The sequence below is a fragment of the Mustela lutreola genome, chromosome 1, assembly GCF_030435805.1.
Source record: "Mustela lutreola isolate mMusLut2 chromosome 1, mMusLut2.pri, whole genome shotgun sequence".
Taxonomy (NCBI): domain Eukaryota; kingdom Metazoa; phylum Chordata; class Mammalia; order Carnivora; family Mustelidae; genus Mustela; species Mustela lutreola.
The window spans coordinates 117,746,106-118,031,407 of record NC_081290.1 but is presented as its reverse complement, the minus strand read 5'-3'; the positions used below and the strand labels follow the sequence as shown (position 1 = coordinate 118,031,407).

The 285,302-nt window shown below is 36.0% G+C and overlaps 2 protein-coding genes across 8 annotated transcripts; one reads left to right on the top strand and one right to left on the bottom strand.

Annotated features, from left to right (window-relative positions):
• The first annotated feature begins 78,745 nt into the window (after positions 1–78,745).
• LOC131824569 (securin-like) lies at positions 78,746–91,163 on the top strand. The gene is made up of 2 exons (XM_059162725.1): positions 78,746–78,882; positions 90,573–91,163. The coding sequence occupies exons 1-2, from the start codon at positions 78,746–78,748 to the stop codon at positions 91,096–91,098; spliced, it is 663 nt and encodes a 220-aa protein (XP_059018708.1). The 3' UTR covers positions 91,099–91,163.
• Positions 91,164–108,232: 17,069 nt separating this feature from the next.
• On the bottom strand, positions 108,233–284,534 carry SNCA (synuclein alpha). 7 transcript variants are annotated; one of them, XM_059172835.1, is made up of 6 exons: positions 284,291–284,534; positions 282,365–282,510; positions 271,008–271,049; positions 262,808–262,950; positions 114,025–114,108; positions 108,233–111,542 (listed from the first exon to the last, which is right to left on the bottom strand). In XM_059172835.1, the coding sequence occupies exons 2-6, from the start codon at positions 282,483–282,485 to the stop codon at positions 111,510–111,512; spliced, it is 423 nt and encodes a 140-aa protein (XP_059028818.1). In that variant the 5' UTR covers positions 282,486–282,510; positions 284,291–284,534; the 3' UTR covers positions 108,233–111,509. The 7 variants fall into 7 exon arrangements, with proteins under 7 accessions (XP_059028818.1, XP_059028792.1, XP_059028787.1 ...); XM_059172809.1 differs by lacking the exon at positions 284,291–284,534 and adding an exon at positions 284,056–284,246; XM_059172804.1 differs by lacking the exon at positions 284,291–284,534 and adding an exon at positions 284,024–284,238.
• Between the last annotated feature and the right edge of the window lie 768 nt (positions 284,535–285,302).

Here is a 285,302-nt window from a genome sequence, read left to right as displayed (position 1 = left end):
TCATTCTATTAACATCAGACCTCATTTAAAAAGAGGTAACATTCAGAGCAACATCTACTGTTGCTGCCATCTACTGTTACTGCCCTAGATTTTACCAGACAATATTGGCTACTTGATTCTGATGAAGGATAGTTGGAAGAAGGGCAAGCAAGGACAAGGGACCCCCCACTCCCACCCTAAGAGGAAAACACTCTTAAAAGGATCTTACAGCCACTCTAGAAGGAGCCCTCCATCCCTTCCCATGAGATAGGTAGATGACAAAAACCTGATTGGGTGACAGGTGCATGGAGGGTTAATCAGATTAAAACAGCCTGCCAACAAGCCCATAAAAACCCTTAGACTTAGAAACTCCAGTGGCAGCCCTCTTGTGTCCCCTCCCTCTTCAGGAACTTCATACCATCGCTGAATAAACTTTGCTTTGCTGCACACCACCCTTAGTCTGATCTACCTCTTCATTGTTCGAAGTAGTGTATGACCAAGAACCTTGGGTATCAAAGGAGAAGAAATCCTTTAACCATTCCAGTATTAACGTCAGGAAAGTGACTTCCCAAGGATTGAGAGAGAGAGCTCTGTCACATGTTTCTTCTCAATTCTTGAAAAGATAATCTTTGAAGCAAGTAAAACTGTTTTTAAAAAATTCATATTATTGAAAATCATTTTAGAGGGACTAATTCTGCTAATAGTATTTTTGCACTGACTATCAAGGTAGTAGGGGGCACTTAAACATTGTGGTTGTCTTCTAAAATGTGGTTGGGATTTTGTCAATGACCTAAAATGTCTTATTGGAGCTTTCAGCATCTCTCTTTCTCAATCTCTGTCTATCTCTGCCTCCCTGTCTATGTCTCTCTGTCTCAATACAATTCCTATTCTCGCTCCTGCTCTCATTCTCTTTCTCCCATTCGATAAATGTCTCTTCACCTCAAATGAAATACCAAACAACATTTTTGGGGATAATTTTATTTGATAAAGAAATCATCTAAATAAAGCTCTGGAAGAATATAATTTGAATCATTGAGAGAGAAAAGGGGTTGAATATTTAGACATTGTTCACACTTGAACATTGACTTTACTAGCTCATAAAAATCCAAAAAACAAATGGAAAGGAAGGAGGAAGGAAGGGCGTGAGGAGAGAAGTGGTTGGAGGTAGAGAAGAAAGAAGGGAGGAAGAATGTAGGGAGAGGGAGGGAAGGAAGACTAACTCTTCAAATCACAGGAGATGTGTTTGTGAAAGCCTAAAAGAATGAACTGGTTCTGATGAATGCTAGGCTATGGCATTTGAGTTCTATAATACATATTTAAGTCTTTAAAAAGACATTTTAAAGTTGGTAAAACAATGATTTAAAGAGAAATATAACATTGTCTCATTACATTTAGAAATTCATTTGGTAAAATTCTTTTTTTTTTTTTTTTTAAATTTTTATTTATTTATTTATTTATTTTTTTATTTTTTATAAACATATATTTTTATCCCCAGGGGTACAGGTCTGTGAATCACCAGGTTTACACACTTCACAGCACTCACCAAATCACATGCCCTCCCCAATGTCCATAATCCCAACCCCTTCTCCCAAACCCCCTCCCCCCGGCAACCCTCAGTTTGTTTTGTGAGATTAAGAGTCACTTATGGTTTGTCTCCCTCCCAATTCCATTTTGTTTCATTGATTGATTCTTCTTCTGCCCACTTAAGCCCCCATGTTGCATCACCACTTCCTCATATCAGGGAGATCATATGATAGTTGTCTTTCTCTGCTTGACTTATTTCGCTAAGCATGATACGCTCTAGTTCCATCCATGTTGTTGCAAATGGCAAAATTTCATTTCTTTTGATGGCTGCATAGTATTCCATTGTGTATATATACCACATCTTCTTGATCCATTCATCTGTTGATGGACATCTAGGTTCTTTCCATAGTTTGGCTATTGTGGACATTGCTGCTATAAACATTCGGGTGCATGTGCCCCTTTGGATCACTACATTTGTATCTTTAGGGTAAATACCCAATAGTGCAATTGCTGGGTCATAGGGCAGTTCTATTTTCAACATTTTGAGGAACCTCCATGCTGTTTTCCAGAGTGGCTGCACCAGCTTGCATTCCCACCAACAGTGTAGGAGGGTTCCCCTTTCTCCGCATCCTCGCCAGCATCTGTCATTTCCTGACTTGTTGATTTTAGCCATTCTGACTGGTGTGAGGTGATATCTCATTGTGGTTTTGATTTGTATTTCCCTGATGCCGAGTGATATGGAGCACTTTTTCATGTGTCTGTTCGCCATCTGGATGTCTTCTTTGCAGAAATGTCTGTTCATGTCCTCTGCCCATTTCTTGATTGGATTATTTGTTCTTTGGGTGTTGAGTTTGCTAAGTTCTTTATAGATTCTGGACACTAGTCCTTTATCTGATATGTCGTTTGCAAATATCTTCTCCCATTCTGTCAGTTGTCTTTTGATTTTGTTAACTGTTTCCTTTGCTGTGCAAAAGCTTTTGATCTTGATGAAATCCCAGTAGTTCATTTTTTCCCTTGCTTCCCTTGCCTTTTGCGTTGTTCCTAGGAAGATGTTGCTGCGGCAGAGGTCGAAGAGGTTGCTGCCCGTGTTCTCCTCAAGGATTTTGATGGATTCCTTTCGTACATTGAGGTCCTTCATCCATTTTGAGTCTATTTTTGTGTGTGGTGTAAGGAAATGGTCCAATTTCATTTTTCTGCATGTGGCTGTCCAATTTTCCCAGCACCATTTATTGAAAAGGCTGTCTTTTTTCCATTGGACATTTTTTCCTGCTTTGTCGAAGATTAGTTGACCATAGATTTGAGGGTCTATTTCTGGGCTCTCTATTCTGTTCCATTGATCTATGTGTCTGTTTTTGTGCCAGTACCATGCTGTCTTGATGATGACAGCTTTGTAATAGAGCCTGAAGTCCGGAATTGTGATGCCACCAACGTTGGCTTTCTTTTTCAATATCCCTTTGGCTATTCGAGGTCTTTTCTGGTTCCATATAAATTTTAGCATTATTTGTTCCATTTCTTTGAAAAAGATGGATGGTACTTTGATAGGAATTGCATTAAATGTGTAGATTGCTTTAGGTAGCATAGACATTTTCACAATATTTATTCTTCCAATCCAGGAGCATGGAACATTTTTCCATTTCTTTGTGTCTTCCTCAATTTCTTTCATGAGTACTTTATAGTTTTCTGAGTATAGATTCTGTGTCTCTTTGGTTAGGTTTATTCCTAGGTATCTTATGGTTTTGGATGCAATTGTAAATGGGATTGACTCCTTAATATCTCTTTCTTCTGTCTTGCTGTTGGTGTAGAGAAATGCAACTGATTTCTGTGCATTGATTTTATATCCTGACACTTTACTGAATTCCTGTATAAGTTCTAGCAGTTTTGGAGTGGAGTCTTTTGGGTTTTCCACATATAGTATCATATCATCTGCAAAGAGTGATAATTTGACTTCTTCTTTGCCGATTTGGATGCCTTTAATTTCCTTTTGTTGTCTGATTGCTGAGGCTAGGACCTCTAGTACGATGTTGAATAGCAGTGGTGATAATGGACATCCCTGCCGTGTTCCTGACCTTAGCGGAAAAGCTTTCAGTTTTTCTCCATTGAGAATGATATTTGCGGTGGGTTTTTCATAGATGGCTTTGATGATATTGAGGTATGTGCCCTCTATCCCTACACTTTGAAGAGTTTTGATCAGGAAGGTATGTTGTACTTTGTCAAATGCTTTTTCAGCATCTATTGAGAGTATCATATGGTTCTTGTTATTTCTTTTATTGATGTGTTGTATCACATTGACTGATTTGCGGATGTTGAACCAACCTTGCAGCCCTGGAATAAATCCCACTTGGTCGTGGTGAATAATCTTTTTAATGTACTGTTGAATCCTATTGGCTAGTATTTTGTTGAGTATTTTCGCATCTGTGTTCATCAAGGATATCGGTCTATAGCTCTCTTTTTTGGTGGGATCCTTGTCTGGTTTTGGGATCAAGGTGATGCTGGCCTCATAAAATGAGTTTGGAAGTTTTCCTTCCATTTCTATTTTTTGGAACAGTTTCAGGAGAATAGGAATTAGTTCTTCTTTAAATGTTTGGTAGAATTCCCCGGGAAGCCGTCTGGCCCTGGGCTTTTGTTTGTTTGGAGATTTTTAATGACTGTTTCAATCTCCTTACTGGTTATGGGTCTGTTCAGGCTTTCTATTTCTTCCTGGTTCAGTTGTGGTAGTTTATATGTTTCTAGGAATGCATCCATTTCTTCTAGATTGTCAAATTTATTGCCATAGAGTTGCTCATAGTATGTTCTTATAATAGTTTGTATTTCTTTGGTGTTAGTTGTGATCTCTCCTCTTTCATTCATGATTTTATTTATTTGGGTCCTTTCTCTTTTCTTTTTGATAAGTCGGGCCAGGGGTTTATCAATTTTATTAATTCTTTCAAAGAACCAGCTCCTAGTTTCGTTGATTTGTTCTATTGTTTTTTTGGTTTCTATTTCATTGATTTCTGCTCTGATCTTTATGATTTCTCTTCTCCTGCTGGGCTTAGGGTTACTTTCTTGTTCTTTCTCCAGCTCCTTTAGGTGTAGGGTTAGGTTGTGTACCTGAGACCTTTCTTGTTTCTTGAGAAAGGCTTGTACCGCTATATATTTTCCTCTCAGGACTGCCTTTGTTGTGTCCCACAGATTTTGAACCGTTGTATTTTCATTATCATTTGTTTCCATGATTTTTTTCAATTCTTCTTTAATTTCCCGGTTGACCCATTCATTCTTTAGAAGGATACTGTTTAGTCTCCATGTATTTGGGTTCTTTCCAAACTTCCTTTTGTGGTTGAGTTCTAGCTTTAGAGCATTGTGGTCTGAAAATATGCAGGGAATGATCCCAATCTTTTGATACCGGTTGAGTCCTGATTTAGGACCGAGGATGTGATCTATTCTGGAGAATGTTCCATGTGCACTAGAGAAGAATGTGTATTCTGTTGCTTTGGGATGAAATGTTCTGAATATATCTGTGATGTCCATCTGGTCCAGTGTGTCGTTTAAGGCCTTTATTTCCTTGCTGATCTTTTGCTTGGATGACCTGTCTATTTCAGTGAGGGGAGTGTTAAAGTCCCCTACTATTATTGTATTATTGTTGATGTGTTTCTTTGATTTTGTTATTAATTGGTTTATATAGTTGGCTGCTCCCACATTGGGGGCATAGATATTTAAAATTGTTAAATCTTCTTGTTGGACAGACCCTTTGAGTATGATGTAGTGTCCTTCCTCATCTCTTATTATAGTCTTTGGCTTAAAATCTAATTGATCTGATATAAGGATTGCCACTCCTGCTTTCTTCTGATGTCCATTAGCATGGTAAATTCTTTTCCACCCCCTCACTTTAAATCTGGAGGTGTCTTCGGGCTTAAAATGTGTTTCTTGGAGGCAACATATAGATGGGTTTTGTTTTTTAATCCATTCTGATACCCTGTGTCTTTTGACAGGGGCATTTAGCCCATTCACATTCAGGGTAAGTATTGAGAGATATGAATTTAGTGCCATTGTATTGCCTGTAAGGTGACTGTTACTGTATATGGTCTCTGTTCCTTTCTGATCTACCACTTGTAGGCTCTCTCTTTGCTTAGAGGACCCCTTTCAATATTTCCTGTAGAGCTGTTTTGGTATTTGCAAATTCTTTCAGTTGTTGTTTGTCCTGGAAGCTTTTAATCTCTCCTTCTATTTTCAATGATAGCCTAGCTGGGTATAGTATTCTTGGCTGCATGTTTTTCTTGTTTAGTGCTCTGAAAATATCATGCCAGCTCTTTCTGGCCTGCCAGGTCTCTGTGGATAAGTCAGCTGCCAATCTAATATTTTTACCATTGTATATTACAGACTTCTTTTCCCGGGCTGCTTTCAGGATTTTCTCTTTGTCACTGAGACTTGTAAATTTTACTATTAGGTGACGGGGTGTGGGCCTATTCTTATTGATTTTGAGGGGCGTTCTCTGAACCTCCTGAATTTTGATGCTCGTTCCCTTTGCCATATTGGGGAAATTCTCCCCAATAATTCTCTCCAGTATACCTTCTGCTCCCCTCTCTCTTTCTTCTTCTTCTGGAATCCCAATTATTCTAATGTTGTTTCGTCTTATGGTGTCCCTTATCTCTCGAATTCTCCCCTCGTGGTCCAGTAGCTGTTTGTCCCTCTTTTGCTCAGCTTCTTTATTCTCTGTCATTTGGTCTTCTATATCACTAATTCTTTCTTCTGCCTCATTTATCCTAGCAGTTAGAGCCTCCATTTTTGATTGCACCTCATTAATAGCTTTTTTGATTTCACCTTGGTTAGATTTTAGTTCTTTTATTTCTCCAGAAAGGGCTTTTATATCTCTCGAGAGGGTTTCTCTAATATCTTCCATGCCTTTTTCGAGCCCGGCTAGAACCTTGAGAATTGTCATTCTGAACTCTAGATCTGACATATTACCGATGTCTGTATTGATTAGGTCCCTAGTCTTCGGTACTGCCTCTTGTTCTTTTTTTTGTGTTGAATTTTTACGTCTTGTCATTTTGTCCAGATAAGAGTAAATGAAGGGGCAAGTAAAATGCTAAAAGGGTGGCAACAACCCCAGGAAAATATGCTTTAACCAAATTAGAAGAGATCCAAAATCGTGAGTGGGGAGAAAGGGGATAAAAAGAGGTTCAAAAAGGAAGAAAGAAAAAAAAAAAAAAACAAAAAGAAAAGAAAAAAAAAAGAAAAGAAAAGAAAAGAATTTTTAAAAAAAGAAAACACCTAGGAAAAATGTAAAAAAGAATAAATATATATATTAGATAAACTAGTAAAAAATCGTTAAAAAAGAAAAAGGTAACAGTTAAAAAAAAATTTTACCCGAAGGCGAGAAAAAAAAAAAAAAATGAAAAAGAAAAAATTAAATTAACTGCAAGACTAAAAAAAATCACAGGAAAAAAGCCATGAGTTCCGTGTTTGGCTTTCTCCTCCTCTGGAATTCTGCTGCTCTCCTTGGTATTGAAACCGCACTCCTTGGTAGGTGAACTTGGTCTCGGCTGGATTTCTTGTTGATCTTCTGGGGGAGGGGCCTGGTGTAGTGATTCTCAAGTGTCTTTGCCCGAGGCGGAATTACACCGCCCTTACCCAGGGCCGGGGTGAGTAATCGGCTCGGGTTTGCTTTCAGGAGCTTTTGTTCCCTGAGCGCTTTCCGTAGAGTTCCAGAGGACGGGAATACAAATGGCGGCCTCCTGGTCTCCGGCCCGGAGGAGCCGAGAGCCCAGGGCCGCACTCCTCAGTGCACCCTCAGAGAACAGCGCCCAGTTACTCCCGTCTGCCTGACCTCCGGCCGCGCTCCGAGCTCACCGAGCCTGCGACCGGTTCAAGGTAACACGGAGCTGCGAGCTTACTGTCGGCTCTGCCTCTGTAGCCGGCTTTCCCGTTCCAATACCCGCAAGCTCTGCGACACTCAGACACCCCGGATCCTTCTGTGACCCTGCGGGACCTGAGGCCACGCTGACCCCGCGTGGGCTTCGCCCCGGTTTAGCCTCTGGAGCGATGTCCCTCAGCGGAACAGACTTTTAAAAGTCCTGATTTTGTGCACGGTTGCTCCGCCGCTTGCCGGGAGCCGGCCCCTCCCCCCGGGGTCTATCTTCCCGTCGCTTTGGATTCACTTCTCCGCCGGTCCTACCTTTCAGAAAGTGGTTGTTTTTCTGTTTCCAGAATTGCTGTTCTTCTTCTCTTCGATCTGCCGATGGATTTTCAGGTGTTTGCAATCTTTAGATAAGCTATCTAGCTGATCTCCGGCTAGCTGAAGCAGTCTCAGCTTGCTACTTCTCCGCCATCTTGACTCAGTACCCGGTAATAGACTTTTATTAACAATGGTTACTTCTATTGAAGATTTTCCAAATTTTTTGGGGACCGAAGGCTCAGCCGGACGCCCGCTTCGGACTCGGCAGGTGTCTGGCACCGCGGGCCCAGGCTGAAGGCGCTGGCGCAGCTCCGAGCTGAGCTCCACTTGAGCGAGGACGGAAACTCCCCTTCAAGGTACACCTTTTTTATGAAAAGTTTCAGTATAAGATTGCATGGCCTGTGAGCGGTAATTGAATTTGAAGCTTACCGTATGGGATTCAGCACTAAGGAAATAATTACATCATGCCTCTTCTTCCCTGATTTGAGATGTGCATCTCATTTGGTAAAATTCTGAGGAATTTTACTCAGTTGGCAGAGACTCAACACATTAAAACAATCCATCAAGTCTGAAGAGAAAAAACGAGAATAAAATTCCAACTATATATATATATACATGTATATATACATATATACATATATACATGTATATATATATATATATATATATTTTTTTTTTTTTTTTTACTGCTTTTGGTGCCAAAATAGGAAAATGTATTTCATTGCTTTGATTCATACATTGTTCTTCAGTTGGCTTTATAGAATTGAATTTAAATTAGGCTTGACTATAAAGGAGTTTGCTACAGGTGTTCTGGAAAAAAAAATAATCTTTTTGGTTTAAATCTTAACTTCGAAATAAAAAAGCCCCAGGTTTGCTTTCATATGTCATGGTAAAAATCAGCTAGAAACAATCGTATCATCCTTAAAAAATATGTTTTAAAATTGGCTCTAAACATTCATCTTCCAGATGGGCAGCCTCAAGCAGACCCTGCTGGGGTGGCATATTAAAGGCCTAAATATGCCTCTAGTCTACACATGGATTCCCCAGGTTGACAATAAATATTTAAAGAGTTGCTGGTGTGTCACAAAAACAAAACTGCACCTTGTGTCTATGTGGAATGGTTCATAAATATATCTGTTCTCCACTTTTTTCTTGTCATTTTTATTTAAAGGGGCTGAATCAACTGCCTCTTCAAGGGCTCACCACTAAGCTCAGCCACATGGCTGAGTTACTTAGTTATCAGAAGCTACAAATATGTGCCATTTGAAACCATCCCTATGTTCTGTGAATGTTGCCAATCTACACATTCATGTTTCCAGTAGAAAATACTGCTCTATCGGAGACCCAGATGACACCACTTGAGCCTTAGTAAGACTATATACGTTCATTCATTTGCAAACACTGTTCAGGCACTTCTAAGTACTATGACTGTAAATCAGGATAATAATACTGATAACAACCAATGTCATTCACTGAACAATCGTTTTGTGGCAGGCATAGCATTTTGCATCATTTAATTCTCTCCAAAGTTCTTTGAGATGGATATAATCCCGTTTTTAGAGACATGCGATGTTAAGCCTGAAGGCAATGATTTTATTGTCATGCAAGGATAAACCATAGAACTAACACATCTTCAAACTGGGACTTACTGTGTTTGTTTATTCACTTTAAATAAGTTGCTAAGATTAGTGATACACAAGGCCACCTATATCTAAGATGAATTGACATCATATTGGATGGTGGCAAACTGACCCCAAAAGGCCCTATCTAATAGGGGAAGGTTGGCTGCTAGGTGCAAACAATAGAACGCAAAGGAAAAAGGGCAAGGGGCTGCATCAGCTCTAAGTGCGTAATGAAAGTTTCACAGTAATATGGTCCCAGTTTTTCATTAAATTTTTTGGGAAAGTTTTGAGTTCCAGAATTACAAACATTTTTTTTTAACCAAAGAAATTTAGGAAAACAATGAGAGGAGTTGCTGTTTTTTATTTAGTGCCAACTCTGAATTAGACACTGTACTAAGTGCTTACACTGTTTATTAAATTCAGTCCTTTTTTTGCAAATAGATTATTGCTCCCATTGTTTTTTATTTGTCTGTTTGTTGTCTTAAATCTTTTATTACAGTATAAAACCAGATACAGAAAACCACACTAAAAATGTATAGATTGAGTTATGTGGTAAACATCTTGAATCCTAGTAACTAACATCAAGTCAAGAAATAGAACTTTTCTGGTCATTCCCAAACCCCTTCCATGTGTTTTGAGCCTGGGTTGCTCAGCGGTCAAATGTCTGCCTTCTGCTCAGGTCATGATCTCAGGATCCTGGGGTTGAGTTGGGCTCCCTCCTCAGTGTGACAGGGAGCCCGCTTTTCCCTCTACCCTCTACCCCCTCCCCTGCCTGGCTCATGCACTCTGTCCCTCCCTCATGCGTTTCTCTCATTGTTTACTGAGGTTTGGTGAGATGGGAATGTCTTCCTTAAGTTCATACAGTTCACAAATGCAAGACAAGGATTTGAATCTAGTCAATGTTCCTCACTACTAGCCCTGCTATCTCGTACATTGCTGCATAACTAATACAGGAGAAAATTCAGTTGGTACAGAAATATATTTTACTTTTTCTTTTTATTGAGATATAATTGATATGTAACATTTTATTAGTTTCAAGTATACAAGATAATGATTAGATATTTGTTTATATGTAATGCAAAATGATCAGCACAGTAAATCTAGTTAACATATGTCACCATACATCGTTACAATTTTTTTGTGATAAGACTTTTTAGTATTTGCTCTCTTACCAACTTTCAAATATGTAATACAGTATTGTTCATTATAGTGACAATACATAGTGACTATATGTATGTCGCTAAACTACAGTGACAAACACACTGACTTACACTTGCTCCCTCCTCCTGGAGTGATCCAGTCATCCTCCCTGCATGAAAACAAATGGTGGCCAGAGAGCAAGTTGAGCCTATGGACACAGTTCATGCAGGGTAGCCTTCCAGGACAAATGGTTATATATGATACCTCCATGACTTATTTATTTTATAACTGAAAATTTGTACCTTTTGACACTATTCACCCATTTTTCCTCACCCCACCCGGTATGCACCAATCTGTACTCTGTATCTAGAAGCTTAATATTTTAGATTCCACATTTAGTGAAATCAAACAGTATTGGTCTTTCTCTGTGTGACTTATTTCACTTAACATAATTCCTTCAAGATCCATCCATGTTGACACAAATAGCAAGATTCCTGTGTGTGTGTGTGTGTGTGTGTGCGCGTGCGCGCGAGTGTTTATTACATTTCCTTTTATTTATTCATCTATTGATGGACACAGATCGTTTCTGTGTCTTGGCTATTGTAAATAATGCTGCAATGAACATGGGTGTGCATATATCTTTTCAAGTCAAGTGTCTTTGTTTTCTGGGTATACCCAGAAGTAGAATTGCTGGATCATATGGTAATTCTATTTTTAACTTTTTGAGAAACTTCCATACTGTTTTCCATAGTGGCTGCACTAATTACATTCCCACCAACAGTGCATGTTTTCTCCACATTTTTACCAACACTTGGTATTTCTTGTCTTTTTGATAATAGCTAATCTGGCAGGTTAGAGGTGATAGCTCATTGTGATTTTTATTTGCATTTTCCCTAATGATTAGTAATGGTGAATATGTTTTAATGTGCCTATCATCCATCTGTAAGTCTTCTTTGGAAAAATGTCTGTTCAAGTCCTCTATCCATCCATTTTTTAATTGGGTTGTTTGGATTTTTTTTTATATTAAGCTGTGTAAATTCTTTATATATCTTGGATATTAACCTCTTATGGAATGTATGATTTGCAAATATTTTCTCATTTAATCGGTTGCCTTTTCATTTTGTTGATGGTTTCCTTCACTGTGCAGAAGTGTTTTAGTTTGATGCAGTCCCACTTGTGTTGATGTTTGCTTTTGTTGACTTTGCTTTTAATGTCAGATCCAAAAAAATTAACACCAAGACTGATGTCAAGGAGCTTATGGCCTGTGTTTTCTTCTATGAGCTTTATGGCTTAAAGCTTTACTTTCAACTTTTTAATCCATTTAGAGTTAATTTTTGAATGTGGTGTAAGGTAGTGGTCCAGTTTCACCTTTTTGTGTGTGATTGTCCAGTTTTCCTAATAGCATTTATTGAAGAGACTGTCCCTTCCTCATTGTATATTCTTGGCTCCTATGTCATAAGTTAATTGACCATGTATACCTGGGCTTATTTCTAGAACTCTATTTTTTACAATTTTTTAATTTTTTTATTAACATATAATGTATTATTAGCCCCATGGGTACAGGTCTGTGAATCACCAGTTTTATACATTTCACAGCACTCACCATAGCACATACTCTACCCAATGTCCATAACCCCACCACCCTCTCCCCACCCCCCTCCCCTTGGCAACCCTCAGTTTGTTTTGTGAGATTAAGAGTCTCTTATGGTTTGTCTCCCTCCTGATCCCATCTTGTTTCATTTATTCTTTTCCTATGTCCCAAACCCCCCACTTTGCATCTCCACTTCCTCATATCAGGGTGGTCATATGATAGTTGTCTTTCTCCGATTGACTTATTTTGCTAAGCATAATACCCTCTAGTTCCATCCACATAGTTGCAAATGACAAGATTTCATTTCTTTTGATGGCTGCATAGTATTCCATTGTATAAATATACCTCATCTTCTCTATCCATTCATTCATTGATGGATATTTAGGTTCTTTCCATAGTTTGGCTATTGTAGATATTGCTGCCATAAACATTCGGGTGCATGTGCTCCTTCGGATTACTATGTTTGTATCTTTAGGCTAAATACCCAGTAGTGCAATTGCTGGGTTGTAGGGTAGCTCTATTTTCAACTTTTTGAGGAATCTCCATGCTGTTTTCCAGAGTGGTTGCACTAGCTTGCATTCCCACCAACAGTGTAGGAGACTTAAACTATTTCAGCATGGAACTAACAATAAGAGACTATTTGAAGATGATGCCACTACAAACCTTCTAAAAAATTTTTTTTCTTTCTGTTTAATTAATGCAAAGGAAGGTCATACATAACTCTCAATGCTTTTGCCATCACTTTTGCTATAGTGAAATATCACCAAAGTTGTCAAATGTTGATCTTTTCTGGAGTTTAAAAATCCTTTAAGGGAATATTCAAGTATATAAAGAATATAAAGAATATAACTTAAAGAATATAATAGAATAGAAAAAAGAATATAATATTAAAGAATATTATAAAGAATATAGCTGTACAGTCTGAAGGAACATGGCTTCTATGGTTTGCTTAAAAAATATTCTATGTTCATAAATATTCTTTGTTCAAAAATATTCTATGTTCATAAAAATAGCAAATAAAAATAGCAAATAAAAAATTCTGCTATTGATTGATCACTAAAACATTTTACTATAACTCTCTATCCTTTTTTCTATGCATATATATATATACATAAATGCATGCAATAATATTTAATTACTTGCAGTCATCCTTGAATTTTTTCTTTTTCATACATCTCATATTCAACCCTCAGAATATATCCAGAGTCCAACTTCCCTCCATATCCACTGCTACTGTTCTAGCTCAGTGCACCATCAGTTCTTACTGGTGTCTTTTCTTCCACCCTTTCCCTTATAGTCCACTGTCTACACAGCAGTCAGGACCATCCTTTTAAATGTAGGTCAGTTTATGTAACATCTTTGCTCAGAAACTTCCACTGCTTTGCCATCTTAAAGTATTCAAAACCCTTACATTTTGTCCCAGAAGACCTTATGATGTATAACACTTCTTGCATTTTCCCTATCTTTCCCTACCACTTGTCCTCTTGCTTATTCTTTGGTACATGGGTTTCCTTGCCATTCTTGAACACACCAACACATCCCGTTTTGATAGACTTTGTACTTGCTTGTTTATCTGCTGAGCCACGATATCCTTCTTGAAATATCCTCATGACTAGTTTCTCATTTCTTTTAGATCACTGCTCAAAGTTCACCTTATCAGAGAGACCTTTCTTGACCACTTCCCACTTTGTTACTTTTTTTTTTTTAAAGATTTTTTATTTATTTACTTGACAGAGAGAGAGAGGTCACAGTAGTCAGAGAGGCAGGCAGAGAGAGAGGGGGAGACAAGTAGAGAGAGAGGGAGAAGCAGACTCGCTGCTGAGCAGAGAGCCCGACATGGGCCTTGATCCCAAGACCCTGATATAATGACCTGAGCCGAAGGCAGAGGCTTAACCCACTGAGCCACCCAGGCGCCCACATTTTATACTTCTTATTCCATTTTATCTCAGTGAACCTCTTATCTATTTACTTAATTATTGCTTGTCATCCCCGCTAGAATGTAAGCTCCATGAATGAGAGCAGGGACTAGGATTTTTTAGTTTTCACTGCTTTATCTCTACTATGAAAGACAACTCCTGGCATTTACCATGTTCTTATTAAATTTTGTTGAATAGGTGAATAAACAATTGAATTAAAAATAGTAGCACTGGGGTGCCTGGGTGGCTCAGTTGGTTAAGCGACTGCCTTTGGCTCAGGTTGTGATCCCGGAATCCTGGGATCGAGTCCTACATCAGCCTCCCAGCTCTATGGGGAGTCTGCTTCTCCCTCTGACCTCCCCTCTCATGCTGTCTCACTCTGCTGTCTGTCTGTCTGTCTCTCAAATAAAAAATAAATAAAATCTTTTAAAAAATAGTAGCACTGATAATAATATTATAATAATAAACATGTTTTAACTTAATATTTCATAATATTTAATATCAATAAATATAAAGCTATACCATCAGGTTTTTTTTCAATGTGTCTAACATTTATTTTTAAGTAGGCTCCATGCCCAGTGTGGGGTTTCAACTCACAACCCTAATATCAAGAGTTGCATGCACTACTGTATGAGCCAACCAGACAGTCTTCTATGTGCCTAAGTATTCTAATGAATCATGGAATGCTTAATCTACCCATATTTTTGGGTCTTTATTTTCTTTTCCCAAACTCTCCAGATAACAGATAATATTATAGCAAAAATATTATACATAAATGTCACATATACACACATATTTAACATAACTTTTTAGAAGTGAAATTCTTTTTTTTTTAGAAGTGAAATTCTTAATTCAGAGAGAATACTAATTCAGACAGAATAATACATATGAAAATGTCTACCAGAAAGATGGTGCATTACTCTCAGTAGAAAATGAAAGTATTAGTTTTCTCATATTTTAACTAAGACCTAATATTACCAGGCTTTTAAATTTTCCCAAACTGAGAAAATAGAGTGCATTATGCTTTAAAATTTTCATTTCTCCAATTACTAATGAAGTTGAACATACTAGACATTTTATGAACTAGTGTTTTATATATTAGCTCAGTGGGTTTTTTTTGTCCAATTATGTGCATATTATAAACATACTTTAGTTTGTAATTTACATCTATTTTATGGTAATTTTATTTCTATAAAAAATTTAAATTTGCTTGATCAAGTTTATACTTCTAATCAATAAAAGTCCACCTTAAACTGCTTAAACTTGTAAATGAGATCATGTATGATCAACGGTGCTTGGGGACTCAAGTTCAGGACTTCTTGAAACATTTTCTGTTAATAGATTTTTCTACCTTGAGCCTTAAGAGAGCTTTGTTAGCATTTCTCAATATTTTCCATGCATAGTCATTAAGACTACAAAAAAATAAAGTCGAGTTGAAACTTCAGGGGTAAATGAAATAAAATTGATCTAAATATAAGTACACCATCTTGTTATATTATCTTGGTGCACTTACTTCACTAGAGGCCTGGTTAATCAGCCCACTCCGTTATACTTGTAATTTTTAGATTCCCCCTTTGCTAGTTGGAATTATATTGTTATATAATATTATGATGCTTAAATACTCTGGGGATCATTTACTTCCTTTATTTCTCACATAACATTAAGAGCTTATATAAGTTGAGTGTATGAATTAAGATCACTCTGCAGCAAGACTAAAAACTAGGTCTTTTGATTTTCATACTATATTATGATTCTCCTCCATGGATCACCATATAGATATTTACTGATTTAATTTCACCCAACACTTTGATTTCTGAAAAACCAAATGTAAAATTCTTTGGGATTATTTGGACATTATGGGTAATTCTGAAAGGAACTCATTTCATTGTTGATCAGAGCCCAGAAGAGGGCTTCTCAGTCGCTTTATCTCCACTCCTAGTCTAGGAATCCCCATTTTCTTTCACAGTGCCTAGGAGAAGAGAATATCTACATGGAAAACAGCATGAACTGAATTCTCATTTATAGGTAATTCTTCATAAAAAAAAAATAGGGGGATTATAAGATCATCCAAATTTCCAAAACCCTGGGAACAGCACTAGGACTCAGTATTATAATCCAGGTAACAAGATATTCCAGAGGAAGGGTGTGGATGCAGAATGTAGCTGATGAGGGCAAAAGAAAGAATGAATCAGGTAAAAAATCAGGGGCAGAGAGCAGATCAAACTGGATAGAAATTGGCAATGGAGTATAATATAGACCAGAAAGCCAAACTAAACAAGAAATTCTGTAAGAAATTACTCTGATTGTTTGGACTGGCTATCTGGCCCTCTCTGTCTTTTTCCTAACACGGTCAGGGGCTAGATGCCTTGGGGAGATGCTTGATTCTTAGCAGTCCCAGGCTTTTCATTTATCATCAACATTGTTCTCAGCCCGGTTCCTGAGATCTAGTGAGTTAATTCTGCTCTCATTTCATGGCTATTACATGGGCTTCTCATGGCTATTGCATGGGCTTTGGGGTAAGAAAAAGTCAAAATCAAACCTCAGATTCACTATTACTATGTGACTTTGGACAATTTGGTTAAACTCTTTGAATATGTGTATGTACAATTTTATTTATATTATATATTATATATAGGAAGCTTTAGGAAGCTAAGCCATACACACACACACACACACACACACACACATACATACAACCAAATTGTCCATTTAGCTTCCTAAATGACACATAGTCACATAGTAAGTGTCCAATAAATGATAAGTACTGAGACTATGACTCTATCATAACTCTAATTTATTAGATTTTTTAAAGATTTTATTTATTTATTTGACAGATCATAAATAGGCAGGGAGGCAGGCAGAGAGAGGCGGGGAAGCAGGCTCCCCTGCTGAGCAGATAGCCCAATGTGGGGTTCAATCCCAGGACCCTGAGATCATGACCTGAGCCAAAGGCAGAGGCTTTACCCACTGAGCCACCGAGGTGCCCTAATTTATTAAACTTTTAAATTGTTTTTAAATCTTTGCATTTATACTCAGTGGTCCAGTTAGGTTTCTCTTTTACTTAGGGGATGTAAGTTAAAAATAAAATGACATAGGGGCGCCTGGGTGGCTTAGCGGGTTAAAGCCTCTCTTCCTCTTGGGTCATGGTCTCAGGGTCTTGGGATAGAGCCCCACATCGGGCTCTCTGTTCAGCAGGGAGCCTGCTTCTCCCCGCCGCCCCCCCCCCCGCCTAACTTTCCCCCTACTTGTGATCTCTATCAAATAAATAAATAAAATCTTTTAAAAAAAATCTTAAAATCTTTAAAAAAAATAAAATAAAATGACATAAAGGCGACAAAAAGATTAAATAAATTCTGTTTTATCTTAAAATTTCTTGCTTAGTTTTTATTTTGATGCATTGAATGAAAACGAATTAGGAATGAATTCTAATTTAAAAAATGATGTGGAAGCTAAAGAAAATGAAAGAAAACCTCACAATTTCCTAACAAATTAGAAGTCTCAAGAGAAATGAATCAATGACAACACAGTCATACATCATTCACAGAACTCTTATTATTTCTGGCTATAATTTCTCTAATTCATACAAATGACCTGCATTTCCCTGGGGTTTGAGTCTTCCAGAAGACTGATAACAAAAGATTTGCAATCCTGTATTTCAAGATAAGTACCCATTGCAAATATAGGAGAATGACTTCATTTCTTGGAATTTAGAGATCACAGTTACAAACTTTCAAAAAATACTTAAATTTATTAAAAGCAGACACAGTAGGGCACCTGGGTAGCTCAGTGGGTTAAGGCCTCTGCCTTCAGCTAGGGTCATGGTCCCAGGGTCCTGGGATTGGGGTCCGCATCGGGCTCTCTGCTCAGCGGGGAGCCTGTTTCCTCTCTCTCTCTCTGTCTGCTTCTCTTCTTACTTGTGATCTCTCTCTCTGTCAAATAAATAAATAAAATCTTAAAAAAATAAAAAAGCAGACACAGTATAGAATTCAACATAATAAGAATACATTCACTTAAGGTACAAAATTTTGTATTAGTAATTGCTTAGTATAAAATTTCTTTCTTTTTTTTTTTTTAATTTTTTTATTTTTTATAAACATATATTTTTATCCCCAGGGGTACAGGTCTGTGAATCACCAGGTTTACACACTTCACAGCACTCACCAAATCACATGCCCTCCCCAATGTCCATAATCCCAACCCCTTCTCCCAAACCCCCTCCCCCCGGCAACCTTAGTATAAAATTTCTAAACTCTCTTGAAATTCAGATATCAAGTTTAACATTTGTTTCCTAACTTATTTTATTCAGGTATTATTATGAAAATTCTTCCGCTATTCAAAAACTTATCTTTTCAGTTTTTGCCATTTCAACAACTTGTGGAATTTCTTTGAAAAATAAAGTTAAGTATAATTAAATTGTTAACATTATTATTATATTTTACATGTTTATCTTTTTACTTTTAAAATAATAGTATTTTGATAAATGTTATATTTTATATATACATATACTATCTCTGTATTTCTCACTTTCTGAGTCACACCTACCCAGTAAGCCAGTAAAAATTCCTAATTTGGGAATATCAATATTTTTCTTGGCTCAAAAGGGTTTACTCAAGGTTTTATGAGAAATCTGTTTTTAGTGTTAATATAATTGTGTAAATAAAGGCTATTACTACATGGCCATACATTTCTTTTTCAGTATCAGTCAAAAGCATATTGTTTTCAAAGATAGAGTCAGGAAACAAAAGTTCAACTTTACAATTTCAATTAAATCCAGTGAAATAGGCCTTACATACTGCCTGGGAAAGTAAATGCAGAATAGGACCACCTTTCTGAAGGGCAATTTAAAACTTTTTATTTATCTTAATTTCCATGTATTTTGTTAAATTAATTTCACCTCTATAAATATAGATATTGGGGAAAATCAGACATGTGCAGATATTTATGAAAAAGACACTAAATATAACAATATTTTACCATAATAAATTAAAACACCTAAAATATCTAGTAGTATGGAATTCACTAAATAATTCTAAGATCTGTCTATATAATACAATATAGCGTTTAACTTTTTTTTAGCATTTAACTATTTTTTAAATTAATGTGGAATGACATGGAAATATGCTTCTTACATAAAGTTAAGTAAAAAAAAAATAAACATTATAACCCTAATTTTGGAAGGATATATGTCAAAATTATCTCTGTAATTATTAACAGATAAGATTAAACTTTTATTTCCTATTTTATATATTTTATGTTTTTCATAATAAACATATACGACTTGTATAATCATAATAAAGTGACAATTGATACAAATGGTATATACAATTTGTGTCTATAGCTACTGTCTCTTATGAGCACAAGAAGTTGATTGACAAGTGGCTGCTTTATATTGCACAACACGGTATTTTCTTGATTAGCTCAAACTCCACATATCCCTCAAATTTGTTACTCTTCCAAAATTTAATAATTTTATTTATTTTACTATATCTGCTCAGTCATCCAAGATAGAACTTTAAATTTATACTGATCTGAGTTTCTTTCATTGTCCCAAAATAATTAGTTCCAAAGTTCAGGTCATTATTTCTCCTAAATGGTTCTTGAGTGTATATTTTTCCTAAATCAAGGACATTTATGGAAAAAGGGCTTCAAAGTTCTAAACATGTTATATAAAGTTCACAAAAATATATTAAGCTTAATATTTTGGAGAGTCCAATTCAACCATATGTTCTAACCACCCCAAACTCTTTACCGTTTCCGAAGTAAGAAGTGTTATTCCCTTTAAAACTTCAACTTGCTATATAAAACAACAAAAATGCCTCCTCTTCTCTGAATTCTCCTCTGAGTATTCTGAGGGCAATTAACTGAGCCATTTTAATGCTTCTCAGCCTACTTTTAAAGAACCCAGCGTACAGAGTTGTAATTATTTGCTTTCTGCATGTTCTCTTTACTAGATTGTGGTCTCCTTTTCAGAAAGGACCATACTTTGAATCTTAAATTTGAATCTTTTTTTTTCCTGTCCCCAATATTAATAGAGGGTAAAATGTATGGTAGGCATTTATTTATTTATTTATTTATTTTTATTGTATAACATTATTTTGATTGTTACCCTGTGTTATGCTTCTAAATTCAAAATATTTTTATTGCTCAATTGATAAATACATCTATTTCACTTAAGTCTCTGTTTATACAATACATAGAATTTATACTGATGTCATTTAATAGAAAAGCAGCCCATCTTTAAGAATACTTTATATTATCAAGATAATTATAGTGACTTTGTAAGGAAATCTATCTTTGCCAAAAATCTACTAAGTACTAGGATTTTGCCAGATACTTTAGTTATTTAATTTTGTGTCATTCCTTACTTGAAAATGAAGAAAATAAAGCCCAAGATATTTAAACAACCTTGGTAAGATCTCATAGTCAATAACCATTGGTTTAGATATCTTCTGAGCTCAGGCACAAAACTGTTATAGAAGCAAGAAATAATATACTATAGAATTTAAATTATCTTAATATTTATAGGAAATATCACTAAATTAAGTAGTAAGTGATCCTGAATTCTCTTGATCCTGAATTCTCTTGTTTCCCTTATGTATCTGCAATTGATGAGATTTTTGACAAGGTATCTCAAGACACCCTTAAAGATAATATAAGAAATACAGGCTAGATATTAATATAATTAAGGAGAAAATTGAGTGCTTATATTGTGACACTTATAAGCTGTTAATGGATTGATCCCAATCTGTTGTTACTTTATTAATGGTTGAATAAAGAATTAATGTAATTATTACATTTGCAGATAAAATTGTAGATGTGACAAATATATACTGGAGGAAAGAAGCAGGGTGAAATAATATATAGAGGGATTAGAAGATTGGACTAAATCTTTAGAAATAACATTAAAAGGAATTAATAGAAATTCTCAGTTTTGTTTCTAAAAATCCAAATAACATATTAGGAAAAGATAAATGAATAGCAAAAAGAGGTGGAGAAAATAGAATAAAAGGAAAGATTTGTTGTTTTCCTTTAATTATAAGCTCAAGGCAAATCAATAGGGCATGTGTCTCATTCAGACAAGAAAACAAAACCAAAGGGGGGGAAAAAAACAATTCCTGCCTGAACTAAGTGTTTGTAAAAAAAAAAAAAAAAAAAAAAAAAAAAAATCATTTCCACTAATGAATGCAGAATCTAACATATTTTAGCAGCTAGTAGCAAATGAGGGTCTCTACGTGGGGTAGGGCATCTGATAAAACTGACCTTATAACATTGTCAATATATTTTGCCTTTTTGTCAGACACTTAATATAGTGTTCATCCTAAAGTTGGGTGCTAGTAGGCATTGCTCTCCACAGTAAGGCAAGGAAGGACCAAAATATTTATTTTGCATGTACACTAAAAAATTGAGCCTGGTTGGAATTTTCACAGATTTTACTGATCACTAATGGAAAATAAAAGAGAAATTATCAGAGAAATCAAGAAATATAGAAACAGTTTCCCTTACAAGATTTGAGTCCAAGACTCAAACTCTGCCTCAGTCTATAGGTTATCCCAAAGGAAAGATGAGTTCTTTACCCCCAATGAGCTCATATAGCTTTGTGGGCACAGAGCCCAAGTTATCTCTAGCTCTTAACTTGGCTGCATTTGGAGAATGCCACCTTTTGATTCATTTTCCAGGAACCAATTGCCCAAATATCTTGTTCTCTTGACAAATCCTAGTCTTCTACAATATAGCTCAGCATTAAGGACAAAAACCATGAATCTTACTTAATTAGTCAGATTTATGTTGCATGAATAAATTCAATTTCATCTTTCAGATGACTCTACCTCCAATACTTTTTCATGCTGCAAAGAGTAACAATATTCTAACCCAAAATCGGTCTTGAAAGATGCTCTATTAAAGGAATTCTGGGGTCAGAAAAGCTTGGGAAACACTGTACTATGTCCGTCCCTCTGGGAGTCATCTGGCACAGTTAGCACAAAAATTTCTGATGTGTTCTAAAATTTAAAAGCCTGTTAAATTTAAATTTGCTGGAACTTGAGTTAATTGAAAGTTTTCCAAGCTAACTTGATCAAAGAACAAATTATTTGTATGTCTTATGTATGTATACAACACCTATTAATTTCCCATGGAAGATAGGTTTTTCCAATATTGCCCTAACTAAAGAAGTATACAGTCAGATTTTACATTGTCAGGGCCTATTGAGCCAGAGTGATTCCATCCAGTTAAACAGTGATTTTGTTGTTTATGCAGTAAAACTTAAACTGACCCTGCCCCTTCCCGCCCCCTGGGGGAACTTACTTAAAAGTAAGTCTAGGAAACCAGTAGAACATGGTCAACCAGTCCCTGAAAACAGAGCTCAAATACAAGGTCAGGTCAGGTCAGGTGGAGGTAACAGAGCCCACCCAGGTGGAGGTAACAGAGCCCAAATGCAGGGATGAGTCGGGCCAGGTGCAGACATTCAATCAGTGGAGCGTGCATACTGTCTCCCTAGCTACCAAGGAGTGTGGGCCCTGCCTTTTGGGTGCCTTTTGGGTACCAATTCTGACCAATGTGATAGGCTAGTTCAAAGAGTTACTATGGGGTGAATTGTAATTCAATTGGCCACCTGTGTGTGACCTAGTATGACTGTGCAGCTTTCTCTGTGTGTTGCAATCTCATTGGCCACCTGTGTGTGGCCAGGCTCAACCACATGGCCTTTGATCTATGAAAGTTAGTCTGTGAGGCTGGGAGGGGTTGCCCTCTCTGTAAGAGGCGGCCCCAAATGGTTAGTTTGATTCTCGATGCTTCGCGAAATAAGGCTTTGCTTAACTTTGGCTTTGTATCAGTCTCGTTCCTTTGACCATGGACCCAACAACATGTAAACATGTAACAAGCAGGTCATTCCTTTCAGAAAATCAAGTTTCTAGAACTAGATGGGCCTTGCTTTATGTGTTCAAACACATAGTATTTCATTTCTGAGATCCATTTCTCCAAATAATTTGGACATATATAATTTTTTTGGAAAGAAACCAAGAGGTTTTATAAATGTATTAAAAACATGCCCAATGATTTCAGTTTGGAATAACTGGGGTTGAGATACTTAGCATGCACAAGAAGGATATAGGGTTGGAAATGTTATTGATTGCCTCAATACCTGCCTATGAAATATATCCATGTCAAACAAGTTTAGGGTTTTTGTGTATTGTCTCAAGACAAAAACAAGGGTCTCTATAAGTAGATCCTACAGTGAGAGAGATTTCAGCTCATTGTAACAAAATTTAATAACTACTAGAGCTATCAAATATTTATTAGGGTGATTCCCAAAGATATAGAATTCTCATTATTGGGAGAGGTTCTTTGGTTCATCTGCAGTCTAGCTACTTAAAAAACTCCTACTAAAAATACAAAGATGTCTTCTAGAAATGCATACCTAACCCACAGGCACACATATACACATAATGGTTTAAAAAAAAAGCTTTCTCTATAGCCTGAATAGAGAGATCTTTTCAAAGGTCTGTAAATAAGCAAAGGGAGGATTAGTTCCTTTTTTTTTTAATAGTTACAAGTTTTTATTGAAACTCCAGTTAGATAACATACAGTAGAAGTTAATGAATCATCACTTATATATATCACCCAGGGCTCATCACAACAAATGCCCTCCCCAGTGATTAGTTTTAAATAGACACATTGAAACTGTTTTACAGATGGGGTTTTTGCACACTCCAAAAAGTATCTTAGGCAAAATGGTGAAGAGAGAAGTCTAGCTTCTATGGATTCTATGATTTTGAGATCTTGACAATATCTATCTATCATCAAATTCCATTGATTATGTTTAAATTCTATTTATTATTTTTAAACTACATGAAGTTTAATAAATTGATTTTGCTAATCATTTGTACTCTTGAATTCTTTCTTCTGTCATTGAATTCAATCAGATAAGAATAAGTAAACAGAAAATATTTAATTTGAATGATCTATAAAAAATCCAAAGAAAATACATGGCTAATTATTTTATTGTTCAGTACTTAAGATTTTAACATAAAACATTTTCTTCTGCTGTTGTTTCCAAATGTAATTTTAATGACTATTATTTCTAAAGCACACATATAAAGGAAGAGGCTAGACAATTAGATTTTCAGAACTGGAAGAATAAAAATAATCTTAAATAATCCTAGAAATAGTTATGCTAATTAAAGTTTTGACAAATTGATACACAAAGTTGTACAAATCTCTGAAAAGCTCTCTGTCTGAAAAACCTCAAATCCCACAGGCAGGTAATAATCTACAGAGAAAAAGCAAATTTGATTCAAAGTAATGGAGTTCTGTTGAAACTAAGATATCTCAAAACCCATTGATTTCTGGGTGTTTGGGTAGAAATTAAGCGGAACATGTCACCTTAAAAAATCTACAGAGCTGCTCCAGGGCCCGTGTTGCAATTGTACGTGGCCTGTTATCACTAGATACTGATGCAGAGAACATAATTATAATTACAGTTTGCTAAAAAGAAGTTTTAGGAAATAGATATAGAACTGTGATAACTGTAATGAAAGTAAACATTAAATTTAATTCTACAAGGACAAAGCAAGATGGCTTTCATGTGAACCTCTTACTATCTATCCTTATGTTAGTTAATAGACCTTAACTCCAGAAGAAATAATGGTAGAAATTACACTTGAAGGAAGAGAAAGGAACATGTTTCTTAATATCAAATATTTAAGAAAAAAATTAGTATTGATTCATGATCAATTTTATGGCAGCAAAGGTTGATTGGAATGTATAATTCAAGTCCAAATATAAACTAAGTTGTTCCTGTGTATAAATATATGTTTCTTTATTTATGCAAATGTGATATATTTCATGTTAATCATATAGATCAATAGAAAATATCCACCGGATCAAATATCTATCCAGCTTTTCCAGGTCAGCTTGCTTAATTTATAGAAAATCATTTCCACTTGTTTTCACAGATTCACTTATTGTAAGACATTTTATCTTTTTGGCTTATGCGTGTGGGAAGTATTATGTTATCATGCCTGTTGAAAATTTGTCATTCTGTCCCTTTAGGGGCAGCAGGGTGAAGAGATATTCATATAAAAATATGAACATTTTCCAGACAATTTAATAAGCAAATTCAGAGATGTACTTTTTTTTTTTAACTAAGTGTCAAAAATCAGTTTTTTGGTCAAAGCAGACTGTCATCTTCTATAATGAACATCTAAAATGAAAGAATAATTCTGAAATTTTAATATGTAGATGAATTATTTTCATAATTAATTTCTTTGCTTCATGATGCAGAAACGGTAATGTCTTAGCACCTCATGGTGCTAAGATTGTTTTCCTGTAGTCACCACACTGAGCACTGGGGTATACATATTGATGTAAAGAATCTTTTGGTTGATTTTGCTTAGGCTCCTGCTCATGATCCAACCTGCGTAGGCGGTCTGTCACATGTGATAAAGGAGACCAAGTTGGTAGCTATCTGTTAAATCATTTTCTAAGATTGCAGATCTACCTTATAGGACTTTCCATTGAAACAGTTATGGCCAAAATAGTAATTAAATAATTAAACATTAAATTCAGTTCTTAGAGGTTGTTTTATTTAGTGTTATATATACTAGTTCTGAAATAATTCTATAAAGATAGAAATATAATATGATCTAGTCTTTATTTTTGGTTTACTGGTAATCAAATTATTTACAGCAATATTTTAGCTCCAAAAGAACATAGTGTTCTTCCTAAATTTATAGATCTAATATATTTACTGTTAACATTTATAAAGGTCAGTCTATTTCCCTATTTATTTTACTATGTAAAACTGATTAAAAGGGTTTATGTAAATATAATTCACAGCTTGCTAACTGTCACTAATTATTGCTCCATTTTATTACCATAATAATATATTCATCCTTCAAATTAACTGATAAAATTTTATTATATAAAAATATTTTCATTCCAAGTTACCTATATTTGTGTTTTTGTTTGTTTGTTTTTTAAAGATTTTATTTATTTATTTGACAGACATCACAAGTAGGCAGAGAGAGAGGAGGAAGCAGGTTCCCTGCTGAGTGGAGAGCCTGATTCTGGGCTCGATCCTAGGACCCTGGGATCATGACCTGAGCCAAAGGCAGAGGCTTTAACCCACTGAGCCACTCAGGCACTCCCCAGGTTACCTATATTTGAAAGTAAATAATGAGACATTAAGAATACATCTAAAGTGTATGTTCTTGTTCTTTGTTCATATTACTGATATTATTTCCTTAGATGTAGGATAGATGGTAATCTATTTGATCATACACCTGTTGGCCATACCAGAAATAACATTGCAGCAAACATTTGGTTATTTGGACTTTTAAAAGATAATACCAAAGATGAATCCAAATGTTAGATTTTGGCCAAATCCAGAGGCCAAAACCAAACATAGATACATCCCCTAAATTATGTCCACCTTCTGGCAGTTGTCCTAATCTCCATGAGAAGCGAGTGATACTGCTCCAAGGCAGAATTAGCAGAAAATCACTTGGATTAGTAGCATATCTAGATAGCGGCAATATTTAGTGGTCATTGCCTAATAGGCTTAATCATCTGCCTTCAGAAGGCTAAATTCAGTGAATGGAACCACCTGCTTCTGCTATACATGGCTTTAGGGACATCTGGTACAAATCCATTATTAACCCAGAATTTGTGCTCCAGATCTTGCCCTCTGACCTACCAGAGTCATGTGACAATGTGACTTCTGCTCTAATAAGATAATAACATTTTTAATAAATCTATAAACATTTAAACATCAAAATAGTTGAAGAGGGGGCGCCTGGGTGGCTCAGTGGGTTAAAGCCTCTGCCTTCAGCTCAGGTCATGATCCCAGGGTCCTGGGATGAAGCCCCACATCGGGCTCTCTGCTCGGCAGGGAGCCTGCTTCCACCTCTCTCTCTGCCTGCCTCTCTGCCTACTTGTGATCTCTGCCTGTCAAATAAATAAATAAAATTTTAAAAAGTAGTTGAACAGTTCAAATACCATCTAGGCTTAATTTATATCTTGTGTTATATTTATTTGACCAAGGCCAGTTTCTACATTGTCCATAGACCTCTTTATATATTGCTTAGGTACTGAAATGAAGTACAAGGACTTAGTATGTCTTTAATTAGTTTGCTACTAGGAAATGCAATTGATGTCTTCCAGGTCCTTGCCTATTCCAGCACAACCGTAAAATCATTCAGAAGGAAAGGAATAATAAGACAACGGGGAAGATCCAAAAGTAAATTAAAAAAAAAACAAAACTAATGAAATACCTGGAAAGCAATTGTTATATTATATTGGAAAGACTTTCACTATCATCAAAATCTATTCTAGAATAAATCCTCTCCCCCCACCACAAAAAGAAAAAAAAAACAACACACAAAAAAACAGCTTGTATATTCCAAGTATTGTTTTTAGCCTTGAACATATGATCATTATTTCAACACAAACATCTAAATGCGTAACTATTTTACACAAAGTTATATTTATAAAACTCGTGAATTTTTCTCCACAAAAATCTCAAACTACCACAACCAGGCATTGTAGAACATTTTCTCTTTACGTTAATTATTATTTATTTACCTGAGTATTTTTAGAATAAAAGAAATGGTTGATCTTTGTTCTAATCTATCAATATAAACTGAAAAATTTTAGTGTCAGGATTATTGGCTTATTTTAACCTTCTATGGTGATAGAATTTAAAAAATACTTCTATTTTTAGAACAAAATCAATTTTGAGAAATCTTTATAATTAAGTACATCAGAGGTCCAAAAATAAATGTTATTTTAAAAATTCCATCATTTGAAATAAAATATTGACTATTTTAAAGACCTATTACTATATACGTAAGAAAATACTCAATAGACAACTTTTTCTTTTTTTCAAATAGCAGTTTTGACACAAGAATACTTACATATTCACAGGTAAATTGATGTACAGTTAAGAAATTAAATATTCTGGGGTGTCTTGGTGGCTCAGTTGGTTAAGTGTCTGCCTTAGGTTCAGGTCATGCTTCCAGAGTCCTAGGATCCAGCCCCACATTGGGCTCTGTGAAGAGACTGCTTCTCCCTCTCTCTCTTCCTACTTGTGTTCTCTCTCTCTCTGTCAAATGAAGAAATAAATTATAAAATCTTTAAAAACTAAACTAATTAATTAAATATTCTTTCAGAAATACAACTGGTTTATATTTGGACTTCCAACTTATTTTGTTTAAAAATATACAGAATAGTTGGAGTGTTTCTCATAAGATTTTAGTTATGTAGGATAAGAAAGCTAATAGGGCCTGGTAAGAATCAGACATCTACATTTGGATCCATTAATGCTGCCTTCCAACTAAATGGGCTAACATGATAAGCTCAGGTAAAGCACACAAATTTGAAATTCTCCATGCAAATTGTGCTCCTGAGGCATGATGGTGTAGTAAACAGCCATGGGTTCTGGGGAAAAGTCATAATTATGTAGATTTCTAGCTCCCCCACATACTAAGCTTATAATCTTGGATAATTCCTCTTCTCATATTTAAGAAAGACATAACAATTCTGAATTTGAGAACAATGTATCAAGTATCAAACACCTAGAGCAGTGTATAGAGAATGGGTTACAAAAAATGAGTTCCTTTATTGTTATGTGTCTAAAAACCGGGGGTGGGGGCAACAGAATTAATATGACAATCATTATGGTTTGTAGCACTATATAATACTAATAATGACAACAATAACTGTGAAGAAAAAGACGAGGAGGGGGAAGAGAAGAACAAGTAGGAGTGGACAGATTGTTAGTCACCATTTTGAATAACTTTGAGTTTCTTCAGATGGTTTTCATTACCACTTTATCTCTTGTATTACTTATGCATAATTACATTAACATGGGATTTGGGAGTTACATGAATCTGATTAAACTGCCACCACAAAACACCACAGACTAGCTGGTTTAAACAACATTTTAACATTTATTTTCTCATAGTTCTGGAGGTTGAAAGTTCAAGAACAAGGTGCCCATGGGATTTGGTTTCTAGTGAGGCCTCTCTTCTTAGTTCCCTCCCCACTACATCCTCACAGGACCATTACTCTGTGCTCATATAGAGAAAGAGAACTCTGATGTCTCTTTTTCTTTTAGTAAGGACACCAGTCCCATGGGATTAAGGTGCCACCCTTATGAGCTTTTTTAACTTTAATTACCTTTTAAAGACCCCTTGTGCAAATATAGTCACATTAGGAGGTTAGGGTTTCAATATATAAATTTGGGGAGAACGCATTTCGGTCCATAACAGGGGTGGGAGGCAGAAAGAGGGTGCCATAGTGAGAATTTAATTGCTGTAAAATCAAGGAAACTGGTTAAAAATCAAAAGAATATAATTTTTAAAATTCATAATCTTATTTACCAACCTCCTCTTCCCACAAAAGAATTTTAAAGGATTGTCTCATATTCTTTTCTTTCATTTGCATTATTTTTGCAAATAACTGATGCTTTAAAAATCTTTATTTTTAATTTCACTTGATAAAGAACAATTGGAAAGCCATCATTTAAGGGATTTCTCATTGGCTTTCAATAGCTGACACATTTACACGTATTACTTGAGAAAAGGTTTAACTCTCTTACTGTTTCAAATTATAATTTCCATTAGTGTTTATGATTATGACATTCATCTCCAGAAGTTCCTGCACTACCATCCTGTCAGCCAAAATCATCATATGGAAAAAGTTTGATTTGGATGAAAAACCTGGATAGTCTTGCTGATGGCTTAGCTTGACTAGTGACAGCAACACTTTCATACCACTTGAGTTAATGCTTTCCTAGACAGACTTTTAATTTCATGTTGTCTGGCTTAGGTAGCAAGTATCAGGGCAGAAACCATGGGTCTGTGAGGCTCAGCCAGATGCGCCCGGATCATGTTCTGTGGTGTTGACTGCCTAGCCTGTCTCCGACACTTCAGGAAATATTCTCTCTCTGGTGAGAAACTCAAGTCTGATTGTCTGACCCTCATTTTCTATCCCTTCAAGCAAGTAATAAGTCTTGTTTTTGTTTTTAACATTTGATGGAGATGTAGTTGTTACATTAGTTGTTTAATTCTGCTCTTATGTACTAAAGTTTGCCTCAGATTTTACTGAACTTTAACAATACATCAAAGTGGAATTTTTCATTAACAAAACTTAATTAACAAACTCAAAATTATGAAATCGTTTTCTTCTTCAAATATCAATCTGTGTCTTTAATGAAGATTAAGTGATCAATATTATTAAGGTTCAACCATGTAAGCAGCTGGTATTGTTAATATTTTTAGCATACAGTTTTATGACACTTAACCCTGATGATCTTGGACCAAGAAAAAACATTTTAATTCTTTCTTTAAAATTAGTACACAATTTTGCTGCCTTAAATAATTTTGAAAATAAAATTAGGATTTGCCTTATTAGAAATCTGAGATTTAAAACACCTTAAAAAAATTTTGGGTCTTCAAAATTCTCTAATTAGATTTATTTCACTATTTCATTTGATTGCTAATCAATCTTATGGTTACAACTCTAGATAACTGATAATATCTGGAGATTTTAATAAGGGATCTATTGCCTAGAAATTGTACTATTGGTGAACTAAATATTAAGATCTCCTATAATCTAAGGGTTTGGCAAACGGTGAAAAGTGTCTTTAGAGGCTGCAGACCCCGGGAAGATAATTACCAAGCAGTGGGATTGGAGTCTCCTGGCTTAAATAAAATGCAAATGAGACATAATAACGTTTTGCAAATGACTATTTATGACATAATTTTTATAGGAAAATTATCATGTATTTTAAAGTTCTAACACATTGACTTATAAAACCAAACTTTTATCTGGGCTTGCCATAGCTATCTAACTTAGTTGTTTTCTTTGTATTAGTATTTATCAGTTCCTGGTCTGAGTCATGCCACCTGCTGTCTCCATCTCACTCAAAGGGAGCCTCAAGTTAACAGAGATACCAAGCAGCCCCACCCCCAGCCTTCTAGCCGGGTACCCTAAACATGTCAATCACTCTGTCCTGCCACCTTATTCCAGAAGCTAAAGTGTTTCTTACATTACGATAATACCAAAGACTACTTGGTACCTCTAATTTATTATATCTCAATATAGAATTTTTTCATTGAGGAAAATAATTTTTAAAGAATTAGGGAAAGCTAATGTGCTATGAAAATAACTTGTTTACTTATTTAAATATGGCTCATTCCAAGTTCCCAAGTTCTCAGTCACTTATACAGATGGTACTATTGTCTAATTGAAACAACTAAGTGTTTTAGATCAGGATTCCACTTTTAGCTCTTCACTTAGCCTTTAGAGAAGGGTGAAAGCAGGAGATCAAATTAAAGGCAATGTGAGTTCCTACCAACTCCCATTTTACTTGACTGTGTTTATATGACAAAAATTCAACCAGTAGATGGCACATTTTATTTCAGTGAGAAAGATACACTTTCATTGTCATAAAAATAAGCATGAATTGCTGAATGTGAAAATGAGTAGATTTCTTCACATTTTGTTGTGAGTCTTCCCCAATTGATTTGTATTCAAATACCACAAAAAGATATAAAGTCAACAGAGTTCCTCATTTAAGAATGGACAAACATACTTGTTTCTGAGACTTTGTATATATTTCATATAATGTAAGTACATGAAAAATTTAAAAACATTAATCTGAAGATTTTGTTATATGCCTTGAAAATATAAAATACATGTATATATATTTATAGACAGATTTTTTTTACATATTTTAAATAATTCAGCCATTATACAGCTTGAAAATTGTTTCCCTAATGCTTCAGCCAAAATAAACATGGTAAGTATATATTTTGAGGATCTTTTCCTCTCTTGACATGTAAATAGTGATAGATTTAACATGAAAAAGTGAAAATTGTCATGACTTAGCTAATTTCAGAAGCAAGACAAGTATCTTTGTAGACTGAAATGGAACTGAAAAACAAAGTGATAAAAAGGGTAGAACTTGGAGGCTCACCAGGTTTGGGGGCCCAGAAGCAAGCTGATGTGTTAGGAAATTCGATACTTTGGGATAATGAAAACTATATGGATATCTTGTAGATAGAGGACAGAACTCCGTTCTCTGCCTGAAACCAGAGATTTCAATTCAAGTGGAAGAAATTTCAAAACAGCTGTGGATTGCTCCTGCAACTGTGCCCTGAGGAGAAGGAAGGAGGAAGTCTCTTAGGTATGACCTGATCCAAGCTGTCTGCTGTTTCAATGGCTGGTCTGAGGTATGTTCAACATCACAGGGCACATAAGCTCAGATTCACCAGTATTGTACTGGTTGCCAGATAGGAAAAAGCTATAAAATCTCTAGGCAGGAAAGGTAGGGTTGAAATAGAGATTTATGGTCAATATTAGCCGGAAGATCAATATTCCTAATGATGTAAGGAAAGATTAATAAAGATAGCCAACATATTAAATTTCAATAATAAACATTTATTTTGATTCAGAAGAAAAGAAAAGTAGTATTCAAAATTATAATATTCCCACACTTTAATAAAAATATGAGCCTTAATCTTAGCAGTTAACTTTGAAGGCCAAGTAGGAAAAACTAAAAATATATCTACAACTAGACACATCCTATTGAAACTTTAGGATATCAAAAATAAAGAAAAAAAGCTTGAAACCTACCAAAGAAGAAAGACATATTGCTACACAAGACCCATAATTAGACTAAAGGTAGACTTCTTAAGAGCAACAAAGCATGCCAGAAGACCAAAATATTTTACCATTAAAGTGCTGAGGGGAGCTAATTGTTCACCTAGAATATATTCAAGAGAGAAGTGCAAATCATTTCAGACACACAGAAAATGAAAAAAAAAAATACTATTCACATTTTCCCAAAAGGAAGTACTTAAAAATGTACTGTAGAAAGAAGATTAAATCCAGAAAAAAAGAGAATAGGAAGCATGAAAGAAAGAGTAAGCACAAAAATTGGTAAAATGTGTTGACAAATTTAATTAACTATTGATTATAAAATAGAAGAATAACCAATATAGGGGCTAAAATTGATGAAGCTAAAATACTGTCATTAAGATTGGTTGGGTAGGAGAGGGATGGTAAAGCCAAGATCTTTCATTTAGGAGGAAGATAAGGAATGATTTTGCATACCATGGGGAAATAATAGGCAAAAGATAAAGAATAAACAGAAAATACAGAAAACTTGAGAAATACATAGTAAGAAAAGAAAAGAAAAGCGGGGGAAATAGAAGGAAATGACTCAGAACTGTGACTATCTCTAGATAGGAAGGGAAATTATGCAGGAAGTAAATTAGGTTCTTCACATTGTATCTTAAACTCTTACACATTAAAAGATAAAAAGATATGAAGTAAATATGCAGAACGTTAACATTTGTTGAATGTGGGTAGTAGGCACATAGGTATTCCCTATATTATTCTCTGTAGTTTTTCAATGACTAGAATATCACAAAGTGTAAAATGATACCAAAGAAAAAAATAATAAAAAGAGGTATCATCTCACTACAAATTTATCAACTCCTTTCATTCTCAGGCTCTCCTACTGAAGTTTATGAGATATGGAGCATTTTCCTAGAGCTCCTATACAGGAGATCTCTGAAAAAGGGTTTTCCTTTAAAAAAAAAATCAAACAAAATGGAAAAACAATGGAAAAAAAAAAACTTGCTTAGATTCTCTTGTACATTGTTTGCTCCTTTTTACTTTTGAAATCCTAGTCTCATGTTCTTTTCACATTTGTTTCAGTTTACTCCTGCTAATTAAGCAGAGTATCGTTGAAATGCTTTGTGCCACACATACTTAAGATTATCTGCCAGCATAAATGCAAATTCATAATCTTTCTCTAGCACTAAATTTGCCTTGGGAAATAATACTGGAAGTATTTTAATTGTACATTTTCTGGTGTGTTTCTAGGCACCAGAAAAATCTAACTGGATGACTTGTGACATTTGGAAAAACATCTGAATTGGTGGTTTTACTAAAGAAGACAGATTAGCCGTCTCTTAAATTTAAGAGCTTGCACTGATACACATGACTAGTTTGGAACATACAAATAATTTAAATTTCACCATACTAAAGAATATTAAGGGATTATTCTTAGGGAGGAATATGATCCTAATACCATATAACCTCTATTTCTGATATACATGAAATTTATAAAATTTCAGCTTGCATGAAATCCATCAATAATTATCCTATGGAGGGAGGAAATACCTTTTTTGTATTCAGAAGCAGCCAGAAATTATGCTTGTATCCTGGACAAATTAAAAAAAAAAATATATATATATATATATGATCTTCTAATACCAATATGGATTGAAATTCCTGATGAATGTGAAAAACATATTCTCTGTGAAAAACATATTCTCTGTGAAAAACACAAACTCAAGTAAATAAATAGATTTAAAACCATCAGTACCCTGATTCAAAATGATAGACTAGCACACACATCCACTCCCTATACTGTCAGCAATTCTACTGATGTAACAAAAAGAGAATATTTTTATGAAGCACAACCTGTAAACCAAGAATGGATTTTGACAATAGGTCAGATAATACCTATGCTGTACCTCTTATTTCCGTGACTTATTCATTTCATAATAGGAAGCCAGTATCTCCCACTCTTCTTCACCCCCCGTTACTCACCCCCCACTGCCATCTCTGGGGAAACCATCAGTTACTTATCTGAATTTATAGGTCTGATTCTGCTTTATGGATCATTTATTTTTATGGTGTTGAATTGTATAAGTTCTTTATATATTTTGGATAAAAACCCCTTATCAGATGTATTATTTGCAAACATATTCCCCCATTAAGTAGGCTGACTTTGTATTTTATTGATGGTTTCCTTTATTGTGCAAAAGGTTTTTATTTTGATGAAGTCCCAATAGTTTATTTTTCTTTTTGTTTCCCTTGCCTTGGGAGACATATCCAGAAAAAGGTTGTTACAGATGATGTCAAAGAAATTATTGCCTCTGTTCTTTTCTAGGATTTTTATGGTTTAGGTCTTACATTTAGGTCTTCAATGCATTTTGAGTTTACCTTTGTGTATGGTATAAGAAAGTAGCCTAGTTTCATTCTTTTCCATGGACCAGCACCATTTGTTGAAGAGACTATCTTTTTCCCATTGCACATTCTTGCCTCCTTTGTTGGAAATTAATTAACCACAAAATTTTGGGTTTATTTCTGGGCTTTCTATTTTGTTCTATTGATCTATGTATCTATTTTTGTGCCAGTACCACACTGTTTTGATTACTACAACTTTGTAGTATAGCTTGAAATATGGGATTGTGATGCCCCCAGCTTTGGTCTTATTTTTCAAAATTGCTTTGGCTGTTTGGGGTCTGTTGGGGTTCCATAGCAGTTTTAGTGTTATTTGTCTTAGTTTTATGAAAAAAAGTTTTTTCAATTCATGAACATAGAATATCTTTCCATTTGTGTCACCTTCAATTTCTTTCATCAGTGTTTTATAATTTTTGGAGTACAGGAGTTTCACCTCTTGGTTAAGTTTTATTTCTAGGTATTTTATTCATTTTGTTACAATGATAAATGGAATTATTTTCTTTCTGCTATTTTGTTATTAGTATATAGAAGTCCTACCAATATCTGGGTGTTAATTTTATCCTTTGAACTTTACTGAATTTATCTATTATTTCTAATAATTTTTTTGGTGGAGACTTTAGGGTTTTCTATGTATATTATGTCATCTGCAAGCAGTGACAGTTTAATTTCTTCCTCACTGATATGGATGTCTCCTAATTCTTTTTCGTATCTGATGGCTGTGGTTAGAGCTTCCAATACTCTGTTGAATAAAAGTGGTGAGCGTGGACATCCTTATCTTGTTCCTGATTTTAGAAGAAACGCGTTCAGTTCTTCTCCATTGAATAAAATGTTAGCTGTAGGGATATATATATATATATATATATATATATATATATATATATAGCCTTTATTATGCTGCAGTTTTTTCCTGAAGGCTAGAAGTCTTAAATCAAGGTGTTAGCTAAGCCAAGTTCTCTTTAAAGGCTGTTTGAGGAAACCTGTAATTGGATTAGGGCTCACCTTTAATCCTGTATGACCTCATCTTAACTTTCCTGCATCTGCAAAAACCCTATTTCCAAATAAGGTCTCATTCACAGGTACTAGGGGTTAGGATTTGGGCATATCTTTTGGTGGGATATAATTTAAACTATGTCTAATAATAATAATAATGATAAGAAGAATCAAAACCCTCCACGATGATCATTACTACCAATAAAAAGACGGGTTATTTATGAGGAGACAAATAAAATTGGCAATGGTCTACACATCAACACTGTATGGGCAAATAAAACAGAGTAATTTCTTCAAAGTGTTGAAAAGATACAAATTGAAGCTAAAATACTATGATTCGCCCTGTCAAAGGAAAATTTTCAAGTTATGGACCAAAAAAAAGAAAGACTTTTTTCAATCATGTAAGTCTTCTAAAATTTAGCCACTTGGATAAAATGTTTTTTGGTGAACCTAGCCCTCATTTTGCATCCTAACTATAGCTAAGGTTGTTCACAGTATACAATTCTGGTTAATTAGGAGTGGAATTTTGTCATGGGGTTCATGAGAAAGGGTTTTAGTTTAGTTTAGTTTTGTTTTAATTTCTTAATGAAGATTCCATTTTTTTCCTTTCCTGTCTGTCCTACTGGAAGGCTTGCCTTGAGACCTGATGCAGTAACCATTCTGTAACCATGAGTAAAAGAAAGTTGTAGAAATGCTGGTCTAGTATTATATAGCTCTGAACCAAGTTTAGCAGCCACCCACATTCAATCTTCTGGTTATAAGACACAAATAAGTCCCTATTTGTCTAAGCTATTTTTACATATGTTTCTTACTTGCAGCCAAAGAATTTTCAAATTAATATATTACCATTAGGTCCTTTTTGAAATTATTATTTGAGGATTTATTACAGCAAAAGGAAGAGATTCTAAGAAAAGAGAAGATAGAAGATAAGAAATAGTGATAGTCAATGAAATCAGTAAATTTATAGGTGACAATATACAAGTGTTGATTGAATTATGAACAAATTTTAGTGACATTTTCAAATTTAAATTCAAGATGCTTTCAGGTGGTGATTTGGGAGCATAGTAAAGGACAGTACAAATGGAATAAGGCTTCTGAAATATTTGGAATCAATATTAATTATATATATACTGATGGTAGAATAGAACACAAGTTAATTTTTTTTCTTTTTATTAAGAATTAAAATGGGTTGGGGTACCTGGCTGGTTCAGTCAGTAGAACATGAAACTCTCAATCTCAGGGTTGTGGGCTCAAGCCCCACATTGGGTATGGAGATTGTTTAAAAATAAAATCTTTCACTACATAAACAAGTCATGGAGCGCCCGGGTGGCTGGGTGGTGCCTGGTGGCAGAAGGTTAAGCCTCTGCCTTCAGCTCAGGTCATGATCTCAGGGTCCTGGGATTGAGCCCCACATCAGTCTGTCTGCTTGGCATGGAGCCTGCTTCCCCCCTCTCTCTGCCTGCCTTTCTGCCTGTTTGTGATCTCTCTCTCTGTCAAATAAATAAATAAAATCTTTAAAAATAAATAAATAAATAAATAAATAAGTCACAAAAAGAATAAAAATAGGTTAACTTCTAAACCAATAGATAGAAAAGCACAATCAAGGAAATACAATTATTCCAATAAGCTCTAGAAATAGTAAAACAGAAAGAAATAATTAAAAAACATAGTGAATAAAAAATATTATAAAACATGTTTATAAAATATGAAATAAAAAATAAGGTGCAGAAATAATTCTAAATATATCCCTCTCCATAATAATTGTCCTATAAATTACTGTATTAAAACAGAAGGGTTAATCACATTTAGTGGGAAATGAAATATACAGCCACAAGTTGTTTGCAGGAAACATACCTAATATAAAATGAATTAAAAGGCTGAAAATAAAGAGGGAAAATAGAAATCTCAGACAATTGGCGAAGACAACAAGAACAGCAGAAGTGGTGATATAAATAACACACATAAGAAAGTATGACATCTTTGACACCAAATATAAAAGTCTTTAAAACCAAATATATAACATCAAGACAAATTAAGGAAAACATGGCAGAAATATAAAGATAATTTAATAAATTCTCAGTTTTAATGAAGGACATAAAAACATTTTTCTCAGAAATCAACAAACTATATAAATACAAATTAATAAATGAAAGATTGAATAAAGAAATCACTAAATTTATTTATAGTCATATATTAAACTTTATATCTAACCAAGAGAACACTTCCTGTTAAAGTATCCAAGGGATATTTATAAAAATTGACCATACATTGTCATTAAGAAATTCTCCAAAGCAGAAATTATGTATTTCCTGTTAATACGGTATATTAAACTAATAATTTAAAAAGAAAGAGAATAATTATAAAATAAAATTATAAAGAAACTTATCTACAGTAGCATCAAAATTTAACAAAATATGTGCAATACTTATAAACAGAAAAAAAACAAAACATTGTTAAATTGAAAACCTGAGTAAGTGGATAGATAGACTATGTTTATGGATTGGAAGGCTCAATGTTATCAAGCTGTGAATTCTAACCAAAAATACATTTTTTAATGAAAGTATTTAACATTGGAATGCCTGGATGGTGCCATTGGTTAAGCGTCTGACTCTTGGTTTTGTCTCAGGTCATGATCTCAAAGTGGTGAGATATAGCCCTTGTTAGGTTCCAGCTCAGTGTGGAATCTGCTTGAGTTTCTCTCTCCCTCCCCACTGTGTGTTCATGCACTCTCTCTCTCTCTCAAATAAATAAATAAATAAATAAATCTTAAAAAACAATGTTTTTGAGGGTTGCTCGGAGTTAGGGGGGTAGGAATAGGGTTATGGACACTGGGGAGGGTATGTGCTATGGTGAGTGCTGTGAAATGTTTAAGCCTGAAGATTCACAGACCTGTACCCCTGGGACAAATAATACATCATATGTTAATTAAAAAAAAAAAACAATGTTTAATATTAAATGAGCCAAGGAGTTAAAAGAGTACATTAAAGCTCACAAAAGGAGCATTTGGGTGGCTCAGTGGTTAAGCCTTTGCCTTCAGCTCAGGTCATGATCCCAGTGTCCTGGCACTGAGCCAGGACTCCCTGCTCAATGGGGATCCTGCTTCTCTTTCTGTCCCTCCCTACTCTGCTTGCGCTCTCTCTCTCTCTCTTACTCTGCAATCTCTCTCTCAAATAAGTAAATAAGATCTTTAATATATATATTAAAAATCTCAAATAATATAAGAAGAAAAAAATAATAGATACACAAGGAAAACAAACTAAACAAAAAATGGTCTGGTCAGTAAAAAATAATGCTAGTTATTTTAAAGATAATGTAGACAACCATTGAATAATGTGATTAAGGAAGAAGGAAAATGAACTACATATTTGCAATAAGAAAGAAGGTATGCGTATTGATACATATTTACTTTTTTTTTTTTTTTTAATTTTAGAGAGAGAGAGAGGGGTGTAGGGGCAGAGGGAGAGGAAGAGTCAATCTCAAGCAGGCTTCTTACTCAGCATGGAGCCCAGTTTGGAACCCAATCTCATGACCCAGAGATCACAACCTGAACCAAAATCAAGAGTCTGACACTTAACTGACTGAGCCACACAGGTGCCCCGTACATTTCTTAATACAAAGGAATTGACACATAATTTTTGTGATTAGTTTGACAATATAAATGAAAGGGATAAAATTTTAGAAAAACATAAACTACCAATATTACTGAAGAGACTGATCCAACAACTGTAGATAATTGTATGACTTAGGTGTTATCATTATTTTTAGTAATATAATATCAATATCATTTCCATCTAGAAATTAATATTCTAAGACTCAGAGAAGTTAAGCAATTTGCTTAGGTAATATAATCATTAAAAGATGGAAGTCTGTCTACAAAATCCATAATATTAAGCACTACATTATGCTATTCAAATAAAATTTTTGTTTCATTCCTATTCCTACCTCAAGAAAGATTTTGTGCTCTAACTTAGGAAATCACTCTGCAAGTCTTACAGATAGAAGAGAAAAAGGTTTTTTTTTTTAATTTATGGAAGTATATTGGCACAATATGATGCACTTACTTTAATTATCTCAGAAAATGTTAAATAATTCATTCATCAGTTTAATAAATACTTATTAAACATCTCTTTATCCATCAGGGAAAATGGGCATTGGAAAGCCAAAGGTGAGTAAATCACAATTCTTGCCCTTCAGAACTTTCAGTTCAAGAAAGAGTTAATTTACATTGTCATATTAATACTTTAATTCTACAGTGTTGTAAGAATGGCAATATAATAATGTGAACAAATTTCAATAAGTGAACAAAGGATTGACTATGTGTGGAAATCAAGAAATGCCCATATTTTTCTTGACATCTACTGAGTTCCAGGCAAAAATAATCTGATAAAGATAAAAACCTATCAAGAAGCCCTACAAATATCTAAAAATTATAGAGTCTTCTTAACATCCCCCACAATGCAAAAGAAACCTACCATTGATGAAAGCCAGAGAGTGGAAATTGTAATTTTTCTTCACTGTAAGCACTAATTTGTCTTGAAGTCTGGCCTGTCAACTATTTACCTGAAGGTACTCTACATATGGTAATGTATTAATCTCCACAACAATGTTATGGGGTAGGCATTTTTACCCATTTTACAGGTGGGGTAACTGAGGTCCAGAGACACTATCTTTCTCTAAAGAATATAAAACTATAGCAAACAGAAGATCAAGAACTAAACTCCAGATTCCTTTTCTTATGCCCGTGATATAATAATGATGGGGGCAGTGCAGGCAGATTATATTGTTCTAAGTTAATGATACTGGAGAAATATGGGGTATTTACAGAAAAGAAGCTGCTTTAGAGTGAAAACCAAACTGGACCAAATGGAATATGATAAACAGCCTACAGTTCTGGATGAAAGTTACAGATTCTGGAGTGGAAAAGAGGAAGAAATGGGATATTTGCTGTTCCAAAGTACACACTGTCTCTGAGAGGGAAGTTGAGACTTTCATAAAAATATTTGATATATGAAAGAGAAAAGCTAGGGAGAGGGCAGGTAAACAGAGAGTGACCAGGAATAGACCTGGGAGACTAGCTTCACCGACATGACTACTTCGCCTAAGGTTTATTTTCCTCATCCTCACTTGGGTGGAGACAGAGCAGTGCTGTATTTAAAGAAACTTTGTCATGTTCAGCTGTGAGTGTAGGCAGCTCTGCTTAGAATAAAACTTTATTATAAAAGCAGCTTTTAGCCAGGAGATGTGGTTGCTTGAGGTTGTTATTTAAGCCGGGGATCTTGAAGATTTTTTGTGGGGAGTCAGGGACTCCTGACTAAAGGGGGACTTCCTGGAGGGCAGAGAATGGGAGATTCTGGAGAGGAAGGAGAAGTAGGATGGGCAAGACTGGCAGTGAGATTGGTGGGGTTTCCCAGTTTCCCTCTTGATTATGTACCTCCATCCATCAGCAGTAGAGCATTTGGTAAGGAATAAAGGTTGATTAGAACAGGTGAAAGACCTATAGGGAAAGGAGGGGTGGTCTTGGAGACCCCTTCTAATAATGCATCTGCTCTTCGATTAGGTTTGAAATATTAATAAGCCCATTCTTCTTGAGGTTTTTGGAGTAGCTTTTACATTATTACATCTCTTGTTACATAACCTCATTTTAAAATTTTCTCTTTTTAAAAAAAGTATTTTATTTATTTATTTATTTAGAGCAGGGGTAGGGGCAGAGGGAGAGAGAGAGAATCTCAAGCAAGACTCCCTGCTGAGCACAGAGTCAGACACAGGGCTCAAGCCCACAACCCTGTGATCCTGACCTGAGCTGAAATTAAGAGTTGGACGCTTAACTAACTGAGCCACCCAGGTGCCCCGTAAGCTTTTTTCTACCTTCAGGACAAGGGCCAGATACAATGTTAAGATGGGGAAAGTTTGATTTGAGTTTTCCTTTTCCAATTCATGCAACTGCCTTTCTCAGACCTACTCTGCCACATGCCTAGAATACTTGTGATGCCATTCCCAAATATACTTAGCTTCCTGTCATCACAATTGATTGTCCCTTGTCCATTCCTTTAGTAATCCCACTGGGGGAGAATCCTTACAGGTGTTGGAGGATGATAACAGGACTTGAATTATGCCTAGTGGGCCTGTTTACATTTTAACTAAAGACACCTGAAGCCTAATGATCCTTGATGTATAAATAATCTTTAAAAGAGGAATTTCAGGTACCCAGGCAGGCTATAGCAAACAGATTTGTAAAGTCAAAACATTTTTTTTGCTCTTGGAAGACCTTTTAAAAAATAAAAAAAATCTACAAAAACTGAGAGAAATGGATCTAAATTTCTTTATGGCTCCCAAGGGAACTAACACTGTTTTGGTCTGCATTACGCAGTATTGGGAAAACACATTCTCTCCAGATGTACCCCTTATTCTGATACAGAGGATTACTACCACAAAGCTGCATACTTCATCTGTGCATAAGTCTAGCTCTAGCTACTGCCATCAGATACATGATGCAAACAATGCCAACAACTCATTTTACTACTCTTTACCTTTAGGTTGAGAGAAGCCATATGATCCTCCATTATAGAGTTTTCAGGAGAGACATGAGAACATAATTCAACAGACTGTATAGCTTTCCTTTTTTACATTGAAATAGCTTTTCATTTTTTCGGAGGAAATCCAGAAAGGTGATAGCTGTGACAACTCAGCCGGTAAATTAAAATGGCCATCTGTTTTAAAAAAAAAGAACAAAAAGCATTTTCAGAGGATCAGGCAGAATTATAACAATAACTACCAGGATTGATATTTTTAGTAATTGTCATTCTTTTTGGAATAATTTCTTTCTGTCACTCTTCAAAGCACAGTACATTCCTTTTTATTCTTCATAAGGATACCCATTCTTTTTTTTTTTTTTTTTTTAAGATTTTATTTATTTATTTGACAGAGAGAGAGAGATCACAAGTAGGCAGAGAGGCAGGGAGAGAGAGGGAGGCAGGCTCCCTGCTGAGCAGAGAGTCCGATGCGGGGCTTGATCCCAGAACCCTGGGATCATGACCTGAGCTGAAGGCAGAGGCTTTAACCCACTGAGTCACCCAGGCACCCCAAGCATACACATTATTTTTGAAACTTTCATAAAACATAACACATTTCTATTCAACTGCCTCCCTTTTCCATTCCCAAATTAACCTTTAATGACCTCACCATTAGTAACAATTTAAAGATAATTCCCTGATTGACATTCTTCCTACCAAAAAGATTATTTCCCAATAACAGGTGGTATCAAGCTTAATATCAATTATTAATTGGGAAAAGTTTGTTTTCTTCTATAAAATAAGGCCAAATCAATTAGTTAGTGAGCTTCTACCATGTGTTTACCTTTGAATGACAAAATGGAAGATGAAAAAAATTCATAGTTTCTGAATCTCTGCTATGTTTTCAGCATTTGAATATAAATAACCTCACCTGAAGTTCAGAGTAGCAAAGCAAGCTTCTCAAAATTATATAGATACAGAGCTTTGAAGTAATAGGGTTCAAACTCAAATCTGTATAATTTCGAGATCGAGAAGACTCAGAAAAATACATTGACTCTAAAATATCTTAAAAAACAGAAAGCTAGATCTACGACCAGATAGCAAATATAATGCTTCAGCAATCCAAAACAGTTCCGATGAATGTGTAAACAAAAAGAATACATCCCAATTGCCAAGAATTCTATGACTGGAAATGTGGTGGAATTTGCTTTTCTGGAAGAAGGGAGCAGAGAAAGGGACCTTCCATGAAACCAGGTCCTGGAGGCGGGAGGAATGGTTTCAGTGTTGGGGGATGAAGTGGTCCTGACATTGAAGACAAGCCAGAGCGAGCAACACTGTCACTGAGTCTCTGGGTTGCTTCCTGCTTCCTCCTCTCCCTATGATAAGAACCCCATGTTTTAGGTCTTGTCTAACTTCTAACATCACGAATCATCAGTAAGATTGATTCTTTGGGCATTAGAAGAGCAGCACTCCCTCCCTGAGACAATAGGAAAGGGATGTTTCTGAGCACAACATGTGGATGGCATAGACCATCCAATCTCCCCATCACCATCCATATGCATAAAGAAAATGGATGTCTGTAGAAGAGAACTGAAAGTGCTGTGCCTGTGGCATGGTCTAATACAGAGAGCTCAGGGCTTGGGTGACATGGAATGACCATATCTTACTCTGGAGAGGGGAGGCACTTTTACCCTTACCCTAAACAGAGAAACTAGCTGCCAAACCAGCAAAAGTAGTTTATTCCTTAGTCACTGCGACTGACTGGTCAGCTACACTTGCCCCAGAGCAACACCACATGTCCTTGAAAACAGAACAGAAACAAGCATGGAATTCTTTCCTCCTGCAGTTGTTAGTGAGGTGATGCTAATAAGGACAGATATCTTGGATAAGGTAAATCTGCATCTTGTTATTTTCAGGGAATTGTAGACAAGATGAATGAGATCAGTATTTTTTTAAATTAACATACAATGTATTATTTGCTTCAGGGGTACAGGTCTATGAATCATCAGTCTTACACAATTCACAGCACTCGCCATAACACGTATCCTCCCCAATGTCCATAACCCAGCCACCCTATCGCCCCGCCCACCCCCCAGCAACCCTCAGTTTGTTTCCTGAGATTAAGAGAGACATCACTGTTGGCTGGAGGATCAGAGACATTTAGTGATATTTAGTTTTTACACATTAAAAACAACCATTTGTATTCCAAGCTAATATGTGGAACAAATCAGTTATAGGAGCTACTTTCCTCTAGCACAAGTCTGTCAAGTTTTCTATAAAAATACTATACAAACTTGCTAAGAAGAGTAGCTTTCAAATATTTCTGAACTTGTACTTAAAATAAGAACTATATCTTACACTGTGAAGCAGGAAACATACATATATTTAAAATGAAAATATAAGCTTCACAAAACAAATTCTTTGAACAGATGAAGTATACTCCAGTATTTTCTCCTGTTTTCATTTATTAAAAAAAATTTTTTTTTAATAGATTGGAACCTACAACCAGAAAATCACTGGTTTGGATTAGTCCATCCAAGAGAAACTCAGATTGGCTGGATATGTTTTGACTGAAGGAATGAACATATACTATTTTCTTGGAATCACTCCATTTTCAAAATGCTTCTAACTACCTTTATAATATACTATCTTAGAATTTGTTTGAGACAATTTAAATTATACTTATAGTAAAGTCAATATTTTCCTCCTTTTAACATCCAGTCTCTAGCCCACCTCTACCTTCCTACACATTTCATTTTCATGTATTTCTTCAGATTTCACGCACTTTGGTTTTATGATAATGTCTTAGTCTTCTGTAATGCCCTGTTTTACCTATGCATGTTATCTATGTATCTAGACTTGATCTCATTCAAAGAAGTTAGTAGTTCAAACTATAATTTTTTTTAATAGACATAATTTTTAAGGCAGTTTCAGGTTCACAGAAAAACTGGGAAGAAGATAGAGAGATTCTCTTTCTGTATGCTCTATATATGCTCTGCCTTTACATATGCATAGCCTTTCCCATTATCAAAATTCCCCACGAGAGTGCTACATTTGTCACAATCAATGAAGCTATATTAATAGTGTAATCACGCAAAGTCCAGTTTTATAGAGTTCACTTTTGGTGTTATACATTCTATGGCTTTGGACAAATCCATAATGACATATAGCCACCATTACAGTATCATGAGTACTTTCACTTAACTAAAAATCCTCTGTATTCTTCCAATTCGTTTCTCCATACCTCTCCATCCCAGGCAACCACTGATATTTTTATTCTCTCCATAGTTTTGGCTTTTCTAGAAATCACATAGATGGAATCATACAGTACCTGGACTTTTCAGATTGCTTTCACTTAGGAATTTGCATATAAGATTTCTCCATGTCTTTTCATGATTTGATAGTTCGTTTCTTTTTAAGCACTAAATAATATTCCATTGCCTGGATGTACCAGGGTTTATTTATCCATTCACCTACTAAAGAGCATCTTGGTTGCTTCCAAGTTTTGGCAACTTAAGGTTGCCAAAAATATCCATATGTTGGTTTTTGTGTGGACACATTTTCAGCTCCTTTGGTAAATACCAAGGAGGGCAGTTGCTGGATCAGATGGTAAATGTATGTTTAGTTTTTCTAACAAACCACCAAACTGTCTTCCAAAATGGCTGTAAAATTTTGCATTCCCACCAACAATGAATGAAAGTTCCTGTTGCTTCACATTCTTGATGGTATTTGGTGTGTCAGGATTCACAATTTTGGTCATTCTAATAGTTGTGTAGTGATATCTATTGTTTTAACTTGAATTTCCCTGATGACATATGATGTAAATTATCTTTTTGGATGCTTATTTGTTACCTGTATATTTTCTCTAGTGAGGTGTCTGTTGCTCTTTTTGACCAATTTTTAAATTAGGTTATTTGTTTTGTTATTGTTGAGGTTTAAGAGCTTTTTATATATTATATTTTATCAGATGCTTTTTCGCAAATATTTTCTCCCAATCTGTGACTTATCTTTTCATTCTCTTAACTGCCTTTCAAAGACAGCTTATTGATTCTTTAATGGATCATGCCTTCAGCGTTGTATGTAAAGTCATTGTCAAACTCAAAGTTATCTACATTTTTTCCTATCTTATCTTCTAGGAGTTTCATAGTTTTGTGTTTTATATTTTGAGCTATGTTTTGAGTTAATTATTTTGTGAAGAGTGTAAATTCTATGTCAAGATGATTCTTTTCATTCTTCTTCTCTTTCTCCTACTCTATCTCTCCCTTTTCCTCATTCTTCTTCTGAATGTGGATGTCCAGTTGTTCCAGTACCATTTGTTGAAAAGATTTTTACTTCATTGTATTACCTTTGCTCCCTTGACAAAGATCAGTTGACTGTATTTATGTAGTCCCACTATATTATGTAGTACCACTTCTAGACTTTCTGTTCTGCTCCATTGATTTATCTGTCTATTCTTTTGCCTATACCTCAGAGTCTTGACTAATGTAACTGTATAGTAATTCTTGAAGTCTCGTGATATCAGTTCTCCAAAGTTGTTCTCCTTCAGTACTTCCTGCCTTTCCATATGAACTTTAGAATTATTTTGCTAATATCTACAAAATAACATGCTAGGAATTGAATTGGGAAAGAGTTGACTCTACATATCAGATTAGGAAGAACTGACATATTGACAATATTGATTCTCCTTATCCTTGAACACAAAACATCTCTACATTTATTTAGTTCTTTGATTCTCATCAGTTTTGTAGTATTTTCCTCATACAGATCATACACATAATTTGTTAGATTTATACCTAAGTATTTCTTTTTTTTTTTGGTGCTAATATACATGGTATTGTTTTTAATTTCAAATTTCACTTGTTTCTTGGTGGTGTATAGAATGGTATGTGTGTGTATCTGTAAATTCTTTCCAGTTTTCCACATAAATGATCATGTCATCTGCAATGACAGTTTTCTTTCTATTTATTTTCCTTCCTAATCTGTATACCTTTTATATCCTTTTCTTGTCTTATTGTACTAGCCAGGACATTCAGAAAGATGTTGAAAAGGAGTTGTAAGAGAGGACATCTCTACATTTTTCCTGATTTTTGTGGGTAAGTTTCAAATTTCTCACCATTAAGTTTTTTTTTTTTTTTTCTGGTAGATATTAGGTTGAGGACATTTTCTTATATTCTTAGTTTACTGAGGTTTCATCATGAATTGGTTTTAGATTTTGTCAAGTCTTTTTTGTGTATCTATTGATATGATCATGTGACTTTTCTTCTTTAGCCAGTTAATAAAATGGATTACATTAATTGATTTTCAAATATTGAACCAGCCTTATATGCATGGAATAAATGGTCCGTGGACATGGTGTCTAAGCTCTATAAATTACTGGATACAATTTGCTAATATTTTGTGGAGTTTTGTGTCTATGTTCATGAAAGATACTGGTCTTTAGTTTCCTTTTGTTATGATGTCTTTGCCTGGATTTGGTATAAGGGTTAAGCCAGCCTTATAGAATAAGCTAGGAAGTATTCCTTTATCTTCTATCTTCTGAAAAAGGTTACGGAGAATTGCAAAATTTCTTCCTTGAATGTTTGTTAGAATACGCCAATGAACCCATCTGGGCCTGGTGCTTTCTGTTTTGGAAGGTTACTAATGATTAAATGAATTTCTTTAATAGATACAGGCCTATTCATATTGTTTATTTCTTATTATGTGGGTACTGGCAGATTGTTTCTTTCAAGGAACTGGCCCATTTCATTTAGGTTATCATATCTGTGGGCATAGAGTTGTTCTTGGTATTCTGTTATTATTCTTTTAATGTCTATGGGATCTGTAGTGATATTCCCTCTTTCCTTTCTGATACTACTAATTTGTGTTCTTTTCTCTCTTTTTTTTCTTAGTTAGCCCAGATAGAAGCCTATCAATTTTATTGATGTTTTCAAAGAACCAGATTATGGTTTTATCAATTTTCTCTATTGATTTCTTATTTTAAATTTCATTGATTTCTGCTGTAATTTTTGTTATTTCTTTCCTTCTATTTATTTTTAATTTAATTTGCTCTTCTTTTTCTCATTTCCTAAGGTGAAAGCTTACATAATTAATTTTATTTGTTTTTCTTTTCTAATATATGCATTCAATGCTACAATTTCCTTTTAAAACACTGCTTAGTTGCATTTCACACATTTTGATAAGTTGTGTTTTTTTTTTTATTTGATTCAAAATAAATTTTAATTTTTCTTGATAGTTCTCTTGGGCACATATTGTATTTAGAAATGTGTTATTTAATCTCTAAGTATCTAGGGATTTTCCAGCTATCTTTCTGTTATTGTTTTCTTGTTTAATTCTATTGTGGTCTGAGAGCAGACATTATTTGATTACAAGAGTTTTAAACTAGTTAAGTTGTGTTTTATCAGCCAGAATCTTGTTTATTTTAATGAATGTTCCATGTGAGTTTAAGAAGAATGTATATTCTGCTTTTGTTGAATGAAACAATCCATAGATGTCTAATATATTAAGTTGACTGGTGGTTTTATTGAGTTCAACTATTCTGTTACTAATTTCCTACCTGCTGGATCTATTTTGGATAAAAAGGCATTGAATTCTTCAACTATAATAGTGGGTTCACATATTTCTTCTTGCAATTTGTGTTTTAGTTTTATATGTTTTGATGCTTTGTTGTTAGGCACAGACTTTTTAAGGATTGTAATGTTTTTGTAGAATTAACCTCTTTATTATTATGCAGTGTCCCCCTTATCCCTGGTAACTTTGCTTGTTCTGGAATCTGCCCTGGCTGAAATGAATATAGTTACTCCCACTTCCTTCAATGAAATGTTAGCATTGTATTTCATCTATTTACCTTTAATTTAAACATGTATTTATATTTAAAGTGTTTCTTATAGACAATATATAGTTGGGTCTAGTTTTCTTACAGTTTTTATTGTTGTTTTGATCTAATCTAACAATCACAGTCTTTTAATTGGTGCATTTAGACAACTGACATTCAACATGATTACTGATATAACTGAATTAATATCTACTATATTTGTTACTTTGTCCTTTGTTGTTCCTGTCCTTTTCTCTATTTTGGTCTTTCATTTTTTTCTGCCTCTTGTGGTTTTAATTTAACATTTTATATGATTCCATTTTCTCTCCTTTCTTAGCACACCAGTTGTACTTCTTTTTCTACCTTTTTCTAGTGGTTAGTCTAGAATTTGCAATATACGTTTATTATTAATCTAAGCCCACCTCAAATTACACTTCATGGGAGATGCAGGTGCCTTATAATAACAAAATAATCCTTATTCTTCCTTTCACTCTCACATTTCATTGATGTCATTAACTTACTTCTATATAAATATAAATAAGAATATGCATGCACACACATGCATCCACACACACACACATATATACATATGCATACATAATAAATACCTTGTTGCTATTATTACTTTGAAGAAACTATTATCTGTTAATCAATTAAGAAAAATAAAAATAAAAGGTTTTATTTTAATTCACTTCAATTCTCCTCCTTTCTTTTTGTACTTCCAAGGTTCTACCTATATCATTTTATTTCTTTCTAAAGAGCTTCTTTGGGGTCCCTGGGTGGCTCAGTTGACTAAGCAAATTCATTAGCTCAGGTCATGATCCCTGGGTCCTGGGATAGAGCCCCACATCAGGCTCCCAGAAAAGCAGGAAGCCTGCTTCTTCCTCTCCCTCTGCCTCTCTTCCCACTTGTGCTCTCTCTCTTGCTCAAATAAATAAAATCTTTAAAAAAAAAAAAAAAGAATTCTACCATTTCTTGCAAACCATGTTTCCCATCAACAAATTCTCTCAATCTGTGTTTGTCTGAGAAAGTCTTTATTTCTCCTTTACTTTTGAAGAATAATTGTTCAGGGTGCAGAATTCTAGATTGTTAGTTTTTTTCCCTTTCAGCACTTTAAATGTTTGCTTTACTCTCCTCCTGCTTGCATAGTTTCTGAGACATCCAATGTTATTCTTAACTTTGTTCCCTTACAGTTAAGATGTTTTTCTTCTGGTATCTTTCAGGATGCTTCCTTTATCTTTAATTTCTGAAGGTTGAAATGATATGACTAACTATAACTTTTTGAACATTTATCTTGCTATATGTTCTCTAAACTTCTTGAATGTGTGGTTTTATATCTGACATTAATTGGGGGCAAATACTTAGTAATCATTGTTTCAAATAATTCTTCTGTTCCTTTTTTTTCTCTTTCTGATATTCCTATTACACATATATTACACCTTTTGTAGTTGTCCTAAGGTTCTTGGATATTCTGGTGGGATTTTTTTCCAGTATTTTTTTCTCTCGGCTTTTCTATTTTGGAGTGTCTATTGAGATATGATTGAGGTCAGAGATTCTTTCCTGGGCTATGTCCAATTCTACCAATAAACCTGTCAAAGGCATTCTTCTTTTTTGATATAGTGTTTTTGATCTCTAGCATTTTTTTTTGGCTCTTAACATTTTCATCTCCCTGATTACATTGCTATCTGTTCTTTCATGCTGTCTACTTCATCTATTAAAGTCCTTAGCATAATAATTGTAGTTGTTTTAATTCCCAGTCTGGTAATTCCAACCAACCTGCTTTGTTTGAGTACTTCTGATGCTTGTTCTCTCTCTTTCACCTGCTTTTTTTCCTTCTATTTTTTTAAATAATTTTTTTTTCTTGATACCAACCATAATATACCAGATCAAACTGCTATAAAAAGGCCTTTAGTAATGCAGTAATTAGATGTTGGGAGACAGGAAGCATCCTATTGTCTTATGATTAGGTCTCAATCTTTTAATTCTTCTGAATCATGAACTTAACACAGGCTTATCAGTCCACTACTCTTTAGGTGAGTCAGGTTGTCTAGAGTGAGTTGGAAATGGGTGTTTCATTATGTTTTTTATTATTTTGTTAAACTCTGATAAAACCCTGGCAGGTTAAGCTCTAGTTAAATAGTGTCTCCTAAGGGGAGACCATCTTAAAAAGAAAAGAATGCTTTGACATATTTCAAATTGGTTCCTTTTTCCTTCTCCCTGGTGGAAGCATGAGGTGATTTTTCTCTGATATTTATTGTGAGAAACTGATGGAGTCTCCAGGAGGTAAAAATTCACAGGCACATGGGGCCATTTTCTCCTCTCTCTTTTCCCCGTCTCATCCCCCCAGTGATTGGGTCTCCTTAGAGATTTTCTCTCTCAGATTTGTCCACACTGAGACTCCAGCAATTTATCAATTATAGTTTAGGTTTCCTTATCTTGGTACTAGTTCCCACAGAGCAGAGGTTGCTGCTCATGGGTCTTTTCCAGTAAGCTGTGATTCTCTGGTCTTTGTCAGCCTTTCCAATTTTGGGGAAATGGTTTACCTGTGTTCTCACTTCTCTTACAGATCTAAGAAAAGTTGTTGATTTTTCAGTTTGTTCAGCTTTTTATACTTACTAGGTAAAAAATTAAGGAGTGTTGTTAGGACAGAGTAGCAACTTCTAAGCTTCCTTCCTGGACTGGAAATTGAAAGTCAACATATTTCTTTTAAAATATGTTTTTCTGTTTTTCACAATGTGAATTTGTCACTATTTTTTTTCAAAAATAAATTATTTGATTTCAATTTGCCTTTGATATATTTTGGATATTTGGATTTTTGCAAGTAGCCTTACTTTTCTTCTCTATAAAATTCTGCTGATGTCTTTTCTAGGTTTCCCTCAGTAGCTAGATCTTGAGAGTCTTCACTGAATCTCTCCTGGTTATAGTTTCAGACATTTCACAAAACCTGAACAATAAACATTAAAGCTTATAAAGAGTTATTGACCATTTAAGCCTCTTATATCAAACTGATATTTTTCTCCCTGTGAACTGTCATTTAATTAATTTGGCAATTGCTGTGTTCTAACTATGCATAAATATTTAATTTTTACCACTTAAAATTATGCGTGTCAATTGTGACAATATTCCAAATAAATTTTAAAATTCTCAGAAAAAGAATTGGTCTAATGCTATTTAGTACAGCAATTTTAGGAACTTTTAAAAATTGATTAAATAAAATTTTGAAATAAATTTACAAATTATAAATTTTTAAATTTATTTATTTATATACTTTATTTTTTATTTTATTCATTTTTTAAAAGATTTTATTTATTGGACAGAGAGAGAAATCAGAAGTAGGCAGAAAGGAGCCAGGCAGAGAGAGAGGGGGACACAGGCTCCCTGCTGAGCAGAGAGCCCAATGCGGGGCTTGATCCTAGTACCCTAAGATCATGACCTGAGCCGAAGGCAGACACTTAGCCCACTGAGCCACCCAGGTGCCCATATTTATTTATATATATTTTAAAAGATTTTTTTTTTATTTATTTGAGAGAAAGAGAGAGAGTGAGCAGAAGGAAGGGTAAAGGGAGAGGGAGAGAGAGAATCTCAAGCCGACTTCCTGCTAAGTGAGGAGCCCTATGTGGGCTTGATCCCAGTACCCTGAGATCATGACCTGAGATGAAACCAAGAATTGAATGGTCAACTTACGGAGCACCCCCCGTGCCCTTATCTATCTATCTATCTATCTATCTATCTATTTTTAAAGATTTTATCATTTGTCAGAGAGAGAGAGAGAGAGAGAGAGAACACAAACACAGGTCATGGAAGGCAGAGGGAGAAGCAAGCTCCCTGTTGGGCAAGGAGCCCAATGTGGGACTCACAGGACCCTGAGATTATGACATGAGCTGTAGGCAGATGTCCAACCAACTGAGTCATCAAGGCATCCCTATTTATTTATATTTTTTAAATTTTGTTTTATTTTTTATAATTGATTAAAATTTATAGCTTACATACAGTAAATGCACAATTTTTAAGTGTTCACTTTTGGCATTTGTGTACACTGGCCAAAGTAAGAAATAGGACATTTCTTTCACACAGAAATTTACCTTGTGTTCCTTTCCAGTTAAATGTTTTTCCTTCCCAAGGCAACCACTTTCTAATTTCTGTGTTAAGAACTGTAAAGTGTATATAACCTAATCTTTCTTGAAGGCTAATAATAATTCTTCCACAGTTCACAGATTCTGACAGAAGACACGAGTTATAATAATTGTGAAACAATTTTAAATTTCAAGCAAAGAAGGCATGAAAAATGATTAGAGCCATTAAAACAAGGACAAGGATGAAAACCATCTAAGAGTTGATGAATAAATGATAGAGGGATTCAAAGAAACATCATGGATTGTGTTATGGACGGAAGGTTTGTGTCTCTCCTCTAATGTCTATGTTAAAATCCTAACCCCCAGGGTGATGGCATTAGGAGATGAGGCCTTTTAGAAGTAATGGGACCAAGAAGTGAAGCCCTTGTTAGTGAGATTAGTGTCCTTATAAGAAGAGACTCAGGAGCTTGCTCAGGCTCTCTGCTTTCTTTATGTGAAATACAATGACAAGTCAGTCGTCTGCAACCAGAAGAGGGCCATCATCAGAACTCAACCCCGCTGGCACCCGATCTCCTACTTTCAGTCTCCTGATTGAATGGTATGATTTCACCAAATGACTTCTAAGATTCTTAGTTTCATTCTTTGTTTTTTCTTTGTTTTAAGATTTTATTTATTTATTTGACAGAGAGAGATCACAAGTAGGCAGAGAGGCAGGCAGAGAGAGAGGGGGAAGCAGGCTCCCCGCTGAGCAGAGAGCCCAATGCGGGGCTCCATCCCAAGACTCTGGGATTATGACCTGAGCCGAAAGCAGAGGCTTTAAGCTACTGAGCCACCCAGATGCCCCTCATTCTTTGGTTTTAATTCTTATTTTAAACTACATTAATTTAAAAGGCAAGGGTCCAATTTAGCATAATTGACATATGTGAGATTATATATTTTTATGAAAAAAATTTTTCACTTTACACATTAATATAAAAGTGGTCTATAAATGAGCAAGACTAACAGCCAATGATGAGACCTAAGCTGAAGCAATTGTCATCAATCATGGGGAAGGGTATAAACATACACGTGCACACACACACGTATGTATGTATTTGTTTATTTTATTTTCCTGTAGTTTAACCATCAAATTTTTTTTATATTACAGAATGAATTTCTATTACTGTATTAGAGAAAGTCTATTGTTTTTTAAGTTATGAATGTCCAGGTGACACAGTCCTGACCAATAACACATAAGTGGCTGTCAGTGGGTGGAGTTTTCTGGAAGCTTTTTAAAGAATCAGATTTAGCTGGTTTGTTCAAATGGAATTATAATCAGAGAAATAGTTTCACTATCAGAATCTAAATTTAAAAGGTTAGAAGGCTCTCCTTAAGGAAAAAAAAAAAAAAATCAGCACTTAACATGAAAATCTAATGATAAAATGGAAAGAAACAGAAAAGGGCCTGGGGGAAGATGTCAAGTGATGGGTCTGTGGGCACTTACTAAGGCAGAGGAAATACACAATGAAAAACTTTTCTTACAAAGAAATTCTTTTAGATGAAGACTGTTAATTCTGTTTTTCATATCTTACCTCATTATTTTTGTATCATTTATACTGGCTCTTCCTGCTGAGGTTTAAATTCACACAGTCCTTTTTTTTTTTTTTTTTTTTTCCCCCAGAGTGTATCAGGAGGGTATCTCCTATCCCAAATTTGTAGCCACAGCAACAATTATATTCTGGTCTGAGGACTGTGTTGAAGTAACTTCTCTCCCTTCTCACTATTGCCAAAACAGCTGAATCCTGGCTTTAGTACTTGATTTATGAATTCTTTCTTCAATTGTGTATGAAGGATTTCAGCCTCCTTTTTCACAGAAAAGGTGATTCAATCAAGCGAAAGTTAGAAATCAAAGCAATACATTCGTGTGACAATGATTAAATTTGGAGTTCTCCTGGCGGCCTGAGCGGCTTTGGCAGTGCTGGTTCTGCTCTGAGAGTGACTCTGCTCTACGTGGATGGACTCCTGGCACTGCCACTTGGTGCCTCTGTGCCAGCCACCTGCATCTAGAATTGCAGTCCCGTGAAGAGATGCTGTGGGGCAATAAACAAGTTAGTTCTTTTATCTAATTTGTGACACCTAAAAGGAAATTTCTGCTTCTTTCAGTTAAAAACCAACCGGTAATTCATGATGAAATCAGGAGCTTTTTTTCCCCCTTTCATTTGCCAGGAAAACAAAGACAATGCCTAACAGTTGCCATGTACCAATCAATCCCCAAACACAGTGGCTTAAAGCAACAACTATTCATTTAGCTCACATACCTACCAATTGGCAGTTTGGGCTGTGATCAGCTGCATGGCTCTTCTCTGCTAATTACGTGGGAACGGTCTGCTGCTGGGTTGGTTGGGGGCTGGTTGTCCATGATTGCCTCAGCAGGGACAGCTTCTATCTTCATGTGGGCATTTCTCGCCTTCAGCCGGGTAGCCTCATCTTGTACACATGGATGTGACAGAATTCTGAAAGATATAGTTATGTACAAGGCCTCAGGAGATGTAAGTAAGCTTGGACAGGGCACACTCTCATTCCTATCACATTCTCTTCACAGGCCAGGCCTGGTATACAGATGAGAAAACAGCCTCCACCTTTTGAGGGGAGGAGCTGAAAATCACATTGAAAAGGGCATGGATACAATAGCGAGGATTGTGGTCACTTTTTTTTTCCTTTAAGATTTTATTTATTTATTTGCTTGAGAGAAAGTGTGTGTGAGCAAAAACAAGGGGAGCAGCAAAGGGAGAGGAATAAGCAGACTCCCCACTGAGCAGAGAGCCAGCCCCCTGGCTCCATTCGAGGACCCTGAGACCATGACCTGAGCGGGAAGGCAGATGTTTAACGGACTGAGGCATCTATACACACTCCAGACTGTGGTCGTTTTTGCAAACTACCATGCTTTGCCATTGGCCAGGAAGATTGACTGCAGATCAACCCTGGAAAAACTGATTTCAGCTGAGGGCAGCAACTTAGCTAATATCGCATTCAGGTAAGAGATTACTTATGTGATATGGGGCAGGTATGAGGCAGAGAAGTGTCTACATGTTAATTTCTGCTTTGTCAGCAGATTGTACTTCGAAATCATGTTGTTTTGTTGTTTCTGTTTTATTGAGGGAAAAGAAGAAATATTTCTTTTTTTTTTTTTAAAGATTATTTCTTTCTTTTTTTTTTTTTATAATTTTTTAATTTTATATAAACATATATTTTTATCCCCAGGGGTACAGGTCTGTGAATCACCAGGTTTACACACTTCACAGCACTCACCAAATCACATGCCCTCCCCAATGTCCATAATCCCAACCCCTTCTCCCAAACCCCCTCCCCTCGGCAACCCTCAGTTTGTTTTGTGAGATTAAGAGTCACTTATGGTTTCTCTCCCTCCCAATCCCATCTTGTTTCATTTATTCTTCTTCTACCCACTTAAGCCTCCATGTTGCATCACCACTTCCTCATATCAGGGAGATCATATGATAGTTGTCTTTCTCTGCTTGACTTATTTCGCTAAGCATGATACGCTCTAGTTCCATCCATGTTGTTGCAAATGGCAAGATTTCATTTCTTTTGATGGCTGCATAGTATTCCATTGTGTATATATACCACATCTTCTTGATCCATTCATCTGTTGATGGGCATCTAGGTTCTTTCCATAGTTTGGCTATTGTGGACATTGCTGCTATAAACATTCGGGTGCATGTGCCCCTTTGGATCACTACGTTTGTATCTTTAGGGTAAATACCCAATAGTGCAATTGCTGGGTCATAAGGCAGTTCTATTTTCAACATTTTGAGGAACCTCCATGCTGTTTTCCAGAGTGGCTGCACCAGCTTGCATTCCCACCAACAGTGTAGGAGGGTTCCCCTTTCTCCGCATCCTCGCCAGCATCTGTCATTTCCTGACTTGTTGATTTTAGCCATTCTGACTGGTGTGAGGTGATATCGCATTGTGGTTTTGATTTGTATTTCCCTGATGCCGAGTGATATGGAGCACTTTTTCATGTGTCTGTTGGCCATCTGGATGTCTGATTTGCAGAAATGTCTGTTCATGTCCTCTGCCCATTTCTTGATTGGATTATTTGTTCTTTGGGTGTTGAGTTTGCTAAGTTCTTTATAGATTCTGGACACTAGTCCTTTATCTGATATGTCGTTTGCAAATATCTTCTCCCATTCTGTCAGTTGTCTTTTGATTTTGTTAACTGTTTCCTTTGCTGTGCAAAAGCTTTTGATCTTGATGAAATCCCAGTAGTTCATTTTTTCCCTTGCTTCCCTTGCCTTTTGCGTTGTTCCTAGGAAGATGTTGCTGCGGCAGAGGTCGAAGAGGTTGCTGCCCGTGTTCTCCTCAAGGATTTTGATGGATTCCTTTCGTACATTGAGGTCCTTCATCCATTTTGAGTCTATTTTTGTGTGTGGTGTAAGGAAATGGTCCAATTTCATTTTTCTGCATGTGGCTGTCCAATTTTCCCAGCACCATTTATTGAAAAGGCTGTCTTTTTTCCATTGGACATTCTTTCCTGCTTTGTCGAAGATTAGTTGACCATAGATTTGAGGGTCTATTTCTGGGCTCTCTATTCTGTTCCATTGATCTATGTGTCTGTTTTTGTGCCAGTACCATGCTGTCTTGATGATGACAGCTTTGTAATAGAGCCTGAAGTCCGGAATTGTGATGCCACCAACGTTGGCTTTCTTTTTCAATATCCCTTTGGCTATTCGAGGTCTTTTCTGGTTCCATATAAATTTTAGCATTATTTGTTCCATTTCTTTGAAAAAGATGGATGGTACTTTGATAGGAATTGCATTAAATGTGTAGATTGCTTTAGGTAGCATAGACATTTTCACAATATTTATTCTTCCAATCCAGGAGCATGGAACATTTTTCCATTTCTTTGTGTCTTCCTCAATTTCTTTCATGAGTACTTTATAGTTTTCTGAGTATAGATTCTGTGTCTCTTTGGTTAGGTTTATTCCTAGGTATCTTATGGTTTTGGATGCAATTGTAAATGGGATTGACTCCTTAATATCTCTTTCTTCTGTCTTGCTGTTGGTGTAGAGAAATGCAACTGATTTCTGTGCATTGATTTTATATCCTGACACTTTACTGAATTCCTGTATAAGTTCTAGCAGTTTTGGAGTGGAGTCTTTTGGGTTTTCCACATATAGTATCATATCATCTGCGAAGAGTGATAATTTGGCTTCTTCTTTGCCGATTTGGATGCCTTTAATTTCCTTTTGTTGTCTGATTGCTGAGGCTAGGACCTCTAGTACGATGTTGAATAGCAGTGGTGATAATGGACATCCCTGCCGTGTTCCTGACCTTAGCGGAAAAGCTTTCAGTTTTTCTCCATTGAGAATGATATTTGCGGTGGGTTTTTCATAGATGGCTTTGATGATATTGAGGTATGTGCCCTCTATCCCTACACTTTGAAGAGTTTTGATCAGGAAGGGATGCTGTACTTTGTCAAATGCTTTTTCAGCATCTATTGAGAGTATCATATGGTTCTTGTTCTTTCTGTTATTGATGTGTTGTATCACAGTGACTGATTTGCGGATGTTGAACCAACCTTGCAGCCCTGGAATAAATCCCACTTGGTCGTGGTGAATAATCCTTTTAATGTACTGTTGAATCCTATTGGCTAGTATTTTGTTGAGTATTTTCGCATCTGTGTTCATCAAGGATATCGGTCTATAGCTCTCTTTTTTGGTGGGATCCTTGTCTGGTTTTGGGATCAAGGTGATGCTGGCCTCATAAAATGAGTTTGGAAGTTTTCCTTCCATTTCTATTTTTTGGAACAGTTTCAGGAGAATAGGAATTAGTTCTTCTTTAAATGTTTGGTAGAATTCCCCCGGGAAGCCGTCTGGCCCTGGGCTTTTGTTTGTTTGGAGATTTTTAATGACTGTTTCAATCTCCTTACTGGTTATGGGTCTGTTCAGGCTTTCTATTTCTTCCTGGCTCAGTTGTGGTAGTTTATATGTTTCTAGGAATGCATCCATTTCTTCCAGATTGTCAAATTTATTGCCGTAGAGTTGCTCATAGTATGTTCTTATAATAGTTTGTATTTCTTTGGTGTTAGTTGTGATCTCTCCTCTTTCATTCATGATTTTATTTATTTGGGTCCTTTCTCTTTTCTTTTTGATAAGTCGGGCCAGGGGTTTATCAATTTTATTAATTCTTTCAAAGAACCAGCTCCTAGTTTCGTTGATTTGTTCTATTGTTTTTTTGGTTTCTATTTCATTGATTTCTGCTCTGATCTTTATGATTTCTCTTCTCCTGCTGGGCTTAGGGTTTCTTTCTTGTTCTTTCTCCAGCTCCTTTAGGTGTAGGGTTAGGTTGTGTACCTGAGACCTTTCTTGTTTCTTGAGAAAGGCTTGTACCGCTATATATTTTCCTCTCAGGACTGCCTTTGTTGTGTCCCACAGATTTTGAACCGTTGTATTTTCATTATCATTTGTTTCCATGATTTTTTTCAATTCTTCTTTAATTTCCCGGTTGACCCATTCATTCTTTAGAAGGATACTGTTTAGTCTCCATGTATTTGGGTTCTTTCCAAACTTCCTTTTGTGGTTGAGTTCTAGCTTTAGAGCATTGTGGTCTGAAAATATGCAGGGAATGATCCCAATCTTTTGATACCGGTTGAGTCCTGATTTAGGACCGAGGATGTGATCTATTCTGGAGAATGTTCCATGTGCACTAGAGAAGAATGTGTATTCTGTTGCTTTGGGATGAAATGTTCTGAATATATCTGTGATGTCCATCTGGTCCAGTGTGTCGTTTAAGGCCTTTATTTCCTTGCTGATCTTTTGCTTGGATGACCTGTCCATTTCAGTGAGGGGAGTGTTAAAGTCCCCTACTATTATTGTATTATTGTTGATGTGTTTCTTTGATTTTGTTATTAATTGGTTTATATAGTTGGCTGCTCCCACATTGGGGGCATAGATATTTAAAATTGTTAAATCTTCTTGTTGGACAGACCCTTTGAGTATGATGTAGTGTCCTTCCTCATCTCTTATTATAGTCTTTGGCTTAAAATCTAATTGATCTGATATAAGGATTGCCACTCCTGCTTTCTTCTGATGTCCATTAGCATGGTAAATTCTTTTCCACCCCCTCACTTTAAATCTGGAGGTGTCTTCGGGCTTAAAATGTGTTTCTTGGAGGCAACATATAGATGGGCTTTGTTTTTTTATCCATTCTGATACCCTGTGTCTTTTGACAGGGGAATTTAGCCCATTCACATTCAGGGTAATTATTGAGAGATATGAATTTAGTGCCATTGTATTGCCTGTAAGGTGACTGTTACTGTATATGGTCTCTGTTCCTTTCTGATCTACCACTTGTAGGCTCTCTCTTTGCTTAGAGGACCCCTTTCAATATTTCCTGTAGAGCTGGTTTGGTATTTGCAAATTCTTTCAGTTGTTGTTTGTCCTGGAAGCTTAATCTCTCCCTCTATTTTCAATGATAGCCTAGCTGGATATAGTATTCTTGGCTGCATGTTTTTCTCGTTTAGTGCTCTGAAAATATCATGCCAGCTCTTTCTGGCCTGCCAGGTCTCTGTGGATAAGTCAGCTGCCAATCTAATATTTTTACCATTGTATGTTACAGACTTCTTTTCCCGGGCTGCTTTCAGGATTTTCTCTTTGTCATTGAGACTTGTAAATTTTACTATTAGGTGACGGGGTGTGGGCCTATTCTTATTGATTTTGAGGGGTGTTCTCTGAACCTCCTGAATTTTGATGCTCGTTCCCTTTGCCATATTGGGGAAATTCTCCCCAATAATTCTCTCCAGTATACCTTCTGCTCCCCTCTCACTTTCTTCTTCTTCTGGAATCCCAATTATTCTAATGTTGTTTCGTCTTATGGTGTCACTTATCTCTCGAATTCTCCCCTCGTGGTCCAGTAGCTGTTTGTCCCTCTTTTGCTCACCTTCTTTATTCTCTGTCATTTGGTCTTCTATATCACTAATTCTTTCTTCTGCCTCATTTATCCTAGCAGTTAGAGCCTCCATTTTTGATTGCACCTCATTAATAGCTTTTTTGATTTCACCTTGGTTAGATTTTAGTTCTTTTATTTCTCCAGAAAGGGCTTTTATATCTCTTGAGAGGGTTTCTCTAATATCTTCCATGCCTTTTTCGAGCCCGGCTAGAACCTTGAGAATTGTCATTCTGAACTCTAGATCTGACATATTACCGATGTCTGTATTGATTAGGTCCCTAGCCTTCGGTACTGCCTCTTGTTCTTTTTTTTGTGTTGAATTTTTATGTCTTGTCATTTTGTCCAGATAAGAGTAAATGAAGGGGCAAGTAAAATACTAAAAGGGTGGCAACAACCCCAGGAAAATATGCTTTAACCAAATTAGAAGAGATCCAAAATCGTGAGTGGGGAGAAAGGGGATAAAAAGAGGTTCAAAAAGGAAGAAAGAAAAAAAAAACAAAAAGAAAAGAAAAAAAAAAAGAAAAGAAAAGAAAAGAATTTTTAGAAAAAGAAAACACCTAAGAAAAATGTAAAAAAGAAAAAATATATATATTAGATAAACTAGTAAAAAATCGTTAAAAAAGAAAAAGGTAGCAGTTAAAAAAAAAAAAAATTTACCTGAAGGCGAGAAAAGAAAAAAAAAAAAAATGAAAAAGAAAAAATCAAATTAACTGCAAGACTAAAAAAAATCCCAGGAAAAAAGCCATGAGTTCCGTGTTTGGCTTTCTCCTCCTCTGGAATTCTGCTGCTCTCCTTGGTATTGAAACCGCACTCCTTGGTAGGTGAACTTGGTCTCGGCTGGATTTCTTGTTGATCTTCTGGGGGAGGGGCCTGGTGTAGTGATTCTCAAGTGTCTTTGCCCCAGGCGGAATTACACTGCCCTTACCTGGGGCCGGGGTGAGTAATCCGCTAGGGTTTGCTTTCAGGAGCTTTTGTTACCTGAGCGCTTTCCGTAGAGTTCCGTAGGACGGGAATACAAATGGCGGCCTCCTGGTCTCCCGCCCTGAGGAGCCGAGAGCCCAGGGCCCCACTCCTCAGTGCGCCCTCAGAGAACAGCGCCCAGTTACTCCCGTCTGCCTGACCTCCGGCCGCGCTCCGAGCTCACCGAGCCTGCGACCGGTTCAAGGTAACACCGAGCTGCGACCTTACTGTCGGCTCTGTCTCTGTAGCCGGCTTTCCCGTTCCAATACCCGCAAGCTCTGCGACACTCAGACACCCCCGATCCTTCTGTGGCCCTGCGGGACCTGAGGCCACGCTGACCCCGCGTGGGTTTCGCCCCGGTTTAGCCTCTGGAGCTATGTCTCTCAGCGGAACAGACTTTTAAAAGTCCTGATTTTGTGCACGGTTGCTCCGCCGCTTGCCGGGAGCCGGCCCCTCCCCCTGGGGTCTATCTTCCCGTCGCTTTGGATTCACTTCTCCGCCGGTCCTACCTTTCAGAAAGTGGTTGTTTTTCTGTTTCCAGAATTGCTGTTCTTCTTCTCTTCGATCTGCCGATGGATTTTCAGGTGTTTGCAATCTTTAGATAAGCTATCTAGCTGATCTCCGGCTAGCTGAAGCAGTCTCAGCTTGCTACTTCTCCGCCATCTTGACTCCTCCCCAGATTATTTATTTCTTAGTTTATTTGACACACACAGAGAAAGAGAGAGAGAGAGAGATCCCAAGTAGGCACAGCAGCAGGCAGGGGGAAGAGGGAACAGGCTCCCTGCTGAGCAGAGAGTGGGATGCGGGGTTTGATCCCTGGATCCTGAGATCATGACCTGAGTCGAAGGCAGAGGCTTAACCTACTGAGCCACTCAGGCACCCCAAAATATTTCTAAAATATAGCAGCATGCAACTCTATGCTTCAGTCAGCATTTAACAAAAATTTCCTTGAAATAAGAGAAAAACCTTCAGACAATCAAGACTGTTCTACTAGATTAGCTTCTTCATGTTGAAAATCTGTCAAGATTATGATTCATTCAGATAGCACTTGTTTTTGGTATAATAATGAAATTATTGCTTTAGTCTACTGCATTCTCTTCTATTACTATTTTGTTCAAGTAAGATACTGTGCTGAATTGAACCATGAAATGAACTGTATTGAACATCAACAACAAAAATCTTCTGAGGTGTCATTTGAATTTTCATGTTTGTTCAATTCTCTTTACAATTACCTTGATAATAATGTAATGTTTTTTTTATTAGATATCAAATCATCGAAGAAGACAACAAAGATGAGTTAACTTAGCATAGTTTAATGTAATAAAGGAATCAAGAGCATCAACATAAATTAACAGTAAAAGCAGTGGGTACTATACAGATCTTCCAGGTCCATTCTTTTACAATGCAGTAGCTGTTAACTGTTCTCAATGCATTGCTGTAATAACCAAGGATCATTCTTCAGCCTGAAAACATGACATTTTGAGGCACGTGAGGCTATCAGGGGAAGAGAATCTGAGCTGTCAGAGAGGCTGAGTTAGGTGGGCTTGGTGCCCTCTAGAAACAGCATGCTCATTGCTGTGGCTGGAGAAATGTGAGTTAGGGGGAAAAGAAGGAGATTAGGTTAAAGAGGCAAAAGGCAGGGCTGAGGGTAGACTATAAAGAAGCTGTAGACTGCTGTAATGAGTTTGACTTTTGCTCTGATATATAAGAACCCAATTACAGAGTTGTGAGCAGAAAATTGAAATGGTTTGTTTTTATTTGTAATAGGATCGCTTTGCCTGCTCTGTGGGAAAAGAAGGTATGTGTTGGAGAGTAGTAGTAGATAGACAGCTGCTGGGGGATGAATTAGGAATTACACTCTTTTCTTCCATATCCGTTCCTTGCCCTTCCTCTGATCAGAAGTATATATTAGAGGTCTAATCCTTGAAGCATATATTTCCCAGGTCTCTTTGCAAATAGGTTTCAAATCGGAATTTGATCAAAGAGAAGCACTGTCATGAAGTTAAAGGCAGAAAGAAAGGAAAACCAGGGTATTGCTCCCTCTTTTTATTATCTCTGGGTTGTTTCTCTACCCATGCACATGCACCATCTCTAGTTCCTGCTGGGCATATCACTCTGGTAGCCGCTTTGTTTGAGTAATCTTGGATCTTGGGTTCTGGTAAAATTAACTTTATGGGTAGGGTAGCTGTTGTCTGTCATAATTGTCTGGATTATATAGACTCTTCTATCTGTTCTTTCTCTTCTGTCTGTTCTTTCAGATATTCTAACATTTTTCTAACTAATTGGCTTCTATTAATACCCCAAAATAGGCTCTGTTATTCCACTGAACCATAACTAATAGAGTGGACGATTAACAATACTCAAGACTAAAGATCATAGTGGCTTAGAACAGTGTGGTAGCAATGGAACCGATAAAGTCATTGGATCCAAGATATATTTTATAGCTAGAGTGAACAAGATTTCTGATAGACTCATACACTACGAGTGTTGTGAGAGAAATGAGGAGCCAAAAATGACTCCTGTTTTGCCTGATAAGTTAAAAATAGTGTAATATTCAATAATGAAATGAGAAAGATGTAAGTAAAGGAAGAGTACAATGGAGCAATTCAATTCAATTTTGGGCATGCTATGTCTGAGCTGTCTATTACACCTCTCATTGGAGATGTCAAAATTTCAAGTTGCTTTTGTGTGTGTGTGTGTGTGTGTGTGTGAATGTATGTGTTTGCACTGGAAATTCAGAAGAGGGGTCCAAATTAGGGGTATAAATTTGGATTACATTTTTTAAATAGTCATTCGAAGTTATGAGACTGGAGAAGATCATCCCCCCAAAACGAGCATATACAAAAAAGAGAAGACTTCAAAAAGTAAATGAAAGCTCTGTTTAGTAAACTTCAATTATTTAAGATTATGTAAATCAGTGCTGTCCAAAACAGCTTCCTGCAATGGTGGAAATGTTTTATGCCTGCGCTTTCATACATAGAAGCTGTGTTAGTTTTGTAATTCTACCATAATAACTTGTCTCAAATTTGGTGGCTTAAACAACACAAATTTAGTATCTTGCAGTTTGGTAGGTTAGAAGTCCAGCATAGTCTCCTTGTCTAAAATCAAGGTGTGGGCAGATTAAATTCCTTCCTGGAGGCTTTCATGGAGAATACACCTGTCCTAGCTTGTAGAGATCACCTGCATTCTTTGGCTCTGCTCCCTTCCTGAAATATCTAAGCCAGTGAGGCTTGTTGATTCCTTCTCACATTCTCATTAATCTGATCTTTTCTTCGGTTGCCTGATTCTGCTTTTAAGGATCCTTCTGATTATATTGAGCCCACCAGGGTAATGCAGGATAATATCCGTAACTCAATATCAACTTGATCACATCTGCAAAATTCCATTTGCCTTGTAGAGTAGCATAGTCACAGGTTTTGAGGATTAGGATGTGGGCATAATTTTGAGGGGGGCATCATTCATTAGCTGTGTGGCTGCTATCACCACATGGTAATTGGGCACTTGAAATATGGCCAATTCAGCTGGGAACAAGGTATTTTTTTCTTTAATTTTAGTTAAATTGAAATTGAGATACCCACATGTGGATAGTGGCTGCTTCATTTGGGTAGCACTGATCTAGAGGAACAGGGGAATGAGTAGAATAGGGAAATCTAGTATGGTAACAGATCAGCATTAAGAGCCCACTTGTGGTTTATAGTCCTGAATTTTAAGGAAGGCTTTAGCACGGTTGTGTTTTTTTAGCCATTATTCAGCTAGTGATGGCAGCCATACACATGTTAGAGGACATGTTATCAGAAATAGATAACTATAATCAAAGAGGAATAAAATTTTAGATTCAAGGAATAAGGATGAGCAAAAAAGCCAGAAAAAAATGTTCACTTAATTAAATAATTACTGAGGCTGACCCTCTAAAATTTAACATAATTCTTAAAAGAGAATTCATAAAGCAGATGATCCAATGTAGTAAGCAATTTTAATAATTTATGGAGATTCAAATAATCCTAGACATTGATGGAAAAATGAATTGAAATATTTTGTTTCAAATTTAAGAATAACTAATAGAATAATAGAAACAAGGTATAGAATTTGCAACTTATTAGGAAGATGTAACAAAGTTAAATACAGAAAAACTTTTTAAAAAATATTCAAAACATGGTAGGGAGAGGGTGGTGGGGTTATGGACATTGGGGAGGGTATGTGCTATGGTGAGTGCTGTGAAGTATGTAAACCTGGCGATTCACAGACCCTGTACTCCTGGGGCTAATAATACATTATATGTTTATTAAAAATTTAAAAATTTTTAAAAATATTCAAAACATGAATGATAAAAAATATAACAAGATGGCAGTAAAAACTTTTAACACATTGATTAGATAAATTCCTTGCTCAAAGACAAAGGACATAATTAAGCTCTTTTAAGTTACACTTAAATGACACACAAAGGTAAAAAGTTGAGTAGAGCAATCAGAAGGCAGCCAATACAGAGATTTCAGCAGAAGTGGAAGCCACACTTTCCAGTAGAGTTTTGAATTTCACAACCTGTGGGGCTCAAAAAAGTTCAAATCAAAATTTAATTTGAAGTGGTCTCCAATCAGTAGTTCCCGAGATGGCAGAAACAAATACAAATCCTTTTTTTTTTTTTTTTTTTTGCAGGGATGAGGGCCAGTGTACTGGCTTGATAACTCCTGAGTGTTCCAAAATAAAGCCCTCAAATTCATAAGTTTTCTTTTGTCTTTTAAGAAAGAAGACCCTTAAAAAACATATATACATAAGGTCAATAAAACTCTGTGCCTACACCAATATTAATCAAATTAGTTCTTCCTTTATAAGGAAGTAAAAGAAATGATCACCAAAAATTCATACAAAAAGTCAATTACGCAAAAGAGAAACACAACTGGATTGTAACTTTGAGTTTTCTGAGTTATAGGGGTCAGAAAACTTGATGTTTTCTGAGTTATAGGGGTCATTGCATTATGCCTATTGAGAAGAAAGAGTGAATTTTAGTACACTACTTGATTCAGGAGTGAATAGTACATAAATAGACATAATAATGAAACTATGGTTTGTTGCTTTTGAACACTTTGATCAAACTTATGACTAAGCACACTAATAACACAAAGTAATGTTTTCTTTTTGACATGATAATGAAAGTATCTACATGGAAGTTGGAGATGAGAAGAAAATTAAATGGTGGGATCAATAATATCCTCCCATTATACAGTGGGTAGCTCAGATCCTTGTCTAAGTCATTTTTTGCCAAAAGAAAGATAAGCTTTATTTAAAATTACTAAGGTAACCACAGAGGAGTTAAAAATATCTAGTGTAAAATATCTAGTATAAAAATGACAAAGGCAAAAAGACAGGATGAGTAATGTGAGCAAATCCTGATCTTTCAAAGGGAGGAAACAATACACAAAATCTGAAATTGTTAATCCACAAAATAGAGATATAATTAGTTTATTCAGAGTTTAAGAGACAACCACCTGAATAGCACAAAATAGAAGTAGAAAAAGGAGTTGCCTCTGGGAAATGTGATTATACATGTTATAATATTTTATGCTGTCAAAATCTGCTTTTAAGAAAGAGGAGCTCTGAAAAGAAAAATTTTTGTGTGAAATTTGTATCCTCAGAAAATGCCAAAAAATTAACGTATCTAAAAAAGAATAGTAGCTATTTGGAAAGATAAAATGTCATAGCTTTTAAAATTTTTGTTTTTAGCTCTGATTTTCTCCTTAGCCTAAAAGTTATTTAGAAGAGTGTTTATTTCAAACTAGGTGGGTTTGTTTTACTACTTTGTCTGTCTTTTCCCCATTAAATTAGAGTCTTATTGTACTCAGAAAATGAAATGCATTGAAATTCTACTTGGGAGAATTTTTGAGATTTTCTTTGTAGCTGAAGAGATTTTTGTAATTGTTCTATAAGACTTTAAAAAGAATGTAAATTACATTTTTGTCAGATATAAAGATTTCTGAAACCTAGCTGTATTATAATATTATACTCTAACACCGTATAATGTTAGTCTGTTCATAATTAATTTTGAGAGTGGTATGGTAAGCTTGGACCATTGTGGCTTTATTTCTCCCTCTTCATCTTTCTATTTCAAAAGCATGTTGTTTATAACACGAATGCCATAATTATTTCATATTTCATCAAAATAAAATATCTATTTTAGCCATTAATCATTTTTTTTGTACTTAAGACTATTTTTTTTTAGCTGTTTTAGATTTAGAACAAAATTGAGAAGTGCAGAAAGTTTCCATGTACCCCTTGCCTTCACTTGCATAGCCTCCCCATCATCAATATCATCAATATGTCCACCAGAGAGGTACACTTGTTACAATTTATGAACCTATGTTGATACATTATTATTCTCCTAAATCCCTGATCTACATCAGGGTTCCCTTTAGGTTGTACCTTCTAGGGGTTTGATCAAATGTGCAATGACATGATGTATACATCATTATAGTATAATACAGAATATTTTCACTTCCCTAAAAATCCTCAGTGGTCGATCCATTCATCCTTCCTCCTTCCCAAAGTCTGGCAATCACTGACAATTTTACTTTCTCATAGTGGTGCCTTTTCCAACATGTCATATAGAATCACACCACAAGTAGCTTTTTCAGATTGACTTCTTTCACTTGTAATATGCGTTCAAATTACCTCCATATCTTTTCATGGCTTAATAGATGCTTTCTCTCTTTCTTTCTTTTTTTTCTTTCCTTTTCATCTTTCCCTACCTGTCCTGCTTTAACACTGAATAGTGTTTTATTGTCTGGATGGGCCACTTTATCCATTGGAGAACACCTGGGTTGTTTCCAAGTTACAAAACTAAACATAAAGCTGCTATAAGCATCTGTGTGTTGGTAAAACTGTGAACTTTATGGTGTTTTAAATGCTTTATACTCATTCCCTTTCACCAGCTCTGGGATAGCCTTAAAAACCAACAGCTTTGCAACTGCAGCCACTGTAGCTGTGAAAACCCCTGGCAGAGAAGTCAATAGAGGGGGAGGTAGGGGATTGGAACTCCCCTCAAATCCCTACCCATATTATTGGGAAGCTACCTGAAAAGCTCAGCGTTTATCTAGCCATATTCCCAGGTACCCATCTAAAACAATCATTGATAGTTATTTCAAATTATGGCTTCCTGAGGTGGAAATACCATATGAAGCTGATAATCCCACTGAGGATGAAGTTAGCAGGAGATTTTTTTGTTTAAGGATTTAGTTGTGTTGAGGTATGTTCCCTTTAAACCTACTTGCATTTTTAAAAAATTTGTTGAGATTTGTTCTATGACCTAATATGTGATTTATCCTGGAAATGTTCCCTATGCCCTTGAAACGAATGTGTATTCTGCTGTTTTAGGGTAGAATATTCTGACTGTATCTGTTAAATCCATTGGTCCAGTATTTCATTCAAGGTCACTGTTTCCTTGCTGATTTTCAGTTTGGATGATCTGTCCATTGATGTATGTGGGGTGTTAAAGTCCCCTACTATTATTATATTACTACTAATTAGTTCCTTATTATTAACTGTTTTATCTGTTTGGGTGCCACATGTTAGATATATAAATAGTTAAAATTATTATATATTATATATCTTATTGTTGGATTATCCCCCTATTATTATATAGTATCTCTATCTCTTGTGACAATTTTTGTTTTAAGGTCTATTTTGTCTGACTCTCTTGTAGGCCGCATATAGTGGGGTCTTGGTTTTTGTTTTTGTTTTTATTGTTTGTGTGTGTATGTGTGTGTGTGTGTGTGTGTGTACATTCCATCATCTTTTGTCTTTTGACTGGAGCATTTAATCCATTTACATTCAAAGTAATTATTGATAGGAATGTACTTACTGCAATTTTGGTATTTGCTTTGTGGTAGCTTTTGTAATTCTCCAATTCTTTCTTCTCTTGCTCTCTTCCACAGTTTGCTGGCTTTCTTTAATGATAAACTTGGATTTCTTTCTCTTCATTTTTTTGCATACCTATCACTGGTTTTTGATTTGTGGTTACCATTAGGTTCATATATAATGTCTTCTTCATATAGCAGTCTGTATTAAGTTGATGGTCACTTAAGTTTGAAATCATTTTTCTCTCCTCTCTCCTAATATTTTAGGTATATGATGTCATATTTTACATCCCTTTATTTTGTGAATCCATTGATTGATTTTTACAGATATACTTATTTTTACTGCTTTCGTGTTTCCTACTTTTCTTACTCTTACTTATAGTTTTTCCTTTCTACTCAGAGTCCCCCTTAACAGTTCTTGCAGGGATGGTTTCATGGTCATGAAGTACTTTAGCTTTTGTTGGAGAAACTCTTTCTTTCTCCTTCTAAACTGAATGATAGTCTTGCTGGATGGAATATTATTAGCTGAAGATTTGTCCTAATTAGAACTTTGAATATATTGTGCCATCCCTTTCTGATATGCTACGTTTATACTGAACATCTGCTGATATTTTCATGGGGCTTCCCTTATATATAACTGTGTTTTTTTCTCTTTATCACTACTCTTCTCCATTTTATTAACTATATGTATTGCTGTAGTTAATAAAACTACTTGTTTTATTGTAAAAAAATAAACTTGGTGGCCTTGGGTTGATTTTTTGGGGGGAATTTCTGTGCCTCCTGGATCTGGATATGTTTTCTTTCCCAGATTAGGAAAGTTTTCAGCTATTATTTCTTCAAATAAATTTTCTGACTCTTTTTTCCTTTTCTTATTCTTCTGAGATTCCTAAAATGCAAATGTTATTATGCTTGATGGAACCTATGAGTTCCTGAAGTCCATTCTCACTTTGCGTACTTTTTTTTCCTGTCACCTGCTCAGCTTGATTTCTTTCCATTATGCTGTCCTCCAGTTTGCTGATTCAGTCTTCTGCTTCTTCTATTTATTACATCTAGTGTAATTTTAATTTCAATTATTGTGTTCTTTGTCTCTGTTTCTTTTTTATCTCTTTGTTAAAGGTCTCGCTGATGTCTTCCACTCTTTTCTCAAATATAATTATTTAAATACTTTGTCAGACATATTAGTTATATCTGTTTTGCTTAGGTAACTTGCTGTGGTTTTGTTCTGTTCTTTCATTTGGAACAGATTCCTCTGTCTGACTCTGTGTGTTTGATTGGGTGTGTTAGAAAAGTTGGGTAATTTAGAAGACCACATATATGTACAGGACTGTGATCATGTCTAAGAAACAGCTAAGATGACCCAATTCTCTCATCTATGATTGACCTAGAGTATGTATTAAGCAATAATTGAAGGCTAAAGCAGAGTTATAAATTATCTGCTAGAGTGTAGAAGATGTGCAAGACAAACACAGAGTACCTCACTGTCTATGAGACTTAGTTGTGCAAGACACTGGAGAAAACCTCTGTCTAATCATTAATTCATGACCAAACTACCCAAAGAAGTACTTAAGTGGCTGCATATAGCAGACACAGATCAACTGAATTAGTTTGGAAAAGTCAAAAATAAAAGGAAAACCATACAAATAGAACCACCAGTAATAAGCTGCAATAGCAACAAACCCAGGAAAGTGAAGGGATCTAATTTTCATTTGATTTTCAGAGTTGCCAAAGTTACTTTAAATGTATGTTTTTTCAATAAGGCATCACAAGGCACACACACACAAAAAGTATCCCCTGTATACAGGGAAGAAACTAGTCAATAGAAGAAACTAGTCAATAGAAACTGAGGAAAGGCCAGAGGTAGAACTTAGTAGATAAAGATTATTAATCAGCTTCATAAATACCTTTAAGAACCAAAGGTTTGCATATATAAAGAATTAGAGGAAAGTATGAGAATTATATTTCAAACAAAGAATAAATAGAAACATGAAAAAAGAATTAAATAGAAATATTTCACTTAAAAAGTAAAATATTAAGAAAAATTTACTGGAGGTACTGAACAAAAGATTTGAAGTAGCAAAAGAAAGGAGTGGAATTTAAGATAGATCTTTTGAGATGATTTAATCTAAAAAACAAGAAATAAAATAAAGAGAAACAAAGAGACATGTGGGACAGCATTAAGCCTACGGACATGCACAAAATGGGATTCCTAGAGGGGAAGAAGTAAGAAAAAAAAGCAAAAAGAGAAAATAAGTTAGGAGTAAAAACTTTTAGTGAAATCACCAAATATTAGTACTTATTGATAAGTGAGAAGATACAAAATAAATACATAAAACTCAACAGTTTTCATATATCATAGTCCTTACCAGTGAGACACTATACTGGGAAAAAATGGATAATTCATGATAGTGCCTAGTATATAAAATATGTGTGAATAAGTAAAAACTTGGAACAAAATATACAGGAACAAATCTATATAGTAGATTAAATGTTATTTGAACATCCAATAGAAATAAGCATACAATAGAAATGTTATTTATAAATCATGATGAAGACAACACAATAGAAAATAGCAAAGTATACAAATTATCAGATAAATAGTTTAGAGTGACAAATCACTTTAAAAGTGCGAAAGATGATCAACTTTGTGAATAAAAAGGAAAATACAAACTAAATCAGATCTCATTTTGTGTATAACTTCACTGTTCAATATGTAGACACTAACATGTGGCATTTTAAATTTAAAATAATTTAAATTAAATGAAATTTGGTCTTTGATTTCCTAATTTGGTAGCCAAATTTCAGGTGCTTAATATCTAAATATAACTAGAGACTACTGTATTAGCATGGATATAAAACATGTTTATAATTGCAGTCTTTTTCTCCCTCTCCCCCTCCCCTTGCTCCTTTTCTCTCTCTTTTTCTCTGTCTCTGTCTCTCTTAAATAAGTAAAATAATCTTAAAAACATCTATCTAACATATAGCCTATTAGCTAAAAAATAAGTCACAAAACAGTATGAGTAGTATGATATAGCGTGTGTTTGTGCATGCATTTGCTTGTGTGTGTGATCTGTGGGTATTTGTAACTGGAAGGAAATAGGCTCTTAAGGATACCCAGTAAATTTTTATAATGATAAAATGGTCAACCTTACATGGAGTTAAAAATTTAAAAAGACTATCATATTTTGCCTTTTTTTTTCTGTAGCATTAGGATTTTATTCTTTTAATGATTAAAATAAAGAGAGAGAGAAAGAGAGTTTATAGAAACCAGGTAGTGGTGAAAGCAATGCCCTAAGTATTTTCCACTATCATAGAGACTTCCTCCATATCAGGGAAATGGTGTTACGTATACATTGCCACACATGCTAAGAAATTATGATGAGTATCATACATCACTTGTCTTCAAATATTGTTTCATTTATATGTGGAATATTCAATGTAAGGAATTGTGCATACTTGAGAAAAAATGTCAAAGAATGCTTTCATATTTTCTGATACAGTACTAAAGACAGTGAATTCAAATAGAATTCAATCAGAGACTTGATTATAGCTATACCAAAACAGCAGTAGTAAGAAATACCATGTAGTTTTTCAAGTCTGAATGTTATGTATTCTGTTAGCCTGATTCTTTTCTTGAGGGTTCAGGATAACAAAACCACTTTTGCAGGGCTATTCTAATACACAGCCAAAATAATGGAAAAGAAATGTGAGTGATTATTTTTGTAGAAGTGAAGAGTGTACCTAAATTATTTCATCTGGGACCTTAAATCAGTTAGTGGAAAAAGAGATTTCATCATAACATCAGAGCATATAGTTGTGAGGCATCAAAAAAAAAAATGTATCCAGTTCTCCTTTAATACACACAATTTCTGATGAGAAAACATTTATATCCTGTACCTCACCACCCCATCCCTTTCCATGTTAATTTTAATAATTTTAGTATGTTTTTTACAAGATTCACACCTAACATTTGTGAAGACTTTCATTTCACTGTAAACATGACAATAATGTATTTCTAAGATGTCGTTCTCTAAAGCCTTTTCAATACCTCTCTCCCAGTTTTGATTTACTGCCCCCCACCACCTTTTACCTTTAGCTCAGATGTGCCTCTGCGTTAGGTTCCCATCACAATGATCCATAAAGACCATCCTTTCCTTATAAGGGCTTAATGTTTCTTTCCACAAAATTTAATTATCCTGTTTTATCACCTCAGGTTGTTGATTTCAGCTAGTCTTCTGTTGGGAAGCAATGTAAAACATTGCTTTTCTGAGATGTTTATATCTAGATGTAACCAATATGACTAAAAACAATGGCAAAATTAAAGAAAGAGAGCCAAAAAAGTAAGGGCTTTGAGGGAAGGTGGGCTTTCTGGCTTATTCTAAGACATTACAAAAAGCCCTTCTTAACCCTGAATGATGTTTCAAATTAAGTGTTAAAATTAGTTCAGCTAATGTGTTCTTTTTGAAAATGTTGAATTTCTCCCATTCATCATATTTCAACAGATGAAAGTATGGATATGTTAGTAGCTATATCATTATTTTTGTCCTGTAGACAGTAAGACTCAATGCATATGACCTTTAAAAGGCATTTCTTTCTAAGAGCAGCAACAGAAAATGGACACCAGAAATCCTTAAAGTTAGTTATTCAAGCTTGTTTCCCGAATTTCAAGATTATTTGCTAAAAGAAGCTTTCTTAAAGTACAAAATAAAATCATTTTGTAAAATTCTATATTAGTACTAAGAATCACAAAGATTGTTCAGAAAAAAATAGTCATCTTTATAAAAGGCTATAGATAGAAATACAACCACCCCAGAGTTGTAAAGAGCAGTAAAGAATGCTTGGATATCAAGGACTCCTCTTCAAAAGTTACTTCGATTTGGGTGATAAAACCAGCCAGGACTAGGATACAACATGTTTTGCTGGCTCTGTCGACAACTAGCTATGTGTTGTCTAAGTCACTTAACTGCAATAGGCTTCCATCATTTGTGGAATGACTCCTTTATGAGATTTGTAACATAATGGCAAATGAATAATTGAATATTTAAAATTTATCTCAGCTGTACCACTATATTATGAACTGAGGTTCTCCTTCTTCTCACTACAGACTTTTTAAAATGAAACTTTTTGTGTTAAAGTAATTGTGGATTCACATGAGTTGCAAGAAACATGGAGCTATCCCATTGACTCCTTACTCGGTTTCCTCCAAAGGTAACATCTGAATAAAAATACAGTAAGATATTATAACCAGAACGTTTATTCAATTAAACATTTATTCAATTTATTATTTACATTTATTCAATTAAGACCTATACCAGCTTGCTATGGATTTCATTCTTTAATATTTACAGATAAAGGGATTACAATTTTTGAGAGCTTAATATATGCTGTGTTTTATATGCTTCATTTCATTTAATTCTAATTATAGGCTACTTTAGAGGCCCAGCTAAAAGTGAAAGAATCAAGTGCAAGTTATGTTGATATCACAGCCCTCATTCTTTCTACTGTAGCGTGCTGTCCCTACAAAAAATCTCCATCTTTCTTATCACTTCATGTGACATTAAGTCGCACCACACACATCACTGTGTATATATGTGTCTGTTTCCATCAGGAAAATTTTGCTTATGCAGCTTTGTAGAACCACGGATCTAGGAAGATTTGAAACCTTTCCATGTCGAGGTCACCCAGCCCATCTTCCATTTAGTTAAGATTAAGTTTGTTATCTGGAATCCCTCCCCTGCCGCATCTTTTATACCATAGCTTCCTTCTCTGAATGATAAATGATGTTAGAGCACAGCAGAGAAAAAAGCAAGGGAATTTTGAAAAGACTCATTTGTATGTTCCAAAGGAAGAAAGATAATTTTATGAGAAAATCTGCTCAGGTGAGTTACTTATTTATGTAAAACAAAACAAGAAACAACAAACAAACAAAAAAAACCCACCATACATTTAACTAAGAAAATTAAAATGAAAAATGAAAAATGATACTGTTCAGTCTTCTACCATCACCCTTTCAGTCTCCTATGGGAGCAAACACCAAAGTCTTTCTGAGCATCTACGGATTCTCAGCTCCTTAGACATAATATTGGAGTAATTGGAGTAACAATTGATCTACACAACAAATATGTATTGAATATCTATGAAACATTGGAATTAAAATATTAGGGACATAGAGATACCAAAAAGGAACACCTCCTAACCCCCATAGGGGACAGAGAACAGAATTTTAATGAGCAATTATACAAATAGTTACATATTTCTCTCCATATGCATTATGGAGGGAATCCACAGAGTATTATGATAACATAGAAAAGGGGAGTTTAATTGACTCTGAGAGTTAAAAAAAATCCTCTTTGAGGAAGTAACATTTATTTATTTATTTATTTTAAAAGACTTTATTTATTTGAGAGAGAGCGAGCCACAGACTGAGATAGTGAAAGCAAGGAGGAGAGGGAGAAGCAGGCTCCCTGCTGGGCAGGGAGCCAGCCGGGGACTCAATCCCAGGATTCTGGGATCATGACCTGAGGCAAGGCAGGAACCCCGAGGAAGTAACATTTAATTTGAGAACTGAAAGATGAGAAAATAGGTTTTATATTCAGAGAGAAGACTTGGGAGTGTTATCATCTGATACCACTTTATTTAGCAGTCAACTATGTGGTCTACAGTCCTTACCTGGGATTAGCAGGTGGGACACTTACTTGTGGCTGCTCCTTCTAGCTTGGGATTCCTCATAAAATGCTGTCTGGGTTTCATGGCTGAGGAAAGAGAGGGAGTTAGTGCATGAAAAAATCTGATTGTGAATTGGCCTATTAATCACTGAATTCCTAGAGATCTAAATACATTATACATAGTTAAAGTATAGGGAAGTTGATTTCTGAAAAAATACATGTCTGTGATAAATGTTCCATTTTTTTAATAGAATATAAGATATTGAGGGGCGCCTTGGTGGCTCAATCAGTTTAGCGACTGACTTGACTTCAGTTCAGGTCATAATCTCGGGGTTGTGACGTACAGCCTGTGTTAGGCCTTGCACTCAGTGAGGAATCTGCTGGAGATTCTCTCCCTCTCCCACTTACCCTCCCTCTATTCACACACACTCTCTCTGAAATAAAAAAATCTTTAAAAAGCTAATTGAATTAAATCAAGAATTAAAATTTAGATTTTGCACCTATGGTACCAAAATGGAGTTACAGCTTTTTTACAACTTGGCTAAAAGCGTTCAAGGTGGCATCTGACCTGTGCTGTGTTATAGGTTTGAACTATGATAGTTAATTGTTCTTTAGTTTCTGCCCCTCTGAACAAAAAATTATTTGTGTTCTAAATGAATTGACTCCATTCACATTAACCAATGTCACTTTCTTTTGGTTACTTCTGTCTTGCCTCTTTACTTATTCCTGGGTGAGCAAACATAATATTATGTCTACAACAAATATATTCAGCTGTCCTAACAGAGAGATTCCCAAGTGAAAACGGATATAAACAGTGAAAGGGAAAATACCATCCAGTGTGGTTAGTGGTTGCAATACACGGGCTCTGAGGTTGTCTACCTGAGTTTGAAATCAAGTCTCACAAGTTACCATTTATGTGACTTGTTTACTTAACCTCTTTGAACCTTGGTTTCCGTTCTGTGACATTAAGATTAATAAGGGTACCAAACAAATCATTTAAGTATAAAAGACGATAAAGCCTTAAACAAACACAGCCCAGTGCTTGGCATATTTTAAGCCCTCAGAAAATATTAGCTCTTGTGCTGTAATTTTACTAATGAGAAAAAATGCCACAGGTTTCTTTCTAGAGCAGGTGGGCACACGGTGAAATAGGGTATGGTGTGTGAGTCTTAGCACATGCCCCGTTCTCAGGCATTGGATCCTCTAAGAGAGTGAGCTTCAGGGAGACCTAGGAGAAGAGCTTAGCATCAGTGGGACTATAGCACAAGTGCCAGTGACATTGTCCTATCTATCCCTGTGTGAACTCTCAAGCTTCCCCAAGAATCTCATTGGGTTAACTTCCTTATCACCCACAGTAGCCTCTGCGTTTTCACCTACCGGTGGTTATTATAGCACTTTGTCTAATTGGTTCAGCTTTGTTTGCTTTCCTCACATTGGCTCAAGACAGAATCTTTTGTACTTTAAAGGGAATTGTGGGCCTGGCAGCCTTCTAGAGTTTCAACAGTTCTCTCTGAAAATAGTCATGTTTGGGCAAAAAGAATACAGCTAGGTTCTTATCCATCTCAGGGAGAAGAGGAATGCCTCCCTCCAATGTCCTTGTCACTGTTGTTAGTCACTGGCCTTTTAAAACTCACCTCCCCTCTATAATACCCACCACCTGGTACCCCAACCCCCCAGCACCCCCGCCACTTCAAACCCCTCAGATTGCACCGGGTGTGGTGAAAAAATAATGAATACTGTTTTTCTGAAAATAAATAAATCAATTTAATTAAAACAACAACAACAACAACACTCTCCTCCCTCTGTAGTGAGGCTCTCATTGCTCAGCCTTCAGTTCTGGTGACTGTTCAGTCCCAAGGTGACTGTATTAATTAGTTAGGGTTGTCCAGAGGAACAGAACTGACAGGATATATAGAGATAATATAAAAGATTTTTTATGGAGACTGTGAGAGGAGATTATGATTTATTATCTCAGTTATGGAGGATGAGAAATCCTACAGTCGGTCATCAGCTGGAGGACCAGGAAAGCTGGTGGCATAATTCAGGCCTGAGAACCAGGGGACCCAATGGTGTCAGCGCCCTGCCTGAGGCCAGAGGCCTGAAAGCCAGGGGGATGTTGGTGTAAATTCCAGAGTCTGAACGCCAGACACAGGGATCTTCACTGCTTGAGGGCAGGAGAAGATGGTGTGCCAGCTCAGAAAAGGAACAATAATTTACACTTTAATGGCCTTTTTTATTTTTTTGCGGGGGGGGGGGGACCTCAAAGGATTGGATAACGTCAGACCACTTTGGTAAAGATGGCTCTTCTTTACTCAAGCTGATTTAGTTGCTAATCTCTTCTGGATACACCCTCACAGACAAACCCAGAAATACTGTTTTACCAGCTATCTGGGCATCTCTTAAGTTAGTCAAGATGCCGCATAAAATGAACCATCATGTTGACCAAATGCCTGTCATTCGCTATCATGCACTTGCCTGTGGGACCCAAGATCAACCTGCTTCATATTCTTTTTTTTTTCAGTCATCACTTAAGTATAGATTCTTGGGTAAGTGGTGCTTTTTCTTTTTTTCTTTTTATTTATTTTTAATTTTTTAATTTATTTTCAGTGTAACAGTATTCATTGTTTTTGCACCACACCCAGTGCTCCATGCAATCCGTGCCCTCTCCAATACCCACTACCTGGTTCCCCCAACCTCCCACCTCCCGCCCCTTCAAACCCTTCAGATTGTTTTTCAGAGTCCATAGTCTCTCATGGTTCACTTCCCCTTCCAATTTCCCTCAACTCCCTTCTCCTCTCTAACTCCCCTTGTCCTCCATGCTATTTGTTATGCTCCACAAATAAGTGAAACCATATGATAATTGACTCTGCTTGACTTATTTCACTCAGCATAATCTCTTCCAGTCCCGTCCATGTTGCTACAAAAGTTGGGTATTCATCCTTTCTGATGGAGGCATAATACTCCATAGTGTATATGGACCACATCTTCCTTATCCATTCGTCCGTTGAAGGGCATCTTGGTTCTTTCAACAGTTTGGCGACCGTGGCCATTGCTGCTATGAACATTGGGGTACAGATGACCCTTCTTTTCACTACATCTGTATCTTTGGGGTAAATACCCAGGAGTGCAATTGCAGGGTCATAGGGAAGCTCTATTTTTAATTTCTTGAGGAATCTCCACACTGTTTTCCAAAGTGGCTGCACCAACTTGCATTCCCACCAACAGTGTAAGAGGGTTCCCCTTTCTCCACATCCCCTCCAGCACATGTTGTTTCCCGTCTTGCTAATTTTGGCCATTCTAATTGGTGTAAAGTGGTATCTCAATGTGGTTTTAATTTGAATCTCCCTGATGGCTAGTGATGATGAACATCATGTCTGATAGCCATTTGTATGTCTTCATTGGGGAAGTTTCTGTTCATATCTTCTGCCCATTTTTTTATGATTGTTTTGTGTGTGTTGAGTTTCAGGAGTTCTTTATAGATCCTGATTATCAACCTTTTGTCTGTACTGTCATTTGCAAATATCTTCTTCCATTGCATGGGTTGCCTCTTTGTTTTGTTGACTGTTTCCTTTGCTGTGCAGAAGCTTTTGATTTTGATGAAGTCCCAAAAGTTTATTTTCGTTTTTATTTCCTTTGCCTTTGGAGGCATAGCTTGAAAGTAGTTGCTGTCACTGATATTGAAGAGGTTACTGTCTATGTTCTCCTCTAGGGTTCTGATGGATTCCTGTCTCACGCCTTTTTTCCATTTTGAGTTTATCTTTGTGTACAATGTAAGAGAATGGTCGAATTTCATTCTTCTACATATAGCTGTCGAGTTTTCCCAGCACCATTTGTTGAAGAGACTGTCTTTTTTCCACTGTATATTTTTTCCTGTTTTGTCGAAGATTATTTGACCATAGAGTTGAGTGTCCATATATGGACTCTCTATTCTGTTCCACTGGTCTATGTGTCTGTTTTTATGCCAGTACCATGCTGTCTTGGTGATCACAAGCTTTGTAGTAAAGCTTGAAATCAGGTAACATGATGCCCCCAGTTTTATTTTTCTTTTTCAACATTTCCTTAGCGATTTGGGGACTCTTCTGATTCCATACAAATTTTTGGATTATTTGCTCCAGCTCTTTGAAAAATACCGGTGGAATTTTGATCAGAATGGCATTAAAAGTAAAGATTGCTCTAGGCAGTATAGACATTTTAACAATGTTTATTCTTCTGAACCAAGAGAATGGAATTGTCTTCCATCTTTTTGTGTCTTCTTCAATTTCTTTCATGAGTGTTCTGTAGTTCCTCGAGTACAGATCCTTTACCTCTTTGGTTAGGTTTATTCCCAGGTATCTTATGGTTCTTGGTGCTATAGTAAATGGAATCGATTCTCTAATTTCCCTTTCTGTATTTTCATTGTTAGTGTATAAGAAAATCATTGATTTCTGCACATTGACTTTGTATCCTGCCACATTGCTGAATTGCTGTATGAGTTCTAGTAGTTTGGGGGTGGAGTCTTTTGGATTTTCCATATAAAGTATCATGTCATCTGTGAAGAGAGAGAGTTTGACTTCTTCCTTGCCAATTTGGATACCTTTTATTTCTCTTTGTTGTCTGATTGCTTTGCTAGGACTTCTAATATTATGTTGAACAAGAGTGGTGAGAGTGGGCATCCTTATCGTGTTCCTGATCTCAGCGGGAGGGCTGCAAGCTTTTTCTCATTGAGGATATTTGCTGTGGGTCTTTCATAGATAGATTTTTATGAAATTCAGGAATGTTCCCTCTATCCCTATACTTTGAAACGTTTTAAATAGGAATGGATTCTGGATTTTGTCAAATGCTTTTTTTGTATCAATTGAAAGACCATGTGGTTCTTCTTTCTTCTCTTACTGATTTGTTCTATCACATTGATTGATTTGTGAATGTTGAACCATCCTTGTAGCCAAGGGATGAATCCCACCTGGTCATGGTGGATAATTTTTTTAATGTGCTGTTGGATCCTGTTTGCTAGGATCTTGTTGAGAATCTTAGCATCCATATTCATCAGTGATATTGGTCTGAAATTCTCCTTTTTGGTAGGGTCTTTGCCTGGTTTGGGGATCAGGGTAATGCTAGCTTCATAGAAAGAGTCTGGAAATTTTCCTTCTGCTTCAATTTTTTGAAACAGCTTCAGGAGAATAGGTGTTATTTCTTCTTTGAAAGTTTGGTAGAATTCCCCAGGGAATCCGTCAGGTCCTGGGCTCTTGTTTTTTGGGAGGTTTTTGATCACTGCTTCAATCTCGTTACTAGATATCAGTCTATTCAGGTTGTCAATTTCTTCTTGGTTCAGTTTTGGGAGTTTATAGTTTTCCAGGAATGCATCCATTTCATCTAGGTTGCTTAGTTTATTGGCATATAGCTGTTGATAATAACTTCTGATGATTGTTTCTACTTCCTTGGTGTTAGTTGTGATCTCTCCTTTTTCATTCATAATTTTATTAATTTGGGCTTTCTCTCTTTTCTTTTGGATTAGTGTGGCCAATGGTTTATTGATTTTATTGATTCTTTCAAAAAACCAGCTTCTAGTTTCATTAATATGTTCTACTGTATCTCTGGTTTCTACCTCATTGATCTCAGCTCTATTCTTGGTTATTTCCCTTCTTAAGTGTGGAGTTGGTTTGATTTGTTGTTGATTCTCTAGTTCTTTAAGGTGTAGAGACAGCTAGTGTGTTCTGAATTTTTCAATTTTTTTGAGGGAGGCTTGGATGGCTATGTATTTCCCCCTTAGGATCGCCTTTGCTGTATCCCATAGGTTTTGGACTGAGGTGTCTTCATTCTCGTTGGTTTCCATGAATTGTTTAATTTCTTCTTTGATCTCCTGGTTGATCCAAGCATTCTTTAGCAAGGTGGTCTTTAGCTTCCAGGTGTTTGAGTTCCTTCCGAACTTTTCCTTGTGATTAAGCTCCAGTTTCAAAGCTTTGTGATCTGAGAATATGCAGGGAATAATCTCAGTCTTTTTGTATCAGTTGAGTCCTGATCTGTGACCCAGTATGTGGTCTGTTCTGGAGAAGGTTCCATGTACACTTGAGAAGAATTAGTATTCTGTTGTTTTAGGGTGGAATGTTCTGTATATATCTATGAGGTCCGTCTGGTCCAATATGTCATTCAGTGCTCTTGTTTCTTTATTGATTTTCTGCTTTGATGATCTGTTTATTTCTGAGAGAGGCATGTTAAGATCTCCTACTATTAATGTATTCATATCAATATGACTCTTTATCTTGATTAACAGTTTTCTTATGTAATTGGCTGCTGCCATATTGGGGGCATAGATATTTACAATTGTTAGATCATCTTGGTGAATAGTCCCTTTAAGAATTATGTAGTGTCCTTCTGTATCTCTGACTACAGTCTTTAAAGTCTAATTTATCTGATATGAGAATCACTACCCCGGCCTTCTTTTGAGGCCCATTGGCATGAAAGATGCTTCTCTGTCCCTTCACTTTCAGTCTGGGTGTATCTTTAGGTTCAAATTGGGTCTCTGGTAGACAACATATAGATGTGTCCTGTTGTTTTATCCAATCTGCCATTTTATGGGCACATTTTGGCCATTTTATGGGCACATTTTATGGGCACATTTTGGCCATTCACATTGAGAGTGATTATTGATAGATATATTTTTATTGACATCATGTTACCTTTGAAGTCTTTCTTTCTGTAGTTTGTCTCTGTATTTCTGTTCAATGCTATTCTTAGGATTTTTCCTCTTTTATAGAACCCCCCTTAATATTTCCTGAGGTGTCATCTTGGTGGTTGCATAGTCTTTTAAGCCTTGCCAGTCTTGGAAACTCTTTATCTCTCCATCCATTTTGAATGTCAGTCTTGCTGGTTAAAGTATTCTTGGCTGCATGTTCTTCTCATTTAGTGCCCTGAATATATCTTGCCAGCCCTTTCTGGCTTGCCAGGTCTCTGTGGGAGACCTTGCCAGGTCTCTGATGGGCTTTCCTCTGTAAGTAAGGAGCCTCTTTGTCCTAGCAACTTTCAAGAGATTATATCTACAATTATGATTCCTCAATTTGACTATCAGGTGCCTTGATGTTTTTTTGGAATCTATAATCTTGGGTGGAGACCATGCGGCCTCTAGTACATGAACGTTGGTTCCATTTGCAAGATTGGGAAAATTTTCATGAAGAACTTGTTCCACTATATCTTCTAGACTTCTTTCTTTCTCCTTCCCTTCATGGATTCCAATAATTCTGACGTTGGAACATTTCATGTCATCATTTATTTCCCTGATTCTGTTTTTGTGGCTTCTAAACTGTTTGTTCCAGGCTTCCTCCTGATCCTTTCTCTCTATCTGTTTGTCCTCCATATCACTAATTCTATCTTATGTCTCAGTTACCCTAGCTTTGAGAGAATTTAGATTAGATTGGAACTCATTGAGAGCATTGTGAACCTCTTTCCTGGTAGCTTTCAGCTCTGCCCTAACATTGTGAACATCATCCCTGGTCACTTTCAGTTTGGCCCTAATCAATTATCCACGGCTTTCTCCAACCTAGCTATTGCCTGGATAATGTTAGCCTGAATTCTCTTTCCAACATATTGTCTATGTTGATAGCCATTAGCTCTGATGCAGAAGGCCCATCCTCTGTATTTTTCTTCTGTTGGGCATTCTTCCTCCTAGTCATTTTGGTGAGAGATGACTGAATGGACATAGCTGGATGTATTGACCATGGTGCAGTCAAGGTGCACCCTGGAACACTTCTGAGCAATCAGGATTCCCCACCTAAACGAGAGAAAAACGAAAAGAAAAAGAAAAGAGAGAGAGAGACAGGAAAAAAAGGGAAGATAAAAGAGAAGGTTCAGCCCAAATGGGCCCCCAGGTAAGATTTAGGAAGTATACAAACAAAAACAGACAAACAAAAAGACTGATAAAAGTATATGACAAGAGAAAAAATATATATATATAAGCAAATAAAGGAAGAACCTCATCAAAAAGAACCCCAAGTGTAAGATTTATATACTATCAGGACAGACACAAAAACATAGAAACACTGGTGGAAGAAAAAGATGGGAGAGTGGTTCTAAATTCTCGGTGTGGGCGATGAAGGTTGTTTTGATTCTTCCTGGATGTATCTTGATACATGTATGTATCTTGATATCTTTGTTAAAGGACTCAACTGTCCTAAGATAAAGGGGGATTAAAATTGCTTTACCTATAGGAGTAGTATTGATTGGGGAAAGGGGATTACCTTGAAGTTTAACTCTACATGAATATTAGAAAATAAAAATAAAAAAGGAATAAACTAGACTAAACTAAACTAAAATTAAAAACAAAGAAATATAAAAAATAGAAATGCAAAAGAAAAACACAGGTGTACGTATCAAGAAGTTTAGGTTAGAAGGTTATTATGGAATTTGATGTACTGGACATCTCACTGTGATGGTAAATAGGTTAAAAAATTACCTATATTAAAAAAAAAAAAAAGCCAGAATAGTGGGAACGAGTTAAAAATAAAAGTTGTCCTATGAAGTAGTGGTGGTTGTTCTCCTGTAGTCTTTTTTTTTTTTTTTTTCTTTCCTGGTTGGTTTTCTGGGGGAGGGGCCTGCCACGTGGGTTTTCAGTCACTGATGTTCCCTGAGTTAAGTCCTCAGGGGGACTCTGAGGAAACTGTTTTTTTTTCAGGCTTTTGTTCTCTGGAGGTTTTTATGTTTGTTCACTTTTTTTTTTCTCTTGACCACTTTTGATGGTTTTTGTAGGTTTAGAGAAAAGCAAACTGTACCCTGACCTCCCTCTCAGAGAGAAGCCTCAGTCTGGCTGCAGAGCCCATATAGATTCCCCCTTGGCCGCTGGCAGAGCAGGTTCCGAGTCGCGGTCCCTGGGGACGCATGACATCCTGCTTGTACCCAAAACCACGGCAGCGGCGGCTGTCTGGGCAGCTCCAGATTGCCAGAGAGGTTCCAAGCAGCGATCATACACTGAGATTTTCCTGCTGGCCCCGGGCTGGGAGTGCCTGGTGTTTCTGGATCTAAGAGCGCTGGGCTTGTGCGCACCTCTCTCGGGGGAGAGTTTGGGGCAAGTGTCTCAGGCTCTGAAACAATGGCACGGGTCTAAGAGGGCCAGGTGGGCCTTCCTGCGCCTCTTTCAGGGGAGGGTGTGGGGTGCGCGTGTCTCAGGCTCTGTAGCATGGCTCGGTGTTCTGCCCTCTGGTGAGGTTCCCAGCCCCTCACAGGAGCCGGACCCCATGCATTCTCGGGTGCACTGGCAGTGCAGGGACCAAGAGCTGGTTTCTCCGCTGCACTCTCTCTGGCTCAGCACCAGGGGAGGATGTCCTGGGACTGGGGACTTAAGCCCTGTCCCTAGCCACCCCGATTCCCACAATTCCCCCCCCCCCCCCCCCCCCGTGATCCTTTGCCCTTTTTGAGTGCTTTCAACCAGTCTCCAAGTTAATGCTGGTCCGCAAATGCAGGGCACTCTCATATTAGGGGTAATACTTTCCAATTGGCCACCTCTGGTGGCTCCCTCCCCTTTTTCTTTATCTTCTGATATCAGTCCGAAGTTCCCACTCCTCTTTACCTGCCCACTGGCGTCTTCTGCCCCTGTATAGATCCAGACATGTATAATTCTGATCTCAGGTTGATTTCATGGTTGATCGGAGTTCTTTGGTAGGTAATCAGCTCACTTTAGGGTACAGGTTGAAAAGTCGCCTCCTCCTACTTCCCGGTCATCTTCCTATATCAGTGGTGCTTTTTCTTATTCTCATATCAATACCACTTGCTGTTTTTGTTTCTTGACCCATGTTCTCTCTTCCAGTCCTCCTAAACTCCTTCTTTCCTGAGTCTATCAATTCCATTAGTAATGGACTCCAGATCCCAAAACTCTTCAAAAAGTATTTTGTGTACCTTGGATTTAAGTGACATCTTGTTTTTCCTAGAAGACCTGTGTTAACCTTTTCTTCTTTCAAGCAGAGCTGCACATTCCCCTTTTCTTCTCTCTCAGGGTGGAGGGGCAGCATCTGCATGTCCTGTGCTCTTCGCTGTCACTTTTAAACTTAGCCTTCTGTATTCTTATTAAAATGTTATGCTCTTATATTGTTCATGCCAGTCAGCCATACAATCTCCATCTCTGTTAGGGCTAAAGAGCAACCCAGAAGCTGTCTTTTTAAAATGGTGTTTAATTCTCTGCTATAGGTACATGGCATTGTCTAGTTTCAAAACCCTTAGGATTGATGCTGCGAAATTCCTACTGGAACATACCAGAAATTGCACACATGCTTTTGTTTTTTGTTTTTTTCTTTTCCTCCCTAAGGGATGGATCCCATCACATCAAGATCTCTATTGAAATGTTATTCAACTTTTCAGTTAACAAGTTAGCTGGACTATCTTCTACCAAACTACATATTAACAGAAACTGCAGGCCTCTGGATAAGAGAAGACAATTTATTAGCAAGCATCTCCGCAGTGCCCTAACTCCCCTTTGAGCAACACAACAAGGGCTAGATAGTACTTGTGCATGGTAGAGGTTGCACTGTAAAAGGGGAACACTGAAATTGTGACACGTCTGCCTTCTTCCTCTCCAGAAGAGACTTTTGCTCTGGGATATAAACACATCTTCTCCAGGGAGGAGGAGAAGGCTCTAGCTTTTTTTTTTTTTTTTTTTTCTCCACACTGAAATATAAACAAATGGCTCTAAAGTCTATCTCTAGGGTTGCTGTTTAGTCATCCTCTACTTTAGCCTGGGCCATGCAGAAATGTGGAAATGATAGTTTCACATGACTAGGGCCCAGATTGTAGAATTGCTTTCATAGCAGCTTGGACTTGCTCCAGGGAAATTTTCTCCCTGAGATCCCACTCCCATTGGACAGCTTCATCCCATCTATTAAAGGGGCACTATTCCTATCAGTGGAATATTCTGCCACAGACCCCAAAGAGCTATCTTCTTCTCTTTCTTCATACCAAAGTCCTCATAGGTGTGAGATGAAATAATTTTGTGTGGGACATCCAGCATGACCCAGGCCACTGAGCCCCTCAAAACTTTACCAATGTATTGGGCCCTGATTCTTCATCAGGTCTATCTCCTATCCCCTGTAGTTTATGCATTTCATCAAAACTCCTGACATTTGTGACTTCTTGCTTATCTGATTCCATTAACATGATATTATCCATAAAGTATACTCGTGTGCTATTCTATAAATGTTCAGACTGTCCAGATCACTTCCAAATACATTATAAAAGATGGAAGGAGAGTTAATATAGGCCTGGGGCAAGACCATAAAAATATACTTCTGTCTGATCCAAATCACTACAACTTTGTGTTTTATCTTCCTTCTTAAAAGAAATAGGAATGAAAACATTTGTTCGATCAATGGCTACACACCATGTATCTGAGCCCATGTTAATTATCCATATCCTGCATAGCAAACAGAATTCATCTATTTGACTAGTGAATTAATGTGGAATATAATGAGGATCATTATTCCTGCATTCTCTGAGCCTTTAAAGGTGGCGGTAGTCATTGCCAGTATCTCCAAGATGCAATTTTTTTCATTTTATTTTATTTCTTTTCAGTGTTCCAGAATTCATTGTTTATGTATTATACCCAGTGCTCCATGCAGTATTGTTTTTGATTTACCAGCTCGACTAGCAGGAGGAGAATGGGATGGTGTCCATTTTAGATGCTTCCATGTGGCCTTCCCCACAACAATATAATCTGTGAATCAGGAGAAGGAACTTATATGGGAATTGTAAGAACAACCAAGTATATCCATACTGATGACTTATTCAGGGCCAGGTACCAGTGAATTAAACCTTAGGTGTTTCTGGGAACCCAGTAAAATCCCTGTAAACTAACTTGGGTAGTATGACATTTATTATATTCTTTACATTTCTGAGAATCAGATTAACTCAGACCCAGTACCTAACCTTCTTTGAAATATTTTTGTATTCCCTTTTTCTCAATATTGTATGGTTATTTGAGTAAATATCTGTAAGTCCCTGAGGCCTATGAGATCATTTTTCTACAAACTTGCCCAGTTTCATAGTTTTGCTGGGTCCTTCCTTCTGAGGACTTCAAGTCAGTATATTTCAGATCTATAAAATGGCTGAGGTCTGAAATCTGGGCAAGCATTTTAAAATATTTTATTAGGCCTGGTGCCCTTAGTCTCCATTCTTGATTAGTTTTGATTATATGGATTGAGCAATACCCTTGTTTGTTACCCATCTAGGTTGCCCTTGGGGAAGCTATGTTTTATCAACCATTTCCATGGCACCCTATGATTCAGGTCCCCTGTTTGCCATACCAACCTTGCAGCTCATTAAGTTAATTGGAACAGCCTAATATTGAGTTTATTTTATTTCTGACAGTTAAACACCATCACCTGGTCTCTATTATTCTGGGATTCTATAATTCCCAGATCTACTATTGAGCCCCCTTGTAATGGAATTTCCAATTGTTTTCTCTTATAGAGTAAAAGTCACACTGAGTTTTAAAACAATACTGATGCCCTTCTCACTAGAGTGTAATTGATCATTTTGATAGAAGTGCCCTCCAACTCCAGCCATGGAACATGGTCAGCTGGTAGATTTTTCTAACCCATTTATTTATTTATTTATTTTAAGATTTTATTTATTTATTTGACAGACAGAGATCACAAGTAGGCAGAGAGGCCAGCCGAGAGGGTGGGGGAAGCAGGCTCTCTGCTGAGCAGAGAGCACAATGCGGGGCTATCCCAGGACCCTCGGATCATGACCTGAACTGAAGGCAGAGGCTTTAACCCACTGAGACACCCAGGCACCCTTTTTCTAACTCATTTAGACATCCATCTAGTATGCTTGCTTTCACTATCTGATACTGTAGTTATTCCATTTCTATTTCACTACTGTGGGTCAATGCTCTTTCCAAACTTTTAAGTGTCAGCCCAGTTAGAATTAGAACCATCTCATTAACATATTAAGAATCAGCATACTACTACCATCTTCTGAGGTCCTTGCCACATTCTTAGATCCTATATTTTGAAGACTATCTCCAAGTCAATGAGCTCTTCATTATCCAACCTTCTGTTTCATCTGCATCCCTTCCTCCTTTCCCCACCCCCAACTCGATGGTCCATACATAATTTCCAGGCTTCTTCTGGTTAACTAAATCATGAAGCTTTTTTGGGATATAGTCCATTTCTTCTCCTCTAGTCCCAGCACTTTAGTGGTCATGCTTTGCTGTGGCCTGATGCTGTCTTGATCTGGTAGCTGGACAGGGATGTGGGACTAGATCCTTTTTTTTTTTTTTTTTAAAGATTTTATTTGACAGAGAGAGATTACAAGTAGGCAGAGAGGCAGGCAAAGAGAGAGGGGGAAGCAGGCTTCCCGCTGAGCAGAGAGCCCGATGCGGGGCTCGATCCCAGGACACTGGGATCATGACCTGAGCTGAAGGCAGAGGCTTAACCCACTGAGCCTCCCAAGTGCCCCTGGGACTAGATCCTTACCGTGGACTGGGGTACAGTCTAGAGGCTGCTGCATTGTTTTTAAGCAAGGGGAAACTTCCCTTGCTTAAAAAGAGAGGGACAGAACCTTCCTGTAGACCCAGGGTGTTAAAGGGGATTTGAGGCTTCAATATGGACTTCTCCTGTCTCAGAGTCCCACTGCTATCCAAGCACAGTTGGATATATAGTTGACTTTATATAGTTGAGATTTCTAACTTCTTCGAAGATCTGCTACTGGCCTAGATCCCTTGTTTTTTCTGTCCTGGGCTACAAAGAATTACTTTATGCAGCCTAGGAGGATCTCTGAATTTCACATTTTGCTTTTGATTTGTGAAATTACCCTCTGCCTTTTGGTGTCTTTCTCCAATGTATCAATTACAGTCAGCAAGAGCCATCCGATTCCATTGTCCTCATAATTAGTACTTCCACTGAACCTTCCAAGAGCGCAGATGATACTCAAGCAGCCGTACCTAGAGTTGCCAGAAAGGCTTTGGGAACTGTCAACAGAGCCACAGAAAATTCAGTAAAGACTAGTGGACCTCTCAAACAGAAGCAGCCAACCTTCTCTGCCAAAAAGGTGACTGAGAAGACTGTCAAAGCAAAAAGCTCTGTTCCTGCCTCTGATGACACCTACCCAGAAATAGAAAAATTCTTTCCCTTCAATCCTTTAGATTTTGAGAGTTTCGACCTGCCTGAAGAACACCAGATTGCACACCTCCCCTTGAATGGAGTGCCTCTCATGATCCTTGATGAGGAGAGGGAGCTTGAAAAGCTGTTACACCTGGGCCCCCCTTCACCTCTGAAGATACCCTCTCCACCATGGGAGTCTAATCTGTTGCAGTCTCCAAGTGTTCTGTCGACCCTGGATGTTGAATTGCCACCTGTTTGCTATGACTTAGATATTTAAACTACTTAGTGTTTAATAGTTTGTATGTTTTGTATTAATAAAGCAACTCTTTAACAGACAAAAAAAAAAAAAATAGGGAGCCTGTGCCTCCCTATTTCATCCATTTCAGCTGAAGGAAGTTTAATAATGATCAATTGCATCAAACCTCATTCTCTCTTCTTGTTTGATACCTTTCCTAGTAAACAAAATTCAAACTGAGTTGCAAGGCCCTACTTCAGCATCCAGCAGAGCATACTTACTCTATTAAATATATAAATATTAGATTTTTTTGGACCTATGTGATGATTTTTCCCTACATCCAATCGTTTTCTCCTTTTTATTATATTGCAAATAGAACAGCTAATTTTATTTTGTTTTCAGGATTTTTATTTATTTATTTGACAGAGAGAGAGAGAAAGCACACAAGGAGGGGGTATGGCAGAGGAAGAGAGAGAAGCAGGCTCCCCGCTGGACAGGGAGTCCAATGCAGGACTCAATCCCAGGACCCTGGGATCACGACCTGAGCTGAAGGTAGATGCTTAACAGACTGAGCCACCCAGGGGCCTGAACAAGGCTAATTTTAATAGCTTAGGTACTGGAACTTGGTTCTGTCTACTGGAAGGTTTCTGATTCACAATAAGACATAGATTGTAACTGAGCCAGTGGTTACCACTGATCTGAAACTGGCCGGGTCACCCCACCTGATGTGTTGAGGTCTGATCTAGAAGGTTCTAGGCCATAGCTGTTGCTCAAGTTTATTGGAAGCAGACACTAGGATTCTTGACAGAGACCCAGTCATGGTTCTAGGTTAATTTTAGAATCAAAATTATTTGCATCAGCCATATTACTTTTATGGGGAAGTTAGCCACATTATCTATACACACACAGACACACATGCATTTCCTATTAAAATTCCATTGATTATGACTCACAATGGATACCAGCAAAATTCTAGTAATGCTGTTGTAACTTGTGGAACATAGTGGAATCAGTTTTCACAGCCTCCCTTATCTATATTCCAGAAACCTCTGCCTTTCATTCCCAGTGCAATTCCTTTCAAGGCAGCATGGCATGCTGTCACAGAGGGAATGCCATTCCTGCCAATTTGCATGATTCAGGGTGAAGGTCAAGGGCTCCAAGTTTAATTGATTTCCTTCTTTGAAGAAAGGAAGGACAAGAAAGATGGAGCTTTGTGAAAAATCCCTGGTGTTTCCATGCATGTTATTTGGCTGTGTGCAAAACAGCAAGAATTTCATCTCCTCACAGACATCCATGCTTGGTTCCTGTCTTCTGTTCACTGCTAGTGTCTGGCCCTGAATCCAACATACCACTGAATGTACAAAGGAATCTGTTGTACTTTTCTGTCATTTGTGTTCTGGCTTGGGCCCCCTGATGTTGCTTCAGCTCACCAGTCAGCTGCTCAGACAATGAAAGCCTGTCTCTTCATCTTGCAATTTCCTGCTTTCCATTCTTCACTCCCATGATGCAACAAAAGGAATTCATTAGAAAAGTTAAGTGCTTGACTATTATCAGGGAGGGGAAAAACATATTCAGCTATTTTTGACCTTGGCAGTCTTTCACAAGCCACTGAAATCAGCTCTTTCTTCACCTCCAGTAATCACAAAGAATCACCCACGATTTCTATTGGTCATCTCATTATGCTACTGCGGAGTGGGCAGATTTGTGTTGTCTAAAGGTCAAGGGCAGATTATGTAATTCTTCAGAGAACTCCGTGGGTTTCTTAGCTTATGTTTATGTGCCACTCGTATAGCAACTGCCTTTTTGGTAAATTCTGAATGTTAAAGCAAATAAGGCTGATTATTATTAACTTTCTTGGAAAGCAAGTAAAACAAAACAAAACCAAAAACTTCTTTACTACCTCCATCCAATACAGTCAGTAACAGGGTAACATCCTTGAATTTAAGAGCAGTCAGAAGCTCTAGTATCTGGTAATGCTTATAAGGAAACCCTAGATTATTTCTTAGAAGTTATCAAACCAACATATTGTCTTATAGATGTATTGGTGTATCAAAAAATTACTTTATCTTTTATCACACCATTAGGTTTTCAACTTTCTATAAAATGTAATGGAGTTGAATGATTACATTTCACATCTAAGACTTTGTAAAAGCACAAAAGAAAAAAATATAAATATTGAAGCCTACTGAGCTGAGTTTTAAAAATCTGAGTGTTCATTTATATAAATAAAATTGAATTCATTTTATAATGCTTCTCTCTGTATACTGCAAAAGAAGACTGAGCACACATTTCAGTTGTATTGCTGAACTAGGGAATAATCTGCCTGTAACTGGTGAACAGATATTCTTAAAGGTATAACCATCAACTTTAATGATCATGAAAATTTAATTCAACTATTATACTCTTTTCTTTTTGGTTGTAGGCAACCTCTCTTGGCTTAGTGTCTACAAGACAATCACTTTTTTTTTTTTAAATTGACACATGTCTCAGTCATGGCTGTTCCATATGGCCTCCTGTGGTTGATTAGGTCAGAGGTGAACACCTCATTTAACCAGTGGCCATCACATGATCTCCAAAGTTTAGGAAGTTGAAATGAGAGCCACAGAGACTGAGAGTTTCTAATAGTTGAGTTTTATTAATGGCAATATCCTAAGGTCTATGAATTCCCACAGTGGCACAGTGGGAACCTGCTTTAATACCTGCTTTACCTGAGACCCAGTTAAGTTCTAGCTTAGCTTCTGTGAGATGTGACAGTATCTTCCTAAAAGTATATTTATTTGTCTAATCTAGCTCTAGCTGGTGTCTGTTACTTGCAACCAAATAAAACTCAAGCAATATATTAAGACTTTGTTTATCATGTGTATACATTTGTTTTCACACTATAAACATTAAGGTCCCTTTACATTTCTCCTGCCTATTAACAAATGTATGACAGATATTTTTCTCCAAAAATCTGTACTCAAATTAGAATGCTTACATTAACTAAAATGAAACAAAATTCCAAGCATACCCATATGAGAAGATCCACATTTAATATTGCAGTTCACTGAAATAAAGTTGTTGACAGAATATGACCTTCATCTAACTATACGGAAGGTATTAAATCTGAATCCAAGGAACTTAAATCAATTCCGTTGTTATATTTTTGGACAACTACATTCATATCTCAGTTCAGTACATTTTTAATACACCACATAAATGTTTTCATAATTCAATGTTCTATCCTATAACAGAAAAGAGATAGTTATTAAAGGATATTGTATTTTTTTAAATTTAATTTTATTTTTTCAGGATATTGTAATAAAAATCAGCTCAGCATGTAAAATATTGTTATATGTCTAACACAGAGAGCTTTTTAACAATGTAGATTTACTAAAAATGTTCATAATTATTTTTAAATGTACAATCTCTTGCCATTTTACAAATGAGGAACAATAGCTTCCAAAGGAAATTTTAATAGGTAGTATCAAAATGGCATTTCACAAATGAGAAATCAAGAGAGTGATTCTTTACCTCAGTTGCTACGCGCACAGACAAAACTACTTATCAAAAAATTCATCTTATTCTTGTTGGATAAAGTGGCAGCTATTTTTGTCCTTTGTTCCCTTGTAAGATTGTCAACTTCGTCAATCTTGACACAGATCTTCCTAAATGGATATATTCCGTCTTGTGCTCATCATGAATGCTCCACAAATATTGTTGGATAAAAACTTACCTCTCTGGGAGGCTAATGAAGAACAGATGCAGGCAAAAACAAGACGGTGCAGGTAGGGGGGAACATAGAAGCTAAAAGATGTTAGTGTGAGCAGAGGGAATAAAAGAAACGGACTAGCTGTCAGCTTATATGGCGTTCATGGATATAACTGAACAGCTGATAGGTAGGAAAGAAGGGATAACCTGCAATCTTCTTCCTTTCTTTAGCTGTGTGTTACAGCTGTGATTCCTGTAGAAATAAAATGTGTTTTCAATTCATTCTAAGGAACATCAATTCAGTAGGTCTTTATAACCCTAGAAGCAGCTGCGTAGAATGCTTGAGTCTTAGGAAGCATGAGAGTGTAGACCCACTATACTTCAGGTTTAATTAACAGAGTGTTTCTTTTTGGTCTAGTTTGTTTTGACATAGGTTTACAATGGATTAAACTTCAAATTCTGATAATTCTGTAGCAAAAAATACAGCTCTTGGTTATACTTTTTACATTTTATACAATTTCTCCAATGACTCTGAGACCTACAGCTTGCTGATAAAAGTCTTTTTTTTCCCCCCTGCCCTGTCTTTTACTATTCTGATGTGTTTTGTTTGTTTTTTTCTTATTCACCTACTGGCTAGTTAGGGAGGAGGAAACAAGGATCCTGTGAAAAAGGAACCGGGCAATATATTTTTCAAAGGTAATTTGCCCATAATTAAAGAATATGTGAAGAATTACTTATCATTTGGGACCTACAAGTCAGCTTACCCAGTTATACAAAACAATGATGAGCAATGATTATTGCTCACTGGAGAATCAGCATGATGTCACAAGCATAGTTGTTATTTTTCTGACTAAAAATTGTTTGATTTGAATTGTAATATGAAAATTTTACTTTGTTATCTATCACTGAATATTTTTTCAGGAAGTGAATTTTTATCTTTTTACTTTTTAAAAGATTTTATTTATTTATTTAAGATGGCACACAAGCAGAGTGAAGGGCAGAGGGAGAAGCAGACCCCCTGCTGAGTGGGGAGCCCCATGCGAGCTTGAAGCCAGGACCCTGGGACTAGACCTGAGCTAAAGGCAGATGCTTAACCAACTGAGCCATCCGGGTGCCCAAGGAAGTGCACTTTTAAATCATCATTTCCCTAAGTGTTTTCCTTAAAATACTGGAGCTAGACAATGCTCCATAGATAAAGAAATTTCCCTGAGTACATGAATTTTTGAAGCACTATACTTTATACAGCACTCTGGGTGATGAATAGGGCTAATTAAGATGTTGATGGTTCTGAAAAATACTGGAGTTCTAGAAATTTAGTTTATCCAACAAATTCCTTTATATCTATTTAACTTCCCCAGGAACTATTATTTTATGGAATACATTTTGTGAAAATAAGTTTATAGTAGGTGATTCTAAGAGGCATCTAGTAATTACATGCAATATTATTATTATTTAATTTATTATATATAACATAATATTATAATATAATATATCATATAATATATATTATATATAACATATGTTATAATAATATAACATATATAATATATAAATATTATATTATTATTCTTTAATTTCTGAATCTCTCCTTAGTCACACCCACTTTAGAAGTAGATGAAGGTCATAACTGTTTTTATCCAGGAAAAGTCACACAGGCATATGTATATTAAATTTTATATAAAGTTCAAAATTTTGCATATATTTAAGGTTGATAGTTAAAATTTATCACTGGTAGCATGTTAAGGAATCAACCTCTTGGGTCACTCAGAAATGAAGCTTCTCTTTTGGAACTGCTGTTGTGAAGCCTAGTCAGCTCTTGGTAACTTGTGTTTTGCAGGTCTACCCCTGCCTTTCACATAATGTAGTATGTGCCTTTCGCCTTTGTTGTTGCCCTTTCGAATCACCTGCAAGTGGAAAGATAGAGACATTATCAGAGAACCAAGAACAAGAAGGCCAAGGATGATTCCCCCTCTTGTATATATTCTGAAATGCATTATTTAGAAACCAAAATTTTAAATGTATTTCTTTAGTGGATCAAGTTTAAGGATATATTAGAGTTTCCTTACTCTTAAGTTTTCTTTCATTCATATTATTGATCCTCACAAGCATAATATTGAGACAGTTCAACAGCTTGTAAAACATATCTGAGCTTTATTGCAGCCCAAAGTACAAAGTGTGTGCTATATTTGGTTAGTGTGCATTCTATTTCAAATGTATGTCTAAGGATGGCGGACTTACAGTTTTCTATCATTTTTCTTTTTTCTCCACTAAGTTAGTATCGTGTAAGTAAACAGAAAGATTTTACTTTGCAATTTAAATTCGTTTGTGTATCTCTTACTGAATCAAAAGGCTTTCTGGAAATTATCTAGTTCTCTCCAACAGAATGTACAGAAAGGTATTTCTACACTGATAACAAAGTTGGAATCTATTTAAAATATTTTTCTTTCATTTCTTTTGCCCTACGCTCTTACTGCTTAAGGTGTCCCCTCCCTTTTAAAATAATGTTCATGATAGTAATATAAAGAATTATTACATTTTAAATTCAAACAGATATATTTATTTAGAATGCATATTTGATTAATATTCATGACATTTTAACTATATTACATCTTACTCTTACAATTTTGACTTTTATAACAATGAAGATGAGAAAATGGAAATCAAATACAAAGTATCAAGAGTAATTTAACTACACTAGAGTTTATTTAATATTTACAACAAAGTATGTAGGTTCCATTATTTCCATTTTACATGTTATTTTTGATGGGACTAAGGTATTTGCTAGGATGACATAGGTAAAATAAGATACTTCCTAGGATGACATAGGTAGAATGTGGTAGAGGTAAGATGTGAACCCAAGGATTCTGATTTAAAATAGTATGTTTTCATTTTTTAAAACAATTTCAAAATAAGTGGCAGAATAAGTATTTGGGATGAGGTTGTCAAAAACATAAGAATTTGCCTTTAGAGAAGCATATGCACAAGGTTAAAAGTATAGTAGCTGAGTATGAGTTTGCACAGTAACTGGGAATGAGTTTCTGCTTTTCTTACTTTGGTATCTCTGACCTCTGTTTTCGCATGCTTATTTTGTCTGTCCGAGGATCTAGATCGATGCATGTCATATGGAAAAATACATCATTTTTAATGCCTTACACATATGCGTGCACAGGTGTACCCCCCCCCAACACAATATTTGATATCTTTTCTAGTCTATCCATTACCTAACCTCAATTGTCAAAGGCCTTAAGTGGTTGGCCTAGTTTAGAATCTTCTCTCTTGTATTTTGCTGAGTTCACACCTGCTGCTATTCCATCTGCTACAATTTTAGATCACTAAGACCTTCTTGAAATATGTGGAAAATGTCAAACATACTCCCAAAAAAGTGCTGTCTTCTTTTAAGCTGATGGTGTCCTGAAATGACTGAGTTGTTTTTTTTTTTTTTTTTCCCAAAGATAAGCACTCACCTTCTTTTTCCCCAATGACCTAAAGTCCCTTTATTTAAAGGATCAAGACACTTGGTCATGGTTTAAAGGACAGAGAAATGGCATTTCAAAAGTAAATGTCATTCCACTTGATGGTAGGCCATTGAAAGGTTATCGATGCTATACTTATATTAATTGTATATCTGAATGATATAACACATTTTAATTATGTTTCCATATTTAATGAATGTACAAATGGGTTTCTTTCTATCTCAATATTAATATATCTCAATCTTAATATATATTAGGACAAGATATTTTATATTATAAATAACATCTAATAGCTGAATCATTCATTCAAATATTTACTCTAGGCAAGATTCTACCTGGAACTGTACAATAAAGGCCCCAAAATGTGTTCAGTAAGTGACTTGATAAGATTATATTTATATGAGTATATATGGGTCATTCTTTACTTAAATAATAAGTTCTTATTTTTGCATTTTAAATTCAGACATGGGATTTTATGTTTCTTTTCTTGTACACTTACATGTCAATTTATTATACCTTTCTTAACTTACTTAAAAATTACATTTTTTCCCCACAAGCAATAAAGAAAGTGTAGAGACAGGAGTGGATACAGTGGCTCAAAGGAGCTGGAAATAGTGTATATCCTGATTCTGTGGTACAAAAGAATTATCACCATTTGGGAGTATTATTATGCTTCCAGTGTATGTTGGATTTTAATCTTAACATTTTTAAATTTCTTCTGGAAATTATGTATAGGAATATTGCTGTGAGTTAGGTAGAATTCACCTTTAATAGTTTTGCTGCAATATTTCATTGTTTGAAAGTTTAATTCTATCCAAAGTGGCAAGACCATGTAATCTTGGGTGTTTCCTTCTTTATAAAACAAAAGCACTGGACAGTTACAAAATTAGATGATTTTCTGACCCTCAGCCAGTCTATAACTTTGTGGTCACAGTAGGGCAGGGCTTCTTTACCACTGGAAAGAAACGTGGCATTAATCTTCTGGAAAAGGTGTCAGCACTCACTGATTGATTCCAATGTACAGAATGATGGAGATTGATTTTTCTTCCTACATCTGTGTTGGATCCTAAATCTTGACCTGAACTCATTTCTAATTGTTTGTAACTTTCAGCAATCTAGACTGTTTTGAAAAGTTCTCTCTTTGCTGTCACTTGAGGAATTTAACTACAGTAAACTCACTCAGAACTCCTGACTGAACTTAATAAGATGAAGGCATCCACCAAAAAGGAGACTGACTAGATAACTACAGGAAGCATAAATGTGGTCAAGATTCCACCCAGGAATTTAAACTTTTCAAATGTGTGCTTTGAGGATTTTCAGAAAGCACAATACTACTCAATCCGCTCCCTGGAATTTCTAGTTGGTGGCTTTGATTCTTCCCTTTGAGAAAAAAAGACAAAAAATTAACTAAAGAATGTATTGCATCTTAGAGATCATGAGGCCCAAATACATGGTAAGGTGACATTTTTCATATTTCTGATTTACCTTGGCCTAAGATAGGTATGAGATCAGTATAAGATTATCAACACCAATTCTTAAAATTTTTAAAATTTCTCTAAGTATCAAAAGCATGGTAACAACTCCGCTTATTATTTTGCCACTGCTTCTAAGTCAAGATCGACATTTTTTCTACCTGATAAGGCATTTTAAATAGGGCTTATTGTTAATCTGTGCAAACTACTGGTCTTTTGGTCTGTGCCCTGATCCTGGTATTGCCAATGTACTGAAAGCTCTGGAATTGTATTATTTATTTCTGGCTTGGGATGGAGGGAGTGCTGCTACCCTGCTGTCAGATTTCCCTTTTGCTGCCTGGACAAATAGTATTTGTTCTTGTATTCCTAGCACTGCATCTCACCTGAATGCTCCTGGATTCTTGTTGGATCCTTAATACACTGTCATTTGTTGTATAGTTTCCTCCCTATTGCCTCTATCTCTAGACTCCCAGAATTTCATTCTTCCTATAGAAGAGTAAATTTCAAAATGTTGTTCCTCCCAAAGGTGTCCTGTACTGCAAATATCCTAGCGTGTTCTACCTGATTTTCATAAGACACCTTCCCAGTTTGCACAGATCACCTCATAGGGCCTTTTCCTTGAAGAAAAGTAATGCTTTTAATTCTGTCAGTGAGTAGGCAGTGCTCGGGATTTTGGCTCACTGCTTTTAGAAACCTAGAAAGGATGATAAACCGGAACATCTGTCCCTGTCTGTTCTGCCCATAATGTGGGCCTGCACTGAAGTGGAAGACGGTATGGTTTGCCCAGTCACCCATCCTTTGAATGGTCTGGGACTTTAACTCTTTTGTTCTCAGCAATGACCCTGGTTACAAATATGCCTCTGACTATAGGGAGTTGTGATTTGGAAGGGTTCCATTTGACATGTTTTTTGTTTTGTTTTGTTTTGTTTTTTTTAAACAACAACAAAAAAAAACAGAGCTGTTTGGTGAGAAATTTCTACTGGATATAAAAGCAGAAAAAATTGAAAGGGGTTTTCTACACCTCTGCAAAGGTCACCACCACCATCAACAAAATACCTTCTTCCTGCAGACATCGAGAATTATATAATCTTTGTGTTTTCCATTCTGACATTGCTACCAAGAAACTTAGATCTCAATGTTGAGTTTAAATACATTATTCTATACCATATTCTTATTTCTCCACTCTTTATGAATAACTTGTCACTTAAAAAAATATCAGGGGCCACCTGGGTGGCTTAGTCAGTTGAGCGCCCAACTCCTGGTTTCAACTCAGATCATGATTTCAGGGCCGTGGTATCAAGCCCTGCATCAGGCTCCATGCTCATTGGGGAGTTTACTTGAGATTCTCTCTCCTTCTGACACTCTCCCCACTTATACACTCGCACACACACTCTCTCTCTCTCAAATAAATAAATTAGTCTTTAAAAATTTTCAAGTTTATTTTATAATTTGGTTTGATGGATTTTTTATTTATTGGTTTGGTGATTTGCTTGCTTGTTTTATTATAATTCTTGTCTGAATTTTCTGGAGGTAAATTTGATATAAATGATAAATGTATTCAGAGTCAGGAACATTATACAGATAGTAAATGTTAAAGATCAAAACATCAACACCTTCCTATTGAATGTATTCCACACTTAAATATGCAAGATTATAGATTGGTCTGTCTTAAACTGGTGATGGGTGTGTGTGGGAGTAGGGATGGGAAGGCTTGTCAGTAAAGAAACTGCTCAAGGAATTCAAGTCAATTATAAACTGTCAATATGAGTCATCATCTTTAAAAAGGTGTCTATTATGTGAAAATCCTTTTTATTCCAGAAAGAATTACTTTCAGCAAACTGTTTCTAGTGCATCCAGGAATTGTTGGCATGAAAATGATGACTAAAAGGTATGTCTAATGACCTGGAACTCAGTCTGATAGTGAAAAACCCAACAGAGTTTAGCATTTGAATGTCTACTCTCACCATGGACAGTAATAAAATAGCCAGATCAAAACACCTTAATTCTGATTTGCAGAGATGTTCTTTTTTTTTTTTTAATTTTAATTTTTTTTTATAAACATATTTTTTATCCCCAGGGGTAAACATAACTTCAAATTGTGCCAAACTTCCTATCAGAATCACACCATGTATCCACAGTGTTTCATCTCTAAACATTTCTGTGATATCTAGAGCTCGGAATCATTTATTAATAATACATAATTTACAATTGCTTTAAATGATGTACTTGCTTCCGGTTCAGATAAGGTTTTAAGAATTATAGAAAAGGTCTTTCTCTCAGCTTACATGTTTGCTCATAATTGTCAGGCAAATAGCCTCGCTTAAAGCTTGGTATAAGCCACTAAGGGTGCCCATGGCTTATTGCTGGGGAAGTTTGCCAAGAAGACTTTCCAGACCTCTCATCATTCAACATGACACATCATCTTCAACAGCAGGAGTGAATCCTGGAGCAGCTGGAGCAGGAGTGAATTATGAATGCTGGCCGCATCTCAAGACTTGCCTTAACCATTTCCATTAGAGATTAGGGAGAGGTCTCATACGACAAATAGTATGTTCCAGATGCTCATCTGTGTGGATTTAATCTTTGACTATTTCTACCACAAGAGTTTATCTTTGTTAGGAATTACAGCATTGAATAGTAATTTTCTGTTACTCTAATTTAGTTCCCTAGACTGTGTCAAACAGTACAGAGGGTAAAAAGGCAAGTGTGCATTGTCCCACTGATTGATGTTCGGTGTGTGCTACAGAGGATGATGTGACCATACAGAACCATGGCAAGCATCTTACAAGATCACTTGCTCTTTTGCAGCAAAGACTTTCAAGGACTCAGTGAAGACATAAAGAAAAAAAATACTTTTTCTGGAACCATTGTAATTGCTGGTATTTCTGTGGCTTCTAATGTAATGCAGAAGTTGTTAGACAAAATGTTGCTTTCTTTTTTGGGTCAAAAATGAGACTACCAAATGGCAGGCATTTTGGCAAAAGATATTAGGGAATGGATGAGATTTAAGAAATGGGTGGATTCAGGTGACTTTTGTCCCCTGGTGGTTGATGATAACCTGTTTGGGGCCAATGAGTTTAATTTTTATATGTGCTTCTCCTTTTTTCTAGTGATCAGAACCAAAATCAGTGAACATATTGTACAAATAGCAAAAATATCTCACTTTGATATGAAGATAATGTGGCTTGATGAGTATAGCCGAATCTAAAGATAGATGTGTTCTTTAAAGCTAGTATTTATAGATTTGGTGCATATTCAACTCTCAGTAAGTTATGCTTTCACAATTTATTTTGGTGCCAGTTGATAATCTTCTAATATCAATACTGGTTATTAAACCTTTAAAATGTCCCCATAGGTATTAGTTAATAACCTCTATTCAAGTTTCTGAAGTATTTCCACCATCATCCTAATCTTGATTACTATGATATATATGTGTGTATTTGAGATATAATTAATAAATAACATATTAGTTTCAGGGGTACAACATGATTTAATATTTTCATATATTGCAAAATGATCACAATCAGTCTAGTTAACATCCATTACCATAGACAGTTACAGATTTTTTTTCTTGTGAAAGGAAAAACTTTCAAATATACAATATTATTAACTATAGTCACCACGTATACATTACATCCCCATGACTTGTATTTTTTTACTCCCTTCACCCATTTTATACCCTCCTTCTCTGTTCACCTCTGGCAACCACCAATTTGTTTTCTGTTATCTATAAATTCCACAGCTATTTTAGATTCTACATGTAAGTGAGATAATATCCTATTTATGTTCATCTGTCTGAATTATTCCACTTAGCATAATGCCCTCAAGTTCCATCCAAGTTGTCTCAAATGGTAAGACTTCCTTCTTTTTTATGGTTGAATAATATTCCATTATGTAGACACATTGTGTCACATTTTCTTTATCCATTCATCCATTGATGGACATTTAAGTTGCTTCCATACTTGGCTATTGTAAATAGTGCTGCAATGAACATGGGATGCATATATCTTTTCAAGATAGTGTTTTTATTTCCTTCAGATAAATACCTAGAAGTGGAATTGCTGGGTCATATGGTGGTTCTATTTTTAATTTTTTAAGGAAGCTCGTTTTCCATAGTGACCCACCAACAGTGCACAAAGAATTTTTTTTCTCCACTTCTTCTCCAGTGTTTGTTATCTCTTATATTTTTTATAATAGCCACTGTAACAGGTGTGAGGTGACATCTCATTGTGACTGATATCGTGATGATTAGTGATGTTGAACACCTTTTCAACCACATGCTGGCCATCTGTTTGACTTCTTTGGAAAAATATCTATCCAGAACCTTGGCCCAGTTTTAAATCACATTCATTTTTTTGTTTGTTTGTTTTTGAGTTGTGTGAGTTCTTTATATATTTTGGATCTTAACACTTTATCAGATATAGGGTTTGCAAATATTTTTTTCCATTCATCATGTTGCCTTTTCATTTTGTTAATGGTCTTCATTGCTGTGCAGAAACATTTTAGTTTTATATAGTCCCACTTGCTTATCTTTGCATATGTTGTTTTGGGTTTGCTGTCAGATCCAAAAAATCATCAGCAAGATTGATATCAAAGGGCTTACCACCTACATTTCCTTCTAGAAGCTTTATGGTTTCAAGTCTTACATGTAAGTCTTTAATCCATTTTTTAGTTTATTTTTATGTATAGTGTAAAGTAGTGGTTCAGTTTCATTCTTTTGAATGTGGCTGTCCAGTTTTCCTAATATCATTTATTGAAAAGACTGTTCTTTACCCATTTCATATTCTTGGCTCCTTTATTGCAAATTAGTTGACCATATAAGCATGGGTTTATTTTTGGGCTCCCTATTCTGTTCCCTTGACCTATGTTATTTTAATGAAATATCATATTGGTTTGCTAACTGTAGCTTTGAAATATAGTTTGAAATCATGAAGTTTGATGCCTCCGGCTTTGTTCTCACTTGAGATTGCTTTGGTTATTAATACTTTTATTAAGAGAATATACAAATGAATATATCTGAACATTTTAAATATTTCTTATTGGCCTTTAAAAATACAGTGTACTCTACTACTACCACCACTACTGATACCACTACTACTAATAGCATCACTGATTCATTGATCACTTAGTAAGGACTATGCCTAAAGAATTTTACTTATATTAACTTATTTAATCCATATGACAATGCTATGAGGCAATATTATTATTATCTATTTTTTTACAGACAAGAAAATAGAGGCACTGAGAGATTAAGTAACTTGCTCAAAGTAAAAAAGGAAGTCATATAACTGAGTCAGCCTACATAGTCTAGTTTTAAAGCCAATATTCTTAACTACTACTCTTGCCTGCCTGATTAAGCAAACATCCTTGACTATTTTAGGTAAAGAGTATTGTATTCTTTTCTAAGATAAACACATAGACTTGCTACTATTATTTGTTTAGATTTGACTTTACTGGAACCAAGCTTAGTTTTGACATTTGCAGACATGGCTTAGCTTTCATCTCACTGAAAGATATAGCGCAACCTGGTATTTAGTTTACCTACAAAAGGCAGTTAGGAAGCCCTAGAGGAACCTAATTAAAATGCAACACATTTCCAAGGCACCGTATCTTGCTGTGTTGCCATAGAAACAGTGGAAATTTCTGGTCATTGACCTTTAAGGGAAATTGAGGATACGTTTTCATAAGGTTCATAAGAAAAGCTACCCCAGTATATTAACTTATAGTGGCAGGACAACTTTGGAAATCCCCTATGCAATCCTACCTGACTTTAGAAGTATATTATATCAGCAAAACTCATTAGAGGCTCAAACTTGGGCTTTTTTGAAAAAACATTTTTTTTAACTACTTCTAATATACCATCTGTGCTATTGGATTTAAAATAATCAAAGATAGTGCTCTAGCAACAAGGAAACATCAAAGGAAATCTTAGATAATTATACAAGAAACATCAGAACCATTAAATAGTATTACATCTATTCCACTGCTTTTGGATTCTTTAAATTTAGGTTTAACCAAATAATAAAATGTACCTTTACTATATCAAAAAGATACACCTAGAAAATGAAAGTTTATTCTAAAATATTATGTTAATACTACTTAAAAATACAAATTCTTAATTCTTCCCCTTTCTGATTCATATGTAAATTCAGACATTATATTGCTAAGTATGTATGTTGAAAATCCTACTAATATGATATATATTTATATATATACTTTGTGTGTATATAGATGTTTGTGTGTGTATATATATGTGTATGTATATATATATATATGCCATTTGACAGAAGGCAAGTGTCCATGATTCAACAGAAAAAATGACAAAGTTTTCTTACTGTAGACTGCTTTTACTATATTAACATTTTAATTTTCCACTAAAAATAAATAGCTTAGTTCTATTGTCATGCTATGCATAGTTTAATATAAAGAAATGTCAGGGGAATCAGAGCTGGCTAATTTCTCCTAGAGTTAGAAATATGTCTCCATATATATTTGTATCAATTATTCTAGACCTAGACATCTGAAAAAAAAAGAAATATTCTAATAATTATATGTAGAAAAAGTAGGCTACTAAACCATTCCCTCAACTTCTGCAAAGTTCTCTTACACAGCTGTATGTCCTCACTTTGAGAGACAATAGGCGCTAACGGGGAACACTGACGCTGGCTGTATATTAATTGGGACTCCTGGCTCTGCCACTTACTAGCCATGTGGCTATAAGACAATTACTTTACTTAGTCCACACGAACCTCAATTTGTTCAAGTATAAAATGAAGATAATAATGGAACTTCTTAAGGTTGTTTTGAGAATTAAATGAGCTAATATTGTTAAGTCACATATCTATATTTGACACAGTAATAAAAAATATATTCTATCTTCCAATGTCAGGGACAGAGTTCACAAGGAAATGCCATCTCTGTTGCACTCCTGCCCAAGACAAAAAGAATACAGTGAGATGACTCGACTCAGATAAAAACAGAGTATTATCAGTATAATGGAAGAGGAGTCTATAGAGTTTGCAGTTAGAAAAATGTTTTTTTTTCCTCAGTATGGATATAGACAGCACTATCTCTAAGAATTAATGGTTGCCCTTGAGGGGTACGTGTGTATGCGTGTGAGTGTGTGTGTGTGTGTGTGTGTGTGAGAGAGAGAGAGAGAGAGAGAGAGAAAGAGAGAGAGAGAGCGCGCGCGAGGGAGGGAGAGAATGTGTGTTTAATCCAATAGTTTCCTACTGCATAAGCCAGAAAGATGAGTAAACATATCTTGCTCCTCGCCTAGGGGAGAGATTTTGAAAATCTAGCTTATAAGACGAAACCACGTATTAGATTGGTATGTTGCCATTTGGGTGCCGAAGACCACAGTGACCCGTTTTGTTAAGGCTCCCATGGAGTCATATGAGGCTGAATAACTCAAACTTGAGGGAATGATATCTGCAAGTAAACCTAGATCCAGACTGACACTCAGGCTACCTGTCCGGTGGATGCCTCAGCAGCGTGAATATGAGATAACTTCGTGAACATGCGTGTGTGCCTTACACAACTTTTTGTTTAAGTGCTTGGCACAAGATAACCACCGCTGGTGTGTATTAGTACTAGAATAGTTTTTGAACAAGGATATTTTAATTGTCCAAGTTGTTTTCCTAACTAGGAATGCTCATTAATGTACTGAAATAAAACAAGAAACTTACCACTTCTTTCCAGTTTAAGACTACACAGACAGTTTAACACTCATCGTGGTCCTTTCCAATTAGACAAAAAAGAAAGTTTCTATGGTGATCATGTTTATATGACTTGCCAATGCCCAATATACATCAAATTACTCACAATTACATACAAACTGCCTAGCACCTCTGAATCTTCTTAAAATTATACTTTCTTCCAGTGACTTTAAAAAGTAACTGCTATTTTTCTCCTGAATAGTTAAAAAGATAAGTAATTTTTCAATTAATTTATGTAGGGTTTTCATAGTCAAATTTACTGGCAGCACCCTGGAGAGTTAGCAAATATTTCCTAAGTACAAAACCATCCCTAAAATAGTATCTTGAGATTCATATATTCAGAATTTAAAAGAATTCATGAGTTTTTATAAATCTAAAGAATCAAGATTTTTTCCATTAATTGTTTTCCCTATGCTGTACTTTTCATCTCCGTGACTTATTTATTTTATAACTCAAAGTTCATACCTCATAATCTCTTTTATCTATTTCACCCATTCCTTTTCCCACCTCCCTTCTGGCAACCACCAGTTTGTTTTCTGTATTTATAAGTCTGTAGTTTTGTTGTTTCACTTGCTTGTTTTTTGTTTTTAGATTCCACATATAAGTAAAAGCAGATGGTAGTTGTCTTTCTCTTATGTCACTTAGTATAATACCCTCTAGGTCCATCCATGTTGACATAAATGGCAAGATCTCATCCTTTTTATGCCTGAGAAATATTCCATATACCACATTTTCTTTATTGATTCATCTATTAAAGGATACTTGGAATGTTTCCAGATCTTGACCATTGTAAATAATGCTGTAATAAACATAGAGGCGCATATATCTTTTTAAATTGGTGGGTTTATTTTTACCCTTTTGGATAAATATGCAGTAGTAGAATTACTAAATCATATGGCATTTCTATTTTTAATTAAAAAAAAAAAAACAAAAACCCTCCATACTGTTTTCCAGACTGGCTGAACTAATTTTCATTCTCACCAACAGTGCACAATATTCATTTTTCTTTACATTCTCACCAACACTTTTTATTTCTTATCTTTTTGATTTTAGCCATTCTGACAGGTGTTAGATAATATTTCTTTGTGATTTTGATTAACATTTCCCTGATGAGTGACATTGAACATCTTTTCACAGGTCTGTTAGCCATCTATATGTCTTCTTTGGAACATGTCTATTCAAGTCCTCTGCCCATTTTTTTGATTGTATTTTCTTTATATTGTATAATTCTTTATATATTTTGGAGATTAGCTCCTTATCAGATATATCATTTGCAAATATCTTCTCCCATTCAGTAGGCTGCCTTTTATTTTGTTGATTACTTCCTTCACTGTGCAAAAGCTTTTTATTCTGGTGTAGTCTCAATAATTTATTTTTGCTTTGTTGTCCTTACAGATGAAAGTGGTCCAAAAATATATTGCCAAGACCAGTGTCAAATAAATTACTGCCTATTTTCACTTCTAGAAGTCTTATGGTTTCAGGTCTTACATTCCAGTTTTTAGTCCATTTTGAATTTCTCTTTGTATATGTTGTAAGACAGTGGTCCAGTTTTCTCAACACTATATTTTAAAGAGACAGTTTTTTCCCCCATTATATCTTCTTGTCTCCCTTCACATAGATTGACTATATAAGCAAGGATTTATTTGTGGTGTGTCTATTCTAGTCCATTGATCTATTTGTCTGTTTTTGTGCTATGACATAATGTTGTTGTTATTATAGTTTTGTAATATAGTTTGAAATCAGAGAGCTTTATTTTCTCAGCTTTGTTCTTATTTCTCAAGATTGCTTTGACTATTCAGAAGCATTTGTGTTCCATAATCATCTAAATCTTCTTTGTTTCAGTTCTGTGAAATGCCACTGGCATTTTTATGGGAATTGTATTGAATCTGTAGAGGGCTTTGGGTAGTATGGATATTTTAACAATATTAGTTTTTCCAATTCATAAGCACAATATATCTTTCCATTTATTTGCATAATGTTTGATTTCTTTCCTCAGTGACTTAAAGTTTTCAGAGTACAGTCTTTCATTTCTTCAGTTAAATTTATGTCTAGGTATTTTATTCTTTTTGGTGCATTTATAAATGAGATTGTTTTCTCAATTTCTCATTTTTTTACTTGCTATTAATGTACAGAAATGCAACAGACCTCCGTATATAATTTTGTATGTTGCAACTTTACTAAATTCCTTTATCAGTCCTAATAGGGTTTTTTTTGGGGGGGGGTGTTGGTGGATTCTTTAGGATTTTCTATATATAGTATCATGTCATCTGCAAGGAGTGAAAGTTTTACTTCTTCCTTATTATGTATGCCTTTTTTTTTTTTTTTTTTTTTTTTTTTTTGTCTGACTGCTGCCACTAAGACTTCCAATGCCATGCTGAATAGAAGTGGTGGGTGGACATTCTTGTTTTGTTCTTGTTCTTAGGGGAAAAGCTGTCAGTTTTTCACAACTGAGTATGATGTTAGTTGTGGGTTTCTCATATATGGCCCTTATTATGTTAAAATATGTTCCCTTTAGACCTATTTTCCAGAGAGGTTTTAGCATGAGTGGATGTTATATTTTATCAAATATTTTTTCTGAATCTATTGAAATGATCATGTGGTTATTCTATCTCTTATTAATGCGATGTATCACATTGATTGATTTGCAGATACTGAACTACCCTTGCATCCCCAAATAAATCACAATTTATTGTGGTGAATGATTTTTGTAAAGTATTGCCAAATTTTGTTTGCTAATAATGTATTGAGGATTTTACATCTATTTTCGTCAGAGATATTGGCCTGTAGTTTTCTTTTTTTGTGGTGTCTTTGTCTGGTTTCCGTGTGAGGGTAATGCTAGCCTCACAGAATGAACTTAGAAGCTTTCCTTCCTCTTCTGTCTTATGGAAGTTTGAGAAGAACAGTTATTAGCTCTTCTTTAAATATTTGGTAGAATCCCTCTGTCAAGTTATCTGATCCTGGACTTTTGTTTGTTGGGATTTTTTGATTACTATTCAATTTCATTGCTGGTAATAATATTTTTTTCAAATTTTCTACTTATTCCTGATTCAGTTTTGAAAGATCTATTTCTGGGAATGCACCCATTTAAATTAACATTTCTGAAGGTAATGGTTTGGTAGTTCCCAGAAATTTTTAAAGGCATTTCCAAGGGTGGTGGATGGGGGGGATTTGATCTAAAAAATAAATACATAAAACGCTGGTTTAATAAAGTTAACTGGATTCTCTCTGAGCCTTAATGTGCTAATATGTTTTATCAATACTTGAAGTAGACATAGTCAAAATCAATTTTTATTATTCCATGGAACCCATTTTTTTCTGTATAGTCTCTTAAGACACCACTACATGTCAGAACATACTTTGGGTAGTGTTTCTTCAGTGAATTTAGAGTAAAGGGTTAACGTTCCATCTTGTCTGTTTAAATTCTTCTAAAATTCCTTCTCCTTCAAATGGATGTCAAGAACTGTAATTGTGTCAGTTCTCAGTTTGTAGTGTACAAGCATGATTTTATTATTAAAGTGAGATGGATTAAAAATATTTTTGTAATGAGATAACATTTTAATTTTCACCATTTATATATAAACACAAGTTAATAAAACACATCACAAAACAGTAAAATTTCATAGTTAATATTTATAGGTGCATAGTTTCATGCTCACATGTTTTTAAGTATTATATATATTAACAAATTTCACAACACATCATTATTTTTAAACAGAAATAATCATTAAAAGACACCTAGAAATCTTATAATATATGATAGTAAATCACAACTTCTCAATAACAGCAACAAAAAATAGTGAAGATTTAGAAATAAGTGGTAGTCACTTAGGTGTTTTAATTTAACATTTTAGATTTGAAGCCACAATATCCACATAGCACACAAGGACCCTGCTACCGTATAATCACTTCAGTGAGAGGGAAGCACTGAAATGCTGCGTAGGGGCAGGTACAGATAACTTCAATTACTGCTGATGGAAGAGTTTAAAATACACTGTAAAAACTGTGAGAAAACGTCATGACTGGACATGTTGGAACTGAGTACTTGTACAGGATGGAACATCTGTCAGTAGGTCTCAAGAAACTGGGAGCAAAAGTATTTCTTAGGCTTCGGGTTCATAGTCTTGATACCCTTCCTAATATGAAGAAAATCAGAAAGAAAACATGCAGTATTATTAGTTTGAGTCATCTGTAATGAAGGATTTAGGGTGAATGACACAGGACATAGCTCATCACTCTGAACGAAGGTTATACTCATAACAGCTCTGCAACCATTCAGTTATACACAATATAATTTCATTGTTAATAGTTTTGTCTTCCTGTCAAATATAAAAGTGAATTAGGCTGCTCAGAGTTCAGGTATCTGAATTTTACTTCCAGATGACATTTAACAGTCATATGTTCTAGTCCTGCAGGGCAAGTTAGTTGGTCTATCTTGCTCCCATTTCCTCAGCTTTACATTTTGAGAGCCAAATCCAGTGATTTAAAAACCCTCTTCCGGGGCTAAGATCCTCTAATTTTTAAAAGGAGACAAAGACATTTTCTCTCCCTTTGCTCTCTCAATAAAAAATATCTTCTTCATCTATGGCTTCAATTATTATTTTTATTCTAAATCCCCCTCTCTCCATACAATATATGGATAGCATCCACAATAAAATATTAAATAAATAAAAATATTAAAGATCTTAACTAAAGTGGTCAAATTAGTCCTAAAAACAACCCTAATTGGGATCCTGTTTTAAAATGAACAAAAGTACCTTCAATAATTAAAGTTGCTTTCTGAATATAGTACAAACTTAAATGGAAAGGTTCTTCTAGTATTCTGTAACTTGTCTTTGACCCATCTCTGCAGCCTTAATCTGTCACTAGTCTCTTTGTTCCCTAACCACAAATCCTATTTAATTATCCACTGTTCCTCAGGCATAACCTTATGTATGTTTAGATATGCAGCGCCTTTGCTTCTGATACTACCTTGTGCTAGAATGTCTTCTTTCCATTTTGGCATATCATATCTCCCATCCCTCCCACACAGATCAACACTAACTCTTCTATAAAACTCCTGATCACTTTAACCAGATCCTGTAACATATACTTTTTTGTGTATCTTGAATATTTTTGCCTCTGTGATGCCTGATACATAGAAGACAGTCAATAATGTTTAAAGGAATCATCATGAATAAATGAAGAAATAAATTTTCATTTGTATTTATTTTTATCAAACCTATTAGAATGTAAACTTTTGTTCTGGCACTATCAATTAATCTTCTGGTATTTTCTACAGTATTTAATATTGTGCTGTGCATAAAAAGATTCAAAAATTTTGGTAAAATCTAAGAAACAATTTAATTTCAATTTCTATAAATGGGATTATCAATATGCCTTTAACTGATGCTGTAAAGAATAATATATAACCTAACTGGAAGACATTTTAACTTAAGTTTTTTTAAAGATTTAATTTATTTATTTGACAGACAGAGATCACAAGTAGGCAGAGAGGCAGGCCGAGAGAGAGGAGGAAGCAGGTCCCCCATGGAGCAGAGAGTCCGATGCGGGCTCAATCCCAGGACCCTGGGATCATGACCATAGCTGAAGGCAGAGGCTTTAACCTGCTGAGCCACCCAGGCGCCCCTTAACTTAATTTTTAATGAATAATATCTTCTTTTTGAAGATATTATCTCCTTTTTGATGTCTGGTGCCGGTATCAGGGAATATCATCCTCATGGAAATAGTTGGGGAGTAATCTTTCCTCTTTTTTTTGATAAAAAAATTAATTAGTATTAATTGTGGTTAATAGTTATTAATTATTCCTTAAATGTTTGGCAGAATTCATCAGTGAAGTTGCCTGGTCCACAAAATTTTCTTTGTGGGTAGATTTTTTTTTTTTTTAACAATAATCCAGTCTCTTTACTTTATTATATGTCTATTCAGATTTTCTATTTCTTCTTAAGTCAGCTTCATTCATCTAAAAGTATTTTAAAATTTTCCTTAAGAAATATTTTCTATTAAAGAAACTTATTTTCAAATTAAAATTAATCATCTAAAGGCTGGATTGGAGTACATCAGTTACTGTAAACTGTGCATTTATCATATTTCTACTCTATAATTTTTAAATTATAATTTAATAATTTAATTTAATTAATAATTAATTAAATAAATAATTTAAATTTGGGTAGTTTTTATTTTACCATGCAAATATCTTGCTGGAAATGTATGGCAAATAATAATGAGTTTAGGTATTGAGTTGATTTCTCCAACTTTCCATTTAGGGATTTATTTTAGAAAGTAAGGTTTTTAATAAAATAATTTTCTAATGCAGGGATCAGCAAACACTTTCTGTAAAGGGTCATTAAGTACATATGTTAGATTGTATGAACCACAGAGTATCTCTGTTGTGCCTTTTTTTTTTTTAAACAATGCTTTACAAATTAGCTTTCAAATTGTCTGCACAATATATAGTCTGGATTTGTCCAATTTGTCCCTCTAGAGAGTAAATCACTTTCAGTAAGGACAAATGGAAGGAAAATCTGACAGTGACAGATTTTTGGTACTGTTTATTAAAAAGACTCAACTTGAACTCCTGAAGTTTATTTTCAGAGTTGAAGGTATATAAAATTTTACCTCAGAAGGCATTTCATATGCTTCATTGTCAGGATCAACTGGCATATCTTCCAGAATTCCTTCCTGTGGGCCTCCTTCTTCACTCTAAATGGGAAACACAAAAGGAATATGATGAGGTACCAGTTTGTACTTTTTCAAAAATTAAGCACATTTTTAAAACATCTTATATAAAATAATGGTAAGAATGTTGTAGAAGTGGCACTACTTATAACTACTGCTGGCATTCTAAACTATATAGTACCTTTGCAGAAATATTGTGATGTTATGTGTAGTTAACACTAAAAATATACAAATTTTTTTGCCCAAGTAATTTACTATCCAAGAAGTAGTCCAAAGCTATCTTCCAAAGATGTTTTTCACAGCACCAATGACAGCAGTAAAAGAAATTGTTAACCTAAATGTTCAATAGAAAATGAAATTAGAAAATTATAATTAATCTATTCAATATATTATTATGAAGATATGTATTTACTATAGCATGAAAATTATATAACAAAATGAGAACCTATTTATAATAGCATGTTTAGAAAGATATAAAGTTATATATATAATGGATATAACCAATGTGTTATTCAGATGTAAAGCTAAAAAGATTGAAGAAAATCCAACAAAATGTTAAAAGCACTTTTTATTGGGTAGTTATGTTTTACTTTTTTGTAAGTTAACTTATATAACCATTTATAATGTAAAAGCATACATATTTTATAATTTATTTTTTAAATGATGGCAAATAATTTATTTTCTGAAATTTTAAAATTAAAACTATAAATACATATTAATTATATATTTATATATATATAGAGAGAGAATATAAATACATGATTCACAAATTTCCCAGATCTCTCTCCTTAAAAATAAGATACCATAAAACTCAACTTGAACTCATATCTTTACTAGTATCCTTCATTAAATGCCTTTTGTTTCTTTGCATTTATTCCAGTAGAGTTCACCAAAAATTGAAAAAGCAGAGAGGCAATATGAGCCTAAAATGGACTTACTCAAAGAGATCAAATACTCCCTCAGCCAATGTAGCTTATGTTTAAAAATATGCCTGGTGTAAATAACCACCCTTCTTGTCTTCATCATGAAAGTGACTGACAGGTAGGCAGAAAGATAAAGAAATGGTTGCCCATATAAAAAGTCAAACTAAAGCTCATGCCTACATTAACTGGGCTGAGAAGTTTATAGATCATTTTCTCCTGCCCAACTCCCTTTTCATAAACCAAAAAAGTCCAAGTTATATATAAACGAAATAAAATACAAACAGTCCTCAAAATACCTTACTTCTAAATGTGGAGTAAATATACTGTAACCATAGTGTTTCACCTCTTAGCACAAGTCAAGAATATAGGTTCTCTTGTATAGTGATTAGATATGAGGTCTGTAGCATCTCAAGACTTGAGTTCAAATCTTAGCTTCTCTAGATTCTAGATTTTTTAAATTTAAGTACAGTTAACATATAGCATTATATTAGTTTCAGGTGTACAAAATAATGATTCAAGAATTCTATACATTACTCAGTGCTTACCATGATTGTAATCACCATCTGTCACCAAACGTTATTATAATCTTACTGACTATGTGCTCTATGTACTTTTCATCTCTGTGACCTACTTATTTTATAACTGGATGTTGATACTCTTAATCCCCTTTAGTTCACCCATTCCCCCACCCACTTTATGGCAACCACCTGTTCTCTGAATTTCAGAATCTCTTTGTTCATTTCTCTTAATTCTTAGATTTCACATATGAGTGAAATCGTTGGTTTTGCCTTTCTCTGATTTATTTAACTTACCATTATATTTTCTAGGTCTTAGAAGGGTTGTTGCAAATGGCAAGATTTCATTGTTTTTTATGGGTAATATTCCATTGAGTGTATGTGTAAATACACCATACTTTCTTTATACATGCATTTTACAATGGACACATAAATTGCTTCCATATATTGGCTATTGTAAATAATGCTGAAATAAACATAGCAGTGCATGTATCTTTTCAAACTACTATTATTTTCTTTAAAAATATCCAGTAGTGGAATTACAGAGTCATATGGTATTTCTATTTTTAATTTTTTGAGGAAACTCCATACTGTTTTTCAGACTGGTTGCACTAATTTTCATTTCTAGTAACAGTGCACAAGGTTTCTTTTTTTTCCACATCCTCACCAATACTTGTTATTTTTTGTCTTTTTTATTTGAGCCATTCTGACAGGTGTCAGGTAATAAATATCTAATTATGGTTTCGATTTGCATTTCCCTGATGATTAGTGATGTTGAACATCTTTTCATGTGTCTGCTGGCCATCTGTAAGTCTTCTTTGGATGATGTTTACATAGGTCCTCTGCCTTTTTTTTTTTTTTTTTGATGTTGTATAAGTTCTTTATATATTTTAGATATTAACCCCTATTGTATATATAATTTGCAAGTATCTTCTCCCATTCAGTAGGTTGCTTTTGTAATAGTGCAGAAGCTTTTTATTTCGGTGTAGTCTCAATAGTTTATGTTTTTCTGTCTGTTGCCTAAGGAGACATATCTAAAAAAATGTTTCTATGGCCAATGTCAAGGAAATTATTGCCTATGTTTTCTTCTAGGAGTTTTATGGCTTCAGGTCTCACATTTAGGTCTTTAATCCATTCTGACTTTATTTTTGTGTATGGTATATGCAAGTGGTCCAGTTTCATTCTTTTGCATGTAGCTATCCAGTTTTCCCAACACCATTTATTGAAGAGGCTGTCTTTTCTCCATTGTATATTCTTGCATCCTTTGTTGTGGATTAATTGACCATATAAGTACAGGCTTATTTCTGGATTCTCTATTCTTTTTGATTTATCCATGTGCCCTTTTTTGTGCCAGTACCATACTGTTTTGATTACTACAGCTTTGTAGTATATCTTGAAATCTGGGAAGGTGATACCTTCAGCTTTGTTCTTCCTCAAGATTGCTTTGGCTGTTTGGGATTTTTGTCGTTCCTTGCAAATTTAAAAATCCCTTGTTTTATTTCTGTGGCAAATGCCATTGGCATTTTGATAGGGATTGCACTGACTCTGTAGAGGGCTCTGGGTAGTACACACAGTTTTACAGTACCAGTTCTTCTATGAGCATGAATATCTTTCCATGTATTTGTGTCATCATCAATGTCTTTCATCAATGTTTTACAGTTTTTAGAGTGCAGGTCTTTCACCTTAAGTTTATTCCAAGATGTTTAATTCCTTTTAGTGCAATTGTAAATGGGACTGTTTTCTTAATTTCTCTTTCTGCTTCTTTGTTATTAGTGTATAGAAATGCAATGGCTTTCTGTATATATTTTTGTATCCTGCAAATTTTTTGAATTCCTTTATCAGTTCAAATAGTTGGGTTTTGTTGTTATTGTTTTAATGGAGTCTTTAGGATTTTCCATACATAGTATCATGTCATCTGCAAATTGTGAAAGTTTTACTTCTTCCTTATCAATTTTTATGCATTTTATTTTTCTTGTCTGATTGCTGCAACTGGGACTTCTAGTATCATGCTGAATAGAAGTGGTGGATAGACATCCTTGTTTTGTTTTTGATCTTAGGGGAAAAGCTGTCAGTTTTTCATGAATATGATGTTAGTTCAGGGATTTTTACATATGGCCTTTACTACATGGAATTATCTTCCCTCTAAACTTAACTTGATTAAGGGTTTTTTGAGACAATCATATGGTTTTTATTCTTTCTTTGGATAATATGATGTATTATACTGATTTATTTGCAAATATTGAACTAGTCTTTCTTCCCTGGAATAAATCTCAATTTATTGTGGGGAGTGATTTTTAAAAAAATATTTTATTTATTTATTTGACAGAGAGAGATCACAAGTAGGCAGAGAGGTAGGCAGAGAGAGAGAGAGGAGGAAGCAGGCTCCCTGCTGAGCAGAGAGCCCGATGTGGGACTCGATCCCAGGACCCTGAGATCATGACCTGAGCCGAAGACGGCGGCTTAACCCACTGAGCCAACCAGGCGCCCGTGGGGAGTGATTTTTGTAATGTGTTGTCAAATTCTGTTTGTTAATTTTTTTTTAAATTACAGATTTATTTATTTAAGAAAGACAGAGACCAAGTGAGAGAGAGAGAGAGAGAGAGAGAGAGAAAAAGAACCAGCAGAGGGAGAGGAAGAGGAAGAGGAAGAGGGAGAAGCAGACTCCCTGATGATGATGAGCCTGACACAGGGCTCCATCCCAGGACTCTCGGATCATGACCTGAGCTGAAGACAGATGCTTAACCAAACTGAGACAGCCAGGTGCCCCTGTTTGCTAATATTTTATTGAAGATTTTACATCTATGTTCATCAGAGATATTGGACTGTAGTTGTTTGGTTGGTTGGCTGGTTTTGCACTGTCTTTGTCTGGTTTTATTATCAGGGTCATGCTGGCCTTATAGAATGAACTTGGAAGTTTTCCTCCTCCTCCTTCTCCTGCTTCCTGAATACTTTCAGAAAAATAGTCATTAACTCTTTAAATATTTGGTAGAATTCACCTATATAGCCATCTTGTCCTGAGCTTTTGTTTGTTGGGCATTTTTAATTACTGGTTCAATTTCATTGCTAGTAATCACTCTATTCAAATTTTATGTTTCTTCCTGATTCACTTATAGACAATGATATTTTACTAGAAATTTACCTAGTTCTTTTATGTTTTTCAATTTGTCCTATAATTTTTCATAACATTCACCTTTAGTTTTTTGTATTGCTGTGGTGGTATTATTTTTCCACCTTCTCTTCTAAGTTCATTTGAGTTCTTTCTTTTTTCTTGTTGAGTCTGGCTAAAGGTTTATCATCTTTGTTTGTTTGTTTGTTTTTGTTTTTGTTTTTTTTTTAACTTTGTTGATCTTTACAATGAACCAGATCTTTGTTTCATTGATCTTTACTATTGGTTTGTCTAGCCTCTATTTCACTTATGTATGCTATAAACTTCATTATTCCTTTCTTTCTACTAGTTTTGTCTAGTTCTTCTTTTTTTGTCTGTTCTTCTTTTTCTAGACCCTTTAGATACAAGATGGGTTATTTCAGATTTTTCTAGTTTCTTAAGGTAGGCCTAATTCCCATAAACATTGATCTTCGAATTCCTTTTGTTGTATCAAAAGGTTTTGGACTGCTATGTCTTCATTTTCATTGGTCTCTATTTTATTTTCCCTCTTTGGTCTTGGTAGACCCATTCATTTTTTGGTATCATGCTTTCTAAGCCTCAATGTATTTATGGTTTTTTTTTCTGATTTTTTTTCATAATTGATTTCGAGTTTCATACCATTTAGTCAGAAAAGATATATGACATAATTTTATTCTTCTTGAAATTATTGGGACCAGTTTGGTAGCCTAAATATGATCTATCCTGCTATCCTGGAGGATGTTTCATCAGCACTTGAAAATAATGTGTTTTTTTCTGTTTAGATGGACTTTTATATATATATATATATATATATATATATATATAATATATATACATATATGTATGTGTGTATATATGTATGTATGTATGTATGTATGTATACATATACATACATATATATATATATATATATATATTAGATCCAATTGTCTAATCTGTTGTTCAAAACCCTGATTCTTTCTTTGTTGATTTTCTGCCTAGATGGTCTATTCATTGATGAAAGTGAGTATGTATTAAAGAATGCTACTACTACTGTATTACTGCCAGTCTCTCCTTTTATGCATGTTAATGGTTGCATTATGTATTTAGGTGCTCCCATATTGAGCACATAGATATTTTACAATTGTTTTATACTCTTCCCTTTTTTTTTTTTAAGATTTTATTAATTTATTTGACTGAGAGAGAGAGATCACAAGTAGGCAGAAGCAGGCAGGGGGTGGGTAGAGCAGTGAGCCTGATGTGGGGCTTGATCCCAGGACCCTGAGATCATGACCTGAGCTGAAGGCAAAGGTTTAACCCACTGAGCCACCCAGATGCTCTTATCCTCTTCCCTCTTACATTATGTAGTTCCCTTCTTTGTCTCCTGCTACAGTCTTTGTTTTAAAATCTATTTTGTCTGGTAAGTATTACTACTCCAAATTTTTTGTTTCCATTTACATTTTCAAGGTAAATGTTTTTCTAATTCTTCACCTTCAATCTGCATATGTCTTTAGGTGTGCAGTGAGTATCTTGTAGACAGCATATAGATGGGTCTTGTTTTCTTTGTTTTTTTAAAGATTTTTTTAAAATTTATTTATTTGACAGAGAGATCACAAGTAGGCAGAGAGGCAGAGAGAGAGAGGGGAGGAAGCAGGCTCCCCGCTGAGCAGAGAGCCTGACGTGGGACTCGATCCCAGGACCCTGAGATCACGACCCAAGCCGAAGGCAGCGGCTTAACCCACTGAGCCACCCAGGCGCCCCTTGGGTCTTGTTTTCTATCTGTTCAATCACCCTATGTCTTTTGATTAGAGTATTTAGACTATTTACATTTCAAGTAATTAATGAGAGGTATGTACATACTGCCATTTTGTAATTTATTTTAGAGTTGTTTTTGTCATTCTGCTCTGTTCCTTTCTTTTCTTGCTCTCTTCTCTTTTGGTTTGATGGCTTTCTTTAGTGTCATGCCTGGATTCCTTTCTTTCTTTGTGTATGCATTTATTAAAAGTTCATGATTGGTGATTACCTTTAGGTCATATATAACATCGTATGTGTATAGCAGTCTTTATTCAGTTGATGGCCAGTTAAGTTTGAACACATTCTAAAAGCATTTAATTTTTATAACAACCCCCTTCCAGTTTTTATATATATGATGTTATATTTTACAAACTTATTTATTAATCCCTTGACTGACTTTTATAGATATAATTGATTTAAGTGCATTTGCATTTTAATCTACATTCTGATTTTATAATTATAATTATATAATATATAGATATTACAATTATAATATATATAATAATTATTCTACTATCTTTATTACATGTTTGCTTTTACCTGTGAATGTTTTCCATTCACAATTTTCTTACTTTTAGTTATGACTTTTTCTTTCCATTCAAATAATTCCTTTTAATGTTTCTTAAAAGGCTGATTTAGTAGTGATGAACTCCTTTAACATTTTTTGTCTGGGAAGTTCCTTATCTCTCCTTCTATTCTGAATGAAAACCTTTCTGGATAGAGTATTCCTGGTTGTAGGTCTCCTTCTTTCAGCACTTTGAATATATCATGCTACTCTCCTCCGGCCTACAAAGCTTCTGTTGAAAAATCAGATGACAGCTGATAAACTTTAATGTTTTCCTTGTATGTAACTCTTTTCTCGTCTCTTGCGTTTTTAAAATTATCTGTTTATAACTATTTTCTTGCCATTTTAATATTTTGTCTTTGTATGGACCTCCTTGGTTAATCTTGTTAGTGGTTCTTTACATTTCCAGGATCTGAATGTCTGTCTCCTTTCCCAGATTAGGAAAGTTTTCACCTATTATTTCTTCAAATAACTTTTTGCTTCCTTTTCTTTTCTCCTTCTGATATCCCTATAATGCAAATGTTAATTATACTCGAAATTGCTGAATTTCTTCAATCTTTTTTTTTTTTTTTTTTTTTTGAGTGAGAGAAAGAGTGAGTGGGGGAGTAGACACAGAGGAAAGGGAGAGAGAGAATCTTAAACAGGCTTCACGCCCAGCACAGAGCCTTACATGGGCTTGATCTCACAACCCTGAGATCACAATATGAGCCAAAATAAAGAGTCAGCCACTTAACTGACTGAACCATCCAGGTGCCCCACAACCTATTCTCATTTTTAATTTTTCTTTTTGCTGTTTACCTTGGTTTTTTCTTTTTGCTGTTTACCTTTCCCTTACCTTGTTTTCCAGATCACTGATTCTTTCACTGCATCCTCTAATCTGCTATTGATTCCCTCTAGTATATTTTTAAAATTTTGGTTATTTGAGTTCATCATCTCTGACTGGTTTTTATATTTTCTATCTTTTTGTTCAGGGTCTCACTGAGATTCTCCACTTTTTTTTCAAGCCCACTGAGTACTTTATGACAATTATCTGAATTCTCTATCAGGCATATTGCTTATTTTATTTCATTTAGCTCTTTTACTGTGGTTTTGTCCTGTTCTTTCATTTGGAACATATTCCTCTGTTTCTCATTTTGTCTCACTCTGTGTTTGTTTTAGTGTTTTGGGATGGTAGCTATTGGTCTTGAAAGTAGTGGCCTTATGAAGCAGTCCTGTGGCACCCTGTAGCACAAAGTCCCCTGGTCTCCAGAACAAGGCATTTCAGGGGTGTCTCCTATGTGGGCTTGTATATTCTATTGTTGTGGCCGAGTTGCATTTGCCTTCAGTTCAGTCAGCTACAAAGACCAACTTGCCTGCTCTGGTTATACCAATCATGATTTGGTCCCTGTGCTGTTGAGGGGTCTAAGGATGCCACAAGTTTTAGATGCAGCATGTCATCAGTCAGGCTAGCTGTCTGCACTCAGTCTGTCTGCCACAGGTGCATATGCACCAAACAGCAAAATGCTCTCCTGGTTTGGCTCCTGAGAGGCTATGGTGGACAAGGTTGGCAGTCAGACCAGATTTCTATACCCAGTCTATCTGTCAGGAATGCAGGTGCACCAAAAGGCAAACCACTATCCCTGGACACCCTGCTAAAAAGCTCTGCTGCTTGGACTGTTGGTGTGCTGGTGTATTGTAGTTTTCTTCCCCTCCTGCCAGGGAAGAAATCATTTTGGAATGTTAACGGCCTTTGCTGGGGCTACTTACGAAGTGTGTTAGGACAGAAGCTGCATTAGAGGGATGCCTTGCTAACACAGGTGAGTTAGACAGGGTGGATCTGCCAGGGAATGTTTGTGCCAGGCATTTGGTGTTAGTAATATAGATGGAAAATGTTCACACTTGTTCTTGCAAGTATTTAGCTATCAAGTCTGGGAAATAAGAAGATAAATGGTAACCAATGGCACTTATGTTCTTGGGTAAGTCTCTTCAAGATCCTGCTCCTTCAGCACACACTCTGAGACTAGTAAATAACTTTCCTTCATATATATCACAGGTTTTACTTAAAAGTGCTGCATCTATGTTTTTTCTCCTCTAGGTTATTTGCTATGCTGGTTCTTTAAGGGCAGGAATTCAGGTTCTTATCACCCTCTAGCTCTCCCAGAACGAAGCCTACTGATTTTAAAAGTATCTGGAGTTAAACACTGCTGATAGTAAAAGCTCACAAAGTATGCCCCATTCCTGTCAAAGCCAAAAGGACTCATCTTTCCAGTCCAAATCCCCCATGTCTGGGGTGGGGTTTGATCTTTTTTTTTCTTTCTGTGATATCCTCCCCCCTTCCACCCCCCCATTCGTGATTTGTCTCACTGGGGGTTTGATTCCCAGCTATCTGTATCCTTCCCTCCTACACTCTTCTGTGTGGCCTCCTCTTTATTAACTATGGAAATTCTGTTCTGCAAGTCTTTGAAATAACAGATGTAGCTGTTATCTTGGTGTATCTAAGGGACCAGGTGAGTTGAGGATCTTCCTGCTCTCCCAGATTCTAGATCTTTTGTGATGTTGGGCAAGTTCCTTAAGCTTTTCCTAAGCACCAAATACCCTTAGTGAAGACAAATGGGGCAGCAATTTATCTTTTAACTAGGAGGAACAAAAGACGTCATTAATTTACGATTAGTATTTAGGTAACTTTTAGTGATAGTCAAGTATGTGAAAAATAAACTTGTTGTTAAAGAGAAAATCACAGGCCCAAAACAGAATCATGTTAAGACCCTTGTCAGTTAACCAAGTCTAATTCCTAATCTGTAGTTTTCCTAAACTGTAGTTCTAACATCCCCAAGAATATAATTTTAACCAGCCAAATTAATCTCCTCATCTACGCTAGGAGGCTATCTGCTATTAGACCATTTCTGTTCCCCTTAGGAGCATGACCTCGCCTCAAACAATGCATTCACTAATTTCTTTCTCTCCCCCAATTCTCATTGGCTTTACAGTCTAGAGTTAATGGGCCATCTAGATTGACAGGATGTCTCTAACAGAGACCTCAGCCCTTATTTCAGTCTGCAGTTTCAGTTTGGAATTCCTTCCTCAGATCCAACCTCAGTCTCCATTAGTGGAATCTGCTGATTTATTGCACATTGGGAATTGCTGGTGGGAACTTCCTTTGGCAAGTCCACAGTGACTTCTTAAAACCAGCCCTCAGTCCTATCCTCAGATTCCCCATGGAGAACTGACTCTGCCATGAGAAGTTCTCAATTTGTTTGGTATCAATCCAGAGTCTTCATTCTTTGAGGTCTGCTCGTTTAATCCTTTACCCAGTATCTAGTTCTTTGCCTACTGTTGGTGTCCATGGTTCTGTTTCCTTGGTAATTATTGGTTTCTGTTAATGGGCACATGAGGTAAAGGCTAATTGCTAAAGGGAATTTGGGATGCCAGAAACCTGCAAAAATTGTTGGGCCTGGGTTGAGCATTTAGGAGTTGTTAGTGTACACACCACCTAACTCAGAGACTTCCATGTTAGGAGAAGTTGGCTACACAATGGGTTAGATAAAAGAAAGCTTCTGTGCGTGTAGGTACACTGTAAAACATACATAATTCCCAAGCCAGCTGCATATGCCTTTAGATATTAGTTTGGCTCTGAGAAACCCAAAGACTTGGCTAATGGGATCCTTAAACTCTAAGAGGTCAGGCACACCACCTTCCAGCATGCCTGCTTATTCCTAAAAACCATGGCCTCAGAATCTGTGATTATCTACAGAAACGGTGAAATTTTACTAAAAACAATCGAGAATTACAGTGGCCATTATGGGGAATGTTCCAATTAGATAAGATCATTTAAGAAATGTACTTGAAAGAAAAGCCTTCAAAATTCTAAAAATAGTTTCACTGAAAATTTCGTTACAATAAAATGATAAAAAATTAAAAAGATGGAAGAGGTAATTAATAGAAAAGGCTGTAAGACTCATGGAATTCTCACTACTTCCCTCTATCATTTTTTATTTCAATACTTATCCTAGCCCTCTTCCTGAATTGCCTTAACATGACCATAAACAAAAGTCTGCCAACTTAATAACCTTACACACACCCCCATTATCTACCTTACAATGGGAGCCCTCATATAAATTTTGCATTATCATATCTGTCTCATGGTTAAACACTTTTAAACAACAAGGTCTCTGATTATATGTCTATGCATGTCTAGTGTAGAATGTGATATTTTCTACCTCTGGATGGTATTACTAAAATTTGCAAAGAGCTCTCTTTAATTGGTCTAAAAATAAGCACTTCTAACTTAAGAAATTTTTAGAAAAAAATCTCAGAAATATAATAGAAGCTAACACAAATGCTTACTGGATTCACCAGACCTGGGAAAATATTCAGTATTAAGGGTAATTTCAGGTTGCTGGTTAATTATAATAAACATATCTTAGACTTATCAACACTGACTACAAAGCAAACATATAATTTTTTATTCTGCCTAGGTTTACTAATCAAATAGGTTCATGTTATCTCTGTTGCAAAACTTGTCAGGAAAAGAAAACCCTTAGAATTAGATTTTGCCTAATGTTTACGATCTAAACATAATTAACAACAAATGAATCGAATAGGTGTAAATAAGAAGGTTTTAGGTGAATTTTTAACAGCATTTCCTCAAATCATTTTGGTAAACTGAAACTTTAAGGTTTTGCTAAGTGATGAGTTAAGTTAAATTCATTAAGTATCAGGATTATTTCCAAATAAAATACTAAAATATTAATCACTGAAAATAGGCTTAATTAGTTTTTGCTTTTTACAGAGGAATAAAAAATATTTGCACCTATTAGTGAACATGTTTTATACCATATTAAGAAATTTTCTATGAAAAAGGCAGAAATCACAAAAAGTATGTTTTTAGAAATAAAAAGTAGAAGTTTGTCAATTCAGACAATGCAAATGTAAAAGAGCATTCATAATTGTTTACTTCTTGGCTAAGGTCTCTAAGAGTTGAAAATTCTAATCAATATATGTAATTAAAATTACTAGAAATAATGAGGAAAACATCTCTGTGTGCAAGAAAATAAAGATGCTTGCTTCTGGTAAAGGAAAGTATGAGGAATGAAAATATATTCTAGTTAAGGGAAAAGAAAGCTTTGGCCTAAAATAAGCCTGTTTATTTAAAGAGAAAAAATACAGGACAAAATTCAAATGTAAAAAACAAAGTTGAAGAAGGTTGTGGAAACAAAATCTGTGAAATTTTAATGTATAAGTAAGCTAAATTTAATATGAATTTATTTAAGAATGAGTTTTAAAATTAAAAGTACACAGCTATAAAACTAGAATGTAGCTTTTTCTTCTGTTAAAAGACAAAGTTTTCTTAGATTATTGATCTGTTCATTGTCTACAATTTCTTATTAAGGTTTATTTTTAACATAATGTGCTTAGAAAAAGAAAGATTGCATGTTTTGTATTTATTGGGTCTAATTACTTTTTTTTTTGCCTTTGTTTTTTATTTTATTTTATTTTATTTTATTTTATTTTTTATAAACATATATTTTTATCCCCAGGGGTACAGGTCTGTGAATCACCAGGTTTACACACTTCACAGCACTCACCAAATCACATGCCCTCCCCAATGTCCATAATCCCACCCCCTTCTCCCAAACCCCCTCCCCTCGGCAACCCTCAGTTGGTTTTGTGAGATTAAGAGTCACTTATGGTTTGTCTCCCTCCCAATCCCACCTTGTTTCATTTATTCTTCTTCTACCCACTTAAGCCTCCATGTTGCATCACCACTTCCTCATATCAGGGAGATCATATGATAGTTGTCTTTCTCTGCTTGACTTATTTCGCTAAGCATGATACGCTCTAGTTCCATCCATGTTGTTGCAAATGGCAAGATTTCATTTCTTTTGATGGCTGCATAGTATTCCATTGTGTATATATACCACATCTTCTTGATCCATTCATCTGTTGATGGACATCTAGGTTCTTTCCATAGTTTGGCTATTGTGGACATTGCTGCTATAAACATTCGGGTGCATGTGCCCCTTTGGATCACTGCGTTTGTATCTTTAGGGTAAATACCCAATAGTGCAATTGAGGGTCATAGGGCAGTTCTATTTTCAACATTTTGAGGAACCTCCATGCTGTTTTCCAGAGTGGCTGCACCAGCTTGCATTCCCACCAACAGTGTAGGAGGGTTCCCCTTTCTCCGCATCCTCGCCAGCATCTGTCATTTCCTGACTTGTTGATTTTAGCCATTCTGACTGGTGTGAGGTGATATCGCATTGTGGTTTTGATTTGTATTTCCCTGATGCCGAGTGATATGGAGCACTTTTTCATGTGTCTGTTCGCCATCTGGATGTCTTCTTTGCAGAAATGTCTGTTCATGTCCTCTGCCCATTTCTTGATTGGATTATTTGTTCTTTGGGTGTTGAGTTTGCTAAGTTCTTTATAGATTCTGGACACTAGTCCTTTATCTGATATGTCGTTTGTAAATATCTTCTCCCATTCTGTCAGTTGTCTTTTGATTTTGTTAACTGTTTCCTTTGCTGTGCAAAAGCTTTTGATCTTGATGAAATCCCAGTAGTTCATTTTTTCCCTTGCTTCCCTTGCCTTTTGCGTTGTTCCTAGGAAGATGTTGCTGCGGCAGAGGTCGAAGAGGTTGCTGCCCGTGTTCTCCTCAAGGATTTTGATGGATTCCTTTCGTACATTGAGGTCCTTCATCCATTTTGAGTCTATTTTTGTGTGTGGTGTAAGGAAATGGTCCAATTTCATTTTTCTGCATGTGGCTGTCCAATTTTCCCAGCACCATTTATTGAAGAGGCTGTCTTGTTTCCATTGGACATTCTTTCCTGCTTTGTCGAAGATTAGTTGACTGTAGAGTTGAGGGTCTATTTCTGGGCTCTCTATTCTGTTCCATTGATCTATGGGTCTGTTTTTGTGCCAGTACCATGCTGTCTTGATGATGACAGCTTTGTAATAGAGCCTGAAGTCCGGAATTGTGATGCCACCAACGTTGGCTTTCTTTTTCAATATCCCTTTGGCTATTCGAGGTCTTTTCTGGTTCCATATAAATTTTAGCATTATTTGTTCCATTTCTTTGAAAAAGATGGATGGTACTTTGATAGGAATTGCATTAAATGTGTAGATTGCTTTAGGTAGCATAGACATTTTCACAATATTTATTCTTCCAATCCAGGAGCATGGAACATTTTTCCATTTCTTTGTGTCTTCCTCAATTTCTTTCATGAGTACTTTATAGTTTTCTGAGTATAGATTCTGTGTCTCTTTGGTTAGGTTTATTCCTAGGTATCTTATGGTTTTGGATGCAATTGTAAATGGGATTGACTCCTTAATATCTCTTTCTTCTGTCTTGCTGTTGGTGTAGAGAAATACAACTGATTTCTGTCCATTGATTTTATATCCTGACACTTTACTGAATTCCTGTATAAGTTCTAGCAGTTTTGGAGTGGAGTCTTTTGGGTTTTCCACATATAGTATCATATCATCTGCGAAGAGTGATAATTTGACTTCTTCTTTGCCAATTTGGAGGCCTTTATTTTCCTTTTGTTGTCTGATTGCTGAGGCTAGGACCTCTAGTATGATGTTGAATAGCAGTGGTGATAATGGACATCCCTGCCGTGTTCCTGACCTTAGCGGAAAAGCTTTCAGTTTTTCTCCATTGAGAATGATATTTGCGGTGGGTTTTTCATAGATGGCTTTGATGATATTGAGGTATGTGCCCTCTATCCCTACACTTTGAAGAGTTTTGATCAGGAAGGGATGCTGTACTTTGTCAAATGCTTTTTCAGCATCTATTGAGAGTATCATATGGTTCTTGTTCTTTCTTTTTTTGATGTGTTGTATCACAGTGACTGATTTGCGGATGTTGAACCAACCTTGCAGCCCTGGAATAAATCCCACTTGGTCGTGGTGAATAATCTTTTTAATGTACTGTTGAATCCTATTGGCTAGTATTTTGTTGAGTATTTTCGCATCTGTGTTCATCAAGGATATCGGTCTATAGCTCTCTTTTTTGGTGGGATCCTTGTCTGGTTTTAGGATCAAGGTGATGCTGGCCTCATAAAATGATTTTGGAAGTTTTCCTTCCATTTCTATTTTTTGGAACAGTTTCAGGAGAATAGGAATTAGTTCTTCTTTAAATGTTTGGTAGAATTCCCCCGGGAAGCCGTCTGGCCCTGGGCTTTTGTTTGTTTGGAGATTTTTAATGACTGTTTCAATCTCCTTACTGGTTATGGGTCTGTTCAGGCTTTCTATTTCTTCCTGGTTCAGTTGTGGTAGTTTATATGTTTCTAGGAATGCATCCATTTCTTCCAGATTGTCAAATTTATTGCCGTAGAGTTGCTCATAGTATGTTCTTATAATAGTTTGTATTTCTTTGGTGTTAGTTGTGATCTCTCCTCTTTCATTCATGATTTTATTTATTTGGGTCCTTTCTCTTTTCTTTTTGATAAGTCGGGCCAGGGGTTTATCAATTTTATTAAGCTGGTTCTTTCAAAGAACCAGCTCCTAGTTTCGTTGATTTGCTCTATTGTTTTTTTGGTTTCTATTTCATTGATTTCTGCTCTGATCTTTATGATTTCTCTTCTCCTGCTGGGCTTAGGGTTTCTTTCTTGTTCTTTCTCCAGCTCCTTTAGGTGTAGGGTTAGGTTGTGTACCTGAGACCTTTCTTGTTTCTTGAGAAAGGCTTGTACCGCTATATATTTTCCTCTCAGGACTGCCTTTGTTGTGTCCCACAGATTTTGAACCATTGTATTTTCATTATCATTTGTTTCCATGATTTTTTTCAATTCTTCTTTAATTTCCCAGTTGACCCATTCATTCTTTAGAAGGATACTGTTTAGTCTCCATGTATTTGGGTTCTTTCCAAACTTCCTTTTGTGGTTGAGTTCTAGCTTTAGAGCATTGTAGTCTGAAAATATGCAGGGAATGATCCCAATCTTTTGATACCGGTTGAGTCCTGATTTAGGACCGAGGATGTGATCTATTCTGGAGAATGTTCCATGTGCACTAGAGAAGAATGTGTATTCTGTTGCTTTGGGATGAAATATTCTGAATATATCTGTGATGTCCATCTGGTCCAGTGTGTCGTTTAAGGCCTTTATTTCCTTGCTGATCTTTTGCTTGGATGACCTGTCCATTTCAGTGAGGGGAGTGTTAAAGTCCCCTACTATTATTGTATTATTGTTGATGTGTTTCTTTGATTTTGTTATTAATTGGTTTATATAGTTGGCTGCTCCCACATTGGGGGCATAGATATTTAAAATTGTTAAATCTTCTTGTTGGACAGACCCTTTGAGTATGATATAGTGTCCTTCCTCATCTCTTAATATAGTCTTTGGCTTAAAATCTAATTGATCTGATATAAGGATTGCCACTCCTGCTTTCTTCTGATGTCCATTAGCATGGTAAATTCTTTTCCACCCCCTCACTTTAAATCTGGAGGTGTCTTCGGGCTTAAAATGTGTTTCTTGGAGGCAACATATAGATGGGTTTTGTTTTTTTATCCATTCTGATACCCTGTGTCTTTTGACAGGGGCATTTAGCCCATTCACATTCAGGGTAACTATTGAGAGATATGAATTTAGTGCCATTGTATTGCCTGTAAGGTGACTGTTACTGTATATGGTCTCTGTTCCTTTCTGATCTACCACTTGTAGGCTCTCTCTTTGTTTAGAGGACCCCTTTCAATATTTCCTGTAGAGCTGGTTTGGTATTTGCAAATTCTTTCAGTTGTTGTTTGTCCTGGAAGCTTTTAATCTCTCCTTCTATTTTCAATGATAGCCTAGCTGGATATAGTATTCTTGGCTGCATGTTTTTCTCGTTTAGTGCTCTGAAAATATCATGCCAGCTCTTTCTGGCCTGCCAGGTCTCTGTGGATAAGTCAGCTGCCAATCTAATATTTTTACCATTGTATGTTACAGACTTCTTTTCCCGGGCTGCTTTCAGGATTTTCTCTTTGTCACTGAGACTTGTAAATTTTACTATTAGGTGACGGGGTGTGGGCCTATTCTTATTGATTTTGAGGGGCGTTCTCTGAACCTCCTGAATTTTGATGCTCGTTCCCTTTGCCATATTGGGGAAATTCTCCCCAATAATTCTCTCCAGTATACCTTCTGCTCCCCTCTCACTTTCTTCTTCTTCTGGAATCCCAATTATTCTAATGTTGTTTCGTCTTATGGTGTCACTTATCTCTCGAATTCTCCCCTCGTGGTCCAGTAGCTGTTTGTCCCTCTTTTGCTTACCTTCTTTATTCTCTGTCATTTGGTCTTCTATATCACTAATTCTTTCTTCTGCCTCATTTATCCTAGCAGTTAGAGCCTCCATTTTTGATTGCACCTCATTAATAGCTTTTTTGATTTCACCTTGGTTAGATTTTAGTTCTTTTATTTCTCCAGAAAGGGCTTTTATATCTCTCGAGAGGGTTTCTCTAATATCTTCCATGCCTTTTTCGAACCCGGCTAGAACCTTGAGAATTGTCATTCTGAACTCTAGATCTGACATATTACCGATGTCTGTATTGATTAGGTCCCTAGCCTTCGGTACTGCCTCTTGTTCTTTTTTTTGTGTTGAATTTTTACGTCTTGTCATTTTGTCCAGATAAGAGTAAATGAAGGGGCAACTAAAATACTAAAAGGGTGGCAACAACCCCAGGAAAATATGCTTTAACCAAATTAGAAGAGATCCAAAATCGTGAGTGGGGAGAAAGGGGATAAAAAGAGGTTCAAAAAGGAAGAAAGAAAAAAAAAAAACAAAAAGAATAGAAAAAAAAAAGAAAAGAAAAGAATTTTTAAAAAAAGAAAACACCTAAGAAAAATGTAAAAAAGAAAAAATATATATATTAGATAAACTATTAAAAAATCGTTAAAAAAGAAAAAGGTAACAGTTAAAAAAAAAATTTTACCCGAAGGCGAGAAAAAAAAAAAATGAAAACGAAAAAATTAAATTAACTGCAAGACTAAAAAAAATCACAGGAAAAAAACCATGAGTTCTGTGCTTGGCTTTCTCCTCCTCTGGAATTCTGCTGCTCTCCTTGGTATTGAAACCGCACTCCTTGGTAGGTGAACTTGGTCTGGGCTGGATTTCTTGTTGATCTTCTGGGGGAGGGGCCTGTTGTAGTGATTCTCAAGTGTCTTTGCCCCAGGCGGAATTACACCGCCCTTACCCGGGGCCGGGGTGAGTAATCCGCTCGGGTTTGCTTTCAGGAGCTTTTGTTCCCTGAGCGCTTTCCCTAGAGTTCCAGAGGACGGGAATACAAATGGCGGCCTCCTGGTCTCCGGCCCGGAGGAGCCGAGAGCCCAGGGCCCCACTCCTCAGTGCGCCCTCAGAGAACAGCGCCCAGTTACTCCCGTCTGCCTGACCTCCGGCCGCGCTCCGAGCTCACCGAGCCTGCGACCGGTTCAAGGTAACACGGAGCTGTGAGCTTATTGTCGGCTCTGTCTCTGTAGCCGGCTTTCCCATTCCAATACCCGCAAGCTCTGCGACACTCAGACACCCCCGATCCTTCTGTGACCCTGCGGGACCTGAGGCCACGCTGACCCCGCGTGGGCTTCGCCCCGGTTTAGCCTCTGGAGCGATGTCCCTCAGCGGAACAGACTTTTAAATGTCCTGATTTTGTGCACGGTTGCTCCGCCGCTTGCTGGGAGCCGGCCCCTCCCCCCGGGGTCTATCTTCCCGTTGCTTTGGATTCACTTCTCCGCCGGTCCTACCTTTCAGAAAGTGGTTGTTTTTCTGTTTCCAGAATTGCTGTTCTTCTTCTCTTCGATCTGCCGATGGATTTTCAGGTGTTTGCAATCTTTAGATAAGCTATCTAGCTGATCTCCGGCTAGCTGAAGCAGTCTCAGCTTGCTACTTCTCCGCCATCTTGACTCCTCCCCCCTCCTGCCTTTGTTTTTTCATTGTTTTCTGAAGGAAAAAAATCCTTCAGAATCTTTTCAATATTAAAAGAACTAAGGCTGGGGTGCCTGGGGTGGCTCAGTGGTTTAAAGCCTCTGCTTCGGCTCAGGGTAATGATCCCAGGGTTCTGGGATGGAGCCCCACATCGGGCTCTCTGCTCAGCAGGGAGCCTGCTTCCCCCTCTCTCTCTCTGCCTGTTTCTCTGCCTACTTGTGATCTCTATCAAATAAATAAATAAAATCTTCAAAGAAAAAAAAAAAAACAACACTGTCTTAATTCTAGGGAAGATGGCGAAGTAGGAGGATCCTAAGCTCCCTTGTCCCATTGGTAGAACTAAATAATACCCACATCAGTGTAATGACCCAGAAAATGCCCAAAGACTGGCAGAACAGACTCCCTACAGCTAAATGTAGAGAAGAGGCCGTAGAGAAGAGGCCACATCGAAGAGGGCAGGAAGGGCCGAGACTAGTTAGGAGCCAAACTAACCCACAGGACTGTCCATGGGAAAGAGGGACCCTACTGGCATGAAGGAGAGAAACAGATCCTCTCACCAGGCACCCCAGGCATAAGGAACCACAGGGGGAATGCGAATACCTATAACATTTAGCTTTGAAAACCAGAGGGGCCTTAACACCTGGAACTTTAAAAAATAAGCGTGCTTGGCTCTGGGAGAGCCAGGAAAGTGATAGGAAAAAATCCATGCTCTTAATGAGAGCAGACAACAAACAGCCCCATGGAGATAGAGCGAAGAAGCAGCAGTTTGAAAAACAGCTGCACTATATAAAGGAGGGATATTTGTTTACTAATCTAAGAGTTTATGCTTGAGGGGCAGCGATCTTTGGGTGACTTATCCAAGAACAAAAGAGCTGGCACATGCCATCTCCCTATCTTTCCCACCAACCCAGATACACAGACAACTGCAGGAACCAGCAAAGTGCCACCTGAAAGGGTGCCCTGCCACTACAGGCTTCTGCAATTCCACCCCATCCAACCTGCCAGCCTCCATAGGAGGTTTCCTGGGCAGCTTTAGGTTCCTTCCTGCCCTGGACCTTCATGGATCTTGTTGGCACTATGTGCGCCACGTACCCCGTGCAAACTTTCCCACTGCAGCCCTGTGACAGACGGTTTCTAAGCGGCCCCAGGTCCCCCCCCTGCAGCAAATGGGCACAGATCTTGCTAACACCGCAGGCCCGACTGCTGTGTTCTCCTATGGACCTGCTTCCTCCCATACGACCATAGCCCCAGCCTATTCTGGGCAGTGCCACAAGCCTGGCAGTGTGCAAGCAGTCTCAACATGGACAGCACCACTTCAAAGGGATTCCTGCGCCACAGAGGGGAGGAGAACCACAGAGGCCACTCTGACTGTGACTCTAGAGTAGACTGGGGGCAGACACATGGTCTGACTATAAGCCCTGCCCAACTATGAAAGCTTCTCAGGATAACACAAGGAAAGTACCCTGCAGTGGTAGAACCACAACTCAAGCAAATGCCTGATAGGATTCAACTCAAGCCTAAGTGGCCACATATGAGCCCACTAGCAAGATAGAGACCAAATCCTGCTGGCAAAAGGCAAAGACACTGCAGACCAGTGGACTGAAGGCAAAGTGGCTCAGCCACAATAGTAGGGCACGCAGAGCACACACAGGAGGCATCCCTGAAGCACCAGGTTCTGGGGAACAGGGGAAATTGCACTGCAGGAACTCTCACCCATAAGGCCACTACTTCCAAGAGCAAGAGACATAGCTGACTTTCCTAACACAGAGCAACAGACACAGAGGTTTAGATAAAATGGGGGAGTCAAAGGAATATGTCCCAAATGAAAATTAAAGAACAGGAAATAAAAAAATCACAGCAAGGGAGCTAAATGAGATGGAGATAAGTAATGTGTCTGATAGAGAATTTAAAGTAATAAAGACATGCATTAAACTTGAGAAGTGTGGAAGACCTCAGTGAGACCATCAACAAAGAGAAAGAAAACATAAAAAAGGACAATTCAGGAGGAAAGAACTCAATGCCTGAAACTGAAGCTATGCTAGATGGAATAAAGACAGACCTGAGAAAGCAGCTCAGCAATCTGCAGCCAGAGTAATGGAAAACAAGACAACAGACATAGAAAAGCATTTGACAAAGTACAACACCCTTTCATGATAAAAACCCTTACCAAAGTAGGTTTAGAGGAAACCTACCTCAGAGGATTATTTGAAAATCTTAAAGCTAACATCATCAGCAATGGGAAAAAATGGAGAACTTTGCCCCTAAGATTAAGAATAAGACAAGGCTGTCCATTCTCAACACTTTATACAACACAGTACTGGAAGTCCTCACCACAGCAATCAGACAACAAAAAGAAACAAAAAGTATCCATATCAGTAAGGAAGAAATCAAGCTTTCACTATTTGCAGATAGCATAGTACTTTATGCAGAAAACCTGAAAGACCCAACCAAAAAACCCACTAGAACTGATAAACGAATTTAGCAAAGTCACCGGAAACAAAATCAATCTACAGGAATTTGTTGCATTTCTATACACTAATAAAGAAGCAGAAAAAAAAATTAAGAAAACAATCCACTTACAGTTTGCATCAAGAATAATAAGATAACTAGGAATAAACCTAACCAAAGAGGTAAAAGATCTGTACTCTAAAAACTGATGAAAGAAGTTGAAGATGACACAAATGGAAAGATATCCCATGATCATGGATTGGAAAAACAAAGATTATTAAAATGTCTAATTTAATAAAATTTAAATATAATTAATTTAAATTTAATTAATAATAATTAAAAATTAAATTAAATTAAATATTTAACCCAAAGCAATATACACATTTAATGCAATCCTTATCAAAATACAATCAACTTTTTTCAAAGAAATGAAACAAATAATCCTGAAATTTATATGAAACAAGAAAACCCCCGAATAGCCAGAGGAATGTTGAAAAAGAAAACCGAAGTTAGTGGCATCACAATTCCGGACTTCAAGCTCTATTACAAAGCTGTCATCATCAAGACAGCATGGTACTGGCACAAAAACAGACACATAGATCAATGGAACAGAATAGAGATCCCAGAAATAGACCCTCAACTCTACAGTCAACTAATCTTCGACAAAGCAGGAAAGAATGTCCAATGGAAACAAGACAGCCTCTTCAATAAATGGTGCTGGGAAAATTGGACAGCCACATGCAGAAAAATGAAATTGGACCATTTCCTTACACCACACACAAAAATAGACTCAAAATGGATGAAGGACCTCAATGTGCGAAAGGAATCCATCAAAATCCTTGAGGAGAACACAGGCAGCAACCTCTTCGACCTCTGCCGCAGCAACATCTTCCTAGGAACAACGCAAAAGGCAAGGGAAGCAAGGGCAAAAATGAACTATTGGGATTTCATCAAGATCAAAAGCTTTTGCACAGCAAAGGAAACAGTTAACAAAATCAAAAGACAACTGACAGAATGGGAGAAGATATTTGCAAACGACATATCAGATAAAGGACTAGTGTCCAGAATCTATAAAGAACTTAGCAAACTCAACACCCAAAGAACAAATAATCCAATCAAGAAATGGGCAGAGGACATGAACAGACATTTCTGCAAATCAGACATCCAGATGGCCAACAGACACATGAAAAAGTGCTCCATATCACTCGGCATCAGGGAAATACAAATCAAAACCACAATGAGATATCACCTCACACCAGTCAGAATGGCTAAAATCAACAAGTCAGGAAATGACAGATGCTGGCGAAGATGCGGAGAAAGGGGAACCCTCCTACACTGTTGGTGGGAATGCAAGCTGGTGCAACCTCTCTGGAAAACAGCATGGAGGTTCCTCAAAATGTTGAAAATAGAACTGCCCTATGACCCAGCAATTGCACTATTGGGTATTTACCCTAAAGATACAAACGCAGTGATCCAAAGGGGCACGTGTACCCGAATGTTTATAGCAGCAATGTCCACAATAGCCAAACTATGGAAAGAACCAGGATGTCCATCAACAGATGAATGGATCAAGAAGATGTGGTATATATACACAATGGAATACTATGCAGCCATCAAAAGAAATGAAATCTTGCCATTTGCGACAACATGGATGGAACTAGAGCGTATCATGCTTAGCGAAATAAGTCAAGCGGAGAAAGACAACTATCATATGATCTCCCTGATATGAGGAAGTGGTGATGCAACATGGGGGCTTAAGTGGGTAGAAGAAGAATAAATGAAAGAAAATGGGATTGGGAGGGAGACAAACCATAAGTGACTCTTAATCTCACAAAACAAACTGAGGGTTGCTGGGGGGAGGGGGTTTGGGAGAAGGGGGTAGTATTATGGACATTGGGGAGGGTATGTGCTTTGGTGAGTGCTGTGAAGTGTGTAAACCTGGTGATTCACAGACCTGTACCCCTGGGGATAAAAATATATGTTTATAAAAAATAAAAAATTATATTAAAAAAAACCTTTTTTTAAAATTTTAATTTATTTTTTTCAGCATAACAGTATTCATTATTTTTGCACCACACCCAGTGCTCCATGCAATCCGTGCCCTCTAATACCCACCACCTGGTTCCCCCAGCCTCCCACTCCCCACCCCTTCAAAACCCTCAGATTGTTTTTCAGAGTCCATAGTCTCTCATGGTTCACCTCCCCTTCCAATTTCCCTCAACTCCCTTCTCCTTTCCATCTCTCCTTGTCCTTCATGCTATTTGTTATGCTCCACAAATAAGTGAAACCATATGATAATTGACTCTCTCTGCTTGACTTATTTCACTCAGCATAATCTCTTCCAGTCCTGTCCATGTTGCTATAAAGTTGGGTATTCATCCTTTCTGATGGAGGCATGATATTCCATAGTGTATATGGACCACATCTTCCTTATCCATTCGTCCCTTGAAGGACATAAAAACCCTTTTTTTGGAGTATTTTTGACAAGCTTCCAGAATCAAATTCTTTTAAAAATGCTTGTTTTACCTGGAATATTCCAAAAGATTTGTCAAACAAATTAGACATTTGATATGTAATTTACATAGAAACGTTGTCAAATAAATAATACTAAGTGTTCTTTTTATTGTATTTGTAGTATTATGGCACATGTAGATAATATCTTTTCTCCTACAAAAATAGCCCCTCATTGCCACACTTTTGCCATCCTAATGTCCTTCTGACATGGCAATAGTCTACTTCTTTTTTTTTTTTTTTTTTAGGATTTTATTTATTTATTTGACAGAGATCACAAGTAGTCAGAGAGGCAGGCAGAGAAACAGGGAAAGCAGGCTCCCCGCTGAGCAGAGAGCCCAATTCGGGGCTTGATCCCAGGACCCTGAGATCATGACCCGAACTGAAGGCAGAGGCTTAACCCACTGAGCCACCCAGGTGCCCCAGCAACAGTCTGCCTCTGAATCAGAAAAACTGATACAGACAAATAATGGCTGGAAATTCAATGAAACACCTACAAATAGATTTCATTAAACAGCTAGTTAGTATGGGTTATCAATATGTTCTTGTTATTGTATATGTATATGTATTTGTATTTTCTGGATGGGTTAAAGCCTTTCCTTGCTTCAAGTCTGACATCCTCACAGGAAAAGCAAAAAAACTTAAATGTGTTTCTCACTTGAAGTGTATTTTCCACTATCTCCAGTGATCAAGGCACTGACTTCACCAGACTAATCCTAGGAGTCTTAACAAAAGTTTTACCAACTTGCAATTCTATCAGTCTTATAGACTTTTGCTGATTCCTTGTTGTCTCATTCTAGTATGCTCAGCTACTATAGGTCTCTAATGTTTTATGCTCAAGGCTGCCATCAATAGATTAAAGAAGGTTTTCTAGATCCAAATTTTTTTCTTTTTTTAAAAAATAATTATTACTGGTTTTCATTTAACATATAATGTATTATTTGTTTCAAGAGTTCAGGTCTGTGATTCATCAGTCTTATATAATACCCAGTGCTCATTACATCACATACCTTCCCCAATGGCCATCACCAAGTTAGATTCTAATTTTAAAGAAGTCTGTTGGTCACCCTCTGGAGTGTGGTGACTACGTATTCTAAAATGTCATCAGAGGAAGACAGCCCATAAGCCCCTGTTGAAAGGGACTGCTCCGAAACTGAAAGATGCTAGAGACCTCTAAATCAAATCTACAGGAAGAGAAGTAGCTAACATAGAGGTAGATCACTTTCAGCCAAGATGCTGGATTAAGACATCATACTTTGGGGGCACCTGGGTGGCTCAATGGGTTAAAGCCTCTGCTTTCTGCTCAGGTCACGGTCCCGGGGTCCTGGGATCGAGCCCCACATCAGGCTCTCTGCTCAGCAGGGAGCCTGCTTCCCTCTCTCTATGCCTGCCTCTCTGCCTGCTTGTGATATCTGTCTGTCAAATAAATTAAAAAAAAAAAAAAGACATCATACTTTAACTGAACATAAAACCCCTTCTCCCTCTTTTCCTTTCCTTTTCTTTTTTTCTTTTTCTTTCCTCTCCCTTTTTCCTTTCCCTTCCCCTCCCCTCCCCTCCCCTCCTCTCCTCTCCTCTCCTTTCCTTTCCTTTCTCCTTTCTTTTCCTTTGGCATTGGCCTAGAAAGAGAGCACTGTCATCTGTATCTCCCAGGCCACTGCTAAGGCAGGGAGTAACATCTTTGCTTTCAGGCTAGGAGAACATCTAAATGTAACCCTAAATTTTTACATCTCAGGAGGCTTTTGAGATTCGGGAGTCATTCCTTTTGGCAGGTCCTTATTTCCCTGGCTAGGAATAAATTTAAATGAAGCTATAATTAAAAATGTTGCCTTAAAATTATTACAAAATCTCCTAAAGCAACAGCAGCCCCACAAAGGTCCTTAAACTCTCAAGCCAATGTTGTTTTGATAATAGAATAGTGCTTGATTGTCTTGTGGGTGCGCAAGAAGGTGTCTGTGTTTTGTCCACTACTACTTGCCATACCTAGATTAATACTGTTGAGGAAGCTGAAACTCAAATAAGGACAAGCTGCTTGGCTTTAAAAAGGTGAATCCTTTCATGGGGTTTTTCTTTGACTTATTTGATCTTGATGGTCTGAGTCTTAGAGACCATGGTTCCAAAGTATATTCTAAACACTGGGAATTATCCTGCTTATAGAAATCATAATAAGCTCCTTCGTGTATTATATTCTCTCAAAAACTTTAAATGTATGCTTGCAACTACTAACACCAAGCAAATGATCTCCCCATGACTGGAACGTCTAAGAAATCACAACAACAAAAATTATCAACTTAAAAATATCGACTGGAAAATGTGACCTATGAATATCACAGAGGTTAAGAAAAAATGTCATGGCCTATGAATACCTCACAGAGGTGGAACAAAAGCTGTGGGGACTTCAGTCCTGTCGCTTAGAGAGATGCTCATGTTTTAAAGTTTGATCATATATGGCAGTTAAGCTGAGATTCTGCTCAAAAAAAGGGGGGTGGTGTTAGAAAGAAAACCACAGGCCCAAGATGGCATCACTTTGAAGAAGTTCCCAAAGCGGGGCTTAATACCTTTTCTAATTAGTGCTTCATCCTCCCCCAGAAATATACTCTTAGTCAGGAATATTTCAGTCAGTGCCAATCAATCTGCTACTTGGGTCCTCTTCTTCCCTCAAAAAAAAAGAAGTAATCCATATGATAAAACACCTTGCTTTTCCCCCTGAAAGTAGCCTCCCCTGAAATAATTCATCTCTTTTGCTAATATCCTTTTTTGCCTCATCCTCCTTCTATTAAAAACCTTTCATTTGGTGCATCTCCTTGAGCTGCCCCTCCCAACACTTGGCAGATGGGATGCGGCCCCGTTTTAATTGCTTAATAAATCCAATTAGATCTTTAAAATGTACATAGCTGAATCTTCGTCATTTAACAAATGGAAGAAGGAGGGGGAAAGTAAGAAGCATAAGCAATCAAAAGCAAATCCCAAGATGTTCAATAACTATTAGCATATAACAAGAACAGGTTTATACTTTCCAAAACCTTTAACTTAAAGGCATACATATATTGTGTTCACAAGCCTGACTGCTGGGCATTTAGGTGTTGTTTTCTGGAGAATGAGGTTATTGGATACATTATTATTATCATTATTTTGAGAGAGAGAACGAGAGCACTTGCAAGCAGGGGCAGGGGATAAGTGTGGGAGGGGCAGAAGGAGAGGGAGAGAGAGAATCTCAAGTAGGCTCCATGCCCAGAGTACAGCCTTTAAGGGCCTATTTAGCCAGAGCGATTCAATCCGGTTACACAGTGATTTTGTTGTTTATGCAGTAAAACTTAAACTGATCCTGCCCCCCTCCCCCAGGGGAACTTACTTAAAAGCAAGTCCAGGAAACCAGTAGAATATGATCGACCAGTCCCTGATAACAGAGCCCAAATACAAGGGCGGGTCAGGTCAGGTGGAGGTAACAGAGCCCAAATGCAGGGATGATGAGTCTCCAGGTGGAGACAGGCAATCAGTGGAGCATGCATACGGTCTCGCTAGCTACCAAGGAGTGTGGGCCCCGCCTTTTGGGTGCCAATTCTGACCAAGGTGATAGGCTAATTCAAATAGCTACTATGGGGTGAATTGTAATTCAATTGGCCACCTGTGAGTGACCTAGCATGACTGTGCAGCTTTCTCTGTGTGTTGCAATCTCATTGGCCATCTATGTGTGGCCAGGCTCAACCACATGGCCTTTGCTCTATAAAAACTTAGTCTGTGAGGCTGGGAGGGGTTGCCCTCTCTTTAAGAGGCGGCCCCGATCGGTTGGTTTGTTTCTCGATGCTTGGCACGAAATAAAGATTTGCTTGACCTTCACTTTGTGTCAGTCTTGCTCCTTTGACCATGCACCTAACAGAGCCCAATGAAGAGGATCAGTCTCATGACCCCAAGACCATGTGCTGAGCCGAAATCAAGAGTCAGATGCTTAATCAACTGAGCCACGAGATATTTTAATATTTTAATAATTTTTAAAATATTTTAATAAATTATTAACTGACTATAAAAATCTGAAATAACTGTATTACATTAAATACAAGGGGGGCAGCTCACAGAATTCCCACGAGGCACACTATTCTTAGCCACATCTTCCCTAGAAAACTTGGTCTTAGGTTTAGTAGATCACTCAGAGTTGAATTGGCAGAGGTGACTTCTGAATGTGCTCTTAACCACTGTTCTGAAGTTCTTCAAGAGTTTTGGCATTCAAATGTTTTAATTAAAATATACGGGGCACCTGGGTGGCTCAGTGGGTTAAGCCGCTGCCTTCGGCTCAGGTCATGATCTCAGGGTCCTGGGATCGAGTCCCGCATCGGGCTCTCTGCTCGGCAGGGAGCCTGCTTCCCTCTCTCTCTCTCTCTGCCTGCCTCTCTGCCTACTTGTGATCTCTGTCAAATAAATAAATAAATAAATTTAAAATAAAAAAAAATCTATAGATTTCAGGAACTGAGAAATTAGGCCTTCTATCATGTACCTATGTCCATTCTATTCTTTTAAGACCTAGTTAAGAGTCTGTTCCTGGGGGTACTTGGGTGGTTCAGTTGGGTAAGAATCTGCCTTCTGCTCAGGTCATGATTCCAGACCCACATCAGGCTCCCCCCTCAGCAGGGAGTCAGTTTCTTCCTCTGCCTCTTCCCCTTCCCTCTAACTCATGTCCTCTCTCATTCTCTCTCTGTGTGTGTGTGTGTGTGTGTGTGTGTGAAATAAATCAATAAAACTGGGGGAAAAAAGTCTATTCCTGGTAAATGAAATTCTTGTAATTTGATTGCTGAGACCTATCAAAGAATTTTATTCACCAGCATTATATGTTCTATGGAGCCATTGCATCTTTTATATTATAGAACTTTACCCAGAAGGAAAAACAATACTGGTTAAAGCACAGGTGAGAATTGCCTCTATCAAACTACTCTGATGAGTCACCTGTGTGTAGAAAAATCCACCTCAAAGACATGGCGAGGGGAGCTAGTGAGAGTCAAGGAACTAGTGGGGATGAAACAACAGTGTGAAAGAGAGGCCTGCTCCTGTGATGGTTCCTGCTACATGAGTAAGCAAAATCTGTTAAGGACAAAGATAACGGATACTCAGTTTCCTATTTTCTGTTGAGTCCTGTGCTGCAAAATAATTTCACTGCCGCACCCTGCCCCTCACACTTAGCCTGTTATTCCAAAGTCTTCACTAAAGTTTACTACATGGTAGTCAGAATAAGATGCTGTGGGATAAGAAAGGCATAGATTAGGTAGGAGATGAATATTTTTTGGAAAAAATTGGAACCAGAATTGACAAGAAATAGAATTTCAGAATTATCAGGTATGTTTTTTGCCTTTCCTGCACTAACTGTACCTTAGGTTAAACAAAGAGCCGGGGAGTACAAGTTTTTCTCTCTAATCTAAGAAAGGAAAAATAGAGTGTCATCTTTTTACAAGAAAATTCAAGGCAACGATTGGCAATGGCTGTAAATAGGACATGAAGAGCTATAACCACCTATTCTGTGCTCCTGATAAGGTATTCTTGCCAAACATCTGAACTGGATTCACATCTATTACTCGATATGAAAATGTACAGCAATGTAGGGGCTGAAGAACATGTTCACATTAGATGCAACTGGCAAAATTTTTGATTCTGGAGAATGATATAAGACAAATAACATAGCTACTTCAACCAAGTAAATTCCAAGGAAAAGAAAAGTTTTGAGGAACCTATAGATTAAAGTAGATGAGAGAGCATAAGGTATTGCAATTTAACAATGTTTTTCTTCCTTTTTTAAGAATGTTACTTTATTTTTATTTGAATCCTGATTTAAACAAATATGAAACTGTTGGGGGAAGTTTGAACACTGAGTAGGTGTTTAAATAGTTATTTTTTAAGTATGAAAATACATTAGACTTTTGCATTAAAAAGTGTTTTTAATTTTTAGAAATTGAGTAAACATTTGATTATTTAATCATCATAAAATAGGTATTTGTTTTGAAATTATCCAGGTTTGGGTGGGGAGAAAATGGAGTTTAGAAAACAGTATCTATCAGTAAGTGTTTTTAATTTTTAGAAATTGAGTAAACATTTGATTATTTAATCATCATAAAATAGGTATTTGTTTTGAAATTATCCAGGTTTGGGTGGGGAGAAAATGGAGTCTAGAAAACAGTATCTATCAGTTGATCAATTGTATACATCATTTTTCACATCAACTGTAACAAAATGTATATATTCATTTCAATAGTCTGTAACTCTGATATGTTTTTCAGAATACGATTATGTGATCTATATTTGTTAATTTCATATGTTAATAGATTTTTAGCATACTAAAATGGAATTTTAAACCAGTCCATCATGAATCTTTGATCAGCATTAGTTAGGTTAATTGCCTCATAGGCCTCTGCCATCCCCTACAGGAAAGTAACTTTACCAAAAAGGGATAAGAGACCATCACAAGAAACACTTTAATCATTAGATGTAATTTTATCTTTAGCTTGTATGTTTACCATTTTATACACTTATCTGTGAAAACATTGAGTATTATCTCAAAATATGTCTTAATAAATTTCAATTTCAACTCCAATTTATAACTTGCATAATTATGCTTTGAATGTTAAATAACACAGATTTTATATTTATGGATATTAAAGACTTGTTTTCAAACGTAATCCCTATCAGAAAATATGAAATTCAGCTTCTGTTCATTTTTACCACAAAGAAAAAATATATCAATATAACAAATGTTAAACCCCTTTGAAAAAACATTTTGTTCCCAAGTATTCATCACAATGTATCAAGCCAGAACATATTAGGGTAATAAAATACATGAAGAAAAAATGCCTAGATTATGCAGATGGCTGCACATTTAGGAAGAGAAATTCTGTGCAAAGTTCAATAGAGTATATAGATACAGTAAGAGAATACCTTTTTTTTTCCTCTCTTAAAGGTTCTATCTCCAGGATCTGTGGTGCCTTTTCAAGTGAGATTGTCTTAAGAATAATGAAATGGAGTAAGTTTAGTATCTTACTTCTGCATTTGACCATGTACAACCCAAACGGTTGTCAAAAATATTACAACAGAATGGCCCTTTGTTGCTAAATAAAGGTATAGACTTAGAAATGGCTGTGATGTCTTCCACCCAAAAACACAAACTCAGGTTCCTTCTAAATTAACCCGTTATGTCAAATAGCTGATATGTAACCAAGTACCAATTGGGAAGTGCAATACTAGGAACTTGAAAGTAAGGGGAAAGGGAAGCAAGTGGAGGAGTAATGAAAAGCAGTAGCGACATGAGGAGAGAGTCCTGACTAAGGTCTCAGCTTGCTTTAAGGCAAGGGCCTGAGCACCACTCACTGCTGTTGCATCCCCAGCAAGTTGGTAGCATTCCTGGACTCTCAGTAGCTCTAACAATCTCTCTATTTATGGAAGAGGATAATTCCCTGTATTAAAAACTTTCATATTTGGAAAACAGTAGAGATTCTGTTTCCCTTGGTCGAACCAAGGTTCAAAAGGAACTCAAATTTCGTTAACTTTGCTTGCATTTCCATCCGTCAGTGTTGTTTCACACTGTTGCATAACTTTTGGCTAACATACTTTTGTTTATGAATGCAACTATACATGTATTCATGCATTTTATGTTTTAGTCATGTTAAACTTAGATATGTTAAGAAACAAGGCAGCAGGCCCAAAATGAAGTCACTTATGTGAAGTTGCACATCACCAAACCAAGATGTAGAGTTTCAGTTCTCCTAGAAATGGAATCTTAAACCAGTCCATCATGAACCCCTTGATCAGTATTAGTTAGGTTAACTGCCTGATTGACTCCTGCCATCCCCTGAAGGGAAGTAACTTTACCATAACCAACCTACCTTTTGGTTTAAGTATAAATTCTTGTTCCCCTCCCTTCTTCCTGTCAGTCTTTTATTTTGAACGGTTGAATCGAGCTCCTTTCTAGTTTGGATGCTGCCTGATTCAAGTCAATTTTCCCCCAAACAAATCCTTAAATTTGTTAATATGCCTTGCTTTAGCTCTTAGCAGTTCTGTTATTAGAAGTGGGAACCAAAGGAGACCTCTGAAAGCCCCCGGACAAGCAAGTAAGCAGGCGAATGGACTGAATGTGCCTTTTGTGCCTACTGAGCTCAGTACAATCTTGCCATGTCTGGAGGTCATGAGAAGCAGCTTTTGAATCCTAGCTTGTAGTCTGGGGCTCCAGGCTTTCAGACTTTGAGCATCTCTTTTCCTGGAATGGGCCTAGAAACTAACTGGAATCAAACTGGGTCTGATTTAAGCTGGACTTGGCCCAGTGTGAGCCTTCAAGTAATTCAAACCTTATGTTAAGGCTGAACAAGCAGGTCAGTCTTACTAAAGATAATCTTGAATTTTAGTGACTATAGTAGAGAGCTTTAAACCTAGATAATTTATCCATTCAGGAGGTGCCCTAGGGGAAAAGGAGTCTCAGCCAAGCATTCACCATAAAGAGTAGAGGGAAAATTATTTTTCTTCTCTTAGTTTCAGGTGACCAGGATGAGACCTGCTAGGATACCTTACTCACTCCAGTGCCTGCAGAGAAGATCCTGGGAAAAGTGGCAGAAGTCAGCAAAGGGTGAGAATTCTTACCAAAGTCATTTATCCCATATCTCTCTCTGTAGGAGGGTAAAATTTCACATTGTCCCTTACTTTCCAAATTTAGATTGAAAGAAAAAATAAATAAGAATAAAGTCTTTAAATTGTGACTCATGAATTTGCTTTCAGATACCTGTTCTTCGTTGATCTTTTCTCCCCTAGGTATAACTATTACCTTTTTGTTTGTCTGACTTTATGTACTGAGAACTTGGCTTGGCAACCTTCAGGTTGTGGGCTCCAAAAATATGGTTAGATAGAAATCCAGGTTGTACCCCTTTTATGGCTATGGTCCATTGACTCTTGTCACCTCTTGGGGAAATTATCTTTGTCTTTCTTTTGGCTGTCTTTGGGAGGGGCTCTTGTTTTTAGGAGGATAGTGTCTTTTGCACCTTCTTTGGAGACTCCCCCCTCCTTTGTCCATAGGGTTGTGCAGTACTGCTTAGAATAGATAATGTCTGTCCCAGCTGAAACCTGACAAGATATTCAAAAGGATTTTTTTTTTTTTTTAAGCTCTATGCTTAAAAGTTGGGACAAATTAGAAGTTGATATTCATAGCCTGATTAGAAGTTTTCTTTTTAGGCCTTCTCCCTTAAGCTAAAATGAAACTATGTGCCCAAAGGATAACATTCTGAAACCTTTGTGGAAGGATTTATTAAAACATGACAAAACACACGACTCTGAAACTAGAACATAGGGCTCTTTTGATTTAAGTCTTAGTTGAAGATCTTCCTGATATAAAGAAGCAAATGGAGGATAATATAGTTGGATGGGTGGGTCAATCTCTTAATATCATTTTAGGAGTTACAACCCAGTTCTTTAAGGAACTAAAAACAACTATAGTTGTCTTACACATTCAGTTTTTACACAAACAAAAAATGGGGCTCTGAAAACAATTTAAAGCCCACCTCTCCTTTTTACCAATCCCCATACCTCCCCTATGCATTTCAGAAGGCTTGCAGATATTATAAAACATCAGAACTTAGGGAACAAAAGTCCTTCTTGGTGGAAATTGCATTCTTTTTCTGTGTCTTTTGAGATGCAGTTATTTTACTTGGTCTTTAAGAATCAAGAAAATCCTTATCAGAAGAAAAAATAAAGAAAAAGTTTATTTAAAAAATTAGGCTTATGGTTAATCCTAAAAGTCTCTCAAATGTTAGTAAAAAGCTTTAGGCATCTGAGCAGGTAACCCTAACTTCCTCTATCTGCCAGAAAGACAATTTGTATTCAACTGCTGTTTTTATAAACCAGTGAGTTCTGCGTTTTCTTACCTGTCTCGTGGCTAACATTTTAAAACAAAAGCTGTAAAATCTCTGTTGCATTTATATATGTGTTTATATATGTCTACATATGTATGTTATAAGTGTGTGATTTTTTTCTACCTTCAGATGGTATTGCCAAAATTAATTTGAAAACATCTCTATTTAATTGGCCTAAAGACAATCATTTATATAAATCAAGCATACTCTCAGAAATACAGAAACTAATCCCAGTGTTTTTCCAGGTCACAGGACCTAGGATAATCTTTCATCGATAAAAGCTAGTTAAACTTTGTTTGTTTAATTAAAACAGGCATGTCTTTAGAGCTATCAACATTAAATTACATAATACTTTTAATCTACCTCGGTTTACTAAAAGTCAAGCTCACATTGTCTCTGTTATAGAATCTGTTAGCAAGAAAGATAACATAAAATGAAGGTTAGTTGCTTAATGTCTCAAAAAATTTTCATGGTAAATCTGAACACAATTGTTAAGGTCAAGTAAATTAAATTGATGTAAGCAAAATTTTACAAATGGAATTTTCAGTAATAACTATGCTTTATCATATGCCAACTTTTAAAAAGTTTCCAAGACCTTTTTGGTAACTTGAAACCTCAAAGTTATGCTGGGACAAATTTAAATACATGTTCATTGACTATCTACATAATTTTCAAATAAGATAAAATACTAAAACGTTAATTACTGATCATAGGTTTATCCACTTTTGGCCTCCTTTTACAGAGGTAACAGGGTCTATTAATAAACATGCCACACTGGAAAATTTACTATGAGAAAGAATATGCTTCCAGAAATTATTAAATGTATTTACAAATTTGTCAGCTCACAGAATGCTGGTGTAACAATCCACAGCTTCTGAGTTCTTAGTTTTCACTAGGAATGAAGAATTCTAAGAGTTAAGAATTCTAATTAATACACTTTGTTAAAAACTACTTAAAAATAATAAAGGTAAAAGGAAAATCTCTATATGAAAATTTGGTAAGGAAAGTAAAATGATTGTTTCAGAATGGGAAAGAGGAAAAAGCATAGGACAAAATCTGATTGGATATACAAAGGTTGTAAAAGTTTTGTGGAAAGGAAATCTTGGAAAAGGAATTTTATGTGTGATCAAGCTGGCTAAAAATAGAATGGATTTATTTTTATTTTTTAAAAATTGGGCTTTAATATCAAAAGTACACTGGTACAAAATTGGAAATTCATTTTCTCTGCTAAAAGGACAAAATCTTCTTAGATTATTGGTCTGTCTTAACAAGAAATCTTTTTTTTTTTTAAAGATTTTATTTATTTATTTGACAGAGAGAGATCACAAGTAGGCAGAGAGGCAGGCAGAGAGAGAGGAGGAAGCAGGCTCCCTGCTGAGCAGAGAGCCCGATGTGGGACTCGATCCCAGGACCCCATGATCATGACCTGAGCCGAAGGCAGCAGCTTAACCCACTGAGCCACCCAGGCGCCCCCTTAACAAGAAATCTTAAACAAAGATTTCTCTTTATTTTTTAAGGAATCTGTCCGGTCAGCAAAGATTTTGTGTTTTACCAAAATAACTTAACATGCTTCACATTGTCTTTTTCAGGACTTTGATTTCTTAATAAGTCCCAATCTTCTCACTATTAAGAGAGCTTAGTTTTGTTCCTAACTATGTCCTTTTGCATTTGCCTTTAACATCATCTTTTGTCACTTTTGTTAAATAGATAATTAAGTATTATTTCATAACGATCTGTGATCCCAATTAATCAAATGCTTAATCCTTTTGACATTTTCTCAAAATCAGATTCTAGGGGTGCCTGGGTGGCTCAGTGGGTTAAAGCCTCTGCCTTCGGCTCAGGTCATGATCCCAGGGTCCTGGGATTGAGCCCCGCATCAGCTCTCTGCTCAGTGGGGAGACTGCTTCCTCCTCTCTCTCTCTGCCTGTCTCTCTGCCCACTTGTGATCTCTCTCTCTGTGAAATAAATAAAATCTTTAAAAAAAAAAAATCAGATTCTAACTTCAAGCTAAAATTTTGAGATTTCCTAGAGGAACCCTGGAAAATCTCAAAGGGTTTATCTCTCAGATTATAAAAGAGAGATATAAAACCAATTAGTTTTATTTGGTATATTACATTATGTTTTAAGCATTGTTACGTAGTGATGATAAACTTTCTTAGGTTATATTTTTGGACACAGATGTGTGTTTGTGTATACACATACCTATGTCTCTCTCTATATATATCTGTATATATACATATGTACATAAATAGAGAGATAGATGAAATAAATGCATGTTATTGTACAAGTGTTCTCAAATTTGTACACAATTCATAAAAATATGATATATTCTGGTATAATGTTATCAGTCATAATTCCAGTTATTATCTTAAAATGTAAGTTTCCTCATCAATTCTATTATAATGAACTCTCCTCAGATCTTTAACCAGGGGCATTTTAAAGCTTTTGTCATTTATAGATCATTTTGCCTTTGCAAAAGTGAGATTCATGGAAAGGACCCTACCAAGTACGCTGGACCACTAACACTGCAGCCAATTTCAAGGTATTAAAATTCAGGTGCATATTTTACACCTGAGGGCAGCTCCACCTGACATCCAGTCCTATACAAATGTTGAAGACCTCAAAATCAAATTGTCTGGGAAAAGAAGATGCTGACATTGAAGCAGACTGCTTCTTCCTAATACGTGAAATCAAAATCATTTCTTTATAGTCCTTTCTTCTCTGACCACATGAGTATCTTTATGATGCTTTTGTCTATCTTTTCCTTCTTCAGGCCTGGAAAGATAATGCCACTATTCATGTATCTTAGGCCATTGCAGAAAACGGTAATCCAACCTCCAAACTATACGGTAGGATTTGCTACAACGTTGGTGGATCCAGTAGTTGTGACCATTGCAAACTTCTCCCTGATTTTACAATGCCTCAGTTTCTCTGGTTCAAACTCAGCCTCATTTCTATGGTGTCAGATTCCCTAACCCTAGAGGTCCATTTCCCTATCTCTAGTTAACAATCCCAAACCTGGGGAACTTTGCAACCAGGTTCTAAACAATGAAAGGGATACAAGGCAAAGGTAAACAAAGTAAAACCACTTGGGTGGTCTATAGACCCTTACCTACGTTTTACCAGCCTCCGTGGCTGTTGCCTTTCTAGCCACAGACTCAAACAGGAATTATCAGTAGACATTCATGATTTAAGATTCACTTCCTTTGGTAGATCCCTACTCCCCAGAGTAGAAGTGCGAATGAGGCTATGATCAGGAATCTCCCCTTAATTCTTGAAAATGTTGCAGAATCTGATGCCAAAGAAATATCCACCTAGCAAAAGTCCTCAGATTCTCTGGCCAAAGTTGTTCATGATAATAGGGTAACCTTCAATTATCTCTTAGCTAAGCAAGAAGTCTGTGCTGTGGCCAACAGCACTTGCTACATTTAGATGAACATTTCTGGGGAAGTTGATACCCAGCTACAAAAGATCACCGAACAAGCCAGCTGGCTTAAGAAAGTGACCTCTTCAAAGGGGTTTTTCTTTGGCTTATTTGAGTCTGACTAGTTTGGGTCTTGTGGTCCATGGCTTTAAAATGCACTCCACAGGGGCGCCTGGGTGGTTCAGTGGGTTAAAGCCTCTGCTGTCGGCTCAGGTCATGATCTTAGGGTCCTGGGATGGAGCCTTGCATCAGGCTCTCTGCTCAGCAGGGAGCCTGCTTCCTCCTCTCTGCCTGCCTCTCTGCCTACTTGTGATCTCTGTCTGTCAAATAAATAAATAAAATCTTTAAAAAAAATGCACTCCACACATTGGGAATAATTCTGCCCATAATAATCATAGTAGTCTTTCCAGTGCACTGTATTCTCTCAAAAGATTCAATGCATATTCACAGCTGCTAGCCACCAAGCAAATGACCTCCCTAAGAGTAGAACATCATGAAAGGAACAATGAGAATGACCAACTTAACAAATGTGAACCTGACATCTTGACCTATAAGTGTTATGAAGAGATTCAATAAAAACCATGATAACGTCAGAGTGATAACTGGGAGTAGTGCTAGTGCTTTAAAATATTTTTTTTTTTTATCAAATCTCTTAATTAGGCTGAGATCCTGATCAAAAGGAGGAAACTGTTAAAAAAATAATAATACAGGCCCCAAATGGAATAATTTAGGCTAAGCCCCCCATAATCAAACAAAGACGTAATTACAGTTTCAGTTCTCATAGAAATGGAATCTTCAACGAGTCAATCAGGAATCTCCAGATCAGCACTAGTTAGGTTAACTGCCTGATAGATGCCTCACCATTCCCTAAAGGAAATTAACATTGCCATAACCAACCTGCTTTATCCTGTAAGTATAACTTACTTATTCCCACTCCCTTCTGCTACAAGTGTTTCATTTTGTACATCATCTCGAGCTCCTTCCTATCTGCTAGACTGTATGATTCTGGATTTTAATCAAATTTTTGCTCAAATGAACTCCTAAAAATTTTAATGTGCCTCAGTTTATCTTTTAACAAATGTAAATTAGTACTTTATATAACAAAATTATTTTTGTTCAATTGCATGACTTTTAATTTTATTGTATATTTATTCTAATGCAAAATGGAGATGAAAATTATTTCCCCAAACCATCCTCTGAAACAAGACTTATAATCACTAGGAATCCTTGTTAAAAATGTAGGTTTCTAGGTCCCTGTGAATATTTTATATGTTCCTATAGGAAATTATTACTCAACATCATCAACTGTATGGTCTGTGGTATCATTTAGTTTAGACTATAGCAATGTATTTACTATAAGTGTGAATACCTAAAAAACCCGCTTTTTAAAAAATCTTTCATTTTGAAATCTATAAAAAACTATTGACAAATACACAAGGTATTCTAAAGATTCTGAGAAGAAATATATGACAATATTTATAATAACATGGCTTCATCCACTACCAGGCATCTTTGCCTCAAACTTTTTCCCCATCATTTTTACACTGAAGGATATTTTGATATTTACACTGAAGGATATTTTGGGTGAAAATACTTTGCTACAAACAGTATTAATCAACCCCAAGTAACTCAACAGATCAAACAATGGAGACAGAGGAGATAGTAATTCCAATGATTAAGAAACTAAACAAAGAACTCCAATTTAAGAGGGGATAAAAGGTTGCACTTAGAACTCATCTCAAAGAATCCAATGTGTCTGACATGGAATCAAGCTCAGAACTCCTGTTCCAGTGAAAATAACATAGACTTTTAAAATAATGTGTATTTCATATATTCCCAATTTTAAAAAAAAGAGAGTAAATGATATGTGTGTAGACAGTGCTAAGTACCATTTATTTTATTGAAAAACTAGAAAATGAAGTAGGCAGTTGTGAGAGTCTTGTTTGAAAATAAGGCAAAATATATTCAATATATTCAAATTTTTGCTGTCAGTTCTTAGTGTTTTAATAATGACATTTGAAATGGAGAACAAAGGGCATCTGATTGAAAATCAGATTAACTTCAATTCTTTTTTTTAAAACAGCTAAGGAAGTTTATAAAGAAAAGAAATTTAACAATTATTTTAAATATTAGACAATGTTATTTAATCTTTAAAACTAAAAGAATACATGTACTTCAGAAATACCATTAATATCTTAAGTCTTAATGTTATGAATAAGAATTCAAAGATAATGGAATGATCATATTTATTGTTTACAGACTATAAAGACTATTTCCATGCATTCTAGTAGTTAAGTGCTATGACATGAAACCATGAAAATTAACATATTTTGGTATAACCAAAAGAATAATAAATACTGCTAAAGAGACAATGAACTCTTACCTCTCTTTCCAATTACATATGGTTAAATTAAAATTCAATTTTTATTTTAGGGTAAAGTATGATTTAGATGGTTTAGATTTAGGGCAGAATTAAAGTGACCAACAGAATTGGTTTATTCAATGCTATGGCAGGACCAGGATTAATGGCTATCTGCTACTGGAGGCCTTGTGGCTGAAACCTATTGGACTAATCTGTTCCTTTCAAGGCAAAGGGGCAAAGAGTTGAGACATTGTGAAATGAAACAGATCTAAAAGAGTGGGTAAGTGGGAGGGCAAGACATTAGCAAGAATTAAAAGGTTATAGGCCTGGTACAATCATAGAGACAATTCTTTAACTACAATATTTTGAATTTTTTGCACTGCTATTTCAATGTAGCAGTATTTTAAAATTTGTTGGCCTAACTTTTCAAGAAGATGGAAAATTTAAAGTTTTGATACTGTAGTATCCTGTTGTGTTTTAGATATCCTAGTTCATAATTTTTCTATCGATGTTAGCCTTGCTTAAGACATGCTTTAAAATATGGGAAAACACACACATACCACACACATTATGAGACGATCTTGTTCTCTTAATTAAAAAGTGCAATTACAGTACATGATTTTCATCATAAATTACATATGCTGTAATAAACAAAGGCTAGCAACAAAGCTGAGTGAAAATAAAGCTCCTGGTCATCTGCTAGGCTTTTTACTGGCAAAACAACCTACGCTCTTCATGTGTTATACACCAACTCAGATTGCGTCTCAGCAAACTTACAGACTACTACATCATCAACCATCTGGATCACTTGGGAATAGTCAAATTGGTGAACGCCGTGTCTATAGTAAACATATTATACTACGATACCTAGTTCATACCTACAGGGGAATCTTTTCAAATTAAAAATGCAAATCTATTTTTAATTCAATGGTATTTTTAGAGAAGACAGTCTCCCATAGAAATATGTATTTAGAAGCCACTTTTACCCTATTTTGGATAATTAATCAGCCTGTTACTTATTTTCTTGACATTTGCCCTTCTATTTCTTTAGTTTTGGAAACGCCTCAGAGTGAGAGAAAGATAAAGGGAACAGATATAATTAAAATTAACTTAAAAAGTTTAAAATTAAAAAGTTTAAAATGAAGGAAAAAGTAAATTTAATACATTAAAACTATTTGGGGTTTATTTTTTGTATGTTATTTATCTATTATCCCTTAACCCAGCTTTAAATACATTCAACTATAAATTATGAAATAACTGGCCTCATCTACAAATCAGAAATCAGTACGAAATCATTTTTTAAAGGAACTTTTCATTATATAGCAAAATGGTAGTATTCTATCTTAAAATGTTATTCTTCTTATAAACATTAACAAGCAGCTTAGTGACTGCCATATTTATGATAGTGCCATGTAATTAGCTGACTCATCTAATAAGACTTCACAACAGAGCAACATTGCCAGCTTTTTTCCTGCTACTTGGTTATAGACCTAGTTCTAAACACTGATATACAATGGGAAGTCTGGAAATAAATTCTCTTCTGTTTTCATGTCTAAAAATGAAACTTCCTCTTCCATTAATGAAAAATACTACTATACATATATATATCTATGTATATATATGTATGTGTGTGTGTGTGTGTGTGTATTTTTTTTTTTTTTTTGCTTATTATTTTAAGTTTGCATAGAGAAGATTTTTGCAGATCAGTCCCTGGGGTAGTGGCTGAATGAGACATCAAAGTGAAAGTGGGTCAACCTGAAAAAGATCTACCCTTGTGTTGAGCTCAGAAGCAGCCAGTCATTTCATCTTTGCAAATGCACTGATACATGGAGGCAAGTCTTAAAACTAGCAACTGGGTTTAGAATCAGTGAGGGGTAAGGATTAGAAAGAGATTAGGAGTCTGCTTCTGTATTTTAAGCATCTTGGGAATGTTAAAAGCTCCCAGAAAGAGGAAGTCTACCATTAAAATCTTAGCAATCCAAGAGCCAGGTGTTTGCTTTCAAAAGTAAGTGGGAAACTGGTCTTAGTATCTGACTGGGAGAAAATATGTCAGGCAAAATAAACTGCTTGTACACCAGATGGTGACTAGGACTTAACAGGGCTCTGAAGCAGAGACCGAAGACTGTAACTTCAAGATAAGTGGACATGAAATCTAGGAGGAGAGTCTTAAAAAACAAACTAAAGATGTGTCTTCTTTGTCTAAGAAAGAAAGACTAGGAAAGGCTCTAAGAAAATCAGAGCAGGAACACAGTGCATGTAGTCAGATGCATGTGATACTTGAGGGTCTGGGAGTCTCCTTAACTACTGGAAGCAGACGTCAATCACATGTGAAAGGCTTTGAAGATCTAGAAGGAAAACTCTTCAAGTGGATCTCAGCTTTCAAGTTGGAATACCTTTGTTTAGCATCTCTGACAGACAGGAGAGCTCAGGAACAATGCCCCACAGGCCACAGTAGTCACTTTCTGTAGGTGCTGCAATTATTTTCCCCTGAAAATTCTTTCATTGTTAAGCTTTGTCACACAATTGCAGTTGTTACTTTCTTTTGGTTACTTGGAAAAAGTTTCCTCTGAAAACCTCTATCCATGTCTCAACAGATCTGAGATAAAAGAAAATCTACTTAAAAGATTATCAATAAAAGTAATAGCCTGGGTATATCCTTAGAAGGTGATCCAAATAAAATATTAAAATGTTTAATTTTCTATCCCACAACTAAGGTTTATTTCGTGCTTATCTATATTTGGTACTGTTCCAGGAGTTTCACAAGGACTATTTGATCTTAAAAAACCACCTTATGAGAAAGTTACTACTATTATTTGTATTTTATCAATGAATGAACAGAGATAGGCAGTCTGGCTCCAAAGGCACTCAGCTACTATATCTATGTTTTACAAAGAATGTATTTTTTTATCACATGGTTATTAAATCTGTATACACTAAGCTAATTAATTTTTTCAAAGAGAAAAATAGCTTATTATGAATTCAATGCATAGTAATTTTTTGGTTTAGGCCTTTTCATTAGTGTCTTCTAACAAAATAAAGATGATAAAACTTCAGAAATAAATCATTTCCCTCAAAACATGTGGCATAGAAACTACAGCTTTTAGAATGCTTTGAAGTATTATCACTTGAGGCTCTTTCCTCAATTCTTTTTTTTTTTTTTTTTTTTAAATAATTTTAAAGAGAAAGAGAGAGTATGAGTGGTGGGGAGAGGGGTAAAGGGAAGAGGCAGAATCTCAAGCAGATTCCTTCTCACATGCTGAGCGGGAATGAGAGCCAGACACAGGGCATGATCTCTGGACCCTGAGTTGTGGACCCGAGCTGAAAACAAGAGTGGAAAGCTTAACCAACTGCACTATCCAGGCGCCGCCTAGGTACCCCGTTCCTTAGGCCTTGTGAGCGACCAATAAAGCTTTTGCCTGGGTCACAGGCCTTGTCTTCTTTAGCTTTATTCTGGAAATGGCAATATCTCTCAAGCCCTTATACTAAATTCATTCTGATTATCACAATAAAACATAGCAGTCCATCAAGCCCATGAGGCACATATTACACTTAGTCATGATCTTTATTTATTTATCCTGCCTTATTTCACAGAGAATTTAAGATTTATTTATTTATTTATTTATTTATTTATTTATTTGACAGAGAGAGATCACAAGTAGGCAGAGAGGCAGGCAGAGAGAGAGAGAGAGGAGGAAGCAGGCTCCCTGCTGAGCAGAGAGCCCAATGCGGGACTCGATCCCAGGACCCTGAGATCATGACCTGAGCCGAAGGCAGCGGCTTAACCCACTGAGCCACCCAGGCACCCCTTCACAGAGAATTTAAAGGGGAATCAAATATTATTTATTTCCTCATCATGACAAATGAATACCCTTTGCTCTGTGATGCTGTCTTTTTCTTCTTTCTTTAGTTAGGCACTTAAATGTTTATTTGTGTTCTTTAATTATTTTTAAAGTACCCATTATTTCTGGATTACATCATGGAACTCTCAATACAGAGTTCTGTATTTAGTTTGTCAACCATTCTCTTTTCTTTTGTTTTTTTAAAGATTGATTTATTTTAGAAAGAGAGAGAGAGAGAGAGATGGAGGGGGAAGGGGAGAGGGAGGAGAGAAACTCAGCCAGACTCCACACTGGGCACAGAGTTCCATGAGGAGCTCAATTTCACAAACTTGAGATCAGATCTAAGCCAAACCAAGTGTCAGATGCTTAACCAACTGTGCCTCAACCAATCTTTTTTAATTTGATTAGATTATACCTCTTGTTTTTAACGAGTGGAAACTCCTCAATTTCTGCAAAAGGGAGAAAAACAAACAGCATATAGAATATTCTGTATTTCAGATGTTGCAAGGGTCTCTTTGGTTGCAAGGAGAAGGTGGTGTGGGTACATATGTGTATGTATGTGTACGTGTTGGAAAACTATATATTGAGGATGATTCCTAATCCTATTATTCTTGAGGACTTCGAAGTGTATTTACACAATCACTCTAAATACTGTGTGTCATGATGTCCTCCCTTAATAATTGTATGCACTATTTGTTGTTGAGAAGACAAAGAAAAAATAAGCTTTTAAAAGCCTGGGATTTGGTGGCCAATTAATCTAGTGGCAGATGATATCAGTGAAATCTTGCATAATATAGAGGTCTCAACTGGAAAATGGTAATAATAAAACCTTTCTCAGGCTATTCTTGTCCTAAGTGAAATGATATACATAAAATAGCCTATAATGACTGGCACACAATCAGAATACCACAAATATTTACTAAGCATCTCTAGACTGTCTTAAGTATTTTATTTTTGTGATCTAAGTATCCCAATAAATGCATATCTTATATTATCCCAAAACACATTACCTGCTGTTGTTATATTTTTATTTTACTGCAATTTTCATAAAGCTTTTTTGGGGGAAAAGATCAAAACAACAAACAAACAATTATGTTAAGAATGGAAGCTTTTGCCTTTTTCATCAACTAGCCACATTTGACTATCTATTGTCAATATTTTGCCTTTCTCAAACTGGTTCACAAGTCCCCCTTTTTGTTCCCTCTCAGCTACCTAGAAATGTGGCTGAAAACTTTTAGTACTAAGTGATAGATAGGACTTGCTATGTTCTGAGTGCCTCCAAGTGACATAGCTCTATAGCAATTACTTTTTACCAATGGAAATGCTGCAAGTACAGTGTCCTAATTGTTTTTAACTGAAGACTTACAGTAGAAGTGGTGTTTTATTTAGACCATAGTGAGGGTAAGAAATATTCACAGCAACAATACTTAAAGACAAATATACTTTTCTTCATGTTTATAATGCTGATAGAGAAGCACCTCCTATCCTGTAATAACTGGTTTCTCATAATTGAAGCAAAACTTGATATATATTGTGACCATTTTTTATAGACTCTTGGGTCAACCTCACAAAAGTCTTAGTACTGTGTCTGTGAAACTCTAGACTGCTACATCCGTTAATTATAACCTTGATATAAGGTTATACATGGGGAAAAAATAGGGTACAGAGGTCTTAGAAATGGCAAATACCAATAGTGTTACATTAATATTTATGATAATATGTCATAGTAACCAATAACACCATGACATGTTTCCAAAAATGTGCAATGTTTTTGTATTTAAGGGATTATAAGATTTGGGGAGGCAAATGTAGAATTAACACTGTTTTATAAAAAGAATTGAGCAACTAATGGTAATTTTTACATTATTTATCAATAAATGCCTCCAAATTATAAATTATGAAACAGAAAATGTTATTTCTTTATAGTGTAATTCAGAGATAGAACTTCCACATATTTTGTGTTGTATAGTTATCAAATACACAATGTTAGCCAATATCAACCTACTCAACTAATGGAAGTTATTATTAAATGGCTAGATCATGAAGTAGATTAGCTAAGGCAATAATATGGAGAGAGGTGGTCAGGTGACTAGAGGAATGGGAATGGAAATGGAACAAAGGGATTGCTTTAGTTAGATGTAAAAGTTTAATGGACAGAATTGAGCAACTGATGTTAAGGAACTGTGATAAGTCTGAGATTTTATCCTACTTGCAAGCTAATGAGTTAGTCTGTCACAGTTTTATAGATGCTGGCTAAAAGCACAAGAGTCCTGGATCAGAGGTAAATGCCTTGATTATCCATCACAATACAAGTAGGCAGAGTATCAACATTTTCTTGAGTTGATTCTTTAAGCCCTAATTCCCATAGGGAAGTTCAGGAAGCACAGAAGATTGCATCATTACAGAAGAGGAATCCAGGATTTAGGGAACCTGAATCTTTTATAATAGGTGTAAACATGTCTTTCCTTTGCTCCAGAATGAGACACTATCTCTAACCAAGGCTATAAGCATGCTTGCACTTTACTTTAGACAAAGAAATTATTTTTATCTTCTAAGGTGTTTTCCCTTTATAAAAATCCTTGAAATACTGTCTCAAACCTAAAGCAGTTAATGTCTGCCTTCAAAATGTACAGAAATGTGAAACTCTTAAGCTCCCAACAGTACTTGAATGTAAGCAGATAACACAAGAACAAGGGATAAAAACAGTAAGGTTTTGAATATGACTAGAAAGATGGGGACTATTAGTAGCAGTGATAGAGAAAAAGAGGACAAAATAAATTGTAGTACCAATTATATTTTATTATGCTGAGTCTGAGATGCCTCCTTTATATATTTCAACATATATGTTGAAAATATGAGATTAGAGCTGAAACTTTGGATATATATTTGAATATTACTCCACAGAGGTATCTGAAGAAGTCATTAGACTCCACAAAACTAAGAGAAAAATAGACAAGTGAAATAAAACATGGTATCAAATTAAGAAACTTCACTAGGAGGCAAGGTAGGAAAAAGAGGGAAAAGCAAAGGCAAATGGGAAATAATGTTTAGAAGCTAAATGAAAAAGCTGTTTTACTAACAGTTTGGTGCCAGCACTGACAGTTTCAAGAACTGATAAGAAAATAAGAGAAGTACACAATTTGCACTTTTATACTCAATCTTTCTTTTTTTTTTATTGAGATTTTATTTATTTATTTGTCAGAGAGAAGGAGGGGGAGTACAAGCAAGGAGAGCAGCAAATAGAGGGAGAGACTCTCTTGTTTAGCTTCCTGCTAAACAAGGAGCCCAAAGTGGGACTCAATCCCAAGACACTGGGATCATGACTTAAGCTGAAGGCAGGTGTTTAACTGAATGAGCCATCCAGATGCCCTAGTACTCTGTCTTTTATGCATGGGGTATACATATATTTATTAAATATATAAGTTTGTTGAGGAACCTAGAAAAGATGAAGTCAGATTTTAGGGAATAAGAAAATAAACAGGATCACTGGAAGCCAGGATGGTAGAAAAAAATGAGAATTGATGAGTAGAGAAAGATTCTGGGACAATTAATTTTTAGGGTAATGTGATTTGCAACGACTATTAGTCTTTTTGGTTTTGTTCTGTTGTTTTGTTTTTCTTTTTAAAGAAATGGAGACACTCATTAATGATTTTAATAGGAAGAGAGTCTCACAAGACAGAGTGGTTGATTGGTAATGTAAAATCTCAAAAGAGAGAGAAATGATGGAGTCAAGAACACAGGGATGTTCCCAGGATTGTTCACCTTGAAAGAGACAGGACACATGAACATGCAGTGATTTTTCTAGGTAGAAACAAGAGAACCAAAGGAGCCTTAAACATATGGTCTCTGTTTTTGCAGTAAGATAGACAATGAGATCATAAAGATTAAATTTCTAGGGTGGGAAAGGCAGGGGAAGGAATTTATATTTATTTATTGAATAATCTCATGGTTAATCATCCCATTTTACTGATGATAAGCATATATGTCAGATTGCATTTTTGCCTAAAGTCACAGAAGACATGAACAGACATTTATCCAAGGAAGACATACAAATGGCCAACAGACAATTAAAAAATGCTCAACATCAACTCATCATCAGGGAAATACAAATCAAAATCACAATGAGATACCATCTGACGCAGTGGCTAAAATTAACAAGTCAAGAAACAACCAATGTTGGCAAGGATGCAGAGAAAAGGGGAGCCCTGTTATACTCATGGAGGGAATACAAGCTAGTATAGCCACTCTGGAAAACAGCATAGAAGTTCCTCAAAAAGTTAAAAATAGGGCTACTCTATGACTCAGCAATTGCCCTACTAGGTATTTACCCAAAGAATACAAACATAGTGATCTGAAGGGGTATCCCCCCCCAACCGTCGCCAATGCTTATAGCAGCAATGTCTACAATTGCCAAACTATGGAAAGAGCTCAGATGTCTGTCAGCAGATGAATGGATAAAAAAGACGTCTGTATATATGAGGGAATATTACCCAGCCAGCAAAAAAATGAAACCTTGCCATTTGTAATGCATGTTTGGAAAAGCAGGGTATTATGCTAAGCAAAATAAGTCAGTCTTAAAAGATAAATACCGTATGATTTCACTCATATGTTGGATTTAAGAAGCAAAACAGATGAACATAGGGGAAGGAAAGGAAAAACAAAGTAAGATAACAACGGAGAAGGAGGCAAACCATAAGAGACTTAATATAGGAAACAAACTGAGGTTACTGGAGGGAAGGAGGTTGGGAGGATGGGGTAACTAGGTGATGGGCATTAAGGAGGGCACATGATTTAATAAGCACTGGGTGTTATATCCAACTGATAGATCACTAAATTCCACCCCTGAAACTAATAATACACTATATGTCTTGAGTTTAAATTAAAAATTAAAAAAAAAAGAAAAAAAGAACTGTACTGCCAGTTTGTTGTCATAGCGTGACTCTCTGGACATCACAGCTAGCTTGTAAACAAATGATTTGGATGGCCCAGTTTGTTACATTAACTAAAAGCCAAGTCTGAAGTATTGATAGATAGATATAGATAGATAGATAGATATAGATATGTACACACACTATGTTTATATATAAAACCACTTTCTATTCACCCAAATTTCTAAATCATAGAATACTTTTAAAAATAATTCCAAGCATTTGGAAACAAGAAAAAAGTCACTTTTTATACAAAGAAGACTGCATAATGTGTTTTAAAATGAGAAGGAAGAAATGAAATTTGATCTTCGAGATTAGAAATAATTCAATATAAATCTATATTTGATTATCGTGAATAACTATAATATTTATTTTACATATTCCTACACAAATTTTTATTGTTTAGTTTATCTTCATTTTAGATTCCTCTTACTTTCAATTTTGATATCTCTGGAATTTAAGTATAGGAATTAATTCTTCTCTAGCTCTACCTTTACCAGGATTGGCATTCTTTTTGTTTTGTTTTGTTTTGTTTTGTTTTCATCTGCAGACTTCTTATCCCCTTTTTCACAACTCAATCAGAATTTGATGTGGAGTACCCACGCATCTCATCTGTATGGAAACCAAGATATAAGCAGCACAAAGATGATTTTATTAGAAAGTCCACTAGAACAGATGAACAAGTGCACACAATTTACTTTCCTAGCAGAATCATCAAGTTTAACCTGGAAAACAATGTTTGCCTCTGTTGAGTTTCCCTAGGCAAATGGACAGCCACTGAATGTTCCAAACAAAACAAAACAAAAATGAGGTGGTAGGACTGTGTTGGAGTACTCTTATACTTATGTTTAGAAAACAGAAAGTTGATTTTTATTTTCAGTGTTCCAAAATTCATTGTTTATGCACCACACCCAGTGCTCTATGCAATACGTGCCCTCCATAATACCCACAACCTCCATCCCTCCCCCTCCAAAACCCTCAGTTTGTTTCTCAGAGTTCACAATCTCTCATGGCTCATCTCCCCGTCCGATTTCCTCCATCTCACTTCTCCTCTCCATCTCCCAATGTCCTCCATGTTATTCCTTATGCTTCACAAGTAAGTGAAACCATATGATACTTTACTCTCTCTGCTTGACTTATTTCACTCAGCATAATCTTCCAGTCCTGTCAATATTGATATAAAAGTTCGGTATTCATCCTTTCTGATGAAGGCATACTACTCCATTGTATATATGAACCATATCTTCTTTATCCATTTGTCCGTTGAAGGGCATCTTTGTTCTTTCCACAGTTTGGTGACTGTGGTCATTGCTGCTATGAACATTGGGGAACAGATGGCCCTTGTTTTCACTACACCTGTATCTTTGGGGTATATACCCAGTAGTGCAATTGCAGGGTTACAGGGTAGCTCTATTTTTAATTTCTAAAGAATCTCCACATTGTTTCCCAAAGTGGCTGCATCAACTTGCATTCCTACCAACTGTGTAAGAGGGTTTCCCTTTCTCCACATCCTCTCCAACACTTGTTGTTTACTGTTTTGTTGATTTTGGCCATTCTAACTGGTGTAAGGTGGTATCTCAATGTGGTTTTGATTCGAATCTCCCTGATTGCTAATGGTGATGAACATCTTTTCATGTGCTTGTTAGCCATTTGCATGTCTTCTTTGGAGAAGTGTCTGTTCATGTCTTCTGCCCATTTTTTGATGTGATTATCTGTTTTGTGTGTGTTGACTTTGAGGAGTTCTTTATAAATCTTGGATATCAGCCCTTTGTCTGTAGTGTCATTTGCGAATATCTTCTCCCATTCTGTGGGTTGCCTCTTTGTTTTGTTGACTGTTTCCTTTGTTGTGCAGAAGTTTTTTTTATCTTGATGAAGTCCCAGAAGTTCATTTTCGCCTTTGTTTCCCTTGCCTTTGGAGACATATCTCAAAAGAAGTTGCTGTGGCCAATGTCGAAGAGGTTACTGCCTATGTTCTCCTCTAGGGTTTTGATAGATTCCTGCCTCACACTGAGGTCTTTTATCCATTTTGAATTTATCTTTGTGTACGGTGTAAGAGAATGGTTGAGTTTCATTCTTCTACACATAGCAGTCCAATTTTCCCAGCACCATTTATTGAAGAGACTGCCTTCTTTCCAATGTATATTTTTTCCTGCTTTGTCGAAGATTATTTGACTATAGAGTTGAGGGTCCATATCTGGGCTCTCTATTCTGTTCCACTGGTCTATGTGTCTGTTTTTGTGCCAGTACCATGCTGTCTTGGTGATCACAGCTTTGTACTAAAGCTTGAAATCAGGCAACATGCTGCCCCCAGTTTTGTTTTTCTTTTTCAACATTTCCTTAGCAATTTGGGTCTGTTCTGGTTCTATAAAAATCTTAGGATTATTTGTTCCAGCTCTTTGAAAAATGGTGGAATTTTGATCGGAATGGCATTGAAAATAGAGATTGCTCTAGGCAGTACAGACATTTTAACAATGTTTATTCTTCTGATCCATGAACATGGAATTGTCTTCCATCTTTTTGTGTCTTCACTTTCTTTCATGAATGTTCTGGAATTCCTTGAGTACAGATCTTTTACCTCTTTGGTTAGGTATCTTCCCAGTTATCTTATGGTTCTTGGTCCTATAGTAAATGGAACTGATTCTCTAATTTCCCTTTCTATATTTTCATTGTTAGTATATAAGAAAGCAACTGATTTCTGTACATTGAATTTGTATCCTGCCACATTCCTGAATTGCTGTATGAGTTCTAGTAGTTTGTGGGTGGAGTCTTTGGGTTTTCCATATAAAATATCATGTCATCTGCAAAGAGAGAGAGTTCAACTTCTTCATTGACAATTTGAATATTTTTAATTCTTTTTGTTGTCTGATTGCTAGGACTTCTAGTATGATGTTGAATAAGAGTGGTGAGAGTCATGTTCCTGATCTCAAATGGAAGGCTGTCAGTTTTTCTCCACTTAGGATGATATTTGCTGTGGGTTTTTTGTAGGTAGATTTTATGAAATTGAGGAATGTTCCCTCTATCCCTGTACTTTGAAGCGTTTTAATCAGGAACAGATACTGGATTTTGTCAAATGCTTTTTCTGTATCAATTGAGAGGACCATGTGTTTCTTCTCTCTTCTCTTACTGATTTGTTCTATCACATTGATTGATTTGTGAATGTTGAGCCACCCTTGCATCCCATGGATAAATCCCACCGGCCATGGTGGATAATCTTTGTAATGTACTGTTGGATCCTATGAGCTAGGACAATAATTTTTTTTACAATCTCTGTAGAAATAGATAAAAGTGTTTTCATCATTCCCTGTCCCCCTGGGACAGGGAACTAGGCACATCAAAGGAATTCAGAGTTCCTTTAAGGAAGTGTGAAATAGATAAGTGCTTCGTTAAAAGAAAGATACAAACACATTACTTCAGGAGAAAGGCAGCATGATATAATAGATTATCATTAGTTAAAAGCTTGAAGCTACTTTCAAGGTACTACTGATAAAATTATTATAATTTGGCAAGTTATCCAATCTGTATTTTATATGCATACCTGTAAAATAAGACTTTCAAACAAATATACACATGCAGGTGTTATAGAACAAGTATTCAGTGAGTGCCTAAACATGAAATTTTAGACTTTCAGTTTTATTATCTTAACAGCATAGCATGATATATATTGAATGAGTTAATAAATCAATAAATAGAATTAACATGGGTTACTTTAAATCATATTTAGAACAGAAATCATTTTAATAGCATTTTTAAAGATGGAGCTATACATTCATTGCCCCTAAATCTCTGTGTGATTGATGTCCCAATTTCATTATTAGCTTTTCAGCTTTGGGTGTTATGGGCTGCTCTCTCCTTTGGTCCTCTCTCTAAATGTCACAACTATTTCTGGCAGGTAAGACAACTGCTTTGGTTAGTGTGAACACACATCACTATGGAGTGCAAGGCGCCTGAGAGCAAAAGCTGCTAAAATAGGAAAGTAATTCAGGGGAAAAAAGATCGGAAACTGAAAATATAACATCTATGCATTTGTCTACTTGTGATCTAATTTACATGTCAGTCATTTTTAAAAGACTATAACGTGTTTAGAAAATGTAGTATTGCCTCTGGCTATACCTAACATGATGGCCACTTAATACAAAGCAGTGCCCTTGCTTGGTATCACAAAGGACAATTCAGAATTGAGAGCTCAGTCTCTAAGGATGGTTTATATACTCTGTATCTTGAGGCACGCCAAGGAGAAGTTTTATCATTTTTCAGAAAACACTGCCATTATTCAAGTTAGAGAGAGGGCTGATGAAAGACTTTTCAAAGATTTAGAGAGATCATCAAAACCATGCAAGCTGGCTTTTAACAAAAACAAAATACGTTTATGCAGTTTTGGACTGAATTTTTAAAGTCCAGAAACTCATCCAAAGACAAGATTTTTTTAATTGCAATGGAGAAAAACTGAATATTATTTGGACTATCAATTGTGAAATTAAGCAAAAAGGAAGTTTTGCTAATGGGTGAATTTAATATTCATGAATGTGATGGTTCAGCATTTTCTCTAATGTTTCCCACAGCAAGACCACTAATTAATGATCAGCTATACAAATGGAACATATCATTGTCTGATACTATTTTTTTTTTGCCAAGAGTTAATACTTCTTATTTTGAATATGTTTTATTATTCCACTCCATATTTCCCTATTCCTACCCAAGCATTACTTGATTTTCTTTTCATTAAGTCTCCTTATTCTCACTATAGGGTGGGGTGTGTGTGTGTGTGTGTGTGTGTGTGTGTGTTTAAGCCTGGTTTACTATCTTGCAATCCTCTAGCTGTGGATTGAGGAATGTTATTTCTAAGGATCTGTCTGACATTCGCTGACTTTGTGAAGCATAAACATCAACAAGAAAGACAAGACTTTTAATAAAAACAAAATGCCTGAGTTGAATAAGAGGTCAAATTTTGCGGAGTGTTTTGTCTTGAAAATCTTCTTACTGTAATTATCTGAAGCCCTTGGCTAGATAATTATTAAGGGACTCTTGCAATTGTCCCTTTTCTCCACATAGATCACCACATTAATTAAGAGACAATCACTGGAGACAGGTTGCTGTTCTGCATCTTTAAGTATTTTTAGGTCTTCATTTTCAAAAGAGAAAAAATACATTAAGAAAAAGATTGCTTCTCAGCCAAATTATCTGATAAACAGATATTCTCAAAAAGGTCACTGGAATATACCTTCATCTCATTTCTGCACATTTTTAAAATGAATTTTGTACATATTTTATAACCTATAATGTACTTATCTAATCTGATTTCAACTGAGCTAGTAAAGAAATATGAATCAGGTGCTTGTTGTGATCAAGGTGTTAGAGTTATATTTATACTAGATCACCCCCTTAAGTTGTGAAAGCTCAGTGAGACAAGAAGCAAACTGATAATTCATTACCTGGAGAGCCATACAAAATTACCTTCGGGGGCCTTCCTGGGTTAATGCAGTGATCAGAGAACCTGGCTCCCGACTACAGGAATGCCAACCAAAGCTGGCCCTAGACTTTGGAGTATGTCTTACTACATTGCACTGTGTTAAAATAAAAATGCAAACAAAAGCAAGCAAGCTGAGTGATAAGAACTTCTTCAATTTCCTCCTCAATTTCCTTAATTACCTTTTTCTAAGCCCAGCTCTCATGCCAACTAGCAGAGAAGGGATCTAAGAGGAACGACCTAAGGTCTTTATCATCCCCATATCCTTAGATCCTAGAACAGCATATGCATCTAGTAAATACTTTCTAAATAATCATTGGAAAACCATACTTCTTCTCTAAGTTTTTCCATGCTAATCTCCTAGCTATGTGTCTTGCTAATCACTTTCCCTATGGATCTAGTTCAGCATAAACTATCATGAGATTATTGGTGTAGGCTGGAGTCCTCTACTGGGGAATAAGTTCCTAAGAAGAGGGGAAAAAAATCACAATTTTCATCTTTACCTTCTACAGTTCTTTGCCTAGTACCTAGCAAATAATACCAAGTAAAAAAATTTGAAACTAAATGAATATGTTTAAGGACACCAGTGGAGAAAACAGAAAATCAAGTTATTTAAAAACAACAACAACAACAACAAAACCCCACCTCAATTAGGGGCACCTGGATGGCTCAGTGCGTTAAAGCTTTTGCCTTTGGCTCAGGTCAGTAGGCTCTCTGCTCTGCAGGGAGCCTGTTTCTTCCTCTCTCTCTTCCTGCCTCTCTGCCTACTTGTGATCTCTGTCTGTCAAATAAATAAATAAAATCTTTTTAAAAAATTCAATTAAATTGTGTGAAATAGGAATCCCTTGGTGATTTGTAGCAGAAATTAGGATTCAGATCCAAGTAAAAAGAGATACCATGGCCCCATAAAGATATGGCGTGTTGTAAGATAGATAAAAATATATATTGCTTGATATTAAGTGCTTACACCAAATTTAATTTTTTAATTCATTTACTTTTTATGTGTAAGTAGTTATAGTACATTAAAGCCAACATGCATGCTCACCACCTAAGGTACTTATTATAAATGTAGATTCCCAAGCTTTGAGAGTTAATTACTGGATCAGATCTTTGGGGGGCTTACAAACAAGAATTTGAATTTTAAGAAGAAGCTCTTTGGATGTTTTTTTTATTTGATATGGCAAAATTTACATATGCATTGGCTAGTAAGTTTCCTTTCCCTGAGAAAAAAATTTTTTCTCTGGGGAAAAGATAAACATAATTGTTTTTTCTGAGAGCACACATTTCTAGAAAAGCCTTGATCCCAGAGACTATATCATCCAAAGCAATGAGAGAGACCTCCACCCCTTAGCCCTTACTCCCCCATAGAAGGAGTCCCCCAAATTCAATTACAGAAGGTCCATTTTCTATTCTTGGTGTTATCAATGGGAATCCCACCTCAGGTTAGGATTCTGGATAAAGAAGGAATGCATCAATTGTAAAGTACTTAATAACGAAAAAAAAAAATGAATGAGTATAAACAATGTTTAAATTTAAAGTGTCTTGATTATAGAACAAAACTATAGGCTAGATAATAAATGTAGCTAATATTTTTTGAAGATTTACTAATTGTTAGATATTCATTGGGTGATTTCCCATAACCTTAGGATGTAGGCACTAAGAGGAAGTCCATTCTATAAAACATAACTAATTTACCCCAATTCAGTCAGCTTATAGGAAGTGGAACCAGGAATGTCGGCTTCAGAAGCTATCGTCTCAACTACCAGGTCACATTGCCTCTCAAAGCACGCCTGGATTTGTTGGGGGTGGGGTGTTTAGGGATACATGCATACCCGCATGCTATTTTGATGTTTAATCTGTCTACCAATGTTTACATTAATGGTTGGAGTTCTGGACAAATGAGAAAATATTTGTACCTTTTTTTTTTTTTTTAAGATTTTATTCTTTTATTTGACAGAGAGAGAGAGATCACAAGTAGGCAGAGGCAGGCAGAGAGAGAGGGGGAAGCAGGCTCCCTGCTGAGCAGAGAGCCCAATGCGGGGCTCCATCCCAGTTACCTGGGATCATATCCTGAGCCAAAGGCAGAGGCTTAACCCACTGAGCCACCCAAGTGCCCCTATTTGTACCTTTTAAACCACTAAAATTTTAGTAGGATTCATTAACAGTCTCTAACTCTGTGTATTTCTCCAGTACCTTTATACAAGTTTAAGAGGTGGGAAATTTTATAGGAATCAAACACAAGTACAAACAACATCGAAGAAGAAACACTTTCTCCATTTAACATCCACCCATAAATCTCTAGTTTCCTCCGGATTTGATTTTAAATCTTGCCCCATTTCCCAGAAATTGATATCTTCTAACTGACTTCTATTAAAGAATTTAGAAAAAGAAAAAAAAGTCTGAATACAGTGCAAGTGATTGTTCTAATAATGTTTCATTCTCCCATTCTCTCTCTCTAGAGCATACCATCTGCTCTCAAATCATTTAATAATGGTCTCTCACCATGTTTTGTTTAGTTAATATACAAGTACACAAATCCATGTGTTAAAACACACACACACACTATAGACTACAGTCTTTTTGGAGGGGTTTTGGGGCCTATGAGATATCTCTATTTTTTAAAAAAAATTCATAGCACTTATGCTCATGAGAAAATTTAAAGCTTGGGAACAAAGAAAAAAATTTCTATATGGTTTTTAAATATTCGTTCTTTTTTTCTTTTTTTTTTTTTTTAAACAGGCTTATCAATGTTTAATCTGAGAGAAAGGATCTGAGTTAGACTTTGTTTAGCTATTTGTTTGGGGCCTAAATACTTTGGAGTTTTTTGTTTTTTTTTTTTTAAGATTTTATTTATTTACCTGCCAGAGAGAAAGAGAGAGTGAAGAAAGAGAGCACACGCGCACAAGCAGGGGGAGTGGCAGGCAGAAGGAGAAGCTAGCTCCCCACTGAGCAAAGAGCCCAACTTAGGGACTTGATCCCAGGACCCTGGGATCTGACCTGAGCTGAAGGCAGATGCTTAAGGGACTGAGCCACCCAGGCATCCTCACTTTGGAGCTTAATTTTAAGTTGTAGATGTTTGCTCAGTAGAAAACATAATTCCAAAGGTTCACTGATCACTAAAATATCAATAGTTTTGCAGCAATAATCCAATTCATTTTAGAATTCCTTTGACTGGCTCTATAAATCTTTATTCCTCAAATTCTCCTTTCAACTAGTCTTATCAGCTTCCTGGTTCCCATATTAGTTGAATAAAATCTTTTACTTGTATCCATGTTACTTTTGCATGAAAGATATTTTCTTACTTTTGAAATTATAAAAAACTATAGAAAGGCCAATTTTTATGTTCACCTGAAGCTTTGTTGAATTAATTTTTCCTGTTTTAGTTTAAACATTCCATGTAATTTCGGATTATTTAAAAACTCAGAAAATGCTTTATTTATAGTCTCCCTAAGTAATACAATCTGTTACCTAAATTAGATAAATAAAATTCTTTGGAAACTTTCATACTTAAAAGTAAATACATAAAAAGGTAAAGACTATTTTTTAGAGCTCTAAATCCTACTCAATATAATATACTTAGTAGAAACTCAACAAGAAGATTAGATGGGTTGCTGTTTTGTTTTTCTTTTTAAACACATCCCGTGGGGTGTTTCTATAATTATTTTTAAAATAAAAAATGAAAAAAATAAAATAAAATAAAATAAAATAAATTACATTTTCTCTGTCATTTTGCTGTCCATTTGGAATGTGTTATGTACTTTGGTGTTTTCAGAGAAACCATGTATGCTATTCCAAGCATCTTTTCCGAAGAGCACAGGTAAAAATATGCCAAAATACGAACAAGAAAAATGGCCAGACATTCAATGAAGAGGCTCCAGAAGGGCAAAAGCCAGAGGATGTAAGGCAATGAAGGATTCTGACCACTGGGGAAGCCCCGGGGAAGCAGCCGTTCCATTTCCTTTTTCAAAAGCTTTTTATATAGAATATCAGTCTGCTTTCCTATAGAGATGAGGTCAACTCCCTGGACAACTACATGTCCTCCCCTCCCCCATCTCCAGTCTACACACAGACCCACAGAGATTAATTAACACTTGCTTCAGGAAGAAACACAGACAATAGCATCCGATATTGGAACAGTCCTTTGTGAGTAAGTATAAAACTTACGGAGAAGGAGGGAGATACTTTGAGAGAAGAAAAAAAAAAAAAAAGCACTGGATTTCATTGTATAAAGCCAAGGAAATTTGTATTTGTGATAAAAGTATAAACAAAACATACATTTTTTTGAAAACAAAACAAAACAAAAACACAACAATGAAATTTTGTCCTGATCATCTACTGTTTTTGTGTCAATGGTCTATTTCTTAAGAGGCTTATGTAAACTGAACAACTGTAACTAAAACATCCCTATTATGGCATGTGGGTAAGATCGGAGGACCTTCAACACACCTGAGAATGTGCTGCTACAGGCAGAGACACACTTAAAAAGGCACAAAGGGAGTAGTATTCCTGTTCAGTGTGGTATACAGCATTTTGTATAACATAGTTATAAGTATAGTTTGTTTCTTTCAAAATACAATACAGTAAGATTTTAAAAAGCTGTACTCAAAGATGGATACTTAACAATTTAATCTCAGGATTCCTTGTTGGTTTATTTGTTGTTTTTGAAGAAATTTATGGATACAAATTCTTTTGAGAACATGACTGAATTTGAGCCATTTCAATAAGCAGATTCCACGTTTACTTATTTTTTAATTTTTTTTCGGTCTTCCAGAATTCATTATTTATACACCACACCCAGTGTTCCATGGAATACGTGCCCTCCTTAATACCCACCACCAGGCTCACCCAACTCCCACCCTTCAAAACCCTCAATTTGTCTCTCAGAGTCCACAGTCTCTCATGGTTTGTCTCCCCCTCCGATTTCCCCCAACTCACCTCTCCTCTCCATCTCCTAATGTTCTCCATGTTATTCCTTAAGCTACACAAGTAAGTGAAATCGTATGATAATTGGCTCTCTGCTTGACACATTTACTTTTGAATGAGGACTCTGGAAGCTGTCAGGATCTGCCAGTTGCAATTTTTCTATAGTTGAGTTATTTTCTTCAAAGAAATGCAAAGTGTTTTTTGGATATTACTTAAGAATTTCTTCTCACAGCATCCAGGAAGACAAAAGGTGTGCATGCATTAACTCAACAGGCATTGGTATGTTTCTACCTAATAAATTTCAATCATGCAATAAACCCTACTTTAGCAACTTCCCCAGTAAACCTTAATATTCATAAGCTCATGCATGTTCAGATTTGTATTAAAAGATTTTTACATGTGAAAATGAGTATATGAGCATTTTGTGACAAAAAACATTACCAGTTTTATTGTTGTTCCTTTTTTTAAAAACCTTGTTTCTTACACATTTTTGGTCATAAATCATAAGTGACACAAATAGAACAATGTTAATATCCTTTGAATAAAATTTAAATGTCTTCCCACAAGTCTATACATAAATCCTTTTGACTATGACTTATATGATCTGGAATCATTCTTAACTCCAGCCTCTGCGTCTTCCTTTCTCTCTCACACTTGCTTTATTGTAGCTAATCTGGTCTCTTTCATGCCTTTAAAACCACCAGATTCTCCTTCTCACATAAGCCTCTTCTGCCTTCTGTCCTGCCTTTCCATCACCCCACCCCCAAATTTTCTCTCTCTCTCTCTCTCATCACATGCTCAGCTCCTTCTCACCCTTCCCATCTCAATTTAAATGTGACCTTCCCATATAAACCTTCCATAACTGGATTGTCTAAATCTAAATGGCTAATGGGCTTCTATTTTCATTATGTGCTCCAAGTACCTATTTTATGATGCTTTGTATAACTAATTAATTAATTAATTGATTTTAAAAAGAGAAGGGAGGTGATCTCTGGAGAACGGAAGTGTTGGTATGGAGGTCCAAGAGGGAAACAGTGGTCTGTTCCCTGGCCTGGCTCTGGGGAGCTTACGAAGGCAGAGAGAGAGGACTAAAGCAAATGCTGAAGGCACTCTTGATTGAGGTCACAGGACACAGAAAGCCAGGTCACTGTCAAGGGTGGCAGTGGAAGGATTCCTAAGGGCAGCAGATTTCAAAAAGCAAAGCAGATAAAAGTGAACAGACTTGTGCTTTTTTTTTCTTTTTTAAAGATTTTATTTATTTTGACAGAGATAGAGAGAAGGAATACAAGCAGAGGGAGTGAAAGAGGGAGAGGGGGAAGCAGGCTTACTGCTGAGCAGGGAGCCCAATGTGGGGCTTGATCCCAGGACCCTGGGATCATGACCTAAGCCGAAGACAGATGCTTAATGGCTGAGCCACCCAGGCGCCCCAGCAGACTTGTTCTTGAGCACATGTGAGATACCCTTGGAAATTCCAGTGAATCAGTGGGGAGGCCAAGGGGAGGCTCAGGCCTTGCAGATGGAGTTCTGCAATGGCGGGGAATTATGTTTATCCTCTAGATGTCAGATCTGAAGTTACTTGGGTTAAGTAAGTTACCCCTGGATGTAACAGCCAGTGATTATCAGCAGTTGCCGATCCGTTTCCATACTAAAGCAGATAACAGAATCCAGGAATTATCAAAAGCCACAAATCAATCCCAGTGTCCTGCCATGCATCCATATAGCACCTTGCCCTTTCCTCACAGCTACTTAATGGATACTGGCAAGGTGTCAAGTAGACAAACAAAGAAGTGAGGACAAATGATGCTCCCCCGATTTAGGGTGAGTCATCGGTCAGGCGTGCTATCTCAGAGAATTTAGTCTGTTTTCTAACTAGCTTTATTTTAGCACAGCCATAAATCTAGCTGTAATTAGTCTCTAAGCCCAATGACTCAATGCATTTAAGCATTTCATTTGACTCTCAGCCATGAAAAATTGCAACTGATTTGACAATACTAATATGCTCTCACTGGCATGCATGTGATAGTGCAGGACACATGCAGGACATGTGCTTCCAGTGTCTTCTTTCTTGTGATACTCATAGACTATAGTGAACCATCTTCTCTCTCCTACTACCCTATGGACCTAGTAGAATGCACTCGAAAAGAAAGTGATTACAGTAGAGTTCATGGCCAGTGGTTAGATTCTTCCCCCACCTCAGTATCAAACAAGTTTATATGGAAACTGAACAGAGCATGGGAACTTTTTTTTAACGCTTACCTACTTGAAATGTTACCTTAGTTAATGAAAACTATGTTCCATAACTGATAAAGATTATTTTTAACTAAGATATAACAGGCAAGTTGCTGCTATAATCACCAGGATTATTATTTAAAACAGGTAGACATAATTTTTCAATCTGGAATCAAGTTAAAGCAAATGATACTTTACATTAAAATCACATTTAACAAGTGTCAAAAGTAAATGTTTCTAAATTTTAAAAAAATGTATTTGATAACTTGTCAGTATTCCTGCACATATTCAAAATTGGTCTAAGGACATTTATTTATCCACATAATCAAAATATCAAGGCTTAATAAGGTTTCATTAAGTGGTAACATAACATCTAAGTTTTTATTAATTAACTCGTGAAGGAGATAATAATGACATTCAAAGGAAGAGTCATTATCTGTGGACAGATTCATTTCCAGATTTCAAGAAAACTATTAAAACATTTATAGCACTGAGAGTGACTCAAATGGGTCTGTGTGCTCACTTGTGTGGCCATATTGTATAACAGTGGGAGGCTTAGAGTGATCAAGTTCAGCCATCCATTTCATCTTCAACTGGGGCTCGGGCAACTGTAATGTACTGTTATGATAAAAGTTTAAAAAAAAAAGTGACTCTTAATCTCACAAAACAAACTGAGGGTTGCCGGGGGGAGGGGGTTTGGGAGAAGGGGGTGGGATTATGGACATTGGGGAGGGTATGTGATTTGGTGAGTGCTGTGAAGTGTGTAAACCTGGTGATTCACAGACCTGTACCCCTGGGGATAAAAATATATGTTTATAAAAAAATAAAAAATTAAAATAAAAAAAAAAGGTATAAAAAAAAACATTAAAAAAAAAGTACACTATTTGTCAGCCCATGTTAAAAATTATTCAGTGGAACTAAAAAGTCACCAATTTTGAAAGTAAAAATATACAAATGCAAAGTAAATTATTGGAGGATTTTAAAGGCTTGTTCTAAACATAATTATCAGAAAATACAAATAAAAAATAACACAGCATATATTGGTTATTATATTTTTATTCATCAGTTTCACTAAGGCAAATATATACATAATTTTTTATATACCAAAAAAAAACCCCAAAACCATTCACAAAGTATATTCTATATGACCACTGGGTAAGACTGTTTATGATTATTACCATGGGAAAATAAAAAGCATTTAGATACTTTTCATAACTTTAAATCATTAAATATATCTAACAAAAGAGAAACCTTATTTTACTAGAAGTTTGAAATCTTCAATACACCTAAAGCCCCAAAACACGCCATGTTTTTTTCTCCTGAAAATAACAACTTTTCAAGAATTTAAGCTTAAATATTCTCCTAAACTGCTTTGTGAAACTTAAGATAAAATGTAGTCCTTCAGAACTTCTGACAAAAGCAGATAGAAAAGAAATAAAGATGTTTATAGTATTTAGGGAAAGTTGAAAGATGGCCTTTGTCATACATTCTTTACACTGTAAAAGAGTAAATGGTAGGTTTTTTTTGTTTTTGTTTTTTTTTAATGCTAGTTTTCTAGGGAGCCTGCAAAATTGCTAGAACTGAATATTTTGGATATATATGTAGAATGCAGAGTATCATTCTTTAATATTTTCAAAAGTAAATTGAAAGCAATTTTTTAAAAAAGATTTTATTTATTTATTTATTTGACAGGCAGAGATCACAAGGAGGCAGAGAGGCAGGCAGAGAGAGAGAGAGGGAAGCAGGCTCCCTGCTGAGCAGAGAACCCGATGCGAGACTTGATCCCAGGACCCCGAGATTATGACCTGAGCCGAAGGCAGCGGCTTAACCCACTGAGCCACCCAGGCACCCTGAAAGCAATGTTTTTAAAAAACATCTAACCTTAAAGGAATATTATAGGAATCCTAGACTTACAGGAATAACATGTTTTAAAAAGCCTAGATGACATATAATATAAAAATAACTGTATTTATAAATAGTACATTTATTTTCATTTTAAGTGCAGTTGTCTAGGAATTCAAATACCCTTCTCTCTTTGACCTGTTTTATATTGATGTTCAGCAAATGGGTAAGCAAAAAATTAAGTGGAATAATTAGAAAGAACTACTAAATAAATCAGCCTCTGATAACCTAAACAATAGCAATATGAGATAAAAATTTTATTAATTATTTCAGCTTATTAATGGCCTAATGTTCTAATAATAAAGGTAATGGTTTATTCAACTAATTGCAGCTGTCATTCTTAGAGGCTATTAGCAGCTCAAGGTAGTGAATTACACCTAATTAAAAGGTACATTTGTGTAGATACTTATTGCTAACGATTTATCTACTAGTATCTTTTATTTACTTATTTAATTATTTATTGACTTATTTAAGTCAATAAGACTTATTTAAGGGGAGACGTTGAGGGTGGGGGACAAGCAGACTCCCCACTGAGCAGGAAACCAGAGGTGGGGCTTAGAGGCTCTATCCCAGGATGCTGAGATCATGACCTGAGCAGAAGTCAGACCCTTAACTGACAGAGCCACCCAGGGACCCCTAAGTATATCTTTTAGGCAACAGTCACAAAGATGGCTAGGAATATAAACTCTGTATATATAAAAAGAGAACCAGCTGTTCATTTAATAAAATCAAGTATATAATGCCAAAACCAATTTTTATCTGGGTGCTAAGGCAGTCTGGACTGGACAAATATATTTCTTGTTGGAGCCTTGTCAATCTATATTTTCAAACACTTCCCATACATTTACACTAGAAGTTTGGCTTATTACTTTTCATCCCTAGTATTCTAAGCACACTGTATATACTTGCGGCAATATAAGACATTTTCAATGAAGGAAAAAGATTAAGACATAGATGTTTATTTCAGAGCTGCTGAAATGGTTTATAAAATTCTGTGACTATAAGGAATACATGCACAATGCAATGTATCAGGAAAAAAATGTAATCTTTAAATTAAAAAAAGAGGTGTGTATTTTGAGAGGTTGAAATTCATTGTTCTAGGTCACTTTTTAAGGGGGACTTGACTCACAACTGACAGCGTTGGCAAGAGATGGCTTTTAAAACAATGTCTAGGGCGCCTGGCTGGCTCAGTGGGTTAAGCCGCTGCCTTCGGCTCAGGTCATGATCTCAGGGTCCTGGGATCGAGTCCCGCATCGGGCTCTCTGCTCGGCAGGAAGCCTGCTTCCCTCTCTCTCTCTCTCTCTCTCTGCCTGCCTCTTCGTCTACTTGTGATCTCTCTGTCTGTCAAATAAATAAATAAAATCTTTAAAAAAATTAAAAAAAAAACAATGTCTATTTTAATGCAATGATTTCTGACATGGAATTTGTTGGAGCTGACCATGGTATCTATTACATTCTAACTATTTAAAGCGGAGAATGAAGATTTGAAATTTAGGCTTTAAGGGTTGCTATGATAGTTATTCTAAACAATCCACTCAAAAATGAATTTGTCAATTCTATTATCAAATATTATAAAGCATGAGGTAAAAACCTTAGTTAATTTAAAAACTACAATAAAACCTAATTCGGAAAACCACTCATTTCCTAATCTATGTACTGTTTTCAGTAAATTTGAAACCATAAACTCTTCCAATGTGATTAGCAGATGATGAGCAGATATTGTGTGTAATACTGTCAATTCAAAGTCAGAACTCAAAGTCTTTTATAAGCTGTTTGGGAAGAAAGGGTATGGGTGTATGCATATATGTGTGTGTGTGTGTGTGTGTGTGTGTGTGAGTGTGTGAGTGTGTGTGTGTGTATGTAATGGGAAGCAAGAGGAGATTAACTTGTAAGCCATTATCTGACGCAAAAACAGACATTTACTAAGTCATCTATGTGGAGATGGCTCGATAACGGCTAAGCATTCATATAAATCTTCAGGGACCCAAATGCTCTCAAGTGTGACAGAACACTCATCTTACCTGCCAGAACTCCTATTTAAAAAGATCACATTTGGCAAATGGCTCTGTTGTTTGGAGTTCTGTTCAGTGACAGGTTTGTTTTCAATGTGATTAACGTTATCTGAGGACTAAAATGACCTTCAATTAAAACTCCTTTTAAATTTTGTCCATGTAAGCCCTATGATGGATGGCCTTTGGCTATACTTTAAGAATGTTTTAAACATTCAAAGATGATTATGAGAGGTCTTGGGAGCCACAAAAAATAACTGATGTTTAATGGTGTTCTGTGCACCATTAGTAGCTCTATATGGGAGCAGAAACATTTATCCCAGAAAAAAAGAATATTATCTAACCACCAGTGTTCAAGTGGATTCAGCGTAAGTGAGTAATGCAAGAAACAGATTTGTGGTGAAAAACAGTGATGTTCAAGTGCCTAGTCTCAGGTTCTCGCTCATTTCCTTTCCATCAGCTAATGTGTTTGACATCTAGTCTTTTTATGATGCAGTATGTGAAAAAAGTCCTTATTACGGAGGTTTTAAACATACGTTACCCATTGTGTTTATATAATCAAAAACAAGCAGGCAAACACTTCACTGGGCTACATCAGCTTCTCTGCCTACACTTCCACATTGGTTTTGTGAATTCTGGTGTAAACTACATTGAGAATGGCTCCCTCTATTCAGGGCCCCAGGAAATAATTAATGCTGATTTAGCTGGGACTTTTTATATATTCTCAGAGTAAGAAAATTTAATCAATAGTCCACCTTTGAGGAATCCATTTAGAAACATGTATAGAAAAAAAGCATGCTATTTACTTTGGCATTCTTTCTTATGAGAGAAAAAAGACAAAACTGAGATCCACACAGAGGAAACAATCCAGTTTACAGACCCATCTATTTATATGTTTCCAGACATATGACTGAATGTACTCTTTTTAAGTTTTTTTTAAAGTGTTTTTTTAAATAATGCAGCCCCTTTCTCTACAATAAACTATTTTACCCATGCATACTATCATCATTTTCAATACTTGTAGTTATATATATCTCCCATGTAATTTATCCTTTTAGCCCTTTTTATTTATTTGCTAATATTTTAGTATAATTACATTTAGTATAATTAATAAAACACGAAAATACAAATTACTACCATTAGGAAGGAAATACCTAAAATCTTAAACTCTTTCATGCAAAGGAAGATAGTGGTTTACCAAGAACCACAAGGTTTTTAAACTTGACTTTTATTCGTGCCAGCTGCAGGTTCAAAAGAAAACCATTTGAAGTGAAGAGATGGCAAATGAATAGGTCAGTTGTCTGGTGGATGGGAACTTTATGCCTTGCAAAAAACAAACAAAAATCTTGTCCTTAAATGTCATTTAAAAAAAATATTTATTTTTTAGTTTATATGTCATAGAGAGAGAGAGAGAACACAAGTAGGGGGAGCCTCAGAGGCAGAGGAAGAAGCAGACTTCCTGTTGAGCAGGGAGCCCAATGCAGGATTTGATCCCAGGACCCTGGGATGATGACCTGAGCGAAAGGCAGTCGCTTAACTCATTGAGCCACCCAGGCCTTTCTCAAATGTCATTTTTTAAATGAATTAAACCTTTTTCTTTCCTCAGACCATTTCTCTTCTTCTTCTTCTTCTTCTTTTTTTTTAGTATCTTCATTAATATTTCAATGGTTAGTAACTGTAAACTTTAGGCTAACAATGCCTTATAAATTGTAAGCATTCAACTAATATTTTTTCACTAAATAAGTGAAGGTTGAATGGAAAATATCATTGAATTTCAAATGGGTTTAGAGACATCTCTATATTAGCTGAATTATGCAGGATTAGCACACTGATATATTTTCACTAATAAGTTTCATATTATTCATTAAGGAAAGGTGGTATTGGAGAGTTATATAGTTGATAGAAGAATTATCTATAGCTTCTAAATATACCCAGACATCACGAGTTTTCCTAACATGTAAATTTTAAAATATAAATTCTATAACATTTAAAGCTGTAATATATTTTATTAGCCTTTAACTTCAGATCACTATTTGTTTTCTCTAAGTAAAAGCCTATTAATATGTATGATGAAATTTAGTACTGTATAAATCATTTTTAGTAATCCTTTAAGAAATCTGTAAGACTGAAATTATGATTATAAAAAACAGCAGACACAAACAAATAAATGCATCTTTCATTAAAGTTTATGGATACAAAAAGGCATTCAAATTTTCAAAATTCCATTCTATAAAATCAAATGGAAAATGGTAACAGAACCAAAGCTAGTAATATAGTTGCTGCCTAACTACAAACTAATTTAATAGTTATGCTGAAACCACTATTTTATCTCTTTTAACCTCAGATAAAGAATATTTATACACCTTACTATGCAGAACTATCCTCAAGATGATCATACCATTGAGAAAAAGCAAATGGAAAGATATAAAAGTTCTCACTTTTTTCCAGTCCCAACAGATATTATTTCATTAATATTGGAATTCTGTATATATTCAGGTAGGATATTAACATTCCTTGCTTCTCAGTTTTACTGATAATCAAATCACACAATTTATTTTTGTTGGTATCCAAAGATATTATATTGTTAATTGGCATCATTAACATTTTGAAATTGAGTGCTACCTGAAGGCTTGATAGAACATTGATAAATCATGTACTTGATCTCTAAAGAGATAGAATTCACCTGTTTTATTTTTTATTGTGTTATGTTAGTCACCATATAATACATCATTAGTTTTTGGAGAAGGAGCAAGATGGTGGAGGAGTAGGAGATCTAAATTTTGTCTGGTCCCAGGAATTCAGCTAGATAGTTATCAAACCGTTCTGAATACCTACAAAACCCAACAGGAGATCAAAGAGAAGAATAGCAGCAATTCTATGAACAGAAAAGGAACCACTTTCTGAAAGTATTGGGTCTTTTCTGATTTGGTTATTGTTTATATTTCTGGGGTTGTTGTTACCACTTAGCATTTTGTTCTCTCATTCACCTATCCTTCTCTGGACAAAAGGACAAGGTAGAAAAAGTCAACTCAAAAAACAACAACAACAAGAACAAAAAAAAGACAAGAGGCAGTACCAACTGATAGGAACTTGATCAATATGGACATTAGTAAGATGTCAGAACTAGAGTTCAGAATGATGATTATAAAGATCCTAGCTGGGCTTGAAAAAAGCATAGAACATAATAGAGAATCCCTTTCTGGAGAAATAAAAGAACTAAAATCTAGCCAAGTTGAAATTAAAAAAAAAAAAGCTATTAATGAGGTACAATAAAAAATGGAAGCTCTTACTGCTAATATAAATGAGGCAAAAGAGAGAATTAGTGATACAGAAGACCAAATGATGGAGGATAAAGAAGCTGAGAAAAAGAGAGATAAGAAAGTAATGGACCATGAAGGGAGCATTCAAGAGATAAGTGAAACCAGAAGATGAAAAAATATTAAAATAATTGGGATCCCAGAAGAAGAAGAAAGAAAAGAGGGGCAGAAGATCTATTGGAGCAAATTATAGCAGAGAACTTCCCTAATTTGGGGAAGGAAACAAGCATCAAAATCCAGGGGGCACAGAGAACCCTCTCTCAAAATCAATAAAAAGAGGTCAACATCCCATCATCTAAGAGTAAAACTCACAAGTCTCAAAGACAAAAACAAAATCCTGAAAGCAGCTTGGTACAAGAAGTTCTACAACAGTAGAAATATTAGACTGGCAACAGACCTAGCCACAGAGACCTGCCAGGCCAGAAAGGACTGGCATGATATATTCGGAGCACTAAATGAGAAAAACATGCAGCCAAGAATACTATATCTAGCTAGGCTGTCATTGAAAATAGAAGGAGAAATAAAAAGCTTCCAGGACAAACAAAAACTGAAAGAATTTGCAAACACCAAGCCAGCCCTACAGGAAATATTGAAAGGAGTCCTCTAAGCAGAGAGAGAGCCTAAAAGTGACATAGACCAGAAAGGAACAGAGACAATATACGGTAATAGTCCCCTTACAGGTAATACAATGGCACTCAAGTCATATCTTTCAAGAGTTATCCTGAATGTAAGTGGGCTAAATACCCCAATCACAAGACACATGGTATCAGAATGGATTAAAAAAACAAGACCCATTGATATGCTGTCTGCAAGAGACTCATTTTAGACAAAGACACCACCAGATTTAAAGTGAGGGGGTGGAAAACAATTTACCATGCTAATGGATATCAAAAGAAAGCTGGGTGGCAATCCTTATATCAGACAAATGAGAATTTGAGCCAAAGACTATAATAAGAGATGAGGAAGGACACCATTATTATACTCAAAGGGTCTGTCCAAAAAGAAGTTCTAACAATTTTAAATATCTATGCCCTACCATGGGAGCAGCCAATTATATAAACCAATTAATAACAAAATTAAAGAAACACATCAACAATACTATAATAATAGTAAGGAACTTTAATAACACCCTCTCTGAAGTGGACAGATCATTTAAGCAAAAGATCAACAAGGAAATAAAGGCCTTAAATGACACACTGGACCAGATGGACACCACAGATATATTCAGAACATTCCTTCCCAAAGCAACAGAATATACATTCTTCTCTAGTGCACATGGAACATTCTCCAGAATAGATTACATCCTGGGACATAAATCAGGTCTCAACCAGTATCAAAAGATTGGGATCAGTCCTTGCATATTTTCAGACCCCAATGCTCTGAAGCTAGAACTCAATCACAAGAGGAAATTTGGGAAGAATCCAAATACATGGAGACTAAACAGCATCCTTCTAAAAAATGAATGGTTCAACCAGGAATTTAAAGAAAAATTTTTTAAAAAGTCATGAAAATGAAAACAGCTGTTCAAAATCTTTGGGATACAGCAAAGGTGGTCCTGAGAGGAAACTATACAGCAATGCAAGCCTTTCTCAAGAAACAAGAAAGATCTCAAATATACAACCTAACCCTACACCTAAAGGAGCTGGAGGAAGAACAACAAATACACCCTAAACCCAGCAAGAGAAGAGAAATAATAAAGAGTAGAGCAGGAATCAATGAAATAGAAACCAAAAGAACAGCAGAACGGATCAATGAAATTAGGAATTGGTTCTTTGAAAGAATTAATAAGATTGATAAACCCCTGGCCAGATTTCTCAAAAAGAAAAAAGACCTAAATTAATGAAATCATGAATGAAAGAGGAGAGATCACAGCCAACACCAAAGAAATAGAATTACAAGAACATGTTGCAAGCAACTATATACCAGCAAATTTGACAATTTGGAAGAAATGGATGCATTCCTAGAGACATATAAACTACCAAAACTGAACCAGGAAGAAATATAAAACCTGAACAGACCCATAACCAGTAAGGAGATTGAAAACAGTCATCAAAAGTCTCCAAAACAAAAGCCCAGGGCCAGATGGCTTCCCAGGGGCATTCTACCAAACATTTAAAGAAGAATTAATACCTATACTCCTGAAACTATTCCAAAAATAGAAATGGAAGGAAAACTTCCAAACTCATTTTATGAGGCCAGCATTACCTTGACCTCCAAACCAGACAAAGACCCCATCAAAAAGGAGAATTACAGACCAATATCCTTGATGAACTTGTTTGCAAAAATTCTCACCAAATACTAGCCAATGGGGACCCAACAGTACATTGAGACAATTATTCACCACGACCAAGTGGGATTTATTCCTGGCCTGCAAGTTTGGTTCAACACCTGCAAATCAATCAATGTGATACAATACATTAATTAAAAAAAAGAACAAGAACCAGAAGATACTCTCGATAGGTGATGAAAAAGCACTTGAGAATGTACAGCATCCTCTCTTGATCAAAACTCTTCACAGTGTAGGGATAGAGGGTACATACCTCAATATCATCAAAGCCATCTATGAAAAACCCACCACAAATATCATTCTCAAGGGGGAAAAACTGAGAGCTTTTTCCCTAAGGTCAGGAACACGGCAGGGATGTCTACTATCACCACTGCTATTCAACATAGTAGTAGAAGTCCTAGCCTCAGCAGTCAGACAACAGAAAGAAATAAAAGACATCTGAACTGACAAAGAAGTCAAATTCTCACTCTTTGCAAATGATATGACATTTTATGTGGAAAACCCAAAACACTCGACTCCAAAACTGCTAGAACTCATACAGGAATTCAGTAAAGTGTCACGATATAAAATCAAGGCACAGAAATCAGTTACATTTCTACACACCAAGAACAAGACAGAAGAAAGAGAAAGTAAGGAGTCAATCCGATTTACAATTGCACCCAAACCCATAAGATATCTAGGAATAAACCTAACAAAGAAGGCAAAGAATCTATACTCAGAAAACTATGGAATACTCATAAAAGAAATTGAGGAAGACACAAAGAAGTAAAAAAATGTTCCATGCTCATGGATTGGAAGAACAAATATTGTGAAAATGTCAATGGTACCTAGAGCAATCTGCATATTTAATGCAATCCCTATCAAAATACCATCAATTTTTCTCAAAGAAATGGAACAAATAATTCTAAAATTTATATGGAACCACAAAAGACCCTGAATAGCCAAAGGAATGCTGAAAAAGAAAGCCAACATTGGCGGCATCACAATTCTGGGCTTCAAGATCTATTACAAAGCTGTAATCATCAAGACAGTATGGTACTGGCACAAAGACCGACACATAGATTAATGGGACAGACTAGGGAGCCCAGAAATGGACATTCAACTCTATTGTAAACTAATCTTCAACAAAGCAGGAGAGAATGTCCAATGGAAAAAAGAAAGTCTTTTGAACAAATGTTGGGAAAATCAGACAGTCACATGCAGAAGAATGAAAATGGACAATTTCCTTACACCACACACACAAAAATAGACTCAGAATGGATGAAAGACCTCGGTGTGAGACAGGAATCCATCAAAATTCTTGAGGAAAACACAGGCAGTAAACCTTTGTGATCTCAGCCACAGAAACTTCTTCCTAGAAACATCACCAAGGCAAGGGAAGCAAGGGCAAAAATGAACTATTGGGACTTCATTAAGATAAAAAAAACTTTTGCACAGCCAAGGAAACAATCAACAAAACCAAAAGACAACCAACAGAATGGGAGAAGAAATTTGCAAATGACATATCAGATACAGGGCTAGTACCCAAAATCTATAAAGAACTTAGCAACTCAACACGCAAAGAACAAATAATCCAATCAAGAAATGGGCAGAAGACATGAACAGACATTTCTGCAAAGAAAACATTCAGATGGGCAACAGACAATTAAAAAAATGCTCAACATCACTCAGCATCAGGACATAACACTCAGCATCAGAGACATGAAGAGATACCACCTCACATAAGTCAGAATGGCTAAAATTAACATGTCAGGAAATGACAGGTATCGGTGAGGATGCATTGAAAGGGGAACCTTCCTACACTGTTGCTGGGAAGGCAAGCTGGTGTAGCCACTCTGGAAAACAGTATGGAGGTTCCTCAAAATGCTGAAAATAGAGCTACCCTAGGATCCAGAAATTGCACTACTGGGTATTTACCCTAAAGATACAAACGTAGTTCTCCGAAGGGGCATGTGCACCACAATGTTTATAGCACCAATATTCACAATAGCCAAACTATGGAAAGGGCCTAAGATGTCCACTGACAGATGAATAGATATAGATAGATGATATATAGATCTCTCTCTCTCTCTCTCTCTCTCTATATATATATATATATATATATATATATATATAATGGAATATTATGCAGCCATCAAAAATCCCTATGCAATTTTGCCATTTGCAATGATGTGAATGGAACTGGAGTCTATTATGCTAAGTGAAATAAGTCAGTCAGAAAAAGACAATTATCATACAATCTCATTGATATGAAGAATATGAGAAACAGGACAAAGGATCATAGGGGAAGGGAGGGAAAAATTGAAACAAGATGAAACAGAGAGTGAGACAAACCATAAGAGACTCTTAATCTCAGAAAACAACCTGAGGGTTGCTGGAATGGAGTGGGGTAGGGGGGATGAGGTGGCTGGGTGATGAACACTGGGGAGGAATGTGCTATGGTGAGAAAAAAAATGAAGTACAAAAGAATGTTAAAGAAAAAAAAATAGAACTCCTATTTTCCAGTTGCCCAATATATCTGGACCAAAGAAATGGGAGAGAAAATGATGAAGTCTGAGGCTGTTAGACTGTGACTGAACAGGTGGGCTGCAGGTTTGCCTATGAATTGGCATATATCTCAGCCACTGGCTGGCTTATTTCAGAGAGAATTTAAACGGTTCCTTATATTTCTAAGTAAAGCTCCTCTTTGCACTAAGCAGCATTAGAGCACCAGAGATGCTTGCCAAATTGAGATGACAAATTATCATAGCCATGCTTTCATAACATAAAGGGATCCATAAGTTATTAAGACATGCATACACAAATCCTATATAATTAAAATTATGTGACCCACAAGACACCTATTTGCTAAAATAAAATAGGCATCACAACCCTTTACCTCTAATACTTCAGCAGAAAATCTCATTTTAAAATGTGTCTTGTTTGGATTTACTTATGAAATTCTGTGATAGGCCATGCTTTATGCCTGACCAGTTAGGCAAGGTTAGAAGGACTCTGGAGTCCCATAATATTAACTGGACTAATACTCAACTAGGTCAAGACAATATCAAGAAATTAAGTAAAAAGCAAAAAAGGGTAGAAAAAAATAATACTTTAATAAAAGAAAATTCCCCCAAATTATGTATATAAGCATATTTGTCCAGATACAAGCAAAAATTTCTGGAATGATACACCACAAACACTGGTTTTATTAGGATGAAATATGTGTTTTTTATTAAAAAATATAGCTTGGGGTGCCTGGGTGGCTCAGTGGGTTAAGCCTCTGCCTTCGGCTCAGGTCGTGATCTCAGGGTCCTGGGATTGGGCCCCGCATTGGGCTCTCTGCTCAGCAGGGAACCTGCTTCCTCCTCTCTCTCTGCCTGCCTCTCTGCCTACTTGTGTTCTCTGTCTGTCAAATAAATAAATAAAATCTTTAAAAAAAAAAAATATATATATATATATATAGCTTGTTTGAAATATAGTGATCTGAAGGGGCACATGCACCCGAATGTTTATAGCAGCAATGTCTACAATAGCCAAACTATGGAAAGAACCTAGATGTCCACCAACAGATGAATGGATAAGGAATATGTGGTATATATACACAATGGAATACTATGCAGCCATCAAAAGAAATGAAATCCTGCCATTTGTGACGACGTTAATGGAACTAGAGGGTATCATGCTTAGTGAAATCAGTCAATCGGAGAAAGACAACTATCATATGATCTCCCTGATATGAGGAAGTTGAGATGCAACATGGGGGGTTTAAGGGGATAGGAGAAGAATCAATGAAACAAGAAGGGATTGGGAGGGAGACAAACCATAAGTGACTCATAATCTCACAAAACAAACTGAGGGTTGCTGGATGGAGGGGGGTTGGGAGAAGGGGGATGGGGTTATGGACATTGGGGAGGGTATGTGCTATGGTGAGTGCTGTGAAGTATGTAAACCTGGTGATTCACATACCTGTACCCCTGAGGATAAAAATACATTATATGTTTATAAAAAATATATATATAGCTTGTTTGAAACATAGTTTTGATGAGAAAACAGATTTTCATTTTTTCACTCCATATGTTTATGGTTTGAAGAATGTGGGCAGCAGAAGATGGCAATATAAGGAAAGCAAGATCAGTCAAGGACTACCACAGAGACCAGCACACAGTAGGCACTTTGTGAATAGCTGATTAATGAAGAATGAAAGTGAAGGTAGTAGCAATTATGGCTTTTAGGCAAGCAACACACACAAATTGACCTGGTGAGGTGTTGATCTAAGTTGTGACTTTGACTCTGGTTCCTGACTTTGAATATTTTATTCTCAGGAACTGTAGACCTATGTACTGAAAAATATATCACACACAGAATTCCTTGGCCTTAAAAATACCTCTACAAGTTATAATAATTTAATTGCATGAAGAGGACAATTGTTTTCACTTGGTTATTCACCTGGACTGGATCAGACTCTGGGGCTGAAGTGAAATGGTCTTATCCTTAAAATACATTCCAAGCTTTCTTAAACAGAACCATAATTACTTCCATTATCTGTCACTTAGGAGGATTTTAGAAACAGAACTTTGATAATCCTACTCTCCATTTCCAGAGAAGTAATAAAATCCAACACTCATTAGGTGCTCAATATGTGCCAAGCACATTTCTAAACAGTTAATAGCTGTTTATTTGAGGTGAGTATTCCTACTGTCCTTCTTTTGGAAGATTTGAGAGAGAGACACAATGACTTTCCTAAGATTGCACAGTCAGTAAATGGCAAAGCAGGAACTCTAACATCAACACCAACCCAGCGACCACTGTGCCAGTACGTTTTCTCTATGTCATCTAAGAAATTAAGGCAAATGAAAAGTATTCCATGTCCTATTAACCTGCAATATGCAGAAGTCGTCTCAGGAAGAAAAACCACAATATTTGACAGAACATTGTCAGTAGTTAAAGAACAGTTTGCATAAACAAAGTGGTCTTTTTATGAAATTTCCATGAGAAATTTTAAGTGTGTTTTGGTTGTTATTTTCCCAAGTCTGTGACTAAAGGGGCTTTTGTTCACTGAAATACTTCACATGCTTCCTCCCTCTGTTGTAGAGGCATTTATTTTTCTTCAGATCCACAGGCCTACTAATATCTGTGTAATAACTTTCATTTTTTTTATGTTCTGCCATTGTGAGACAGCACAGGATATAGCTCTAAGCATGCTTGTGCATAACTACAATTAAGTTCTTGTTATGAAATATGAAAATATGCTATGCTCATTAATCCATAAAGTAAGATAAAATCACCATTTGAACATAAAACAGTAAGTGGATACATTGGATACACGAAGTTTATGACTTGCCTTTTAACATTTGAATTGCAAATAAATTTGGAGGCTGATATAGGGGGTATAATGGTTAAAAACATAGGGTTTAGAGTTTAACATGTCTGTGAATTCTAATTACTGAGGTCTTTGATTGAAGACAAATTGTTTTAAGTTCTCAAAATGCCTACATCCTAGGTTACCGTGAAAAATAAATGAGATAATACATGCAAAGATCATAACCAAGTGCCTGGTATAGAGTAAGTGCTCAGTATAGGTCAGTGATTGTAATGATTTACTACCAACTCCTAGCAAACAAAGTAGTTTAAAATATTGTGTTTCTTGGGGGTGCCTGAGTGGCTTAGTTGGTTGATTCTTGGTTTCAACTCAGGTCATGATCTTAGGGTCCAGAGACTGAACTGAACCCCATTTCAGTTCCATGCTCTGGATGGATTTGCCTGAGATCCTCTCTCTGTGCCCCCCCCCCTGCTCACACTCTCTCTAAAATAAATAAATCTTCAAAAATAAAATAAAATACTGTTTCTTTGATTCGATGACCCATAATTTTCCATATCTTCTTCTTTTCTAATATTGGGATACATTTCTAAAATTAGTACACATATTCTCTTCTTGGCCTGTCTCCCCAAGTTTTATTGGGGAGACTTATTAGATTAATAGTGTATCTCATCCAACAATGCAAATTCTGTCCCTTATACATATCCTTATTAAATTCTTCAGCAAATATCTGCTCTATGACCAGCATAGTGCTAGATATCAGAGATTCTGGGAAGAATGAGATGCTGTCCCTGACCTAAGGATCTCAGAGTCTAGTAGGGGTAACAAACACATGAAGACATTCCCATTGTCTATAGCCACAGACAAGGATCCAAGAAATGAAAATAATATGAAGGAAGAATTTGCTTGAGGAATTCTTATTATATATTTGAATGCAATTAAGTTACCTAGCCACTGGTAGATGACAAATTTATGATTTCAAAGTCAAGTGATCCCCTCAGTCTTGAAGATACTGAAGGTCTCTCTCACTCAAATGTGGTGATGTTGTTAATTACTTACAGGAAAGGGGTACTACTCCCAGTCACAGTAAGTAAAAATGAAAAAGGAGTGCAGAGCTATTTTTGAAAGTGATGAGGCTTCACTGTAATTCATTCAATGATCTGTAGATCTCTGCTTTTAAATTACCACTGCTTTGGTATTAATTATTCTTAAATGTATAAATCATATTCAAGATGCTTATAATTGATTAAGCAAGAACAGATTTGACAACAGAGAACAAAGGAATTATTTAAGGACAGAAATAGATTCTTCTACATGAACTGGCATCTGTTTCTATTCTATCTTAGTCTGAATATCCATTTTTGTCATTACCAGTACTTCCACAGGATAAGACTGAGGTCACAAGCATTTACTGAAAGACTTAAGCAAAAATAATGGTTAGTAAGATTAAGAAAAAAATAAGGTAAACAAAATAGATGGCTACAAAAGTGACCTTTATAAAGTCTTCAGTCTGTTGGAAATATTTGATATTTACATGAAGAAGCAATGCCTTTATATAGCTATTTGTATGAACTAAGACTAAAAAGGATATCTATATAGATCTATAAACTGGCAAAATCAAAAGTTTAGATATGTTTGATGCTTCTCATCTACCTTTCATATTTATATATATTGTTCTGCCTTTTCAAATCTTATCTTCTTAATTGTAAGCACCTTGAGTCTATGCTCAGAGGCAAGGAAACCCATCCTCAAGATTGAAGACTTGTTTTTATCTGGGTGGAGTAAGAGTTGCCTTAGTAACAGCTACTATCACCAAATTGAATGTTAACAATGGCAAAATAAATACAGATGCCAAAGTAGGACAGTGTTGGGAAAGGATATTTTAAGTTTCTTCCCCTAGCCCCATCTATTTTACACTGCAAGATTTGTAGTATTTTCAGCAATTTTTGAGAACTTAACATATATACATATAGAGTGCTTCTTATAGAAGTAGTCACCTTAAAAACTGTGAAATGTAAAGAAAACCAGAATTGTAAATGATTAAAAAGCAAACTACACTTATTCTGAAAATCATGTAGGGTCACATATAATTGTGATTCTGCCTCTTGCTTCTTGTGAATTTGTAGCCAAAACCAGAACATTTCTGGCATTTGGTCTGGCATCATTTTGAAGGGTAAGGCTGATTCTGTGATACTAAGCACAGACAATTTGGCATTTGGCTCCAAATATATGCTCAGGATTTGTTACTTCTTCCCTCAGCAACAGGCTTCCAGCCAAATAATTTTTAACCAAATTCCAGAGCCCAATTTTGCATCAGCTACTGAAATCCTATTTCAAGTTGCTATCCAGAAGGGGGGGGTGGGTAGAAATACTGACACTTGTGAGATCCCAGGACAAACTTAACCCATACTATTTTTGTTTCTGCATTAAAAATAAAAAGACAAGAGGGAAGAAAGTGTGATATTTTCAAAACACTTAATTTTTTCTTCCACCTTAAAGTCCAAGTGGGTTTTCTTTTTTTAACCTACAGTTGGTAAAAGACGGAGCAAAAAATGTTAAGAAAAATATTATTTAAAGTGAATTACTTGAAATCAAAATATTAGACTTTCCTTATACTATTTCTTTTTTTTTTTTTGAGAAAGTAAATGGCAGCTGAACTTTACTTCTAAAAGATGCAAGACAAGTGAATAAAAGATACTTTGATTGTTCATATACTAAATATTGAATTTTTTCTTTTAATACTGTGTAAAAATTCAGGTTTTTAAAAAAAATGACAGTAAAATTAAATGTCTTCCCTTAATGTATAATTAGAAAAATTTAATTAATAGTTATGAAGTAACTTTTACCTCATAGCATAAATATGTAGCTTAATTTCTTTAGCCTTTTTTTCCTTTAAAATCAAACAACTGTTCTACATTATAACTATGTCTCAGATTAGTAGAAATTTAAATTAGGATCTAAATTAGGATCTTTGATTTCCTCTTTAAAATTTTATTTTATTATTATTTTTTAAAGTTTTTTTTTTTTTAAATTTATTTGAGAGAGAGAGAGTACAAGCAAAGGGGAGGGGTAGAGGGAAAAGCAGACTCTGTTGAGCAAGAAGCCTGATGAAGGACTCAATCCCCAGGATCCTGGGATCATGACCTGAGCTGAACACAGAGGCTTAAATGACTGAGCCACCCAGGAGCCCTAATCTTTAAATTTTAAATAAATACAGCTTGATGTTCAAAAGATGTAGTGTGTACTGATCTATAGCAGTTGTATTAAGTTTTCATTGGATAATACATATTTTTCCCTTAAGATTTTTGTTTGAGGATATCTCATAACCCACCTCTGAATCCATAAACACCTGTATAGGTGTATAAAACAAAGTTTATTAAACAGACTTTCTATGCTAATAACATAGCTTTATATTGGCTTTTTCACCTTGCGTGTTGCACTCTCTCCTGTTCATTGAGATTTCCACCCAAATAAACTACCTGCATCCTCTACTGTAGTTCATACTCAGCTTCCAGATTCTAAAAAAGCTAAGACAAGGCCCAGCTGTTCCTATTAAAACACATTCTGCCTCTGTGCTCTCAGTTTCCTGAACCTACTTCTATTACAAAATTTAACAATAGGGTCACCTGGGTAGCACAGTTGGTTAAGGATCCGCCTCTTTCTTTCGGCTCAGGTCATGGTCTCATGTGATCTCAGGGTCAAGAGATCAAGCCCTGCATCAGGCTCCGTGCTCAGCTAAAACCTAGCAAACAAAATTTCTTTAAGCCTGAGGTTTCTATTGCTCATCTTTCAATCAGTAGTGTTAATACAACCTCTGACAAACTGCAGATGTGCAGTAAATATTTGATTAAATAAATGAACTCTAATTCTCATTTATGAGCTTTTTGTTAAACTGTGAGCTTTAGGAAACAGACCTGTCAAACATACTCGTAAGAGCTACAATATCAAGTACTGAGTGGCAGCTCGAAAATATTTGTGGACAGAAACAACATGAAGGCAGCTGACTCACCAACAAAGGCACAGACACAGCCACAGTCTGGAAAAAAGCCCTATTTCCCCCAATGTAACCTGAGATAGATTGTTAACAAGGAAGAAAAACAGGATGGGCATCTTAGCTCAGGCCTCCCACCTAGAGATACATACTAACCTGGGAGGGCAGAAAGTGCAGTCTGAAGGAAAAAGGGACAAGAAGTGTCACTTTCCTCCCCCCTCCCAGACAATCACCCCCGCTGCAAAGCAGTCCCAAGACAACCCTGCCTGGGCAAGGTGCCAGCACTCTGCAATTTACATTTTTCTTCATCAAAACCCAGAGCTGTCAATACCAAGAGCTTCCCAAGTTTTTTCTTTCTCTTTTAAAGTTTCAGAGAAACATTATAGGAAAGGACAGATACGAAGTTTGACTGGATCATTCATTGTTCCCTGTCCCCTTGACCCTCTGAATGCTCTAGGCAGCCTTAATGGTTACTAATCACAGTCTCCCTATACAGTACACATTAATCCACTGATGAATGGTTTGAGATTTGTAACAATCAACCTAGAGTCTTCTGACCATTTTACCAGCATTCTATAGGTTTAAAAATAATTTATATTTTTGGATTGAACATAAAATAGAATTAAATCATTTACTTGATGGTATATTTCATACATATTCTTACAACTATATTCACATAATAATGTTTATTCCAAAGTAAGTGTAGATCCCAGTAGGGTGGTCAGGGGTGCACCAAAATAGGCCTTATCAAGATTTGGAGACAAAATCTGTAATAGTGCTACAAAAATATAAAATTATATTAAAAGTATCTTTAGTAGTAGCTAGCAGACAACTGAAGTATTTTTGTAATCATACTACTCTTGGCGTGACCTGAAATATTTTACATAATAAATATTTAAAAATTAGTTAATTAGTTAACTCTAAAAATATTTATTACATTTCTATGTTTCTTATGGGAAAAACACTTTTACCCAGTAATAAGTTTTTCCGTTAGGGAAACAATTTGTTTACTTGAAACACTGATGAATATAAATGGTTATGGTAAAAATGTACTACTATGGTAAAAGATCTACTCATTCTTAAATACATGATTAGGGGAAAAAAGGTAGTAAAGTTTTTATATAGTATTCTTGGCATACGTAGAATTTGTTTTGCTGGCCTTGGATTTCAAGGGAGTTTGAAAGCAATGGGACTGACTGGGTTCCAGGGATATGAAGGAGGTTCTGAAATGAAATGAAGATTTATCTAAATACTTTTAGCCCATGGTTGAAATAGTAAGTTGCAAGCATTTTTGCTTTGTTCAACAGTATTAGGCCTGATTAGCTCACATACTCAAATTATCATTTGCTTCCTTTTTTTTTTTTTAAAGATTTTATTTATATATTTGTCAGAGTGAGCACAGGCAGACAGAGTGGCAGGCAGAGGCAGACGGAGAAGCAGGCTCCCGCTGAGCAAGGAGCCCAATGTGGGACTCGATCCACATTGGAGTCATGACCTGAGCCGAAGGCAGCGGCTTAACCCACTGAGCCATCCAGGTGTCCCTCATTAGCTTCTTAAAAAGAGTTCCACACTGAGTCATTCTTCACCTCTCTCTCTGCTCACACTCAAGTTATCAACATTTTTATCGATTCCCACATTTGAAATCTGGGTCAGACCTGCAGTGATCTCTCACCTATATTTGTGCTTAACTTTCTTAATTGAAATTCCTATATCTAATCTCTTTCTTAATCCTATGTATGTCTTCAGAGTTTTCTTTCTAAAATCACAATGTGATTTCACCTCACCCCTATTGAAAAACTGTCAATGTGTTCATATTTCTATGAGCTAGTGTTCAAATGCACACGATCTAAACAGTGACTCACTAGATGGCCCAAACTACTTCCCAGCTTCACCTCTGCGTGTTGCCTCTCAGGGTTTCAGCATGGTGTCAAGGATATAAAAGGGGAATGCAATCGTTCTGGCTCTCAGTGTGCTCAGAGTCTCACTGGAAGAGCCAGAAAAGCAGTAAGGCAACTTGGTAGTGTGATGATAGCACTGTGCACAAGTGCCCTGGAAGCACAGAGAATAAGGCAGACTGGGAAGAGGAGACAGGGAGACTTGCTGGAGGACGCTATGTCTGCGGGAAGTCTTGAAGTGGAGAGAAGAGTTGCCTAAGAGAAGGGATAAGAAGGCGAATGAGAGAGTGGCACAATGGCACCAAGGCAAAACAAAACAAAACAAACAAAACCACCTGGTTAGAAGTGATTTGGTGCTGTGGATGTTCAAATGACACTTCTGTGAAGCTTTCTACAATCTTCTTATTTGAGTTCAATTCCTGATTGTCCCTGTTCCTGTATTGCTTGATACAGGAAGTGTATAGATACTAGTTGCATAACTGTACCTCTCACATTTTATTACATACTCTGTTTATCTTCCTTTCTCCAACCCATACTAGGATCCACAAATGTTTGGTGAGTGTATGGGTTGTATAAGATTGGATGGTTAGGTGGGTCTGAAAATTTTCAAACCTTCTATTATAGGATCACAAAAAAGGGGAGAGAAAAAGTGTTGGCTGTTAAGAAGCATGTGCTCATAAACTATGCTTGCAAACTATGTTGAATTTTGAAAACTATGTTTAAAAACTTGGAGCAAACAGACTAAAATAAAAGTACATATATTCCCAGAAATTTAGTATTTGAGGTCTCAAAGTATTTTGAAGTTAGTTATAATCAAAAACAACAAACTATTCTACACCATTTTTCTGAAATTGCTATAATTGCCAGGCACACTGATTTCCCATGATGTTTACTCACTTTTCATGTTCCAGAACCAGCCTGACTTATGGTTCTAAATAGTCAAGCAGCTTAAAGTGCCTATGATGTCACTGTAATGGGTCTTATCCCTATTTCTCTGTCCACAATATGTTCTTCGTTTACTTCTATTTGGTAATCAAACTTGGGACACGTCACCTTCTATTAGGTTCATCATGGAAGTACCCAGCACTGATCATGAGACATCTACCTTTTTATCTAAATCCTCCTTAATATTTATCCATTATAGGATAATGATAGCAACCTGGCTCACAGAATCATCTCCTTGCCATCTATGTCCCACAACACATATACAAACTCTGCATGGCACCCAAGGTCCTGTCCACAGAGGAGCGGGTATTTTATTTTATTTTTTTAAAAAGATTTTTATTTTATTTATTTGACAGACAGAGATCACAAGTAGGCAGAGAGGCAGGCAGAGAGAGAGAGGAAGGGAAGCCAGCTTCCTGCTGAGCAGAGAGCCCGATGTGGGGCTCAATCCCAGGACCCTGGGATCATGACCTGAGCTGAAGGTAGAGGCTTTAACCCACTGAGCCATCCAGGTGCCTCAGGAGTGGGTATTTTAAAGCCTGTATTCCAGGGACATAGTTCCCCTGTTCGATGTTCCTCAATTTGTACACCTAGGATCCTGCACTGAATCTTGTTTCTCAATGCCAAGTACTTGTACTCACTTAGGTTGGGTCAATGCCATGTTCCTGTGGAAACAGAAACCTCTTCCTAAATGACCATTTAGAATGTTTTTCTATATTATTATGGTCCTCCCTTCCTACCTCAGAGATGCCTACTGGTCCTGTGTGTGCAGCCTTCTAGTGCCACCGGGTTTTCTGACCTACGTTATATACGTTGGACCCTGATTCTTTTTGTTGCTGTTATGAAAATACATCCTTAATCCAAACCTGAACATAGAGATAACAGATGTTAAAGATGACAAAAATGCTAAAGAGTTTTCAGGAAACATCTGAATTTACAGAATAGTTTGTGGTGAATACCTGAGAACCAATAAATACCTCATATATTATTTTTAATGGGGACCTTAAAAAAAGCAGCTTATCATTTTGTTAAAGTCCATCAATTAGCAATATGTAAATCATTTTCAAAAGCCTTTCTAAATCTATTGCACAAACTAGAGAAAATACTATTGTAAAATTATTATACATAAGCCATTGTTAGCAGAATTTTCTTTTCTTAAAGAAACTATCCTTTAATATTTAACTGCCAGTTAGAATATATAAATAAGTACTCCAAAATCTTGAGATTTCAGATGAATCTATTATGGCCTTTGAATTATTATTCCTACCCTTAACTTCTCTCTTCAAAGTATTTTTTGCATTTTCATCAGATTATTTAAAGCCTTCAATTTCATCATGTTATTTCTTTCATTAAGTTTTCAAAAATCTGATTTAACCTCACTATTGTATGACTAGTTTTCAGACAACCTACCCTTTATAACTATTATTCTCCAAAGTTATTGCCTATAATACTAAAAAATACTCATTTTATTTATTAACACATTGCTTTAATTTATCATTATTTGATTATTAAATAAATTAAATGTTACATCATTAACTAGTTTGGTTGATTAACTAATTCATTCACTCATTCATCTCCACTTGTCAATTGGATTTAAAACCTTAAGGGCAGTTGAGTAGAGGCCAAATAAGTGATTGATGAATTGAATTATACTTCTTTGTATATAGAACCTCACATGTAGGGCCTCACATATATATTACATATAATACAAGATCAAAAAAAATCAGTTAATTGATCAACTAGTTGTAGTTTGTAACAATATTTGCATAAATAATATCTTATAGGAAAAGATAGGAAAATAATATCATATATATATATATATATACATATATATATATATATGAAAATAGGGGGAGGAGTCAAGATGGCGGAGAAGTAGCAAGCTGAGACTGCTTCAGCTAGCCGGAGATCAGCTAGATAGCTTATCTAAAGATTGCAAACACCTGAAAATCCATCGGCAGATCGAAGAGAAGAAGAACAGCAATTCTGGAAACAGAAAAACAACCACTTTCTGAAAGGTGTTTTCTTTTTTAAAAAAAAATTCTTTTCTTTTTTTTTTTTTTTTTTTTTTTCTTTTTTCTTTCTTCCTTTTTGAACCTCTTTTTATCCCCTTTCTCCCCACTCACGATTTTGGATCTCTTCTAATTTGGCTAAAGCATATTTTCCTGGGGTTGTTGCCACCCTTTTAGTATTTTACTTGCCCCTTCATTTACTCTTATCTGGACAAAATGACAAGACGTAAAAATTCACCACAAAAAAAAGAACAAGAGGCAGTACCGAAGGCTAGGGACCTAATCAATACAGACATCGGTAATATGTCAGATCTAGAGTTCAGAATGACAATTCTCAAGGTTCTAGCCGGGCTCGAAAAAGGCATGGAAGATATTAGAGAAACCCTCTCGAGAGATATAAAAGCCCTTTCTGGAGAAATAAAAGAACTAAAATCTAACCAAGTTGAAATCAAAAAAGCTATTAATGAGGTGCAATCAAAAATGGAGGCTCTCACTGCTAGGATAAATGAGGCAGAAGAAAGAATTAGTGATATAGAAGACCAAATGACAGAGAATAAAGAAGCTGATCAAAAGAGGGACAAACAGCTACTGGACCACGAGGGGAGAATTCGAGAAATAAGTGACACCATAAGACGAAACAACATTAGAATAATTGGGATTCCAGAAGAAGAAGAAAGTGAGAGGGGAGCAGAAGGTATACTGGAGAGAATTATTGGGGAGAATTTCCCCAATATGGCAAAGGGAACAAGCATCAAAATTCAGGAGGTTCAGAGAATGCCCCTCAAAATCAATAAGAATAGGCCCACACCCCGTCACATAATAGTAAAATTTACAAGTCTCAATGACAAAGAGAAAATCCTGAAAGCAGCCCGGGAAAAGAAGTCTGTAACATACAATGGTAAAAATATTAGATTGGCAGCTGACTTATCCACAGAGACCTGGCAGGCCAGAAAGAGCTGGCATGATATTTTCAGAGCACTAAACGAGAAAAACATGCAGCCAAGAATACTATATCCAGCTAGGCTATCATTGAAAATAGAAGGAGAGATTAAAAGCTTCCAGGACAAACAACAACTGAAAGAATTTGCAAATACCAAACCAGCTCTACAGGAAATATTGAAAGGGGTCCTCTAAGCAAAGAGAGAGCCTACAAGTGGTAGATCAGAAAGGAACAGAGACCATATACAGTAACAGTCACCTTACAGGCAATACAATGGCACTAAATTCATATCTCTCAATAGTTACCCTGAATGTGAATGGGCTAAATGCCCCTGTCAAAAGACACAGGGTATCAGAATGGATAAAAAAACAAAACCCATCTATATGTTGCCTCCAAGAAACACATTTTAAGCCCGAAGACACCTCCAGATTTAAAGTGAGGGGGTGGAAAAGAATTTACCATGCTAATGGACATCAGAAGAAAGCAGGAGTGGCAATCCTTATATCAGATCAATTAGATTTTAAGCCAAAGACTGTAATAAGAGATGAGGAAGGACACTATATCATACTCAAAGGGTCTGTCCAACAAGAAGATTTAACAATTTTAAATATCTATGCCCCCAACGTGGGAGCAGCCAACTATATAAACCAATTAATAACAAAATCAAAGAAACACATAAACAACAATACAATAATAGTAGGGGACTTTAATATTCCCCTCACTGAAATGGACAGGTCATCCAAGCAAAAGATCAGCAAGGAAATAAAGGCCTTAAATGACACACTGGACCAGATGGACATCACAGATATATTCAGAATATTTCATCCCAAAGCAACAGAATACACATTCTTCTCTAGTGCACATGGTACATTCTCCAGAATAGATCACATCCTCGGTCCTAAATCAGGACTCAACCGGTATCAAAAGATTGGGATCATTCCCTGCATATTTTCAGACCACAATGCTCTAAAGCTAGAACTCAACCACAAAAGGAAGTTTGGAAAGAACCCAAATACATGGAGACTAAACAGTATCCTTCTAAAGAATGAATGGGTCAACCGGGAAATTAAAGAAGAATTGAAAAAAATCATGGAAACAAATGATAATGAAAATACAACGGTTCAAAATCTGTGGGACACAACAAAGGCAGTCCTGAGAGGAAAATATATAGCGGTACAAGCCTTTCTCAAGAAACAAGAAAGGTCTCAGGTACACAACCTAACCCTACACCTAAAGGAGCTGGAGAAGGAACAAGAAAGAAACCCTAAGCCCAGCAGGAGAAGAGAAATCATAAAGATCAGAGCAGAAATCAATGAAATAGAAACCAAAAAAACAATAGAACAAATCAACGAAACTAGGAGCTGGTTCTTTGAAAGAATTAATAAAATTGATAAACCCCTGGCCCGACTTATCAAAAAGAAAAGAGAAAGGACCCAAATAAATAAAATAATGAATGAAAGAGGAGAGATCACAACTAACACCAAGGAAATACAAACTATTATAAGAACATACTATGAGCAACTCTACGGCAATAAATTTGACAATCTGGAAGAAATGGATGCATTCCTAGAAACATATAAACTACCACAACTGAACCATGAAGAAATAGAAAGCCTGAACAGACCCATAACCAGTAAGGAGATTGAAACAGTCATTAAAAATCTCCAAACAAACAAAAGCCCAGGGCCAGACGGCTTCCCGGGGGAATTCTACCAAACATTTAAAGAAGAACTAATTCCTATTCTCCTGAAACTGTTCCAAAAAATAGAAATGGAAGGAAAACTTCCAAACTCATTTTATGAGGCCAGCATCACCTTGATCCCAAAACCAGACAAGGATCCCACCAAAAAAGAGAGCTATAGACCGATATCCTTGATGAACACAGATGCGAAAATACTCAACAAAATACTAGCCAATCGGATTCAACAGTACATTAAAAAGATTATTCACCACGACCAAGTGGGATTTATTCCAGGGCTGCAAGGTTGGTTCAACATCCGCAAATCAGTCAATGTGATACAACACATCAATAAAAGAAAGAACAAGAACCATATGATACTCTCAATAGATGCTGAAAAAGCATTTGACAAAGTACAGCATCCCTTCCTGATCAAAACTCTTCAAAGTGTAGGGATAGAGGGCACATACCTCAATATCATCAAAGCCATCTATGAAAAACCCACCGCAAATATCATTCTCAATGGAGAAAAACTGAAAGCTTTTCCGCTAAGGTCAGGAACACGGCAGGGATGTCCATTATCACCACTGCTATTCAACATCGTACTAGAGGTCCTAGCCTCAGCAATCAGACAACAAAAGGAAATTAAAGGCATCCAAATCGGCAAAGAAGAAGTCAAATTATCACTCTTCGCAGATGATATGATACTATATGTGGAAAACCCAAAAGACTCCACTCCAAAACTGCTAGAACTTATACAGGAATTCAGTAAAGTGTCAGGATATAAAATCAATGCACAGAAATCAGTTGCATTTCTCTACACCAACAGCAAGACAGAAGAAAGAGATATTAAGGAGTCAATCCCATTTACAATTGCATCCAAAACCATAAGATACCTAGGAATAAACCTAACCAAAGAGACACAGAATCTATACTCAGAAAACTATAAAGTACTCATGAAAGAAATTGAGGAAGACACAAAGAAATGGAAAAATGTTCCATGCTCCTGGATTGGAAGAATAAATATTGTGAAAATGTCTATGCTACCTAAAGCAATCTACACATTTAATGCAATTCCTATCAAAGTACCATCCATCTTTTTCAAAGAAATGGAACAAATAATTCTAAAATTTATATGGAACCAGAAAAGACCTCGAATAGCCAAAGGGATATTGAAAAAGAAAGCCAACGTTGGTGGCATCACAATTCCGGACTTCAAGCTCTATTACAAAGCTGTCATCATCAAGACAGCATGGTACTGGCACAAAAACAGACACATAGATCAATGGAACAGAATAGAGAGCCCAGAAATAGACCCTCAACTCTATGGTCAACTAATCTTCGACAAAGCAGGAAAGAATGTCCAATGGAAAAAAGACAGCCTTTTCAATAAATGGTGCTGGGAAAATTGGACAGCCACATGCAGAAAAATGAAATTGGACCATTTCCTTACACCACACACAAAAATAGACTCAAAATGGATGAAGGACCTCAATGTACGAAAGGAATCCATCAAAATCCTTGAGGAGAACACGGGCAGCAACCTCTTCGACCTCTGCCGCAGCAACATCTTCCTAGGAACAACGCAAAAGGCAAGGGAAGCAAGGGAAAAAATGAACTACTGGGATTTCATCAAGATCAAAAGCTTTTGCACAGCAAAGGAAACAGTTAACAAAATCAAAAGACAACTGACAGAATGGGAGAAGATATTTGCAAACGACATATCAGATAAAGGACTAGTGTCCAGAATCTATAAAGAACTTAGCAAACTCAACACCCAAAGAACAAATAATCCAATCAAGAAATGGGCAGAAGACATGAACAGACATTTCTGCAAAGAAGACATCCAGATGGCGAACAGACACATGAAAAAGTGCTCCATATCACTCGGCATCAGGGAAATACAAATCAAAACCACAATGCGATATCACCTCACACCAGTCAGAATGGCTAAAATCAACAAGTCAGGAAATGACAGATGCTGGCGAGGATGCGGAGAAAGGGGAACCCTCCTACACTGTTGGTGGGAATGCAAGCTGGTGCAGCCACTCTGGAAAACAGCATGGAGGTTCCTCAAAATGTTGAAAATAGAACTGCCCTATGACCCAGCAATTGCACTATTGGGTATTTACCCTAAAGATACAAATGTAGTGATCCAAAGGGACACATGCACCCGAATGTTTATAGCAGCAATGTCCACAATAGCCAAACTATGGAAAGAACCTAGATGTCCATCAACAGATGAATGGATCAAGAAGATGTGGTATATATACACAATGGAATACTATGCAGCCATCAAAAGAAATGAAATCTTGCCATTTGCAACAACATGGATGGAACTAGAGCGTATCATGCTTAGCGAAATAAGTCAAGCAGAGAAAGACAACTATCATATGATCTCCCTGATATGAGGAAGTGGTGATGCAACATGGAGGCTTAAGTGGGTAGAAGAATAAATGAAACAAGATGGGATTGGGAGGGAGACAAACCATAAGTGACTCTTAATCTCACAAAACAAACTGAGGGTTGCCGGGGGGAGGGGGTTGGGGAGAAGGGGGTGGGATTATGGACATTGGGGAGGGTATGTGATTTGGTGAGTGCTGTGAAGTGTGTAAACCTGGTGATTCACAGACCTGGGGATAAAAATATATGTATATAAAAAATATATGTTTATAAAAAATAAAAAATAAAAAAAAATAAAAAAAATAAAAAAAAAAAAAAAAAAAAAAAAGAAAAAAAAAAGAAAATAATATCTTACGTTTAACCTGTAAAAATGCAACAGGAATTCTTTTGGTTTCCTGCTTAGCACTCTGTTCATAGTCAAAGCCTTTCTAGAACCATAGCTTCACACCAGATATCTCTCTTTCACACATGGAGAGAACATCTCTAAGAATGACTAACTACATTGCAGTAAAGCTGTGGCCACAAGAGAGGTACATATCAGAATATCATTCAATACCATCCATGGAAAAAACAAATTATATATCCCAGTGAATATAGAATCCAGATTGTAGCTGATACTTAAACCTTAAAAAGAGGTCCTCTTAGGGACACCTGGGTGGCTCAGTTAGTTAAGCAGCTGCCTTCAGCTCAGGTCATGATCCCAGCGTCCTGGGATTAAGTCCCACATCGGGCTCCTTGCTCAGCAGGGAGCCTGCTTCTCCCTCTGTCTCTGCCTGCCACTCTGTCTGCCTGTGCTCACTCTCGCTCCCTCTCTCTCTCTGACAAATAAATAAAATCTTTAAAAAAAAAAAAAAAGAGGTCCTCTTATATTCTCAGCTATATGACTTTGTATTAAGACAATAGTGCAGTGCTTCACCTAATGGCACTGGCACCTAACTTTTCTTTTCTTTACCCTTATACACTGGTCCTAGGTATTTTAAATATTCTTTATACCTTATTCCTAAACAAGAACATTAAAGGAAAACATTTCCTAATATTTATCTTATAAACATATTCTCAAAGCAAATATAGTTAAATACCTGACTTTCCAATTTTTCTTTCAGATACATGTTAAAAAAACAAACAAACAGACGGACAAAAAAACAGCCAGAAAACACGTAAGACTAGTCCCTCAAGTAGCATAGGTGTCACTTGAGTCCTTTCTTAGTCTCAGAAGTGAGTATTTCATTAGGAATTCATCTTTAAAAATAATGATGTGGATTGTATTACTTTTAGTTTTCTTGTCTTTAAACATGGTGAAAACATTCCAGTACTATGAGAATGAACATAATCTAGCATAGAAAAAAAAAAAAGCCTTAAGATTTGAGAACAGATGGTTAAAGATCATGACAATAAAGAACAAACCCAAGGTTAATGACCTACATGCTGAACTTGCTTTAATTTTAATAGGTATTACCAACTGAAATATCCTGCTTTAGCTGAACCAACACTTAAAAAAGATTTTTTTTAATTTCTTTATACACCTTTAGAAACGAACTGTTGCTGCTGGTCTCTGGAGCAACGGTCGGATTCCATGCGGTTACTTCTTTGTGAATAAAAGCATCCATATGGAATTGTTTCCGGATGCATGAGCAAACATGTTATGTTATATTAATGACTTAAATACAAATTTCTCTAGAATTATTTCATTCCGTAGAATCCTAGTCTTAATCCTAATTGCCCTTGGACTAATTGCCCACTTCCATCAGTGGTTAAATTATTATCTGCTAACCAAAGGGTACATTAAAGACCCATCACTATGATATTGAAAGAATCAGGTAAGATGAAAATTGTTTATTCCAGTTATCAATAGAAGGGTAAAAAGCCTTTAAGAATGAGAAGAGTAGTTCCAGATTCCAGTTATTCAATACACCCTACCAGGGAATAGGAAAGGCAAATAGATTGGATTTGTGATTAATTTTCAAGGTCAAACTTCTGTTCTTTCATTTAATTTTTTTAGAGCGGTAACTTGAAAAAATATACATTCCTTCCTAATTTTTACATGTACATTTTTGATGGGTCAAAGTTATTTTTTTTCTTTTAATTATTGACCAGCAAAACAGGGAGTTTAGCAATAAGAACTTCTTTTATTATTTTATATGAGATCTATATCATTTTTCAATGTCTGTATTTAAAGCATTTAAACTATAGGAGTGCCTGGGTGGCTCAGTCAATTAAGCATCCAACTCTTGATTTTGGCCCAGGTCATGATCTCAGGTTCATGAGATGGAGCCCCACATTGGGCTCCATGCTGGACAGGAAGCCCGTTTAAGATTCTCTCTCAGGGCACCTGGGTGGCTCAGTCAGTTAAGCATCCAACTCTTGATTTCAGCTTGGGTCGTGGTCTCAGAGTCCTGGGATCAAGCCCAAAGTCAGCCTCCATGGTTAGCAGGGAATCGTCTTGAGATTCTCTTTCCCTTTCCCTTTGCCCCTCCCCCAATCATGTGCTCTCTCTAAAATAAATAAAACCCTTAAAAAAAAAGATTCTCTCTCTCCCTCTGCCCCTCATCCCACCTCTCTCTCTCTCTCTCTCAAAACAAACAAACAAACAAACAAAAAATCACTTTAAACTCTAAATTTGAAATGGTATTATAGCCATATAGTCTGTAACGTATAGTAATCTTTGGGTGATTTTTCTGAGTCATTTTTATAAGTGAAGAAACAAAGTGACCATGAAAATAACCTATGGTGCAGAAATAATTTTAAACAACAAGAAACTTGAAATATAACAGAGACCAGAGTCAGGGCTAGACAAGATGGAAGTAAATATACTAAAGGAAAAGTGTATGCTGTGGCTTCTCCCATATTTCTCTGTGACAAAATGGCAGAAACTAAATCCAAGGACAACTCAGTAGCAGTCAACAATTATCAGCTAAAGGAATAAATGGATAAGTGAATAAAAAGACTGAAATACAGGCACGAGGGGAACATAGGACCACAATGCTCAGATTGCTATAATAAGGTGAGGAGGAATATGAAAATTCCTTGCTGAAGAAAATTTTCGTATACTTGATGATATATAAAATTTCTATTATGAGCCAAGAAACCCTGCCTTGGAGAGAAACATTTATTTTGGATACCATCACTATAAATCATCTTGCAGATAAAGGAGGAAGGATGATTTTACTTATGTGTGTATATATACACATATATATACACACATACACATATATATATATATGTGTATATATATACATATACATACACACACACACACATATACATTTTAAGTTCCTTCTAAAATGTGTTGGGAATAGGGAACAAGGGGTTGTATCTTGATTGCTTAAAAATATGAAACAAATTAACAAAAATAATGAAACACATCAAGGAAAAGATATTAATAGCAGAGAGAATCTTCATCCTTTTATTTTTTTAAGATATTTTATTTATTTATTTGACAGAGAGAGAGTATAAACAGGCAGAATGACAGGGAGAAGCAGGCTTCTAGCTGAGCAGAGAGCCTGACATGGACCTCAATCCCAGAGCCATGAGATCATGACCTGAGCTGAAGGTAGACAAACAACTGAGCCACCCAGGCACCTCAGAATCTTCAGTACTTTTTAAAACATTAAGGGCTTAGTAGTGAGAAGACTGTAGCACTTAGGAAAGCAGTACTTATTCTATGCTCATGCTACTACTACCTTCTAGCTTGGGGACCTTGAGCAGATCAGCTGATTAGTCCAGGTCTAAAAATGTATGGGGAGATGAGGGCCTATGCACTTCTTCCATAAGAAAGATGGAGGGCCTATGATGACAATTCCATGGTAAGACTGGAGATTCTACAGCCACAGGTACATCTGAAATTGTGCAAGCTTTTCAAGAGTATCAGGAATTTAATATGTGTTTATGTAATATCTAGGGTAGTACTTACTGAACATAAAACTTCCACATATATGAAGAGATGTCTTTCCTAAAATTTATCTTCGGTTATTCCTTCCCAAGTTAGTGGAAGCTGAACAAATCTTAAAAATTCTTTTAGGACTGATCAATTTACTTGACTACAAAATATAAGATTTAAGAATTTAACCATTTTCTTTTAAGGTAACAATATATTTTCATTGAAACATATGACATTTAGTCATTTTAGTCTGTATGTATAAATTCACCTTAATTGAACTATTTTTTAGAAATATGGAATGGGACTATCAACCAATATTTACATAGAAATGTTTACTCTTCTAAGTTAGTGAAGGCAGAGAATGTGGAAGTCTAGCAACATAAAAGAGGTTAGTTCCACAAATCATATAATATAGGTTTGCAGCATGGAGTGGCAGAATTTTATTGCTAATAACAAAACATGCTGATTTTAAGGAGCACGAAGACTGAATTTTCTGGTTTCTTCTGGTTCCACTATGCCCCTAACATCATATAAGCCAATCAACTGCATCCAGAAGGTGGGATAAAATGACAAATTATACTTTCGGCAGGATTCCAGAGATTCTTGGATTTTTTTCTTCCCTTTCCTTAAAATTGTACCATATAAGCTAGGTTTATTTTGAAATGTCCATGAAATATAGGTCAGATTTTTCTTAAAATTGGTCCCTCTTAGAGATTAAGTGGTTTTGGACATGTTTCATAGAAGTGCATTTGTTCATTTTAATCTTGTTCATAAATTTTTCCTCTATAAAGAGCTTTAAAATTTCACTATGTTCTGACATTACTGCAAAAACATACCCAGTATGTTCATTGAAAGACAGTGGTCAATATATTAAAGAGAAATGTCTTATTTATTAATCTTAGGAAATGTTAGAAGAGAACCAGTAATAACCAGAAATTGAAATTAAAGATCATTCAGTGAAGCTCACAATTTTATCTATCAAACATTAATGACAGTTATAAATATATATATATATTGTTTTACTACTTGTAAAGCACTTTCACATGTATATTCTTTGATTTTCACATAACACTGCTAGGTAGATAATATCATTCTCTTATTACACAAAAAGTTCAGTGGTGGGAAATTACACAAAGTCACAGAGCTCTTAAATTATGTCATACTGAATGTATTTCCTAAAGTATCTCTACAGGATCAGCTACCTATATTGACATCAGAAGATATACTCAATTATAGGACTCTGTAAAATTCTGCTAACTTTTTAGTGACTTTTTATGTGTTTGTTCAGGGAACCATTTCAAAAGCAAGGAGGTGAATAAATTTAAACATGAGAAATATTCACTAAATATGATGTATTTATTGTACATCAAAAGTTTTCAATATTTTGAGCAGCAGGCATGCATCTTCAGTATTTATTTCTCCAATCTTTCTTAAATAATTGATGAAGATATAAACAAAGATTTAAATGTAAGGATGTTTATCAAAACATTATTGGTAATATATAATATTATAACACTATTCCATAGTATAACCGTAGGACTGATGGTTTTCCCAGTTATTTTTTGGATGTAAGTTTATGTATAATGTGATTAAAATTATTCTTTTTAAATTTTATTTTATTTTGTCAGTGTCCAAGATTCATTGTTTATGCACCACACCCAGTGCTCCATGCAATACGTGCCCTCCTTAATACCCACCACCAGGCTCTCCCAACCTCCATCCCCCACCCCTCCAAAACCCCGAGTTTGTTCTCAGAGTTCACAGTTTCTCATGGTTGATCTCCCCCTTTGATTTCCCCTAATTCCTTTCTCCTCTCCTTCACCCAATGTCCTCCGTGTTATTCCTTATGCTCTACAAGTGAAACCATATGATAATTGACTCTCTCTGCTTGACTTATTTCACTCAGCACAAAATTACTCTTTTTTTAAATGAAAAGAATGGTTATCTATTAAAGGTTACAAATTAAATGAATAAGTTATAGCACAGCCAACAATAGGTTGTTATGGGCTAGAAAATATACTTCATATTAAATATATTTTTCAAGGTATAGAAGAAACGTGCCTCAACATAATGAAGATCTTATATGACAAGTCCACAGCTAATATCATACTTAGTGATGAAAAGTTGAGTCTTTACCCTAAGATCAGGAAAAAGACAAGTATGTCCACTCTTCTATTAAACCTAGGACTAGAATCCCTAGTCAGAGCAGTTAGGCAAGGAAAATAAATTAAAGTTATCCAAACTAAAAAGAAGATAAATTGCCTTTGTTTGCAGATGACATTATTTTATATATAAAAAAAACTAAAAATGCCACCAAAACTTTATTAATAAACACATTCAGCGGAGTTGCAGGATACAAAAAAATTAACATACAAAAATCAGTCGTGTTTCTGTACACTATCAAAAAACTATCCAAAAAGAGATTAAGAAAATTATTCCATTTACAGCAGAATAAAAAAGAATAAAACATTTAGGAATAAATACAACCAAAGAGTGAAAGATTTATACACTAATTACTATAAGACTCTAATGAAAGAAATTAAAGAAGATACAAATAAATGAAAGCTGGTCTGTGTTCATAGATTGAAAGAATTAATATTGTCAAAATACCCATACTACCCAAAGTAATCTACAGCTTTTGTGCAATTCTTACCAAAATTCCAATTAGATTTTCAGAAAATTGAAAGCATAATACAAAAACTTATAGGGAACCACAAGAGACCCCAAATAGTCAAAGCAATCGTGAGAAAGAATAAAGCTGGAGACACATTTCTGGTTTCACAGTATATTAGAAAGCTATGACATTCAAAGCAGTATGGTACCAAAATAAAAATAGACATGTAGATGAATAAAACAGAATAAAGAGCTCAGAAATAAGCCCACACATTATGATCAAATACTCTTTCACAAAGGCCCAAAGAGCACACAATGGGGAAAGAACAGTCTTTTTAATAGGGTTTTGGGGAAAATGAATATCCACATGTAAAAGAATAAAACTGGAACTCTACTTATATAATTTACAAATAAACTTGAAACAGATTAAAGACTTAAACACAAGACTTAAACTGGAAGACTCCTAGAAAAAAAATATAGTGAAAAAATTCCCTGATACTGGTTTAGGCAATGATTTTTTAGCTATGACACTAAAACAAGCAACAAAAACAAAACTAAACAAGTGGAAATACATCAAACTAAAAAGTTTCTGTATAACAAAGGAAGGAATCAACAAATTGAAAAGGCAACTTAAGGCATGGAAGAAAATATTTTCAAACCATATACCCAATAAGGGTTAATATCCAAAATATATTTTTTAAAAAACTTCATATAACTCAAAAGCAAAAACAAACAAATTTTAAAAAACCCACAAAAAAACCCAAAAATGAAACCTAAATAACCCAATTAAAAAATGGGCAAAGGACCTGAATAAACTTTTTTTTTTTTTTTTTTCCCAAAGAAGACATACTCATGGCTCAGGTACATGAAAAAGTACTCAACATCACTAATTATCAGAAAAATGCAACTCAAAACCACAATGAGGTACCACCTTACACCTGTTTGGAGATCTATTATGAAAAAGATGATATTATAAGTGTTGGTGAAGGTGTGGAGAAGAGAGAACTTGTATATTGTTGATGGAAATGCAAATTGGTGCAAGTGTTATGGAAAAGAGTATGGAGGCTACTCCAAAAACTAAAAATAAAACTACCAAACGATCTAGAAATCCCACTTCTGTATATATATCCAAAGGAAATAAAAACCGTACCTCAAAGACATATCTGTAGTGTCATGTTCATTGCAACACTACTGCAATAATATGCATAAAACCTGTGTCCATTAATGAATGAATAAATGAAGAAAATTGTGTTTGTGAATGTATGTGTGTATGTATCATGGATTATTATTCAGTCATGGGGAAGGAAGAAAGCCTACCATTTGTGGCCACATGGCTGAATCTGGAGGACATTAAGCTAAGTGAAGTATATGTGGAATCTAAAAATGTGGAACTCACAGAACTAGAGAGTAGAATAGTGGCTGGCAGGGTCTGGTGAAATAGGGGAGATGTTGGTAAAAAGGTACAAACTTTCAGTTACAGGATGAGTAAGTTCTAGGAATCTCATGTACAACATGGTGAGTAGAGTTAATTATACTGTATTATTAGTATTGTGTCAACATTGTATTATATACTTGTGTTCTCACAAGTATAAAAAAAAGAAAATGGAAACTATGTGCGGTGACAAATGTGTTAATTAATTTGACTGTGGAAATCACTTCACAATACATGTGTATATTGAATTATTACATTACACACCTTAGTTGATCAATTTATGTGCAATTTTGTCAATCATATCTGAACAAAGCTAGAAAAAATAGACATATTTTTAAGTTGTTTATCTCCATGAGCAGCCACAATATGGTATGGTACTCTGGTAGGATCTAAAAACTGAATTCAGAGATTCCCATTCATATCATAACTAATGACGCTTTAAAGGGTCTCAAAATGAAGTTTATTAGAAGGTTAGAGATAAGTCAAAGTTAGTACTTCACCTGATTTTCCTTCATAAATAAATTCTGCTTCCCAGAATACTACTTTGGATTCCTTTAGGAAAATCAGAGAAATGACAGAGAAGAGCTAACTTAGAGATAACAAATAAGAGAAAGTCCTGAGTTAACATCTACAGAAGCTTTCAATGTTCTTACAGCACCAGATTCTGCTAAGAGTGAATTATTTCCAAGAAGCCAAGTTTAAGCTGGTACAAAAACTGTATATTAATTACTTGAGAAAACTCCCAGTAGGGCAATGTTTAAAAATATTTCAGTGAGAATAGCATATAAATTTGTTACGAAGGTGATGATCTAGCCAAGAGGATGTCTGATCTCCAAAGTACATTCACTAATAAAAATTTTAGGAGCATTTGGGTGAGAGAGAGAGAGAGTAAACTTGCAACACTGATGGGTACTCCACATTTTAGTCATGTCTACACACTTAACCAGATCAAACTTAATGGTCAATTCAGTCCAAAGCAGTTAACATGATTTAGTTGTTTATAACAAAAGTAGTACATGCATTACTAACATGTTATATTCTTGTCATGACTGTAGAAACACAATCTCTATCCCCTGAATGTTAGCAGGTATAAACATGTTTAAACCTAGAAAACACTAAAAAATTAAGAACTGTTTTTAATTATAATTATTAACTTGCAAACCCAAAACATCTTCTCCTTAACACAGTAGTATTCAAAGATGACTTTAAACCATCCCACAGAAACTTAACTGCTAAAAATTGTACTCACAAATATTCATTTTACTTAAGTGATACAAGCCCTATGTCAGTATGATTATATTACACATATTCCTCCTTTCTGATCTCACTGACAGAAGTGACTACGTCTGCTTATAAAATTTGAATATCCCCTTCACTTAGTTTAGCTCCACCAAAGAAAATTTGTCCAATATATGTTTGCTGAAGGGGAAAAAAAAAACAAAACACCTTTAGTTAGCATCTAACCACAAACAATGCTTAAAAATAGGCTGTGTCAGTGTTTGCTAGCTATCGACCCAAATGTTTTCTCTCCTTTATCAGGACACGTAGCTATCTACTGCACTTTCCAGTCTCTCTGGAAATAATTAATTGTGGCCAATATCCAATGGAAGAAGAGAGGAAATAATGTATATTACCTCAAACTGAGAAGACATATGCCCCCTTAGAAGATGCCACACCTGTAAAATGGGAATCATTTGGGTTCCTCAATTACTCTATGGAGGAAACTCACCCACCAGCCCTAAATCTATACCACAGATCTATGCAAATGAGAAATAAACTTGCATTATTTTTTTACTATTTTTATAAAAATTCATCTTCTGGTTTTTAATATACAGGTGTTCAGTAGGTATTCACTGAATTAAATTAATTCTTCTTTGTTTCCTAAAAACAAATTCATCTTTAAAGCAAATTCATTTTTAAAAACTCAAAATATATTCAAACCTCCAGAAAAGTGTCAAAACCGTACAAAAATCCCAGCACCCCTTTTATCTGGAATCCCTAATTCTTAGCATTTTACCTTCGTTTGCTCTCCCTACCCACCATATAGATGTTTATCTATGTATATGAATCATACATATATGTAGATGTATACGTACAACTATATCTGTCTGTATCTACACATGGCATGCAATGCAGATTTTTTCCCCAACATAAACATGTATTTTTTCCAGCACAGTAATGTATTACTCTAAATACTCCAATAAGTACCTCTCCTAAATGAAAAGACATAATGCAACTGACATTATACAACTTCCGCAACCAGTAAGTCAACACTGATACAACACTACCATTCCAGCTAGAGTATGTTGAAAGTTTATGTACTAACTGTTTGTTCAGTTATTTGTCCAGTGTGACAAATGTTATAACCTGGTTGCCTTTTTCAACAACCTTCTCTACATCTCTCCTTTCCCTTTCCTACTTCTTTGGCTCTGGGCACACGGCAGCTGACCTCTGTCTGACACCCCCTTCCTCAGGCTTGCTCAGACCTCATTTGCTTGTCTCTATAACAAGTGAGGGAAGGAAGAAAAAGAAGGAAAAACAGGAAGAATAAGGGAAGATGGATGAATTAATTAATTTTTAATACAGTGCTACATGAAAGAAATTGTTAGCAATTAACATTTTTACAAGTTAAGAGTAAAAACATCCCCCCAAGACTATCTAATATGAACACATATTTCTCTCAAAAGTCTGTCTGAATTGAAAAGGATATCTGAGAGCTCTGAAAAATCAGAGCTGGATACCTAGATTTACAGTTATCTTTGATGACCAGCATTTTGTTACCTTCCTAAATAGCAGGATAAAGCACACAAAACTGAATTCTTCATTCAGATTGAAATAAAAATCTTTCTTCTCTTGTTTCCTTGATTGTAAAATATTTTAGACTTGAGAGAGTCAAGGACCACATGAGAACATTAAACATTCTTTTCAGTTGTCCAGTAGCATAACTTAGATTACAAAGAAGACCTTACTTATGTGTGCAAAAACTTATCTTTTTATTTTTTTATCAAAACCAAAACACTGCTTACTTTTAAAATATATTGTAAGCCAACACGATTTTTTTTTTGTAAAGGCAAATATCATTACAAAAGAGAAAATGTTATAGGAATTGTGTAGTACACACTCAGAAACATTTTGTCTCATAGTTGTTTTCAGTAAATGCTTCATTTCTGTGTAGGAGGTATGTAAGATTTCTGCTAAAAATATATTCCCTTCCTTGAATATTCAAAATAAGTGCCAAAAATTATCTCAAATGAATAAAGACGGGGCTGATTAAAAATGTTTTATTTAATATAACAATAATTTAGATTTTATATAATTTCAGCATGTATTCATTATGCTAAATATTCTTATAAAACTCTCATGGTCAATATACTACATATAAAATTTGATGAAGAACTTTGATAAGTTAATAGAAAAGTAACATCTGCAATACTACAACTAAATTGGGCTGAAAGGAACCAATACCATGTGAGGGTATATAAAAAAACTAATTGTGACTTATGATTATAACAGGAAGAGAACATTGTTGCTTAGGGCACTGTCTCCTCAATTATACATGTGTCTCCTCCAAAACTGTGTTTGTAAGTCATTTGCTGAAACAATGACCTTATTTCCACTACAGAAATTACATTAAGGATATTTTTGAGTTCCCAATACAAGTTCATAAAGTCTGTCTTATCATGTCATGACATTGTAACTGCATTATCAGTAATACCTAGCTAACCAAGAAATACTAAGTCCATTCTCGAGATCCAGGTTTTTCTACTAGTTCTAATTGTACTCATTATCTTAGTTCTCAGCAGTGTGTTTTCTAAGTTCTCAATAGTAAGGTAAGATATGAGGAATTTGAGAGGCAGGGGAGGGGCTGTGGGCGGAAGGGAGGGAAAGATGGGACTGGAGAGGGAAACAAACTGTAAGTGACTCTTAATCTCAGGAAGTGAATTGAGGGATGCTGGAGGGAAGATGGGTGGGAGGGTGGGGTGGCTGGGTTATGGACATTGGGGAGGGTATGTGCTATGGTAGGTGCTGTGAATTGTGTAAGACTGATGATTCACAGACCTGTACCTCTGAAACAAATAATATATTATATGTTAGTTTAAAAAAAAAAAAGTCTTGAGGCTCTAGACAGGGAAAGGTGTTCCTGGGTGCTACAGAAAGGGACTGAGTCTTCATGAGCAACCCTGTGCAGAACTCATGGTCTCATTCTTGGAAGGTAATGACTGCTGCCTAAATCTCTGTGCCCTAGGTCTCTAGTAGCATTTGTCAGGGAGAAGACCATGTCTTTGATAACAAGTGATGGTGGAAAAAGAGTAGGAAGTGGTACAAACAATGGCCAACGACAACAGGAGGATAAAAGGACAATTCCAGCAGCAACCTATGTAGTAACTGACTCCTGGCCTCTAGGAAACCACCCCTGCTGTATATGGGTACACACACACACACACACACACACACACACCCATATTCATCACGCCTCAATTTAACATTTACAACTGGAACATTTACAACTGGAACAACTGGAACATTCATCAAGCCTCAATTTAACATTTACAACTGGAACAAACTAGTTCAAAATAGTAGTTATTATTCAGTATTTCTAACTGCTTTAATCCATTATTTTATAAAACGTTTTCTGATATTAATGAATGCTATTTGTACTATACAAACTTTAAGTAATTTTTGGTATATAATGGCTATTAAATATATTGTGCAATATAATATTTATTGTCCTTTCACACCTATCTCAGGGGACACACTGATTTAATTGAGACAGCTCAGCATATCATATGGAAAAATCTCTTATAAAATAAGGTCAAAGATTAAGTAGATAGTCATTGAATTAATTTGTTTTTCTTAGAGAAGTTATTCCACAGGTCAAAACTAAAGTCACTGATAGATATGTTTCTCAACATGTTCTCTGGGTGTGAGGAGAACAAGTCGTTGATTTCCTTTGGCGGCTTTTTGCTTGTCTCAAAAGAATATATTAATAAATTCTGCACAGCTGTGATTTACTAGTGTGACAAAAATGAAGAATGTGTTCTCTGTCCACAAAGAAAACACAATATAAATCTCCTCCCCTTGCTACCCTCCCCCATCATCATTACTTAGCCTGGTGAAGTGTTTTTAATCCCAAACACTTTAAAAAGTAATGAAACACAATTGCTTCAAAATCACGCTGATTACAATTTCCCAGCATTTTGTAGATATACTGACTACTGAATTGCTTGCTCCTATGCTACGTGGCAATGGTTTCTATGGGTGAAAATGTCTTGCAAACAAGTAATTTTAATCTAGCTACCCTCATACATAGATACTGACCCTTCCAAATTGCTTCATTTGGAAAGACGAAAAGAACTCAAAAATAAAAAGGACTTGCTGTCTTAAGAAAAGCAAATCTTGGGGGCAGAGTCAAGATGGCAGAGAAGTAGCAGGCTGAGACTACTTCAGCTAGCCGGAGATCAGCTAGATAGCTTATCTAAAGATTGCAAACACCTGAAAATCCATCGGCAGATCGAAGAGAAGAAGAACAGCAATTCTGGAAACAGAAAAACAACCACTTTCTGAAAGGTAGGACCAGCGGAGAAGTGAATCCAAAGCGACGGGAAGATAGACCCCAAGGGGAGGGGCCGGCTCCCGGCAAGCGGCGGAGCAAAATCAGGACTTTTAAAAGTCTGTTCCGCTGAGGGACATCGCTCCAGAGGCTATACTGGGGCGAAGCCCACGCGGGGTCAGCGTGGCCTCAGGTCCCGCAGAATCACAGAAGGATCGGGGGTGTCTGAGTGTAGCAGAGCTTGCGGGTATTGGAACGGGAAAGCCGGCTACAGAGAAAGAGCCGACAGTAAGCTCACAGCTCGGTGTTACCTTGAACCGGTCGCAGGCTCGGTGAGCTCAGTGCGTGGCCGGAGGTCAGGCAGACGGGAGTAACTGGGCACTGTTCTCTGAGGGCGCACTGAGGAGTGGGGCCCTGGGCTCGCGGCTCCTCCGGGCCGGAGACCAGGAGGCCGCCATTTGTATTCCCATCCTCCAGAACCCTACGGAAAGCGCTCAGGGAACAAAAGCTCCTGAAAGCAAACCCGAGTGGATTACTCACCCCGGCCCCTGCTAAGGGCGGTGCAATTCTGCCTGGGGCAAAGACACTTGAGAATCACTACAACAGGCCCCTCCCCCAGAAGATCAACAAGAAATCCAGCCCAGACCAAGTTCACCTACCAAGGAGTGCGGTTTCAATACCAAGGAGAGCAGCAGAATTCCAGAGGAGGAGAAAGCAAAGCACAGACTCTTGGCTTTTTACCTGTGATTTTTTTTAGCATTGCAGTTAATTTAATTTTTTTCTTTTTCATTTTTTTTTTCTCACCTTCTGGTTAAATTTTTTTTTAACTTTTACCTTTTTATTTTTTAACGTTTTTTAACTAGTTTATCTAATATATATATTTTTTCTTTTTTATATTTTTCTTATTTGTTTTCTTTTTTTAATTCTTTTCTTTTTTTTTTCTTTTTCTTTTTTTTTTCTTTCTTCCTTTTTGAACCTCTTTTTATCCCCTTTCTACCCCCTCACGATTTGGGTTCTCTTCTAATTTGGTTAAAGCATATTTTCCTGGGGTTGTTGCCACCCTTTTAGTATTTTACTTGCTCCTTCATATACTCTTATCTGGACAAATGACAAGACAGAAAAATTCAACACAAAAAAAAGAACAAGAGGCAGTACCGAAGGCTAGGGACCTAATCAATACAGACATTGGTAATATGTCAGATCTAGAGTTCAGAATGACAATTCTCAAGGTTCTAGCCAGGCTCGAAAAAGACATGGAAGATATTAGAGAACCCTCTCGAGAGATATAAAAGCCCTTTCTGGAGAAATAAAAGAACTAAAATCTAACCAAGTTGAAATAAAAAAAGCTATTAATGAGGTGCAATCAAAAATGGAGGCTCTCACTGCTAGGATAAATGAGGCAGAAGAAAGAATTAGTGATATAGAAGACCAAATGACAGAGAATAAAGAAGCTGAGCAAAAGAGGGACAAACAGCTACTGGACCACGAGGGGAGAATTCAAGAGATAAGTGACACCATAAGACGAAACAACATTAGAATAATTGGGATTCCAGAAGAAGAAGAAAGAGAGAGGGGAGCAGAAGGTATACTGGAGAGAATTATTGGGGAGAATTTCCCCAATATGGCAAAGGGAACGAGCATCAAAATTCAGGAGGTTCAGAGAATGCCCCTCAAAATCAATAAGAATAGGCCCACACCCCATCACCTAATAGTAAAATTTACAAGTCTCAGTGACAAAGAGAAAATCCTGAAAGCAGCCCGGGAAAAGAAGTCTGTAACATACAATGGTAAAAATATTAGATTGGCAGCTGACTTATCCACAGAGACCTGGCAGGCCAGAAAGAGCTGGCATGATATTTTCAGAGCACTAAATGAGAAAAACATGCAGCCATGAATACTATATCCAGCTAAGCTATCATTGAAAATAGAAGGAGAGATTCAAAGCTTCCAGGACAAACAAAAACTGAAAGAATTTGCAAACACCAAACCAGCTCTACAGGAAATATTGAAAGGGGTCCTCTAAGCAAAGAGAGAGCCTACAAGTGGTAGATCAGAAAGGAACAGAGACCATATACAGTAACAGTCACCTTACAGGCAATACAATGGCACTAAATTCATATCTCTCAATAGTAACCCTGAATGTGAATGGGCTAAATGCCCCTGTCAAAAGACACAGGGTATCAGAATGGATAAAAAAACAAAACCCATCTATATGTTGCCTCCAAGAAACACATTTTAAGCCCGAAGACACCTCCAGATTTAACGTGAGGGGGTGGAAAAGAATTTACCATGCTAATGGACATCAGAAGAAAGCAGGAGTGGCAATCCTTATATCAGATCAATTAGATTTTAAGCCAAAGATTAGAGTAAAAGATGAGGAAGGACACTATATCATACTCAAAGGGTCTGTCCAACAAGAAGATTTAACAATTTTAAATATCTATGCCCCCAACGTGGGAGCAGCCAACTATATAAACCAATTAATAACAAAATCAAAGAAACACATCAACAATAATACAATAATAGTAGGGGACTTTAACACTCCCCCCACTGAAATGGACAGATCATCCAAGCAAAAGATCAGCAAGGAAATAAAGGCCTTAAACGACACACTGGACCAGATGGACATCACAGATATATTCAGAACATTTCATCCCAAAGCAACAGAATACACATTCTTCTCTAGTGCACATGGAACATTCTCCAGAATAGAGCACATCCTCAGTCCTAAATCAGGACTCAATCGGTATCAAAAGATTGGGATCATTCCCTGCATATTTTCAGACCACAATGCTCTAAAGCTAGAACTCAACCACAAAAGGAAGTTTGGAAAGAACCCAAATACATGGAGACTAAACAGCATCCTTCTAAAGAATGAATGGGTCAACCGGGAAATTAAAGAAGAATTGAAAAAAATCATGGAAACAAATGATAATGAAAATACAACGGTTCAAAATCTGTGGGACACAACAAAGGCAGTCCTGAGAGGAAAATATAGAGCAGTACAAGCCTTTCTCAAGAAACAAGAAAGGTTTCAGGTACACAACCTAACCCTACATCTAAAGGAGCTGGAGAAAGAACAAGAAAGAAACCCTAAGCCAAGCAGGAGAAGAGAAATCATAAAGATCAGAGCAGAAATCAATGAAACAGAAACCAAAAAGACAATAGAGCAAATCAACGAAACTAGGAGCTGGTTCTTTGAAAGAATTAATAAAATTGATAAACCCCTGGCCCGACTTATCAAAAAGAAAAGAGAAATGACCCAAATAAATAAAATCATGAATGAAAGAGGAGAGATCACAACTAACACCAAAGAAATACAAACTATTATAAGAACATACTATGAGCAACTCTACGCCAAAAAATTTGACAATCTGGAAAAAATGGATGCATTCCTAGAAACATATAAACTACCACAACTGAACCAGGAAGAAGTAGAAAGCCTGAACAGACCCATAATCAGTAAGGAGATTGAAACAGTCATTAAAAATCTCCAAACAAAAAAAAGCCCAGGGCCAGACGGCTTCCCGGGGGAGTTCTACCAAACATTTAAAGAAGAACTAATTCCTATTCTCCTGAAACTGTTCTAAAAAATAGAAATGGAAGGAAAACTTCCAAACTCATTTTATGAGGCCAGCATCACCTTGATCCCAGAACCAGACAAGGATCCCACCAAAAAAGAGAGCTATACCCTTGATGAACACAGATGCGAAAATACTCAACAAAATACTAGCCAATAGGATTCAGCAGTACATTAAAAGGATTATTCACCACGACCAAGTGGGATTTATTCCAGGGCTGCAAGGTTGGTTCAACATCCGCAAATCAGTCAATGTGATACAACACATCAATAAAAGAAAGAACAAGAACCATATGATACTCTCAATAGATGCTGAAAAAGCATTTGACAAAGTACAACATCCCTTCCTGATCAAAACTCTTCAAAGTGTAGGGATAGAGGGCACATACCTCAATATCATCAAAGCCATCTATGAAAAACCCACCGCAAATATCATTCTCAATGGAGAAAAACTGAAAGCTTTTCCGCTAAGGTCAGGAACACGGCAGGGATGTCCATTATCACCACTGCTATTCAACATAGTACTAGAGGTCCTAGCCTCAGCAATCAGACAACAAAAGGAAATTAAAGGCATCCAAATCGGCAAAGAAGAAGTCAAATTATCACTCTTCGCAGATGATATGATACTATATGTGGAAAACCCAAAAGACTCCACTCCAAAACTGCTAGAACTTATACAGGAATTCAGTAAAGTGTCAGGATATAAAATCAATGCACAGAAATCAGTTGCATTTCTCTACACCAACAGCAAGACAGAAGAAAGAGATATTAAGGAGTCAATCCCATTTACAATTGCATCCAAAACCATAAGATACCTAGGAATAAACCTAACCAAAGAGACACAGAATCTATACTCAGAAAACTATAAAGTACTCATGAAAGAAATTGAGGAAGACACAAAGAAATGGAAAAATGTTCCATGCTCCTGGATTGGAAGAATAAATATTGTGAAAATGTCTATGCTACCTAAAGCAATCTACACATTTAATGCAATTCCTATCAAAGTACCATCCATCTTTTTCAAAGAAATGGAACAAATAATTCTAAAATTTATATGGAACCAGAAAAGACCTCGAATAGCCAAAGGGATATTGAAAAAGAAAGCCAACGTTGGTTGCATCACAATTCTGGACTTCAAGCTCTATTACAAAGCTGTCATCATCAAGACAGCATGGTACTGGCACAAAAACAGACACATAGATCAATGGAATAGAATAGAGAGCCCAGAAATAGACCCTCAACTCTACAGTCAACTAATCTTCGACAAAGCAGGAAAGAATGTCCAATGGAAAAAAGACAGCCTCTTCAATAAATGGTGCTGGGAAAATTGGACAGCCACATGCAGAAAAATGAAATTGGACCATTTCCTTACACCACACACAAAAATAGACTCAAAATGGATGAAGGTCCTCAATGTGCGAAAGAAGTCCATAAAAATCCTTGAGGAGAACACAGGCAGCAACCTCTTCGACCTCTGCTGCAGCAACATCTTCCTAGGAACAACGCCAAAGGCAAGGGAAGCAAGGGCAAAAATGAACTATTGGGATTTCATCAAGATCAAAAGCTTTTGCACAGCAAAGGAAACAGTTAACAAAATCAAAAGACAACTGACAGAATGGGAGAAGATATTTGCAAACGACATATCAGATAAAGGACTAGTGTCCAAAATCTATAAAGAACTTAGCAAACTCAACACCCAAAGAACAAATAATCCAATCAAGAAATGGGCAGAGGACATGAACAGACATTTCTGCAAAGAAGACATCCAGATGGCCAACAGACACATGAAAAAGTGCTCCATATCACTCGGCATCAGGGAAATACAAATCAAAACCACAGTGAGATATCACCTCACACCAGTCAGAATGGCTAAAATCAACAAGTCAGGAAATGACAGATGCTGGCGAGGATGCGGAGAAAGGGGAACCCTCCTACACTGTTGGTGGGAATGCAAGCTGGTGCAGCCACTCTGGAAAACAGCATGGAGGTTCCTCAAAATGTTGAAAATAGAACTGCCCTATGACCCAGCAATTGCACTATTGGGTATTTACCCTAAAGATACAAACGTAGTGATCCAAAAGGGCACATGCACCGAATGTTTATAGCAGCAATGTCCACAATAGCCAAACTATGGAAAGAACCTAGATGTCCATCAGCAGATGAATGGATGAAGAAGATGTGGTATATATACACAATGAAATACTATGCAGCCATCAAAAGAAATGAAATCTTGCCATTTGCGACAACATGGATGGAACTAGAGCGTATCATGCTTAGTGAAATAAGTCAAGCAGAGAAAGACAACTATCATATGATCTCCCTGATATGATGAAGTGGTGATGCAACATGGGGGCTTAAGTGGGTAGAAGAAGAATAAATGAAAGAAGATGGGATTGGGAGGGAGACAAACCATAAGTGACTCTTAATCTCACAAAACTAACTGAGGGTAGCTGGGGGGAGGGGGTTTGGGAGAAGGGGGTAGGATTATGGACATTGGGGAGGGTATGTGCTTTGGTGAGTGCTGTGAAGTATGTAAACCTGGTGATTCACAGACCTGTACCCCTGGGGATAAAAATATATGTTTATAAAAAAAAAGTCCTTTCAAAAAAAAAAAAAAAAAAGAAAATAAAATCTTTCCAACTTGTATTAACAACACCATGACAAATTCTCCCCTCTCAATGATTTGTATCATGGACACTTTTGAAGGGAAATAAAGACATACAGAAATTAACATTATTTCTAGGATGCTTATTTTTTATTATTGTGTATTATTTTAAATGAATGTTCCTGATATTGCATACATTAGGACAATAGCAATGTAACAGTAAATGTCTACTGTGGAGGCAATGAAAAGATACAATTTGACAGCTGGAAAAGAACCTTAGAGATCCTGTAGCAAACATCCTCATGTTTTCAAATGAAACAGGGTACATGAATCTAAGTGACTTGCCTAAACCATAGCTAGTGGTAGAACTGGGCTATTAAGCCCATCCTGTTCAATTTCTCCATGGTGAAACCCAGTGACGTACATACAAAATTCCTTCACAACAGCTTAACATCTGGCCAGAGAATTATTCCATGGACACTCCTCCATATTAACACAGACTCCTTGGTTTACTTTCGGTGGTTATTTATTCCTGTGATAATTCCCTGGTCATGACTTTGTCACAAGTCTGGTCTCTCAATACTTCCAACATGTCATTATTTTTACACATACTGTAGCAGAGGCTAATCTATCCTTTAGCTTGCATTTTGCTTTCAAAATCCTTTAAATTTAGATTTAGCCCAATAAAACATTTAGTTTCCTCTTATTTGATAACTATTATATGTCAATATATATTCTATTCTTTTTCTTTTTCCCCCAGTCACTTTGACTTCTACTTTGGCATGAAAATTTTATATCTCCTTACATGTATGCCATATGTTTTAAGCCCCTAAGTTTTGATAATGATGATAATACTAAAGCATGCAATATTTTATGTCAAATACGGTCTTTAGAGGTTTAAGTCCATTCTCTTCTCCAGCATTTACAATAATGCCATAGGTATTATCTGTCACATTCGTATTTTGTTATTTCATGACATAACTATTTTGACATAGTATTATAGTACCATGGCTGTTAAATAAATTACTACAAATTTGGTAGCTTCAAACCACACAAATTTATGAATTTACAGCTCTATAGGTTAAAAGTCTTGCAGGGGTCTCACTGGGCTAAAATCAAGTGTTGGCAGAGCTTAGTTCATTTCTGGAGGATCTAAGGGAGAATGTTTCCCTGCCATTCCTAGCTTAAGGCCATTCATAGATCTTACCATGATCCAACATAATGTATCTAATACTTACTTTTTTGTTTATTGTTTGCCTATCTGCTGTAAAAGTGTTATTTCCTTGTGGGCAAGGACATTTTGTTCATTTTGTTCATAGCTATATCTTAGTATCTTAGAACAGAGCTGGACATATAATAAGCACTTGGTCAATTTGGGTTAATGAATGAAAACCAAAATTTTTGTTCTGCTACTTAATAACTATATTATTTAGAGGAAGATAATGACTTTAAGCCTCAGTTTCCTTATATGTAAAGTGAGGGTATTAATACCAAGATATTGTCTTGAGGATTAATTGAGGTCATGTTTATGAACACGTAGTAGCAATTACCTAGCACATAGTATAAACAAATGGTATTCAAAAGATTGAGATTATTCCTTGCATATTCTCAGGCCATAATGCTGTGAAACGGGAATTCAACCACAATAAAAAGAAGGAATTCAGACACTTGGAAGCTAAAGACCATCTTGCTCAAGAATGTTTTGGTCAATGAGAAAAATCAAAGAACTTAATCAATTCATGGAAACCAATAACAATGAAGACACAGCGATCCAAAACCTATGGGATATGGCAAAGGCATTCCTCAGTGGGAAATACATAGCCATCCAAGCCTCACTCAAAACAAAACAAAACCCAAAAAACAGAAAAATCCTGAATACACAAATTATCTTTACACCTCCAAGAACTGGAGAATCAACAACAAATTAAGCCTACCCCATAAAGAAGGGAAATAATTAAGATTAGAGCAGAGATCAATTAATTAAAAACCAGAAATACAGTAGAACACATTAACGAAACTAGAAGCTGGTTCTTTGAAAGAATTAATAAGATCGCTAAACCATTGGCCAGACTTACCCAGAAGAAAAGAGAAAGGGCCCAAGTCAATAAAATTATGACTGAAAGGGGGGGAGATCACAACTAACTCCCAGGAAATAGAAACCCTCATCAGAAATTATTACAAACAGCTTTATGCCAATAAGTTAAGGAACCTAGAAGAAATGGATGCATTCCTGGAAACCTATAAACTTCTGAGACTGAAACAGGAAAAAACTGACAACCTGAATAGACAATAACCAGTAACAAGATTAAAGTAATTATCAAAAACCTCCCAAAAAACAAGAGTCCAGGGCTGGTAGATTTCCTGAGGAATTCTACCAAACATTCAAAAAAGAAGTAATACCTATTCTCCTAAAGCAGTTTCAAAGCTGGCCACTGTTTCCATGAGGCCAGCATTACCTTGATCCCAAAACCAGACAAAGACCCCATCAAAAAAGCAGAATTTCAGCCAATATCCCTGATGAATATGGAGGCCAAAATTCTCAACAAGATCCTGGCTAATAGGATCCAACAGTATATTAAAAGATTATCCATCACTACCAGGTGGGATTTATCTCTGGCATTCAAGGTGATTCAACATTTGCAAATCAATCAATGTGATAGAACACATCAGTAAGAAAAGAGACAAGAACCACATGGTCCTCTCAATTGATACAGAAAAAGCATTTGACAAAATATAGCATCCTTTCCTGATTAAAACTCTTCAGGGTATAGGAATAAAGGGAACATTCCTCAACTTCATAAAATCCATCTGTGGAAAAACCCACAGCGAATATCATTCTCAATGGTGAAAAGCTGAGAGCATTCCCATTGAGATCAGAACATAACAAGGACACCCACTCTCACCACTGTCATTCAACATAGTACTAGAAGTCCTAGCAACAACAATCAGACAACAAAAATAAATAAAAGGTGTTCAAACTGGCAAAGAAGAAGTCAAACTCTCTCTCTTCACAGATGACATAATACTGTATATGGAAAACCCAAAAGACTCCACACCCAAACTCCTAGAACTCATACAGCAATTCAGTAATGTGGCAGGATACAAAAATCAATGCACAGAAATCAGTTGCTTTCTTAGACACTAACACTGAAACTGTAGAAAGAGAAATTAGAGAATCAATTCCATTTACAATAGCACCAAAAACCGTAAGATACTTTGGAATAAACCTAACCAAAGTGATGAAGGATCTATACTCTAGGAACTACAGAACACTCATGAAAGAAATTGAAGAAGACAAAAAAAGATGGAAAAATATTCCATGCTCATGGATTGGAAGAATAAGCATCATTAAAATGACTATGCTGCTCAAAGCAATCCATACTTGCAACACCACCCCAATCAAAATACCAATGGCATTTTCCAATTTGTATGGAATGAGAAAAGATCCCAAATTACCAAGGAAATTTTGAAAAAGAAAAACAAAGCTGGGGGTATCATGTTACATGATTTCAAGCTATGTTACAAAACTGTGATCACCAGGACAGTATGGTATTGGCACAAAAACAGACACATAGGCCAATGGGAAAAAAGTAGAGAGCCCAGATGTAGACTCTCAACTCTATGGCCAAATAATCTTCGACAAAGCAAGAAAAAATATCCAATGGAAAAAAGACAGTCTCTTCAATAAATAGTGCTGGGAAAATTAGAGAGCTATATAAAGAAGAATAAAACTGGGCCATTATCTTATACCAAACACAAATATTAAACTCTAAATGGGTGAATGACCTCAATGTGAGACAGGAATCCATCAAAATCCTAGAAGAGAACATAGGAGTAACCTCTTTAACCTTGGCCACAGCAACCTCTTTCAAAACACGTCTCTAAAGGCAAGGGAAAACAGTCAACAAAACAAAGAGGCAACCCACAGAATGGGAGAAGATATTTGCAAATGACACTAGAGACAAAGTGCTGATCACCAAGATCTATGAAAAACATTCTACACTCAACACCCAAAAAACAGAAAATCAAGTCAAAAAATGGTAAGGAGACATAAGCAGACACTTCTCCAAAGACACACAAATGGCTGACAAACACATGAAAAAATGTTCATCATTAGCAATCAGGGAAATTCAAATCAAAACCACATTGAGATACCACCTTACACCAGTTCGAATGGCCAAAATTGACAAAGCAAGAAACCACAAGTGTTGGAGAAATTGTGGAGAAAGGGGAACCCTCTTACACTGTTGATGGGAATACAAATTGGTGCAGCCACTTTGGAAAACAGTGTGGCAGTTCCTCAAAAAATTTAAAGTAGAGATACCATATGACACAGCAATTGTACTACTGGATATTTGCCCCAAAGATACAGATGTAGTGAAGAGCCATATGCACCTCAATGTTTATAACAGCAATGTTCCCAACAGCCAAACTGTGGAAAGATGCCCTGCAACAGATGAATAGATAAAGAAGATGTGGTCCATATATACAATGGAATATTACACTTCCATCAGAAAGGATGAATACCCAACTTTTGCATCAACATGGATGGTACTGGAGGAGATTATGCTAAGTGGAATAAGTGAAACAGAGAAAGTCAATTATCACATGGTTTTACTTACTTGTGGAACTTAAGGAATAGCATAGACAACATTAGGAGAAGGGAAAAATGAAGTGAGAGAAATGGAAGTGGGAGATGAATCATGAGAGACTATGGATTCTGGGAAATAAATAGAGAGTTTTAGAAGGGGGAGGGGATGGGTGAGCCTGGTGGCAGGCAGGGATTGCATGGAGCACTGGGCATTATATGCAAACAACAAATCATGGAACACTACATCAAAAACTAATGATGTACTGACTAATATAACATAATGAAAAAGTCAGGGAAATTGGTATTATTGTTGATAATAATAATTAAAATAACGTGCTTTTAGAGGCACCTGGGTTGCTCAGTCATTAAGCGTCTATATTTGGCTCAGGTCATGATCCCAGGGTCCTGGGATTGAGGCCCTCATCAGGCTCCCTGCCCAGTGGGAAGCCTGCTTCTACCCTCTCCCACTCCCCCTGCTTGTGTTCCCTCTCTTCCTGTCTCTCTCTGAAAAATTTAAAAAAAAAAAAAATCTTTAAAATAACATGCTTTGGGGGCATTTGGGTGGCTCAGTTGGTTAAGCATCTAGGTCATCCAGGTTTTGGCTCAGGTCATGATCTCAGAGTCCTAAGATCAAGCCCCACATCAGCTCCAAACTCAGTGCAGAGTCTGCTTGAGATTCTCGCCCACTCACTCTGCTCCTTCCCCCAGCTCATGTACTCTCCCCTTCTCCCTCTTTCTAAAACAAAACAAAACAAAACAAAAACAAACAAAAAAAAGCAAAAAAACAAAACAAAAACAGGCTTTATAGCACCTACACCTATCCAAATTATTTTTTCTTTACTCATTTGTTAACTCTCCCATGAAGGCAGATCTTGTATGCTTTATCTGTGTATGTCCAGTGCCTAGAATAGCAACTGGTAGGAGCTGAAGAAATCCTTGTTGAATTAATTTTAGTTGTGTGTAGGAAAAGAACCATAGGGTCCTTTTATTATACCAGTTAAAGCTGTGCCCACTATTACAGTGGTTCTGTGTGTGTTCTTAAGGATTCTTTTGTAGAACTCACAATGGGATAGAGAGTGATTATGATGGGAAGAAGTTTTGGAATTTTCCATATAGTAAAAGTTCTTAATATTTTATGTGTTGTTTAGCCCAATTAAAGCCTGATAAAGACATGAACACTTCCCTCAAATTGTGCTTCCCGACCCTACTCATGGTATTTTGCAAAAATGCCCAAAGGCCCCCCTTGAGAGGTTCTGAAGACTATCCATTAGTGTAACAGATGCCAAGTCTCAGTCTGTTAAGACAGGTTCTTACCTTGAGGCTATAGCATGTGACTAATATAATATAGTATATTGATGTAACAGGAATGAGACAGAAAACAATTAGAAAGTTATTATTACAGGTGAGGTGAAAAATTTTGAATTGACACTTGTGTTGGTGGAGGCAAAGAAAAAACTTAGGCAAAGCCAAGTCAGTAGCCTGGATGTTCTGGAGAGCAAGGGAGAAGAAATCATCCTGATTCCAATATTTTTATGCCTTGTAGATCCACATTTTGTGTGTGAGGTTTTTTTTTTTTTTTTCTTTTAAGTAAAATGAAGTATTTTTTACGTGGTTATGAGAAGAACTTGTGGAGGAAGAAATAAAGTCAGGAACACTTTAATGTATTTTTCCTCTATTTTGGACACAATAAACTTGAAGCTTAAAACTAAAATAGCTAGACTTTACTTACCACTGTTTATTATTTGGGGATTCTCTGACCTATAAACAGTGAGCTTAACAACCATTAAAAAGCCGTAATACATGTTCCCATGGAACTGTATCAATTACAACTGCAATACACTATTATAGCTAGAAATAGTACCATGTCAATAGTGTACCAACAGATACACTATTCCTACTTCTATTGTCGGAGTGCTAAAAAATACTGAGCTACTTATCATCACAGATAAAAAGAGAAGAAAATACGCCTTCCACCCCAGGAAAAAAATTATAGTTTGGAAGCCTTTGCATGGTATTCCAAAGAAACATTTATCTACATTAGAGTAGAAAAATCTAGGGGTGCCTGGATGGCTCAGTCTGTTGAGTGACTAAGCATCTAATTCTTGGTTTTGGCTCAGACCATGCATGATCTCATGGGTCATGGGATCTAGCCCTGTGTTGGACTCAGGGAGGAGCCTGTCTGAATATTCTCTCCCTCTGCCCCTCTCTACCCCTCATTCTCTCTCTTTCTGTTTCTCTAAAATAAACAGATAAATCTTAACAAAGTTTTTATGCTTTTTTCTCATCAATATCCTCTCCCCACCCCTGCCCTGTCCTGTGTGGTAGCCATGAACATATATCTCTTGGATGTCTCTTCAAAAGCCAATAAGTGACAGAGAGTGCTGTCTGTCTCCCACCACAGCAGCTAGGGGATCTGTACCAGCATATGAACCAAGGCAGTCTTCTGACAATGACTGAGAACAGCATGGAAATTAATGCCTGGAGATTTCTGCTCAGCGTACAACTGAACCAGCAATCTTTGTACCAAAGCTACTGTGGGAAGCCAAGACCTCTTCAGAGCTGCACTGAAGCCTGATGTCTTCCTACCCAATTCTTCCTTCCGACTCCCTTGCCACAGACAGTGAAAATGCATTGTGGTCTCAATACCTTCTGGGCCTACTTTTGCTCCCATTCTCTTTTTATCTTTCACAGATACTGCCCCTAATAAACCTCCTGTAATTCTAAGACCATCTTGGCATCTGCTTCCTGGATGACTGAATTGATACTCACCTCTTCCTCCAGCAACCAGTGATCTACTATTTGTCACTGGAAATGAGGTATGTGTGTTCTAGAATAATAGTAAGTACACATTTCTGCCAGATTCTTTCACTCAGCATATATTTTTCTAAGATTTTATTTATTTGAGAGAGAGAGAGGAAGAGAGCACGAGCAGAAGGGAAGGGTAGAGGGAGCAGCAGACTACCCTTTTTCCCTTTTGAGGAGGGAGCCATCCCAGGACCCTGGGATCATGACCTGAGCCAAGAATAGAAGTTTAACTGACTGAGCCACTCAGGCGCCCCTCACTCAGCATACTTTTGAGATTCAACCATGTTGTTGAGGTTACCAGAATTCATTCTATTTCTATTGCAATGTAGTATCCCCGTGTATGACTATACCATATTTGTTGATTATATTATATATAATCTGTAATCCACACAGAGTTAATTTTTGCATATGTATGAGGAAAAGGTAGGGGTTCTTGTCCCCCTCCCCCATATGAATATCCAGTTGTTCTAACACTAGCTGTTGAAAAGAATTTCTTTTTCCCAGTGCATTGCATCTTTATTGAAAAATAAATTGACCATATACAAATGGGGCTATATCTGGATTTACTGCAATACTCCACTGATTTATATGTCTATTCTTTTTTTAAAGTTAAAGTTTAAATAACATAGTGTTAGTTTCAAGTGTACAATATATAGATCCAATTCTATACATTACTCTGTTCCTCTAGATAAGTATACTCTTAATTCTCTTTACCTATTTTACCCATCTCCCCTCCCAACTCTCCTCTAGCAACCACCAGTTTGTTCTCTGTATTTAAGAATCTGGTTTTTTTGTCTCCTTTTTCCTTGTTTTGCTTCTTAAATTCCACATATGAGTGAAATCATATGGTATTTGTCTTTCTCTGACTCATTTCCCTTATCATTATAGCCTCTACACACATATATCTATGTTTTTGCAAATGGCAAGATCTTGTTATTTTTATGGCATATATATAGCATATTATATATTATATGCAAGTATATATAACATATAAATATTATTTAAATATAAAAATATATTTATGAATACATTAAAAATATTGAAAAGTATATATAAATAATATATTTCCTTTATCCATTCATCTATCAATGGACACTTGGGTTGCTCTTGCAGATCTTGGCTACTATAAATAATGCTGTAATAAACACAGGTGGCATGCCTTTCTTTGAATTAGTGTTTTTGTTTTCTTTGAGAAAATGCCCAGTAGTATATCATATGGTAATTCTTTTTTAATTTTTTTGAGGAGTGTTTACATAGTTATCCATAGTGGCTGCACCTTTTTTTCCTTTTTGTTTTTTTTTTGTTTTTTTTTTTTTGCAAAAGTTCCTGTATTCCTTTTTTTATGCTGTTTGTTTTGTTTTGTTTCTGGGGTTTTTTTTTTTCCTTTTTGTTTTTTTTTTGTTTTTTTTTTTTTGCAAAAGTTCCTGTATTCCTTTTTTTATGCTGTTTGTTTTGTTTTGTTTCTGGGGTTTTTTTTTTTCCTTTTTGTTTTTTTTTTGTTTTTTTTTTTTTTGCAAAAGTTCCTGTATTCCTTTTTTTATGCTGTTTGTTTTGTTTTGTTTCTGGGGTTTTTTTTTTTCCTTTTTGTTTTTTTTTTGTTTTTTTTTTTTTTGCAAAAGTTCCTGTATTCCTTTTTTTATGCTGTTTGTTTTGTTTTGTTTCTGGGGTTTTTTTTTTTTCCTTTTTGTTTTTTTTTTGTTTTTTTTTTTTTTTTGCAAAAGTTCCTGTATTCCTTTTTTTATGCTGTTTGTTTTGTTTTGTTTCTGGGGTTTTTTTTTTTCCTTTTTGTTTTTTTTTTTTGTTTTTTTTTTTTTGCAAAAGTTCCATAGTGGCTGCACCGATTTTCACTCCTAGCAACAGTGCGTGAGAGTTCATTTTTCCCTACATTTTCACCAACACTTGTTATTTCTTGTATTTTTTTTATTATAGACGTTCTATTACCCATTTGTATATCTTCTTTGGAAAAATGTCTATCCAGGTTCTCTGCCCATTTTTAATTGAGTTATTTGGGGGTTTTTGGCATTGAGTTGTACAAATTCTTTACATACTTTGAATATTAATCCCTTATTGGATATATCATTTGCAAATATTCTCTTTCATTTAAGAGGTTGCCTTTTTGTTTTATTTATGTTTTCCTTTGCTATGCAAAAGCTTTTTATTTTGGTATAGTCCCAATAGTTTAATTTTGCCTTGGTTCCCTTGCCTGACCTGAGGAGACATATCTTGAAAAATACTGCAAATGTCAATGTCAAAGAAATTGCTGCCTAAGCATTCTTCTAGGTGTCTTATGGTTTCAGAACTCAAATGGAGATCTTTAATCCCTCTTGACTTTATTTTTGTATATGGTGTAAAAAAGTGGTCCAGTTACATTCTATTCTTAAGTAAATATGTTTCTGTCCTGAGTATTGTAGCTTTAGAGTTAAATCCTAAAATTTGTTAATGGAGCTCTTCTAACACCATACCATCCTTTGCTCTTTCAAATTTGTTTTGGCTACTCTAGGTCCTTTGAATATCTTAAAAGTTATAAATTTATTTTGTCAATGTCTACAAAAACCCCAGCCAGAATTTTCTTAGTTTTCAGTATAGAAGTTTTATATATCTTTTATTAATTTATCTCTGAAATAGTTTATTATTTGATACTTTTGGAAATGACATTTTAAAAATTCATTTCCTAATTGTTTTTCCTACTATATAAAAAATCAATTGATTTTGTATATAGATCTTATATTTTTATATCTCACAACCCTGAACAATTCTTATCACTTGTTTTATAAATTCATTAGAATTTCCCACATTTGCAAACAGATCATTGATGAATGCAGCCACTTTTCATTCTTCTGTCCCAATTTTTATGCTTTTAATTTTATTTTCCTGCCCTATTGTATTTCTAGGATCCACAATATGGACCTACTATAACACTGTTGGACTTATATTGTTATTACTGATATTTCCTTTAAGTAGAAATGGTGAGCATAAGATTCTTTGCCTTATTCTCTGTCTTAGAGAGAAAGCATATAGTATTCCCTGTTTAATATGATCTTGGGCTATCTGTTTGTTTGTTTTTGATGTTAGATCTTTAATAATTGTCTTTTGTCAGACTGGGAAAGTTCCCTTCTACTCCTAATTTTTGATTTAAAAAAAAAATTGGGAGGGGCGCCTGGGTGGCTCAGTGGGTTAAAGTCACTGCCTTCGGCTCAGGTCATGATCCCAGGGTCCTGGGATCGAGCCCCGCATCAGGCTCTCTGCTCAGCAGAGTGCCTGCTTCCCTTCCTCTCTCTCTCTGCCTGCTTCTCTGCCTACTTGTGATATCTATCTGTCAAATAAATAAATAAAACCTTAATTAATAAATAAATAAATAAATAAAATCAGGAATGGGTGTTGGTTTTTGTCAAATGCTTTTCTAATCTATGAAACAGTCGAATGTTTCATAAATTATATCAATTGGTTTTTAAGCCTTTATTCAATCTTGCATTCATAAGATAATTTCCACTTGGTCATCACATATTATCTTTTAAAAATATACTTAATTTGATTTGTTAATTTTTTATTAAGGAATTTTGCTTCTAGTGGTGTTAGAATCCATAAAGTATTTATCTTTAATTTTCCTTTTGCAATATGTATGTCAGGTTTGGTATCAAGATTATGCTGGCCTCACAGAATGAGTTAGGAATTTTCCCCAGTCTTTCATTTTCTGCAAGAGCTCACTTAATACTGGTGTTATTTTCTTCCATAAATATTTTACATAATTAACCATGAAACCGTGTACACCAGGAGTTTTCTGTAGGGGAAAGTGTTTATCCCCCCCCTTTATATACATTTTTTTTTTAGTTTGTTATTTTTAATTCTAATATTGTTAACATTATGAAATGTTAGTTTCAGGTGTACAATATAGTGGTTCAAATATTCTGTACATTCAACAATTCTATACATTACTCAGTGCTCATCAGTGTAAGTATATATATATATATTTTTTAAAATATTTTATTTATTTATTTGACAGAGAGAGAGATCACAAGTAGGCAGAGAGTCAGACAGAGAGAGAGAGAGAAGCAGGCTCCCCACTGAGCAAAGAGCCTGATGCGGGGCTCGATCCCAGGACACTGAGATCATGACCTGAGTGGAAGGCAGCGGCTTAATCCACTAAGCCACCCAGGAGCCCCAGTGTAAGTATATTTTTTAATCTCTATCACCTATTTCACGTATTCCCCCACCCACCTTATATCATTGTGATAAATCATATTTTCAGAATAACTTGTCCATGGCATCTAAGTCATATGCATGAAGTTGCTCAAGCTATTCCATTATTATCCCTTTAATGTCTGTAGGATATGCAGAAATACACATTCTTTAATTTCTAACATGGGTAATGTATGCTCTCTTTTTTTGATAAGTCAATTAAGGGCCTATCACTTCTTTTGATATTTTCAAAGAACCAATTTTTGGCGTTTTAAACTCTTCTCTCACTAGATTTTGTTTTCTGTGACATTAATCTCTGCTATTATTACTATTATTTCCTTTTTTTCTACTTTAGCTTTTACTTTTTTCCTTATTTTTCTACCTTAAGATAACAGCTTAGACCAAGAATTTTGGACCATTCTTTTCTAATATAAAGATTTATAGCTACAGATTTCCTCTAAATACTGCTTTGGTTGTACCCTACAACTGTTTTTTTTTTTTTTTTTCATTTTTATTCAGTTAAAAATAATTATTCTAATGCCCCTTGTGATTTCTTCTTTGAACCATTCATTATTAAAAACCTTATTGTTTAATTTCTAAATATTTTGGAACTTTCCAGACATCCTTGTGTTATTGATTTCTAGTTTATTTCCGTGGTGGTCAGAAAAAAACAATAGTTTATATGATTTTGATCCTATTAAATAAATTGAAAATTGTTTTATGATCTAGAATGTGATCAGTCTTGGGCAATGTTCTATGTACACTTGAAAAGAATGCCTATTATTCTTATTTTAAGTGGGGTCTCTTATAAGTGTTTATTAGGTTATAGCAGGTATGGAGATGCTCAGCCTCCAGCAGGTGAGCAACACTCCCTTTTCTTCTGTAATGCAATTTTTATTTTAATTTTTTTATTTTTTAAAGATTTTATTCCCTTATTTGACAGAGAGAGAGAAAGAGCACAAGCAGGGAGAGGGAGAAGTAGGCTCCCCACTGAGCAGGGAGCCCAGTGAGTGGCTCCATCCCAGGACCCTTGGATCATGACCTGAGCTGAAGGCAGACGCTTAACCGACTGAGCCATCCAGGCACCCCTGTAATGCAATTTTTATAAATGGTAATATATATAAATTCTGACCTTTTCCCCATTATACCAATGTGGTTAAGAAAATAAAATGTACACTACACATACTGAAGGGATTGGTAAGATTTTCAAGCAAAAATTTTTAAAAGGACAGAACTCAATACATTTCCAGCATATGGTTCTCCTGGGTACTTCAACTTCTATTTTTCTTTTTAAGCTTCCAAATTTAAAAAGTTATACTTATACATGCTTACTTAATTTTTTTGAGTAACAGAAGTAAGCAAAGAGTTTTGTAATAATCATAATAAGAATGCCAAAGTGATCAGATGGAGTCCCTGTGAATATTGACAGAAAGACTTAGGATGCTGTAAGAAAATTTTACAGGGTATAATTTTACCTTGTGCAACTCCACCTGAAATTTCTTGTTAATAATTTGATAGCCTCTAAATATAAGGTCAAATTTTAAATTACATTTCTCCTGTTCAGAAAATAGAAAATATGCAACCACTTGGTAGCCTTTCATTGTGTATCTACAAGTTTTATATGAAATATCAACTTTAACTTTATTGATAGAGAAAAAACCAAGATTTTAAAGGATTGCAATACCAGTCATAATATCTAGTGTTCTTTGAGAGTTTACTATGCATCATTTATATCCTAAGCGCTTAATCTTATTTAACCCATATAGCAACCCTCTGGCATTTATTGTTGTTGTTATCATTCTACAGATGAAGAAACAGTACTTCGGCAGGTTTATACCTTAGAAAAGGCAGAGAGCAGAGGATTTCTGATTCTAGATCCAGTGCTCTGAGCCACAGCACTGTACAGCTCATCATGGGAAGGACAGGTATTTTTGCTGAGCCATTTAGAAATTCCATAATGCTTAATCAAAATATTAAATATTTAGGTAAAAACAGCAAAAGCTGGAACACAAGTTTTATGAAACTCAAATAAATGCCCCAGGGGTTTGAAACATTAGAATAATGACCACTGAATATACGTAGTACAAATTGTGCAATCAAATTGTGCAATACGTAATACACAATGCAAAATGTTCCTGGAAATCGGTGACATCAAAAGGTAATCATAGAAAACAGGAATAAGAATGAATGAAATTCTCACTGAGACAGAAAGTTAAAGGCAATATGAAGGTACATAAACATCCTTGGATTTTGCAAATGAATACAAATTACTTGAGTATTCAGATACCTTGGCTCCTCACATACAGCTTTATAAGTTAGTCAAGAGATGAAAACCTATTGTTGCCCTGCTCTCTCCCATTACCAGTGTTAAACTGTACACATACACATAACATAAAAATCAGTGTTAAGAATAATGTATCATCAAGGAATACGAAATATTTTATCTGATCACATTGCTTCTAGTGTACATTACGCACAGTATTGCCTAGAGCACTTTCCAATATAATTATTATGAGTCACATATGTAATTTAAAATTTTCTAGTTGCCACATGAGAAAAACAAAAAAATAAAGATGAATTTTGTATTTCATACAATTTAACATTCAAAATATCCACATGTCCTCTATATAAAAACTATTAGGAAATTTTATTTTTTTATGCTAAGTTCTTGAACTCCTGCATGTGTTTTATAACACATCTCAATCCAGGCTAACTACATTTCAAAAGCTTAATAGCAACATGAGTCTAGAGCCTACCATATTAGACAGTGCAGACAGAGAGATCAAGAGGAAACAGTTACTGGGACACCTGGGTGGCTCAGCTGGTTAAACATCTGCCTTCAGCTCAGGTCATGATTTCAGGGTCCTGGGATCAAGTCCTGCCTGAGGTTCCTCACTCAGCAGGGAGCCTGCTTCTCCCTCTGTCTCCTGCTCCCCCTGCTTGCACTCTTTCTCTCTTGTGCACAAATACATAAATAAAATCTTTAAAAAAAAAAAAAAAGAGGAAAAAGTTATTGAGCACCTGTTCTATGCAAGAAATCGTATTAGCTATTAGGGAAACTAGAGGGTAAAAGATCACAGCCCAACACTAAAGTTATTAGGATGAAGATATGGAAAAAGATTTTGTACTGAAAAGAGAACTAACACGAACAGCTATTTCTGACAGGTTCAACAGGAGTAGTGTAGGCAACAGGTTGTATAAAAATGTATGGCAGGGGTTTTTGTGATCTTGGGCAAAAGTATGTGCCTGAGATATTTGAGATTTAAGAAAAGGTTTTAGGCATGAAATATATACACATACATGAACATAAGAAAAGCCTGACACATTTGAGTAACAATGAATGAACCAGCCTTAGAGACTTCATATTTAGTAAGTATTAAATTTCCTGGATGTTCAAATGTTAGCCAACTCTAACATGTATGAATAAACAAATGACAAAAGACATAACATTGGAACAAAAAAAAACTGTGAACAATAAATATCAGTCTTATGAAAAACTTTTGCTTCTAATGAATGAAGAGTCCGTTAAGTATGTTTGAATGGGAAGTGACATGTGAAGCAGTACAGATGGCAATTAAAAATGTACTAGGAGGACAAGGTAAGTCACGAATAGATGAACTGAGAGCCTACACACTAATGTGGGCATAGGTTAATGAGAGTCCTGGCCAAACCACAGTGGAAGAGAGAGGGGAGAGATTGGAAGAATGAATAGAAAAAATAAGGGCTCTAGAATGGTATTATGGCCAGATGTGAAAAAGAGAAGATTGTGAATATACCTAAGATTTGTACCGTAGGTCATAGAGAAAATACTGATGTATTTGGTGATAAATGATATGGAGGGCTCCTATTTAGGAAAAAGATTAAACCCAACTTTAGACCTGCTGAAATCCAAGGGATGACATAATGTCTAAAAATGTGCACTGCAGAAAGAGAAATATGAGAGTGTATATTAGGAAAGAGAGCCTACTAGAAATGTAAAAAAGAATAAATAGTCATGAGAATATATGACACTGCTGAGGAAAAAGCAAAACTCAGAGAATGAGTCAGGAATCTATAACCTTAAGTTATAAAAATAGGAGAAACAGTTTCTATAGAGAGTGCTCTAGGAAATAAACTCTAGAGCTGGATAAAAGAATCAAATGTCAACTAGATAGAAAAGCCATGGATATTGGTGTGTGAACATATATAGCTGCATAAATGTCAAGTTACTATCTTACGTGGCTGTATTACTATGTACTCTAGAGCCTTTCACAGTACCTAAATGAAAGCGAGAGGATTCACTATGTAGTCATGAAATTCTTTGTTCTATTATCTTCTTGTCCGTGATTTGCATAACACGACTGACTGTAATCTGAGCATTGTGTGTGCTCTTTACTAATCAATCCTTGTATAAATCTCACAAGGATTTTCATTTCTCTAAAGATAAAGCTGGCTTGCTGAATATTATGTGTTCCGGGATAAATTTTAATCAATTCCGTAAGAGACTACCAGTTATATTTTTGACACTTGTACGTTTTCAGGGATATCTCTTCTCATGTCTGCTATTTTTACTGGTTTCTTTTGTGAAGTATGCTGGTTTCTTCCATTTTCCTCCTTAGCAACTCTCTCCACTCTGCTTTGCTCTGTGCTCAGAGAAGATAATGTGTATGAACTACACCAGGGTTTCTCACACTTGGCACTAGTGACATTTTGAATTAGATACTTCTTTGTTATTGGAAGAAGTTTAGCAGAATGTCTGGCTTCTACGTACTAGAAGCCATTAGCACCTCTCACCTTCCTCCCAGAGTTGTAACAAACGAAAATGTCCGTGCAGAAAAAAATTGCCGCTTCCTCCTCCCAGCATGGAGAACCAGAGGGTTACAGCAATGTACTCCTTTGCCTTTCAGTTACCATATGTGTTGGCCAATGGAAGCACCAGAAGAGCAAATAGAGGAAGGAAAGTAAGATCAGTTTGTTTGTTTCCCAAATATCCATTCCCTGTCAGGTCAGTGCAGGCGATCTTGGTCACTCCAAGGATCACAGCTCCTGTCGGGCAGCTATCTTCAAACAATCTCTGCTCATTCATGTGTTTTCTCCATTCTCTCTCTCTCATTTTGATCTTCTCTCTCTCTCTCTACACACACACACACACACACACACACACACACACACACCTCTCCTCTCCCCGCTGCCTACCACCCCAGAACCTGTAACTTCTCTCCTGCCCCTGTTCATTTAGGCCTAGTGGTTATCACAATGCACAATGGTACCACCCTGAAGTACTACACTATACCCTAATTCTATCCAATCTTCATAATTACTCACTTTATGAAAGTCTCCACAAATTACCCAATTTGTGTGTACCATCTGTTTCTGCAGGAATTATAACTGATAGAAAGTGAGTTCATATGAAAATATTTACAGAAAAGCAAAAATACTAAATAGTCACTGAGGTGTCTTCCTCCATTTTAGCCCCAGTCGTTGCAACGTTTTGTGCAGGCAGCCTTGCAATAGTCATGGACTGACACTGATATTACCTCTTACACTTTGATTTGATCAATTAAAGCTAGCTATAAATACAAAACATCCCTAAAGGCACTTTCTGGCCCTATTCCTCTCCTGTGAAACAGAGATACAAACGTACAATGAAGAGCAGGGATCAGGTGGAATTCTTGGAACTATTCCCAAGAAGAAAATATTGAGATTATAGAGACATGAGACCATTGTAGTATTTTATAGTCACACCTTGTAAAGAAGCAGGGAAGTGTATGGAGATGTCTATTAATTTAGTCGTGCATCTGTTCTTTGAGTCAACAAATGCTTGGACCCTACTGTTTTTGAAGACATTATACTAGATACTGCAAAGGTTACAAAGTTGACTGAAATGCAGCCTTTATCCTAAGAAGAATTTATAATCTCTTTTGTTTGAGGTCCAAACAAAATAAAACAAAAACAAACAAAAAACAAAGCAAGACTGTAGGTGAAAGTGGTATTTGTACATTACATCACCCTGATGGCAAAGAAAGTATTCTCAGTACTTGGTGAGGGGCCAGATCCCAAGCCTGCAATAAGTATTAGTTGAATGTGTGGCTAAATGAAATATGAGGAAGGAAAAAAATATCACACAGTGCCTCACAGTTCTGTGTGGGAGCTATCAGTATAACACACTTCTCCCAGTTTCTAATTGTTTTCCTGGCATATCTTACGTACATCAATCTTCTGTGATTAGATGAAACATTAACTGCTCTATTTGTCTTACTTTAGAAGAACATTAAGGATTATTTTGAAATTCAAATAATATCTCCCTAAACCTTAAGTTCAGAAATTTGTATACTGCGTCTTAACCAAAGTGAATCACAACTATATCTGTTGCACAGGTGAAAAAATGTAAAATAAGGTTCCTGCTATACTGTTACTGTAGCTTATCTGGGCTTTACAAGGTTTCAAACTGATTTAATTTTCTAAAGAAGTTTTAGGTTTATAGAAGAATAGTTCAGAAAATACAGATAATTTCCACATACTCCTTTTTTCCCCTTCCCCCAATTTTCCTATTATTAACATATTGCATTAATGATACACTCATTAAGACTGATGAACCAGTGCGCCTGGGTGGCTCGGTGGGTTAAGCCTCTGTCTTCGGCTCAGGTCATGATCTCAGGGTCCTGGGATGGAGCCCCGCATCTGGCTCTCTGCTCAGCGGGGAGCCTGCTTCCCCTCCTTTCTCTGCCTGCCTTTCTGCCTACTTGTGATCTCTCTCTGTGTCATATAAATAAATAAAATATTTTTTTTTAAAAAGACTGATGAACCAGTAATAATACGTTATTGTAACTACAGTCTATAGTTTATCTTCAGGCTCATTCTTTGTGTTGTATAGTTCCATGCGTTCTACAAATGTATGTCATGCACCCACCATTACAGTAGCATAAAGCATAACTTCACTGTCCTAAACAAGCTCTGTGCTCTGCCTATTCATCTCTCTGTTCTTTTCCACAGCTCTGGCAACCACTGATCTTTTTATGCTTTCCCTGGTTTTGTCTTTTCCAGAATGTCATAGAGTTAAAATCATACAGTATGTACTTTTCAGACTAGCTTCCTTCATTTAGACACATGAATTCAAGCTTCCTCCATACTTTTGTGGCTTGATAGCTTTTTTTTTTAGTCACCAAATAATATTCCATTGTCTGAGTGTACCACAGTTAATCCATTAACCAACTAAAAGACATCTTAGTTTCTCCCAAGTTTTGGCAGTTATATATAAAGCTTCTAGAAACATCTATATGCAAGTTTTTATGTGTATGTGCTTTCAACTTTTTTGGATAAATGTTGAGAAATGTGACTGCTGGATTACATGGTAAGAGTATGTTTAGTTTTGCAAGAAACAGCCAAAGTGACATCCAAAGTGGCTGTACCATTTTGCATTCCCACCAGTAATGAATTAGAAGAGCTCCTATTGCTTCACATATTCACCAACATGAGGTGCTGCCAGTATTTTGGTTTTTTGCCATCCTAACAGGTGCACAGTTAGCTTTCAACACATTTTTGCATCACTACAATTAAAAAGCAGAACCTTTGGTTGTTTGATCTTTTTTTGGTTACCTGCCTGTCCATTTTGAGCTATAAAGCTGACTACATACATAGAATATAAACCTTTCCTGTCCCTTTTTACATTCATATCAATGTTTCATTTGGTAAACAGTAATGACTATCAGTTAGCAATTGTCACAGGACATTTGTTTCTGATATGCACAAATATAAAGCTGTGAATCATGCGATGCAACATTGGAAACATTGCTGGGATATGTGATAGTCTCAGTGGGATAGGAGAACAAGCACTGAGCTCAGATCAGTGGATTCAGTTCATTCCATCTGAGCCACTCACAATCATGAGACCTTGGTTCAGTTGACATCTTTCAGCCTTGAGAATGCACTTTTGAAATGAAAAAATATATTTTGTTTCTGCCCATCTTACCGTGAAACTGCTGTAATAACAATATGCATTTAACTATCCTGTGTATTTGATACTACGCAAACAAGCTGAAAATCGCAAATCGCTATATAAAATATAGGATCATTTCTGTGATGGTCCTTACCCAAAGATTTCACAATTTAGATAGAGAGCACCCAACTAACCACATTACAATTGATCCCTGCTGTAGATGTGGTTTGACAAGAAAGCACTCAACTAACCACATTACAATTGATCACTGCCATAGATGTGGTATGACAAGTTTCCTTCAGAATACTAAGAAATTATCATGAAAGACTATAGATATTAAGCTTTTTTGTGCCAGGTTCTGGACCTACATTTATCTCATATACTCTCTATTGTGTCTCTGAGATGTGAATTTTATTTTTCTCATTTCATACAGAGAATGTAACTGAATAATGAAGCAATTTTTTCACGGCAACAAAGCTAATGAAATTAATGTCATTCCGCTTTTTATGGAAGATTGCGAAAAGCTGCATTATATATCCTTAACTATAAGGGCCATTTCTAGAACTCAATTTTCTAGAATTCAAGCTTACCACACACAATAGATTACCCCATAGATATTGACAGTGGGCAACTGTAGGAATTTTTACATGGAGATTTTTAAGGATAGGACCCCTTTTTACTTAAGAATCAGTTTTACACAGTGTCTCTATGTTCATACGGCGGTTTTACTTTTTTTCTTCTATCAACAAAAAGGAGGGAGGGAGGGAAGGAGGGTGGAAGGGAAGAAGAAAGAAGGAAAGAGAGAGAGAGAAAGGAAGGAAGGAAGGAAAAAGGAAAGAAAAGAAAAGGAAAGAAAAGACACACACACACACACACACACACACACACACACACAAAACCTCATTCTCTTCATGACCTTCAATACCAAGGAAGACTGAATAGAATATCAAGATAAATTTGAGGCAGATTTAGTATCCTGCCTATCTCATTTTCATGGTTGCCCAGAAGTTAAGAGGTTTGAATTGATTATAGCATGATAAGGGGAAAAAATATTGAACTAAGTATCTAGAGTCTAAAACAGATATGAGAAAACTACTCCTAGCTCTACTGAGATTTGTCAGAGTAACTATTATACAGAGATGCTATGTTGCTTGCCCTAATATCTAAGAATATTTCTTACTCATTCTTATATCCTAAAATTTATCATAGCGTATGGCACTATGTAGAAATTCATTGAACATTAGTCGAATATCAGATGTGAAAAGAGTTAGTGAGGTAAACAGAAATTCATATAATTTTTGTGGACTTACTTGTGTTCTATATTTGCTACAAGGTTGCTTATTAAAATGTTTTGCTTTAGAACCAGTATTGATTGCTATTTAGCAGATCACCTCAAACTTCATTCAAAATACAATGTTTAAAAAGAAAGAAAACTAAAAAAATAAAATGTGAATGTGTGCCTAATTTAGATCACATAAAAGTTCTGAAATGGGCAGATCAAAGACAGAAAGTTTTATGCAATAATAGGTCCTGAAAAGAAGTATTAACTCTATCAGCTTACATTCAGTGTGCCTGAGTAAAGCCAAACAATGGTATTCCCAGAAACAATGCACTTTAGAAGAGCTAATACCAGCTAAACACATTGTAAAAGTACCATGCCAATATCTCTTCTAGTGAGGCACAGAGAAAATAATATATCTCTACAAGAAAAAATCCAATGCATTTAAAATATTTTAGAATACATTCCAAAAGTAAGAGAAAAGTTCTAAAAAAATCTAATAAATCTTCCTTCAATAGTCTGAAAAGAAACACATAGAAAACAAATGAAGCAAAGAATATTTAGAACTGAGAGAAAAGTTAATAGAAACTAACATTTAAAAAAAGCTGAAAATCAAAAATAAACATAATAAGATTTCCTCAAAATAAAAAACTTCTGCACAGTGAAGGAAGCAATCCACAAATCTAAAAAGCAACCTGCTGAATAGAAGATACTTGCAAATGACATATCCAATAAAGGGTTAGTATCCAAAATACATAAAGGACTGATACAAGTCAACACCCAAAAACTGAATACTCCAATTAAAACATAGGCAGAAGATATGGACAAACATTTCTCCAAAGAAGACCTAGAGATGGCCAACAGATACATGAAAAGATGCTCAATAGCATGGCTCATCAAGGAAACACAAATGAAGACTACAATGAGGTATCACCTCACATTGGTCAGAATGGCTAAAATCAGCAACACAAGAAACAACAGGTGCTGGCAAGGATATGGAGAAAAAAGGAACCCTTGTGCACTGCTGATAAGAATGCAAACTGGTGGTGCAAAAACAATGAATACTGTTACACTGAAAAGAAATAAAAAATTTTAAAAAAGAATGCAAACTGGTATAGCCACTCTGGAAAATAGTATGGTAGTTTCTCAAAAAGTCAGAAATACAACTACCCTATGATCCAGCAACCACACTACTGGGTATTAACCCAAAGAATACAAAAACACTAATTCCAAGGGACATTCCTATATTTATAACCAAGATATGGAAGCAACCCAAATGTCCACTGATAGATGAATGTATAAAAAAGATGTGATTTATGTGTAATATTTTATATCTATAATTGAATATTATTATATATTATATAATGTTATTATATGCCATATATAAAATATTATATACTATATAATGTTATTATATACTATATAATGGAATATTACTTAGCCTTAAAAAATGAAATCTTGCCATTTGTAACAACATGAATGGAGCTAGAGAGTATAATGTGAAGAGAGATAAGCCATGTTGAAAAGGACAAATACCATACGACTTCACTCATATGCAGAATTTAAGAAACAAAAGAAATGAGCAAAGGAATAAAAAGAGAGAGAGAGAGACAAATGAAGAAACAGACTCTTAACTAGAGGAAAAAAAAATTGAGGGGAGGTGGGTGGAGGGATGGGTGAAATAGGTAATGGGGTTTAAGGAGTACACTTGTCATAATGAGCACTGGGTGATTATAGAATTGTTGAATCAGTACATTGCACACTTGAAATAACACTGTATGTTAACTACAATGGAATTAAAATTTAAAAAAATATAAAGAATAAAAAATATAAGTTGGAAAATGAACCAAAAAAAACAAGTTGAAATTCAGTTTGAACTATAATACAGACAGGTAATCAAAGGAAAAGGGAAAAGAGTTCATGAAAAACATGAAATAAAATTTTTAAAGGATATTTTACCAAATTGTAAAAAAAAATAATTTTAAAAGAAGAATTAACCAAAAACTAAAAGAGAATTAACCATGATGGCAGCAAAAGTCATTTCTTTCTGTAGGTTTGGCTGATGTGGCCTGAGAGTTTGGGTAGAGAATAACTAAGTGAAATTTAGGGCTGAATTAATTCAACTCAAAATACAATGGATAAATCAAATGAAATTTGGCATGCTGATTTATATAACCAATTTCCCCAAGTTTTAATGTGGTAGGAAGTCTTAACTCCAGGCAAATATCCAAATTTCTCTGAACATAAAAAGTGAGGATGAGGGGCACCTGGGTGGCTCAGTGGATTAAAGCCTCTGCCTTCGGTTCAGGTCACAATCCCAAGGGTCCTGGGATGGAGCCCCCCCCACCCCCGCCAGCATCGGGCTCTCTGCTCAGCAGAAAGCCTACCTTCCCCCTCTCTCTCTGCCTGTCTCTCTGTCTGCTTGTCATCTCTGTCAAATAAATAAATAAAATCTTTTTTTTTTTTTTTTCTTTTTTTTTTTTAAAGATTTTATTTATTTATTTGACAGAGAGAAATCACAAGTAGGCAGAGAGACAGGCAGAGAGAGAGAGAGGAGGAAGCAGGCTCCCTGCAGAGCAGAGAGCCCGATGCGGGACTCGATCCCAGGACCCTGAGATCATGACCTGAGCCGAAGGCAGCGGCTTAACCACTGAGCCACCCAGGCACCCTAAATAAATAAAATCTTTAAAAAAAAAAAAAGTGAGGATGATTACCACCACTGCGGCCATTAATTCTACCTCTGTAAGGCAGTATGGATAAAGCCACAGTGGGCTATTCTTGGGCTCTTCAAATTTTACTCTATCAATTAGAAGGGATCTGAGGACAGGACATAAAAAAGGACTGTGGCCCTCATGCCATTTTGCTCACACAGTTTTCACTGACCTCTAGACCTGAGGGATATATTTTGCATTAAGAAAGCAAATCTATGCAAAATTTGCATTGGATGTGAATCTAGTGACCCTTACAATTTTGTTGCAGGGCATCAGTTGTTTCCCTCTTATAGAGGAGGGATTGTCAACCCTAAAATGGTTTCCACCAGATCAAACATTACCATAGGCAGAATTTATCTGTAGTTTTGGATGGATCCTCATTTGCTATTAAAAAAAGATCTATCACACCCAAAGGTACTTCCTGAAATTAGAATTTTCTCAATTCATCAGTGTAGCCCACAGATAAAATAAGTTACCAAGCCTTCCTTTTGAATCTTGATCAATATTCAGAGGGGACTATTCCACATCACAAAGGCTAACTAGTTTTAAACGTTTTTCTCTGCTCCTAATAAAATCTGTATTGCTGAAGTATTCTGGAAGAAATAAATAAAGGGGCCTGGTATCTCAGCCAGGGCTTCCCAGAGTTCCACACAGCTGAGGAGTCCAGGCAGTGACAAATGACACGCTATTCCTGAATATGCAGCCTTTCTCTGCCTCTCATCTTCTTGCAGCTGAACACTGTCACATTCCTTATACAGGAAACCTACATTTCAGAGCTGTCATCCTTGCATAAAAGGCAGAGGGAGGGGAAAATTCCTTTATCAATCTGCCTAAACATTTCCTTTTATTATTTATATATCAATTATCATGTGAAAACACTGACTGTGTGCTTCGACCTAAAATGAGGAAAGTTGTTTTGGAAGGTGTTACTTACAAAGGAAAACACATAGTGGAGAGTCAGGAACAAAAGGATCATCCTTTTCAAGAGTAATCAGAAGCTTCCTGCCTTTATATTCCTAATCTTCTTTCTGGCTTCTTGTGCTCACCAACTGCCTAATATTGGAGGCATGTGGTTCTGCCCATCTGTCCAACAGTCAATCTAATTTATGTGATTCACTAAGAAAACATTTAATGGAGTATGAATAATGTATAATGATAAGCAGTTTTTTAAATCTCTAAGATTTATCTTGAGTGAAAGTGTTTCTTCATTCTCAAGGAGAAAGTTAATGTCACATATCCATGCACAATCAAGTAGAATTGCTACACAAGTATGGAAAAGCAAGAACTTTAGTGACAAGTATGAAAGATACAAGTAATTTTATTAGAATTGGCCCACATTCTATAATATGCCAAATCATTAGTATGCACCAAATTTCACATGGAAATCTGAAGTAGAGAATGATCTTTGCCATTTTAGACATTCTTGCTGTCTATTTTTTCAAAAATTAAGATCAGAAATTCTGGTTCGTTTTTTTTTAAAGAACACTACACCATTTGTCCCTGCTTTCAGAAGAAGGAAACAGTCTACACTTAAATGAATAAAAATCCTTTCATATATATTTATTAAGTATTGGAAAAGTGCCTGGAAGACCAGCATAGCTGGAGGGCAGTGTACCAGGAGAAAAGGGATAGGACATAAAACTTAATGAGAGCCCCATAATATAGGGCCCGTAAGTCACAGTAAGGATTTGGATTTCATTCTCGATGTGAAAGGAAGCCACTAGAGGAGTGACAGCGGGAAAGAGATGATTTGGTTTCTGTTTCAAGAATTACTGTGACTGGTGGGGAAATAGAAACAGGTAGGTCACTTGGCAGTTAGAGAAGCATTCTATGTGAAAAACTGGTGGAGGGCTAGCCTCAGGAGGTGTCAGTGGAGAAGGAAGTCATGCTAAAATCAGGGCATGTTGTGAAATATGGATGAACTGATAGCTAAAGAATTGGACAGAGAATGTAACAGAAAAAGAATTTTCACCTAAGCAACCAGATATGAATAGTATATCTGCAAATGCTAAGAAATGCTAAGACAGGTAAGAAAGGTGAAATTACTATGCATTACAGCAGTTAAAGAAAGCGGGTTTTTTTTGTTTTTTTGTTTTGTTTTGTTTTGTTTTGTTTGTTTTTTTTTTTTTTTTTTTTTGTAGTTCTTGAGGCTTGAGCGAGACATTTTGGACTGGATAAAATAAATTAAGACGGGGCATAAGAGCCTTCTCAAAGGTAAAGCAGAGTTAAAGTTACATATTGTATGAGGTAACTGGGAGATATTTTGAAAACACTTGGGGGGTCTATGTAGACTGAAGAGTTCTGTGGAGTGACTGCAAAATTATATGATTGAAAAGAAAGGGAAGACAATTAAAATATGGCCTTGAATAGTGAGATGAAACCCTGCAGCTTGATTCTATAAGTAGTAGACAGACACTGGTTAATTTTCTTGAACTAATCTAGCTAGTAGCTTCCAAATTATGTTACAGGAAGTACGGCCAAAGGCCATTTCACAGATTCCAAAGATAGATCAATGTAGATGCAATCACAAAATGGCTGAACTCTGAGAAGATCAAGTAGATTTCTAAAGAAAATATAACCATAAATTTCATTTTACACACACACCCACACTCTTACTCATACATATATATATACACATATACAATACTAAGCCACTACTCAAAACATAAACTACTACCCTCCCCAAGTCAGTCTTTTGCAGTTTCTTTTTATAAAGGTATCACAGTAAATTTCTATTTAGAATTGAATTCTATGTATCCTGAATACATATATCAATCAGTCAATTCTTACGATGTTTCAGTAAACTTGTAGGTCCAAAAATACAACATTTTAAAATGTGACCTTTGGAATTTGGGAGGGTCTGATCTGCTAGATATGACTAAAAGGCAGTACCTATTAATGAGATATTCAGAGGCTAAAAGGAAAACTAAAGAATATAAAGGCTCTCCCAGTCCAGGTACAAGACCTTGGAACATATATAAAATAAACTATGCACTGTGAATGGACTTACCTAATTACAATAGAAATTAACTACAGTAAAAGAAAAAAAAGTCTATCAAAAAAGTATAATTTTATAACTTTCTATATGTTATCAGGTTAATAAAACCATTAAAAGTTATTCATAAGCTTAGGGATTAGAGCATTCCGTGGATAAAGCATACTGAAACAAGAAAGGCAAAGTTCTGAGCATACATGAAAATAAAGTGATGATAACTTTCTCAGAGCCCAGAAGGTTTGTATTACAAGTTTGCAAAGTCAAATTGTATGGTCCTACATGATCAGATAAACTTGCCAAAAATGAAAGAACAAATAAAGTATTACATTCATTCAGGCAATACAACCCATTACTCCTTGAAAGTCTTTGTTAAAATTTATCTTGAGGGGGTGCCTGGGTGGCTCGATCATTAAGCATCTGCCTTCAGCTCAGGTCATGATCTCCGGGTCCTGGGATCAAGCCCTGCATTGGGCTCCCTGCTCAGCGGGAGCTTACGTCTCCCTCTCCCATTCCCCCGTTTATGTTCCTTTTCTTGCTCTCTCTCTCTCTGTCAAGCAAATAAACTTGAAAAATATAAAAAAAAAATTTATCTTGAAATTTGGATGTGTTACCCAGTATTATTTGATGGCAACAAACAATGCTGAAATGGTATTTTAATTTTGTTTGATAATTGGGATCAAGAGAAATCAATGAGAGACTATAAACAGATTATTTTTTGAGAAATATAGTAAGAGATTGATAGTGCTATGACATCTCACTCAGAGACAACCTTACTTCAGACTTGAAGGGAAGACAAGGAAGGTGGGGAAGAAATCTTCAAGCAAAGTCTATACCATTAATAGAGTAAGAAACTCCTACATATACTCATCATGATTAAGAGTTCAATGTCAATGCCTAGACCACAAGAAACTGGTCTCGAATATCACTATATTTCTGATGCTGCCTGGTATAGTATCTTACACACAGCATGACTTCAACAAATATGGACTAGATGAACTGATGAATAAATAGGTGAATGGATGAATAACAAATGTACAACCGTATGTTTAAATACCCATAAAGCTGATTTTTTCACATTAGTAGAACAAATGTAACCAGAACTGGGAACACCAAGAAGGAAAATTAGCTTCTTTACATTTTAATTGTGCTAAAATCAGCAGAACGCTTAGTCACGTAAGTGTCGAAGAGAGTAGAATATTATAAATACTATTTATTATGCTTTTGTTATGAGTCTAATACATATTTGTTAAAGGAAATTGACAAAAATCCAAATAAGCAAGAGGGAACAATAAAATGACTGTAATCCAAGACCCAGAAATCATCTGTTACAGTGTTTCCTCAAGGACAACGTAGGAGGACTTCTTGTGGTCACGGTAATGCCTGGGGAGTATTACTGGCATCTCACAAGCAACGCCTAAGGCTGGGACACTTCCTACAGTGAGTGAGAGAGTTCCCCAGAGCAAAATATTATCCAGCTGGAAATGCAAAGTGCTTCATTGAGAAAAACTGAGAGCTTGGTGCATTACTTCAGGTCTTCTTATATAAGTATATCATACATAGATTGTTTGTTAAATAAAAATAGTAATACTATACAAACTGTTCATATTGTTTGGTCAACTGTTCTTATCACTTAATGCAACAAGGGCATCCTTCCACTCCTTTAATCATTCTTCTGTGGCAACATTTTAATGGCTGCTCAGCATACCACTGTATGGATCAATCATATCTTAGGCTTTATCAACTTCATCTGAGACCCTATTGTGAAATGTCTAACTTTTTTTCCAACTTAACGTTATAATCAATGCTGAGATGAACATCTTTAAATTAAAATTCATGATCATTTAAGTTCTTAGAAGTGAAACTGTTGAATCAAGGAATATCCATAATTTCAATGCTTTAATGTAGATTTCCAACACATCTCCAAGAGTGGTTTTTATCAGTTTATTATCCAACCATACTGTTGGTGATTGAGTTAACATCTCTCACATAAAGTTGCTAGAAATGGGAAACAGCAGCTGAGGGCATGGTGACCTTGGGTAATAGCTGTAATACATAACTCCCTATCCCCCATCTAAACAGGAGGCGCAAGGACTGTTATAACATGAACAATGAAACTAAATTATATAAGTTCAAGTGAACTTTTCATTATTATTTTCATTTATTTTCCCATCAGTAAAGTTTGAAAAGAGGAGAGAGATTTCCAAGGAAATAGATTTGAAAAAAAGGTGTTAGTGGAGCGTGGGAATGTCTTTTCCCTTGAACTCTTCTCTATGGAGACAAGGGGTAACTCATGAGCTTGGAGAGGTCTGTGTGCTGGGAAGGCTCACATCTTATTCCCTGGTGGGATTCTGCCTAAAGAGCAGGAGCTGCTAGCTTACCCAGGGCCAACACAATATAGGCAAATAACCACAGAGACATGGAGGACGGACATACCAAGCTGGAGAGTTGAATCCCAGTCTCCCCACCTCCACATCCCCTGATTCCTGAGAGCTGAGGCCAGTGTGGTGGAGATTCCTAGGTTTTCCCTGAGTTCAGATTAGGCAGAAAGAAGAGAACACAGGCTCTAGGGGCCAAGTGTGGAGGATGGAGGCAGAGAGTGATAGGAGAGTATGTTTGTCCTCGACCTTGAGGTTAGGAGGGGATAGTTGGGCAGATTTAGAGATACAATGTACCACATCAGAGAGGCACCCTGGGACATTTGTGGCTGTGCTGAATGAAAGCCAGGATGGATCAAAAGCAAGGATATCGTTATACCTATACCCCTTCTTTCCCCCTTTGCAGATCTATCATCCCATTTTCAAGTGAACTTGGGAAGAGGAAACTTGAGCTCATGTTGAGCTCTGACAACAAACAAACTTTCTATTTGGTTGAATATTTATATAATGAGTCTGTTTTACCTTGCAAATAACTAAAATAAGATTAAATGCCAGGCCTTAAAGATTATAAACTAAGCCTTAGTGCTTGTCATGAAGGTGTCAAAATCAGATAAGCTTGGAATTTTACCACCTCTGGAATTGCTCCCATTCTAGAAAGTTCTGGCATACAAAATTAGCTTCAAGAAAAACCTCCTGGGCTCCTTCCCTTCATTGGACTTTCCTGCCTTTTTTTTTTTTTTTAAAGATTTTATTTATTTCAGAGAGAGAGAGAGGAAAAGAGAACATGAGTAGGGGGAGGAGCAGACTCCCCACTGAGCTGAGAGCCTGATGCAGGGCTTGATCCCAGGACTGCAGGATCATGATCTGAGCAGAAGGCACATGTTTAACTGAGCATCCCATCCTGTCTTTGCGTTTAAGGGAAGGGGCCAAGACAACATAGCCAATTCTTAGACCTGTCCCTTTTCAGGTCAGAAAAAAGCTTCATCTGGATATGGTACAAAAAAAAAAAAAAAAAAAGTTTCATATGAATGAAGAAAGTCATTTCTCTGGCCTTATCCAAGAGATCTTACAGAAGAAAATGGCCATAAAAGAATAGGATTTAGATATGAAATGCTGAGTCCTGATACTCTCTAAATATCTCTAACCCAGAACCTAAACACCAGCCTTATTAAGAAAAAGACAAAAAGAGTGAGTGGGGACAGTTTCAGTCAGCCTGGGGCATCTTAGACATGACCTCCAGTAAATACCCAGACCTATTCTCCATGGGTTTGACATTAAGAAGACATTAGAAAAGATAGCAACTCTATCCCTAACAAGATACTAGGGCTCCAGGACTTTCTTCTGTTCAAAAGAGAAAATTTTTAACTTTGTTTACTCCAGTGTTTCCCAAAATTATTTCTTTCTAATTACATGTGTATAATATTCAATAGAACCACACTGGAGAAAGCAAATGAAAAGAACTGTAGTGTGACTTCATTTTATTTAGGTAAACAAAGTAAGATGTTCATTGAATGGTTTTTCCACTTTGTGTTTACAATTTACTTACATGAACAAGACCTATAATCATATATCTAACAAAATTCAAAGAAAATGCAGGTTCTTCTTAACAAAATGTCCTCACTATATAACATATCACAATTGATTGTTTATCTTTTGTCTGAATGATCTCATTGCATTCACGCTGACTGTGCTGTGGCCGGCCAGTTATAGACACTTGAGTAGCTTTGGTTTAGAAAGGTTAAATGAGTTGCCAGAGGTCTGGCAATGCATAATTGAACAAAATGGCTTAAAATTCAAGCCATTAAACATACTCAAAACATTCTGAATTCATTTAATCCAATACTTTTCTTTCACAGATGAGAAAATCTATGCTTAGAGGGATGAGATGGCATCATCCAGCAGAGGGAGAGAGACAAGACCAACTTCACTATTCCCTGACTTAAAACTCGTGCCCTGCATACTAAGCTATGCTTTTTCTATACACATGACAAAATCAAATGACGTAGATAAACCAGGAACCCAGTATAAAGACAACGGCCAGCTGGCTATCCTGATGAGTCAAAGAACAGATATAGAGCAGCTTTAATTAGAAAACTTATGAACTGCTTTTGTTTTAAACTCACAAGTGTTGGTTTTCCTTTACAAGAAGAACACCATGAAAGGATTACTACTTTAAGCAGTTCTTAGTTATTAAGATGAGATTATTATTTTTCTTAAAGATATTTGACAGAGAGACAGAGAGAGGCAGAGAGGCAGGCAGAGAGAGGGGGGAAGCAGGCTCCCTCCTGAGCAAAGAGCCCAATGTGGGACTTGATCCCAGGGCCCTGAGATTATGACCTGAGCCAAAGGCAGAGGCTTAACCCACTGAGCCACCCAGGCACCCCAAGATGAGATTATTTTTTAAAAGTGCCTACTTTACATATGTCATAATGTTAACAACTAAAGACGAGGTATTTTTAATACCACTGTATGCTTTGCATGACAACTGTATTAATCCCCAAACTCAGTGACATTGGTAAGAGCACATGCCTTCTCCAGCTTCACTAGATATCAAATAATACACAATCTACAGACCAAAACCTGGACCCCTAAGACTAAAAACTGTATGTACATGCTCAGAAACCTTGTGGGGTGAAATAGAAATACTGAAAGGGCAATGCTCCACTCTTTTGAAGATTTCTAACAATCAAATAGGACAAAGTGTATATACATGTGAATTGGAGATATTTTACTATTATGGTTAATCAGACAGCTAAATTCTATTCTTAAATTCTAAAATCTTTAATTAAAAGTTCACATCATTCTTCACAATTCACAAAGCTGCCAACTGAATATATTCTTATGAGTTGAGTTCCAATAGATTTATTATATTTTGTTAGTGTGAGGAACACAAAAGAAGAGTAAGACAGTTTCTACCTCTAATCAGGAAGACAAAATGATAGTCTTTTTTAAAAACCTTTTTATTCATTCATTCAACTGTTTATTCAACAAACATAACTTCTGGCTAGGTGTTCCTTGTATTAATGTATACTACAGGCTCATTAAGAATTAAATACTATATTGAGAATTTTCAAAATAACTGTTTGGTAATTCCAGAACTACCTGATAAAGAATATTGAAATTGTGGGACGCCTAGGTGGCTCAGTGGGTTAAGGCCTCTGCCTTTGGCTCAGGTCATGATCTCAGGGTCCTGGGATCAAGCCCCACATGGGGCTCTCTGCTCGGCAGGGAACCTCCTTCCCTTTCTCTCTCTGCCTGCCTCTCTGCCTACTTGTGATCTCTGTCTGTCAAATAAATAAATAAAATCTTAATAAAAAAAAAAAGAATATTGAAATTGTAACTTAAATATTTAAATGTTTTGCAAAGTTTTGATAAAATTTCTTATAAAAGAATTACCTCCTATTTTAGTTGACAAATTACTTATTTTTTATCCTCATCATGGAACAATTGGGTTGATGAGATGTATCATTCAATTCTAGTTCCACAATTATGTATTTGCATGCAAAACACAATTGGCATCTCATTTACCTTATTTCTGTTCTTTTGAATTCAAGTAAACATACTTTGTCCTAGATTTTTGTGTATTTTGAGTATCTAATTTCTCTTGATAAAGCTAACAATACCATCAAATATTTCCCTAAAAATGGGAAAACTAAAAGCCTGTATTTGAATGGCAAAAAATAAAATTACTCTAACTTTTTAGGAACAGAAAGGCTGGTTATCATTGAAGTTTGGAAAATGATTATTATATGTTATAATAAACAAACATGTCTATTTCCTTTATTCCTGTCACATAAACATATTAATATTCTTTTTCTAGGTTTGCCATTGAATTATAAAGTGGAAACATAGCTCAGATGGCAACAAAAGTTTAAAATGAAAACACCTAAGTTTGAAATCATTCTCTATATAGTAATATCTGATTCATGAAACTATCAAAAATATCATGCTCTCTTCACATATGAAGGGACACTAACAATAGATGTTAGCCACCTGCACAGGGAAATCTGGTCATGGCTTTCATTGCATTCAGTAGAATTTTAATTCATATTAAGCATTTATGAAGGAATAAGCCATTTTCACAAATATGAGTTAAAGCTGTTTGCTAGTGTGCCTTGAAGCAGTTCTATCACAGTCTTCCCATAACACATTTTCTAACAAACACAAGTATTATCACCATTGGTTCTTTGGACACTGAAATTGGATTTGTAGTCATGTATATATTATGGGGCTATAATGCTTACACATTATTAACTACTGGTGCTAGGACTCAGGTGGAAATATTTTTATGTTTCTGTCTAAATGGCTAAAATATTGTAGCTGTTCTCTCTATGTGTGTAAGTTAATTTCATAATCTGCTCACACAAACAAAATTCGAAGTATAATATTTATTGAGACTATAAGTCTCTCTCATTCCTAACAAAAAGCGTTTTTTTTTTTTCCCATGATGGATATAAACTCATTGCAAATACATACACATTCTCAAAGAGTAGAGATGATGCTCCTTTTTGCCAGGGGTAAGTCTGTCAGTTGCTGTGCCTAGACCACATTTCTGGAAGGCAGGAGTCAGGCATACGTTATTCACCTCAGTACTCCTCAGAGTGCCCAAATGAGTGTTCAATACATCCCAAGAACCCATTAAATAAATGAATGATATTGAATTTTAATGAAAACATAATCATAAGCCTAAGTTTCTTACAACTTCATATATAATTATTGTACACTTTCCCTTTTACAACCTTACTAATTTAAGGGTCATTAGGAATCATAATTCATCCAGTCTGAACCCAGTGAAATATTAGATACAAAGAAAGCCCATCGTAATAGATGTGTTTCTAAGTAGAGAGACTTTGCGTAATATTAATAGACTTTCATATGAACTTAAAAATTGATTTTTACATATCAAATTGCAAAATATTACTGATTATATACATGTTAAAAACAAATCAATCAGGTCAATTAGGTTTTTCCTTTAACTACAACATGCTTTAACCTAAGATTATAATGCTATTAACAGTATGTGCCACTCTCACCACAAGTAAAAATCAGGCAACTCCCTGTGCCACAGAACTTTTAGGTTAGGTTTTCTTGTTGTGGTGTTTTTTTGTTCTTTTTTTTTTTTTTTTTTTTTTTTTTTTAAGATCCTATTTATTTATTTGACAGACAGAGATCACGAGTAGGCAGAAAGGCAGGCGGGGCAGGGTGGGGGGTGGTGTAGGCTCCCCGCTGAGCAGAAAGCCTGATGCAGGGCTCCATCCCAGGACCCTGGGATCATGACCTGAGCCAAAGGCAGAGGCTTAACCCACTAAGCCACTAAGCCACCCAGGTGCCCCCTTGGGTTAGGTTTAAATATAACTAATGTCATGTTGGTCATCTTCAGACATCAAGCACAAAAGCAAGACTCAAATTTCTAATTATTTGAGCAATATAACAGATCTATCATTATTAAACATTTAAGAAGAATGTATTATAAATCAGAGTATTTCACAGGGTCCTGGGATCGAGCCTGCATCGGGCTCTCTGCTCGGCGGGGAGCCTGCTTCCCCCTCTATCTCTCTGCCTGCCTCTCTGTCTACTTGTGATCTCTGTCAAATAAATAAATAAAAATAAATTACACCTATGATCTGTGTATACTTCTTCAAAGAAATCTGAAAGACTGTCTGTGATCTTTGGCTTTTTGTGAGATCAGCATAAATGAGTTCATTTAGGTCAACATCCATCGTCTGATTATTTAATTAGAAGGTATAGAACACTCAAGTGTTTATAAATAAGTCTGCATCAAACTAAACATGATAGCCCTGGTAAGTCAAAGGAAATTAAGGAGAAGGACATTTAAATGTTACAAAAAATGACACATTCCTGCTTTGTTTTATTCCTCTACCCCACACTAGGTTAGCTATCCTCTTATGAATGAAGTCAGGAGACCAAGTACGCACGTTTCTGCCCATTTGCAATCAATATTTTCTGGATAACTGTGCTGGGGATAGTAAAAATTTCTTACATTCTAACTTTTTCAAAATGGCATTGTTTAGGAACTTCATTTTAATTCTAAAGAAAAAAGTAAATATATGAATATTTCAAGTATCTGAGGCTGTAAATACTTCAAACTTATTTATTGCATGAAACCTATTAATATCCATGTAAGTAGGTCTGTGACTAAATAGGATGTGATAATAAAGCTAAGTGCTGTACTATTTGTCAGGCAGTGGCTTGATCGTATATGTAAAACTTTACCCTCCATAAATAAAAAAAATACATAAGTATAGACCTGAGGGATGCTGAGGATCCAACTCTTCTACTGCATTGCAGCACTAAAGAAATGCTTCTCTATCCAGCAAGGATTTATTTGAGCAGTAACCACAGGCAAAGAAAGCACTGCTGAGAGGTCAGAATGGAGCAAATGTTGTGACCAGCTGTATATTGCAAACATAGATGTACTACAGATTAACTCTTACTCGTTACGCTTGCTTACAGTAGTTTTGGTACGAGCAGATAACTTGTTCTCAATAGAAGCAGGAAACAATTTGAGAATAAAAGAAAAAAAATTCCAGACGCAATAGTTTTGTATAGCATCTGGTCTGCCATGTTTTGTAAATACTGGAGAAGCTTTGACCAGTTTGACTTAGAGATGGAATGTAACTTTGCTTACAAAAATTGCTATTAAGCTCCTGTTTAAGTTGTTCTAATTTTCTGTGACCACACTAAAAGCAAAAGATAAATGTGAATAAAATGTAAAAAAAAAAAAAAGTAGAAAACAAATTTTGTCTACATAATACCAGTTTGTTTGAACTTAAAACTTGAGCATTTCTGCCAATGCATTTGCAGCCTGTTTCTTCTACTCCAATTAAATGAATGAGCTTCAGGAATTGAATTGTATAGCAGATAATCTCTTTTGTGAACACAGGTAAAAATATAGATCAACAGATGCATTATTCTAATGTATTCAGTACAGGAGCTAATAATATTTGATAAAGCAAATTCTTAGAATTCAAGACATCCCACTTATCCTTTAATCTAATATCTTAGAATAAGAAATTATTAGTAAGGATATCTTCAATCATATGAAATTCAAATAAAAAAAAACTTAGGTATCTGTCATCATATCTCTCTGTTAACATCAAAAGGAGATAGAGTATACCAAAACAAATGGTCCCAAAGAGATGAATTTAGCAAAGAAAAACTGAAAAATCAAAATGAGCTACTAGAACTCTTGGCTTCTAAAAGAAAAAGGAAAGAAAGAAAGAAAGAGAAAGAAAGAAAGAAAGAAAGAAAGAAAACACCAAAGAAGAAAAGAAAGAAAAGAGGAAAGGAAGGAAAGGAGAAAGGAAGGGAGAAAGAAAGAAAAAAGATTTGTTCCACTATCAATCATGGAGTAATGGGCCAAAGAGCCTCAAAAGACATGAGGGCTAAACATCAATGTAGCCACTACTTTTGCATACTGCTGATATTTAAGAGAGGCACCTACTGCCAAGAGAATGGCACAGCCATTAATCCACTTCAACGAGCTAACACCCCGCAATCCTGCTAACCACATCCCTCTTCCTCCAAGCCTTATGAAATGTATCACCAAATCTTGTTGATATTACCTCCTACATAGTCTTTAAATTAATCTATTTCTTTCTTTTCCCCCACCTACACCTTAGAATAAGCAGTCATCTCCTCTTTCCAACACAGCCCACAAACACGTCTCTGCTTTACACCCTTCCCTCCCTTTAATATCTCTCCTGCCTGGAGAGCAGAGGTATCTTTTCAACATGCAAAATTATAACCTGATATTCTTGCTTAAAAGTTTTTTAATAGGTTCTGTCATTCTTAGAATAAAGACCAACATTCTCAACATAGCCAACGAGAATGGGACCCCCTTCAAATTTCTCCAGTGTCTTCTACTTTATTTTCTGTGGCTCCAGCTGCAGTCCTCTTTGACTTGCCAAAGTCCCCATCCTACCATGTGAGATTTCTTCATGTTGGTAGTTTTGCCTGCTGTGTGTGTGTTTTTTTTTTCCAACTCCCACTTGTTTATTAATTGCCAGTCATCTGATCTCAATGCAGACATCACTTCCTCAGGGAAGCCTCTATAGTACTCTCTCTTATCCCTACCCCATTCTAGCTGGGATGTTCTCAGCATTATGTACTCCATAGCATTTCACAGTTTAGAACGGCATACTTATTGCATGATAATTAGGTGATTATTATAAATCTTTGTCACTAGACTGTAAGCTCAATGAAGAGAGAAGCCATGTATGGGTTTTCTCATCATTTTAACCACAATATCTAGCAGAGTTTCAGACACATAGTGAGCAAGCATTATTTCTTGAATGAAGAATGAGTATGCCAATGGAGTCATTAACAACTAGTTAAACCAACAATAATCTGCTTATTTCCATTTAACAGAATCATTTTGATCAGTTTGAATGATGAAATTCCATTATTTCAAATCTCAAAATGAACAAATTGAATGATTTTATCTAAACTCTCTAACATCTTTGGCATTTCATAGATATGGCCAGAATGAAAAGATTATTAGCATCCTCCTTGAGTTATAATAGAAACTCAGAACATTGTTGCTAAATTAGGCTTTAACAATTTTCTCATACAGTTTCTCATTATGTGAGAAAGAGTCTTAGGAGATACTCAAAAGGTCAACCAGCCTGTTGGTAGCAGAGCAGGGATGAAAATCAGCCATTTAAACTTTCAGTTTTATGTGTTGCTTTTTTTTTTTTTCCTATAACTATACCGCAATTTCTGGGTTTTATGGCTTCATTTTCATATTAAAAATTTGGAAGAACTTGTAAGTACCCATAAGAGAAATATTTCCAAATGGTTAATTTTATCATATCATTTAGATTTCTGCTTTAAAGTATTAAAATAAATAGCAACATTTTTAGAAAAGTTAAAAAAATCTAATTTTATAAGAAATGAAGCACTTTCATGCCTTATTTGCAATATACATAGTATTCCTTAAATAGGAATGAGAAGGAGATGGTACATGTTTCCCCGGTTTCTTAATATTCTGAAGCACAGAATTTTTCCAGTTAAATCTGGTTTTCTATAATTCAATTTATAAAAACCCAAAAGGAAGTTAGGTTTTGAGGAAGTGGTTGGGGAAGTGACAGAGCGTATGGAAAAACAGTCAGTTACAACTGGGCATATGACCTTGGACTCTCACATCCCCCTGTAGATTCTATTTTCCTTATCTGTACAACCAGAAGATTAGTCTAAATGATGGGTTTTGTCTGTTAATGGGCTTCCAAGATCCCCCCGAAGAACTTTATCATGTGTATTTCTGAGAAGATAGTCCATAGCTTCTACGTGATTGGCAGAAGGGCTTGGGACATTAAACAGATTACTTGCTATATTAATAGCTGAAGTCTGTCCTACCTTTTGAAATGTAGTAAAGCTATAATCATAAATTCAGACAGAAAATATAAATTTGTATAATTATTAGCATAAGAAATAAAATTATTTGAAGAGGACAACCTACACAAAGGAATACTACTATTATTAACCATACACTTCAGTGTTAGCTGAAGAGCCACACTAGAAGCCCAGCCCAGATTTTCTGTACGTAGCATCAATTGCCCAGATAATATAAATGCATGTGATAAATCTCAATATGTCACAGGTTTTTAGTACCACATTTTTATTATCAGTGTTTTAATGATCAATCAAGGAAGGCCTGCTACGTAGAATTACATGGAGTGGAAACAATCCAGAGCAGCTTGCCAGCAAACTTTTTTACATAGCAACTATGGCTCTTCAACTATCCGAAAGTTATACTCAAAATGGTTTTCAAATAGATATTTTGAAAACTACATAAGAAAGTAGTTTTATGTGCTGGTTTGTACAAGAGGGAAAAGTAGAGTAGGAAGACTGGGAACAGCAGAGGTGAGGAGAAGGGTTCCAATCTCAAATAGGTCAGGGCAGGCCTCATGGAGAAGGTAGCATTTAACAAAGGCCTGAGGAGAGGAGAGAGTGAGCCAAATATATAACCTGGGAAGAGCTTTCCGAACAGAGGGAGACACCAGGGCAAGAAAAGTACTTGATTTGTTCAAAGAAGAGCAAGGAGCCCATGGTGCCAAAGGAACAGCAAAAATCTCTGCTGCTGTGGTCACAAAACCTTTGAAATTTCATCTTCCAGTTGATACTTCATTTTCTATCACTTACCTGTTTAAAATGAAAGTCATAATACCTTTCATATAATCATACTAGAGTCTCATAGTTGTCAAAAATATAGTCAAGGTTCTTCTGAGAATTTTAGAATCACCCCAAAACCACAATCTCTGGCCGGTGTGCAATTTCACTCTCAGTCTCTACAAACATATATTTGCAAATAAGCCGCTATGTGACAAGCAAATATGCCATCTAATAAGAGATGATGTCATTATAAAGAAATCAAGTGAAAGATCTTTAGTTTGACAATTCGTCAGTTGGGCACAAAGCATTCATTATATCCCAACAAAGAGAGATTGCAAGATTCATAGCTAACATGAAAGCACCCTTTCTTTCTGAAATGCCACTGTTCTTTTGGCGTTTCTTATGTTGTTCATTTCATTAACTTTATTCCAGAAAATGAAACAATCATAATTACTGTACAATTTTCATAGCATTTATCTGGGTTAATACCTCCAAAAAGAATATGTACATAAAAGTAGTCCCTTTCTTGAGAAGAGGGTCAGTCAGCCCTTTCCCAAGTGAGCATCTTATTCCTGCCTAGTGTCTTCCACAAAAATGCCCTGTGATCCCTAGAACTTTACCAATGTAACATAAATTGTGTGCAACCATACCTTGCCCAGCTGATCCTTTTTGCCAAAGCCAGTGGCAGCTGCAATGCTCCCTGCTCCCTCCACAGTCTTCTGTGCTACTGCTGTCACCCCCGTCACCACCGCCTCACCCACATTTGTCACTTGCTCTTTGGTCTTCTCAGCCACTGGGATAAATCCAGAACAACAACAGATTAAGGGACAATTAAACAACAGGGACTGAAAATAATTTTATTTCCACTAGCTGTCAACTTCTAAAGACCTGTATTTGCACATACTATAAATAACTGAAGTGTCAGAAGAAATAAAAGCCTGAGATATTTGAGTGTGGTTTAGACAACATTAAATCTTTGCTAAGATATGTTGCTGTAATCATGCAGATATTAAAACATGTTTCAAGTGTAATGATCACAAATAAAACCTTTGAGCAATGGAAGTTTGGCTAACATTTTATTAAGGAAAATCTGGAAAAGGCAACGATTATAGATGCAGCTATTGTGGTATCATGTGGTATCGGTATATATTTCTTTATTTCATTTTCAATATCATTCTTTAATTTCACCTGGCCTGTTCATTTTCACCATGCCTTCTGAGCCAGACAACACATAGGTTTTCCTGTTACCATCAGAAATGAAAAATACAAATGGCATGACACTATACAAAAAAACCCTGAAGACTCCACCAAAAAATTACTAGAACTGATAAACAAATTCAAATAAGTTACAGGATACAAAATCAATCTACAGAAACCTGTTGCATTTTTATACACCAATAATAAAGCAGCAGAGAGAGAAGTGAAGAAAACAATCTCATTTACAATTGCACCAAAAATAATGAGATCTGTAGGAATGAATTTAACCAAAGAGGTTGAAGATCTGTTCTCTGAAAACCATAAAACACTGATGAAAGAAACTGAAGACAACATGAAGAAATGGAAAGATATTCCATACTTACGTCCTGAAAAAAAAAAATATTGTTAAAATGTCTATTCTACCCAAAACAATCTCCACATTTGATGCAATCCCTATCAAAATATCAACATCAGTTTTCACAGAACTATAGCAAGCAATTAATTCTAAAATTTGAAAGAGACTTCAAATAGCCAGAGCAACCTTGAAAAAGAAAAAGCAAAGCTGGAGGCATCACAATCCCGGACTTCAAGTTCTATTACAAAGCTGTAGTGATCAAAACGGTATGGTACAACACAAACAGACACATACATCAGAAGAACAGAATAGAAAGCCCAGAAACTAACCCACAACTACATGGTCAGTTAATCTTTGACAAAGCAAGGAAAGAATGTCCAATGGAAAAAGGACAGTCTCTTCAACAAATGGTGTTGGGAAAACTGGACAGCAGCATGCAAAAGAATGATACTAAACAACTTTCTTACACCATACACAAAAACAAAGTCAAAATGGTTTAAAAACCTAAATGGGAGACCTGAAACAATAAAAATCCTAGAAGAGAACCAGGCACTAATTTCTTTGACATTGGCCATAGCAACTTTATTCTAGATTTGTCTCCCGAGGCAAGAGAAATAAAAGCAAAACTAAACGAGTAAAACTAGATCAAATTAAAAAGCTTCTGTACAGCAAAGGAAACAATCAACAAAACTAAAACCTATGGAATGAAAGAATATATTTGCAAATGACCTATACGATGAAGGGTATGTAACAAAAAATATATAGAACTTATAGACCTTAACACCCCAAAACCAAATAATACAACTGAAAGATGGGCAGAAGACATGAACAGCCATTTCACCAAAGAAGACATCCAAAGTGCAACAGATATGTGAAAAGATGTTCATCATCACTTACCATTAGGAAAATGCAAATCAAAGCTACAATGAGATATCACCTCACACCTGTCAAATTGGCTAAAATCAACAACATAAAAACAAGTGTTGGTGAGGATATGGAGTAAAAGGAACTACAAACTGGTGCAGACACTGTGGAAAACAGTATGAAGTTCCCTCAGAAAGTTAAAAATAGAACTACCCTATGATCCAGCAATCACACTACTGAGTATTTACCTAAAAATACAAAAACACTAATTCAGAGGGATACAGGCACCTGATGCTTACAGTAGCACTATTTACAATAGCCAAAAAATGGAAACAGCCCAAATGTCCACTAATTGATGAATGGATGAAGAAGATATAATTAATATAGGTACATATATAATGTAATATTATTCAACCATAAAAAAGAATGGAATCTTGTCATTTACAATAACATAGAAGGAGCTAGAGAGTATAATGCTAAGTGAAATAAGTCAGAGAAAGACAAATATATGGTATCACTCATATGTGGAATTTATGGGTTTTTTTTATATGTAGAATTTAAGAAACAAATGAGCAAAGGGAAAGAAAGGAGAGAGAGGGACAAATGAAGAAACAGACTCTTAATTATAGAGAATAAACTAATGGTAATTGGAGGCAATCGGGGACGGGGAGGCGGGTTCGATAGGTGATGGGGATTAAGTGCACTGTGGTAAGCACCAGGTGCTGCATGGAATTACTGAGTCACTATATTGTACACATGACACTAATATAACATTGTATGTTCACTGACTGGAATTAAAATAAAAAATGTAAAAAGCCGGGGCACCTGGGTGGCTCAGTGGGTTAAAGCCTCTGCTTTCGGCTCAGGTCATGGTCCCAGGGTCCTGGGATTGAGACCTGCGTTGGGCTCTCTGCTCAGCAGGGGGCCTGCTTCCTCCTCTCTCTCTGCCTGCCTCTCTGCCTACTTGTGATCTGTCAAATAAATAAAATCTTTAAAAAAAAAAAAAAAGTAAAAAGCCAAAAAAATGAACAATAGATTAAGGGATGGTTATGAAGATTTTGATCCTTTTATCAAATGTCAAGTGGCTGAAAAAACAGTTTTTAATAAAAAGGTTGACTTTCAACAATTTTAATGGTAACAAAAGAGCTAGGCATTAAGTATGAAAATGAAGTTTGCTGAGCAAACTTATAATTTCTTTTCACAAAACAAACTACAGTACGGTGATTCAGTAGATTTTTTTAATAAGTTAAAAATTTAGAGAAGTCAGTGTAAATAGTTTGGGATTAGATTTAGTAGCAGATTTACTCTGGTATCAAAAATTCTCCAAGGGGCACCTGGGTGGCTCAGTCATTAAGTGTTTGCCTTATGGCTGAGGTCATGATCCCAGGGTCAGGGGTTCAAGCCCCGCATCGGGCTCTCTGCTCAGTGGGGATCCTGCTTCTCCCTCTCCCACTACTGCTCTGCCTGCTTGTGCTCTCTTGCTTTCTCTGTCAAATAAATAAATAAAATCTTTAAAAAAAAAAATTCTCCAAGACTACATCTGATATAATTGCTGGATTAATCTTTTTTTCTGTTACCTCCATGCAATTGCCAAATAAAGGAACCTCCAATTTAAAAAATTTGCTTCAACTAAATGAAGAATTCTATGAAAAAACCAAAGACGAGAGCTTCTGCGCTTTTAATAATCTCAAGGTCAATAGAGAAATAAAACTAAACTGCTCTTCACCTAAAATTAATATTCATAAAGCCTACATCTTACATCTCATGCCCATCTATGTAATCCTAGCCTTTTTCCCTTTTTGCCTCACAAACTCCTTTTTTTCTTTCTTTTTTCCCCAGATTTCAGGAATTTAGGGTTTTGAGTGATATTTTTCCTCAGGCCCTGTCCTAAGCAAATAGAAACATTTTTTTTTTCTTAATTTGGTTATACTTTTGCTTGTGTACATCATCTCCAGATAGTCTCAAGCCCAGGGAATTGGATGGGCTGCACTGTCAGCTGTTACATTGGCAAATGTTCTTAACTAGTCACATGATTATCGTACAGCCTGCACGTCACCCACTGCAGAAGGCCAGGGATTGATTAATGGGGACAAAGCAGCTGGATAGCAGGTCACAGAAGTAAGATGGTCTATAAGGACAGATGCTACTCTTCAGTTCTGGGCAATGTGGGGAAGGTGAAAGTGACCCCAGAGTCTGAAATCAGGAAGAGTCCCCAGAAGGTGTTGCTTGATATTTGCCTTTCACCACTTGGGGGATCCAGTGGATGCCTCCTAACAAGTAATGGCTATTCCCAATGCAAAGTTCAATTTAAATGCCAGTGAAAAGCTATCCTGGAGATTTCGTGTTTTTAAACATTTCCAGAATGTTGATCCTTTAAAAATAGTGAATTGTGGGCTTTAACTTGTCTTGTCATCTTTTTTTCCTTTTCCAAGAACATGAATAAAAAATTTTGCTTGAAAAATGAACTTTCTTATAATATCTCAAACAAGAATAAATTTTGATCTTAAAAAAGAGAAAAAATTTTGATCTTTTCATAGATTCATGATTTTTGTACCAGCCACAAAATGTTATATTTATAATATCTAGACCATTCTTTGTATACGTATACACATTAATTTATTTTTACTGCAGTGAACGTCACTGCAGTAAAATGCACTTTATACTTTATCATAATTTCATCAGGTTTTATCATTGTAAGAGTAAGTAAATTAGTTACATTACAAAACAACAGAGTGTACATGTAGCAATGATAAACACATTTTAAAAGATTCCTATAGAACTTGTTTACCTAGTGAATTATCCAGTAACCTTGAGCCCCTATGTCCCCCCATTAAGGCCTTTTACACTACTTCTCTGTTCAATGACATGCCTAACAAAAGGGTGACAAGGCAAAAGCAAATAAGACACAAATTGTCTTATTTGAAGTCAACATTTTTCATCTAATAAATGATATTCGTTTTTAAGGGAAATGACCTCATAACCAGGATCAAAAGGAATACTTTCCTCCCAGCTAATCACAGTATAATATTTTACATTCTCCCCCAAATGTGTCAGTCTTTCTCAATTTTGTTCATACAGTTCTGTCTGGCCAGAAGCTTTGATCCTTCTCAGGTATCTCCCTATCTGTTTACTCAGCAAATTCAAGTTGCTATTAAAACCCACCTCAAATGTCAAATTCCAAATTAAACACCTTTCCTCCCAACAACTGTTCCTCCTCATGTGATCTCATGAAATTGTAGATATATCTCTGCTATGGAACTTTTTAAAAAATTATTTTATTTTATTTTTTATTAACATAGTATCTTATTTGCCCCAGGGACACAGGTCTTCTGCTATGGAACTTTTTACATTGTGTCAGAATTATTCATTTCCCAGTGTGACTCTCCACCCCCACCAACCTATTTGGAGTTCATTAAGATCAGAGATCCTGCTATTTTTCTTTGTATTATTTCACAGTAGATATGGAATAAAAGATTTTGAATGCATTAAAAGGAATTTTGTATATTCCGTAAGTTATTTATTAATTTTGATAATTAGATTTACTTTGGCTTTAAGTCAAATATAAAATTTCAGAAAGAAAATGTGGCACCAACTTTTCAAATAGATTCAGTAACTGTAACCTTCGATATTAAACACAATCATAAAATTAAGATCTAGCTTTGAACTGTACAAATTAGGTATCTGAGGAAAATGAATTTGTATTTTGAAACATTTTGATAAATTATAACATGTTGAAATTAGTTGTGTTCATTATCATGTGACAAATTTCTGTTTATAAATCAAAACTCAGAATAGAGTAATAGAAATTTCTTTATACCATACTTTCATGAGGAAAAAAAAATTAAGAAAGGTTTTATCAATATCTATTTTTTTAAAGTGGTTTCAAAGACATGTCATTCAGTATATCCAGATTAAATGCACTCACATGTTTTCCTGTAACATAATGCATTAAGATGACAACTGCAACAAAAATGAACTGAGATCAAATAGCTAGGGTGTAAGGTAGAGATTTTTAGATTTTATCAAGAGATTATCTACAGGGAGAAATTCTTTTTCTTGGAATTTTTTAGGTAGAAAACTCCTGGTCTAACTACGTTTACTGAAGTCTATATTTATGAAAAATAAACAATGGGATGAACCTTGAGGAAATTTTTCTTTTGACATTAGACGATAATATTTTATACTGTATAATAGTTTCTCACTTCCCTGCTTTAAGAATAATTATAATAATAACATTTAATTAGCACTTACATTATGTAGCCGTAATGAATACTTTGGACCAAGTATAACAACCAATTCTTTTCCTTAACCATGGAGGCAATTATCTTAAACTTATTTATCCTTATACTTGAAATTGGGAATTTTATATTAAATAATTATTAAATAATAATACCGTCCAGAAGGATGATATATATTGCAGATTTATCCCATGGCATTTCTCATAGTCAGACTACTTATGACATTTTTGATACTTTGTTATTGCCAGGGTAGTTGATTGGTACAATGGCTATAAATACCACCTACATCAAATCATCATGCTGCTTAGCAGCGTTTTCCATAGTGTTCTCTGGAACACTGGTTTCACTCAATCCTAATGACTATTGAAATAAGGTCAACAAGTTTGAGAAACCCCGGATTAAACTAAATTATGAACATTTCTTTGCTATGGAATATCTCAGATTCTTCAATATGCTAAAGAAGACATGATATGCAAAGTTTCTCAATATTATTAAACCAGGGAAACATAAGGTGATAGGATACTGTCCTTCAGAAAACAAAATGCTACCTTATTGTACAAACTTCAGTAGTGAACACACACGCACACACACACATACACGTGTGCACACACACACACACACACACAAACTCATTCACCTTCTATCATTGCGGAGAGGATGAAACTCTGACTTTGTTAACAGTTATCCTTGCAGCCCATCTCCATAGCCTCCATTCAAAGATGTTATGAGTTGTAGTCTTTAATTTTTACCACAGACTCTAAATCTGGCCACAACCTTATCCACTTTCTAAACCACATGGATTCTTCAACTACCAAATGGAACACCATTAATCTAGCTAGGCTCTAGAGAGTATAATCTACAACAGTCTGTTACCCAGATCTTATTCAAATCATGCTTAATAACACCATATTTATAGATCATCCCTATAAGTCAACCCAGTTCCTTTACTTGCCTAGTTCTGGGCATTACATATTGATTGGATTGCAACAGAGCAAATACAAACAGCATACTTTAATTTAGCTTCTAGCAGAATCAGTTTCAAAGGGTTCTATTTTCATTTTGCACCTTCACTTATTATCAAAAGTATATATCACATGAAATATTTTTCTCCATTAGTTGTAAAAATGTTGTTCAAGATAGACTCACTATAGAGTGATGATACCTGCATAATACGCACTACTTAATTTCATTATTCTGGGTATTTGTGTACATCAATCCTATTTATTCTTTCACAAATGAGGAAACTAAATCACAAAAAGATTATCAATCCTGCAGAAAATCACATAGCTTGTAAGTGATAAGCAGATACTTGAACCAAAGAAGTCTGGCTCCATTGTTTCGGTCTCAACCATAAAACTGTATTAATACTCCCATTTGATTTTTTCCGTTTTCATTTTATAATTCAGTAATAGGAACACAGTATTTTTCTGAGACACTATTACATTTACTGCTATCTGATCATATGAATTATATTTCTGATTATACATCCTGTTTTACCCCATCTGTCAAGCAGCTTGGAATGCATACAACATGAAACTGAATCACGGCAAGTCTGTGGGCTCTCAAGATTATTAAATTTTAGTTCTCCTTTCGTTTTTCTATCTGTCCCTATCATATCCTTCCTCCTCATCACCACCACCATAATTTTCAACATTTTTATATTAATGTATTGCATCCTTCTTAAAGACCTATTCAAGTTCTTGTTAAAATTGTGCCAAATAGATATAAATACAATAAAGACTTCACTGATCATTCCAAGGTTGTTTCCTAAAATGTTTTCTGAATCATCAAGGAAATGTTATACTGAGTAGAGCTTAATGTCAGAATGTTTTATTATAATCTACAGAAAATTTGATATTAATCCTTTAAAAACTGGCAATTTTTATATGAAATTTATGGTAGCAGTTTGCCAAAACATAATGTTTCAGAAATTTAAATGTGATACTGCCATAAATTAAATGTATTTGGTCAATTCAGAGGCATCAGTCTTGATAATGGAATATATTGTTTTATTTATCTATAATAAATATTTACTTATTTAAAAATATTAATAAAGAATTAAAGTTAAACAAAGCTGATGTTACTTTAGAATATTTCTCTGTGAATGCAGTGGCTGTTTACAGTTACATTCTGAATGATTAATGCTTACTAGATATTTTCAATATCATTCTTAGATATGGGCCCCATGGAGCTTACCTGTTGTCACACCATGAACTACTCCTTCCTTGGTTTTGGAGCCTATAAAAAGAAATTTGAAACATAAACATAAGTCTTAAACTGGCCTTTACTGCTGATTAGCTAGTTTTAAATACAACTAATAATAAAAGTCTCAACTTTAGAAGCCCAGATAGAAAAATATCCTTAGGAGATTAAAAAACCTAAACAAGGAATTCCTGTAATCACACAACAAATAGAAGAAAGCAAAACTAGCAGCAGTTTCTTTCCTATTAAAATTTTAATTCAGGGGCACCTGGGTTGCTCAGTTGGTTAGGCATCTGCCTTCAGCTCAGGTCATGATCCCAGGGTCCTGGGATCGAGTCCTACATCGGGCTCCTTGCTCAGTAGGGAGCTTGCAGAAGCCCTCTCCCTCTGCCTGCTGCTCCCCCAGCTTGTGTATACTCTCTCTCTCTCTCTCTCTGTCAAATAAATAAATAAAATATTTTACAAAAAAAAAATAAAATTTTAACTCATAATGATGACTTTTTTTTTAAAGAGAGAATCTTAAGCAGGCTCCATGCCCAGCACAGAGCCTGATGTGGGGCTCAATCTCATGACGCTGAGATCATGAGCTGAGCCAAAATCAAGAGTCAGATGCTTAATCAACTGAGCCATCCAGGCACCTCTATAGAAGTTTTTTAATTAAATTTTTATTTGGAGAAAATAATAGTGGATTGGAGAGTCATTTGAAAACTACCCTGCAAGTCAAATAATCCATTTCTATCAGACATAGAAGAATCTAAGGAAATGAGGGCATAAAAACTGAGAAATTATTTAAAACTATACTTGGAGATTAAACGAGGTACTAATCCTCAGCTTAAAAAATGCGCTGTTTTAAAAAGCCTTCCTAGGCATGTTAGAAATAACAGTAAACACTTTAAAACAAAGGAAAAAAGCATAAGGGAATCTCAGGTTCCCCATCACTAAAATGACTATATAAGATAAATTATATAATCTCTAAGAATCGGGTCCTTAAACTGGAAAGTGCAGCAAAATCATTCAGGTAGAGCACTGGTTGAAAATGCGGACTGTTGTGTCAGAGCCTCAAATATTCAGAAAATATCAGGTACAGATATTTGAATTTTCTAATAACCCTCATGATCTAATTCTAATAATTCATGGATCAAATTTGTAAAACACTGGTCTTAGGCAAGCTTCAATTCCCAAATTTATTTAAGATTTAGAGACACATATCCATGATTTCAATAATATGATCAATAAAATGACCTAAATGAATATACAAGACCACATTGAATATGTTCACTAAATATTTTTATGAAAATGTATAAATAAGTCATTAAGTGAAATTTGGATGCATCGTATTTAAATTTACATTTTACTAAACAGTCAAGGAAAAGTATCTATGTTTACTAAAACAATGTAAATACAGTTAAGAAGTTTTCATTTGAATATATTTAAAGACCTCTGATAAAAATAAAACATATAATAAACTATAGCACTGTAGTTAAGAATATGGATTTTGCCCAGAAATAAATCCATACTCACATGGTCAATTAACCTACAATGAAGGAGGCATGAATATACAATGGGGAAGAGAATCTCTTCAATAAGTGGTGATGAGAAAACTGCACAGATACATGCAAAAGAGTGAAACTGAAACACTTTCTTATACTACACACAAAAACTAACTCAGACTGGTAAAGACTTAAGTGTCAGACCTGAAGTCATAAAACTCCTGAAAAAAAACACAGGCAATAATATCTTGGACGATGACCTTAGCAACATGTTTATGCACATGTCTCCTGAGGTAAGGGAAGTTAAAGTAAAAATAAACTATTGGGACTACACCAAAATAAAAAGCTTTTTCACAGCAAAGGAAGCCATCAACAAAATTAAAGACAACTTAGTGAATGGGAGAAGATATTTGCAAATAAGATATTTGATAGGGGCTAATATCCAAAACATATAAAGAACTTATACAACTCAACACCAAAACCAAAAAATAATCCAATTTAAAAACAGGCAGAGAAGCTAAATAGTCATTCTTCCAAAGAAGATATACAGATAGTCAACAGACACATAAGAAGATACTCAATATTACTAACCATCACATAAGTGCAAATAAAAACCACCATGAAATATAACCTCACATCAGTCAAATACTCAGTCAAATGAGTATTTGATACTCATACTTTTGTGAGTATCAAAAAGGAATAAGTGTTGGCGAGAATGTGGAGAAAAGGGAACCCTTATGTACTATTGGTGGGAATGTAAAATGATGTAACTCCTTTGGAAAATAGTATGGAGGTCCTTCAGAAAATTAAAAATAGAAATGCCATATGATCCAGTATTTCTACTATTGAGTATTTATCTGAAGAAAATGAAAACACCTAATTCAAAAAGACACACACATCCCTATTTTATTGTAGCATTATTTACAATAGCCAAGGTTTGAAAGCAACATAAATGTCCAATGACAGATGACCTGATGAAGAAGATATGGGGAGTGTTTGTGTTACACAAACACACAATGGAATATTAGTCAGCCATTAAAAAGAATGAGATCTTGCCATTTATAGCAACATGGATAGACAATAGAGAGTATTATATTAACTGAAATAAGTCAGATGGAAAAAGAGAAGTATCATATTATTTCACTTATATGTGGAATCTGAAAAACAAGACAAAGTAAACAAAACAACAACAACAACAAACCCAGAAATATAAAAGCAGAGAACTGATGGGGCACTTGGGTGGCTCAGTGGGTTAAGGCCTCTGCCTTTGGCTCAGGTCATGATCTCAAGGTCCTGGGATCAAGCTGAGCAGGGAGCCTGCTTCCCCCTCTCCCTCTGTTGTTCCTCCTGTATGTGTTCTCTCTCCTTCTCTCACTCACTCTGTCAAATAAATAAATTCTTAAAAAAAAAAAGAGAACTGATGGTTGCCGGGGGAAGGTGGGTGAGGGATGGGTAAAATAGGTGAAGGTGATTAAGAAATACAACCTTCCAATTATAAGATAAACAAGTCACAGAGATGAAAAGTACAGCATAGAGGGGCGCCTGGGTGGCTCAGTGGGTAAAGCCGCTGCCTTTGGCTCAGGTCATGATCTCAGGGTCCTGGGATTGAGTCCCGCATCGGGCTCTCTGCTCAGCAGGGAGCCTGCTTCCTTCTCTCTCTCTCTGCCTGCCTCTCAGTGTACTTGTAATTTCTCTCTGTCAAATAAATAAATAAAATCTTTAAAAAAAAAAAAAAAGAACAAAAAAAAAAAGAAAAGTACAGCATAGAGATAATACTCAATAATATTGTAATAACATTATTTTTCTAAGATTTTATTTGAGATGGAGAGTGCACACAGGTGGGGAAAGGACAGAGGGAGAGGGAGAAGTAGGCTCCCCATGGTACCCTGGGATCATGACCTGAGCTGAAGGCAGACCCTTAACCAACTGAGCCAATCAGGCACCCCTATAAGGTAACAGATGGTTACTTCACTTACTGTTGTGAGCACGAAGTAATGTATAGAATTGTCAAATCACTATTACAATTGAGGCTAATATAATATTGTATGTTAAATTTATTTCAACAATAGAAATTAAAAAAAAATTTTAAATGTAGTTTCTGGATTTAGATTTCCTCGATTTTAATCTTTACTTTACCACATAAAAATTAAATAAACATCGTTCAGTCAACATGAAAAATTAAAGGATATTATATGTTTATGAAAAATAAAAACTAAAAAATAAAAAAGTGTGTGCACAAAAAAAAAGAAAAATCAAAGGAAATAATACACATAAAGATTTTAAAACAGTATTTAGTATATACCGTAAAGCAAGAAATAATTACACTTTACATGTAATATTTGTAAAGGGATTTCCAGTTTAAAATAGAATCATTAATCATAAGTTTATATAAATGAAATTGTGCAGTTACTAAATATATAAAAGGATACAGGATAGCAGTTTACATATGTAATAAGATGTATCAATGTGTTCATGTGTATTTATGCATACTTTGCAGTCAAGGGTCACTTTGGGATTGTACTATGAGATTGTAAAGTGACCATACAAAAGCTGAGTTGTCTGTAGAAAGTGGCCTTAAATATCAATGAAGAAAATGACAATTAATTAGTTGTAAAAGTTACAATTGTTCCATGACCTTTAAATTTTTTGTCAAAACAGTAAAAATTCTCTTACTCATTTATAAATTTATAGGGAAATGAAAAATTAGCAATATTAATATTTCCTTTGCATATAATAATTTAAGATCTTGAGACTTAAAGTGTTTTATTTCTTAGTAAAAAACTTATCAAAAAAAAAAAAAAAAAAAAAAAACAGTGCTGTCTTCTTCTCATTATATAATTCATATTTGGCATGAGCATCTTTTCTAAGTCTTAGAGAATTGTCATACTCTTGTAAGTTTGGATCAGTTTCCAAAACGTTATCCTTTGCATTTTTATCATGCTAGATCTCTAATAGTTCCTTAATGTGAGTTACTTCTGCAGCAGCACTTCCTCTGAAACATCTTCAACTTATTCATCACAACTGTTTTTCATTTGCTTACTTCAGCTTGAGTAAGTTCCTCTGGCTACATTATCCAGAGTCTCCTGAACAGTAGCAGTGTTACCATTCCCAAAGTCAGCTATTTATTGTATAAATAAAACATCCTTTCATTCAAATTTTACTTCCAGCATTTTCATGTCATTTCTTTGCTGCACTTTCATCTTTTTTTGGCCAATTTCCTTTTTAAATTATGCATTTTTCTAAAATATCATATGGGTGGGGTGCCTGGGTGGCTCAATGGGTTAAAGCCTCTGCCTTTGGCTCAGGTCATGATCCCAGGGTCCTAGGATCGAGCCCAGCATCTCGGGCTCTCTGCTCAGCAGGGGGTGTGCTTCCCTTCCTCTCTCTCTGCCTGCCTTTCTGCCTATTTGTGATCTCTGTCTGTCAAATAAATAAATAAAATCTTTAAAAAAATATATCATATGGGTTTATTTTGGGGAGACAAGAGAGCCTCATAACCATGGGATTTGTCGTGTGTGTAAGCTAAACAGAAGATGTGCAATGATCAATCACTGACAAACTTGGAAAAAATGATATAATTTGATCCTGGATTATAATGAGTTTCTGTTATTTATGTAGCAATGTGTGGGCTGAAGAGCTAGGAGCAAAGGTTGTACTTTATGTAATCATAGTTTATGTACTATAGTAACAAATTTGAACTGTGTTGTGAGGGACTGGTATCATTCAACTCACTGTCTTAACTGAAGTTCTTCTATCCTGGAAATATGCAAGGTGAGAATATATAAGGGAATGCTGCTTATTAGTACCCCTCTACCACTCCATGTACTCCATATTTTTAAAATGACTATTTGAAAGACATGTTTATCAGTTGGTCAATGGTCTTTCCTCTCTGTCTGAGCAATACCTGAGAATTGGACATTGGTCTAAATCATGGAATGTATCCTGATTCAAGGATAAATGAGGGTTTTAATGAAGTTGCTTCATATCAAACCAATCACCTGTTATTTTCTGTCAGTTGTTCATTAGTATCTATAATTAGTAATCCACACTTAACTGATGAGTAAACTGTAACTGAAAACATAGCGACAAAGCAGGTACCAAGTAGCTATGTGATTAGTAAACTGAAGATACACCAAAGCTAAAAGCTTCCATCAGCTGAGGTGGCCACAACTATTCCATCTTATCTCTCATGACTTCACAAGGCACAGTGGAGAAGGTCTAAAGAATGCCTAGGAGTTGCAAGAACTCATAGTCAGACTATACTATAGTCATAGTCATCTGTGCTACTGTTGTGCCTGTTATGTTGCCTTTTATCAACTTGATGGCCAGGTGAACTGTATTGCAATTTGAGAGCTTGATATTAATCTATACTCTTAACCATTGCTGCTTACTGAGCAAAGTAGGACTGAGAGAGTTTTGAAGATAATTTTCTCACCTTTACTGTTATAATACTTGGCATTACACAAAGAAAACTAAATTTTTTACTCTTCAGTTGGACTCTAGATTTATAATTCCTAAGCCATTTGATTGAGATAATTGTTGTTTATTAAATTGAAGTATGTTGGTTGAAAACTTATATACAAACAAATCATAAACAAAAAATTCATAAAACAGCACCAATTCTTATGGTAGTTCTTCAATTAGTTAAAAGATAGCTGCCCCAAATATAATATTATAAAGGAATAAGATTACTTTTTCATCAGGCTTAAGAAAACAGTCTACTAAACATCTTTAGTCTTGCCAAAGTTAGGAAACTTTATTCTATAGTTACTTCCAATCTTTCACTCTAGTTATTTGTGAGTTTTATAATGACAAAAGAAAAGATAAAAAGAAAATTATGTTGACAAGGTAATTATTCTGTTGGACAGTTTGTTTGATAAGAACAACCATGGCTCCTATATATAAAAGAATGCTTTACAAAAATCCTCAACAAAATATTAACAAATCAAATTCAACAATGTATAAAAAGAATTATATTTCACAACCAAGTGGAATTCATTCTAGGTGTGCAAGACTGGTTCATTATTTAAAAATTAATTAAAGCCACCCATCACATTGACAGGATGAAAAAGACAAATGACATGATCACATCAATAGATGCAAAAGAAGCATTTAACAAAATGCAACCCCTATTTGTGATAAAAAATTTCTGGTAAACTAGGAATAGAAGGGACTTCCTCAACTTGATAAAGAATATTTACAAAAAACCTACAGATAACATCATATTTCATAGCAAGTAACTAGACCTTTCCCACTAAGACCAGGAACAAGGCAAGCATCATACTGGAAATCCTAGTCAATGCAGTAAGATAATAAAAGGAAATAAGGGGTATACAGATTAGGAGAGAAAAAATAAAATGGTCTTCATTCACAGATGACTTGATTCTCTATGTTGAAAATTATAAAAAATCAACAATGACCAAAAGAAAAAACAAAAAACACCTAATTTTTCTAAGACTCTTGGACACAATGTTAATAAACATAGGTTAATCACTTCCCTTTATACCAGCAATAAACAAATGGAATTTAAAATTTAAAACACAATACAATTTATATTAGCATCAAAAAAATGAAATACTTAAGTGCACATTTAACCAACTATATATACAAGATCTTTATAAGAAAAATATAAAGCTCCCATGAACAAAAGCAGAGAACTAACTAGAAGGAGGCATATTCTGTGTTCATGGATGGGAAGACTCAATACTGTCAAAATGTCAGTTCTTCTTAACTTGATATATAGTTCAATGCAATCTTAATAAAAATCTCAGTAAGATATTTTGTAGATATCAACAGATTCTAAAGTCTATGAGAGGAAAAAGGTCCTGAGTAACTAAGATAATATTGAAGTACGAAATCACGGGTGTGACACTGCTTGCTTCTCAGTCTTACTACCAAGCTATAGTAATCAAGACAGTGTGATAATTGGAAGAGAATAGACTAACAAATCAAAGGAACAGAATAGAGAGCCTAGAAATAGAACCATGTAAATACAGCCAACTCTTTTTTGCAATGGAGCAAAAGCAATACCATGAGGCAAAGACAGTCTTTCTAACAAATGGTGGTAGAACAAATGGACGTCCACATGCAAGAAGAAACAAGGAGAAGGAGACAAAGAATAGACAATAACCCTTCACAAAAAATTCACACAATAGGGATCACGGACCTAAATGTAAAATACAAAGCTTAAAACTCCTAGAATAACAGGAAGAAACCTACATGAACTTGGGTATGGCAATGACTTGTAGATATAACACAAAAAACACAATTCATGGAATAAAAATCAATAAGCTAGACTTTATTAAAATTAAAAATTTCTGCTCTATGAAAGGAAGTGTTCAGAGTGAGAAAAGTTACAGACTGAGAGAAAATATGTGCAGAAGATATGTCTGAAAAGGAGCTACACAGAGAACTTTTAGTTCCAAAATACACAGAGAACTCTTAAATTTAACCAGATTAAGACAGGCTAAATACCTTAACAGATATCTCACCAAAGAAGATATATAGATGACAAATAGCCTTATGAAAAGATGCTCCACATCTTTTGTCATCTGGGAAATGTAACTTAAAACTATCATATACCACAACACACCTGTTAGAATGATCAAAATCTAGAATATTGAAACACCAAATGCTAACAAGGATGTGAAGTAACAAAAACAGTTATTCATTATTGGTGGGATGCAAAATGGTCCAGCCACTTAGGAAGACAGTTTGTCAGTTCCTTATAAAAGTAAACATATCCTTACCATATGATCCAACAATAGTGATCCTTGGTATTTACCGAAAGGAACCGAAAGCTTATGTCCAATCAACAGCCTGTACATGGATGTTTATAGCAGTGTTATTCACACTTGCCAAAACTTGGAAGAAACCAAGATGTCCCTCAGTAGGTGAATGGATAACTGTGGTATATTCAGACAATGAAATTAGTATTTAGTACTAAAAAGAAATGAGCTACCAAGTCATGAAAAGACATGGAAGAACCTTAAATTGTATATTACTAAGTGAAAGAACCCAATCTTAAAAGTCTACATACTGTATGATTCCAGGTATATGACATTCTGGAAATGGCAAAATTATGGAGATAGTAAAAAAAGATCAGTGGTTGCTGTGGGTTGGTGGAGGGAAATGAATAGTGATGCACAAACAATTTTAGGATACCAAAAATATCTATATGATACTATCATATACACTTCATTATACCTTTGTCCAGATGCAGAGAATATAAATAACATACAAAACACAAAGAGAGAACCTTAAATTAAGCTATGGGTTTTGGGTGATTATGATATGTGGCAATGTTGGTTTATTAGGTTTAATAAATGTACCAGTCTGGTGGACGATGTACATCAATGGGGGAGGCCATGCATGTGTGAAGGCATGGGGTACATGAGAAACCTCTTGTTAACTGCCTCTCGATTTTGCTATGAACCTAAATTGCTACCAAAAAAATAAAGTCTCTAATTTTTTTTTAAACTCTGCTTTATTACTCATGTGTTTTGTTTTATTATGACATTCTCACAAAAACTCTGCAAGGTAGTTGCATTTATCTAAATAATATTTTTACAAATGAAGGAAGTAAAGCTCATAGATGTTAAGTAAATTTTATAGTATGCTAAAAGTAATAAATGATACAGCCTGGATTAGATTTTAGGTTTTGGTAACATGAAGTCTATGTTCTCTCTACTTTTCCAGGAGTCAGCAAACTGCAATCTACGGGCCAAATAAACTTAACACCTGTTTCGGTAAGTAAGGTTTTATTGGATCACAGCTAATTATTGTCTATGGCTGCTTTCACACCCGTAACCACAGAGTTGATTCATTGACACAGAGATCTTGTGGCCTAAAATAGTTACTGTCTAGCACTTTACAGAAAATTTTATCACTCCTGACCTATATACTCTGTTTTATCATAGTCAGTTTTCATCCTAAATCCTGGACTTGAGTTCAAATTTTAACTATCCTTTGGAACACAACCAATAAATGATTTACAGAATGCACCATGTGTTAGATACTATGATATATGTTGAAGATGATTTTAAAATACATGTGACATGTAAACAAATTACAATTTTATATAATAACAAATAACAGAATTAATCTCAAAAAAATAAAATCATTTGCCCAAATGTATAGTTTGATAATGAAAACAAAAAGGTTTTCCAGATGATAAAACCTGTTTATTACCTAGAAAACAGCAGTGTATTAAATTAATATTCAATAGTTCTGGACTCATTACCAACTAAAGGAGTAAATATTAGCATCCAAAGATGCTAATTTTTAGAGTTACTAAATTATAAAATAATGGAAATCAAAAAATAGTTGCAAGCACACACTTGCACAACTTAGAAAACTGAGGACAACTATAAAGATATTGATTATGTGCGCAACACTGATACGGTATTCCAAATTCCTCCTAAAAAGATATCATTCACACTTCACAAAAACACTTGAAATTCACTCATTTTTTCCTCTTGTAATACTCTTTAACTCAATGATTTTTCTGAAAATACATCTTAAGAGAAAGAATAATTTAACTGAAGATTTGTAGCAAACCCACCCAATTCAGAGTCTATGAGCAATGAGAAAAAAATAATATGAGAGGAATTCACAAAAATCATCCCAAGTATAACTCATTTTCAGTGCATCCATGTTGGAAAGACAGCAGAGATGTCTTTCACCCACAGACATAAGCACAGAACCATCTGCCCCCCAATAGGTTCATCCTCCACCTTCCTGCACATGCTGTGCTCCTGCTACCACCAGACAATGTGCGAGAGCTCAGAGCAGCAGAAGACAAAGAGGAGAGGCAGAAGAGCAGAAGGTGAGTGTGTGCATGTGTCCCTGTGGATGAGTGTTTGTCTATGTATGTGTCTATTCCTTCCCCAAAGAATTTGAAGTGGTTTGTAAAATAACACCCAACCTACCACAGTTCAAGATAAGAAAAACAGAGTCAGGATCTGCATGAATATTACGAAGTGGCAATTTAGGAACAAGTAGAAAAGATAAGCATCAGTCTCATTATTTAGTATGTCTGTCATTTGATAAATGAATTAGATATATAAATGTCTCTGAGATATTAGCTGCAGCGTTCAGGTACATTTTTGAGCAATTAGCCTTCAGTTTACCAAATGGTCACAAAGATGAATTCTACCAAAGACTTTTCTGTCCTTTCCTTTTTAGGGCCACAATAGGTCTCTTTTTACATATCCCAGGGCCAAGTCTTATTTTAAAATACAAATACCCTAAAATTTGCCAATATTATTCACAATGATTAAAAAAAAAAAAGGCCCATGAATGAATTTGATTCTTAGAAATATTATTTTTTGAGATTGAGTTTTATAAACTTTATGAATTATAGTCCCTTATGAAGAGAAGCACGCATTTAAAAAGTCTTAAGTTGGGGCGCCTGGGTGGCTCAGTGGATTAAGCCGCTGCCTTCGGCTCAGGTCATGATCTCAGTGTCCTGGGATCGAGCCCCGCATCGGGCTCTTTGCTCAGCGGGAGCCTGCTTCCTCCTCTCTCTCTGCCTGACTCTCCGCCTACTTGTGATCTTTCTCTCTGTCAAATAAATTAATAAAATCTTTAAAAAATAAATAAATAAATAAATAAATAAAAAATAAAAAGTCTTAAGTATTACTGAAAAATTAAATATTCTGAAAAAACAAAAGATTATCCTTACTTTTTACTACTAGCTCAAATATACACATTTACCTACCTACAGTCCTCTGACTCAGTTTATCCTTTTGACAAGTGGTGATGCAAAAATGAATCAAGCAAGTAATACCAGCATTTAGACCATCAATCATCCTAACCCATCAGTCATAAATATCAAGATACAATATAGGGCTTACCTACCTACATAGAGAACACCCTCTTTTGTCTTTCCTGCTGCTTCTGCCACACCCTGTTTGGTTTTTTCAGCAGCAGCCACAACTCCCTCCTTGGCCTTTGAAAGTCCTTTCATGAATACATCCATGGCTTATGAATTCCTTTATACCACACTGGAGAACACAAAATATAATTTCAGTGAGAACTTTTGGGTAGAATAAAATAAAATTAGAACCACCCAAGATAAAAACCACTGAAAGGTCAGTACAAATCCCAAAAGTGTGAGACTCTTATGCTTTTTTATATACTCTTATTTCAACCACTGGACCCCCCCACCCCAAAAAAACCTTTTTTTTTTTTTTTTTTTTTTAGCTTCTGCATTAAAAATTAAGCATCCCTCATCCATCTTGGCTAGTAAATTCTAGCTGCCTAAACATGGAATAGGATGAATCATCTGAGTTGTTCTTACTGTATTTTCGAAGTGTAGTTACATGAAAAGACGGACCCCTCCTTCAACTTCCCAGAGTCGAAATGGTGACAAGGTAAGTTAGAAGTACGTTTAAAAGATCATAGGACAAGAACAGGAGCTGGAGACATGGGTTCAGGGACTGTCTTAAAATGAATCCCAGAAGACGGCTAACTGGTCGATCACCAAGAGGGTGGGTAAGAGAACTACTCACCCTGGGTGTGGCTCAACCTCAGGCCCGCAAGGAGCCCACACACACCCGCTCTAATCCACCTGACCCGCCACCCCCGCCCCCAGCTATCTAGTCTGAGCAGGCGCCAGCGCGGAGCCGCGATCAGTCTCCTGACTCGCGCCCGCCACCCGAGGGGGCGTTCTCCGCGCGCGTGCATTCGCTACCCACCCGGCGCCAGCACCTGTTAACCCCTTACCACCTGTTGACTTGCCCTCCCTGCGCTTCCAGTTAAGGATCTGCCGAACACAGCTTGCTTACTCCACCGAGAAAACGGAGAGGGCGGACTGGGGGATTTAAGGTAATAGAGAAATAAAAGTTGGCTGCTCACGCTCCATGAAGCATCCTCGCGTTTCCCAAGGGAAAAGCGTATCCCAGAGAACCAGCGTGACCTTTCAGCCTTTGGGGACGAAAGAACGGGATATCGGATGCCAGAGGAAGCCAGGTCAACTTACTTTCCTCAGCGCGCTAAAGAGATTAGCACCCACCTCTGAGAGCCTCGACACAGAGGGTCCTTACGGCAGCAACAACCTCCCTCCCAGAAGTCCACGACCCCTCTCCTCCCCGGGTTCCCCCAGTATTTACAAAGCTGCCCGTTTAGATCCATGGGTACTTACCTGGGCCCCTCTGATCCTCACAACTACTACAGTCCCTTTCAACAACCCCCTTACAGAAGGTTTATAAAAAAACAATTCCCAAATATTATTTAAACGGGAAGAGCGAGAATTAGAAGCGCACAGGAAGGGAGGTGGCGGCCCCGGGAGAGGGATGGTCCCCAGAGGAGGCTGCTGTCAGCACAACCCGGTGATGAGAGGCTGGGGGCGTGGGAGGCAAACCCACGAACCTGTCGTCGAATTGCCACTCCCCGGCCCCCGCACAATTGGATCCGAGAGAAAGAGGCAGAGGGTCGGAAGGGAAGGCAGGGAGAGAGCGCAAAGGATGCTAAGGGCCGGGCTCGGTCCTCGGGGTCGGCTCGAAAGCCAGCACACACCTCGCCCCGCGCTGCGGCACTCGGTCTCTCACCCCCTCGGTCGGGTCCCCTTCTCGATGTCGTGGTCTTCCTCCTCTTCCTCTTTCTCCTCCCCCTTCTCCTCCGCTCACCGCCCCCGCAGCTGATTTGTCAGCGCCTCTCCCCGCCCCTCTGCCGGCGCTCGCTGCTTTCCCAGCCGCGTGCACTTCACTCCGCTACTCGGGTGAGGATGGGGGCGGGGGCGGCGGGGTATGGGGGGAGGCTGTACCTCCAACTCCAGCCGCTCACCTGGGCCCGGGGACGGGGAGGTGGCGTGTCCTGAGCTTCACCTCGAGTTCAGGAGCCAGGGGACTCTTGGGGCGATCTGGAGCTGTTCGGCTTAGGCTGATGTTTCTCCCTCTTTCCCATCCCCCCTCCCTCCTCCTTCGCTGTCTCCGCCCTTCCCGCTGGTTCCTCACGGGACCCTCTTGTCGGGGAAACCTCAGTGGAGAGAGGGGTCTGAGGGATCGACCACCAAGGATAGAGCCGTCATCTTGGGAGGCTACTGAAGGCGGCAGGCAGCTAGGGAAGGGGACTCAACCCGTGCTACCAAGAGCACGTTCCCCTCGGATCGCTGAAATTCTGATGAACGATGGTTGGACACAGCGTTAAAGATGTTTTTGTTCAAAGACTACTCAGATTTTCGTTTGCTCTTATCCTCTTAACCTCGGATGAGCCCGAAAAGGTCCCGCGGATGGAGGGGAGACTCGTAAGGAAGAGTTACAGGTTGAGGCAGGAGGAGCCTCCTGGAATCTCCTTCCACCCCACCATCACCATTTTCCTGTCCGCCAATCAGCGGCTGCCAGGCGCCGATTTTTCCCATCAGTGGAACACGGAATAAATATTCCGCAGCCGTCGATACCAAGCGGTCTTGGGTTTTTCTTTCTCGAGATGGAATTTACTTTTCACACGCGAGTGCCTGATGGAGCAGACGAATCTAGCGTGGCTTATTCTCCTGAACCATCACATTCGATTCTTTCGTCCCTTCTACACACTACTCCCCTTTCTCACTCGATTCACGGTGCCCTCGAAGCTGACACCCCACACACCCCTTCCCCTTCCACACAGACACGCAGACATACGCGCGGGCTGGAAGACAATTTTTGCATTGCTTAACACATTTCACCTCTTTCGGAGCTGGAGGGAAAACAGCTGTTCCTGGATCACACCAGAATGGAGAACCAAGCTCCTCCCTCTAACAGAATGCCTTCGCTGTTTGTGCCTGAATTGGGAGGATGATTTTAGTACTGGAAGGGAGAAA

Excerpts from the sequence above, each read along its gene's own strand:
- SNCA (XM_059172835.1), bottom strand. The coding sequence starts at position 282,485 with ATGGATGTATTCATGAAAGGACTTTCAAAGGCCAAGGAGGGAGTTGTG. Across the intron at positions 114,109-262,807 it reads AAAAGGATCAGCTGGGCAAG|AGTGAAGAAGGAGGCCCACA; the intron begins GTATGGTTGCAC and ends TTTCCCATTTAG. Across the intron at positions 111,543-114,024 it reads CATATGAAATGCCTTCTGAG|GAAGGGTATCAAGACTATGA; the intron begins GTAAAATTTTAT and ends TCTTCATATTAG.
- LOC131824569 (XM_059162725.1), top strand. The coding sequence starts at position 78,746 with ATGAGAAATCCTACAGTCGGTCATCAGCTGGAGGACCAGGAAAGCTGG. Across the intron at positions 78,883-90,572 it reads AAAGCCAGGGGGATGTTGGT|TCAGCAAGAGCCATCCGATT; the intron begins GTAAATTCCAGA and ends TATCAATTACAG.